The sequence below is a fragment of the Ovis canadensis genome, chromosome 13 (assembly GCF_042477335.2).
Source record: "Ovis canadensis isolate MfBH-ARS-UI-01 breed Bighorn chromosome 13, ARS-UI_OviCan_v2, whole genome shotgun sequence".
In the NCBI taxonomy this organism is placed as follows: Eukaryota; Metazoa; Chordata; class Mammalia; order Artiodactyla; family Bovidae; genus Ovis; species Ovis canadensis.
The window spans coordinates 88,610,539-88,895,987 of NC_091257.1; the positions used below are offsets into that span (position 1 = coordinate 88,610,539).

Below are 285,449 nucleotides of genomic sequence, written 5' to 3' on the forward strand. Positions count from 1 at the left end.
TTTACTTTCATGCATCGGAGAAGGAAATGGCAACCCACTCCAGTGTTCTTGCCTGGAGGATCCGAGGGACAGGGAAGCCTGGTGGGCTGCCGTCTATGGGGTCGTGACTTAGCAGCAGCAGCAGGCACATTTTGAAACTTATTTCTAGTTATCATGAAATCAAAATACAGATTCATATTTGTTTCCATAATGATGCCTACCTTTCCAGTGACTTCATTTACTGGAACGAAGTAAATGAAGAGCCAAAGTGATTATGTGACCAAAATTCAATTCAGTGAGTTTGGAGAACTCTGGTCTCCTTGACACAGCCTACTCTGGTCTGGCAAAGTTAGTGAGAGCTATCAGAGCTCTGTTTCTGATTACACCTTACAACTCTCTGAGTCAGGAGTTCAGCTTCTGTTCCATTAAAACGAAAGCCCAAAATTGGCTGGATGAACATCAAAGTCCTCTTGCAAGTTGACATGTCATAGACTACCCCACAATTTCAACATCTTATTCAAGCCAAACAAAAACCCTCTTGTCTTTAAACTTTACTTTTGAACCAAATGTCAGTAATCAGACTCCCTGATCCAGCACCCAGTTCCCAGCTTCCTGTGGTCAGGAAGTGACGATGGCAACAGCAGGAGTAGCAAAGGTAACCTCTCAGTCACAGTTATGGAGACTTTGAAACAGAAATCTCCCTGACTTCATCAACCTCAACCCTATGTTAAATTCCTTTCTGCTTAAAATACCTACTGTTTCCCCATCTATTTGTAAGGCCTCCCCAGACAGCCATTTTGCTTTTTTGCATTTATTTTCCATAGGGATGGTCTTGATCCCATCACTTCATGGGAAATAGATGGAGAAACAGTCAAAACAGTGTCAGACTTTATTTTTTTGGGCTCCAAAATCACTGCAGATGGTGACTGCAGCCAGGAAATTAAAAGACGCTTACTCCTTGGAAGAAAAGTTATAACCAACCTAGATAGCATATTCAAAAGCAGAGACATTACTTTGCCAACTAAGGTCCGTCTAGTCAAGGCTATGGTTTTTCCCGTGGTCATGTACGGATGTGAGAGTTGGACTGTGAGGAAGGCTGAGTGCCGAAGAATTGATGCTTTTGAAGTGTGGTGTTGGAGAAGACTCTTGAGAGTCCCTTGGACTGCAAGGAGATCCAACCAGTCCATTCTGAAGGAGATCAACCCTGGGATTTCTTTGGAAGGAATGATGCTAAAGCTGAAGCTCCAGTACTTTGGCCACCTCATGCGAAGAGTTGACTCATTGGAAAAGACTCTGATGCTGGGAGGGATTGGGGGCAGGAGAAGGGGACGACCGAGGATGAGATGGCTAGATGGCATCACGGACTCGATGGACATGAGTCTGAGTGAACTCCGGGAGTTGGTGATGGACAGGGAGGCCTGGCGTGCTGCGATTCACGGGGTCGCAAAGAGTCGGACATGACTGAGCGACTGAACTGAACTAAAATAGAGTGGTTTCTGATCCTGTGTTTTGCACAGAACTCTGACTAAATACAGGTTGGAAGATACTATTCAGAAAAGCAGACCCAAACACAAAAAGGTAAACAAATAAAATAAGAGAGGGAGGAAAAAAAAAGGCAATAAAATTAGGAACTTCCCTGGTGGTCCAGTGGCTAAGACTCTGAGCGCCCAATGCAGGGAGCCAGGGTTCAATCCCTGGTCAGGAAACTAGATCCCACATGCCACAGTTAAGGTTTCACATGTTACAACTCTGACCTGGCACAACTAAATAAATCAATAAAAACAAATATAAAAAAGCAAAATTAAAAAATCATTCCAGGACCGCAGATTCCAAATAATTGGAGTGACGATGTAGAAAATATGGAGATGAATTGAAGGAAATCTTTGAAGAAATAATTCGCAAAAATACTTCAGAGCTGAAAGAAATGAGTTTTCAGATTGGAAGAGATCATTGAGGAACAATTAGACTTTACATGCCTCCTGATCTGATGAAATAAAAAATCTACAGTCTCACCTGCAAAACACTCTTGCCAAAAACTGACATCTAATCAAGCCACTAGATCTCACTACCTGTTTACAGGACATTCAAGGGATAGTGTCACATTTTTAAAACATTGCAAAGATTCAATCAGCCAGAATCAGACTGTAAGAAACTCTATAAGAGAATTTACCTAGTTTCTTCATCAAATCAATTGCATTTTTAAAATGGAGGAATAGGAGTAACGGTTACAGATTAAAAGAGGCTTAAGAGACTCAGCAGCTAAATTCTTTGTGTAGACCTTGTTTGGATCTTGATCTAAATAAACCAGTGTGAACAGTAATTTTTAAGACAATTAGGGAAAATTGGACTTAAGATAGTAAGGAGTTATTGTTAATTTCCTTCAGTGTGATCATGAATTATGGTTATGTAAGTTCTTAGAGTTAGAGCTTCTTACTAAGATATTTACAAAAGCAATGATATAAAATGATATGTCTGGGATTTGCTGTAAGATTGTGCTGCCAAAACGGAGAAGGCAATGGCAACCCACTCCAGTACTCTTGCCTGGCAAATCCCATGGACGGAGGAGCCTGGTAGGCTGCAGTCCATGGGGTCGCTAGGAGTCGGACACGACTGAGCGACTTCACTTTCACTTTTCACTTTTATGCACTGGAGAAGGAAATGGCAACCCACTCCAGTGTTCTTGCCTGGAGAATCCCAGGGATGGGGGAGCCTGGTGGGCTGCCGTCTCTGGGGTAACACAGAGTCGGACACGACTGAAGTAACTTAGCAGCAGCAGCAGCAGTGCTGCCAAAAACTGTGAGGAATAGTGGAATAGTAAAATAAAGCTGAGTTATGAGTTCATAGAGCTTACTGTACTATTTATTGTTGTATTTGTTTGAAAATTATCATAATAAAAAGTGAAAGAAAGAGAAACAAAGACAGAAGAAAGAAAAAGAAAGGAAGAGACAGGAAGGGAGGGGCGGAGGTAAGGAGAAAAAACGGAAGAAAGGACAGAAGGAAACATACTGGGTTTCAGAGTAGTAGGAACAAAAAGAAACTTTGCGGGAGACAAACCAGGATCTTACATCACACATTTATGTTAAGAATGGATGAAATTAAAAGCAAACAAAACAAAATAAAAACAAACTTGATAATACCCAAGGCTGGCATGAATATGGGTCATCAGAAACTCTCTTTCATTGATGGTGGAAATGCAAAATGGTACAGCCACTTTGGAAGACAGTTTGGCAATTTCTTCAAAGCCAAACAGTCTTAATACATGATCTAGGATTCATGCTCCCAAGTGTTTATCCAAATGAGTTGAAACCTCACGTCCACCCAAAACCTGCACACAGCTCTGTGTAGCAGCTTTACTCATAATAGTCAAAAGCTGAATCAAGGTGTCTCTTGAAAGGTGTATCATTTTTATAGGCCTACTGCAGCCAAGTACCACAAACCAAGGGCTTAACCAATCAAATTTACTCTCTAGCAGTTCTGGAGTGAGAAGCCCAAAATCAAGGTGTCAACAGGGCCAAGTTCACTCTGGGACTCCAGGTAGAATCCTTTCCTGCCTCTTTCTAGCTTTTGGTGGTAGCTCTGAATCTTTAGCATTCCTTGCTTCGTAGCTGTATCACTCCAATCCTTCACTCTTTCATCAAAAGGTATTACCCTCTCTCCTCCCCCACCACGTGTGTCCATTTGACCTCTTCCCTTTTTAAAAACAGTAATTAATTAATTTGGCTGTACCAGGTCTTAGTTGCAGCATGCAGGATCTTCATTGTGGTATGTCGGATCTAGTTCCCTGACCAGAATTGAACCTGGGCCTCCTGCATTAGGAACAAGGAGTCTTAGTCACTGGACCACCAGGGAAGTCCCTTCTTGCTCTTTTTATAAGGACATCAATTATACTGGATTAGGGCCCACACTAATGACATCATCATAACTTGATTACATATGCAAAGGCTTTTTATTTTTTTCCAAATAAGTTTACATTCACAGGAACCAGAGATTAGGACTTCAGCATTATCTTTTTGGAGAACTTGAGTCAATCCATTATGACAGGTGAATGGACAAAATGGGCTACATTCATACAACAAAATATTATTCAGTCATAAAAAACAAGTTATCAAGCCATAAAAAGACATAGAGGAATCTTTAAATCATTGTGCTTCATGAAAGAATCCAGTTAGTGAAAGCTACACACTATATGATTCTGACTATATGACATCTGGAAAATGCAAAACTAAAAAGAGAAGTGACTGCCAAGGGTTGAGGTGAGGGGAGAAGGTGAGAGCTGAATAGGTGAAGAATAGGCCATTCTAAAAACAACATATTGAAACAACAGTGAAACTGTCCTGTATATTGTAATGGTAGATACCTGACATTATCCATTTGTCAAAATCTTTAGAACTGTACAGTAGAAGGAATGAATCCTAACGCAAACTATGGACTTTAGCTTAAAATGTGTCAGTATTTGCTCATCAGTTGTAACTAGTATACCACAATGATGCAGGATGTTAATAACAGGGGAAGCTGTGATGGGGAGATATTAGATATATGGGAACTCTCTGTACTATCTAGCTTATTTTCTATAAACCTAAAACCATTCTAAAAAAATAAAGCCTATTAATTTTTAAAAATTCATTATGAAATTTAGGGCTCCAATATCACCTCTTTGAGAAATTCTTTCCTGTCTCTCACCATTCTCTCAAGATGGGTTAGGTGCTCTTCCCTTAGGCTCCCATAATGCCCTGGGCATATACATTTCCACAGCTGCATCTGCCACATTGTATTTTAATATCTCCTTGCTTCTTTGTTAGTTAATAGCTGTGGTTTGCTGACCCCAGGCTGAGAATGCAGAGGTAATGAAAGTAATCCTGCAGCCTGTTAGCAGGCACCCAGGGATGCCTGGCAAAGGGCACTTCCCTTCCCTCAATGCACTGATGATGTAATTTGCAGTGTAATTAACATGAGCCCTCCAACCTTCTAGGGTATTTACTGGATGGGAACCTAAGGTCATATCACATGAAGGTTTATTTCAATCTGAGCAGTCTCTGGACTACGGATCTTTGGTTTGCCAGAGATGGATTCCCATAGGGAAGTTTTTGCACTTGGGAAAATTTTCCAGGGTTCAAATCCTGTGGTTTTGATGTCAAGTCCATATCGTGTATATTACACAACACTTTCAATCTTGCTCAAGTTAAAAGGGGGAATAGCAAGGAGGCGCTGGCACAGATGCCTGTAGGACAGACATTGTAAATGATGAAGGCAGTCTCAGGTCAGGTGGGTACCTTGGCACCTTGGCAAGTCCATGCCTGATCTAAACCAAGGACAGTCATTCCTTGGTTTCAGCCGATTGTTGCCACACAGAAATGTGGACAGAGATGCAGAGATGCAGATTTTCCCTCACAAAGATATCTCTCAATCTTTAAAAAAAATGTTGGCAACTAACACCAATGGTTTAGAAAGACTGAAACTGGCATATTGAGAGGATAAGGAACTGAGGATCTGGGGTGGGAAGAAACAGCAAGGAGAAGCTGAAAGATGAGGGCAGCTTCTGGAGAACCTTGACTGTCACATTCAAGGAGCTTATCGATTGTCTTCAAGGTCTGAGTGATCACCGAACATATTAAGAAAGAAGAGGCACCAGTTAGAACAGGGTTTTTCAACAATCACTTTGGCAGTTGATGGGAGCAGGTCTGAGGGAAGGACGATGCATTAGAAGTTGATCAAAACCTAAGTAAAGTTAAAGGAGAAATGACAAGGACTATTTACTTTGTTCTGTCTCCTACCAGCCTGTAAACTCCAACACAGCAGGGCCCCTTCTGCCTTGTTCTTGCTTTGTTTCCAACATCCAACATAAAGCCTGCTTAATAAGTATTTGCTGAAAGAATGAATGATGGGGGTGGGGTGGGGTGGGGGGAGTAGAGGTGAGGCATTTTGAAGAACTGCCTTGGGAAGTGCTTAATGTTGATAAAGGGTGAGAGCAGTCATGAGGAGTAGGAGGCAGAGAAGGCCTGGTTCCTTTCGTTAAACTTCCTTTAAGATCTTGAGTAGAGAGTATTCGGGAATCCCTGATAGCTCAGTTGGTAAAGAATCTGCCTGCAATACAGGAGACCCTATTCCTGGGTCAGGAAGATCCCCTGGAGAAGGGAAAGGCTACCCACTCCAGTATTCTGGCCTGGAGAATTCCATGGGCTGTATGTATAGCCTGTGGGGTCGCAAAGAGTCGGACACCACTGAGCGATCATCGGCAGTCTGATTCCCGGTTTCCTCAGTCCATAAAATGACGTACCTTGAAGGACGGAAGGGAGGACTAAAGAAAACTCTATGGATGAGCAATTGCAGTTCTTCCCTAAATCTAGTATTTCCAGAGCACGCAGCAATAGGGGGCTGACTTGCACCTCCGATCCCGTGACGACTCCTTTCGGGGAGGGGTGGGAACCAACGACCTCGGACACTGGGCCTGGCCCCGGCGAGCTCCGAGCCTAAGCCTCAGGCCCGCCAAGCCGCAAGCCTCGCCCAGTGCCCCCAGTTTCCACACAGCCCCTTTCTAGAGCCCTCTCAGCCCCGCCTGCACTCCGCCCACCTCCTTCTTCCGCTCCCCCCTCCATTTCCGTACCCCCCCCCCCAAGCCCGCCTCCTCCGTGCTCCCGGGCCAGACCCCCGCCGCGCCCCGCCCCGGCCGCGGCACCCCTGCCCTCCGCCCTCCTCCCTCCTCTTTCGGGCGGCGCCCCTCTTGGGCGGCCGGGGCGACCCCGTGCCCCGCTCGCCCAATGAAGAGGCGGCGCAGGGGCGGGGCTCGAGCCGGAGCGGAAGTGGTGACCGGAGCGGAAGTGGAGCCGCCGCAGCCGCCGATTCCGGAGCCGGGGTAGCTGCCGCCGCCGCCTCTGCAGCCGACGCCGCCGCCGCCGGAGGAGTGGGATTGGGGAGGAAGCGGTCACTGCGCCCGGAGCTCTGCTCGCAAGGTTCTCTGTTCCCTGCAGTCCTCCCACGGTGAGTGCGGCGCGGGGTCCGCCCGAGGCCCCCAGGGGCCCGAGCCCACGGCTCCCCCATCACTGGCAGCGGCGGCGGCGGCGGCGAGGGCGACCTCCCGGGTGGGCTTCGGGGGCGGCGGCGCGCGGCCTTCTCGGCCCCGCGAGGCCGCCCGCTGCGCGGGCTCTGCCTCACCGCGGCCCCTCCCTGTTTCCGGGGCCGGGCCCGTCGTTCTGGGAGAGGCCCGGGCCACCCTCGCCGCCCGCGGCCCTGCCCGGCGGGCGGGGTGCGGCTCCCCATACCAGGCGGGAACGGACGAGGAGCCGCGGACTCCCGACTCTTCCTCACGACCCAGCCTCGATCCCCGCGCGACCTTTCCCTGCACCTTGAGCGGCCAGATCCTACCCTTTCAGCTCGGTCACCCTCTTTCCTCGCTTTCCGGTTTTCAAAAATGAAAATGTAACCAAATGCAGGCGAGCTTTCAGGCCCAATTCCTCTGTTCGTTACCCGCACCCCCCGCCCCCCGGGATGGGTAACAGGTTTAACCTTGGGAGAGAGCAAAGGGAAAACCCCCCTCCCACTTTGCAGTAAAGCCATTTCATCATCATTCGCTGGTTTGGGAGCCTGGCAGGACCCGAGATTCCCTAGGAGGCACAGGGTTGAGATTTGTATCAAGAAAATGCATTTGCTGGAACTGGTTACTGAGTCAGGCCGGATCCCCAGGAAAAAAATAAAATGTCTGAGGCTCAGAATTGGAATATTTTCCCAACGGCATTTACCGTCATTTAATGCCAGAGTCATTGTGTCCTCGCCCCAAATTCCCCATACTGTGTGTTAACGAGACTTTAGGACTGAAATTTGCCTGGTGGCCTCCCTGGTGGTGGCGAAGGGGTGGGAGTAATTAAGACCCTTTTCTGCACAGAATGAGTGCATCTTTGTCTATTGCAAATGGAGAACTCTGCGTGTAATGGGGCTTTGAAAGGTGGCAGTATTGGTAAGACAGGTTGCCAACCTTTCTGTAAAATTTTTGTCTCTTGTCCTTGCCATCACTGCTTTTCCCTTTAGTAAGGCTAGATCGCATCAGGTTCTGATTTTACTTGCCCTGTGTGGGAGAGAGGATTTGGCAAGATTCTATTATGGACATAGAACATCAGGCGGCCACGGGAGCCAGAACAGAAAGATGAAGCACTTGGAAGAATATGAAAAATTGTCTGCATTTCTCAGTCTATCTCAATTGTTCATATGAAACCACACATACACGCAGCTTACAGAACTAGACACATGGGTACTCTGCTTTTTGCCTTTTCATGTTAGAAATTTATGTATTAATATGTGTTCTTGATTCTTGGTCATTTCCTTCTTGACTGCTTCCAGGGCACTCCATTTCTTGTTTAGGAATGTGTCAGTTGCCTGAGCCCTCATTTTTAGCACACATGGTGAGCATGAAACCTGGCATTGTGCTGGACCCAAGTTAGAATTTTCCAGGTGATCTTCATGGTGGAAAGCTAATCCAGTAGCCACTGCTGAACTGTTTCTCTGTTACCTCCTTTCAGTGAGATAAGAAACCCTTCACCTGTCTTACAGATGAAATCCTTCAGAGAAAGGAGATGATTTGGCCTAGACCACACACCTGGTTTCCAAGTTGAATATCCTCCTTCATCAGTAGCAAATATTTATGGCCTGTCAGTCCCAGGAGTGTGGCTCCTACCCTATAATCTTCTGTACATTTCCCATCGGGCAGTGCTTGTGTTAGGTTGGAGCCATTTTAGAATCAGAGCTCTATAGATTGGGGAGGCAGCCTCCAGAGAGCCAGGCTGAGCACATTCCCATAATGCTAGTTCTTGAGGCAGAGTCTCCGGAGATTTGGGCCGCTGCAAAAAGTGTATTTTGCCCATTTGGCTGTGGGTGTGAAGCAGGAGGAGCACTGGACTCGGAGTCAGGTAAATTCGATTCCACCCTTCCTTGCAGCATTTTCTAGTTGTGGGATCTTCAGTGTTCTGCTTAATCTCTGGTTCCTGGTTTCTCTATCTCCAGGTTTGTCAAGAGACCTTTTTACAAACTGTAAACTGTTAAATATAAGCTTTTGTGTTTTAATCACAGAGTTCACTGTTAAGGGCTTTTCCCCCCTTGGTTGCATTCTGATGAGACCCAATGTTACTTTGTATACATGTTGCTTTAAAAAAAAAAAACTGGTATGGTATTATGGAACTGCATTTTGGACCAATTTTCTCATTGGTCAGTGCACACGGTAGTAGTCTTTGATGTATTATTGTGACAAACTCAGTAATTAAAATAAGGGTGTGAAATCTACCTGATGTTTAATAAATGTTATTTGACTATATTTGTGAGTATACATATATATAGATAAGACACATGCATATGTGCTATAATGCATAGGCACATAGAGAGTCCATCCAATGTTTATTCATCAACTGATGAGGTGGTATCAAGCTGTAATAGTAATAATAGCTGTTGTTTATATGTGCCAAGCTTTGTTCTGAGCACTCTACACGTATTAACTAAGTCTTCATAACAACCTATGACAGGTAAGTACTGCTAGCCCCATTTTAGTTGAGGAAACTGAGGCACAGAGAAGTTAAATAATTTTCCTGGAGGCATACACACACGCAGCACTGGGTCAGTGCCAGAGCCAGGAATCAAACCCAGGCAGTCTGACTCTAATGATAGATTTCTACTTGTGGTAGAAACAGCACATGTATATCTTTCATGTGAACACCATGTAGTAGTTAATTTTTCTTTACATGTATCTTCTTCAAGTAAATGTGTTTGGATGAGAATTTTAGCTACTTTTGGAAATATAGTTTATTGCAGGGTGGGGGGAGTATATTTATTGTGGAATGCAGGGAAGATAACTGCTGGTGTGCTTTAGGAAGGAAGCTTCTGAAAAATCCAGTTTTTCTAGTATTTGCTTGATACTAGGGAGAAAATTCATCAATCACTTTATGGCATACTGATTTATCCAATCCTAGGTGGTTCTAATAGAATTTGGTCAGGACCAAATATCTATTAATATATATCCATAAGTAGAGAAAGAATTCTAAATTAGAACATCGTTTTGTGCTGCCTGCTCCTTCAGTGGCATCAAACTAAGAGGTTTTCCTTTAAATGAAGGGTACCTTAGAGAATGAACTAAAATTTACTTGTAAAGGGAATTTAAGTTCCTAGGTTCCTATGTTTTTCTCGGGAGAGGTGACAATTCTCACTAGCTAGGAGCCAAGAAATTGGTTGTGTAATAGCAATTTTTAAGTTTTAGAACCATCTTGGTCTCCCCACAAATAGGTTCTAGTCTTCTCTGTCATGATGGAGAAACTGACAGAGCTAGATTCTGAGGGAATTTGTCTGAAGAGACTACGTAGGGGGGAAAAATGGACGAAAGTACTTTCTGTTTTGTCATGTGTTATGTTGAAAGTCAGCCATTCTTCTGCTTTCTCTGCTAAAAGATTTTCTAACATAAGCATAATTATGTGTTTCTGTTACAATGAGATGAAATTGATTGATGGCCTCAAGATGAAGGCATTTCTAGCAGACTGTAGGTTAGTAAGGTGACTTTTTAATAATCTGGCCAGCCCTCTGTTATGTAAGTTTTTTCCTGTACTGGTTAGTTTATTTTATTGTTTTCCCTAAGAGACCCAACAATAAAAAGTTATTTCTGAATAGCCTTGACCTGGGCAGAGATTGGAGGAGACAATAAAGTCGAAGTGAGTCCTTGCCATTTGTTACTGTTTGCCCACAAACCTCACCTTAAAGCCTGATGAGCTTTTGGCATATGCTGTTTGAACTGCTAGTTTGATTTTGATTTTTAAAGCTACATAAATTAAGGCCAGTTCTCAGACCTCACTGATAACTTTGTGTGGTTCGTTGAAAAAGTGTTCTTTCTCTCTTTTCCTTCAGTAATCATTCAGAGTCATAATTGGTCTTTAGGAGATGGTGCTACACAGAGGAAAGAGCATGTGCCAAGTACACCTGTGGGACCCTGGACAGGTTACTGGGATGGTGACGCCTACCCCTTAGGATACTTGAGATGAAAGGAGTTGATACAACCCCCTGTTTTGCACATTGAGGCAGACCATAAATGAGGGATATTTTGTTATTATTTACTAATAAGCTGGTATGGCTTTTTGTATAGCTAATCGTTTGGACTTCTGAAGAGGGGAGTCAAAGGGCTTTTGGAACTCAGTTAGAACCTATAAATAGAACAAGGGGTACCTGAGAAATGATTGGTCAGAAAGTGTGCTGTGGTCTCCTGGTTGGAGCTGAGATGGCTCTTTTCAAAGAGCACTCTTAAGACAGCATATAAATGTACTCTGTATTTTATAGGCCATATGTGGTCTGCTTACCTCTTTCCACATAGGAAATAGCAGCCTTGTTCACTTCTTTAAAAAGCTGCATCAGTTGGTCAGATAGTTTCACATGCATCGTGCCAGGCATCATGCCACGTGTTGGGCGCCCAGAGATGGAAGTCTGGATTCCCATCTTAAGCTCACGGTCCAGTGTGGGAGCCAACAAAGACATTTCTCTAGATTCTGATAAATGCTATCTTAGAAGGAGGCATGGGTAAGTTAACATGCACCTTCCTCTTAAAAGTCTTGAAGAAAGCCATATGGATTGAAGAGAAATGAGGTGTGTAAGTAAGTGTCCCTTCACTGGCTGACCATTTATTTATTGACTTCTGTGTGGAATATACTGTTGCTGCCATTTTAGTGCTTACGGAGACTCTGCTAAATGTTTTGCATTGTGAACTAATTTACCCCTTACAAGAACCCTCTAAGGTAGATTTGCTTATTTTATGCATGAGAAAACAGACTTCACAGAGGTCAGGTGACCTGTGGAGTTGGAACTGGTAAGTTGGACTGTGTTGTTCTATTGTGTTGGTGGGCCCAGAGCTTTTGAACCCTATTCACCTGGTTGACCAATTGGTTATCTTTCTGAATCAGAATTAGCACATTAAAAAAAATTTATTCTATATTATAGATCACTTCAAGCCGAGAGATGAGTTTATTGTCCTGTCTGCTATTGATTCACATTGTATGACCTTGGTATAACACCTTGATTGTTTTTAAGTTTGATTCTGGCTAATTGGACATAATTAGCAGTGATATTCAATAACTGATATGAAGGAACAAATTTTGAAATAGAAGTGATATTTCTCTCCATAATTCAGTGTTGGCTGGATATCAGAGCTATTGCCTTTGTATTTTAGACATGCTGTGTTTCATTTTCTTTTCTTTTCTTTTTTAATAAATTTTTATTTTTACTTTATTTTACTTTACAATACTGTATTGGTTTTGCCATACATTGACATGAATCTGCCACGGGTGTACACGAGTTCCCAAACATGAACCCACCTCCCACCCCATATCATCTCTCTGGATCATCCCCGTGCACCAGCCCCAAGCATCCTGTATCCTGCATCAAACATAGACTGGCGATTTGTTTCTTACATGATAGTATACATGTTTCAATGCCATTCTCCCAAATCATCCCACCCTCTCCCTCTCCCTCAGAGTCCAAAAGTCTGCTCTACACACCTGTGTCTCTTTTGCTGTCTCGCATACAGGATCATCATTACCATCTTTCTAAATTCCGTATATATGTGTTAGTATACTGTATTGGTGTTTTTCTTTCTGGCTTACTTCACTGTGTATAATCGGCTCCAGTTTCATCCATCTCATTAGAACTGATTCAAATGTATTCTTTTTAATGGCTGAGTAATACTCTATTGTGTAGATGTACCACAGTTTTCTTATCCATTCATCTGCTGATGGACATCTAGGCTGTTTCCATGTCCTGGCTATTATAAACAGTGCGATGAACATTGGGGTACACATGTCTCTTTCAATTCTGGTTTCCTTGGTGTGTATGCCCAGCAGTTGTGTTTCATTTTCTAACAAAGAGCCTGTAAGCATGTGAATGGAATTAAATTTGTTACAGTACTCAGAATTTTGTGTGTAGAATGGCACACAGACCTGTTTTTAGAGCGGGTGTTTTTCAGTGAGCAGTTAAAATTCTTTAAGAGCCAGGAGTACTTCATTTTTCTCTGGGTAACACCCACCAAACACCTGGGCCCACTGGCGTTCTCAGTCCCTCCCACAGTCACCTGGCATCTGTTTCTCCTCCAGCCGTGACTCCAGAACTGTGAGTTTGAGTTAATGGTGCTGTGGATGCTGTGTCTGGGGTGGTACGTCAGTGAATGCTATTCAGAATTTACTGTCAGTTCCTCACCCCATGGAACCTTCTAGCATAGATTTTTAGGGTGCTCCTGTCAGTTTCTTCTCTCCAAATTTCTTTGTTGTTCAGTTGCTAAGTCAGGTCCAACTCTTCATGACCCCATGGACTGTAGCACACCAGGCTTTCCTGTCCTCCACTCTCCCGGAGTTTACTCAGATTTGTGTCCTTTGCGTCAGTGATGCTGGGATCTCCAGATTGTGCCTTTTCTCATTTCCTCTCTACTTTGGCCTGTGATTTCTTTTGCATCTAGAAACAAATGCATTTTATTCGTACATCTGTGTTTCTTGTCTCTGCCTAGAGCCCTCTTTTTCTCTCAGAACCCCTCCAACCCATAAAACCAAGAAGAACCCGGCCTCTTTACAGCTAAACCTCCTCCCTTTCTACCTGGTTGCTTCCTCAAGGAGATTCTTGTGTGCACCCTTCTCATGTTCTACCCTGGGAGTTTCAGCTCTCGGAGGGGAGAACCGTACTATACTGAACTCCGAAAAAGAGTTCTTGGAAATGCTGGTAGTGTTTTCTTTTTTCATTTGCAGTTATTGCAACACATACCAACTTATGTACATTGTGTTTCTGTGAAGTAACTTTAAGAGTGTAGGCCTATTTATGAGCCTCCACTTTGGCCAGCACTGTCTAGGCATTTTTATGTATATGGTCTTTTTTGATAGCTATTAATGTTTCCTTTTAACATGTGAGGAAACTGAGATTCAGAGACATTAATTTTAAAGTCACCTGATTTCTCTTTAGAAGCCCAGATGTGTTGTGTGTAGGGCTTTCCTAGAAACAGATCCCACTCACATGGGTTTTAATGCTGGAACTTCGGTAATCCTGTGAAGTGAAAGTCGTTCAGTCACGTCCTACTCTCCAGGCCAGAATACTGGAGTGGGTAGCCTTTCTCTCCTTTAAGGGATCTTTCTAACCCACGGATCGAACGCAGGTCTCCCACATTGCAGGCGAATTCTTTACCAGCTGAGCCATCAGGGAAGCCCTCGGTAATCCTGACACCTGGTAATGGACTCCTCATTTTAAATTTCTAGCAAATTGCTAAACTCAAAACCTCAATTCTAGAATTGGGCATTTTCTTTTCCTTGAAAACAAAACATAGCTGAAAGCTAATACTTCTAAAACCCACATTCCATAAGGTCCTTTGCAGTGCCTTTTTTTTATATTAGCAATGAATAGTCGTTTTTAATTTTTTTTCCTTTCTTATTCTTGGATGTCTCCTTCTGGCCACTGGAAAATGACTTCTCAGGATTCTGACCCAGGCTTAAAAAAAATGTCCCTTAGGCAAAGAATCCAGATAGAAGGGCTAGGTTGATTGATTTATACTTTTGTTTCAGCATTTACTATTTAGGTTTTCATTTATTTGAGGGAAATCCTGTTGTTTCATGGGCACCTTTAGAATTATTCTTCATAATATTCTTTAGGGGACATTTTACAAAATGGAAGACTAATTGTAAACTCACCCTCCCGTTACACCTCTTTAACAAATCTATGACATGAAATCCCTTTTGATGGCCATGTAATCTTGTACCAACTGTGTCTTTTTAGCCATTCCTCTGTTGGCTGCGTAAGACAGTTTCCCCTTCTTCGCTAAGCAGTTGCTGGTTTAATCAGCCAGTGCTCCCCAGTCCTCTAAAATGCAGCCTGCAGTGGCTGAGAAGAGATGGGGAAACCTGTGCTTGAGACCTCTGCTCTGACATGTGTCAGCGGCTTCCTCTGTCCACTCTGGTGTCTTGACTCTGCTTTAGTGCCAGGCAGGCCTGATGAGGAGACTGTGGTCATTTAAGGCTTTTTAGGGGCAAATAAAGGCTCTCTTGCTAGTGCTTTCCTTGGTGGGTCCTTGATTCAAAAGTCTCACCAGGGGAATGGTAGGTCCTGGTATATAAACCATGACTACTGGCACCCACCTGGTGGCTCAGACGGTAAAGCATCTGCCTGCAATGTGGGAGACCCGAGTTTGATCCCTGGGTTGGGAAGATCCTCTGGAGAAAGAAATGGCACCCCACTCCAGTACTCTTGCCTAGAAAATTCCATGGATGGAGGAGCCTGGTGGGCTACAGTCCATGGGGTCGTAAAGAGTCAGACAGGACTGAGCAACTTCACTTCACTTTCACTGGCACCTCCTAAGGAAATCAGGAACTAATGAATGAAAGTGTTATAGTTAAGGAGTGTGTCCCATTTTTCAGGACATTGAAGGGTGGAGTCTTATCTAGGAATGTGAACATTGTAACATACTCTCTTCCTGTACAAGATTAATCTAGACTTGTTTTTTCTTCTCATGGCTCCTTTATTTTTCTTTTTTTAAAATTCCAGGCTCACATTTGTGGGCCAATGGTGATGTATCGATACTATTAGAGGAATCACACTGCTTCCAATTTGTTTTGCCCTGTGTACTTTTTAAAAAAGATTTCCACATACATTTAATTCCTCGTCTGTCTTTTTCACGGGCATAGCTGTTCCGCACCGAGGAAGCTGCTGTTAGGGCAACAGTTCAGGAATTGGAAGACTGAGTTTGACTGAGCTGACAAGGCCGTGTACATTTCATTCAGAGATGGGCACAATAAGGGACAGAAATGGTATGGACCTAACAGAAGCAGAAGGTATTAAGAAGAGCTGGCAAGAATACACAGAAGAACTGTACAAAAAAGATCTTAATGACCAAGATAACCACGATTGTGTGATCACTCACTGGAATGCACCTTAGGAAGCATCACCCTGCTTATTTAACTTATTTGCAGAGTACATCATGTGAAACGCTGGGCTGGATGAAACACAAGCTGGAATCAGGATTGCTGGGAGAAATATCAATAACCTCAGATATGTGGATGACACCACCCTTAAGGCAGAAAGTGAAGAAAAACTAAAGAGTCTCTTGATAAAAGTGAAAGAGGAGAGTGAAAAAGTTGGCTTAAAACTCAAATTCAAAAAACTAAGATATGGCATCTGGTCCCATCACTTCATGGCAGATAGATGGGGAAACAATGGAAACAGTGACAGACTTTATTTTCTTGGGCTCCAAAATCACTTTAGATGGTGACTGTAGCCGTGAAGTTAAAAGATCCTTGCTCCTTGGAAGAAAAGCTATGACCAACTTAGACAGCATAGTAAAACGCAGAGACATTACTTCGCCGACAAAGGTCCATCTAGGCAAAGTTATGTTTTTTCCAATAGTCATGTATGGATGTGAGAATTGGACCATAAAGAAAGCTGAGCACCGAAGAATTGATGCTTTTGAACTTTGGTGTTGGAAAAGATTCTTGAGAGTCCCTTGGATGGCAAGGAGATCAAACCTAGTCAATCCTAAAGGAAATCAGTCCTGAATATTCATTGGAAAGATTGATACTGAAGCTCAGGTAGTTTGGCCACCTGATGTGAAGAACAGCCTTACTGGAAAAGCCGCCAGTGCTGGGAAAGATTGAAGGCAGAAGGGGATGACAGAGAAGGAGATGGTTGGATGGCATCACCGATTCGATGGACATGAGTTTGAGCAAGCTCCAGGAGTTGGTGAAGGACAGGGAAGCCTGGCATGCTGCAGTCCATGGGGTCGCAGAGTCGGACACGACTGAGAAACTGAACTGAACTGACAGGGCCATGTGTCAGCCCCTGCTCTCACACAGAGGCCTCTTTTCACACCACATACAAGTAGCCTCCCAGTAATGACTTGCTGAAAAAATTCACAGATAACTTGAGTATTAGTTTTGTTCTTGGCAGAGTTTTAGGCATTAGATGAGAAAGAAATGCAAAGCTTTCCTTCAGAAGACATATATGTGACACACTGTACGTGGTCCACCACTCATCACCTGGACCATAGAACGTATAGAACGGAGGCCTGGAGAAGCGCGGACTGTGTAAGAGGCTACAGTGTATTTGAATTCATAGTCTGGGTAGATCAGTGGGGACTAGGGTAGTCAGGGAAGGCTTTGTAGGCCTACATGGATGGGTAGAGTTTGCCCCAGCAGGAAGTAAATAGGGACCTACAGAAGTAATTTCAGACATGTTTAAGCCTGACATTTAAGGGTATCTGGTGATGTGCAGCCTGTGAGAAAGGTGCGTGTCAGAGAACAGTGGATGAAAAACAGGTACAGAGGATCCAAGTTATGGAGGACTTTGCAAGCCAGGTAAGAATTTCGGCTGGGTGGAGTAGAGAAGAGAGAGAGTCATCAGAAGTTCCTGAGTGAGAGTCAGGGCATGACTGAGGGGGTTTTGGAGTCAGAAGCGTATGGAGTGAGGTATGGATTAATGAGGATCTAATGTGCTTGTGAAGAATAGGTGCTTTGAATTACTTGAGAAGAGACAGAACTCTACCAGATTTGCCGTTTTAGGATCTGTTTGTTCATTCAGTGAAAACTCATTCATGCCGATTCTCCACAAGGTGCTGTGGGGGATGTGCCCTAAAGGGGTTTGTAGTGTGGGAGGGGACTTAAGGGACGTAGACAAATAATTTTAGTACCGAAGAAACGCGATAAGACATTAAAGAGAAGTGTGGAGGAAACGCTTTGTGAGACTGTTTTCAGCTTAGAGCAGTGCTGTCCAATAGACATAGAATGTGAGTCCCATGTAGTTTAAAATTACTCTGGTAGCTACCTTTAAAATGTGAGGGGGAAAGATGAAATTAATTTTGGTAATTAAAAAAAATTAACTCCGTATATCCAAAACAGTACAATTTTAACATGTGGCCTGGGCAGTCTTATTAGACAGCTTAGGTTAAGTAGCTTAAGAAAGGTTTCATGGAGGGAGTGTCCTTTGAGCCACGCTCTGAAGAATTTTAAATGCAGAATAAATGGGAAAGGCTATTCCAGGTAGAGGGAGTGCTGGATGAGCAAAGACCAAAAAGCATGTGGACGAAGAGCATCGTGACGGAAGCACCTACTGCGTAGATGGTCTATTAGGGCAAAAGTCTGGGAAGACAGCTTGGAAAGCCTACACTGACAAGGGAGGAAGTCTGACTTTACTGGCAGTAGTTGGGAACTTTAAAGAATTTTGAGCAGACAGTGACTTGATCAGAGCTTTAAAATGGATCTGATAGCAGATATGAAGGGGGTTAAAGAAAATGGGAGACTGAAGGCAGTGGGACTAGGGAAAGACGATGGGTATAGGAGGTTTATTAGGATGCACAGATAGGGACAATTTCATTCCTCCCTTGTCTGCTGCCTTCCTCCAAACTGCTGGGTGTTGTGTAACCCATTTCCTGTTGAAATTGGTCTAGCTGCTTCAAAATCCTTGTTATATAAGCACAAGTTATGTAAGCAGTAGGCATCAGACATTTAGCTATGGATTTTGTTTGTTGTAAGTTGGGGGCAGGGGTTGTAGGTAAGAAATTTTTGAATAGATAGATACATTTTTTAAGGCATGCATTCAATTTTACCATATCATAATGGTTCTCCATCTCTAAGAGCTCTTGCAGGGATCCCAAAGAAGCCTGAAATAGTTGACTCCAAACCAAAAAGGCCACATTTTATTTTGAGAAATAGGGCGTGTACATTTGGGAGGTCTCAGGGAGTAGTCAGGATTCTTTGGAGAGGTATGGTTGAACTTTTAATGTTCGGGAAGAGAAGAAGTGGGGGGTGAGGGGACCTTAATTGAGGAGCCTAGTAAGCTGAAGAGTTTCACAGTATCCTTTAGCAGTGCTAATTGTATTTTTTTATCACTCTTTTGTAATAACTCCATGGGATGGCTTCACTTTGAATTGGCTTTGGCCAGGACTGCTATTAATTGGAATTGTTCCTGGGTAGAGTTGCACAGGTGCTGTTTATGTACTAAGTAACTTCTAACTCTGAATTAGTCTACAGACTGGAAAATTTCTTAAAAGTTTATTAAAAGTTGGCTTCCCTCTGCCTCTTACCTTTAGGGACCATGAAGTAGGGTTGTCTAATGGTAAAGATAGTATCCTGATCAGAAAGATGTCATGATCAAGAAAGCTATATGGAGAAAGTATGTAATTTTAAGAGGATGACTAGTGTACCTGTGATGCACGTGTATCAGAGCAGACTAAGTTGTGTTGCTGTAACAAACAGCCCCAGTGTCTAAATGACTTCAGCCAACAAGGGTGTATTTCCTTCTCACCCTGCGTGTCCACTGTTAGCCTGCAGGAGTCTCTGCACTACTCAGTCACTCGGGGACTCAGGCTGTAGAAACTGCTGTTTTGTGACAGCACCATCTAAGTGACATGGCTGCTGTAAGAGAAGAGAGCCTCGCGTGGCCTTTTGCAGTTTCAACATTTATCCTTACTGAACAGAATGAACCATATGACCCCTCCTAAGTACAGGGGGGTTGCTGGGAGATGTAGGTGAGCAGATGAATTGTTATCTCTGCTGTAGGCTTATTCTAGTCATGTGGGTGAAGATGTCAGACAGGTCAAGGTGAGACTTGTCTTACAGTGTAAGATTCGAGTCAGCAAGCCTTACATAGGACACAACTCTTAATATGACTTAGATAAAAAGAGGTGGGGAGAAAACTCACAGTTCTGAACTGGAGCACCAACTCTTTCTAAATTGTCTAGATTTAGGGTGTATCTTAAAATTGTCCTTCATTTAATAAGACCTTTTCATGTGGTAGAGTCTTGTCTGTAGAATTTCTCTCTTGAAAATACAAAAATGGCTGTGAAGGCAAAACCAGAGTCTTAAATTGTGGTATGATGTATAAAGTAATGAGAGCATTTGTTTAAAAAAACACTGGTATTCCCACTACTGTTATAAAATAAAATACTATAAGTAGTATTTTATTTTTTTTCTACCTCAAGATATTAGTGTATTTTAACACTGTGGAATAGGTGAATACAATTGAGATTTAAACCAGCAGTGCCTGAAACTATGTCTTACTGGTTAATAAATATTTTTTTTAGCTACATGTTATCCAGAAATTATTGCATTATATTAATGGTGGCTATTTTTGCCTTGGTGTTTTTTTTTTTTTTTTCCGGCCTTGCCTTGAGGCTTGTGGGATCTTAGTTCCCCAAGCAGGGGTCAAATCCACGCCCTTGGCAATGAGAGAGCAGAGTCCTAACCACTGGGCCCCCAGGGAATTCCCGTAATGGTGATTAGTATAGTTGGGAATTGACTGAGGTGAGGTGAATCATTTTAAGAGGTATTCACTGATTGCTGTATAGAGGGTTTGAGAAAATGAAAAGCTGAAATCACCAAGATTTTTGTCTGTTTCAGGAAAACTTTTAAACAAACTGAATTATGGTTCACAGCTCTGTTGCTGTGCGTCTTGGTGAATACACCCAGGTCTCTCGCAGTCTGTACCGTGTACAGAGTCAGTGCCTGGTATTTGTATATAATGTTCTCGACCAGGGGTCCCTGACCTCCAGGCCATGGACTGGGACGTCCTGTCAGATCAGCAGTGGCGTCAGGTTAGATATAAATTGCATGATAAGTGTAATGTGCTTGAATTCATCTTGAAACCATCCCACCCCCACCCCTGGTTGGTGGAAAAATTGTCTTCCACGAAATCAGTTCCTGGTGCCAGAAACTGGGAACCGCTGCCCTGGGCTTTCCACGGTGCCTTCACACAGATGAGGCCACTTGTGCCTCACAGCGGCCCCCAGAGAGTTGGCAGTGTTCTTCCTCTCCAGTTAGCAAACGGAAGTTCTCAGAAGCTGAGTGATTTGACCAAGGTCATGTTTCTTGTAAGTAGCTGAGCTGGTGCAAGGTTGAGCCAAATCTGCTGTCGTGGACAGTGTGTCCTTGTACCAAAGTTAGCACTTTGCAGAAGATGGGATAAAAATGGCTTGTATGTTTAAGGTACCTACCACTTGATGGGCACTGCCAAATATAACACTGAAAGTCCTATCTTTTGCTTTAAGGTTGATGAAACAATCATTGCATGGTGTTTTTCCCTATAGTATGGGGAAAAACAAATTTGGTGAAAACCAGATATTTCTTGAAAGAAGAAAAGGCTGTATGTTTAACATAAGCTTCTAAAGAATTGAGCCATCTCTGGCATTGAGGAGGCAGATTAGGAAAGTGGAGGAAAACAGCTCGAAAGATAGATGTGAGTTTGAGTTCTGGCTCTCTGCTCTCTCCTGGCTGTGCTGCCCTGGACACAGCAGTTGGCACCTCTGAACCTCCACTTCTTCACCTCATGGAGGGGGAAGGGAGTGTTGGAAACGGATCTACCTGTAGGACTGCTGTGAAGGTAAAAACACCTTTTTAGCAAAGTTCCTAACCCGGTGGGTGCTCCTGCTCAAGTATTACCGGAGGCATTTGGAAATAGACATTTCCCATTTAGCTGTGTTTCCTCCCAGATGGGTTGGAAGAAGATTGGCACATATGCGCCTCCTGGGCCTCGAAGCCTGATGTTCACTTTCTCTCCCTCTCGTTTTAGGGAATGACCATGGATAAAAGTGAGCTGGTACAGAAAGCCAAGCTCGCCGAGCAGGCCGAGCGCTACGATGACATGGCTGCAGCCATGAAGGCGGTCACGGAGCAGGGGCACGAGCTTTCCAACGAGGAGAGAAACCTGCTGTCCGTCGCCTACAAGAATGTGGTCGGCGCCCGCCGTTCATCCTGGCGTGTCATCTCCAGCATTGAACAGAAAACCGAGAGGAATGAGAAGAAGCAGCAGATGGGCAAGGAGTACCGCGAGAAGATTGAGGCCGAGCTGCAGGACATCTGCAATGACGTGCTGGTAAGAGGCCAGTGTTCCTGTTCTAAAGAACACCTCCTGATAGCGTTCATTTCATGAACAAACGCCACCTCTCAAACAGCTCTTGAGAGAAAGGTGGCTGAATATACTGGGAAGCTGCAAACCATTTGCAGCTAAGTTTTAAGCACACTGTGTGATTTTTTTTTTTCTCCCTCAGCTCTTAACCTGATCAGAGGTTGCTCATCACTTGTGGGATATTTTCCTCTCTCTTCCAAAGACCTCTGAAAAACGGGAACGTTTGCTCAACATCCCTCCATCTTTTCTTTAGAAATTGAGGGCAGAGAGGCAGCATTTTCGATAGGTGCACCCACAGAGAGGCTGTTCTCTGTGGAGTCTGACGGCGGTGTCCTCTCCAGGAGGGGAGAGGGGAGCCAAAAGCTGACCTATCTCTCAGCTGCTCCCTGGTCCCTGCACAGTGGTAGTTTTGTAAGTTAGCCCTGTCCATCAGTTTGGGCCTTCTTTCCAAAGGCAAATCACAAGTGGAATGGGGATTTTCCCTTGCCGTGATTTCATATGAACCTGAGTTGGACCACTGATTCCTCGCTGCTTTCCCTCGAGCCATCACCTGGGGGTGGGTGGGAGGGCCTCATACCGTAGAGCAAATCATGATCACACTGTCTTTCCCTCACGTCCTGAGCCCACTGGGAACTCTCTCTTTCTTCCAGGTGAAATCAGGTAAAAATGAATGGTGAGGGCTGCTTTGAAGGGAGAAGGAGTTCACACTTGTGGATCTCCCTCCTCCCCTGCTGGCTGCCTTTCCAAGTTACTGCCCTTGACACCTTTTGAAAACCAGTACAGAGCTTGTTAGCCATCAGGCAGGACTCCTCATGTCCAACCCATAAGGAGTCGCACCCTGTCTGTCTGCACAGATGATTAAAACGACTACCGCCCCCCGCCCCCGCATCCTCTCACTTTGATTGATTCGGTCCCCCTTACTGCTAAGCTTTTGCATCAAGCTGCTGTTTAATTTTTTTTTTTTTTTTGGTTAGACTCGTGGTGTAAGAGTGTCGTGGCTAAATTTGTTGCCTGTCGGTCATTTGGGGGTTTGTTAATGGTGCGCTAATTCCCGAATGTTAGGTACATCTGGTACTCAGATGAAGTATGGCATGCACTCCCAAGGCAAGAAAGTTCCCTAATTCCTGAACGGTAGACCAGCTTTTACGAGCATCTGAAAGAATGTGAAGAAAAGCATGGTACTTACTGCCTCTTAACCAGTTTTTCAGGATGCCACATTCTAAAACAACTCTTCGAAAATATTGCTCTGTATACGAAGCGTGGACTCCTTCACAACTGCTTTTGTTGTAAGCATAAATGTTTAAAGGAATTTATTATTAATAATAGTCTTAGCTACTTTTGGAGTGCTTCCTAGTGCCAGGCGGCGTGTTAAGCACTCTGAACATTGGCTCATTTATCCTCGTAACTGCACTAGGAGATGGCTGTTGGGCTTCCCCTTGTGTAGCTGAGGAAACAGGATCAGGGCAATCAGGTCCTTTGTCCAGGGTCATACAGATGGTAAGCAGCAGAGGAGGGATTTTTTTACCCAGGTCTGAGCGATTCTAAAGTTAGTTCTTGGAATTTCTCCCTACTATCACCCTTTTTCTTCTGAAGTGGAAAGATTTTTTTTTTTTAATTACAGAATTAATACGATTTTTTTTTAAGCACAAGGCAGAAGAGTATAAATAAGAAAATTTTAAAATCACTTCTGATACTATTACTTAGAGAACCATTGTTAACATCTTGATAAATATTCTTCTAGATTTTTCCCTTAGGTATTTATATGCATGTGCATATATCTGTTTTAATATTAAAATAGGATTCACTTGGTATTTATTATCCGTTTTTCTTTTTCCCCACTCAGACTTCTTGTGGAGAGCCTTTCCACATTATCAGTGTAGTTCTGCCTCGTCATTTTTAATGCCTGTAGCATGCCATTGTATGGCTGTACTTTAACCCTTTATTGGACCATCAGAGTGGATTTTAATGGATACTGGCATCTGTTATGACCTGGGCTAAAAACTATTTAAAAACTTTGGATGAAAATCATGTATTTTGTAATCACGCCCCCCCCCCCCCAATTATTTAGAAGTGGTAGTATCTCAAATCTCAAACATAGTTTTAACATCTTGTAAGTAATATTTCCAGAGTCTTAACAGAATGTGGATCATTTTTTAGGAGCTGTTGGATAAATACCTTATTCCCAATGCTACACAACCAGAAAGTAAGGTGTTCTACTTGAAAATGAAAGGCGATTATTTTAGATATCTTTCTGAGGTGGCGTCTGGAGACAATAAACAAAGTAAGTAACTTTTTTTTTTTTCTTTCTTTTTTTTTTGAGGAATTTGACCAGTAGCAGAGACCATCTTCCTAGTAATTTTGAGTTTTTGCTTGGTCTGTAGTCAGAGTTTAAGGAACCACAGCATTGTGCTGACCAGTGACAAACAGGGTCACATGTGCTCAGCTGCTCTGTCGTGTCCGACTCTTCGTGACGCCATGGACTGTAGCCTGCCAGGTTCCTCTGTTCATGGGATTTTTCAGGCAAGAACACTAGAGTGGGTTGCTGTTTCCTCCTCCAGGGGATCTTCCTGACCCAGGGATCCAACCGGGGTCTCTTGTGTCTCCTACATTTAATTAGCGGGGAGGTTCTTTACTACTAGTGCCACCTGGGCAGCTCCTGAACAGGGTCATGGGGTGGCAAGTATGGGGGTATTGAAAGTCTGGTGCAGTAGTGCATTTAAAAAGATCTTTATTGTAAGGATTGTTTGGTAGCTGTCTTAGATGTGAAACTTTAAAATATTTGATAGAGTAAAACTGCCAAGGTAAAAAGAGAAGTGCATTTCTTGTGTCATATATGTGTGAGTGTAATGGTGATCGTGGCTCTGCTTTATTAAGTGCCTCCTGTGTGTTTCATTTATTCCTCACACAACTCTAGGAGTGTAGGTGGGAGTCTGTCCTTTTCTTCTGATGAGGACACCAGCACTCCCAGAGGTTTTCACTCAGTCCAAACCAAACAATTAAGAGTTGGGAATTCATTCCAGCTTTGCGTCTTGACTCTGAAGTCCACAGTCTTTCCATTAGAGCACATTGCTTTCCATGTTTCATCTTGTTCAGGGTTATTCCTGTATTTCCTAACTGCTTTTGTAGACTTTGTCGTCATTGTCTTTGTTTTCCCTTGAAGCATTTCATACAGTACTCAGATTAGAGTATATGTTTAACAGATGATTGTTAATCGGATAGTAGAGGCATTTGATAACATATTTGCTCCAGCCCAGTTTGGCAAAATAATTTGGTAGTGGATCCAGCGTACAATGCAACCTTATGTAAGACCCACCCTTTTGTGTTTTTTCTCTTTCTTATAGCCACTGTGTCGAACTCCCAGCAGGCTTACCAAGAAGCATTTGAAATTAGTAAGAAAGAAATGCAGCCTACACACCCCATTCGACTGGGGCTGGCACTTAATTTCTCCGTCTTTTATTATGAGATTCTAAACTCTCCTGAAAAGGCTTGCAGCCTGGCAAAAACGGTGAGAAAGACCTTCTGGGGTTTCTGATAGTAAAAGTGCTCATGCTTTCTAGAACCTTGTTTTAAAATTACCTGAACGTAACTCATTGTTTTGGACTTCTCTGAAGATTTTTCTGGGGGTAGGAGAAACCATCTGTATTGCCTCCATCTTTTATGGAGTCAGTTACTATTACTTCTTGACGACTTCTCAGCGCCTGTGCTGATTGGCATTTGAGATCGGTTTCCCTCTCGGGGTGGAGGTGGTAGACAGCCCAGAGAGGAGGCACTTTGTTGCTCTCATCACGCTCTGGGCTGTAGGCCTCTGCTCCACACTGTCGTCTTTGTACTGAGGCGGGAAGTTATGGCAGGAGGTGTAGAGAAGGAAGTCAGATCTTGTTTCTTTGTGTCCTGAATTACGTCTTGTCTTCTTTGGGTAGAAAACTGCCTTTTCTACGTGTTTTTGTCATCTTTCAATATGCACAGTCCTTGAACATTTTTTTAATTGGTAAAAACTGTGTGAAATGAATGCTCAGAGTTCCATCACTTAATTGAAGCTCAGATTTAGTGATGTGAACTTCTGTTCTCCATTTATCTCCTGTATCTAAACCTTTTGTTTTTCCTCTTAATGAAAAAGGGGGAGGGATTACTAGAAATGTCTTTGGTAATTCAAATACCATGTGAATTCATTTAGAATGAGTAATACTTGTTGACTTGATAGATACAGTAAAGTTCTTAGCTAGGAATTTTTGTCATGGTTGGTTGATGCTTTAGAAACCAGTATCACATGTTTACTGACATGACTAACAAGTAAGGTAACAATAACCTAGGTTCCCCAAGAATACTGTACAGGAAGAGAAATGATAAGTCACTTGGTAGCAGGAAGAAAACGGGGCTAACCTAGTTCCAAGGAACCTGTGACATCTTAGCTAAAGGCTCTTTGTTTTAGGCGTTTGATGAGGCGATTGCTGAATTGGACACACTGAATGAAGAGTCTTACAAAGACAGCACCCTGATTATGCAGCTGCTTAGGGATAATCTCACTGTAAGTACTGCCCATTCCGTGACTGCTTCCGGGGGTGGGGCTTATGGCTTGTTCCTGTTCCTCTTCCTCGTAGCCTGAGACTCAGGACAGGATTTGTGCCCTGTAGGTGTAATTAATTTGTTTAATTGGTTATAAGCACCTGCTGAAGTTTTGACCTTTGCCATCACTGTCTGCAGTCATATGAGAAGAATTATAAACAGTTGAGATGAGGTTATACAGAGTGGGCCACCTCCCCGCGGAGAGTTCTCAGAGCCCTACTTTGTTTATAGCTGTTTTTCTCTTGCAGCTGTGGACATCGGAAAACCAGGGAGACGAAGGAGATGCTGGGGAGGGAGAGAACTAATGTCTACCTGCTTCGCGATCTCTTGAGTGTCACTCTGTACCTTCCACATATATCCCTTTGTGCGATAAAAAAAAAAAGAGAAACGTACGTCGACTTTCAATGTTTCACAGCCTCAGCCTAGCAAAAATGGTCCATGGGATGAACAGCTGGTATTTGTATCTAAAATTCAGATTGGTCACATAAATGCCACGGCATTCTGAAGTTTTGATTTTGATTAACATTGACAGGATTACTGTGTGTTTCATTTAAAAAAAAAACAAAACAAAACTGAACACTGTGATTCTGGGGTTTTGTAATTTAGCAGAACTCTTACTGGTAGAAAAAAAAATAGACCTGAATTATGTGTAACTTTTTGGAAAGTTAAATTTGATTCAAAACAGTTGTCCCTGAAATACAGTTCCATTGTAAAGCTGTACAGAAAGTTATAGATTCTATTGTGACACTGGGACCTGGAGTGGGTCACCTTTCACTTGGTATTCGAGTTTTACGATAATTTCTAGTGATTCTGCCCATTCTGATCAGGGCTTTTAGACACTTGGTATGTTGGGGCTTGTTGCCACTGAAAAGTTCGTGACCACAGATGGCCACAGTGTCTTCCTCCAAGGAAACTCGAAGCCAGAAATGAACATTCTTGGTCGCAGATAACTGGGTTATGACAGCATGCAAAGGTCCACTGCTCATAGACCACCTGTGACTCCAGCCCCTTCCCCTATAGCAGCATGTTTACTGATTGGCAACTTGTGCTTAGGTAGTGGAATCTGTTTTCCCTGTAACCATGAGCCCAAGATGGAAAAAAGAAAGCCGTGTATCTTATGAATGGCCTTATCTGTTTCCTGGGTAATACCTTTAAGAATAATGTTGTGCAGAGATTGTCTTTCACTTGAGGAGTAAGTACTCAGTGTTTGGGTTCTTCCTAGCTCGGGGCTTTAAAATTTTGAAATCTAAACATTCTTTCCCACAGTCCTTTATGACTGTTGACTTTAGTATTCTCTAAATTTCTGTCCTGCTTCCTTATATTTTTTCCTTTGGGCATTCACTCTCTCTCTATGCCTTTTATTCGTGGTTTAGAACTAGATGGGCAGGGACAGGGGGTCCACAAGGGGATGAAAGATGTTGGCGAGCACTTTGGTGAGCCAGCCTTGCTTCAGAGTTGAAAAGAGCTTCCCACATTTCAGCTGTCTTCCTCCAATTCTCAGCTCGGTGGTTGCTCTTCAGTCACACCAAGATCTGACTCCAAAAAGTATTTTTAAATATCCATGGTTTCTCTTTATATTGCAGCCAACCCTGATAATGCTTGTTAGCACCTGTCACCAGCTCTCCCAAGGGTACCCATCCCGTCAAGTTCACAGACACATGTCAGGGAAGTTGCATGAACACTGCGATGGGGAGAGTCAGGAATAGCCCGGCCCAGCAGTCTCAGTCTCCACCTTCCTCCCCGAACATTCCACGTAGCCGTAGTGTCCCATCTGTTTGTCCATCTGCTGAAATAAGAAAAGAAACATTCATGCACTGATTTCAAACAAACCAAAAGGAAAAAAAGAAAAAAAAAACCCCTCTCTCCTTTCTAGCTGAACAAAAATGTGCAGTTAATACTTGCCGCTTGAAAATGCAGTAGTGACTGTGGAACGAGCCTGTCTGTATATCTGGTAGCTCTCTCTCTCTCTCGCTTTGTTTTTCCTCACCAGTATTCTGCCTCACGTTTGCTTCTGTGATGGTTATATTGCCTAGCAAGCACACCCGTGGTTGTGAAAATAGTATAGCAAAAAAGAAAAAACCCCGGTTATTGATGTACTAGATTTGTGTATGTCTTTTAAACAGTTCTAGTTTCCACCTTACACGGAATAATCAGGAAAAGTGTAAAAACTCAAAAGTGAAATAAAAAATTTTATCAGTTAGTTGGCTGATGCACTGATATGTGGCGTCACCTGTATCACCACCAGAACTAGCTAACTTCTGAGCACACTTATTTGGTTCGCTACAGGCAGCAGCTTCATTTCATCCTTTTGAGCCAGATAACCCAGTTGGTAAGGAATCTGCCTCCAGTGCTGGAGACCCCAGTTCAATTCTCCTGACGGAGAAGGGATAGGCTACCCACTCTAGTGTTCTTGGGCTTCCCTGGTGGCTCAGCTGGTAAAGAATCCACCTGCAATGCAGGAGACCTGTGTTTGATCCCTGGGTTGGGAAGATCCCCTGGAGAAAGGAAAGGCTACCTACTCCAGTATTGTGGCCTGGAGAATTCCACGGACTGTATAGTCCACAGGGTTGCAAAGAGTTGGACACGAGTGAGTGACTCTCACTTTTTACTCTTCAAAAGGAGGCAGCAGCTTCATTTCATCCTTTTGAGCCAGAAGTAGTGTTGGGGAAGAAACTGCCTTGAATGAACACAGAGCCTGTCCACCTTCCACAGCAAACCATCAAGGTGTTAGATCCTCATCTGTGGCTTCGATGACTTGGTGATACGGATTATTACTTTGCATCCCACTCATATACCACCACCACTTTTTTTAAAACCCTGAGATGTAACCAAAGGAGATGGTAGCAGAAGTCCTAGTCATCTCCAAGGTTGTACAGGCTCTGTTATCTGCCCTAACATTATCTAAGATAGCCTGCAGCATTGAGTTTCCTCATGGGGTTTGCCCCAGTCTCAGAACATCCACATTGGGAATTCCCTGGCAGTCCAGTGGTTAGGACTGGGTGTTTTCACTCACTGCACCTAGGTTTGCTTCCTGATCAGGAAACTAACATCCTGCAAGCCACGGGGGTGCAGCCAGAAATGAAAACATCCACATTCCCACAAGGATGGAGGGGAGGGTCAAGACAGGAAGATAATTTAAGCCCAAGTTAGAACTGGTTGATGCTTGGCAGTGTAGGTGGGACAGCCAGGACGCACTCCTGCCCCTGGTTCTCAAGCTGTTCCACTTGTCACACCCAACCAAAGGTCAGTGGGAACCTACCTGTTTTATTGAAGCAGGAAACAGAGACTCGGGAAGTATTTCACGGTAGGCTGGACCAATATTTTCAAAAAGGACTCCACACCACAGATTGGGGCTGCAAACGAAGGCTGGACGGAAGGGTCTTGGGGCTTAGTTTGGGACCACCACCATGACCTTGTTCGGTTAGGTCCCTACAGTTGCCATACAGGTTGGACTTGGTGAACCTGCAAGGCGGAGCGCAGGTGGGTTGGCTTCGCTGAGAGATAATCAGGGAACGTCCCACGAAAGGCTCTTGGCAGAAGAACTCCGGTCAAGAAAGACCTTGGAGTGGTCCGGAATTCTCACATGGAGCCTTCAGGCCCAAATCACCAAGCCGGGGGATTTCCCTGGCCGTCCAGTGGTTAAGAATATCCTGTGCTTCCAGTGCACCCGGCATGAGTTTGATCCCTGGCCGGGGAACCAAGACCCCCCCAGCCTGTGCCGTGGGGTGCGGGCGCAAAAGCAAATCACCAGGAGGGTTCCAGATGGCTGGGACTAAACCCAGACTGTCTTGATGAGAGAAAGCCTCCTTTCAGGAGGGTGGGTCCACATTTTGAAACGGCATCCTGCAGGGAATTCTCCCCTTTGTGTGTAAAACGCACAGAGCACACGGTCGCCTTTCATCCTCGTGTAGAGGGAATCCTCTAAATCACAGAGAGGAAACAGGTGAAGGACAAAGACGTGATGGGGATCAAAACCCAGGTGTCTTGCCGTAGAGTGCCGCCCTCTCCGCGCCGCTGGCGCCGGCCCGGAGCCCTACTCCCACCTGATGCTTCTAGAAGGCTGAGGTGGGGGGGTGGGGGGGGCGGGGAATCCCAGCTGCGGGGGCGGGACCCGAGCGCGCTGGCGATTGGCTCGGACGGCGGGGGCGGTCAAGGCCGGGGGCGGACGTGGGTGGGAAGAGCGCCGCTGCCCTGCGCGCCCCCGCTGCCGCGTCCCAGCCGGGTGAGCGCACGCGGGCGCTGAGCGCGGGGCCGCGCGCCCACCATGAACGCCAGCGGCCCGGGCTACCCGCTCGCCTCGCTCTACGTGGGCGACCTGCACCCGGACGTGACCGAGGCCATGCTCTACGAGAAGTTCTCGCCCGCTGGTCCCATCCTGTCCATCCGCGTGTGCCGCGACGTGGCCACGCGCCGCTCGCTGGGTTACGCCTACATCAACTTCCAGCAGCCCGCGGACGGTGAGCCCCCAGGGGAGCGGTGGGGCGGGGGCGGGGGTGGTGACGGACCGACAGACAGACAGACTGTATCCCAGCCACCAGCGCGCTTTCATCTCTGGCCACTCCCGCACCTTCCATTTTGCAGCCAGGAAAACTAAGGTCCAGAGTTGCAGGAGGGGGCCCCTGAGACATGAACTAGCAATTTGTGTGCCCCCTACTCTTTTTCACTGGTGCTCCATCTTCCAGAAGAGAGGTGATGCTGCTGAGTGAAAACAGCCAAGGGCTTAGGGGTCAGCCAGACCTGGGATTAGAAGGCCAGCAACGGTGCGATCTTGAGCAAATGAGTCAGTCTGAAGTTCAGTTACCTGTCTGCAAAATGGAGGTGGCACCTGCCTCGTAGAGTAGGAGGAAAGCAATGCACACCACCTGGTGAGGAAGATGCCCCGGCAGGCACAGGTGATGGTGGGTGGGGCAGCCGGGAGTGCTCAGCCTGGGTCTGCGGCCTTTCCTGACAGCGGATCCCGAGGTCTGTCTGCATCAGGCGCCTCCACTTTGGGGAACCCCGAAAAGCTGCCTCCCCTCTGGAGTCCACAGTCCATTTCTCAGAACTGATAGGATCGATCAGAGCTTGCCAGCTGGGTATGTCCTGATTTCTGTTCAGAGCCGAGAGGAGAAAAATTAAGAGCGCTGGATTTTGTTGGAGTTCTGCCATGAGAGTGTGAGCTCGAGCAAGTCGTCACACCTGGCGCCTCTTTTTCTGTAAAATGGGACTAACGCTTGTTCCCCAGGAGCATGGAGGCAATGGGGATTGTGTCTAGGAAGTAGTTCCAGTGTTATGTGGTACATTGTAAGCCCTGGGTAAGTGCTAACCTAAGAAGAATCCTGGTAACTATATATAGCAGGTGTGAGACTCTGGAGACGTAACCAAGAGGCCTGCCCCAGCCAAGTCCACAAGGGGGCGCCTTTACTCTGAGGCTCTTGCGAGGCTGGGGAGGTACCCGCCTCTGGGAGTTTGCTGGAGAGGTTTAGCTGGTTTCCTAGCAGGTGACTGAGCCGGATTCCAGGGAGCTTTCCCCTCTGCTCTGCTTCACCCGGCCACTGCCTCTTGCCGTCTTCTGCCAAGTCCTGTACAACCTGATTTAATAGAATGGGAAATTGAGCTCCAGACAGGAGAAGGAGTTTACTCCTGGCTGTTTATGGCAGGACTAGATGCAAAACCCAGACTTTTCCAAACTTGCCCACTGAGTATTCCATGGTTCCCCTCCATGCCTCTGAAACCTGAAGTGTCCCTGTAGCTGGGGACAGCACGCCACCTGGCAGGACGATGGGCATATGCTGTTGTGCTTAGACATACTACTGTTTACCAAATACTTATTTGAGCTAGGCACAAAACACTTTGCACAGGTTATTTAATTTTTAACACTGAAAAAAAAATGATTTATTTATTTGGCTGCACCTGGTCTTTATTGCCACATGTGGGATCTCTTAGTTGCAGCATGCAAACTCTTAGTTGCTGCATGTGGGATTTAGTTCCCTGACCAGGGATGGAACCAGGGCCCCCTGCATTTGTGAGCACGGAGTCTTAGTCACTTGACCACCAGGGGAGTCCCACACCTTATTTAATTTTCAGTCTGTCTGACAAGCTGGAGGTGGGTGATATTCTCTCCCTTTGTTAGATGTAGAAAGTGTGTTAACCAATCAGTTGTGTCTGATTCTTTATGACCCTGTGGACTGTAGCCCTCTGGGCTCCTCTGTCCATGGAGTTCTCCAGGCAAGAATACTGGAGTGAGTTACCATGCTCTTCTCCAGGGGATCTTTCCAACCCAGGGATCGAACCTGAGTCTCCTGTATTGCAGGCGGATTCTTTACTCACTGAGCCACCAGGGAAGTCCTTGAGTAGTATAATCATCAGCATCTCTTTCCAAGTGTAGAAATGGGCTCAGAGATGTGATGTTCACTTTCCTGAAAGCCATCCTCTTTGGGGTCAAATCTCAACTCTGCTGCCCAGCACCTCTGAGCTTCACTTTCCTCAAACTGCTGCCACCCTTGTCATAGGGACCCTTCTGATCATTTCCCCTTCTGAGCCTCAGTTTGTCTTTTTATAAAATGGAGGTAGAAATTCATGCTCATTTCACTACGATAAAAGAGTTGAAGGAGATCCTCCCTGGAAGCCACACACATGAATTCTATTTATTCCTCTTGAGCCTTCAAGCTCATCTCGAGTGAGACCCAGCCAGTGGCTCATTTATTGCTTGGCTCAGCTCCCAATTAAGCTGTTGAGGGCTCAGGGAAAGAAAATGCCCTTAGTTAGCTCCTTTCTTTCCTCCTATCCAGCGGAGCGGGCACTGGACACCATGAACTTTGAGGTGATCAAAGGCCAGCCCATCCGCATCATGTGGTCCCAGCGAGACCCAGGACTTCGTAAGTCAGGTGTGGGCAACATCTTCATCAAGAACCTGGAGGACTCCATTGATAACAAGGCCTTGTACGACACCTTCTCCACCTTTGGGAACATCCTCTCTTGTAAGGTGGGTGTGCCTGTTGTGGTGGGGGGAGGCGGTTGGTTCTGGGTTAGACATCTGAATGATGGTAGAGGATTAGCAAGCAGCACCTCACTTTACACTTTACAAGGTCTTATCAGTAAAGTTCCAGGTTCAGCTAGCACCTGAATGATAGTCGTTCTCAGTTTTCTCTTCATAGAACTATTCAGTGGTCACCTATGGATCGGCTAACTATTGCCGAATAACCACCTCAATATAGCAGGTGTCAACAGCAGCCATTTATTTTGCTCATAATTCTGCCATTGGTGGTTTGGGCTGAGTTCAGCTGGGCAGTTCTTTTGCTCTTAGCTGGATCCTTTGTATGCCCACTGAGAGCTGGATGGCTCTGCTGCTAGGGAGTGAGTGGTTGTCAGCTGGACTGTCCTGGTTTTCCTTCCTGTGGGCTTTCCTCCTCCAGCAGGCTCGCTCGGGCTGTTCTCATGGCAGTAGTAGGGTCTCAGCAGATGGAGAGCGGAAGCTCGCCAGGCCTCTTGAGACCTAGACTCAGAACTAGCACTGTCATTTCATTGCATTCTACTGGCCAAAGTAAGTCATGAGAACAACCCAAATTCAGAATGAGAGGGCAGGAGACGTGATAGGACAGAACAAGTAGATGCAAGAAGGCTCTTAACTGGGGCCATGATGGCAGTGGACATCATGTTTGTAGCATTTCTCTTATGATAGAATGGAAATTTCCTAAGAATAGGGATCTTGTTCACCACTGTCTCCCAGTCCCTAAATGGGATATGGAAACATAGTAGGTGCTCAATAAATATTTGTTGAGCTAATGGCTGTATTATCATTTGGGAAAGAATGTGGGCATTTCTCTGACTTATAGTTGAGGGTCAGGGGGCCATACAGCTGGTTAGTCTGTCCTGACAGGCCTAACCCTGGGTGGTTTTGCCCCCTGATTTTATGAGGATGGTTGCTCAGTTACCTTGCAGCCTTTGGTATGTGCAGCCTTCTGGGGAGGTGGCCAGGGGAAGGGGGGTGATGGCGCCCCCATGTGTTAGAACTCTTCCTTGACTCCTACTGTGTGACAGGCACAGTCCTGAAGTTCTCAAGTGAGGACTTAACCCCTCTCTGTGAGTGAGGGGGTATTCTCGTGACTCAGAGGGACACACAGACTGGAGGAGGTGCATTAGCTGCTAAAGGCACTCCATGATGGAAAGAGCTGTTTCCTATCTCTGAGGATCAGTGGAAGGGGAAGTCTTAACTGTGTGCTAAGTTCCTAGAATAAGAAGAGCAGATTTTCCCAGCACTTTCCGTGTGCAGATCTTCTGCATATACATCCTCATTGAATTACCTACAGTGGCCTCTTAAGATGTAAATAGGAGGATCCCTGAGTTACGTGGAGGACAGAGAGGCTCAGAATTGGGATCACTTATTCCCAGTTATATGTTATGGGGGTGGGAAGTAAGTGGCTAAGCCAGGATCTGAAGCAGTGGGTTTGCCAGCTTAGCTGAAGCTAACTTAACAGGGATGAGTATGTCTGTCCCCATCACTGAGGGCTTGAGGCTCCTTCTAGGTCACTGAGGATTGGAACAAAAGCTCTGTGTGACTTGGGCAAGTCTTTGCAGGCCTAATGAAGCCCTGTTGGGGGCCTGGTTAGGTACAAAGCATTCAGTGTGGTCCATTACCCTGAGTGTTTGCCTTTATATTTTATGAGGATGGCTGGTCAGTTACCCTACCCAAGACCCTGGCATATCCAGCCTTCTGGTGAGATGGCGAAGGCAGGAGAGAGGTTGGGAGTGATGACACCCTCTGTGTTAGAACTCTCTCTTGCATGCTCTCAGGCTGTTGGGAGGAAATGGTGAGACTTTTAGCAACAGCAGGAAATTGAGCTCTGAGGGAGATGCATTGGGACCCAGGGAGACAAAGGCCCGGAAAGGACAGTGCCCTGAGTGGCTGAGGAAAGGTTTGTGAGGCATGGTGGGACTCCCCCTGATCTGGAGCCAGGCTCCCCAAGTGCAGATGTCAGCCCAGCCTACCAAGCAGAGAGGCAGTGTAACACAGTTGGTTAGACTTTGGACTTTGGGACCAAGAGTCCTGGGTTCAAATCCTGCCTCTTCCACTTTCCGGCAGTATGGCCTTGGGCTGGTTGTTTAAGCTCTCCATACCTCAGTTTCCTCTAAAAGGGGGCAGTGACAAAACCTACCTCGTTAGGGTGGTGGTGAATGTATTGGTTGGTCAAAAGTTTCATTTGTGTGTTTCCATAACATCTTACAGAACCCCTTGAATGAAATTTTTGGCCACCCAGTGTTAACTCGGGTAATTTTCACAACACGGGTAGCCCTAGAGAGAGTAATGGACTTCCCAATAAGCCTATGTCAAAAGTGTCACTTGCTCATTTGTGTCCGACTCTTTGTGACCCCATGGACTGTAGCCCACCAGGCTCCTCTTTACACAGGATTTCCCAGGCAAGAATACTGGAGTGGGTTGCCGTGCCCTCCTCCAGGAGATCTTCCTGACCCAGGAATTGAACTAGGCTCTTCTGCATTGCAGGCAGATTTTTTACTGCTGAGCTAGTGGGGAAGCCCATTAAGCACCTACAAGAATCAAATAATTATTTCTGCTGGCTGGCTGACCTTGGACAAGTCATTTATTCCCATTTTCCCCAATTAGGCATTTGAGACTCAGAGGGTAAGAATTGCCTAGGAGGGTTCTTATGACAAATATATCAGTATGGGATGCCCTTAGCAGGTGTTTGGCTTGGAGTGGGGCTGTCAGTGTGATTAAATCTGAATGGCAGAGCTGGGCTTGAGTTGAACATGGAGGGGCCCTACTTGGGGCTGGAGCGGTGTGTGTTGGTTATAGATTTGGAAGCAGGACTTGTGCACACCAGTTGGAGAGCCTCAGTTGTCAGGTTGGTGTAGTTCTGTGGATTGTAGGGGCTGCTGGGGGTTATTCCCAGAGAGACATGGTCACAGTTATATTTGAGAAAAAGTGTCACACAGGTCAGTCCAGAAAGAAACTCAGTTGGGAAACTGGGATGGTGGTTGAGGTAGAAAAGTGTCACTCAGCTGAGTGGGGGCAGTCCCCTCAGTGAGGGGAGCCGGGGACCCCATTACATGGTCACTAGGGGTCTTAGGGCAAATTCAGTCAGAGGAAAGGGGACTCTATGAACCCAAGATCTTTCCTGTTCTTGAGGTCTCTCCTAACTTGAGAGGGGAACCTTACAGAATGGGAGTAGGATGTTTGTAGATCTTTTCAAAATTTGAAACAAGTCTGCTGTTGAAATAACTAATTGGTAAATGTTTTTTGAAAATATTTATTTGGCTGCAATTTTTGTTGAAGCATGTGAACTCTTAGTTGTGGCATATGGGATCTAGTTCCTTGACCAGGGATCAAACCCAGGCCCCCTGCATTGGGAGCATGGAGTCTTAGCCACTGGACCACCAGCGAAATCCCATTAATTGCTACAGTGTAAACAATTTGGAAAGAAATAAAATAAAAAAGATTCCATCACTTTCAACTGTAGTTCCCCAAAATAGTAATTCTTAACAGTTTTGTGTGTCTGTTTAAAAATTTCTTTGCCAAGGTATGGAAGCAACCTAAGTGTCCATCAACAGATGAATGGATAAAGATGGTGTGGTTTATATATGCAATGGAATACTACTCAGCCATTAAAAAGAATGAAATTTTGCCACTTGGCAGGAATGTGGATAGATGTGGAAGGCATTATTCCAAGTGAAATAAGTCAGGAAAAAACAAATACTCTATGACATCATTTTTTTATATATAGCATCTAAAAAATACAACAGATGAGTGAATATAATTAAAAAAAGAAGCAGCCTCACAGATATAGAGAGCAAACTAGTGCTTGCCAGTGGGGAGAGGAGGAGGGACAGAATAGAGGTGGTGGAGTGGGAGGTACAAAGTACTGGGTGTAGGCTTGCTCAGGGGTATATTGTATAACAGACTATAACCAATATTTTGTAATCACTGTAAATGGAAAGTAACCTTTAAAAATTATATAAAAATAAAAATATAGCCATCCCACATTTTCCCTCTCCCTGCTTTCCTTCCTTCTTTTATCTTTCCCCTCTCTCTGTCACTTTTCCATTCTTTCTCTATCTCTTTGTCTCTCTCACTGTCCAAATGGTTTCCACTACATATGTATTTCTTGTGTTAGCAGAAACTTAAATGTTATCAAAAATGCCAAAAAAAATGTTCTCAAATGTGTAGATGCCCACTTGAATCTAAGTGGACTCGATTTTTTCCCCCAGGTAACAATATACCTTACAGGTAACTCTGCCAGCCATGAAATCTCTTCGACTATGCATACAGCAGACCAAGATGTGTTATTTACTTAAACAGTCTTCTCTCTTCTGTCTGTCTCTTTTTTTTTTTGGTCTGCCAATAAATAGATTGTTTATTTAAAACAGATCAGCATTAATAAAATGTACAAATTATATCTATAAATATTAGAAACAGTGTGTCATTATTATTTTGCTATATGCCAGAGACAGTGAAGTGAAGTGGTTCAAGTCTCAGTTTTGGTATTCACTAGCTGTACAATCTGGGAGCAATTTATGAAGCCTGTTTCATTTCACTTATCTGTAATAGGGGTTAATAACTTCTACCTCACAGTTCTCTTGCCTGAAAAATCCCATGGGCGGAGGAGCCTGGTAGGCTGCAGTCCATGAGGTCGCTAAGAGTTGGACACACTGAGCGACTTCACTTTCGCTTTTCACTTTCATGCACTGGAGAAGGAAATGGCAACCCGCTCTAGTGTTCTTGCCTGGAGAATCCCGGGGACGGGGGAGCCTGGTGGGAGGCCATCTATGGGGTCGCACGGAGTCGGACATGACTGAAGCGACTTAGCAGCAGCATAGTGTTATAACAGGGATGAAAGAAGTTAATTTCACACAAGCAGCATTTGGGATGCCAGTGTCCTCTTGATGGACACTTGGGTTGTTTCATGATGCAGCAAGGGAGGGCAAGTGACTTGAATCTAATCCTTTTATCCATCGCGTTGGGAAGATCATTAAAAGCTGGTCTGTGGTATAGACAAGACCTGTGTTCAATCTGAGGATTCTGTCCCTCTTTACTGTGTGATCTTAAGCAAACAGATTGACCTCTCTGAGCTTTCATTTCCCACCTGTAAAATAGGGCTGTTGCGTGACATAGGATTGTCTGGACAGGCAGGGAGCCAGCACTCAGATATTAGTCATTTATCACGGTTGTCATTCTTTTCTACGGGAACCTCCTGCTGGATGCTCTGTGTCCTGTTTTCCTGGGGTGCAGGTGGTGTGTGATGAGCACGGCTCCCGCGGCTTCGGCTTTGTGCATTTTGAGACCCACGAGGCTGCACAGAACGCCATCAGCACCATGAACGGAATGCTGCTGAATGACCGCAAAGTGTGAGTGAGGAGGTGGCGGGCATGGGGTCAGGGCTAAAGGAGCAGAATCATGGTACCACCAGCCTGGGACCAATCCTGCTGCTGCCCCCTAACGGACACTGGACACGGAGCAGCTGTGGTCTTACTGGCAGTGGGACCTCACATGAGCTGCTCAATCTCCCAGGGACTCATTTTTCCAAGTAAAACATGGGGCTGCTGACATGTGTTGGAGGGTGATTCTGAATAGTAAATGAGGGGATGCTTTGGAGATTCCAGCTAATGGCCAAGTCATCCATGGACTCAGTGATCTGTGTCTATTTTCCAGCCTTCTCAGTATGGCTGTGAACTTTATTAAACCTTTTGTTTCCTGGGATCTGGAGACAGGAAGGAACGTTGGCATACGCTTAGCCTGCCACTTTCATACCTTTAAGTTTGGCGTCTTTCCCACTTTACAGATGGAAAATTGAGTCACAGGTGCTGGAGAGAATCTGCTCCAGTGATTCTCACTTAGTTCTGGTGTTTTTTTTGTTTTTTTTTTTTTTGGCTGCACTGAGTCTTAGTTGCAGCATATGGGATCTAGTTCCCTGACCAGGGATCAAACCCAGCCCCTTGCATTGGGAGTGTGGTGTCTTAGCCACTGGACTACGAGGGAATTCCCCCCCTAATTCTGGTTCTGCTCATCAGATGGCCCAGCCCTAAGCCTGAGGCTGAGCAGTGGAAGAGACTTTGAGCTGGGAAATGCCCAGGGTCATTTTGTCCAGAGTTTCTCTATCAGTAAACCTGAACTTTGGTGGGCTTTTCCTGAATCTCCAGAAGCATGTTTCTATTTTTGGTAGGTTTATTTTGCCTGTTTTCCTGTTATTCCGTTTCCTTTCATTTTTGGTGCCAGCTATAACTATCCTGTGCTAAATATCTTATAGGTACCTCAAGTTTTCTTGTGCTTGCTTTTTTCCCCTTAATCTAGGATAGCTTCTTAGATTTTATGTTTATGTGGACTTGGAAATTACAATTTTTAAACTTCATATTACATTTGAATTATTTCAGGGCCCCCCACCCCCACCCTGCCACCTGCCCCAGCGACACTGGCATAAACTGCATCTGGTTCTCTCACAACCAGCGCACCCAATACATGTTAAATGAATAAGCATATCCCTGTGATATGAGTTTGATCCTCAGTTTTACTGAAATGACCACTGAGGCTCAGAGAGGTTAGTAACTTGCCTGGGATCACACAGCTTGGCAACTACCAAGTGAGGATTCAAGCCCTTTTCTGGGTGGTTCCCACCCAGCTTTGTGCTCTTGTCTCTTGGGCACTCAGCTGCCTCATGTGCAGTAGGAGATCCAGTGCATTTGTTACAAGAGGAAAGTCATCTGAACCTTACTCTGGAACATAGAGTCTTGGCTGTTGGAAGTGGTTGGGTCTTGGAGTATTATCCTGCCCAGTCCCCACGTGAGGAGTACAGAGGCCCCAAGGCCGGCAGCAATTGACTCAAGTGACCCAGGCCTGCTGGGTGGGCTGGAGCAGCAATGGGGGTGGTTGATGGCAGCTGTAGGGCAGCTGCCTACCCTGTCTGTGTGTCCACAGCTTCGTTGGCCACTTCAAGTCCCGACGGGAGCGGGAGGTGGAGCTGGGCGCTCGGGCCATGGAGTTCACCAACATCTACGTGAAGAACCTCCACGTGGACGTGGATGAGCAGCGCCTGCAGGACCTCTTCTCCCAGTTTGGTGGGCGTGTTTCCCAAGGGAGTTGAGGATCACTTCTACTCCCAGCTCAGGCTGTAGGGGAGGGCCCCCTGGGGCTTCCAGAAGGCTTGGGGGGAGGCTGGGGGCCATCTCGAGGCTTCCTTGACACCCCTTTGAGCTGAGTTGCCCTTCCCAGGGAAGATGCTGAGTGTCAAGGTGATGAGGGATGACAGCGGCCACTCCCGCGGCTTTGGCTTTGTCAACTTCGAGAAGCATGAGGAAGCCCAGAAGGTAGGAGCATCCCCATGGCCCTGTTTCATGGAGGAGGTGCGGAGCCAGGCCTGGGACCAAGGGAGATTAGGAGCGGAGGGCTCCAGCTTCCCATGGAGGAAAAAGTCCCTCCCCAGATTGGGTCCATCGGAGCCAGGGCCCTTCATGCCTGTGGTGAAGGCAGATTCCTTCTGCCTCCTCTGGTTGCTTCCATACCCTGAGGTTGGCTGGCTTTTCACAGAATCTTACTACACGGGAGCTAGTAGGGGCCTTTGAGACAGCCATTGTTTTGGCCCTGCACATGGCATATGGGATCTTAGTTCCCTGACCAGGGATCTAACTCTCACTCCCTGCAGTGGAAGCACTGAGTCTTAACCACTGGACCTTGACTTGATGGTGGGATTGAGGCCAGGGAGGGGCAGTGCCATGTTATTCCTTGCTTCCAAGCCTTTGCAAACATTTTCTCAAAACACTTCCCCTCCCGTATTCTTTAGACCAGTGCTGTCCACTGGAAATATAACGTGGGCCACGTGTGCAGTTCAAAACTGTCCAAAAGCCATGCTAGCAAGGATAAAGAAACTCCTGTAATTTTAATAATATATTTTGTTATTCAAATGATCACTTCAATGTGATATAACAGTGATACAATGGATTGTGATACAAAATTTGTATTGATAAACACAGATTTTTACATTGCCTTTTTTGTACTAATTCTTTGAAATCTGGTGCCTCTAGCACGTCAGTTCAGACACCATATTTCAAGTATTCAGGAGCTGCATGTGACAAGTGACTGCCATGTTGGACAGTATAACTGTAGATTATTGACAGGTCTCAGCTTATACTTTTCCCTCCTCAGGAAGCCACCTCTTCCTGTCCTCAATGCTTCTGATGAGGTGCCCCTCCTGTCTGTCTCCATCTTTAGCACAGATTCTCCTTGGATAGAACTGAGGGCAGGGACTGGTCTTGTGTCACTGTTAAATCTCTAGTATTGCTGGTAGGTACTAGGTACATATATCCTGACCTAGGGAAGGGTTCAAGGTCACACTATGAGTAACAAAGGGTTAATGTCCTATTTTACCTCCCACCGTGAAGCTGTTTCCATGACTGCTGCCCCATTAAGCTCACTGGTCATGGAAGAGCTCAGCCTATGGTGGGATCCTGGGCCCATCTTGAAAGCAGCCACTTCTCACTGAGCATGTACCACGGGCCAGGCGCTGCCTGGTTTTTCATATGCTCTCCTGTCTCTCCCACCGATGTGGGCTCTACTGTAATTATCAGGATCCAGTAGGTTGTAGCTAAGAAGACAGATCATTGGAGTTAGAACCAATTCTATGAAGTTTTGTCCTTAAGTAAAGGGCTCCTTTGAAAACTAACTTTTTGTGTGCCCTTGAACAAGTCCCGTCCTTTATGTAGACTTTGATTGTCCCAACTATAAAACAATAAGTTGGAGTAGATGGATGAAGCTGGCAGGGGGAACCGTAGTCTCCAAGGTCTTGGTTAATGACCTGAGACTAATGTAGACAGTCAGTTCTTGGGGGCCCAGTGTTTTTATATATATTTACATTCATCTGCATGTTTAGGTAGAGAAGCAAGTCATCATCATGTGAAAGTATTTACTAATGAACTGACCACTTAAAAATTCCCTTCCAAACATTTCTCCTCCCTAATCCATGTCTTTGAGTCAGTACACATATGGGTCTGCCTTTTGCAGATTTTTGCAGATGAACTGATGCAGATTCAGTTCATTATGAATGGGTTGCAGAAAGATTGTACCTCTTACAGAAGATGTAGGATTCCATAACTGAAGAAAAACCAACAAGGTTTAAGTCAATGCTTCTAATTTAAAGCCTTCATAGTTAGCAAAAAGGGTTATCTTTGCTGTGAAACCCCAACATGAAGGCTGTGGATGATGGCATCACACCATTTTGAAAGAATCATGCTTGCTGCTTTGTTCAAATCATCAGTGTGTAGTTACACTTGGAAGCTAAATGGAAACGTCGCAAATTAAAATTTCACTTTTTAAAGTAAAGCTCAAAGCAATTAAAAAAAAATCTACAGTTTACTCTGAAATTTTGTCCCATGTTTTTTAAAAAAAGTGGAGTCGCTTTAAATGGCTTTGATCCTGGTACCAGTTTCTCTCAGCTAACGAGGCTGGCCTGGCTTGCAAGTGGCTCCCCCTGGACCCAGGAGATGGGACTGGAGTCCAGGTTAAGGCCAAAGGCTCATGAGAGTGGTTACCAATGAGGTAACTGGCTGCCTCTTCTCTGCACAGGCTGTGGTGAACATGAACGGGAGGGAGGTGAGCGGGCGGCTGCTCTACGTGGGCCGGGCCCAGAAGCGGGTTGAGCGGCAGAATGAGCTGAAGCGCAGGTTCGAGCAGATGAAGCAGGACCGGCTGACCCGTTACCAGGTGAGGATCAGGCTTCCTGGGGCAGCTGTTTCGATGTGACAGTGTGTGTGCTGCCCTGAGAATGTGGCTCCCTCCCCCAGCAGTCCCATTTCTGGAAATTTGGCTTTGGGGATGAGGGTGGGGGAAGGGGCTGCAGCTTCCAGGTGCTGGGCTGGTTGAGTGAAGGGTGGGGTGTTGGGGTGCTGCCTGCTGGGAACTGGAGGCTTGGTGGGTGGAACCCGTATAAGCCCCTCCTTCCATCCCAAGGCATTCTGGGACTTGGAGGGGAAGGGGCGTGTCTAGCAGGTATCCTTTTCTTTCTAGGGCGTGAACTTGTATGTGAAGAACCTAGATGACTCCATAGATGATGAGAAACTGAGGAAAGAGTTCTCTCCCTATGGAGTGATCACCAGTGCCAAGGTGAGGGCCTGGGGCACACACAGGGGATCCGTAGCTCCCTTCCATCCTCACTGGCCTTGAACACCCAACCCCTGCCCTGCCTTGTGGCTTTCAGGGAGTTGGTGGTGCTAACCTGCATCTTCCGGAGTGGGAACTGGGTCTGACCCCACTGAAGCTTGTTGTTTATCTGCATCTCATCTGGACTCGAGGGGAAGAGGGTAGAAATATAGGCCCATTCACACAGCTGGACTTATTGGGGCTCACAGTAACCTAGGTTCATTCAACAAGCATTTATTGAGTGCCTACTGTATGCCAGATACCAGAAATTTATATCTCGGAATTTCCATTGACTTCTGTTGTCTGGCCCTGGCCGGTGATATAACCTGTTTCTGGGCCTCAGTTTCCCCATACGGAAAATGAAAGAGTTGGCCTACATCATTCTTTGCTTATTATTTATTGAGCACCTGCTGTGTGCTCAGCCCTCTTAGCATCAGAGACATGATGTTGGCTCTGTGACCTTGAACAGATGTCTCCCTCGCCTCCTCTGTAAGATGAGGGTGATGGGCTCCCTAGATGGTTCTGAACCCTGGCTTCTCATTAAAATCCACTGGAGAGCTCTAAAGCAGACACCCAAGTCAGAGAACCTGAATGTAGATCTCTGCACATCTTAATTTTAAAAGCTCTCCAGATTTTAAAAAATATTTATTTGGCTGTCTCAAGTCTTAGTTGCAGAGAAGGCAATGGCACCCCACTCCAGCACTCTTGCCTGGAAAATCCCATGGATGAAGGAGCCTGGTGGACCGCAGTCCATGGGGTCGCTAAGAGTCAGACACGACTGAGCGACTTCACTCTCACTTTTCACTTCAATGCATTGTAGAAGGAAATGGCAACCCACTCCAGAGTTCTTGCCTGGAGAATCCCAGGGATCGGGGAGCCTGGTGGGCTGCTGTCTATGGGGTCACATGGAGTCAGACACAACTGAAGCGACTTAGCAGCAGCAGTCTTAGTTGCAGCATGTGGGTCTTTGTGGTGCACAGATTCTGTAGTTATGCCGTGCAGGCTCAGTTGTTGCAGTTTGTGGGCTTCGTTGCCCCAAGGAATGTATAGTCTTAGATCCCTGACCAAGAATCGAACCCGTGTCCCTGGCATTGCAAGGTGGATTCTTAACCACTAGATCGCCAGGGAAGTCCCTCCCCAGATTATTTTTAAGAAGAAAGACACAGTGATCATTCATTCCATACTTGAGCACCTGCTGTTTTGCCAGGCCCTGTGGGGAGCACACAGGAATAAGTCAGATGTAGTCCTTGCTCTTGAGTAGCTTATAGTCTTGTGGGGAAGTCAAATGCATCATTAACTCATGTCTACTATAGGGTGTGGTGGGGGTGAGGTCAGTATAGGAGGCAGAGTTGTGGTAGCTTAGCAGAACAGGAAGGAGGACTTCCAGTAAGAAGTGGCAGTGGCAGCAGCATTTGCCGTGGCTGTGAAGAGGTAGCAAGCTGCAGGTGGGAATGAAGAGCTTTCCAAAGAAATCAGTGTGGGTGAGGGCCTTGGGACCTGCACATGTAGTGTGATAGTTGGGTTCTTAGGAAGTGGTCTAGAAGATCTTTTGCCTATTGAACCCTTTTAAAATGTTCTTCAGGGAGCCTGGTATTTGGGGACGAGGTTCTAACAGTTTTTGAGTTAAGGACCTTTTCTCAAAAAAAAAAAAAGTGATAGAACTCTATGGGACATGTGAATTAAACACCAGTAACTCAGATTCAACTGAACAATCAATAAGCTGATAAATTTGATTTGTATGAAGGTCTGGGCCCTCTTTCCTGATAAATGCATACTTTATATAGTATTGTGGTTGGAAGCTGGGATTTTAAAGTTAATCAGAACTAGGTCTAAATCCCAGTCCTAGCATTAACTAGTTATAGAGCCTGGAGGAAGCCATTTGGTTTACTTGCTGCTGCTGCTGCTAAGTCACTTCAGTCGTGTCCGACTCTGTGCGACCCCATAGATGGCAGCCCACCAGGCTCCCCCGTCCCTAGGATTCTCCAGGCAAGAACACTGGAGTGGGTTGCCATTTCCTTCTCCAATGCATGAAAGTGAAAAGTGAAAGTGAAGTCACTCAGTCGTGTCCGACTCTAGTGACCCCATGTACTGTAGCCTACCAGGGTCCTCCGTCCATGGGATTTTCCAGGCAGAAGTGCTGGAGTAGGGTGCCATTGCCTTCTCCATTGGTTACTTACTCATCTGTAAAATACGGGGGTAATACTGCCTACTTTGAGAGGTGTCCTAAGAACTAAAAGGCCAGCAAGTGGAGCACCTGCCCTCGATAGGTAGTGAAATAATGATCTAATTGTTTACACATCTTGCATATAACTTCAGGAGGCTCACTGACCTCCTTGAAAAGCTCTTGAATTGAAGGGAATTATCAAAATCTGGGTTGCTTAGAGATGAGGCACACTGGGATGATTATCTTATTATAAAATGGGAATTTTTTGTAATCTTACATAGACATATAATTTATTTTCTATTTTATAAAATAGTGCTTGAAAATGAGATGATAGTGTTGTAAGTATGTTACATAGATTAAGTTCATAGTAAGCTCTGCATAAGTATTCATCGTATAATTTTCTCTTTTTAAAACCACCTAATAGGAGTTCTTATTAACTTGTTAAAACACTGTTTTTGTGCCAAGAAAATTTGGCTGTCTGATAAAGCTTATGGACCCCTTCTGAAGATATTTTTAAATGCATAAGAGAAAATTCATAGGATTAACAAAAAACAGCTGTATCGGAATATATTTGTTAAAATGCTAAGGTGATAGCAGTATGTGCTCCTTTAGTAATGCCTCAAGCTATAAATTCTGAAAAAATAAAAACCAAAAAACTAAGATCTGGGGAAATTCCTTGGCTGTCCAGTGGTTAGGACTCTGCGCTGTCACTGCTGAGAGCCCAGGTTCAATCACTGGTCAGGGAGCCAAGATTCCCACAAGCCACATGGCATGGCCAAAAGAAAAACAACTGTAAGACTAGTGAACTGGCAGTGAGCCTAAAAGATCAAGGTCAGCAATAATTAATGTGATAGGAAAATATTCCTCTTGACAAAGTCTGCACAGCTAATGCTACTTTATTTTTTCTTTGCCTATATTCAGAATAGAAGGAAATGCTAATATGAAAATATACCATTTTTTCCCCCATCAAAGTTCACAGACCCCTAGAATTCTATCCAGTGATCTTTCTGAGGGGATCTGTGAACGCTCAGGTCAAGGCCTTGTATGAATGGGTAGCAAAGTGCAGTTGAAAGTCACTTATGTTAGGGTGTGGACTCTAATAGAGCAGATTTACAATGTTCTCAGCTCAAGTCCTCAAGGAGTCAGGCCAGTGTCTCAACCCTAAAAAAAAAAACACAAAAAAACAAAAATCAGGAATCGTAAATGCAATATGGATTGAATCTTGGGAGAGAGAAATGTTAGAAAGACTAGTGAAATCTGAATAAAATCTGTGTTTCAGTTAATAGCATTGTAGATAATAATTCATAGTATTGTCCCAATCAGTGGATATTGTAGTTTTGTTCCCATGTTAACATGGTACATTTGTCAAGCTAGGTGAAAGGTATGTAGTAAGTCTGTACTATTTTTTCTATAAATCTGAAGTCCTTCCACCATAGAAAAGTTTTTTTTTTTTTTTAATATCACCTTTATGACCGATATGAACCAGGCTGGAAAAGTGGCTTCTTTTTCTCTTTAAAATATGTATTTATTTGGCTGCTCAGGGTCTTAGTTGTGGCATTCAGGATCTAGTTCCCTGACTAGGGATTGAACCTGGGCCCCTAGAATTGGGAGCATAGAGTCTTAGCCACTGAACCAGCAGGGAAGTCCCAGAAAGGTTAAGCACCTCTTCCCGAGATTTCCAAAGAACTTGGCTCATGCCTTGCCAAGGCAGTGGAGGTTTTCCAGCACTGTGCATTGGGTTTGAGTTGTGGCTAATGTGTGACCTGCTGACTGGGTGACCATGGACAAGTTGTTGTTATTATTTTTTTTCATAATAGGATTTTTGTTTCTATTGCAAAGAAAATCAACATGATAAAGCACCAAAAATACAATTCAAATTATTTTCTTGTTCAATACAAATCCCTTTAATGGAGTCTCTAGAAACTACAGCTCTTAAGAGCATTTCACTTTGTTTATAATTCACAAATGAACTAAAGAACTATATGGGTAGTTTAATGAAACCCAGAGAGTAGTTGAAATACAGATTTTTCATCATAGTGACGCCCACCAAAAGGTTTAAGATTGTAGCCTCGCTGAGGAACCCTGCCCCTAAATTTTAACCTGTTCCAAACTATCAACCCACTTCATTATAGCCTCACTGATGAGGGCAGAAATAGTAACAATTTAAAGCAGCTTTCCATCACTACTTAGAAAAATCTTAAAAATATTTATTTATTTATTTGACTGTTTCGGGTCTTAGTTGCAGAGCGTGGGCTCTCTAGTTGTGGCTTCTGTGGTGGCAGCTCATGGGTTTAGTACCTCTGAGGCATGTGGGAATCTTAGTTCCCTGACCAGGGATTGAACCCATATCACCTAAAATGTATGGTGGATTCTTTAACCACTGGACCAACAGGGAAGTCCCAGGAAAATCTTTAGGAAGAAAATTTAGAGGTCAAAATGAACTCTGAAATGCACCTATTCTCACTAACTCTGCGGAATGGTCTAGAAACTGAGGATCATCCCCCAGGTAGCAGGTGGGCTGGTCTTGGACAAGTCATTCTGAGCCTCACTTCCATCACCTGTAAAGTGGGAGTGGCCATGGCTCCCCGCTCAGGTGGCTCTGCCTGTCAAATGAGAAGGCCTGTCAAGCATCTGGCATGCGGTGGGCCTCAGTAAATTTAAGGGTGAGAGGACCTCCATCAATTGCAACTTCTGGGTGCCCTCTGCACCAGGCTGGCCCCCTCCCTGGGGGAGGGAGGGGAGCTTGACCCCAGGAGTCTTCCTTCTTCACCCCCAGCAGCCCTTGTCTTGTCTTGCTTTTAGGTGATGACAGAGGGTGGCCACAGCAAAGGGTTTGGCTTTGTGTGTTTTTCCTCTCCAGAAGAGGCGACCAAGGCCGTGACAGAGATGAACGGGCGCATCGTGGGCACCAAGCCACTGTACGTGGCACTGGCCCAGCGCAAGGAAGAGCGGAAGGCCATCCTGACCAACCAGTACATGCAGCGCCTCTCCACCATGCGGGCCCTGGGCGGCCCCGTCCTGGGCTCCTTCCAGCAGCCTGCCAGCTACTTCCTGCCCGCTGTGCCCCAGGTGACCGCCTGCCCACCCCCCTTCCCTGACGGCCAGGGAGAGCAGGCAGATCCGAGCTTTGCAGGCAGAGAGGGATTCCCAGGGTGCTTCTGCTGGAAACTCACTCGGCAGGCGGCCGTGGTCACCCCATCTCTGAAACGGGTAATAGTGTGTCCAACAGTGCTTCCTGATCTAGGAGAGATTTGTGAATATTGTGCAGAGAAAGATACTCTGTGGTCAAATACTGGGTTGGCCAAAAAGTTCACTTGGGTTTTTCCATGCTCTGTGAAAAGATTGCATTAAGCCAGACAAGCCTAGATTTCTTTACTGTGTGCCTTCTTCTACCCAATATGCCAGCAGGCACCGTGACTTTCCTAAACTGGCAGTTGGCAGATTCTCCCAACTGAGATGGTCATTTTTGTGGGCTGTCTGCTAACATCTCTCCTGGATGTTGATGTCCTGAGGGGTCTTGTTTGGGGAAGGAGCTTGTGTGACTTGGAGGGGTAGGAAGATGTCTGTAGGAAGATGAATGGCTCAGAGAATGGGAACATTCCTTCCCCTTTGTAGTTACTTAAGCTGGCATGAGGGACAGTGGGATGTGTCACCATGTTATCCAGGTCACTGGGCTAGTACCACTGATCAGCAGAGCAAGGACTGAGCCTGAGGTCTTGCCCTGAAGGGCTCAGGGCTAACGGACCTCCTGAGATGGGAAGTAGGAGCGTTCACCCCAACTTTCTGGGTGTTTGCTGACTAGTCCCCTGGAGGGCAGACTGGTATTCCTGCAGTGGTGTCCTTGAGGGATGTAGTTGCTCACCTCTCCCCCTGCACCCCCTGCTGCTGCCACCCCGCTTCACTCTAGGTCTTTCTCTCCTACACAGCCTCCGGCTCAGGCTCAGTACTACGGCTCTGGCCCACCCATCCAGCCTGCCCCCAGGTGGACGGCCCAGCCACCCAGACCGTCATGTGAGTGACCCAGCCCCTCCCCCCTCGTGCCCCACCCCCGGCGGGGCAGCATGTGTTAAAGATGTGGACTTGGGGGTCAAGCCTGGCTCTGTGGCTTCCTAGTCATTTGGGTGGGTGACATCTCCCCTCTGAGCCTCGGTTTCCTCTTGTGAACATGAGCCCGAGTGAGATGCGTGTAAAACACCAAGGACAGGGCTGTGTGCATGTAGAAGACACGCACACCTGAGCTGTTACCTTCAGTGAGCTCCAAAGGCTCTCTTGACTGGTGGTGGTAAAAGTTCCTGCAAAGCTGAGAAAACGAAACTCCATTGGCTGTACTGTTGAGGATGGTCCCTCTCTTCAGAGGGAAATTCACCCTGACCTGAAGCTGACTTTGGGGGGCCAGGGTGTGTGGTCCTGACACCTATGCCTCTTGGGGTCCCGGGTAGACAGAAGTTGGGTGGGCTTTGTAATTGCAGATTTCCATCCCCCTCCCCTGGAGGTCTGGGTCTCTGGTGAATTCCCTCCCTCTCCTGTCTGCCGTTCATGTTCACCTTGCCACCCCCTTCCTCACCTTGGACCTGTCAGGGTGTAGTGTGTCCCTCTGATTGTCCCCTTCCACTAAACTTCCTCTGTGTTCCCTGTGCCACAAGCCGCTTACCCGCCCGGGGCCTCGGTGGTCCGGCCAGCAGCCATGTCTCGGCGCCCCTTGGCCCCTGTTGGAAGCTCCAGGCAGCTCTCCACCCACATGCCACACCTGGTGCCCCACACCCAGCGAGTGGGTGAGTGTGGGCAGGGCCAAGAGGAACTGAATGGAGGGCAGGTGGGGGAGCAAGGGCTTGCTGCTGGGGTTGATGCTGGTGGGGAGTCAGAACCGGCCTCCACAGTGACCCTGCCGCTGGCCCCCTTGGAGGGCAGTCCTGGCATTAGAGGCTGTGCAGCGTGATAGTCAGCGTCGGCTTTAGGGTCCTACAGACCTAGTTCTGGGGCTGGCTCACTCTGATCTTGCTTGCTGCTGTACCTGATATCCTCTTCCCTAAAATCTGGGTGAAAACAGTATTCCTGCTGTGTTATGGGAGTGAATGCAGTCATACCTGCAGGGGCTCAGCACCAGACCTGAATCTTAAGTACCTCAGCAGCTGTGAACAGGGGCATAGGTGCTGGCTATAAGGCCAACATCTGTTCCTTCACCTGGCAGATGTTTGCACGTCTGTGTGTTGACCCTTTATGCCCTTTAGGGAATTCAGTGTGAATGCTGGTTTTGAGCTGTTAGGCTTTTGAGTTGCTATTGGGCCTTATCATTCCTACTTATTTCTTCCAGCCAACATTGGAACCCAGACCATAGGACCCAGTGTGACGGGATGCTCTACCCCTAGCAGGCCTCTCCTGACACACAAATACTCCACGCCAGCACACTGCACTGACAGGGTAAGGCTGGCCCAGCTGCCCCCTTAGTTTGGGCTCCAGGGGTGCCTGGCTCAGAACCTCCTCTAAGGCATTGCTGGTCTCTGGGCCTTGGTTTTCTTTCTTTTCTTGGCTTGTAAAGTTTCATTTATTAATGTGTACCATCAGAAGAGATATTCCACCCTCCCCCCTGCATCCCACCCTTACCAACAGAAAGGGAAAAAAGGCTAGGATCACATTTTGTTTGTTCATCACAAGCTGCTTTGCCTGGGTTATTACCAGGATTAACTTGGGTTTCCTTAGTATTTACGTGGTGAGCAGCGAGAATGTGATCAGTCTACAGAACAGAACTGAAAACATCTTCTGTAATTAAAAGACTGTGTGTTTATCTTCCTGCCCCTTTAAAAAGTCTCCAAGTCAGCATTTTCATATCCTGTCTAGAATTTCTGTATATATACTTCAAACTATTTCCTACAGAATGAACAAAAGTAGGCTTTAGAGAGCAAAACTATTTTAAAGTTACCAAGATGTGAAAAGTGAAAGTTGAGTCTGACTCTTTGCAGTGACATGGACTATATTCCCCAAGGTCCTCTGTCCATGGAATTCTCCAGGCAAGAATACTGGAGTGGATTTCCCTTTTTTTCTCCAGGGGATCTTCCTGACCCATGGATCAAACCCAAGTCTTCCACATTGCAGGCTGATTCTTTTCCAGGGAAAGCCCACCCAGAAAGGGTCAGGAGTCATGCTGGGATGCAGCCATAGAGCTACCTGATTAAAAGGTGCCTGTCCGGCACCAGGTGGTCAGTAGCACGTAGCTTCACTTGGCCACATGCATTGGTTCCTAGCATCACAGAACACGTCTGTGTTAGAATGCCACTTTGTCTTCTAGTCCACTGTGCCCTTGTTAGGGATTCTGCCCACCTCCTGCCCCTGATTGTCCATATCTTGACCCTGCTCCCCCTCTTCCAGAGACTTCCTTGGAGGCCTGTGCTCACCCGCTGGGGGTAGCTTTGCCCACCTGTGTGGTTAAGGGATGTGTCCCTGTGCCATGTGCAGGTCCAGGAGCCCGCTGTGCGTGTCCTCGGACAGGAGCCCCTGACCGCGTCCACGCTGGCTGCAGCACCGCTGCACGAGCAGAAGCAGATGATCGGTGAGTGGCTGGTTCCCCTACCCTGGAGTGGGAGGGGGGTGCGCCACCAGCTGACTCACCAGCTGGAGGTCAGATGTGGAGACCAGGTCCCCAGCCTCAAGCTGACCCGCCTGCTGGGTGACCTTGTCCAAAGCGCCTTTACTTCCCAGGCTCCTGTTCATCTTCAAACACTGGTCAGACCAGGCAGTCCGAGATTTCTTCCAGCTTCGCTGTTCAAAGACTTTGACTCAGGCTGGGAGAAACCCCAGATGTGGGAGATGGGTTGGGGGGAGCTCAAGGGGGTAGGAGTAGGAGCAGGAGGGTAGGGTCTTGGGTTTCTGTCAGCAGATGGCCTGTTGTAGGGTGGGTGCTGTGGTTCCTCACACCCCTCCTGATGGGAAGAGGCTGTCACCAACGTTTCATCAGTCACCCAGTGCCCACTGCTGGGAGGCAGGATGTAAACATGCACTGGGGAAAGAAACGGTGTCCCCCACACCTGAACTCCTGTGCACGCATTTCCCTCCTGGTGTCTGGCAGGCCCTGCGGAAGTGTTAGGGTTACGGTTAATTAAAAGAATGAACGAGCTCGCCATGGTCCCTGGGCTCTCTCTTCACCAAGACCTCCATGCTCTTCTCTGAGGTCCCCCACTGCCGTCACCCCATCGTTTACTCAGCTCACTGGGGCTTCTGTCACTCTCCTACCCACCCCTCAAAGAAGAACTCTAAATGGGCTTCATGGAGGGGAAGGCTCTGTGGGCAGTGCCCTGGAAACTCCTTCACTCTCCTCATGGGGGAAGCCCTCCCGCGCCCACTAATGGCAACTAGCACCTTGTCCTGGCTGCACCCTCCACACATCGCCACCAGCACGAGGCCCCGTCCCTGGAAGTGCCCGCTGATGGAAGGTGAATTTATCTTGTGTGTTTGGCTCCACTGTCTCTCCAAAAAATCAAGTTCCATATTATTGTGTCCTGTCTAGAATTCCATGTGATCCTTCAAATGACTTCTTGCCCAATGAACAAGAGTAGTTTGGTTTTTTTCCCCGCCATACCCTGAGGCATGTGAGATCTTAGTGCCCCGAGCAGTGATCGGACCTGCGCCCGTTGCATTGGAAGCACAGAGTCTTAACCACTGGAGTACAAAGGAAGTCCAGCAAGAGTAGTCTTTAAGACACAGCAATCAAAGCTGTGCCAGAGCACCTATGTGGTATAATGTCAAATTTGATTCTTCAGCCTCCAAGGTGGGGCTTGCAGTACTCACTTTACACTTGGGGAAGAGGCTCCTAAGAAGGTTCAGTGACACACCTGGAAGGAGCCGTCCTGGGGCAGAAACCTGAAATGCCTCTCTGTTTGGTTCCACGATATACACCGACCCCTGCCCCGGGGATGCCCGGCTGTCCACCAGGTGTGTGCCTAAGCCTCAGAGGCTGTTCTGTACAGGTGAGCGTCTCTTCCCCCTTGTCTACAATGTCCACGCCCACTTGGCCGGCAAGATCACGGGCATGCTGCTGGAGATTGACAACTCGGAGCTGCTGCTCATGCTGGAGTCCCCAGAGTCCCTCAACGCCAAGGTGGGCTGGAGCCTGGTGGGGGGCCAGGGAGGCCTGAGGGTGGAGGAGGGTTACGGAGCCAGGCGTCTGCTACTGGGACAGAGGAGGTGGGTTTTCTTGCTAATACCTGCTGGAGGTGGGGCTAGGGGAGAGCCTGGTAAAGGGCCTGCAACTTCAGCCCCTCCCATTCTCTGCAGCTCCACAGGCAGGACTGTGTAACAGGGAGGTGTGTTCAGACCCAGCCTAGGGGAAGGATTCCCCACCGCTGTCTGGCTAGGGTAGAAGGTGGCTGCTGGGGGTTTCTGTCATGGGAGCTGCTGTCATGGGAGCTGGTGCAGATGACAGCTCAGCAGCAATGCTAGGGAGGTGGGGGTTCTAGCCTCAGCTGGAGCTAGGGGAGGAGAGGCTGTCTCAGGACCCTGCTGGGGCTGCTGCCCATGTACCCCCCCACCATGTACCCCACAGGTCGAAGAGGCTCTGGCAGTGCTGCAGGCCCACCAGGCCACGGAGCACATGCGAGGAGTGAACCTGCGCTGAGACCAGGTGGGTGGGAGGGGGCGGGAGAAGGGTGAGCTGAGTCCAGAAGCTCTAAGGAACAGGGCAGGGACATTCAGACTCCCCGAGAACCCTGTGGTGTCACTGGCTTATCTCAGAGACACCGAGGAGGTGTTCAGGGGAAGCGGTGAGGATGAGAGGCGAGGACAGACTGTGATGGGAACTGGCGTGGACTCTGGTGCCCAGTGGAGGGGTGGTTATCTTACTGGCTGCCCACCGTGGGGGGCCAGCTCAGAACAGGCTGGCCTTGCCCTGGGGCCTGCCTGCTGGTGCTTGGGCTAGTCTGCATCCTTAAAGACTGCTGTGCTTGTTTTAGAAACATCTTATCTTTTCATCCCCAGAAAATGGAATCCTCACTCCCTTGGCTGAGAAACAGCATTTCCTGCTCGTCTCTAAGGCCCTGTGAGCCGTGACTTCCCGATTGGGGTGTATCTGTACTTGAGCTTTTTGTGGAGTGAAGGCTGGTCACCCGGCCGACCTCTTGCATGTTGCTTTATGTATTAAAACTGCTGCAAACTTCACCTTGTCTCTCAGGAGGCCTTGTGTCAGAGGGAGGTGGGCAGGGCAGGGGGTAGCCTTGGTTGCTGGGGGCTTTGGCTGTAAGGAACAGGGAGCCTAGACCTGTGGTAATGTACACAGAAGGCCTGTCAACCGTGCGCCTGACAGAGCAGAGCTGCCAAGGACTGAGCCAGGCCACCCGCCAGTGGTGCTTCGGGGTGCTAAACAGTTATCACAGGGCACTGGAGCGCCACACGTGAGACGTGCATGGGGGTTCTGGACGCCTGGTTTGAGTAGCCTGCAGGGCGGAACACTCTGGAAGCACCAGCCGCTGCTTTGCTCTGGACTGGCTAAGGGGTCACGTGGCAACTCCACTCCTGTAGAAAGACCTCAGGATGCCCTCCCAGGTTGTTGATTTATGCTGCTCCGTTTATGCTCCGACGTTTTTGTGAGTAAATCAAGATACTTGCCTTCTATGAGGAGCTCGAGAAGGGAAAGTCACTTGTGACTAGATGTTACCACTGAGCCTGCCTAAAATTAGGGGAAGAGTCAGGCCTGCTTAAGAGGCAGGGAGAAAAGGGGCGTGCAGCTGCCCAATTTGAAATGGTCCCTGGGCCAGGCCCACAGAGTTGCTGATTCAAATTTGCTTCAGCCTCAAAGTCTGGTTGCTCAGAGACTCTGCCCTCGGAGAGGATGGAACCCTAAGAGCTGAGTATTGCCCCGCACTGAGCATGATGGGGAGCAGGCAATAGACCCTGTCTGCTCAGCTTTATAGAGTCAAAATGTCTCCATTAAGGTGAAAATGGTTTAACTGAAGACAATAAGACAAGCCCAGGAACACAGGTAGTGGAGGGGAGCCCTTTGTTCAGGCTGATCCTCAGGTGCTCCCAGCCTCACCCACTTGTTTTGTGAGGCTGAGAACCACTGCTGGCAGGTCCTCCCAGCCAAGGTCTTCACCAATGCCGTTCGCCTGCCCGGGTGGCTCTTCCCTCCCTTCTTCACCCACTGACCCTCCCCACCCCAATGTTAGAACTCAGTTCAAACTGGACTTCCTCAGGGACCCCTTTTTCTCCACAGGGTCAAATCTCCCTAGTTGGAGGGGAAAATGTGACTGCTCATTTATAACACTAAAGCCGCTGCGGTTTCATGCACCGTGTGTCCGATGGGACTGTCAGCTTTCTGAGCGCAGGGATCCTGTCAGTTCATTCACTGCTGTTTCTCCAGCACAATGAGTAGGGCCTGGCCCATGCAGACACATCCCAGTACATTTGATCAAAAAAAGGATGAATGCTCCATAACCAGTTTTTATTACTGCAAAGTTCCAAAGTGAACCAAAGCTGAACCATAAATCAAAGTACAACAGACATTCATGTAGATGGTGTGAATGCAGTAGCTTAAACTCGCAGTTCAACAAAAGTCAGTCTATTCAGTTCAAATTAACTTCAACGTATTACAAAGAACTAAGAAGCCTAGTGGGGCCACTGTGGGAGTCAAAAGGCAAGTCCCTGCCGGGAAGGGAAGGACACGGACTTCAAGGAGGTTTCTCCCCATCCCACCTTCAGGAGCAGTAGCCACACCTCTGGGCTCTTGAAAGAACTTAGGTATCTCTATGTGGGCGACAGCAGCGCAGAGCCACAAACGCCGGCCAAGGGGACAGGTTCCGCATTCCTGTCAGGAGGCTCCGCCAAAAGGCACTGGGGCTCAGAACACGAGTGCTGTGCAAGGACAGGGAAGGGGTCGGCAGCCTTGGAGAACCAGCTCAGCTGGCTGCCATGGGTGTAGGTGGGCCAGGGTTTCCCAGTTGTCCTTCCCACGCCAGCCTGTGTCCCATGGGACTGGCAGCTTTCTGAGCACCCAGATGGACCGGGGTGAGAGGACCTGGTGACCGGAAGGGCAGCACTGGGTCTGGAGCCTCTGGGCAGAGACCAGGCTGAGCACACTGCTGATGAGCACCCATCGCTGTGACCTGCTCACTGTCCACAGCACAGGGGAGTGCAGAACAGGGGGAGGCTTTCCCAACAAAACGTCTGCTTTCTGACTACACTGAGCTTAATGTGAACAGGCGGAGCCTCCTGAGGGGTGGGAGGCCATCACGTCTCTGAGGGGGAAAGGAGGGGGCTTCAGAGCCCACTCGGGGGCCCACCAGGTTCCAGGAGCAGGCACAGAAGGTGCTCAGGCAGACAGGTGTCCTGCTGCCCTTCTGGGATTTTAGTTTAAGCTCCGGTTAACCTCCTGCCGCAACTTCCGCGCAGGGCCGTTCCTAGGCTCTATCTGCAGGAGGCTGTCGATGTCTGCAAAGCTGGATCTGAAGTCCTGAGGGGAGAGAGGCTGTGAGCACCTGTAGTCCTGAGAGGACAGAGATGCTGTGGGGACCTGCAGTCCTGAGAGGAGAGAGAGGCTGTGGGGACCTGCAGTCCTGAGAGGAGAGAGAGGCTGTGGGGACCTGCAGTCCCGAGAGGAGAGAGAGGCTGTGGGGACCTGCAGTTCTGAGAGGACAGAGAGGCTATGGGGACCTGTACTCCCAAGAGAGAGAGGCTGTGGGGACCTGCCGTCCCGAGGAGAGAGGCTGTGGGGACCTGCCGTCCCGAGAAGAGAGAGAGGCTGTGGGGACCTACAGTCCCCAGAGGAGAGACAGGCTGTGGGGATCTGTAGTCCTGAAAGGAGAGACAGGCTGTGGGGCCTGTAGTCCTGAGAGGACAGAGAGGCTCTGGGGACCTGTAGTCCCAAGAGAAGACAGGCAGTGGGGATGCAGTCCTGAGAGGACAGAGAGGCTGTGGGGACCTGTAGTCCTGAGAGGACAGACAGGCTGTGAGGATCTGCAGTCCCGAGAGGAGAGAGAGGCTGTGGAACCTGAAGTCTTGAGAGGACAGAGGCTGTGGGGACCTGCTGTCCTGAGAGGAGACGAGAAGTTGCGGGGACGAAGCCTGGGCCCTGGGGGACCAGGCGGGGGTGAGGACTGCTGCCGAGCTGGTTTCTGCACCCCAGGCTGGAGGCCTGTCAGGACCACCTGGGGCCCTTGGATGAGGAGGGATGTGAAAGGGCCCCCCTCACCTGGACCATGCTCTGGTAGTGCCACCACAGGCATGATTGGTTGTGGCTCTTTGGTGCCTCTGGACAGGATCTCTTTACCTTGAGAGCCTTGTAGGCTTGAGCCCGGCGGTAGAACGCCTTCACGTTCTTTCCATCCAGCCTGAGGGCTTCTGTGCAGTCCTTCACCGCCTCCTGGTACTGCTTCAGCTCCAGATGGCAGAGCGCCCTGCGGGGAAAGACCAGGCTGTCAGCTGCTCCCTCGGGGCCACTAACTCTGAGGAGCGCCCCGAACACTTTGTGCTGGGTGCATCACACCTTCCTCAGTTCTCACAGCCACCCAGCCCGCTTTTACAGAGGAGAGTGGCTCAAAGGGGTGAAGAGACTCCCCAGGCTTCCTCCACTACTGGTGCGCAGACCTGGGGCTTGATCTGGGTTTGAACAACCTGAGATCCCGACAGTGTTCAGAGCTATCATCCCACACTTAACTCTTTCAAGCAAGGACTGGAAACCTTCCCCTTGACAAAAAATTATCTACCTTAAGAAAAAACCACATAAATGAAAGTGTTAGTTGCTCAACCATGTCCAACTCTTTGCAACCTCAAGGACTATAACCTGCCAGACTCCTCTGTCCATGGAATTTTCCATGCAAGAACACTGGAGTGGGTTGCCATTCCCTTCTCTAGAGGCCCTTCCCAACCCAAGGACTGAACCTGGGTCTTCTGCACTGCAGGCACATTCTTTACCATCTGAGCCATCAGGACAGTCACATAAATACTAAGCTCTAATTAGTTATATGCACACTGACATGTTTGGGGTGAAATGTAAAGAAGATGCATCAATAGATGGCCATAGTGACCAACCAAACTGTTCTGATAGTTGTGTTACACAACACTTTTTAACTGAAGTTATAGTTGTTTCTATAACTGCTTATAAATTTAATTGGGAGTATATGGGTGTTTGAGATCTAATTCTTCCAACTTATATTTTGCATCATTCTTACATTCTGCATCAGTGGGGGAGAAGTACATACTTGTGTGTATCTTTCTTATTCAATTTTAGTCCTCTTCCCCAGTGACTAAAAATGAAACAGACAGTTTTCAGTGGCTATGGAATATTCACTTGTCTGTATCCTAATTTATTAACTCCGTATCAGGAGACATATTTCTATTTCCAGTTAAATGATAAATGCTGCTGCTATGAACATCCTTGTACGTCAGTCTTAGGAGGGACTGCCGACCGCTGCATCAAAAGGTGCGTGCACTTGAAATTCTGACTCTTACCAAAATGCTTCCCAAATAAAGCAGCTGACCTTAGCAACACAGGTTTGAACTGTGCAGGTCTACTTATGTGCAGAATTTTTTTTTCAGCAACAAATACTGCAGTATTACATCATCTGCATTTGGTTGACTTTGTGAATGCGGCAGAACTGCAGGTATGAGAGGCTGACTGTAAATTATATAGAGATTTTTTTGACTGAGAGGAGGGTCAGTGCTCCTGACAGCCGACTTTTTCAAGGGTCAACTGTACTTAAGAACAGTTACTAACAGAACCCATTTTTCTGCAGCTGTACCAACCCTGGGGCTCAGCCTTTAAGTTCTGCCAATATGGAAGAAAACAGTATCTGTTTTACTGTAGCTGCTTTAAATACAGTTAAGCTGAATACCTTTTAAATTTTATTTTATTTTTTTATTTTGGCTGTGCTGGCTCCCAGCTGTGGCACACGGAATCCAGTTCCCTCATTAGGAATTGAACCTAGGCACCGTGCATTGGGAGCATGGAGTCCTACCCACTGGACCACCAGGGAAGCCCCCAAACTGAGCATCTTTACGGAAGATTTTTAAATCTTATGAAATAAAACTTCTCCAACTTATTTAATGACTTCCGCAGGTTGCCCTCCACCATCACCCCGTATAATACCTTCCCCACTGCAAGATAATTAACCCACATGTTGTTTAAGAACTTAATGGTTTTACTTCTTCCATTTGAAACTGATCCATTTAGATTTTATTTTAAAATAAAGAGTGATGATGGAGGTTCAAGTTTCTTTTTAATTCTTTCCAGCCAATCCAATACCTTTATTGGATAATTCCTCCTTTTCCCCACAATTTATCATATACTAAACTCTCTTATGTTGTTTTTTTTTTCCCTCATGGGATTATTACCATGGAATTGTTACCATTATTCCATTTTTCCTCCTGGAATTATTATCATGGAAGAATGTAAAAAAAAAAAAATTCTAGTATTTTCGTTCAGATTGCATGGAAGTTATAAATTAACTTAGGAAAAGCTTCTCCTTGTATCAATTTTAAAGCAGACGCAGGGATTTCCCTGGTGATCCAGTGGCTAGGATGCCACATTTCCAATGCGGGGGACCAGGGTTCGGTCCTTGATCAGGGAACTAGATCTCACATACCACAACTAGGACCTGGTGTAGCCAAATAAATAAAAACGAAATTAAAGCAGCACAAATTCTGTGGCATTCTTTCCACAGAAGAGGTCCTATGTATCAACACTTTCTTCTCGACTTTAGGCAGGTTCTGTGACTGCTCTGACCAGTGGAGCACAGAGGAAAGGATAGTGTGAGTCCCACGACTAGGCCTCAGAGGTCTTGGGAGCGCCTGCCTGAGCTCTGGGAACACTTGCTCCTGGAGCCTTTAGCTGCTCCTGTGAGAAGCCAACTACCCAGAGGCCACCATGCTGTGAGGAAGCTCAAGCTGGCACAAGTGAACAGACTGCCAGGAGGGGAGAAAAAAGGCTCTAGCTTGCTCTATCAGTTCCATTCCCAGCCATGTCAGTCATTGCAAGCCTGGTGCCAGATATGTAGGAGAAACCTCTGTGCTGTGCTTAGTTGCTCAGTTGTGTCCGACTCTTTGTGACCCCATGGACTGCAGCTCACCAGTCTCCTCTGCCATGGGAATTCTCCAGGCAAGAATACTGGAATGGGTTGCCATGCCCTCCTCCAGGGGATCTTCTCAAGCCAGGGATGGAACCCACTTTTCCTGCATTGCAGGCAGATTCTTCACTGTCTGAGCCACCAGGGAAGCCCAGGAGAAGCCTTTAAATGACTCCAGTCCCAGGACCCTTCTTGTTGACCCTGAATGAGACCCTGAGTCAAAGAACTGCCCTTCCTGAACTCCTGGTTCACAAATCATGAGCAAAACAAAATGGCTGTTGTAGGCCACTAAGTTTTAGAACAGTAGGCCCTGATCTTAATTTGAACACACAAGAATTCTAAGGAAACCGATGTGTTCTCCCAATGGACTCTAGCAATTTAAAGAATAAGCCAAGTTTCTGGGAAGTAGAAGCAGCACATTGTAAGCATTAGGTACTATTTGGTGACTTCTGAATGTAACTTATAATGAAAATGATTCCATATGAATGCCAAAGATCGTATTTCAGTTCAGTTCAGTCGCTCAGTCGTGTCCGACTCTTTGTGACCCCATGAATCGCAGCACGCCAGGCATCCTTGTCCATCACCAACTCCTGGAGTTCACGCAGACTCACATCCATCGAGCCAGTGATACCATCCAGCCATCTCATCCTCTGTCATCCCCTTCTCCTCCTGCCCCCAATCCCTCCCAGTATCAGAGTCTTTACCAATGAGTCAACTCTTCGCATGAGGTGGCCAAAGTACTGGAGTTTCAGCTTTAGCATCATTCCTTCCAAAGAAATCCCAGGGCTGATCTCCTTCAGAATGGACTGGTTGGATCTCCTTGCAGTCCAAGGGACTCTCAAGAGTAAAGTATCAATTCTTTGGCGCTCAGCCTTCTTCACAGTCCAACTCTCACATCCATACATGACCACAGGAAAAACCATAGCCTTGACTAGACAGACCTTAGTCGGCAAAGTAATGTCTCTGCTTTTGAATATACTATCTAGGTTGGTCATAACTTTTCTTCCAAGGAGTAAGCATCTTTTAATTTCCTGGCTGCAGTCACCATCTGCAGTGATTTTGGAGCCCAAAAAAATAAAGTCTGACACTGTTTCCACTGTTTCCCCATCTATTTCCCATGAAGTGATGGGACCGGGTGCCATGATCTTGGTTTTCTGAATGTTGAGCTTTAAGCCAACTTTTTCACTCTCCTCTTTCACTTTCATCAAGAGGCTTTTTAGTTCCTCTTCACTTTCTGGTGTTAAAAATGCATAACTTCGGCCTCTAAAATAATCACCTGTGGCTTTTGGTAAACTGGATATTCTGTATCCAATGAGAAGGGTTTTCATTACAAAGTAGGAGTCTGAGAGACCAGATGAATGAGTGAAAAGGAAGCCAAACTTTCATCTTCAGCCCGTTTTCTTAGGTAAAATGTGACCACGCGCTAACCTGAAGAACTGCTGTGAGTACTCAGTGAGACTCTTCTGGAGGTCCACTCAGGACCTGGCAAACTGTAGGTGCCAAGTACCTGATGGTGATACCCACTCAGATGTCAATGCACAGAGAGGACCGAAGCCTAAATTCATGTACCATACAGATGCATCTGCACGAAGTGGAGCATTAAAATGGCATCTGGAATGTGGTATATTCAACCATACGGACAGAAAATTCAGTTCTGTAACAGGTTTTCAGTCTTATAAATTAAATTTATAAAATCAATGTAATCACAACCTAAAGCTCAATGGATTGAAATTTATCAGTGAGCCCAAGGCTGAGCTAGAAGATCAAAGCTGGCAAAACAGTCAGTGATGCTCTGGTTACAAAGACTAATGAAGAGATCAGCCTACAAGATATATTACAAAGAAACAGTACTTAAAACGGCATGGCATGGACACATTTGCATGAAAATCAGTTATTTAAACAAAACACTGTCCTGAATGTGGTAAAAATCCAGGAAAATGGGTTAACAGAGATTTCTAGCAACACGAGGAAAGCAAAGACAGAGCCCACAGAAAGAGGAGTTAGAAGATACTCCTGCACAAATGTGGACGAATGGGCTATAGTCTTTGATCCCAAGTGCGAATGGCTGACTGAGGCACCCTTAGGTCCAATCAGCCAATAAAACCACAGGTCCAAATGTGAACACGCGTTCTGAGATGTAACATAGAGGCATACCTCATTTCACTGTGCTTCACTGTGCCAAAATTCATGCTGTGAAACTAAAGGTTCCCTTTTTAAATCATTTGGCAAAAAAAAAATGACCTCAACTGACATGAGGCTGCTTCATCTTTCTTGATACTATTCTGTGTGATAGTGGAATTTCCACGTTTCACTGCAGAAATGCTAGTGATTAAAACTTCAGCAAGCTGCCCAGACACTGCTGGAGTGTTAAGACAACTCATTATATGCACTATCATCCCTTTCTAAAATCTGAAACACATTTTATCCCAAGAGTTCTGGATAAGGAGCAGTGAGCTTATAGAAGATCCGAGATCTCTGAACTTAAGAGTAATGTGAGTATGTTGGCTGGGAAGGGAAAACAAACACAAGATTTATTAATGTTTTATAGGAAATGTTTAGAGCAGATCTGGTCCCTTGCTAACTGTTTTAAGCCTCTGACAGTAAAATGAACAGATCTCACTGGAGCCAGGTTCCAATTCTATCTCCACCATTTACTGGCTGGGTGAGCTGAAGCGAAGCCCTTCCATCTGAGCCTCGGTTTACTTGACATTAAGACAGGAAGAGCACCTACTACCAAAACCTTTGTGGGCTGCTGCAGAGCAGGCACTCACACACGATGAAGGGATGCTGCCCTGGCTCCGAGGCCCTCACTGCTGGTGGAAAGGATCACTGACCACTGGTGACAGCTGAGGATGAAGGCCTTTCTACAGCCCCACAAGTCCAACACCTCAGGCTCAACTAGGCCCTCTCTCTTGCTCAGGTCAGGTAATTCCCTGGGTTCTACCCTGATGCTCACAGACAGACTGGCAGAATTTATAACCAGAGAGTCTCAGAGAAGCCATGGGGTGAGAGTCACGGAAGGCACAGAGGCTTTGAGACTTGTGTTGGGGTTGTGTTTGCACAGCAAGCCCAGGGCTTTTACTTACATCCTATGCTTACCTGGTGAATGAAAATTCTGGAATGGGCTGAAACAAAGCCCGGGCTCCCTGTGGGAAACCCCAGTTTCCACCCATTTAACAGCGTGAATGCCACTGGCAATGCCCATCTCATGGTGACCAAAGGGAATGTGAACACATGTTCTGAGATGTAACATAGAGGCATACCTCATTTCACTGTGCTTCAGATACTTTAAAGACACCAAAACTGAAGATTTGTGGCAACCCTACATTGAGCAAGTCTATCTATGGGTGCCATTTTTCCAGCAGCATTTGCTCACTTGGTACCTGTTTCACATTTATGTCATTCTCACAATATTTCAAACTATTTCATTGTTAGTATACTAGTCACAGTGATCTGTGATCAGTGATTTTTGATGTTATGACGACTGGTGGTTGGCAATTTGTAGCCATTAAGTTTTTTAAAATTAAAGCATGTATGTTGTTTTTTTAGACATGATGCTATTGCACATTTAACACACTACAGTAGAGTGTAAACACAACTCTTCTATGCACAGGGAAACCCCCAAATGTGTGTGACTCCCTTTCTCCCAATATGCACTCTACTGCAGTGGTCTGGAGCAGACCCTGAGACAGCTCTGAGGTCTGCCTGTACTGACTAAATGCCAGGATGCAGAGACCATCACAGTCCAAGAGCAGACTGCGGGAGAATGTCCGGTGTCCTGAAATCCCCCAGGCCAGCCGTGTGAAAGGTACCTGTTGCTGTACGTGGCGGATTCCAAGTTACTAAACCAGAGGCTCTCACTGTACTTCTCAATCGCTTGCTTATGGTTCCCCTTCTTTACAAGCTCATTGCCTTCCTCCTTCAGAGCTCTGGCTCTCTCCACATCCCCAGCAGAAGGCACTAGATACAAATTCAGAAGAGGAAAAAACCATGGAGCAGGTGCCCAGCTCAGCCTGAGGACTCTCTTGGGCAGCGCCTCTTCCAAGCCGTCTACAGCGCTCTGTCCCCCGAGGTCTCCTGCACTGTGCAAGCACCCTTCCTGAGTCAGGAGTTCCCCCGAGCAATGGCTTCTGGGAAAAACACAGTTTTTCATTCAGAAGAGGTTGGGGGCTCCTAATGTAGATATATTTCTACACACACAATGATATATACACAGTAGAAAGTTGTGGCCTCAGCACTGCCGCTCAGGAGCTGGAAGCCTTGTGGGACCCAATGCTTCTGGACCTCAATTTGCTCACCGACACATGTGGGGCAATACCTACTCCACCTTGGGCTACTGTCAGGACGAAATGGGGAGAAAATAGGAGAAAGTCCAGAGCACTGTATAAACTTAAAGCAGGAAAGTAAGTGAGGAAGTATTTAAATAAACATGCACCTGCTTAAACAAAAAAGAAGAGTGGAGCTCTTGGGCTTCCAGAAAAGGGCAGAGGAGGCCCTACTTCTCAGCTGTTCTGGTTTGAGTCTGGCGGTGTTCTCCCCAACCCAACACCTGAGCTCTGTCCCAGCCTCCAGGAGACATAATGAGAACAAGGTGAGATCCAAATTGCTCCGTGGAGCCCTGGGGCTTCACTTCACTGCACGGCCCTAATGAATTTTTCCAGTCTCAGCTCCCGTTATCATCTACTTTGTCAATTTTTAAAACTTTCTTCATAAAATACTGAATATTTACAAGGGTAAAGTTTTAGGAATAAAACTAACACCCTTGAATTCATCCCTTATCTTAAGAAACAGAATGTTTACTAAGACCTTTGAAGTCCTATGAGCCTCTCCCCGCCAGTCAATCCACCCCTGGAGGAAACCATTTTTCTCAATTCTGTGCCCCCCACCCTGTTATTTTAAAAACTTTTAATTGGAGGATAATTGTTTTACAACGTTGTATTGGTTTCTGCCATACAACGAGACAATGCCCCACCTTTTTGGGTTACTTTAACTAGATATGATAGTGTCTAGAAACTGTTTACTGTTTACTTTGTTTGAGAACTTCAAATACAGGAGTGCGTAATTCTATGTATTCTACCATGACCTGGTCTTCTTTTTCCCTCAAAATTACATCCCTGGGATTTTTACACCCCCAGCTGCTTCACTCTTACTCTTACTGAGGCAATGCAACTGTTTCATCTGTTCCATTTACAGGGACTTCGGTTGTTTTGCTTTTTGTTCTTATCGACTTTTTGCTCTGAACACCTTGTACCCATCTCTTTGTGGGCACATGCACGAGGTTTTCTGGAAGCAGAGCCAGTGGGCTGCAACGTACACAGCATCACCTTGACTTTGCAAGGCATCCTACGCTGTACCATGTGATACCCCCACGACCTCATTCTCTTAACTCCTTCCACTGTCTCAGCTGAAAACTCCCTTCCCTTCTCGCCTGAAGAACTTGGTTTTTAAGGTCCAGCTCAACCTGTCACCTCCATGACACTTTCCCCAACTTCCCCCAGCACCCTGACATCAGTTCCCAATCTGAATTCTTCAAACATTAGAGACTCTAAAGCACCCGCTCTCCCTGCTGTGTTTTAAATTGCTCTGTTTATGCGTCTCAGTCTCTCACTGGGCTGGGACCTTTCTGAGAGGGCCTCTCCAGGCCACACATGGTTGTGACTTCAAATCAGTGAAATAAATAGGAGGTGCATTGAAGCCATCAAGTTCATTAGCGGCTCATGTTCTCATTCTAGGGAGTGAATGCTGCCCATGGCCAGATAGGTTTCCTGTTGGGAAGGGGAGAATCCCTGTCCTCCTGTACATCCAAGGCCAGGCTACAGCCCTGCCCCGAGCCTCCCATCCTCAATACCGAGCCTGCTGGGCTAGGAGAACTCCCCTGGAGCCTAATAAGTTTCCTGTCACCCCTGCCCAGGGAAGGTCCTCTCTGTTTCATTAAGCTGAGGTCTCCTGTTTGGGGCTACCTGGCCTTGATCTCCCTTCCAGAGACTAGTGTGTGAATTCCACTGGCTACGGAGATGGAGCAGATGGTGTCAGGCTGAGCTCGTCACAAAATCTCAGGCCCTGGTCACAGGACTAGTTAAGGGAATGGCCTGTGTTTATAGACTAGACTATATTAAGAAAAGATGAGCCAGGGATTTTAGTGGAAGAAACCCTCTTTCTTAGGGAGCTATCAGAAAAACAACTCTTTCTCTCCCTCTTGGTCATGAGGCATGGCACGCAGATGTGAGGCACAGAACTGCTACTGCTACTATACGACTCAGGAGGGAAGACTGCCTGAAGACAAAGCTGCCACATCCTAGAGAAAAGAGTTGAGAGAAGGACAGAGAAATGGGAGTCTAATGCTGCAGTGAGCTGCTGGAGCAAGCCTTGCCTGAAGGCCCTTTTTGTTATATGAGCCAATACGTTCTTTTTATTATTTTTACCACATGGAGTTTTCTGTTTCTGCAACCAAAAACATCCTAAATGATACATCCCAAATGCTGCCAAAGACATGAGAAGGGAACTAACACCAGATAACTGGGTGCCAGGCTGGGAGTTCATTGTGGCTTACATCACCTTTCCCTTACACCTGTGGGGTTGGCTTTCCCATTGCCCACTGTAACGCTGAGGAGACCGTCCCTAAGGGGTTATGGCTTCTTGTTTTTTTACTTTGTTTATAGGACTTTAAAAATAACACATTTTAAGCGAGGCCAGTTTTTATAGGATTAATCTAAAGAATGTGGCTCTGGGGGAGACTGCAACTCTCTCTGGGTAGGAAGTCACAGCTTACCTCTGCTCTTCGCGCTTGTGGTTTCTTTGGATTTGCTTTTAGATGTCTCTTTGTGGTTTTCCAAAGGCAGACACTCCCACCTCTTCTGAGATGAAACAGGCACCAAGGGAATAGAGGGCAGCTTCAGGCGCCACTCGGGCCCAAAGGAGTCCATGAGAGTTCTGGTCATTCTGGAAAGGCAGGCAGGATGACAGAAAGGTTTCCAGCTGGGTCAAGAAGGTATTCTTTCTCTCATAAGCCCAAAGGAAGTGTATGAGAGCCAGTTATCATCTTCCCTGGTTTGAACCATCGCTTTGTACCCTTCCGACCTGCAGCAGGAAAGGAACAGGAGCCTGCCACCCATAAGGGCCTTTTCAGCTCAGCCACCATGATACTCCCTCCCTGCCTGGCCCTTGCCTGGGCACACTGTTAACTTCAAAGAGAGGGATGTGGTGCTTGTTAAGGTAATTAAACCTTATCCCCAAGGAACCACACATGTCCCCAAGAATGGATGCTATGTTTTCTTTTTTAAGAAATTATATTTACTTTTAACTGACTGGATTGCTTTACAGTATTGGTTTGATTTGTCATATATCAACATGAATTAGCCACAGGTGTATGTAGGTCCCCTCCCTCTTGAACCTCCTTCCCACATTTTATGTTTCCTTAATCTATTTGAGCTTCCCTGGTGGCTCAGTGGTAAAGAATCTGCCTGCTAATGCAGGAGACCACAGGTTTGACCTCTGGGTCAGGAAGATCCTTGGTGAAGGAAATGGCAACCCACCCCAGTACCCTCGCCTGGGAAATCCCATGGACAGAGGAGCCTGGCAGGCTACAGTCCACAGGGCTGCACAAGAGTTGGACATGACTTAGCGACAAAACAACAACAACTTATCTATTTACAAGGCCATGCAAACACCTGACATCTTATTGATGCTCAGAGATTTTTAAATGCAAATCCTCTGTCACTCTCAAATTGTAAAACCTCTCAGTGGTTCCCACTGCATTAGGCTGGCAAGGCCTGAGACCTGGTCCCCTCCCACCGCTCCATGTTTACCATGTGCCACACTGCCTCTCTCGATCCTCATGTTCAAGTCTTTCCCCGCCCCACCCCACCCTGGAACAAACCCCACCATTCCCCACTCCCCTCTTCTAAGCTCAGGGAACATGCTGGTTTTGTTAACCGATCTCTAGTACTCAGCAGAGCACCTGGCACCCAGCGGGATCCAGAGGTATGTACTGAGTGAGCAGATGAAGCCAACAGCAACTTCTGCCTCTACAACCACATTCCTGTGTTACTACAACGAAGAGCTCACAGACTGCTATCACTACAAACTCACGGTCTCTGGCTCAGCCCCCAGAGCTGTTTTCTTGATCGGTCTTCAAATCTCTACCTTCCTCCATCAGATACTCCTTAACCCTCTCCTACCTTGGACTTCCTCACACCCTGAACACAGACCTCTGTGCCTGGGCACACTTCCTACTTCTCTATTGCTACAGAGAGGTGACAAGGCCAACCCCTCCACCTGCACTCGGGATCCACTGCTCCCTGCCTCTCTCGGGCCACACTCAGCCAGCACCACCCTCTCCCACACCTATATCCTTTCCCTCTACCGACTCCAGCTACCAGCATCAAGCTCCTTCTTCCTGAACAGCCCTCTGCCCCTTCACAGCCACATTCCTTTAATCCACTGCCATCTGCTTCGGACCCCAGTGGATTGACTCCATCAGGATCACCAGTGACTTCATTCTGAAACCCTCAGTGTGCTTAAGCTGACTGAACACCTGATACGAATGACGTTGTCCTCCTTCTGCAAACACTCCTGACCCTGTGACACTAAACGCTTTAGTTTCCTCCCGCTGCACTAGCTGCTGTTCCTCTCTGTGCGCCTCAAACGTCGGGATTCCGCAAAGCTCCCTGGCTACCCCCACTCGTGGCAGTACTCCATTTTTCTCCCAGAACTTCAAGCCACCTCTAGGCTGGTGACCTTCCAATCTCTATGTTCAACCTGTATTTTTCTCCTTTGCTCCAAATGCACGTAAACATCCAGCCGGCCTCCTTGCATCTCGAGTTTCCAGCCCCATGCTGCCACCTCAGCGTGTCAACCACCTGGACACCTGTTCTTCCCTTCTCCCCACCCTCCAACCACCAAAACTTGTCAAAATACTGCCTAGATGTCCCCTGAATTGGTCCCTTTCCACTGTTCTCTTTCCACCGTCTCTTTTGGATTACTGCCCACCCCCTTCCTATTCTCTTTTTCCTTCATGGTCAACATGGCAGGCAGCCAGCCAGCTTTTCTCTCACATCTGCTCAGGCTGCCCCCCAACTGAAGACCCTTTCACAATGCCTCACTGTGTTCGGATTAAGTCCAAGTCCCTGGACACCACAGCGTGTGTGGCTGGGCCTCGTCACCTGTCCTGATCCGAGCGCCTCGCCCGCCACACCACCCCTCTAACACCTCGACTCACTCGCGGTGCACGTGCTGCCCAGGCCCCTTGCTGGCCCCTGGTCCAGACAACTATGCATTTCTGTCTCGGCTCACCTCCTCCGAAAAGCCCTCTCTGGACCCCCCACTGGCTGTCAGGTACGTCCCACCACGTCCCGCCCTCATCACACTGCCGAAGTTTGCCTGTGACTGACTGCGGTTCTCCAGGAAACTGGGAGCTCTTCGAGGGTGGGCAGAGGTCTGTCTCCTCCTCAGCCCAGGCCTGAGTGCAAAGTCTGGCACAGAAGTGGCAAATTTTGTGGAATGATAGAGACTGAGAGGAAGCACACAGAAAATAAGTCAAGCCAGAAACGATGCACTGGACAGATACCACGCAAAGAGGGGAAATGGGATCAGTTACACGTGACTGATGAGATTAAAGACAACTGCTCAAGAGACCAGAAAGAACTTCACCTGAGCGGCCTTGTGAAGGGATCACAGCCCAGTACACTGAACCATACCCACAAACGACAGCCCCACAGCCTGGGGTCACAGCTACTTGCACTGCGTCTTCCTTTCCCCACTCGAGGGAGCTCTCTGAAGCAAGTGGGGTCTGTATCTCTTTTTTTATCTCAGTATTTCCCACTGAATCTGGCTTAGACAGAGCTGAACTAAGTATTACTGTGTGAATGCATTTGAGCATCTAGGCAAAAGAACAATAACAAAAAACCCAACCCCCCCCCCGCCCCAAACTCAGTAATTCTGACTCCTTAAAAATCTGCTAAAATACGACAGCAAATTGTCTTTCCACACTTTCTGCATGTGCTCATTAGAAGTTTCTAAGCCTAAACCACACGGTTTGCCCCAGACACCCAAAGCGAAGGTTCCAAGCTCATCAGAGAGGACAGGACAGGACATTCCGGAGAGACGGCCTCAGTGACTCGGGCTCACCTGCTGCTGCCTTCCAAGGCTGACGTCACGCTGTCATCAATCTGCAGCACGGTCACGTAGTCCACGTAGGCCAGAGGGTACTTCTCCAGGGCCTCGTAGGCCGATGCTCGCCGCAGTAGGGGCTTCATGCTGAAGGGAACCAGGGCCAGTGCTCTAGGACAGGAGGCAGAGACGTCACTGGGCTGCTGAGTCCCGGGGGCTCCCTGCGCCCACCCTCCACAGTTCCTTCCGGTCTGGGTCATCAGCAGCATTCAGTGCATGGGAGGCCATTTCTGGCGACAGATGCTGTGAAGGCTGTCAACTCTCAGAAGAGGGGCTTTTCAGCTCAGACTGAAGTGGAGAAGGGAAGGAGGACAGAAAAGCACTGCTACCGGGAAATGTGTGTGTGTGTGCATCAATTTTCATAGGTGTGATCCGTCTGAAATCAAGAGTAAGTGCTTGATAGCTTCCATGCTTCTCTGTTTTCTACAGAGGGTGGCCGAGTGGGAATAACAAACAGGCTTTGGAGTCAGATGGAGCGGTGTCTGAATTCTACCTCTGCCACTAACCATGAGACCCCAGGCACATCATTTGACCTCCACAATCCAGAGCCAGCCTGGACAGGGTGGCAAACTTCCCCCACAGAGTACTCACGAGCACTCCACAAAGGAGATCTAGCACAGGGCCTGGTACAAATCAACAGAGCAGAGGCTCCACGAGCATGCTCACCTCTGTCCTCCTCTCCCACCCACCACCAGGGCCCAAAGCTAAGGCAACACCCCAGGATATCAGACTCCTGAGGACACATCAGATGCAAGCGCTAGTTCAGTCATGACCATGAAGGCAATCTTGGTCTGGCTTCAAGAAGAAGCATGAAAAAACGGTTTAACATGCTCTATACCTGGTCAGTGATGGTTACCATTTTCTCCTTTCAAGGCTATCTATTAACCACCATCCCTTTCTTTCCCTTGATCCTTCTCTCACCCACATCCGTCCCAGAAAAAAACCTGAGCATGCCAGTCACTGGTCTGCAACTCTAGGTCATGCCCAGGTTAAACATCTCACAAAGACTAAAGGCCTTCCTCTAACTGACCACCCTACTCCTTTCAGCAGCAGAGATGAGGCTCCAGGGACACAAGTCAGGGGCCACAAGGACCAAGGAGAACTTCCTATTTTCAGTGACCAGCTGATCCTGAGTGACACTTCCTAATATTAGAGGTAACTGGTGGGGCCAGGGAAGCCCAGTCTCCTCTCCCAGGCCCCCAGCACCCCAGGGGCAGCCCTGCCCACTCACGAAGTGCAATCCTTGATGCAGTCGACGCAGTTCCCGTCCTTCAAGTGGCAGGCTGCTCGGTTAGAGTAGAGAACACTTTCTTTTTCTGGATCAGAAGAACCTGCCCCGGTGGAAGCAGAAAATGCACAATTAACAGGTTGGGAGATGGGGGCCTTGGGACATCAGGGATGCATTCCACACCTTGAGCTCTCTGGGGTTTAGTAAAGGGCAGCAGAGATGACTGTAACCCCATCATGCATGTTGGTCTGAGGGACTGGCAAGGGAGCAAGAATACCATGCTTCCTGCTATCCACAGGGACCAAGCACCTGCTCATCTACCCAGTCATGCACTGAACTTGGTACCAGGCCAGAGATCAAAATGAAATAGCTCAAAGAAATCCACGGTGTAACTACTTGGGGGTGTGCGTATATGTTAGTTTTTATTACAAGAAGCATGTAAATCCAATAAAGAAGAAAAAGGAGACAAAAATCTGATAAATGCTATGACAAATGGACTGAACAAGTGTTGCGGGGACACAAATAACAGACTAATTCTACCTGGTCAAATCAGAGAGGACTTCACCAGGGAAAAGACCTCTGAGTCTGGCAGGACTATGGAAATCTTAATCAGGGGAAGAGCTCAAGCTATCCCGTGGGGAGGGGAATTATCATAGATGTTTCCCTGAAGACCATCTTTATCCTCAGGAATCTCAGAGGCTCAAGTCCTTTATTGTGGCCATGATGATTTTCATCTTCAAAAATAATTTTTCAACCACTAGCAGGGGCCATAATGAAAATAAAACATGGAAACTATCAAGTGTTGACTCAGTGACTCCATTCCCAGGCACATGCCCAGAAGAACAGAAAACAAGCTCTCCTTTGAAAATGGTAAAACATACAGACAACAGTGTAATAGATACTTGCTATCCATCACTAAACCAGCATATGTTTTATTAATATTTACTTCCCACCTTTTTGGGGTTTTTTTTGTTCATTTATTTTTGGCTGCATACCAACCACAGATCAAACCTGCGGCCCCTGCAGTGGAAGCACGGAGGCTTAGCCACTGAACCACCAGGGACGTCCTCTTACCTTTTTGGTTTCACTATGACTAAATACCTCTACTCTCTCCCCTCTGCCCCATCCTCAGGTCCCCAAAATTTGCACAGTCCTAAAGTGGGTATGTCACATTCTCATGTGTGTCCGTCTTTATTATATAGGTATTCACAGGCAGGACACAATATCCTTTAAATAACTTTTCCTAAGTGGTATCATATCGCCTCTCCTTCTGCGGCTTGCCTTCTTTGCTAATTATCATGTTACCACATTGATGCAAAACTTGCTTCATTCAATACCAAAAATAATAAAATGATCTTGTCTTCCCTTTTGTTGCCAGACCCCAAGGGAGACAGCAAAGTACAGAGATAAGTAAAAGACATCCTGGTCCTTGAGGAGCAACTGCAAGTATTCAAACCTTGCTACCCATCTCAAGTCATTGGAGCATGGTTGCTCAGAAAACAGCAGTGGTGTGGCAGAAACGACATCAGACCCCCCCAAATCCAGTCTGTGACCCTGCGCAAGTCATTCAATCCCCTCCGATCACATGTGCTTACCTATCAGATGAAGATATCATTTCACAGACTGGCTAGAAGGCTCACTGTGTTAGGTTGCTCCCTGCTCTCCTTTCAAGATCAGAGAAATTGATCAGAGAAATCAAGGAACTTGCCCATAAATTATCTAGAAAATTAGTAGCAGGATCAGAACCGAATTCTGGTCCCCTGCTAAACTGAGAAGAGGTATCAGTATGGTTCTTCTTGGGGCCTAGAATAAATCCTACAAAAAAGCCAAGTTTTTCCAGGCAGCTGGAGTAGGGTACAAAAAAAAAAACGACGCAACTTTATCAAGTTGAGATGAGGGTGGGACTACAGAGAAAGGTTCTAGGGGGAAAAAAAAAACATGGGGTAGGGGGCAAAAGAGTGGCTTGAAACTGCAAAAATTCAAACAAAATCGACTGGAATTAGAAGAGGATTTGGGAAGAAGTCCAGCAAAATGATTAAAAACTTGGACTTGGGAATTGGAGAAACCCCTGTTCAAATTCTGCCTCTGATTTCAGTGTGTCACCCCAGAAGAAGGGATTTAAGTCTTCCGGAACCCTTATCTATAAAGTACCTTACCCATAAGTTACTGGGAAGATATAAAAAAAGGGAAAAAGTCTATCACGTCTAGCAAGTACTCAACAAATGCTAGCCAAGGAAATGAGAGAGAAGGAAAGCAATGGGAAAGAGGGACTACAGAAAAGGAATTCTACTGAGGCTCTGGGATAAGCCACTTCAGAGAGGCCTTGGGCAGAGGGCTTTGTTGGCTGAACTGAGCCAGAGGCCGGGAGGACTGGTAAAAAAACATTATTCCTCTGTTGAAAACTCTCCAGCAGCTTCCCATTAGGGAATAAACTCCAAACTCCTCCTTCCCATGAACTACTGTGTAAAATGCCTGTCTTTGCTACTCCCTCCACTGGCTCCCATATGCTCTGGGTCCTGGAACATACCAGGGTACTGCTGTCTGGGGCCTTTGTTAACTACGGCCTTCTTCACCTGGGGTGCTCAGCACTCAAAATTTCATGCAGCTGGCTTCTTCTGACCATTCAGGTAGCACCTCAAATGTCACTTCTTCAAAGAAGTTGTCCTTTACCTTGCATTTCTTCATAACAGAGCTCCCTAGTCAAATCTACCACACAACCGCATTTGTCTGTTTCACAGCTCAGATCATTTCCACGTAGTTCTTGTTTAATATTCATTAGCTTAACACATTATTGACCGGAGATGTACTAATATGCTTCTTGTTGAAAGTCCAAAGTGTTAGCTGCTCAGTTGTGTCCGACTCTTTGCGACCCATGGACTGTAGCCCACCAGGCTCTTCTGTCCATGGAATTCTCCAGGCAAGAATACTGGAATGGGTTGCCGTATCCTATTCCAGGGAATTTTCTCTCAGGGATGGAACCTGGGTCTCCTGCATTGCAGGAAGATTCTTTACCATCTGAGCCACCAGGGAAGCCCATGTTTCTTGTTACCCAAACATTACTGACCAAAAACATCAATATCACTTACACAACAAAGGACCAGCCACAAGTGTTTCTGCAAAAATCCCCCAGTCAATGAATTAAGATCACATCTGGAGCCTCCCCATTAACAAGAAAGAATGGCCCTTGACAGAAAGGACCTTCTCCATCTTATTAGACACTTATTACATACAGTTGCTTAACAATGTTAATTAAAGAGTGTACAGTTGAGGAAAATGAGAGTTGCCTCAGGGATCAGAATGAGGCTTAAATATTAGAATGGGGTCCAACAAGACAGTTAAAAAGCAGGCAATCTATCAGGGTGGTCACTATCAAAAGAAGAAAAAATAAAATGTGTTGATAAGGATGCTAAGCAGTTGGAATTATTGTGCCCTGTGGGTGGGAATGCAAAATGGTACAGTTATTATGGAAAACATTTGGGAAGCCCCCTCCTTTCCTGCGAATTAAAAATACAATTACGATCTAATCCATCAATCCCACTTCTGGGTATATATTCAAAAGAAATTAAAGCAGGATTTTGGGAGATTCTTGCACACTCATGTTCATCATAGCCAAGAGGTGAAAACAATTCAAACGTCCATTAAAGGATGAATGGATAAAGACAATATGGTATATCTACACGATGGAATTATCAGGCAACCTTAAAAATGAACGAAAGCCTGTCACATGCTACAACACAGTTTATAATGTCAAAAATATTATTCGGTCACAAAAGACAAATATTGTATTATCCCATTCATTTGAAATACCTAAAGTAGTAAAAATCATTGACATAGAAAAAAAAAAAAAGGTGGATACCACGGGCGGAGGGGGGAATCAAGAGTTTAGTGGGTACGGCGTTTCCGTGCTGCAAGATGAGAAAGTTCCAGAGATCTGTCGCACAACAATGTTACAAGAGGTTAAGGTTGATGTGGTTGTTTTACCACTATAAAAAGTGACAAAAGATCTATCAATATGAAAATATGTTCCTGTTATGTCATTAAGTAAAAAAGGGCCAGAATAAAGCCACGTTACAATAATAATAAAAGCGGAAAGAAAGGTCAGGGAAGTTTCTCGCAGGATGCCGAAGGTGGGGGAGGGGGGAAGGAATGGGCAAATACTGAGAAGACCCGGTGGGCCGGTCAGCCGCGGGGTAAACGGAAGCCCCAGGCCGAGAGGGCCAGAGCGGGGTCCGGGTAGCTGGGGTCGGGGGAGGCGAGAGGGGGAGAAACGGGGGTCGGGGGGCCGGGGTCGCACCTTGTTCCTGCAACATCCGCAGCGCGCGGCTGTAGAGTGTGGCGGCCTCGGCGAACTGGCCGTTGCGGAAGCTCTGGTTGCCGGAGGTGCGGAGCTCCTCCACTGACTCCGGGGGTATGGGGGCCATCCTGGCTCTGGGCCGGTAAACTGGGGGGGCGCTACAGTTCCCGGCGCCAAGACGGGCGCAAAGCCGCCCGCGCGGAAGCTGCGAGTACCCGTGCCGGCCGGCTAACCCGCCGAGGAGTGGGCGTGGCGTGGCAGGGGCGGGGCCTGCGCGGACCGGAGGCGCCTAGTGCCCCGCCCTCCACGCACGCTCAGTTGGGTACCCGCGCGCTGGGAGTTTGTAGCTGCGGTGGGCATCGTGGCGTGATAGAAGCCTACAGGTGAAACTCTAACAGGTCACTGCTCGCCTAGGGTGTACATTCTACTAGGGCCTGACATTCAGTTACCTCATGTGCACAAGAAGACGATAATTTCATTAATGTGATGGTGCTCTAAGGAAAACAAAACAGTAATGCCATAGAAGGTGACCACGTGGAGACTTTTTAAGTAAGAGGGATGGGAAGGCATCTCCCAGAGACTAATAATTGAGCTGAGACCTGAGAATATAGTAGGGGATGCTGTTTCAGACAGAGGGTTAGCAAGTGCAAAGGTACTTGGGCTGGAAACTGGCACCTAGTTATCTATAGATACTGATTTTATAAATGAATGCACTGATAAGTTGATGTAAATCGCTGAGGGAAATGAGCTTATCATCAGCCTCCTCTGACTTCACTCTATGTCCCACTTACTACACCATTTTTTTTTTTAAGCTGCTTGTTGCTACCTGTGCACATTATGCTGTTCCCCTTGCTTCCTAACCTTTGCTTATGCTCTCTTCTTTCTGGGATTCTTTTCCAAACACTTTTTTTTTTTTTTCTCTTGCCTAATCCTCACTGAGCCAAAAGTCAACTCAGACATCATCTCCTTTATAATCTCCCTCCTCTGCTCCTATTGCTCTCAGGTTTTATTCCTAATTTAGCGCTTATTCTGTGATTGTCAGTTGATGAAAATTAATCAATAGTCAATCTAATAAAGAAGTGGAAAATTTTACTTGAGCCAAGTTGGAGGATTGTAACCTGGGACCACCATCTCAGTTTTGAAAACTGTTCCACACATTAGAAGTCAGGGCAGCACAGTTATATAAATTTTTTGAGACAGAAGGCAACTGTCATCGTGACCCCTTACAAGATCAAGAAGGAATGTCATCCTTTAAGGAATTCTCTTGATGCTAGCAGAATGTTGCTCTTTATGGTTGAACAGGTATTTCTGCCAATGGGGAAGTTTGGTTGATGCATAATGCAGATATATAATGCACAGTAGAGGGGGCAGAGGAGGGCAAAGGGCAGAGAAAAACGTTTACGTTCAAGTTTTTCTACTCCTGGGACCTCCCTGGTGGTCCAGTGGTTAAGGCTTCCAACACAGAGGGCGCGGGTTTGATCCCTGGTCCAGAAACTAAACTCCCACATGCTGTGTAGCACAGCAAACAAAAAATTGTCTTGCCATAAAATATTGATTTTATTTCACATCAGTTTACAGTGTTTCTTAGACTGTGAGGTCTTTAAAGGCAGTGAGTAGGTCTTCTCTCTCCCCAGGCCCTGTAAGATCTGGCATGCAACATGCACTTAAAAAGTTTCGTCAACAAAAACCTAGTCTCTGCCATCAGGTATTTAGTTACACAATTGATGGTTAGGGACATCAATTCCTGGACAACTGAATCGGTGTGTACCTTTAGTTACCCCTCTTTGTCTGATGTTCTGCATCCTGGGATCCAAACAACCTCAGATTGTGTAACACTGTGCTGCTAAGTCATTTCAATCGTGTTCGACTCTGTGCAACCCATAGACGGCAGCCCACCAGACTCCTCTGTCCCCGGGATTCTCCAGGCAAGAACACTGGAGTGGGTTGCCATTTCCTTCTCCAATGCATGAAAAGTGAAAGTGAAGTTGCTTAGTCGTGCCCAACTCTTAGCGACCCCATGGACTGCAGCCTACCAGGCTCCTCCGTCCATGGGATTTTCCACGCAAGAGTACTGGAGTGGGCTGCCATTGCCTTCTCTGTAACACCGTAGCACACATTTATTTTTAAAAATCCACACGGACCCATGCAGCTAAAACCCATGCTCTTTAAGGGTCAACTGTAATTATTTGTGTAAACTCATAACCCAACCAGACCTTAAACTTTCTGAGGGCTGGGTAGCTCTTTCATCTAAATCCCTGCAGTCCAGAATAGGCCCAATACAAAAACAAAGACGGAACACTTACTGTGGCAGGGAAATCAGATCACTCATACACACACACACACATACACACAAATGATAACTACTCAACAACCTCCATTTTTATTTTAATAATTTTGCCTGAGATTCTCTGGGCCTAGAAAATGAATCAAGATTTCCCCAAAGCAATCACAATAATCTCATTCTTTTACCAATGAATGGACAAGGAGTGAGCATGTGACCCTGATCTAGCCAATGAGATAGAAGGATGTATGCTGTGCTTATGGGAAAGGTTTCCTTCCCAGATAAGAGATACAGGACTTCAAATAGCCTTTTTTGTTTTTCTGTTGGGTTAAGGATATGACACCTGGAGTTGTGGCAGCCATTTTGCATCTGAGTCAGTAAGCACAAGTGTGAAAAGCCAACATGCTGAATTGGGCTGCGGGAATGATGAAATCAACTTTGTGCCAATCAACCCTACAAGTGACTCCTGGACTTCTTAGTAATAAACAAGAAATGTGAAAGGGTTCAGCCACTCAAATAGCTGTTCTCTTGTTCTCTGTACATCCCCTGCCCAAACAGAGCCTGTTTCACTTACACCCTACTTACATGACGGACCTTCCTATGTACCTGTCCCAAGCCCCAGCTAATGACAGCTTACCAAAGGGGTGGTGAGTGGCTAGCCCCTTTGCTGGTTTCCTTGGTAACTAATGACCCCCACCTGAGATCAATCCCTCTATAACTGATAATTCCCCGTTTCCCAGCTGGGGAGCAAAGACTGCCACTGTGTCCTGCCTGCCATGTACTGCACATGGTGGGGTTTTGTAGATGGCATATCAGAGGCTGCTTTGAGTAACTTTCTCTACAAGCAAACTGGGATTTTTCCATTTTCTTAACACTCATTGATGGTGGTAGCAATTGAGGATTTATGAATTTCCATAGCTGTTTATAAGCTTCCATAGGAGTTCTGAGTGGAGCCAAAGCTTTGACTCTCATGCCCAACGAGAGGGTCCAAGTGGTGGTGTCCAGTTTGGTGGTGCAGGCTCTGGAATTCTATCCTGGAGAAGGAAATGTAAACCCACTCCAGTACTCTTGCCTGGAAAATCCCATGGACAAAGAAGTGTGGTGGACTATCCATCTGGATTTAAATCCCCAAACCTGTACTTTTAGCTATGTGAGCTCACCTCTCTGGCCTTGCTGCTGCTGCTGCTAAGTCGCTTCAGTCGTGTCCGACTCTGTGCGACCCCATAGATGGCAGCCCACCAGGCTCCCCCGTCCCTGGGATTCTCCAGGCAAGAACTCTGGAGTGGGTTGCAATTTCCTTCTCCAATGCATGAAAAGTGAAAAGTGAAAGTGAAGTCGCTCAGTCGTGTCCGACTCTTCGAGACCCCATGGACTGCAGCCTACCAGGTTCCTCCGTCCATGGGATTTTCCAGGCAAGAGTACTGGAGTGGGGTGCCATCGCCTTACGAGAGTAATATTACCTACCATGCTGCTGCTGCTGCTGCTAAGTCGCTTCAGTCGTGTCCGACTCTGTGCGACCCCACAGACGGCTGCCCACCAGGCTCCTCCGTCCCTGGGATTCTCCAGGCAAGAACACTGGAGCGGGCTGCCATTTCCTTCTTCAATGCAGGAAAGTAAAAAGTGAAAGTGAAGTTGCTCAGTCGCGACCCCATAGACTGCAGCCCTCCAGGCTCCTCCGTCCATGGGATTTTCCAAACAAGAGTACTGGAGTGGGGTGCCATTGCCTTCTCCAATTACCTACCATAAACAGTTTTAAAACTACTGAGTTAGTAGTAGTAGTAGTAGTAGTAGTTTAGTTGCTGAGTCGTGTCCGACTCTTGCGACCCCATGGACAGTGGCCTGGCAGGCTCCTCTGTCCATGGGATTCTCCAGGCAAGAATACTGGAGTGGGTTGCCATTCTGAGTTAGTAATAGAGTATTGAGAACATGATAAGCAGTGGAAAACAACAGATAAGACTGGGATAGTTACAGGCTTGATATAAGGATTAAATGAGATAATATAAAATGGCAAGTACATGTTAAGAGCTTAATGTGTGCTAAATCGCTTCAGTCGTGTCCAGCTCTTTGTGACCCTATGGATTGTAGCTTGCCGGGCTCCCCTAGTCATGGGATTCTCCAGGTAGGGCTACTGGAGTGGGTTGCCATTCGCTCCTTCAGAGGATCTTCTCCACCCAGAGATGTAACCCGAGTTTCTCATGTCTCCTGCACTGGCAGGCGGGGTTCTTTACCACTAGCGCCACCTGGGAAGCCCCAAGAGCTTAATAAACGTTGACTATTTTTATGTCTGCAAGCTGACTCAAAGGTAAGGCTCTTACGAGGGTGGGGCAGTTTGCAGGCTGATGATCCGTGACATCCAAAGAGACGTTATGCACGTTCCAGCGTCCACCTGGAACAAGAATTCAACCAGGGAAGAATGGCAGAAAATCACAAATAGCTCCAGGGAAACCCGCAGCAGCGCTTCCCAGCAACAGTGTAAACTTGGCTGGTTAAGAATTGACAGTTTTTTATTAAGCCGGTTCTTCGCAGGAAGTCTCAGTATCTGTGTCTGAGAAACGAGGTGAGCAGGGCCCGAGGCAGAGATGAGTTCTCGGTCTCAGACCGAGTTTCTTGGGCGAAGTGTCGCAGAGAGACAAGGACGGCAAATCTCGAAACCTGACCGAAACTTCCTCCCGGGAGGAGCCTCCACGGTTCCGCGGTTCGGCGTCCGCGCCCCAGCGTACCACGTGACTGGTGTCCGCCCCACGTGACCCGGGGCCAGCCCTCGCGGCCCCGCCCGGCTCCCGCGCAGCACGCGGCTTCCGGTAGGGGCGGAAAGCGGAAGTGTGGGAGGGTCTGCTGGGCGGGATCGAGGAGGTCCCGGGGGAGGATGGAGCAGTGAACGGGTCTGGGCGGCTGCCGGCAGCGCCATGGAGACGGTGCAGCTTAGGAACCCGCCGCGCCGGTGAGGGGCCGCTGCCTAAGACGAAGGGGAGGAGGGAGGGAAAGACGGGAACTGGCGGAGGGGAGACCCGGGCGTGCGAGCCCCCTTGGAGGGGACGGACCTGCGCGGCGAGGTGATCCGGCTGAAGGGGCACCTGCTGAATGGGGGAACCTCTGGCCGGTGGGGGTCCGGCCCCGGGGGATAAACGTGGGGCTGGTTAGAGAGATCGCTTGCCGAGGCGGACATCCTGGCGGAAGGTGGGGGACAGGTGGGGAGGGCAGCTGCTGGGAGACTGGAGACAAGTTAGGGAGAGCACCTGCTGAGGGCGGGGGCCGCTGGGTGAAGCCTGTCTTAGAACGGACTCACTGAGTTAGAGAGGATGCTGAAGCCAGATGAGGACCTACGAGGGGGCTCTGGCTAAGGGTGGGTCGGGAACTAGCAGAGAGGAGAGCTGGGCAGACTTTCTAAGGGAGGGAGTCGCACCAGAGGTGCAGTGGGGAGGGTCTGTTGAGGGGAGAAGCTTTGCTACCTGAGGCCGAAGGTGTGCCGTGCAAGGTGGACGGTCTAGTAAGGGAAGCTTCGTGCAGGGCAGCGATTTAGATGTTTTTGGTAGTGTCCTCTCTCTAGATGGTGGTATCTTTCTGATATCCAGGATCTTCCTAATCTTCCTCACTTCTACACTGGGAGGTAGATAGAGAAATAAGAGACTGTTTTCAAGATGGGCAGATTGAGGCCCAGAAGAGTTGAGAGACAGTCGTGTGTGTTTCCTTTTTTTTTTTTTGTTGCTCTAGGTCTGGCTCACTGCACTCAGCCAGACTGTGCCCTTTTTTTCAGGTCTCTATTGTTTTGTATCAGCTCCAAATCCTACTGCTCCCTGGAATTGTTTTAAGTCAAGATCAGGGGGAGTGGCTGATCCTAGATAGTCTGACCTCCTGAGTTGGTTGCAGTTGTATCAGTGATTTGCTCTGTGCACCCCTGGGATTTTCAATCACTCTGCCACATCTGGATAAAAATGGAGAGTACAGCTTGAGGTGCCATGAAGTTTGCTTCAATTTCACAGAGCCCTCTGACTTCCTGTAGCAGAATGAGCTCTAAAGTAGGAAGTGTTCAGTGTGTGGGAGTGCGGGGCAATGGAGAGGTGAAGGGAAGGGTTCCACAGCTGGGCCTGTGCCCTTGGCTTTGTTTGAAGTGCACAAACACTGCAGAAGGCAAATAGCTGGTGGGGATGAACTCATAAGTCACCCTACTGTAGTGCGCTGAGTCTGAAATAAAGTGATTATTGCATCCATCTAGCACTTACTGGGTGCCAGACGTTATTCTCAGTGCTTTCCATGTCTGTCATTGAACCATATGAATTTGCCTATATTTGACCATTTTTGATGTATAAAAATAGTAGTTTCATATGGTTCAGCTTAACTGTTGACTCGTTTGACCATCACTTAACAGTCTGATCACCTGTATCTCTGTTTTACAGATGATGAAACTGAGGCCCAGAGAGGTTAGTGATTGGGCAGAAGTTGCACAGTTACTAAGTGACAGAGCTGGGATTTTAACCCAGGCAGTCTGGGCCGAAGTCCTTGCTCATAGCTGCCTCACTCTGATCCCTCTCTGGGAGTGCTCTTGTTGCACGGGGGCTTGTATATGTTAGCAGGTATTTGCTGTTGCACCATAGATCCAATTATAAGTGGATAACGGTTATATTTCCTTCTGAAATATGTTTGTTCTTTCCTGGACGCGCTGGTTTAATTGAAGAGAGGATTGGGAATCTGATTTTTGTTTCTGCTTTTACTTTATGCTGTACAATCTTGGGGAAAAAAGTAAACCGTTTTGGTTTTTGACGCTCATTTCCCGTGCCTTTTGGATTTTAAAAATTTTATTAAATGTGCAAGAGAAAAGTGTTGTAGGGTTGAATTCTTTTTTTATCTTTGAATTTATTTTAATCGGAGGATAATTACAATATTGTGATGGTTTCTGCCATACATCAGTATGAATTTGCCACAGGCGTACATGTGTCCCCTCCATCCTGACCCCCTCTCCCATCTCCATCTCCACCCTGTCCCCCCAGGTTGCCACAGCGCACCAGCTTTGGGTGCCCTGCTTCATCCGTTATCTGTTTTACATGTGGTAATGTATATGTTTCGATGATGCTGTTCTCTGATATCATCCCATCCTCTGCAGGGTTGAATTCTTGAATGACAGGTGCTTTCCTGCTCATCATAGCTAGTGAACTGCCTTTCAGCCAGTTAACTTTATTACCAGTGATATTAGTTTGTGAGGACTGCCATGTTGATCTCACAAATGGCATGAGTTAACAGAAATTTATTTTCTCATAGTTCTGGAGGCTAGAAGTCTGAGGTTTAGGCATCAGCAGGGTTGTTTCTTTTGAGGCCTCGCTCCTTGGCTTGCAGATGGCTGCCTCCTTCCTGTGTCTTCACATGGTCCTCCCTCTATACCTATGTCCTCATCTCCTCTTACGAAGACACCAGTCATGTTGCATGAGGGCCCACCCATATGATGTCATTTTTACCTTAATTAGCTCTTTAAAGGCCCCATCTCTAAATACAGTCACATTCTGAGATATTGAGCATTAAGACTTTAACATGAATTTGAGGAGGTTGGGGTGGGCACGTATATTTTATTTTCAGTGAAAAGCTCCATCCATTTATCTTACATATTTGTTGTAACCCATAACGAATTCTGTGTGGAAAGAATATATAAATAAAATGGACCTTACAAAAGTTCTAAGATGGGAGAAAGAGGTTTGGGAGCTAGCCACACCAGTGAGTAATAACTTCATGAACACCCTTATTTGTGTTTGGAAAAGTACTGGTGTCTTTTCAGAGATTCAGATGGCATGTGTTTCCAATAAGGGAAAGCAATCCCAAGGTAGGAAATGCTCTTTGTGTTCCTGAGTTTGATATTTGTGTGTGACTAAGAGTGTGACGATAGTAAAGGGCCCACCTGCCAGTGCAGGAGATGCGGGTTTGGTTGGGAAGATCCCCTGGAGAAGGAGATGGCAACCCACTCCAGTATTCTTGCCTGGAGAATCCCATGGACAGAGGAACCTGGCGGGCTACAGTCCATGGGTCACAAAAGAGTTGGACATGACTTAGCAACTAAATAACAACCAACAACAAGTGAATAACGATAAAGTTGACAGTTTGCATAGGAGTTTTATGTTTTTTCACTTTCTGTTTATTTTTTAGAAGTTTATGATTTTAAGAAGTGAGTTGCCATTAGATACTAATAGTGTGGTGGAATGTATAGAGTGCATTTCTGGGATACTGACCATCCACGCAGCTGACTTAGGGATGGAACATCCCCTGTTGTCTGGTCTTTGGAGGCTGTGTTGGCTAGGCCTGTTCAGTTATGAGCAAGCGCTGAAACTACCTAGGACCTGGGGAAGTACAGTCGAAAGGGCTGAATCATCAGAGTTGGGCTGTTTGCTTAGAATGCTTCTTCCATGAAGACTCGTGTGAAAAACATCGAGTCCCTTGTCAAGATTTTCCATAGAATTGTTATTTGTTAATAGCACAGTAATACTTTCTCGGGGTGAGCTTCTTTTTAATTTTGAAACCTCATTAAGAGTGCTGAGAAAGGTTTAGGATTCTCATCATTGCATTCATTAGTCCATTTAGCAAATGTTCTTATAGACCACCTCTAGGTTCAGGCACCAGAGATAAGATCCTTTAAGCCCAAAGCAGACAAAACCCCACCTAGACTGTTTTAAAGGAGCATCTGAACACTCATATAAAGTTTGTCTGTCAAAGTATTATCAGAGGCCTGCAGCTGTCTCATGGCAGTGACCGTTTCCTGTGTTATGCCGTGGTCTCTAATAGTTGAAATAGTGAGTTTTGCTCTTGATAAACCACAAAGCCACCACTTCAAAGGAACACATCTGATCTTCCTTTACATAAGCTGTTTATGAAACTTTATACTTGGGAAAAGCGGTATTGTCCATTGTTTATATAGTTATAAATCAGTGCTTTACCCACTCCTGCCCCCCCAACCCCATTGTGAGATGTTCATTCTGATTTCTGGGCTCATGGGAATTTCACTTCTGACATTGAAGTTTCACTTCAACCCTTTTTGTTTTGAACCTGGGAGTTTTTGTGATGTCATTGGAATTTAATTTTTAGGACCTTTTGATTTTCAAATGTCAGTGTGGTTGTTTCTTTGGTTAATTTTCAAGTCATGGCAATTATTGACCTAGAGCAGTTCTCCCTTTCGCTAGTCTTTGATATTTATAAAATCCTGTTAAGATTGTCTTCTTGAGATCAGCATTTACTGGAAGATACACTTGATGTGTTCAGGTGTGTGGGGTTTTTTTTGGCCTCTCTTAACGGTTTTGCCATTTTCTCTAGGAAGGTACACATTTGTGTGTGTGTGTATTTTAGTTTATCTTTCCTTGTAAAAGCTGGTATATTGTCCAGCTAGTTTAAACATTTTTCTTTACAAAGAAATTTCCAGTGGAGTGCTTCCACATTTCACCACTTCCTGAGCTCTCCTTTCTTTGTTGTCCTTTGTAGTTTCAGGAAACCATGGCGTAGAACACACACATGCACGCACACGAGTGCTCCTTGGCAGACAGCTCATCTAGGACTTAATAATTTTCACAGTTCTCAGTTAAAAAGAAACCCTATGCTCAGTTTATAACCTCCTATGTTGATCATGGTTTGTCATAGAAAAATCGGAATTATCTGGAAGTTGTGTTCAAAATCTTTGATTTTGGGGAATAGTCAGGTACATAGTCACCCCAGGAGAGTCTTGGTGAGACTATTTGAAACTTACAGCTGTCTGGTTATTTTTTCACTTTTGATCACATCTAAGCATATACTCTCCACTTTCTGTTTCTGTGATACCTTATAGAATCCATGTGTTTCAACAAAAATAAGTACCCAAATCTTGCTAATGGGGAGCAAGATTCTTCTCCATCTTTGTTGGCCTCCAGTCTAAGCCCATGTTTCAGTTCATTAGTAAACTTGCATTAAGCATCATTTCTGAACAGAGTTATGTCATCTTAGTTGATGGAATCTCAAGATTTGAACGGATTCTAGCTATTGCTTAAATCTACTCTACTGCATTTCAGCTACACAAGGACTCGTTTTCTGTCTAGATGCTCTAGTGATGGGAATCTAGGGACTTCTTAATTGCAGTCTAAATCATTTCAGAGCAACTTTTAGTGTTAGAAAATTCTTACAACTGTGGAACTGAAGTCAGCCTCATAGTAGCTCTTAACCCTCCGGTACTGATTTTGCTCATGAAGGTGACCCCGGACACAAATAACATTTCCACAGACCAGCCCTTCAGCTTCCCTTAAAGGTCCCTTAGCTTGCCTTTATTGGCATTTACCAGTGTAGGCTTTGCAGAGAAATTCCTCAGATGCTAATTGTAAAATAAATGATGTGTTTTGTATTCTCTTAAGTTGCTGGTAAGTACAATGTATTTTATGCTTAAATTTCTTCATTCACAGGCAGCTGAAAAAGTTGGATGAAGATAGTTTAACTAAACAACCGGAAGAAGTGTTTGATGTCTTAGAGAAACTTGGAGAAGGGTGAGTGCCCAGAAAAATGTAGGTGGACTTGTAGGTCTCCCGTCTTTTTCCTGCCCCAACACCAGCAGGATGTGAACCTTTCTCATGCAATAATTTGTAAAGCTAAGGAAAAGAAAGGGAAATGTTGCATATCAGCCTTGCTCTGGGTGGGGTGGGAGGTAAATTTACAGCTTGAAATGCCCTTTCTTTCATCCCCCAATCACTTTGATAGACAGAGTTAGTGATTCCTGGTCTTTTCAGTACCATGGACATCTGTTGTTTGCTCTCATAAAATCTGTGGTATCCATGATTATTTAACAGATAACACTAATTAGTTTATACTTTGTTCAAGAAATTTTATTAATCAGACATACTTTAATTTTCTGTTTGTAGCCTCTGAGAGATATTCAATAACTTGTTTCATTTTGTTTTTTTTAAAGGAATTCAGCATTTTAGTTAGTGCTCCTTTGGCAAATAAAGAAAATAAATCAAGGACTGTCACTACCTTTACAACTTCCTAAGAGATCTAGGATCCTAGGCTGGGAACTGGAGGACTTCTTGAAACACAGATTTGTGAATGAGTTTATAGAATATGAGTAGCAGGATATTTCGTAATAGTGACCGTCATTGGCTTTCATGATACAATAAAGGTTACATCATAATTTTTTATACTTTTGATATTTTAATATTTATTTCTTTTTCTGTAATGACCAAGACATTAAAATATTAGACACCCTTTTATAAGTTTTCATTGTTCATTTTTGAATAGGTAATCAAGTCACATGATTGAAGATTTGAAAGGCATAAAAAATGGCCTGAAAAAAATCTGCCTCTTATCTATCTCAGCCACCCAGAAGCAACCAGTATAGCAGTTTTTAATGTATTTTTCAGAGGTAGTTTATGCATATATAAGCATGTAAATGTGTGGGTGTGTGTTTGTGTATTATGTAGATCTCTTGGAAGTAATTCTGGTTCAAGAGAAGAGCTGACATGTTAATTTATGAAAATGTCTAGTGTCTGATTAGTGTTTGTTCTTTACAATCAGCTTTTATATGTCTTAAGTTTATTTTGGAGTCAGTGTTATTTATGCCTAATATAGATAACAAATGCTAAACCCAATCCTGGATTACATGGAATAGGATTTCATGGATTACCTTCTTGTGAAAAACATTAGTCATCATCTTTTTGTAAGTTGGAAAAATGCTCTTTGGAATCAACCAAGGAATCAAGCAGAGAAGGGAAGTAAAAGATGACAACAGCTGCGCTACTAAAAGACAAGTACTCGATGAATCTGAACCTACAAGTCGACTTGGCATCCTTAGAGGTATGGGGAAAGAAAATCCAGTCCCTTTATGTCTTTTGCCTGCCATTTTCAACTCTAGCTGGATATCCTCGGTATTTTCCTCCATGTAGTGAGTCCAAGGCCCTTAATCTAACCATACTCATAGGTTATACTTAAAATAAGATCAAGAGTGGTAGGCATAATTGACTAGGTATGTAACTGACTTGTTCTATTTTTAATGAAAGTGTGTTACAGTAGTACGAACATAGACTCTGAAGGTTGATGAACATCTTGAAGCTTCAGAAGCCTCAGCTTGTGAGGATATTAACATCTCCCTCATAGGATTATGTTGAGTATTATGTGAGATAATGAGACTAAAGTATATAATACAGTGCTTGTCACCTAATAAGGGCGCAGTAAATGGCAACTATTTTTAATATTTTTAAATATATCAATTGAAGCATTTTTCAGATCTTATCTTGCCCAAAGTTAAATCTTAAGTCTTAAAGTATATTTAGATGTTCTTGAAGGGAGCTCTGTTTGGGTGGATTGGGTTTGAGGAATGTCAAAAGAAAACTACAGACAGAGAGTGATCAGAAATATAAGGAGAAAATAAGCTAATTATGATTATTTTAAATTACATTTTAGATCTGTGGATGTCTTCTTTAAGGACCTTGGAAATTTCCCAGTGAATCTGTCACCAGAAAGAAAACAAAGCTTCAGATCTTCAAATGTTATCATCATATTGTTGTTTTAAATGTTACCACAAGTGCTTGGATTTCTGTCATCCTGACTGAATGAGCCCGAGCAAGCTTCATTTAATCAGCAGAGTCCTGAAGGAAGGCCTGACCTGCGCTTCCTTCCTGAACACAGAAGACCATGCCACGGTTCTGGAAGAGGAATGGGTTGTGAACTCTCACGGACTTGGGCCTTATGTAATGAGCTCTGGCTAAAGGATTGTGTCGGATTCCCAAGACTGCCGCCATTCCGTATTTTGAGGAAATTGTGGATCTGTGGCAGAGCAGGGTCAAAGCTCCAAACCAGAATGGATGGACAGCCCTCAGAAAGTGTTTTGAATTAGAGCCTTCACCTTTCTTCCTTCTTTTGTATTTAAAGTTTTACCCGTTGACTCATTAAGTTTTTAACCAGGGGATAAGAGCAAAAACATTTTGCCCATAGTTTTGTAACTAGTGAGTGATATGGTTAAGACTGATACCTGGTTAATTTGGCCTCAGATACTATATAATTTCTATTTCTCTGCATTGACCCTTGCCTTGCAGAGCTTGTGTGAAGCACCTCCTTTGTGGTATTATTTGTTTTGTTCTCTGCCAGTTAAAATTCATTGAGTCACTGTAGTTTTTTTTTTTTTGTAGAGAGTCAGGTCTTGGACTTACCTTCAGCAAGGGGTTCTTGCTGAAGCCTTCTAAATTGTACTCTAAGTGCAGTCTGGAATTGTGAATCTTAATCGTTCATATGAGCTCTTGGAGTTTTCTTGGCTGTCAAGATAGCATAGTAAGATGTGGAGGGTTTTCTAGTCAAGATTTCTCAGTGCATGCAGGAACCTCTCCTTTCCATTTCAAATATATAAGAATAATGAATGAAAGTTAGTTTTTTAAAATATAAGGATACATAGCCAGCTATAGACCAGGGATAGAAAAGATAGCTGTCATAGTAATAGGAGGGCAAAGCATGCCGTGTTGTTGTCGGGAGATTGGGCTTCCTACAGGAAATTTTTGTATCAGTTGCCTGTGCCCTGGGGAAAAAGAGGGACTATTCTGACTATAGGAACTGGGCCTGGCGTGTATTCAGGTATGGTGTCTTGAAGGCTGAAAACCCTAAATCCTAGTGCAATACCTAGCTTAAACTGTACAGCCTCAATAACTGAGCTAAGGGAATCATGAAACCATCATGATGTCATGAAATGCTCAAGAACAGTGAGCACTGTATAGAAAAGAATCATTCAGAGTAAAATGAAACCCATATGAGGAAATCCAGTGCCATTAAATAATCAACAGATGTAACAAGTAGGAAATTCCCACCCAAGGAAATAGAAATAATGGAGCAATCTGAAATGGAATTTCATGTTTATTTACAATTTTCAAAAAGATAAAAGGGAATAAAATCCTTAAAAGACAAACACAAAATTATTAACACGAACAGCCCCATGAGAAAGAAACAGCTGAGGGGCCTGACAATGAAAACTACAATAATTGAAGTTCTAATGCCCAGTAAGTTGCAAAAGCTGTCAACTGGACAAACTGAAAAGAGAATTTGTGAGCTGAAAGCTAGAAATGAGACTGATCACAAAATGCAGGACAGAAATGCAGTGTTGGAAACAAGGGAGACAGCATGGATTGACAAGGTCCACTATAGGTCCAGTACGAACTCTAGAAGAAAGTTGGAAGAGACAGGAAATAAAGAGATAATACTAAGAAATTTCCAGACTTGAAGAAAGACATATGCCTTCCGATTGAAGAAGTTTATGAAGTGCCGAATAAATCGACTTCTAGTTATAGTAAAATTACAGAATGTGAAGGATAAAAAGGCAATCTTAAAAACTACAGGAGAGAGCGCAAGATTACCCATGAAAAATGATAACCCGATGACAGTTGACTTTTCTACAATAGAAGCTGATAAACTACAGTACAAGTGCTGAGAGAAAGCTGTTGTCAAAGAAGAATTCTATATCCAGCAAAACTCATTCCAAAGTGAAGATGAAATAAAGAACTTCTTTACCCGTATGGGACCTAGGGCAGTGGTCCCCAACAGTTTTGGCACCAGGGACCATTTTCATATAAGACGGTTTTTCAGGGACCGGGAGTGAGGGGAATGGTTTTAGAATGATTCAAGCATATTGCATTTATTATTCACTTTGCTTCTAATCTGTGGCAATCTCAGGCTATTCTGCCTTGACTTTAGGTTAGGATTTGTGTTCCCGTGAGAATCTAGTGCCGCTGCTGATCTGACAGGAAGCAGAGCTCAGGTGGTCATGTGCGCAGTGGGGAGCGGCTGCAAATACAGATGAAGCTTTACTCACTCACTTGCCCTCCACCAGTCACCGCCTGCTGTGCAACCTGGTTCCTAACAGGGAGTTGGGGACCCCTGACCTAGGGTATCAGTAAATTTGGATGAAAGTTACAGACTACCCAACTAATAGTGGCTAACCAGTAAGGGCATTTAATAACGAGCAGAAAAATCTGGGGGTGAAAGATTAAGCATTTCTGTAGTCTCACAGTCTCAAGATGGCCACTTCAGAAGCAGGAAAGGAAGTGGCAGGTGAAAATGGGCCACCTTGTTTGCTTCTTTTTTTATCAGGGAAGAAAGTCTTTCCCAGGGACCCTTCAAAAGAATTCCTCTCAAATTTCACTGGTCTGTACTAGGTCTTTGACTTACTGCTAGTTTAGTCGCTGGCAGAAAGGGATCAGAATCCTGGGACTGGCTTGGATCACCAGCCTTTATCTCCTGGGACCAAGCATTTGGTCACAAAGGTTTGGTCACAAATCTTGGGGTTGTCTTATCAAGGAAGATAAGGCAAGGCATGTTTCCCGTGAATGTTAGTTCCCTGACTAGGGATTGAACCTGCATTCCCTGCATTAGAACACACAGTCATAACCACTGGCCCACCAAAGAAGTCCCCCTTTCTTTTTTTCATGATACTTTTGTGGTTACTCTCAACTGGCTAAAACCCTCCTGTTTCTTGATTGGAGGGACCAGAGTAAGGTAGCAGTTTTTTTTGTTTGTTTTTTGGTAGCAGTTTCTTTTGTCTTGTGTGTAAGATACATGATGGCAGCTTTTTCCAGTGGCCAAGGAAGAAGAGGCAGTGGTTGGATCTTCCACACATGGTCAGTGGTTGTCTTGCCCTTGCAAAAAATAAGTTTCAGGCAACATTTAGATATCATTATATTAGTTTCGCCAGTGAAAGAGTCTGATGGAATGGAAATTTTTTATGTGCTTTGCATAGATATTAAAAAAAATTTTTGTGTGACTTTCACATTGAAACAATGCTTGAGTAGCATTTTGTTAGCTAGAGCACTCAGCTACTTTGATGTATTAGGTGCACTGTTATTTTGATCTTTCTTTTCACCAAGGGAGTGTGAAGAAACAGGTGTGTTTGGAAACTGTGAAAGACAATTTGCTCATTATTTCACTGACAGCCATCCAGGATTTAAGTGAAAATATAATCTGTGTAAGATAATGATATCTCATTTAACCATCGCAATTCTCTTGTAATGTTGTCATTTTACAAGTGAGAATATTGAGGTACAAGGTTAATAATATATCTGATGTGTAATACTGTAATAAGACGGATAAGTAGTGGTGGTAGGACTCCAGTCCTGGGTCTTTAGATTCTAAATGTATTGCTGTTATAGCCCCCAAATTGAAAGGCTACCCAACCTTTTATTTATCTTGATAATAAACTCTTAAGGGAAGGTGAAGCGAAAGATAAAAAGAATTAAAGAGGAGTAAAAATTTCCTAACATTTTCAGTATTATTGCAAGCAAGAGGGGCAAGGACTAAAAGGCAGCAAGGACTAAAAGGCTTTGTGATGCTAGAATGAGTGCAAGAAAAGGAAGAGCCCCCCCCCCCCCCGCCATGTTTTTTTGTTGTTTTTTTTTTGCCCTAATACAAATGTAGAGAGAATATAGGCTTTGTGTTCTGACACACCTGGATTCATATCCCGGACTGACTGCTTATTTATCACTTCATGTAACCTTGGGGAAGTCGTGTAACTTCTCTGAACCTTTTCTCGTTTGCCTGTAAAAGAGAGATAATGACCCTTTCTCGGCTTTTCTGTAAGGGTGAACCTCAGAGGATGCTGCTTCCTGCGGACAGCAGAGATGGTAGCTACTGTCCTTATGACTGTTATTTCATACTCATATAATCAGTAAACTTTAAATGGGAAGTGTATAAGTAGTTCTCTTAAGGACAGTTTTTCCCCAAAGTATCAATACTTTAGCTATCTCAGTTTTGCAAGTGTAGCTAGGTATATATGTCTTGGGCACCTGGGGATGTAAATTAGAATGGTGAGTTGCTTGTATTTAAGCGCTTTTTAATCTCTTGGCTTGTTTTGGCTTTGTAAGTATCCTTGTCCCCCCAATTACAGGTCCTATGGCAGCGTGTACAAAGCTATTCATAAAGAGACCGGTCAGATTGTTGCTATTAAGCAAGTTCCTGTGGAATCAGACCTGCAGGAGATAATCAAAGAAATCTCTATCATGCAGCAATGTGACAGGTAAAGGCTTATGGTGTTGTTCTGGAGATAATAACACTTGAATTTGCTCTGATTTAGAGTTTGACTCCTATAATTGCATCGACTCAGATATTTTGCAAAAGGGGGAGTTTAGTGGACTTCCTACACGTTTCTTTTCAGAAAAAAAAAATGATGAAAAAGTTTGTGTGTTTCAGCAGCTAAACTTTCAGAGTTTCTATTTCTCCATTGTTTTGTTTTGTTTCAGTTTAGCCCTTTTCAAAACTAGGAAGAAGAGGCAAAGAGGCAGAACATGGTGCTGGCTAGCCTTTTTTTGATAATGATCTCTCTCACTTCCTTCTGAGAAAACATTTCTGCAGACAGCTCAGAAGAGATAGTTCAAATGCTTTTACTTCCAGAAACCTTAGAACAGCAAACGTATAAAAAGAGAATATATAAAGAGAGTATAAAAAGAGAATACTTGTTTATATATTACTGTTCTGTCCCTTCCTTCACAAGTTTAAGAAGCTATTCCAGCTGAGAGTAGTTAAGTGTTTTATTTTTGAGGAACTAAGATTTGTCAAATGCTGCAAGCAGGAAGTCGGGCCAGCAGGCAACCGCAGAAATGCACGTGGTTTGCCCCAAATTTCCATGACAACATGGGGTCACTGCAGGGGAGCAGGCATCCTCAGTTCAGATTGAGAAACACAAGCTGGGGCAACTCTTGGGAGTTGAGAATGAGAAAGTCTTGCACCCCAAGGCTGTCTTCATCCTTCTGAAGCTGTTTGGGTCAGCAGATAACTCAGTCTCTCCTGTTGGTAAAGCTTAAGATAGATGGGGCTACCTGCTAGGCATTTTTTTTGGAGAAGGCAGTGGCACCCCACTCCAGTACTCTTGCCTGGAAAATCCCATGGACAGAGGAGCCTGGTAGGCTGCAGTCAATGGAGTCGCGAAGAGTCAGACAGGACTGAGCGACTTTCACTTTTCACTTTCATGCATTGGAGAAGGAAATGGCACCACACTCCAGCGTTCTTGCCTGGAGAATCCCAAGGACAGAGGAGCCTGGTAGGCTGCCGTCTATGGGGTCGCACAGAGTCAAACATGACTGAAGCGACTTAGCAGCAGCTGCAGCAGCTAGGCATTTTGCCCAGAAGCCCTTAAGTCTTATAGACTTGTGAATGCAATCACTTTTCTTCTTCCCAACTTTCTTTTTTTCCTTTTCAGGAATAAATTTGTTAAAGATTTTTTTACATAGACTATGTTTTGAAGTGTTAGTTGCTCAGTTGTGTCTGACTCTTTGCAACCCCATGGACTGTAGCCTGCCAGGCTCCTCTGTCCAAGGAATTCTCCAGGCAAGAATACTGGAGTGGGTTTCCATTTCCTTCTCCAGGGCATCTTCCTGATCCAGGAATCGAACCCAGGTCTCACGCAGTCCAGCCAGATTGTTTACCATCTGAGCCACCAGGGAAGCCCTAGACCATGTTTATAAAATCTTTATTGAATTTGTTACAACACTGCTTCTGTTTTGTGTTTTGGTGCTTTGGCCATGAGACACGTTCCCCATGGATCTTAGTTCCCTGACTAGGGATCGAACCTGCATCCCCTGCATTGGAAGACACAGTCTTAACCACTGGACCACCAAGAAAGTCCCCTTTTCTTTTTTTCATGATACTTTTGTGGTTACTCTCAACTGGCTAAAACCCTCCTTTTTCTTGTTTGGAGGGACCAGAGTAAGGTAGCAGTTGTTTTGTTTTGTTTTCTTTTCTTTCTGGTAGCAGTTTCTTTTGTCTCGTGCATAAGATATATGATGGCAGCTCTTTCCAGTGGGCAAGTTGGACTTTGCCACTTTTGATAGGCTGTGTAGGAGCTGTGTTTCAAACACAGTGTGCACATGCCTCTAAAGATGAGAGATTTCAAAGAGCCTACTCTGTGCTAAACATCATAAGGAATACAGAGAAATACAGGGCAGCACGCTTGTCCTCCCGGAGTCTGCAGACTGTAGTTGAACAGGCCAGGCTTATATATGTACGGGAAAATCTAGTTGATGATGCGTGATTGTATAGGATATATTCCAGCAGTAAATACCTGACAGTAATTGCCTTATGGAGACAATAAACACTGTAGAAATTCAGAGATGGGAGCATAGATGTGGTAATATGTTATCTTAAGAGATTTATTCATCTATTTCTTCATTAATATTCATTTTGCATATGTGTGTGTGTTTTCCTGACATCCTGTCATTTTGGCATGTTTCCCAAGGATGAAGGGGCATTTGAAATTTTGAGAGTTAAATCAGCTGAGTTGGTTTTAGCCTCTTCCGTTATTACATTGTGCAATATTACTTAGCCCTGATAATGATCTAGCTAGTTAAAGCTGGTAGCTTCAGAAGACACATTCTTTTTTTTTTTTTCCCCCAAATTATTTCATTTTAGAGGGATTTTGACTTTTTCCTGAACTCTTTCTTCAAGATTCTATATTTCAGGTCTGATTCTGAATATTTTTCCCTTACAATAGATTGTAGTGTAGTTTTATTTTTCCTTATTACAAAGTATATGTGACTGCTCGGGAAAATGCAGATAAGAAAAGAAAACCACATTTCCCTTTGGAGAGATAATCATTGTTAAATACTCCTTGGTATACATGTCCTTCTGTATGTCTTTTTGGAGTTTTACTGTGCTCTCTGTTATGTAATCTGCATTTTTTGTTTGTCTTTTGGTAAGCAGAATCTTCTCATCAAATATTCTTCTATTACATTTTCCACGGATTCGTGGTTTTTCCTTTATACAGATATATCATTATTTCTTAAATAAACTCCCTAATGTCAGACATTTAGATAGTATCTAAATTTTCACTTTTTTAAGCAGTTCTGTGACTATGGTAACTCTTTCTTTTTGAAATCTGTGATTCTTTTCTTAGGGTGAGTTGCAGACTTAGAAATGCTGGGTTAAGGGGCCTACAGTTTTTGCACTGGTGTAATTTATTGCCCACCAGAAATCAATGCTATTTTAATTTCTTACCAAGAGAGTGCCCATTTTAACCTTAAATATGAATAATTGATCTTTTGAGCTGAGAAATGGATTTGCATGTATTTTACAGCATGAATTCATAGGGATGTTTGAAGGTTGTTCCACTGATTAGTACTGTCTCTCTCCCTAGCCCTCATGTAGTCAAATATTATGGCAGTTACTTTAAGAACACGGACTTGTGGATCGTGATGGAATACTGTGGGGCTGGTTCTGTATCTGATATCATTCGATTACGAAATAAAACGGTAAGTTTACCTTCTGGAATCGTGCAGCGGCAACTGGTCTCTCACACTGTCTTTTCTCTGCTCTGTATTCATGTTCACTCTCCTGCTAATGTATCTGGACAGATGGCTGTTGCATCTCCCCCTTTCCGTGCTTCTTTCCCCTCTCTGCTTTTTGATGTCTACTAAATGTGGCAGTTTTGATACCAACCAACCTAGTCCAGTGAAGTGCTTTACTTGTCTCTTGCTGGGGGAAAAATGACTATCAGGTCTTAGCTAGGTCACGAGTTCTTTTTTATTTTTTGGCCCTGCCGGCTTTTCTCCAGTCGCAGCAAGGGGGGCTACTTTCTAGTTGCAGTGCACGAGCGTCTCTTTGTGGTAGCTTTTCTTGTTGCGGAGCACGGGCTCTAAGGCGCAGGGGCTGTGGTGGTTCCGGCTCTCATGCTCTAGAGCACAGGCTCAGTAGTTGTGGAGGGTGGACTTGGTTGCCCCATGGCATGTGGGATCTTCTGGATCAGGGATTGATCCTGTGTCTCGTGCATTGGCGGGCAGATTTTCCACCACTGAGCCACCAGGAAAGCTCAGCAATGAATTCTGAGTGTTTAGAGTTGGTTGGGTTTTCTCCTTCTGCCCAAGTGTTCACAGGTTAACTCCCACTAAATCCTCCTCATCAGATTCCTCTCTGTGAAAGATAGTTTGCTGTTACCGTGATGGCTGGGAGAAAAGCTAGGAGTCATGATTTCTAGTTGCGATTCAGTTGCGTAAACTCTTTGTTTATTCATTAGGTAAGTATTTCTAGAACACTGATCTAGGCCTTTGGGATCCAGTAGTCAGTAGAACAATGTCCCTGCTCTTGTAGAAGTGCATTTTCTAGTTATTAAACCCCATGGATTCTTCCATGCCTTAATGTATCGTTTGATTTTTGTGACACTCTTGAAAAAAGGTGATTTGCCTATTTTTCTAGATTGAGAAACTGAGATTCAGAGACATTACTAGATAACTTGCTTAAGTCATAATGCAGAGTAGAGCCAAGGCTAAAGACTAGATCTTTCTAAACCCAAATCACGTATTTTTTGTACCACTGCTTATTCTCTTCTAAATGTGACTTGTTTGTCATGAGGGGGACTGATTCAGAGTCTGTTGATTGAGTTTGTTTAGAACTGGGCTAGGATCAGCACAGAGTTAGCATTGGACTGATCAGGTGTTCTGTGTCAGTCTCCTGTATTTTTGCTTACATTTATTCATCATCATTTAACAGATATTTTTTTCAGGACCTGCTATGTGCCAGGAGACTCTCTTGGTGGTGGAATTCAGTAGTAACCTAATCAAAGGCATTTTAAAATGGAGTTCACATGTGCAATAGGGAAGATGTCACATGAATAAGTATACAGAGTATGTATAGTATGTGAGATGGTGATAATGTTGCATTAAGCTATAAGTAGGATAAGGGGATAGAGAATGATCTAGGAGTGGAAGGAGCTAGCGAAAGCCTCTCTGTTCCTAATGAGGTAATGTTTGAGCAGAGACAGTGACATAAGGAACCATCTCATCCAGAAATCTGGTTAAAGGGCACTGCAAGCAGAGAGAACAGATAAATGGGCCCCAGAAGTGGGAGTGTGTTTAGAGTTTTTGAGGAACAGCAGGGAAGCCTACATGGCTGAAACAGGATGAAGAGGTAGAAAGTGGTAGAAGATGAAGGTAGCTGGGAGCCAGATAAGGTGAGGCCTTCGTGAGAACTGGCTCTCATTCTGAGTGACTTAGGAAGGATTTTGAGCAGATATTTAGCAGAATCTCAGTTGCAACATGTGCGATCTAGTTCCCTGACCAGGGATCGAACCCAGGCTCCCTGTGTTGGGAGAGCAGAGTCTTATGGACTGAACCACCAGGGAAGTCCCTGACTTACATTTTAAAAGGTTCGTTATGGCTGCTGTGTGGAATATACATTATATAAGGTTAAGGGCAGAAGCAGCGAGACAAGTTAGGAGATTATTAGAACAATTCAGGCGAGGCATGTTGGTGGCTTGAATCAGGGTGAACCCAGAGGATATAATTGCATATAGTTTGAAGATAGAGAAGAGTCAAGGATGACTTCAAGATTTTTGACCGGAACAGCTAGAAGAATTAAATGGCCTTTTACTGAGAGAGAGAAGACCGTGGGAAGAATAGAGTAGGTGGGTGGTATGGAAAGGGGTAGGGTGGTGGTAAAAATAAAGAATTTGATTTTGCCATGTTGTGCTTATGATGCTTGTTAGGTATTCAGCTGGAGGTGTGGTGTGGGAAGATACATAAATCTGATATTTGGGGAGAGATCTGGCTTGGAAATATAACTTTGGGAGTGGTCAGCATAGCAATGGTACTATAAGCTGTCAAATGCTATTTTACACATTGAATGAGATCTTATTTATATTCTAGGAGAAGAGTTTGGATCGAAATTTTTTTCTCCTTTTTCAAATGTGCTGATGTAAACTAATAGTATTTTAATTTCTCATATTTTCAGTTAACAGAAGATGAAATAGCTACAATATTACAGTCAACACTTAAGGGACTGGAGTATCTTCATTTTATGAGAAAAATACACCGAGATATCAAAGCAGGAAATATTTTGCTCAATACAGAAGGTCACGCAAAACTTGCAGATTTTGGGGTAGCAGGTCAACTTACAGTAAGTGAAAGTGTTACTTGCGTTGGTAACTTTCAGGTCTTTCTTGAGAACTGTTCTTTTTATTTATTTATTTTAAAATGTAATATTTAATATAATTGTGTTTAAAAAAATTAAAGAATGTGCCAATAGGTTACAAATGAGCTGGTAGGTTATTTTCGATCCTTTCCTGGGGCTCAGGTCCCATAGTTTAACTCTGTTTAGCTTGAAAAAAATAAAAGCTAAAACAAGAAATGATAGAGTAGACGTTTAAATTCTTTTGGTCTACGTCATCGTATTTACAAAAGGAATAAAAATTAAATCTAATCGGCTTTCCTTGGATAAGACATAACGTCATCTCATTCAGCCTCTAGGTAGCAGTTGGCAGCTGCTTTACTGAGAGCGTTCTCCTCATTTGGTTCCAAAACACAGGCTCTTGATTTTCCTCCTACCTCAGTAGTGCATGGCAATGAAAAACATTATGCTTTCAAAACAGGAAGGCTAAAATTATCTGATTTTGTAAAATATATGAGATGTGTGAAATATGTGTAGAAAACAGAGTTCTAGATAGATGTATACAAAAATTTGCAGCAATGTCATATATCAGGTTTCTTGGGTGATAGAAAGCTACGTCCATATATAGTTTGTTTAGAGCTTTATCATGTAGGTTTTTTATTTTTAAAAAATTTAAATGGAAAACAATTAAACATTGCTTCGATGTTATTAAAAAAAAACCAACAACCTCAGGAACTTATTCCATATCATGATTTGTGGGCCCTTCAAAAGATTTTGTTGTTAACACATAAGTAAACAATACCAAACAGTATTATCTAAATTACAATCTTTATTGAAAAGAAAAATTCTTCTGGTGCTGTGTAAAAGATATTATAAATTTAAAATATCAGTTGTTTTTTAGTAATTGACGGTTTTCACAGAAATAGAAAATAACAGTCTTGAAATTCATACGGAGCTAGAAAAGGCCCCATATATCCAAACCAGTCCTGAGAAAGAAGAACAAAGCTGGAGGCTTCATACTTCCTGATTTCAAACTATGTTACAAAGCTAAAGTGATCAGCACAGTATAGTATTGGCATAAAAATACACACACAGACCAATGGAATGGAATCAGGAACCCAGAAATAAACCCGTGCTTATCCAGCCAGTTAGTATTTGACAAGGGAGCTAAGAGTGCTCCACGAGGAAAAGACAGTCTCTAATAAACGTTCTTGGGAAAATCTGATACTCACATGCAGAAGAGTAAAACTCGACCTGTTTCTTACACCACTCACAAAAATTAACTCAAAATGGATTAAAATAAATGTAAGGTCTGAAACCCGAAAACTCCTAGAAGAAAACATAGGGGAAAAGCTCCTTGACATTGGTCTTGGCAATGATTTTTTGGATATGATACCAAACGCACAAGCAATAAAAACAAGAATAAACAGTGGGACTTCATTTAAATTTTGGTTGGGATTGAATTGAATTGTGTTGAGGTTGTGTTGAATCATAAATCAATTTGAAAAATCCTTCCATCTTCATGATGTCATGTTTTAAAAGTCCTTTTCTGCTCCAACCTTATATAACTATTCATCTGTACTTTCCTTGAGTGCTTTTTGGATTTTGGTCTTTACATTTAAAATTTTAACCTATTTGAACTTATTTTGCTGAAAGTATAAGTTAGGAATTCAAGTGTATAGTTTTACAAATAAATAGACAGATGCCCCTTTTCCAGCCTTTCTATTATTATTATTTTTACAATACTTGTGCATCTATCTTGGGATACTTATACATAGGATACATTTCTAGAAATAGATTTCAATCAAAGGATATGGACATTTAAAGTTAGTAAATATTGCTGAATTGCCTACTAAAACATTGTACCAACTTGTGTTCCTTTATCATTGTATTTTGATACCTGATTTTTTTCTATGCTATTATCCATATGAGTTGTTAGTAATCTTTTTAATTTTTGTCAGTCTCATTTTGGTGTTTCATTAACTGGTTGATAGTTATTTCTGTGTTTTAATAATTGAGAATCTTTTATGTTTCAATGTCATTTGAATTTGTTTTGTGACTGACTTACTTGCTCATGTTTGAGTACAGTTTGTGTATTTCAAGCCCATGACAATCACTATTGTTAGAAGGGACTCTTTCTCAACAGTTTCAGTGGTTAATGTTGATCTCTCTCCTTTCTGTTTCAGGATACCATGGCCAAGCGAAATACAGTGATAGGAACACCTTTTTGGATGGCTCCAGAAGTGATCCAGGAAATTGGGTACAACTGTGTAGCAGACATCTGGTCATTGGGAATAACAGCCATAGAAATGGCTGAAGGAAAGCCTCCATATGCTGATATCCATCCAATGAGGGTAAGGAAATGGACAGAAAACCAGTGGGATGGTCAGTTACTGGTGATAATGAGAAACTGAGTTAAATGAGTTTCTTGGTTAGGTACCAAACAGTAAATGAATTAATTGTAAATAATTGATAAGTGTCAGTTTAGACTTCAGATGATATACTTCCACTAGTTGTAATCACTAATTAAGTCAAGTGTAATCCACCCCTGTTCATTCTAGAAGCTGTGTATTGATATCTCTCTGGCAGGACTTGATTGGTTTGACTTGTGCAGTGTATGTTTTTAGTAATTCGAGCACTCACATATTAAAAAATTTTAATTTATTTTTAAATTTTTGACCGTGTTCCACAGCATGTGGAATATGAGTTCCCTAACAGGGGAATGAACCCACACCCCCTGCGCTGGAAGCAGAGTCTAATTCACTGGACCACCAGGAAAGTCCCCGAGTGCTCACGTTTTAACATAACAACATTAATTGGAGCTGCGAAACAGTCCTCTCCTTTATACAGGGCATGCGCTTTGCGTGCCCTCCGCGGCTCCCTGTTCGCCCGTATCAGTCATAGTGTATTGCCGTGTTTTCTCTGTTTTTCTTATACTAGCCTTAAGAGGAAAGCAGAGTATTTTCAACTCATATCACTAACACTCAGCCTGATTCATTTGTTGTCTTCTTCTTGCCTGGCCTGGGTAGGGATTTGCATGTGTGATTTCTAGAGGCTCTGTGCTCCCTGACCTCCATCCAGTTCTGGAGTGTGAAAAGCCCACACGTGTCTCCATTGACACTCCTTCAGTGTTTCTGCATTAAGCATTTTCCTGACTTTCCCCACCCCCAGAACACCTCATCACAGCACTGTTGCAAGACCTTGACCCCTGCCTTCCACAGAGGCTCCAGAGTCTTTTCCATACCACCCAACTCAGCCCCTCCTCTTCTCTTATTAAGCAGTCCTTCTGTTAATAGACTTAACAGTTTTGTTTGTTTTTTTTAAGCTATTCACATGCCCAAAGGTAAGCACCTCTCTTTTTTGAGGGACAGAAATGGAGAAGGATGGGAAGATTTACTGGCTTTATTTTTAGATTCAAATAACATAATTGAAGCTGCCTATTGCAAAGAGTTTTATTTTTTTTTAAATCTGTACCTTTTCTATTGGAAACTCAATAAAATAATTTTACAAGCATACCTTATGTTACTGCACTTTGCCTTATTGGATTTTTACAAATTGAAGGTTTGTGGCAACACTGCATCAAGAAAGTCTGTCAGGGCTATTTTTCCAACAGCATTTGCTCACTTCATCTCTCTGTGTGACATTTGGTAATTCTCACACTATTTTAGGCCTCTTCATGATGATTATATTTGTTATGGTGATCTGTGATCAATGATCTTTGATGTTACTATTGCAGAATAACTCCCTGAAGGCTCAGTTGAAGGTTAGCATTTTTTAGCAATAGAGTAATTTTTAACTAAGGTATATACATTGTTCTTGCGTGGAGAACCCCAGGGACGGGGGAGCCTGGTGGGCTGCCGTCTATGGGATTGCACAGAGTCGGACACGACTGAAGCGACTTAGCAGCAGCAGCAGCATACATTGTTTCTTTAGATATAATATTAGTGCATACTTAATAGACTACAGAATAGGGTAGGTCTAACTGTCATATGCACTGGGAAACCAAACAATTCATGTGACTTGCTTTATTGTGATATTCACTTTATTTCAGCAGTCTGGAATGGAACTTGCAATATCTCCTGTAGTTTTCTTTTTTGAAATCGTAGAATTTCAATGCAATGTAGTGGGCCAGCTTTCAGTTTTCAAGTATGTAGGTAGAGTTGGCGTGGCTTGGAGGTTGATGAATCCCTTGTGATTTGGGGGGACTTCTGGTTTTATGACCTCCTCGCAGTCACCACTTGCATCCAGTGGTGGGGGTAACTTTCAGGAAGCAGGGACATTTGACAGCTGAGGTCATTTTCAGGATATCGATGTTCTTAGAGCTCGTCTTTCCAATTTGAAAGGCAACATGGTCAGCAAAAAACAAACAAAGCTCACCAGATATTGTTTCAGTTCAATTTGGTCCCTCAGTCCTGTCCGACTCTTTGCGACCCCACGGGCTATAGCACGCCAGCCTTCCCTGTCCAACACCAACTCCTGGAGCTTGCTCAAACTCACGTCCCATCGAGTCGGTGATGCCATCCAACCATCTCATCCTCTGTTGTCCCCTTCTCCTCCCACCTTCAGTCTTTCCCAGCATCAGGGTCTTTTCCAATGAGTCAAATTCTGTGCATCAGGTGGCCAGAGTGTTGGAGCTTCAGCTTCAGCATCAGTCCTTCTAATGAATATTCAGGACTGATTTCCTTCAGGATGGACTGTTTATTGTTTAGGGGACAAGAATACATATGCCAGAGGGGGAGGGAGAAAAGAGGAGGAGGGTGTAGGAGAGCTCTGTCAGATTCTCTAATGCAGCAGTTCCCAACGTTTTTGGCACCAGGGACCAGTTTCATGGAAGGTAATTTTTCCACACTCTGGTTGGGGTGGGTGTGGGTTTCAGGATGATTCAAGCACATTACTTTTATTATGTTGCTGCTGTTCTGACAAGATATGGCGCTCAGGTGGTAACGTGAGTGATGGGGAACGGCTGTAAATTCAGATGAAGCCTCGTTCATCTGCCTGCTGCTCACCTCCTGCTGTGCAGCCTGGTTCCTGGGGACTCCTGCTCTAATGGTCATACTTCCTACTTTGAGAATCTTAGATTTTCGTTGCAATTAGGATCGGCTTATGGAGGAGAAGAGGAACATCATTTTATCAAACTTCAAAATTATGTCTAGTCATATTTTTATTGGAATATCACTTTTATTTTGCCAAATCGGTTTTTTTTTTTTCTTTCCAACCAGGCCATCTTCATGATTCCTACCAACCCACCCCCCACATTCCGAAAGCCAGAACTGTGGTCAGATAGCTTCATGGATTTTGTGAAGCAGTGTCTTGTCAAGAGTCCGGAGCAGAGAGCCACAGCCACTCAACTCCTCCAGGTATGACTCACCCTGGGATGCTGCCTCTCTCTCTGTTTCATTCACAGGTTATCCATCCAAGATGCTGTTGACCCACCCACATGGAGATGGTGAAGAGCTGTAAGATATTCCTTGCCTCCTGTGAGGTTTGAATGTAACTGCTTAGAAGAGACATAGAAAAGAATGTTAAATCACTGAACAGGACAATCATGCAAGAAAATACAGGGCTGTATGGGATCAGAGAACAGGAATTGGCCTTTATTGAGCACCTGCTGTGTGCTGGGTCCTTTACATGTTGTGCCATTTAATCCGCACATACACCCTGTGAGAGAGAAGTGTTATTTTACTTCTACAGATAAGAAAACAGAGATTTGGAGAGGTTGGCTCATTTAGAGCCACTTGGTTGGTAAACAGCAAAGCCAGGCTTAGGAGCTAAGTCTTTTTGACTCCAAAGCAGGAGTGCCATACCCAGTTCTGGGAAAGAACTGGGATCAGTGGTAGGTCCACCATTTTGAACTGGTGATGCCAGGACTGCTTTCCTGGAGGAGGTAACTTCAACCTTGGGCCTTGAAGGATGGGTGGAATTTGGCAGGCAGTATGCTTAGTCAGCTCAGACACTAAAGAATCTGCCTGCAGTGCGGGAGACCTGGGTTTAATTCCTGGGTCAAGAAGATCCCCTGAAAAAGGGAATGGCAACCCACTCCATTTTTCTTGCCTGGAAAATTCCATGGACAGAGGAGCCTGGTGGGCTACAGTCCATGGGGTCGCAAGAAGTCAGACACAACTGAGTGACTAACGCTTTCACACTTTCTTGCTTAATATTTAGGAGCTTGGATTCTGGAGCCTGACTGCCCAGGTTTGAATCCTGGCTTCCTGTTTGCTAGCTCTGTGACCTTGGGCAAGTAACATAACCTCTCTGTTTAGTTTTCTTATCTATACAGTAGAGATCAAGTACCTGCCCCATAAGTTGGTTGTGAAGATTAAGTGATACAATATGTGTGACTTTGAATAACATTTTCACATATTAAAGATAATATATTATGAATTTGACATATATCTATTATTGAGCTAGGCCAGTGTTTTTCAGTCATGTCAGATCCATTGCTGCCTTATCAATACAAATTTTTTAATACTTACTATCTTTTTGGAATGAACCTCATAGATACTAAAATCCACTTACGCCCATTAATTTAAAAAGAATCAGTGTAATATCTGTGATATGATGGAGAAATATAAGGGTAATTATTTATAATAAAGTAATATATGTGTCAATATAGAAATGCTCCAGCTTTTCAACTTAGAGATGTGATGAAGTAATCGGACACCTGTACCTAACATCATGAATGAGTTTAAATTTAAGAGCAGTAAGAAGAACAGAAACCTTTCCATTCAAGAAACACCAGAACATGAGTGGGTGGATACTAACAGAAGTTTAATGTTAAGTAATAACAGAGCAGCCTGATTTGTATAAGAGATAAGAGGAGGGAAATCAACTTATGGACTTGCCCAGTGGAGAGAACCAGGAGCTAGTTACCCTTGCAGATGAGCTGGGTTCTTTTTCTGAGTAGTGGCAAATTCTTTTCCTGCCTGGATGAGGCACTGATACAGTTTTATAGAAAAGATACCTCCCATATTTTAATCCCATCACACGTTGAGGCATCCTGTCCACTTCTAGAGTTCTTGCAAAGACCTTGGAGCCCATATCTTCTGATGGGTGGTGGGGAACAGAGAATGGATTGCAGATAAACACTGGGGACAGTACTAGAACAAGTTTGGAAAACAACAGCAACCCCCACTCTTCCAGAAAGGAGTTTTCCTGTGTAACTTCCACAGCATAATTTTTTTTTTATTGTGTTACACAGGCAAACAACAAACTTGTAAGATGGTATTAATGTTAAAAACGTTAAGCCTAGGATGGATGATCAACAAGGTCCTACTGTATAGCACAGGGAACTGTATTCAGTATTCTGTGATAAACCATAGTGGAAAAGAATATAAGAAAAGAAGGTATGTGTATAACTTAGTCACTTTGCTGTACATCAGAGATTGGTACAACATTGTGAATTAACTATATACTTTAAAAAAACTTAGATAAAAGGACTTCCCTTGCAGTTCAGTGGTTAGGATTCTGCTCTTTCACTGCCAAGGGCCTGGGTTCGGTCCCTGGTTGGAGAACTAAGATCCCGCAAGCCACATGGTACAGAAAAAAAAAAAAATCCCCAAAGTTTTAACCTTTTTTCTATTGAGGAAAGTCAACAATATCCCTGTGTTTCAAGTGCCTTTGCAGATGCATAATACTTGGGCTGACATCTGCTACGTATTTGTGACCAGTTTTAGTATTTCTGCAGTAACTACCTTTTGGCACTAAAATCTTTTTGCATATGCACGCACGCTCAGTCATTCGTGTCCGACTCTTTGCGACCTCATGGACTATAGTCTGATAGGCTCCTCTGTCCATGGAATTTTCCAGGCAAGAAAACTGGAGTGAGATGCCATTTCCTCCTCCAAGGGATCTTCCCAACCCAGCGATCGAACCCAAATCTCCTGAATTTTCTGCACTGGGAGGCAGATTCTTTACCACTGAGCCACTTGCGAAGCCACCAAATCCTTTTTACCCAGATACACAGTTGGAAATGCTATAGGACATTGAATAGAAAGAATAAGCAGGACGAGTAACCTATTCAGTGATTTCTAAACAGTGTCTTTATCCCACCTATGTCCCCCTCTCTGAAATCACCTCCCAAATCACCAGACTGTGCTTATCTGTTGAAAAACTGTCAGTGTACACGATCACTGTGTGTCTGTACTCTGAGATGTGCAGGGGGCGTGAGGGATCTGCACGGTGTATTTTTGTGCGGGACGACTCTGCATTTTGAATGAGATTGCTTGTGTCTCTGCTTCCTGTCCTGTGTCCCGTGTAGCTTGTGTTCTCTAAACATCTTAACCGTAAGCTCCCTACACATTTACAGAGCTTCCTCTAGGGGGTCGATGCCAGCCTGTTGACACTCTCTAGAGTTGCTAGAAATGGAGGAAACATTCCAGCCAAGCCAAAAAACACCTGGGCAACACTGAATGTGCCTGCTCAGAGTTATAAAGTGAGTGTGAGTTCAGTTCTGTCGCTCAGTCATGTCTGACTCTTTGCAACCGCGTGGACTGCAGCACGCCAGGCTTCCCTGTTCATCACCAACTCCCGGAGCCTACTCAAACTCACGTCCATTGAGTTGGTGATGCCATCCAACCATCTCATCCTCTGTTGTCGCCTTCTCCTCCTGCCTCCAATCTTTCCCAGCATCAGGGTCTTTTCAAATGAGTCAGTTCTTCGCATCAGGTGAGAGTGTGAGTTAGGGTTGGCTGTTGCCCAATGCATAAAGAGAATGATTAGATGCACTGGTTGATGCAGCAAAGACTATGGAGGGCCTCCTCTGTGCTGGCTAGTATTTCGGCATCAGTGCCACATAAACCATCTTCAACTTTCTTGTTGAAGCACCCGTTTGTCAAGAATGCCAAAGGAGTGTCCATACTGCGGGACTTGATTAATGAAGCCATGGACGTGAAGCTGAAGCGCCAGGAGGCCCAGCAGCGGGAGGTGGACCAGGATGAGGAAGAAAACTCTGTGAGTGCAGGCATTGCGGTGGGCCTTGGGCATTAATGCTTGTCATTTTGTGATTGTCAGCCAGGTAAGACGAGTCAGTTGTGGGGTCCGCCTGGAGCTGGAGATGCTCCATGCCCCACCGGGTCCTGTCGTGGACCAGGGCTTGCTGGATGGATGTTTGTTCTTCTCCCAGTGCTTCCTGAGACACTTCCATATTTTATTCTTTTGCCTCCATATCTTTTCTTCTGTTTAACTTTTTATTCAGGAAAGAGAACATTCAGGTCTGAGACTGGGTTTTTCTGTGCTCTTTTGGGGCATCTAGTATCCATACTAGCTATGTAGACTTTACACTGATAAACTCTCTCACAACCCTCAGATTCCAAAGGTGTGTACCTTAGCTCCTTAGAGCAGTGTTAAAAAAAAATATGCAGGTTAGATATGCGGCTCTCATGTGGATAAATGTATGCTTTCCTTTGGTTGACTAGGAGTGTTCTCATGGACTACAGCTTTTAGAAATTGTGAATCAATATACTGTCCACCTGTAACATATATAATGGTGACTCAGTGGTAAAGAATCCACCTGCCAACGCAGGAGACGCGGGTTTAATCCCTTGGTCAGGAAGATCCTCTGGAGAAGGCAACCCCACTCCAGTATTCTTGCCCAGGAAATCCCACGGACAGAAGAGCCTGGCGGGCTCCAGTCCATGGGATTGCAAAAGAGTCAGACACAACTTAGTGACTAAACAACAATGACATATTTAATACTGTACACCAACTACGCTTCCCTAGTATCTCAGAGGGTAAAACGTCTGCCTGCAATGCGGGAGACCTGAGTTCGATCCCTGGGTTGGGAAGATCCCCTGGAGAAGGAAATGGCAGCCCACTCCAGTATTCTTGCCTGGAGAATCCCATGGACGGAGGAGCGTGGTGGGCTACAGTCCACAGGGTCGCAAAGAGTCAGACACGACTGAGCACGGACATGACACCAACTACACTTGAATTAAAAGAGTGTTCTTAGTTCTATGAGTAAGGCTCAAATCCAGAAATATTTGCAGCAAGATGAATATGAGTAATGCAGGGAACTCGATCTTTTTAATCAAATTAGCCCTCATTTGAGATTTCCTCCTTTTCCAGGAGGAGGATGAGCTTGACTCTGGCACGATGGTCCGAGCAGCAGGGGATGAGATGGGCACCGTCCGAGTAGCCAGCAGCATGAGTGACGGGGCCAATACAATGATCGAGCACGATGACACGTTGCCGTCCCAGCTGGGCACCATGGTGATCAACACGGAGGACGAGGAAGAGGAAGGCACGATGAAAAGTAAGGCTCTGATTAAACAGACTAACTTCACAGGCAGACCTGGTGCATTCCAGAGAAAGCAGATTCTCGCGGTCCACATGGACTCAGTCTTGAGGCTCCACTCTGTGGCTGCAGTCTAAGGAGCTAGAGCGTTGGAGCCTTGGGGCAGCCGTGGAGGGTTCGAGGAGGGAGAAAGCTGGCTTCTGCAGTCAGAGGCAGGGAAACAGCAGCGGTGAGGATTGACTTTCGGACCTGAACGGCCATTCTCTAGTTGAATGTCATCACTTTTTTTTTTCTTCTTTTCCTTTATCTGCAGAGGCAAGCACATACATTGCTTTTTCTTTTTTCCTCCCAAAGTGATTATTTTATTTTTAATTTATAGTGTTCATTGTTGATTTAAGTGTTTAGGTGACTATTCATATGGCCCAAATCAATAGTTCCAGTGGTTCTACATCTGGTCCAGCACTTGGTATGGGTGGTCTTTGTCAATGTAGACCATCTAGCTGGTGTGTTGTGGTATTTCATAGTGGTTTTAATGTACATTTCCCTATTGACTAATGCTTTGGAGCATACTTCCGTGTAGTTCTTGGTCATTTGTATCTCTTCTTTTGCTTCTCCCCCTTCTTTGTATGTTGTTGTTATACATTTTACCTCTAGAGTAGAGCATACATCGTTGTGATGCGTAGTTCAGAGTGTAGTGAAGCTCTGAGCTATTTACATACGGATGATCTTCAGTCTGTTTTCATGATCTTACTCTGTGTGTCTAAATCAGGTTTATGAATTCTCAGTCAGCATCTTAAGGATGGGAGTGTACAAATTGAAGAGTCCTATCAGTCACTTGTGGTTTAAACACGCCTCTAATGCTGCTGGTCCTTTTTCTTCAGCCTGTGACTAAGGCCTTATACCTGTACTCAGTTCTCATCGAAGGGGGCCTCCCCTCTCCTTTGAGTTCTTTTCTTTTCCCCTTTCTCTCTGCATCACAGACCAAGTCACAGAGGATAGGAATTTGGGAGTACAAAGTAGTAATAATAATAATTGAGTTGAGTTCTAAACATACAGTGTAGCCTAAACTCTGTGTAGGTTTAAAGCATTAACTATCTATGGTCTTTCCATCATTGGTTTTTTTTTTTTGGTGCTTCATCTTTTAAAACTTCTGAGTTTTAAACTTCTAAATCAGGGATTATTTGGCAAACTATGGTCCACAGGCCAAATCCAGCCTGCCACCTGGCTTCAGCAGTTAAGTTTTCTTGGAATACAACCATGTCCATCCCTTTGCTTATTATCCATGACCGCTTCTGCACTACAGAGCCAGAGCTGAGCAGTTGTGAATGGGACCAGGTGGCCCCCAAAGCCTGAAGTGTTTGCTGTCTGGTCCTTTACAGACAGAAATGGTTCTCTGACCAGTGCTTTAGCCCTGCTGCTTTGTGACTGACTGATTCATTCAGGAAACTTCTCTTCAGTGCCTGCTGCTGTATCCCAGGTACTTTGCTAGATGCTGAGGATGCAGCAGAGAATGAAGAAACAGTCTGTGCCCTGAAAGAAGCTGTTGTCTAGTCTGGGAGACAGACCATTTAATTATACTTCAGCATATGAAATGGGCTTTAAAGCAGAGGTAATCTGAGGGTGTTGGCAAAGCAGAGTGGAAGAGTATTTAATTTAGGCTGGGGATTACTGACAAATTCCTGGAGGGAAGAGGCGGGGAGGTTGGCAGTGAGTAGGGTGGGTAGAGATATGCCCACAGAGGAGGCCGGTCCACAGAGTCCAAGAGGCCGTGAGTTCAGGGGAACCGCAGCCGGTTTATCGCAGCTGAAACAGACTGTTCCAGGGCTTTGGTTCTCAGGCAGCCCCCTGGAATTTTCACCTTCCAGGTCTGTGTATTTATAATCAGCCCTTTGTTTCTGAAGGGAAAGGTTTTCTTGTTTTCTTTTTTCTAGTTTGGGGCCCGGGCTCACCATGTGTGTGACTTTGGGTCAGAATTACACAGATGGTGAAGTAGTCCCACTGCCGATGGATGTGTAAACCGCTCTGACTTCTCTGGAATGTAGTGCGCATCAAGAGCTTAGAAAGTGCACACCTTTGACTCAGTAAACTCCATTTCTAGGAATTTGGCCCAAGAAAATAATTGAAGATCTAGGCAAATTAATATTCCAGCTTTATAAAAGTAAAAAGATAAATTAACATGTTAATATGTACATGAAAAAAAAAAGGACTGAAAAAAAAAACAACCCAATCAAAAGGCTAGAGAAAAATCAACCAAATATTAAAAGTAGGTAAAGGGATTATAAATAGGTATTTTCAACTGTATTTATTTTCCAAGTTATTTTCTAGAGTTATTCTCAGAGGAACAAAATACCACCAAAAATACTGCTGATATCATAGTGTATCCTGTAAATTATTAATAGGACTTTGAATTGTGCATTGCCTTAATCTTTGTTTTTTTTCCTTCTTCTTAGTCTTGGACTGTTGTTTATGGCCTTAAAAATGGATAGTTGCAAAGAGTTTATGGGCTTCCCTGGTGGCTCAGATGGTAAAGTGTCTGCAATACGGAAGGCCCGGGTTCGATCCCTAGGCCGGGAAGATCCCCTGGAGAAGGAAATGGCAACCTACTCCAGTATCCTTGCCTGGAAAATCCTATGGACAGAGGAGCCTGGTAGGCTACAGTCCATGGGGTTGCAAAGAGTCGGACACGATTAAGCAACTTCACGAAGAGTTTATAAAAACCTTTTCACTCCCTGCTAGTCTCAATTCTTACTACAAAAGTGTTCTTAGGGTATATTTCATCCCCTGGATGAAAGATTTGGTGTTCCATAAATTGTCAAGTGAATGCTATGTACTAAATTTAGTTTTTCTTTTGCTCTTTTAAGTAGCTAGCCTATGTAATTTGTTAGGTTTGTTTGTTTTGCAGTAATGAGCTGCTGACTCCTGGTTCTTTTCATTGACTCTAAATGCTATATCGTCTCCTTGTTTTAAGGGCTTTAATTATGAAGATGATTATAATCCCTATGTAATATAACTTGGCTGACCCATTAATGTGTGTGTGCACGTGTTATGGAAAATCTGCCTTTTTTTAATTTAAAGAATTCATTTTGTTCCAAATGTAATTGTCATATTTTAAGTGCTCATTAATTCAGTGGGTTGTTTGTTCAGTTTCTGAACTTGGACAGTGTTATCATGTCTAATGAGAAACATGCATCTTTTATTATAGCCATGAGGGAAAAACCCACTTAAAAGCCTCAATAGTCACAGCTAAGTGACATTAAATAAACTTTGTTCACAATCTGTTTCAGGTTGTATAATTCAATTTTTGAGTCACAAGTTAGATTTGCCACTTCTTTTGAGATCTTTACTCATTACTTTAGGAGTTGTTGAAACTTTTCACTATGGAAAATTAAAATATTTTTAATTTTAATTTTCAGAATGATGTCATAACCTCTGTGGACATACAGCCAGTTTCAAAAATGACTCACTGCCCATCATATTTCTGCCTTATGCCAAAAAAATAGCAAGCTGAATTAATTTAAAGCAAATCTCAGACATTCGACTGCTCCTTCAGAATTGATTTTTAAACATTAAAAGGAGACCAACCAAGGCTGACTCAGATACTGTCTGTGTTATGTTGAACAATTCTTTTTCCTTGTATGGGCCTCAGTGCCCCTATTCAATAAAAGCGGAGTTATCAATCGTATATTTTCCCTTGTCCCTGATAGTTCTACTTGTCCACATGTTTATAAAAATTATAGAACTCATGACTAATACAGAACTGAAGTTTCTGCAAGTTTAAATTTTGTGATAATAAATAGGCTTTCACTTACTACCTTAGAAAAGGTTTGATATTTCAGTTGCCTCTATTCTCATTTACTGTATTAAAAATTATTTATGTCAGCAGTATTCTAACAGTATCGATGCCCTCTCACAAAAGAAATTGGTTCACTCCTAAGTCCTCTCATTCCAGCAGATAACTCCTGTTCTTGACCATATGCCTGTATAGTTCGTTTATGATAATAATTTGCCTAGATGTTCTACTTTCTGATTATTTTCTGCTGGAAAAGCATATACATTTTCCATGTTGTTTGCATAGTCCTTTTTATATTTATCACACTTAACTGTTTTTTTGTCGTTTCCCCATTGCTGGGCGTTTTTTCTGTGTCTAGTTTTTCACTATTATAAATAACTCTGCAGGGAACAAACATCCTACATATAAATTTTGCCTTCCTTTTAATGTTTCCTAGGAACAGTTTTTGTTTGAATAATTATTTAAACAACATCATGTGCACGTTTGCCATATTGTCCTCCAGAAGGTTTGTACCAGTATACATTCCACAAGGATTAATAGCAATTATTAGTATCCTTTGTTTCTTCCCTGGACAGCCAGCTATTTCCCTTTTATAGTTTCTATCTTTTAAATCTCTGTGTGCCACTTTTTGAGTGTTTTCTCTGGATTTATCTTCTAATTCTGAAATTCTTTTTGGAGTCATGTCTAATCAACTGTCTGACCCAGGCATTGTGGTTTTTTCAGTAGCTAATATTTGTTTATAGTCATATGACTAGTAAACACTGGAGTTGGAAATTGAAAGAACTCCCAAGTCTATGGGACTTCCCTGTAGCTCAGATGGTAAAGAATCTGCCTGCAATGCAGGAGACCCAGGTTCAATCCCTGGGTCAGGAAGATCCTCTGGATAAGAGAATGGCAACCCATTCCAATATTCTTGCCTGGAGAATCCCATGGACAGAGGAGCCTGGCGGGCTACAGTCCGTGGGGTCACGAAGAGCTGGACACAACTGAACGACTAAAACTATAAAGGTTCTTAATCTTAGTCCCAAAGTCTATGCTGTTTTCATTCTCCTGGACTTTGGTTTGTTTTGGAATTCTTGTGTTAATGTATATTGTGTATGTGTGTACACGCACATACGCACACACTCAATTGTGTCCTACTCTTGGTGACTCCCTGGACTGTAGCCCGCCAGGTTCCTCTGTCCATGGAGTTTTCTAGGTAAGAACACTGGAGTGGTTTGCCATTTCCTTCTCCAGAGAATCTTCCCCACCCAGACCCGAGGCCCCTGCCATGTCTCCTGAATCGCAGGCAGTTTCTTTACCCCTGAGCCACCAGGGAAACCATATTGTGCATTAGATCCATAATATAAACCTATCAAAATTCATGTTAAGACTGGTGTTGACTTTGAGGAAATTCCAGAGATACCTTTTTTTTTTTAAGAAACAGTTCTTTTTATATATATATTAATTGTACCCAAGAGGATAGATGTTGTAACTGGTAATAATAGTCATTAATGATTAGGCACTTAATATCTACCAGGTGTGGTGCTTAATCCTTTGTAAGCATCTCATATATTTTAATCATTGCAGTCATGCTGTGTGGTTTTTCATAGCCACCTCCACCCCTTTCAGAGCAGCAGAAACTGAATTGCAAAGCGATTAAGTAACTTGCTCGTGATTACATAGTGAGCAACAGAAGAGCCAGGACTTGAGGCCAGATGCATCTGATTTCCAGGCTCACACTCTTAACCATTATGTGACCCTGGCCCTCAGCAGAGCCCCTTCATTAAGTTGTGGAGGGACAGGATCAGGGCGTCTGATGGGAGGTCTCAGCTTGCCACGATCCATGCTGGCAGCTTGAGTAACTCACCTCTCTACGTGTTTCCCCAGGATTTCCAGAGGCAGAGAGCACAAGGTTTTCTAAGGGGACCCGCCTCTGATGATTCTGTTAACATCTGAGGGATTATGTCTTGGTTGTGTATGTCTGACCACCGTAAAGAATCAGATTGCTGTTGGAGGGAGGGTTGAAGCGGGGTGTGATATGATTGCTTTATGAGAGACCCCAAGAACAACCTTTCACAACCACGAAGGTAAATCATGGCCCACCCTACTTGGAAAACCCCTGTCTGGATGAAATACCAGTTTGGGGATTTGGGTAGGCTGCTTCTGTGTCTGTGTCAGTGGGGTCTTTTTTTTTGCATAATGACTGGAGAAGAACTTTTGCCCCCATGATTTGAAGTTCACATTCCGGAGATGACTTGCGAGGGCTCTGTGTCAGTGTCCCGGTCCTCATACTTTCTCTGCACCAGTAGAGGGAGCTCTGTCATAGGTTATGAGTTTAAATGGTATTCTCACTTGTGTCCACAAATCCCCTTTCTATGGAAGGCTTCTTTCTAGATCAAGACTGTGATTTATTTATTTTAACATCTATTTTAAGTAACTACAGCAACACTAGGGCAATGTCTTTCTTTTATTTAGGTAGGAGTTTGAATACCTCATGCTTGGCAAAGTTCAAGAGGAAAGTTGGTCAGAACATCTCAAAATAGTTTAAACTTTTCCTGTCTCTTCCCAGATTTCTTGGTAGACCTTAACCAGAACTGAGGTGTTCTTCCTGCAGCGTGGTACCATGCATATAGTTTTGAAACTATCATCTGCCAAAGTGACCCTAACAAAGTAACTGAATATATATATATATTTTTTAAAAACTTAAAATTCAAAAAAAAAAAACAAAATTCTTCTGCAGAAACTGACTTGGGAAAAGTTATATTATGTATCATAATAAACATTAACAATGACAGTTTATAGCTTTTCTTGTGTAGCCACTTTAGTTTTCTTCTAATTTATTTCTATATTGACTTCACAAATCTAATACTTTCTTTGAGAGTAGATGTTGTCCTTTTTTTTTTTTTCTTTCTTTTTTTGTTACTGGTTTACAGTGGTTCTTTGTGTGTTGGATACTAATTTTTCATCAGTTATATGCACTGTAAATATTTTTTCCCAGCTAGTGACTCGAGTGCTTTTAATTTTTCAGGCTCTTTTTTTAGAAAGCAACTTTTGTTTTCATGAAGTCACATTCGTCAGAATTTTCTTATACCATACGTTTTTTGTGCCTTCTGTAAGAAATTCTTAATAATGTATTTTTAAAAAATTAATTATATTTGGTGTATAGCTGATTTACAATGTTCTGTTAGTTTCAGGTGTATGGCAAAGTGATTCAGTTATACATACATCCATTCTTTTTCAGATTCTTTTCCTGTAGGTTACTACAGAATATTGAGTAAGATTCCCTGTGCTATATATAGTAGGTCCTTGTTGATTATCTGTTTTATATGTAGTAGTGTGTATATGTTAATCCCAGACTCCTAATTTATCACTCTTCCCTGGTAATCAAGATGTTTACGAGGCAATGCATGGTGATCATTTCATAATGTATGCAAGTGTCAAATCATTATGTAATATTTCTGAAACTAAAATAATGTGCCAACAATGTTTCAACTAAAAGAAATTCTTTGCTACTCAAATGTCTTAAAAACTGTCTCCTTTTTTTTTTTCCTAAAGGCTATAAAGTTTTACCCTCCACATTTAGGACTTTAATATAGCAAATGTTTTTAAAAATTTGCAATATGAGCTATAGTCATCTAGTTTTATTTCTTCCATGTGAAAGGTTTTCTTTTCCCTCCATTCAGATCTTTGGTCCTGTTATCTTCTCTTTCTTGCCTATCTATGAAAAATAAATTCTCCTTCTCCTACTTGTTTTTCTTTTCAATTACAGGTTACTCTTGAAATTTATATTATTCTTCCATGCAAATTTTAGAATCAGTCTGTGGAATTTTGTACAATGCCTCTGGGATTTTGACTGAATTGCATTGAATACACAGATTAATTAGGCAGAATGGCTATCTTTATGATGTTAATTCTTCCTGTTCGTGAACATAGTATATCTTCTCATCTGTTTGGCTTTTATCTTTTATTCTTAGATAACTTTATAATTATATCCATAAAGATATTTTAGATCTTTTTGTTAAATTAATTTTTGTAGATTATTTTATTTGTTCTAATAGGTTTTTTTTTAATGAAGACAATCTAATTGCATTCTTAGTTTTTCCTTTTGGTCTTTATACTTAATATATTTTTCTGTCTTAGTAAGACCTCTAAAAATAGAGGTGGTAGTGGGCATTCTTGTCTGATTCCTTATCTTAAAGAAATTTCTTCCAGTTATTTCCACTAAGTCATTGTAGTGGATCAAGTTAAAGAAGATTTTGTCTATTTCTAGTTTAAGAGATTTCTTTTTTAATCAAAATTGGGAATAAATTTTATTATTCGTTTTTTTGGTTGAACACAGCTATTCGGTTTTCTTGCTTACTAATGTATTCAGCTAACAGTTTTTTCTCGAAGTTCAGTTTTCTCTGTATCCCACAGGTTTCATATGTGGGACATTGTAAATATTTTTTCCCAGTTTGTGGTGCTTTATGCTTATTACATATTTCTTTCTTAACTCTTGAATTATTCAGAAGTGCTTTTTAAAAACCAAATTGTGTGAATTTTTTAAACTACTTATTTTTAATTTTCAGTTTCAGAGAATTATGGCTAATGAATATATTTGACCTAATATGTCAGTAATTTTTGTTAAATGTTGTTTGGGTGCCTTAGAAAGAATGTGTATTTTCAAACTGCTTGTAGGAATCTATATGTATCTGGTGGATTTGGCTTGTTAATTATCTTCAAATATAGCTATTCACAACTAATTCTTGATATTTGATCTTTTGGTTTCTGAGGGAGATATGTTAAAATTGTTACTCTGTGGTTGTGATTTGTCTATTTATTTTTGTTAATTTTGAGATTTTTATTTTTGGGGAGAGGTATTTTGTATTTTGAGGTTGCATTGCCCGATGTATATAGATTTAGAATTGTTAACTCTTCCTGAGAATTGTTCCTTTTATATTTGACTTTCATAACTTCCCTGAGATACACGTTTATCAGTTATGAACTTCCTGCCAAGCATAATGAGGAAGTTCAAGTTGAAAATTCAGCATCTTGTCTGAAGTCACCCTAGATTGCAAGCCTTTGGCTTCTCTCCTCACTGCATCTGGGATATAGGCCATCTTGTTAAAATTGTGAAAAGCCTGCATTTCTTACCTTTTGACACCTATTTCTTGGATCTTCAAACCTAAGACTTTTGTGATGTTGGTGTTTTGGGTTATCAAGACTCACAACTGTGATAAGATTCTATAGCTAGCCAGCTAGGTTGATTAAAGGATGATAACGCAGATGTAGTAAGATGTGCATTTAATCAAAATTGGGAATAAATTTTATTATTCATTTTTTTGGTTGAACACAGCTATTCAGTTTTCCTGCTTACTAATGTATGCAGCTAACATAATTTTTTCTCGAAGTTCAGTTTTCTCTGCATCCCGCAGGTTTCATATGTGGGACATTGTAAATATTTTTTCCCAGTTTGTGGTGCTTTAAGGAGGAGATGTACTCCTCCTTAACATTTGAGGAGTCTGAGTGAAGGTTATCTGGATAGTCTTTGTAACCTTGAAGGTTTTGTACATCTGGTACATCAGCATAAAACATTACATGATTATTAACTCATGATTTTCAGTTTTTAGAAATAAATCTCAGGAGGCTTAATTTGAGATATAAGTTTGAAAGTGGTTCACTTAAGAGTTTCCTAATAAAATAGTATCTAGAGGGTGTTGGTTTCTACTGATTCAGGTATTACATCTGTCTTTAATATTGATAGAAATATATGCTTCAGAAAATCAAGCATATCCCACAGGTTTATAAAAATGTTAATTAAAAAAATTAGCAGTCCTCTTATTGAAAAAATTTAGTGTCCATTTTTTAAATTGACGTATGGGTGTTTTACAGTGTCATGTTAGTTTCAAGTATACAGTAGAGCAAAGTGATTCAGTTATATTAATTATTAATGTATGTCATTCAAAGTAATATATTGGGCACTGAAGATCATTAGTAGTAATATGAAGATAATGAAATTTTGTTATATGTGAGTTTTTTTTTTGATGTGTACATGACACCACCCTTATGGCAGAAAGTGAAGAGGAACTAAAAAGCCTCTTGATGAAAGTGAAAGAGGAAAGTGAAAAAGTTGGCTTAAAGCTCAACATTCAGAAAACGAAGATCATGACACCTGGTCCCATCACTTCATGGCAAGTAGATGGGGAAACAGTAGAAACAAAGGTCCGTCTAATCAAGGCTATGGTTTTTCCAGTGGTCATGTATGGATGTGAGAGTTGGATTGTGAAGAAAGCTGAGTGCCAAAGAATTGATGCTTTTGAACTGTGGTGTTGGAGAAGACTCTTGAGAGTCCCTTGGACTGCAAGGAGATCCAGCCAGTCCATTCTAAAGGAGATCAGTCCTGGGTGCTTTGGAAGGACTGATGCTAAAGCTGAAACTCCAGTACTTTGGCCACCTCATGCGAAGAGTTGACTCATTGGAAAAGACTGATGCTGGGAGGGATTGGGGGCAGGAGGAGAAGGGGACGATAGAGGATGAGATTGCTGGATGGCATCACCGACTCGATGGATGTGAGTTTGAGTGAACTCCGGGAGTTGGTGATGGACAGAGAGGCCTGGCGTGCTGCAGTTCATGGGGTCGCAGAGTCGGACATGACTGAGCGACTGAACTGAACTGAATATGCAAGAAAACTGCTCCACCATTTCATCCTCAAGCAAGCATCTTTTCTTAAAGGAAGAGAATTTCTTCTGTTTTACTTCATCATGATCAAATAGGATATTATAATTAGGAGCTCAAATGAGAATTCTACTTCTGTACAAGAAGTATAGAAAGAATCCAAGCTTTTAAAACATATTAAAAGTATTTTGTCACATAAACTGTTATTATACTTTAATAATACTTTAAAGTATCTTTGAAAATAACAAAATAAATTATTTTTCAGAGGCAGAGATAACAAAAAAATCTTGGAGCAACTTGAGCCTGATTGGCATAAATTTGTAGTTTAGCAGTTAATGCTTTTGTCCCAGATGAAATGACAGGCCAAAGGATGACCCCTTAAATTATGTACCTCATGTGCTAAAGATTTGACACGCAGTGGTTCTCCCTTCCAAGACTCATTGGCTATAAATGGTTTTCTTGTCCTCACTACATTCCCAAGAGATGCGTGGTGGCTGGTTCCTCTCCTTATCTCCGGGCTGATTAGGCCACTGATTAGGCAGAACTTGGACAACTGAATTAAAAGATTATTTCCACTGACGCAAGCCTTTTAAACTAGACTCAGTGAACTAAAGGGAGGGACTGGATGATTTCTATTTGAAACTTAAATTTCTAATTGCGTTCTAATCTCTTGTTGTTTTTGTTGTTCAATCTCTAAGTTGTGTCCGACTCTTTGAGACCCCGTGAACTGCAGCACACCAGGCTTCCCTGTCCATTACCATCTCCTGGAGTTTGCTCAAACTCATGTCCATTGAGTCAGTGATGCCATCCAAGAATCTCATCCTGTGTCGCCCCCTTCTCCTCCTGCCCTCAGTCTTTCCCAGCATCAGGGTCGTTTCCAGTGAGTCAGCTCTTCTCATCAGGTGGCCAAAGTATTGGTGCTTCAGCTTCAGCATCAGTCTGTCTAATGAACATTCAGGGTTGATTTCTTTTAGGATTGACTGGTTTGATCTCTTTGCTGTCCAAGGGACTCTCAAGAGTCTTCTCTTGCACCACAGTTCAAAAGCATCAATTCTTCAGCGCTCAGCCTTCTTTATGGTCCAACTTTCACATCTGTACATGGAAAAACCATAATTTTGATTATAAGGACTTTTGTTGGGAAAGTGATATATCTGCTTTTTAATATGCTGTCTAGGTTTGACATAACTTTTCTTCTAAGGAACAAGCATCTTTTAATTTCAGGGCTGCAGTCATCGTCTGCAGTGATTTCAGACCACAGGAAAATAAAGTCAGCCACTGTTTCCACTTTTTCCCCATCTATTTGCCATGAAGTGACAGGACCGGATGCCATGATCTTAGTTTTTTGAATGTTGAGTTTTAAGCCAGATTTTTCACTCTCCTCTTTCACCCTTATTAAGAGGCTCTTTAATCTCTTTGAAATAGAATTTTATTTTTTAAAGATATTTTTGCTATGGGTCATTTTTAAAGTTTTTATTGAATTTGTTACACTATTGCTTCTGTTCTACATTATGGCTTTTTGTTTGTGAGGCATGTGGGACCTTACTAAGCTCCCTGACCAGGAACTGAACCCATAGGCCCTGCATTGGAAGGCGAAATCTTAACCATTGGACCACCAGGAAGTCCCAAAATGGAATTCTAAAGCATCATGGCATTATTAACTTAGAGCAGCTCAGAACTATGTTTTGCGTAAACTGCTGTGATAGTATTATGTGATAAAAACTTTATATATTCATAGTTTCCCAGAAAGTCCTAGGTCTCATGAAGGCATCTATTGTTGTTGAGTTTCCTCATGTTAAAACCAAAAATTTTCAGGATCTTGTTGAAATGATTTTATTTCAACACCATCCGTCAGATGCTAATTTCAGAGCTACATAAGATGGAATTCTTGACTCACAGCCTATTTTCTTTCCACCTGCAGTTTTTTTAAAAGAGGACTGTTATAACATTGCCTCCCTTGTGTGTTCTCTATCTCATTTTCTCTGACTCAGATTTTAATATTTGCAAGGATGGTAAATAGGACATAAAGTACTGCAGAATTTCTTTTAAAGCTTCTTTACTACAGTGACCTTACTGTCTGATTTCAGATCCCTTCAGATTGTTTAAAACTATCATCAGAGAGTATTTGTATTCTTAAAAATACAGTCCATAAATCTTTGTCATGCACAGCATCATATGAGAGTTTCAGATAGCATTAGTGTGCTTGTATGTACCAAAGCTAAAAGCCAAAACATGTAGTTTGGTTAGAAATGTATCTCTCAGTAAGGGTAGGAGAAAGAAAAAGGAGTAGCAGAGGGAACATTAATTTTTGTAATCAGAGTCTTTGGTTTGAAACTTTGCTCAGAATCTTACAAACTTTGTCAAGCTTTGGCAAGTTACTTCCTTTTTGGAGCCTCAGTTTCTTAGTCTGAAAAAGTGGAGCATGAAAGTTCCTATTTTGTCAGATTAAGATGGTAAGAAATACATATTTAAAATGCTTAGCCTAGAAAAGCTTAAAAAGAGTAAGTAGTATAGTATTTGATAGTATATGACAGTGGGTTTTTGGGTTTTTTTTTAGTATATGATGGTGTGGTTTTTTTGGTTAGACCTTCAAAAATTCCTTCAACCAGAGCTACATTTCTGCATTGTAATTCCTTTTTTCTTGCTAGTCGTGGTTTTTTTTTGTTTGTTTTTACTCTTGGTATTAATGGTATTTTATAAGTGCCACTTCTGTGGCACTGGCTTGAAGCTGACTGATCTAAAGGAAGGTCACCTGTCAGTTTCAGTAATGTTTTTAAAATGTGGAGCGGGGAGAGAAAGAGAGATTAATTCTAATTCCTTGGCAACAAGGTAACAGATGTTTTGAGAATCTGTTAAGTAGTACCTCAAAATATAAGACCGTAGATTTTAGAGGCTAGATTTTGGAGGCTAGGTTTTGGATCCTTGTGAACCTTCCTTTTTGAAGTTTCAAAAGGTTATCTTAATATTGTGGGATTTATTACCCACTTGATTTTTTTTCCATCCCTGAAAGATAATCTCTGGCATTCACTGAACATTTATCAGAAGCTCCCTCTAGGGTGGGATTCACAACAGAAGAGGAGAAATCTTGGTCTTTAGACTATTCTCACAAATAATTTTTGCACAAGTAATTCAAGGTCATCCTGCCAAAGCGGAGACTAAATCCTAATTGTTTGTGCAGTTTTTCTAATTATGTCCAGATGTCGGGCTCACTTTTATCTTTGGAAACCTTCCTGATTCTTGTGGGATGAGCCAAAAAGCACAGACACGTGGTGCCTGAAAATTCGTTCAAACCCCTCATGCCAGACCACATATTAGGATATGAAAGTACTGGATCTCAGTGTGACGTGGCTGAAGGGCTCAAGGCCTATATTTTGGGGAAGATAAGGTGCTGCTCCACTGGAGTTAAGTTGGTAAAGGAGAGCCAAGAATAGCCATTGGGGGAAAAATCTATTTTCCAAAAGAGGGTAGTTGTAATGAAGATCAAAGGGAAAAGTCCAAAAGATATACTTTGGCTCTTATGTCTAAGAGGCCGATAAATCAGTTTTGATCAGTTAGGGGAATATATTTTCCTGGTGCTCAAAGCTTTCCGACCTGCTTACCCTTGTTCCGTAAGAAGACGGAGATGCATTATGATCAAATTAAATGGTCCCAAAGTAAAAGTAGATGATTCCCTTACAAGTTTATGCTCTAAAAAAGATCAACTTGGAACCAGTATTTGTTAAAAAGGAATATTTAATCCCGACCAAAAAATATTTTTTAGGTCTTCACTATGTGCCCATACTGTGTAGTATATGAAAAACCGAATGAGACGTTTGCTGCCAACCAGGAATTTGTAGGTTGAAAGGGGATGATGACATTTGTCATTATTGTTATCTAACATGTATAGAGTGCCTACTATATTCTTACCGTTCTAATTCCTTATATATCTGGAGCTTTATCCTAGGTGCTTCTCATAGTGGTATTTATGGTGACGTCACTTTGTTAAGGAGGACCTTTGCAGAGGCAAGTAGTAATGTTAAGCCAAATACTGGATAAGTGATTCAGAAAAGTGTTAAAGGATTTGTGAGAACTTAGATATACAAAGAGATGGGAGGATGATATTCCATGCAGGTGCAGACTCAGAAAAGATGGGGTGTGTTACATATTAAACATTCAGTTTGGCTGAAGTGGGTGGGTGTTGCCTAGATACTGGAGGACCTTGAATGCCAGAGTAAGAAGTTTGAACTTAATCTTGTTGGTAATAGGGTAGTACAAAGACATTTTGATCAGAAAAGTGATATAGCAAATGTTTTTTTTTTGAAAAGAAATTCAGTTGGATGATATGGAGTTTGAAAAAACTAGGAACAATGAGACCAATTAGGAAATTGTTGCAATAACCACAGTATGGATCATTCTCATCTGTGAACCTTTTGTATCTTTTTGGGTATGCCGCCTCTATTGCTTTAGTCAGTAACACCTTGAAATCTGGGTTTAGATCTCTTTGAATAGATATATGGTAGCATACTAGACTTAAAGAACCAGAGCATCATTGCCCAGAAGTCAGTTTACATAGAGGCAATTACCAAAACTGGTTCCTAGAAGAGTTATTTGGGTTGGACTCCAGGGAACCTTGTAACTTATCATTCTGGCAATTCTTAGTGGTTTCAAAGAATGTTCAAAGGAATATGGCCACATACAGAAACTTGGATAATAACTTGTGCCATTAGATGGGTTAATACCTGTAAAGCACTTAGGTGCCCCAGTCTTGAAACCAAAAACCACACACATAATGGAAGTTAGATTAAAAAACAAAACAATAACCCTATGATAAGGTATATTATTCCATGCTAGAAGAAAACGTTTGAGAGATTACTTGAGTTGTTTTCATGTAAATATTTGTGCATGAAACAGAGAAGAAAATGTAGAGTTTTTCCAGTTCTGTAGTTTAGACCAGGTAGAAAAGAGTGACTATAGAAATTAAGGAAAAAGTAGATTAACCATCATGGTTTACTTAATGACAGTCTTAAACATGAACATTTCAAATGGAAGGGCATGAAGTTTAATGTCTAATAGATGGCCATTCCAAAGGAAAAGAAGGGCCTCAGTCTTTGTTCAAGCTTCTTCCCAGCTATGACTGCCTTGGCATTGTGTTATAGTTCATATAAATCCAGAAATATAAGTAAATAGAGAAAAGGGGTCCTTCTGTTCTTTTAATTGAGTTATTGATATAGAATCCACTCATTTAAAGTGTACAGTTCACTGAACTGTACACTTTGAGTCTATAATTTTTATGGACTCACCATGGTCTAATTTTTTTAATTTATTATTTTCTAATTGAGATATAATTCACATATAAAATTCACCATTTTAAGGTTACAGTTCTGTGGTTTTAAGAATGTTTTAGCAGGGTTGTGCAGTCATAACCACTGTTGAATTCCATACATTTTTGTTATCCCCCAAACCAATATCCTGTTAGCAGTCACTTCTTGTTACCCTTTTCCCCCATCCCAAGGCAACCATTGATATGCTTTCTGTCTCTTAAGGATTTGCCTATTCTGAAAATGGAGAAGGCAATGGCACCCCACTCCAGTACTCTTGCCTGGAAAATCCCATGGACAGAGGAGCCTGGTGGGCTGCAGTCCGTGGGGTCGCTAAGAGTCGGACGGGACTGAGTGATGTCACTTTCACTTTTCACTTTCATGCGTTGGAGAAGGAAATGGCAACCCACTCCAGTGTTCTTGCCTGGAGAATCTCAGGGACGGGAGAGCCTGGTGGGCTGCCGTCTTTGGGGTCACACAGAGTCAGACACAACTGAAGTGACTTAGCAGCAGCAGCAGCATTCTGAAAATGTTATATAAATGGAATCATGCAAAATGCAGCCTTTGTATCTGGCTTCTTTCACTTAGTTTATGTGTTCAGGGTTCGTCAATGTTGTAGCATATATCAATAGTTCGTTCCTTTTCATAGCTGAATAATATTCCATTTGTATGGATATACCTGATTTTGTTCAAAATCTAATTTTTGAACATTTTGATCACCCTCTAAAGAAACTCTGTATCCATCAATACTCACTGCCCCAATAACCCTAGGCAACCGCTAATCTACTTTTTGTCTCTACACATTTGCTTATTCTGAACATTTCATTTGAATAGAATCATAGACTGTGATTTTTGTGACTGGCTCCTTTTATTCAGCATCCTGTTTTCAGGGTTCCTCGATGTTGTACCATGTGTCTATTTCTTTTTTATCTCCAAATAACACTGTGTATCTGTATATAGATGTCACATTTTATTATTTCCTTCATCAGCTGATGATTTTTGGATTGTTGTGTCCTTCTGCTTTTACACAGCATTTTTCAAAGAAAACTAAATATAAGATACAGTTGCTTATGAATTTACCCTTTTGTGAACTTTGACAGATTATCCATTTAGCTTACCAGGTGCTGCTTACAAAGAGAAACGGGCCAGTCATAATGTAGGAATTCAGGCTTTCTTCGCATCAGATGAAAGAATCAGAGCAAGACATGGCTATTTTCCAAGTTTGACTTTTCTATTGAGTCCATTCTCCCAGTGGCTTCAGGTTTCTGGTATTATCATTCAGTGGAACGTCTTCATTTCCTGGGATACACCTGAGAAAAATACCACAGCTCACACTGAAACACAAAGCCCACCAGCTGGCAGAAGCCCTGGGGACAGCGTTGTCTTGATTCAGCTGGGAGCAGTTCTCTGACACCGTTCAATGTCGTCAGGCTGTTGTCCAGCATGCCTGATGGTCTCACTCAGGAGTGCTGAAAGAAGAGTCCAGAGATAAGGTTACTGGGAAAATTCCATTCCCCTAGTCTTTCTACACTCAGCCTAATGGCAGTTTGGACATGTCAAGAATTTTCATTTTGATTTTAGAGCATTTTGCAATATGAGAGGCAGCCTTGAAGCCTGATGATCAGGGTTCAGATCCTATCCTTGTATAACCTTAGGCAGATTTCTCATCTAGAAATTGGAAATGATAGTGGTGGTAGTGGTGGTTTAGTTCCTAAGTTGTGTCCGACTCTTCTGACCCCCTGGTCTAGCCCGCTAGGCTCTTCTGTCCATGGGATTTCCCAAGCACAAATACTGGAGTGGGTTGCCAGTTCCTTCTCCAGGGGATCTTTCCGACCTGGGTTCTCAAAACATGGAAGACAAAGGGAAACGATACATCCTGTCGCACTTGGTAGGTGCCGACAAGGGCATCTTCCCTCCCACTTTATTTACATGGTGTTCCTGAAGCTTGGATGGCAACATCCTGTGGAAGCATCCAGCCAAGGGCCTGAAACTTAGAAAGCATTCAGTCAATGTTAGTTGCATTTGAACCTCAGTTCCTGAAGTCTGTAATTCCTCTTGTAGGTATAGTTCGATGTATGGGGGGTATGATGGAAAGAGTTGGAGACAGATCTCAGATATTGAATCAGTCAGTTTTTGCTGTGTAACAAACCACCTCAAAACCTTGGTGATCAGCTGGGGCTGACTTCTGAAGGGTTCATCTAAGACCATGTTGTAGAGGCTTCTCTCTGCTTCCAAGTTTTAAATACATCGCATTTACACATGTTTTCTTCTAGTGCTTATGGTTTCCATTTTTATAATTAGAGCTCTTTTTCATTTGGAGTTTTCCTGGTTGAAGATAGGAGATGTGGTTAAAATATAGTCTTTCCCTAAACAGCTGTCCGGTTGTTTGATACACATTGAGGCTTTCTGCCTTGTTCTGGTTATTCTATTCTCTTCAGCTGGTCTGAACCAGTGTGTGTGTGTGTGTGTGTGTTTTCTGGTTGGTTGTTTTTTGCTGCACTGTGTGGCCTACAGAATCTTAGTTCCCCTGACCAGAGAAGAAACCCATCCCCCCTGCATTAGAAGCACTGAGTCTTAACCACTGGACCACCAAGGCAGTTCCAAGATATTTTGTATAAAAGTACACTGCGCACTGCCTGTGTCAGCCGCCTGTAGCACTGTCACAGCTGCTTGGTTCAAAGAGGCCCTCAGAACACCCATTTTTATTTGTAGGATCATGGGTAGACTTGCTACAGAGTTGTCTCTGAGCCAAACTTCTCCTCTGGTGATCTCCATAGGAAAGGACTGATCAAAAGGACTTCATGTCCTAACTTGTTGGAAAATCCAAAACACCCCCATTTTCACAAGTTTTATTTTGTTGCAGTTCCTTCAGAACTATATTAAATTTAACTTTAAAAGTGTGTAAAAAATTAACTTAAAAATTAAGTGTAAAAACCACTTAACATCATGCCTAGAACAGACAAAACAGATATTGAACACAACTATTGACTGGTCCCAGCAAATATCGTGTTTAATCCGTAGTAAATGAAGGGACAACAATGAAGTAAGCTACTGGCAGCATCTAGAGGTGGGCAAATCTGGGATTGACTGCTGTTGAACTTGGCAATGATGATGGTAAGTAAGACAAACATCTGAGAGGCAGTCAGGATGCTGGCTTGAAACTGGGACTGACCAGATGTCAGGAAATAAGACTGCAGGGAACGAGGGTGCTTGGAGAGAAACGTGCTGTTCTTTATGTTCTGGGCCCCTAACTGTTCACTTCTTATAGCTCTGAACCTTCTAGTCGCTTTTCCTGGTTACTGGGGGAAAAGGCAGTATAAATCCACATGCAAAGTACTGGAGAAAAAAATACAAGCTTCTGTACTTCCCAGTATTAGATTGCTGTGAAATAAGTACACCTTCAGCTAAGTAGGCTTTTAAGTCATTCCGGGTAAAGTTGCTCTTTCTGCAGTTGTTACTAGTTCCAGTGAGTAACTGCTGTATTCTGCTCTCATATGGCAACTGCTGTTGCATAACCACTGGTTCTACTCTGTAGCCGCCCTGCTGTGGGACTTCTCACCTAAGTCCTTCGACCAGTCTTCCCCAACCACCTGTCTTACAAGATCTTGCCATCTCCTGGGCATGTAACTCTTCCAGCCAACTTTACCTATTTAATATCCTATACGATCTTCTTCACAGAGTGAAGTGAGTCAGAAGGAGAAAAACAAATATCATATATTAACACATGTGTATGGAATCTAGAAAAACGGTACTGAGGAACCTGTTTGCAGCACAGGGATAGAGATGCAGATGTAGATAACGGGTTTGTGGACACAGCCGGGGGAGGAGAAGGTGGGGCCGATTGCGAGAGTAGCAGCGAAACGTCTGCATCCCCATGTGTAAAGCAGAGAGCTTCGGGAGCCGCTGCATAGCACGGGGGGCTCGACCCAGCGCCCTGTGACAACCTCGAGGAGGGATGGGGTTCAAGAGGGCGGAGTATATGTACACTTAGGTCTGAGTCACTGTTACGTGGCAGAAACCAACACAGCACTGTAAAGCAATTATCCTCCAATTAAAAATAAATTTAAAACTTTGGATCAAGGAAAAAATATTTAAAAGAATTCAGTAAAATCACCTATAATCCTGCTATCAGAGATAAATCCTATTAACATTTTAGTCATATTTTTTCTAGTCATGTTTTTTCCCCTATGTATATAATTTTACCGAGTTGAGATTGTACTATATATATAATATTGTGTCTTTATTTTTCCTCCTTAACTTTATCATAAGCCATTTGTAAACAGTGTTTTAAAAGTTACATAATATTTTGTGAAGCGGATTGTGACATACTTGGACTTTCTTTTTCAGACCTGTTTTTCTCATTTGTCAAATTAGATCATGAGATTGCCAAGGGAAATCAATCAGTCTGTGGTGTCATCCCCTGTCCTGACTCTAATGCCTATGGTGCATATTATATATGTAGATGATTAATAAATATTTTGGCTTGTGCTCCTCTTTTCAGTCTAAATGTTATAGAAACTCTTCATTATCAGGGATCTGAAAACTATGACTTGCAGCTGACTCAGATTCATTGCATCACCAAGTCTTTCCATTTAGAAAAAGGGACCCAGAGGGGGCCATGAATCCTCTGAAATCCTATGGAACATATTATGAATGAGAATTTTTTGGGTGTATTTTCCTATACTTTTCACTAGAACATTCAAGATTTAACAAAAAGCCACTGATTGCATAACAGTAGCCCACCTGGAGACAGATCCATTTACTAAACTTGCCTGAAATCTGAGATAGTATATTTCACCTTGTATTTGTCTTGGTTTTCAGGAAGGGACGAGACCATGCAGCCTGCCAGACCGTCGTTCCTTGAATACTTTGAACAAAAAGAAAAGGAAAATCAGATCAACAGCTTCGGCAAGAGTGTCCCTGGCCCATTGCAGAACTCTTCAGATTGGAAAGTTCCCCAGGATGGAGACTATGAGTTCGTAAGTAGAGTTGGAAGCAGATGGTCATGTCTGCTGGGGAAAGCTGTTTGAAAGATCACACATCCAATTCTGTTGTTTCTCTCAAAGTGCAAAGTGCTTGAGCATTTTCTTGTGCAGCTCACACCTCCTCTGAATGCCCCTGGCAGCAGCTCCTGTCCCGAGGGCCTCCAGGGTCTCGAGACAACATTTTGACTGACATTTGAGCCGTTCCAAGGACCCCCAATTAGTGGCACCGTTTTTTGTGACCATCCAAAGCAGCTTTAATAATTATTTCCTCACTTGCCATTTTTCCTTTAGTTGAGTTTGAAATTGTTAACAGTAAAAGAAATACTCAGTCATCCGATGAAGATGCACTGTCTTTCATAGTCTATCTGGGCTTGTGATTTTATATTTAAGAATTAGACCAGAGGGAAATTAGTGCTGCTTTATTGTGTCTTTGTTGTTTGGTTAACCACTATCTTAATATTAGGCTCTCTGAGAGGATTATTCTGAATTTTGTCTGAGGATGAATATTAAATCATTCCAAAGTTTCCTATGAAAAACTGGGTGTGTTTTTCCTTTTTGTGCTGTGGAACATTCTCCTTTAACCACAGACACTTGTTAATGTTTGCAGAGATTTAGTGAGTAGAGTCAGTAAAAAAAAAAAAAAGTGGAAAAAAATAAGCTAACGGGTCTGCATTCCTTTTCTAGAATTTTCTCTTTAGGATTACTTTTTATATTTGTCAATTCTATCATAATTTTGTTGTTGTTTATAAGAGCTTAGTTTGGGCATTCTGTTTGGACTTGGGGAGACTTTCCAGTCCTGACTTTCTCCTGCCTTCCTAATTGGCTCAGAGGAAATGGTGTCATTCTTCTATAACATAGTTTCTGCTTTTGTAGAGTAGCAGGAATGTCAACGTTTATACAGCTAAGGATAACAAGCTTCTGAGGTCCAGAATAACTCACCTGAAGTTACTTAACCTATTAGTCCCTGAACCCATGTTAGGACCCAGGTTCCTTTGTTTTTATCATCTGTTTGTTTATTCACTGATTTACTCATCATCTGCTGTTATCATCTATTTTTTCATTCATTTATTTATTAGCTCTTCGGGTACCAGTATGTGCCTGACACTTTGCTAAGGGTGTAGGGGTGAACAGAACCATCAGAAACCCATTCCTCATGGAGGTTCATTTTAGAAGAAGAAAAACAAGAACGTAAAATAGTGTGTCTGATAGTGATAAGTGTTGTAGAAGGTATGGAGCAGGAGAGAGATTGGTGGGGAAGGGAAGGGGAAAAGCAGGGGCAGGGGACTGTGTGTGAGTGTGAATATGTCGCAGTTTTAAATAAGGAGTTGAGGAAGGTCTCATTGGTAAGAAGATAAGAGACTGAACTTTGTGACCATCCAGAGTGGCTGGAATAGCAAGTGTAAAGTCCCGAGGCAGCGATTTGCTTAGTGTGTTGGCAGAATAGTGAAGTGAATGGTAATGTCTGGAGTGGCATCAAGGGGACATGCTGTAGCAGGAAATGAGATCAGGTATAACGAGGCAAATAACATAGGGCTTTTTGTGTAATAATAATAACTTCAGCTTTTACTCTGAGTAAAATGGAAAGCTACTGGCAAGATGTGACTTGATCCTACTTATGTTTTGAAAATATTATATTGGTTGCTATATTGATACACTATAGGAAAGCTAGATTTGGTGAACACAAGTGTACCTGTTAAACCAGAGGTCTGTCTGCTGCCACTTCTCTCTTCTAGGTCTTTGGCAGTCATGGTTTTCCACCGTGTCAGGATTCAGCTTCAGAATCCTTCTTAAGACAGTGTTCCAGGCTGCCATCATTAATTAGAGTAGACCCAGGAGTCGTGAATCCTCAGGTTTGCTATTCCACCTTGCCTCTGCAGTTGTCTTAGACATCTCTGAAAGGACTGATTTTTTCAGTAAGTGAAACAGTTTCCAGGTGCCAAATCACATCACCGTTGTGACAGGATGTTTGAGAATCCTCAGATCAGTAGTGTCCAGGTCTAGTTAGTGATCCTGAGATTCCGGTCACTTCAGTCATTAATTTGGGATCAGCAGTTCCTGTGTTTGAAGAACTCATCCCTCTCTGCTATCATTTTCCCAAACTCAGATCACTGGCAGAGAATTTATTTGGATGGGCAAGCTACTTATGCACAAGGGCTTTAGTAGGTCTTTAGAGAAAGAGAGCTTTTTATTGATGAAGCAGATGACCACTGGGGCGAGTGCGCCTATGAGCACAGAGACTAAACTCGATTAGAACATTGCCCAACGTGTATTCTTCCTGGCTGGTGCAGGAGGAAAGTTCTGAGACTTACCAGAAGTTATGACCTCGCATCATCCAGCTCACATACCTTTTTGTGTGCCCTATGCAGTGTTTGGAGAAGGCAATGGCACCCCACTCCAGTACTCTTGCCTGGAAAATCCTATGGATAGAGGAGCCTGGTGGGCTGCAGTCCATGGGGTCACTACGAGTTGGATACAACTGAGCAACTTCACTTTCACTTTTCACTTTCATGCATTGGAGAAGGAAATGGCAACCCACTCCAGTGTTCTTGCCTAGAGAACCCCAGGGATGGGGGAGCCTGGTGGGCTGCCGTCTATGGGGTTGCATGGAGTCGGACATGACTGAAGTGACTTAGCAGCATGCAGTGTTTAAACATTTTAAGTTAGTTGCCTGTGTTTGAAAATTGAGAGCTTCTACATAAAATGTTGGAACTCCAGCTTATTTTGAAAATTTGGACGAGCTGACCATAAAAGACCTATGCCGGGGTCTAGCCCTGGTGGATCCAGGGTGATTCGAAGGGGAGACGGATAGGCGAGGAAAACTTATTTATTTAGAGATATAAGATTAGATTAGGAAGAAATAGTATCGAGACAAGAGGTTTGCACCATCTATGTTAGGCCACCGGCGCCCACTTGAATATCGAAGGGTGCCCTGCCTTAGGCTCCCTTTTTCATGGGTCTTAGCAGCCAGGGCAAGTAAGTAGACATGGTGAGCCTCCCCGCTTCAGATGGGAATTCAGCCAAAAAAGGGGAGAAAAGAACGACGTGGGGAAGCCCGGCATCGGTGCAAGACTCCAAAAACTATTTTTCAAAATCAGCTTATATACCCCAAGTTGTACATAAAGAAATAATGGAATATGCAGAGTCCTGACCCTCATTGAGACAAACAAGGCTTTCTTTTTGCATACCCTCCCGTATACAAAAGGTCTCAGGTGGTTTACATTATCTTCTGGCCAAGAGGCCTGTTAACATTTTTATGGCTCTCTTCCTGGATAATTGTCTATCAACCAGAAAACTCCTTTTCCCTAGAAGTGTTTTTTCTTTACTCTGCATCACCCTCAAAGTACTGAATAAAGTTACATTCCTGTAGAACAAAGGTGCAGTGGGTTGTAACAAAGAAAGTACTTAACTCAAAGATCTAATGTTGCTAATACCAGGTCTACTACCTGTTTTTCTATATACCAACTATCTCTACAAATAAAAGATATGAAAATTTGGCAGCAAGTATTGGCTCAACAAATGAAACCTTTAATCAGTCCTATTCTAATGATTTTGACTCCTTGGAAGCCCCTACATTCCTAGGATGTTCTAAGCTTCCTGTGCCTCCTGCGGTCAGGATGCCTCAAACAATTACATGTGCAGCTGTATGAGTCCTACAGGCAGGCTAGAAAGCCATCAGAGGGGTTTTTGGATTGAAACACTCGTATTATGCCCAGGAGATTTATTATCTAAAAGCTCTAATTTTTTCCAGAAAAAGGTGGTGGGGGGACAGCCCCCTGTTAATGACAGAAGAATAGGTGGAAAGCATAACACAGTAAAGCAGGCAGACTCTGGTCTTGGGGGGTGGATGCTCAGGAAGTTCCGGGGGGAACCTCTGAAGCCTGATGACGTCCTTGCATTTTGTCAGGCTTCCTTCCCCATGACCTTGTCACGGGCGGGATTCCTCACGCTGGCCCCCGGCAGACCTACATTAAAAAAAATTTTTTTTTAATTAACTTTTTGGTTGTGCTGGGACTTCCTTGATGTGCAGGCTTTTCTCTAGTTGTGGCAAGCAGGGGCTACTCTCTAGCTGCAGTGCGCAGGCATTGCCGTGGCTTCTCTTGTTGCCAGGCACGGGCTCCAGGGCACCTGGACTTCAGTGGTTGTGGCTCCCGGGCTCTAGAGCACAGACTTAGTAGTTGTGATGCACGGGCTCATCTGCTTCGAGGCTTGTGGGATCTTTCCGGATCAGGGATAGGACCTATGTTTCCTAAACTTGCAGGGGGACTCTTTACCACTGAGCCACCAGGAAAACCCCCAGACCTACATTTTTAAAAAAATGTTTGTTTTTTTTTGCATTTTTGGCTGCACTGAGTCTTTGTGGCTGCATGCAGGCTTTCTCTAGTTGTGGCGAGTGGGCTTCTCGTTGTGGTGGCTTCTTTTGTTGTGGAGCACGGGCTTTGGTGGCTGTGGCTTTGGGCCCCTAGAGAGTGGACTCAGTAGTTGTGCTGCAGTGAAGAGTTTGCATGCTCCAAGACATGTGGGATCTTTCAGGACCAAGGATAGGACCATGTCCCCTGTGTTGGCAGGTGGGTTCTTAACCACTGGCCCACCAAGGAAGTCCAAGAGACCCTTTCTAAAAATTAATTAATTTATTTTCATTGGAGGCTAATTACTTTATAGTATTGTGGTGGTTTTTGCCATACATTGACATGAATCAGCCACGGGTGCCCATGTGTTCCCCATTCTGAACCCCCCTCCCACCCCATTCCTCTGGGTTGTCCCAGAGCACCAGCTTTGAGTGCCCTGCTTCATGCATCAAACTTGCGCTGGTCATCTCTTTTACTTATGGTAATATACATGTTTCAGTGCTGTTCTGTCAAATCATCCCACCCTCACCTTCTCCCACATAGTGCAAAAGTCTGTTCTTTATATCTGTGTCTCTTTGCTGCCTTGCATATAGGGTTGTCATTACCGTCTTTTTAAATTCCATATATATGCGTTGGTGTGTTGGTGTTTGTATTGGTGAATTGGTTTTGATGTTGCTGTTTCTCTTTCTGACTCACTTCACTCTTAAGTAATAGGCTCCGGTTTCATCCACCTCATTAGAACTGACTCAGATGCGTTCTTTTTTAGAGCCAAGATCCATTTTTGATTGATAGGTTGTCTGGAGCTGAGTAGAAGCTGGTCTCTTCAGATCTGACCACTCCAGAGTAGAAGCTGGTCTCTTCAGATCTGACCACCCCAGTCCTCCTCAAGATACTATCGACTTCATTCACTTGTATTAAGTTTCTGACCTGTCTGACGTCTGAGCCATTTGATCTGGGGACTCCTGGTCTAAATCATTTGGATTTGTATGTGTCCACATTGTGTCTAAGTCACCCCATCCTGACATAAAAAATTTTATTCTAATGTTACCTTGAAAATTTCAAGAGAATTCTCTTCTAAGAGAATTTCAAACTAAGCAGGGAGAGAAAATTGAGGTAGGATGTACTTGAGCTGGGCTTCCCTGGTGGCCCAGATGGTAAAGACTCCACCTGCAGTGCAGGAGACTTGGGTTCAGTCCCTGGGTTGGGAAGATCCCCTGGAGAAGGGAATGGCTCCCCACTCCAGTATTCTTGCCTGAAGAATTCCATGGACAGAGGAGCCGGACGGGCTACAGTCCATGGGGTCACAGAGAGTCAGACACAACTGAGTGACTACCACTTCTTCTTCCATACATAAGCTACTACACCAAAACTTTCCAAAGATCAGATGAAAACTGTTCTTAATGCCTCAGTACTCTAGCTGTATGGCCTGAATCCCAACTCAAGTACTTAATAGTCTAAGTAATCAGGTACTTAGTCTAAGTAGTAATAGTCCTCTGTCCATGGAATTCTCCAGGCAAGAATACTGGCATGGGTTGCCATTCCCTTCTCCAGGGGATCTTCCCAACCCAGAGATCAAACCCAGGTCTCCTGCATGAGGCAGATCCTTTACCATCTGAGCCACCAGGGAAGCCCAGTAGTCTAAAATAGTGTTTCTCAAAGTGCAATTCCAAGACAAGCAGTGTCAGCATCACCTGGAAACTTGCTGGAAATGCAGCTTCTCAGACCCCACCCCAGACACACTGAGAGGCTCTGGGGACAGCACCCGTTAATCTGTGTTTTAACCTACCTTATGCATGATCCTAACCTGCTAAGTTCATATAAATTTCTTCTTTCTTCCCTACCGAAAGTCACTCAGTCGTGTCCAACTCTTTGCGACCCCATGGACTATACAGTCTGTGGAAATCTCCAGGCTAGAATACTGGAGTGGGTAGCCTTTCCCTTCTCCAGGGGATGTTTCCAACCCAGGGATCGAACCCAGGTCTCCCTCATTGTAGGTGGATTCTTTACCAGCTGAGCCACCTTCTTTCCTACTAGGTGCTATAAAAATTCAGAAATCAGGATGAATCCATATTTTAACAATGTTGCATGATTTTTAAATTTCCTCTCTACTCCCCTTTTGAGTCTCCTGTACTCTTACTGGAGGAACCTAAAATCAGAAAAATGTATGTGTGAAAGTGACATCTGGCAGGAACTTCCCTAGTGGTCCACTGGCTGAGACTCTGTGCTTCCAGTACAGGAGTCTGTGTTCAATCCCTGGTCAGGGAACTAGATCCCCTGTGCTGCAGTTAAGAGTTCACATGTCGCAACTAAGACCCAGTGCAGCCAAATAAATAAATGGTTTAGAAAAGGAAATATTAAATGACATCTGGCGAAGAAAGAGGCAATCCATTGAGTGAAGAAAGCGTTCTGAGTAACCTCACTAAGCTTAGAGAGAGGGGTATGTGTCAGACAAGCTGCCATGTTCCCCTTAATGGTCTTTCAGAGATTTTCTGATTTCCCAGCAGGCAGTATTTAGTTATAAAGAAGATATTCTGTTTCTTCCTGTGAAGGCAATTGCTATTTTGAAATGAATTTTTTTGCCCAGACATGGCAAATGGGAAGTAATTTAATCAGTCAAAAGTGGCAGAATTTGATACTGACAAAAAAACTTATTTTCATCTGCAACTGAATTCTTGTTGCATTTTTTAAATTGAATTGCCTTGTTTGCTATGCTGAAAAAACAACAAAGATTTCCTTTAATTTTTGAGACATAATAGTGATTAAAGTATAAATAAAATGTACTTGTAGATGCAATATTCTCTAAAATTTGTATTTTATAGTCTATAAACACATGCATTTTTGGAAATGAATGTTGCTTTTATGAGAATTCAAACCCTTCCATTTGCCATCGTAAAAGCCACAAAAAGCTGTCGACTTAAACCCGGTTTGGCTCATGGACCTTCCAAAAACACACTGTAATATTTTCGTCTAAGGAGGCTCAATACTAAGGGGGGTGAACAAGACAGAGCAGCCCTAGGCTCTCCTGGACTTGACTGTGGTGAGGGGAACAGACATGAAGTCAGATAATCTACCAGTTCAGATAACAGTGGCTATTACTGTTTTAAAGGAGCACAGTAAGAGAGAGTGTAAGAGAAGGCCTCGCAGAGGACAGAGCTGAGAAAGACACCTGTGTCTATATAGGAATTTTTGTGTGTAATAATAAAATGCAGAATAATGCAAACAGTGTGATATTTTTTGTATACATTTTTTGAAAACCACAAACCGTGCTACATATTTCTGTTATGCACACATGCAACTGTATAGGTAGAAAAGGATATGAAACTACTTGGTAAGAGTCACTACATTTGAGGAGAAGAACTTCAGTTTTAACTGTTTCTACAGTGAGAATGTATTGCCATATTAACATATTGCTTGCTTAAATTTAAAAAATAGAGTGAGATATGTCTTTTAAAAATTCTTCCTGGTTTTAGTCTAAATAGAGTTAGCCAGAGCTTCCACAGACCTAGATGAACCACGGTACTTTTCAATCTTAGTAACTTTGCAAAGATTGCTGATTATCAGCTCTTAGTATATAAGGTCTAAGGGTAAGTTTCCTGTTTATTCAAATAGTGTTTCCAGATTTCTTACGGCTTATTCTTTTAAAAAAGACTTGATAGTAACTGGACCCCACATACTCATTCAGTCTGTGTACACTGAGTCCTCTATGTGTGAGTAGCCAAGACTGTAAGATCCTTGATGGCCGGGAATTTTATTTATCTTCATATTCCTAACACCTAGCAATCGCCTAGCTTATAGTTAGTACGGACTTTTCAGTTAACCTCAGAGAGAGTCTTTGAATTAATTGATTCTCTTAACTCTTAAAAATTAATAACAGTAATAATTCTTTAATGCCATTAGTTAATTGAATTAATTCAACAAATATAGCCATTGCCCTGAGAAAGCACATAGTGTAGCTTAAAAAGGTGATCAAATAATTTCAATACCTTGTGCTAATAATAGCTTACATTCCTTGAGAACTTACTGTGTGCCAGGCATAGGTCTAAGGTCCTTTATAAACATTAGCTCAGTTCTCCTAACCATTCCAGGTGGTAGGCAATATTATTGCCATTTTATGGATGAGAACACTGAGGCTTAAAGGGAATAAGTCATTGATGAAAGTTGTACAGATCGTAAGTGGCCGAGCAAGGATTCAGCTCCAGAGCCTGTCCCCTTAACCTTCTTTTGGCCTCTCTCTAGGCTCTTCTGGTAAATTCTGTTCATAGTTCAGTTCAGTCCAGTTGCTCAGTCGTGTCCGACTTTGTGACCCCATGAACCGCAGCACGCCAGGCCTCCCTGTCCATCACCAACTGCCGGAGTTTACCCAAACTCATGTCCATTGAGTCGGTGATGCCATCCAACCTCTCGTCGTCTGTCATCCCATTCTCCTCCTGCCTTCAATCTTTCCCAACATCAGGCAGGGTCTTTTCAAATGAGTCAGCTCTTTGCATTAGGCGGCCAAAGTATTGGAGTTTCAGCTTCAACATCAGTCCTTCCAGTGAGCACCCAGGACTGATTTCCTTTAGGATGGACTAGTTGGATCTCCTTGCAGTTCAAGGGACTCTGTTCATAAAGTATTTATAAAAAAATGCTGTAGGAGCCCAGAAGAGGGAGCAAGAACCTCAGGAAAAAGAACCCCAAGGACAGCATCAAGAAATCTCATCTGAAGTGTTTTGAAAGATGAATAGAAATTCTGCAGCTGGAGGAGGGAGAGGGCCCTGCAGGCTGAGACACACGGAGAGGGTGGGAAGTGTGTGTGTGTGGAGGCAGAAGGGGTGTGGAATGGACAGAAGTCATAAGTCGTGGTGTTCGGAACGTGGGTGTGGGTGTGTGAGGAAGGGGGCACGAGGCAATGGTGTGCCCTTCAGGTGAAGTAAATTAGTTCCCAGTGTGCCCCCTTTTTGTTTTTCTGGAAATAGTTAGCACCTTCTTAGATTTTTTTCCTTGATGTATCAGAGAAAATTAAAAATAGAATCCAGTGCAACACAAAGAGCTAACAGCCCTCTGATGTTGTCTGATAATGGGTCCAGCAGGATACAAAACCACCAGACTGTTAATTCAAAATTAATTTGATCAGCAGAACCTGAACAAGATCGACTGTTTGGATTCTGTGCATAGTTATAAACCATTTGGATGGCTTTCTGTGGTAGTGAAGGATACATTTTAGCCCTGACTTTTTCCCTGGAGGGTGACACAAACCTCTGATTTTATGAGACTATCTTAAGCATTCTTTCCTGGATTAGGCCTTCAAATCAGATTGTTAAGTAGAGATTTCTTTGGGCTTTTATTAAGCTTTCCTGAACTGTCAGGACGTAGTCAGCTACTCATTTATTATTGGATGGCACTTTTTGCTTTTGGCTGTACTCTTTAGAAATTAGACATTTGGTGAGTGATGAGAATTATTGCTGTCTTATTTATACTTTAAATTCATGATTGATATGGTGGTAGAAATGTTTGCTTTGCTCATGTTTAAATTAATACTCCTAAGGATGCTTCTTCGGAGAAGGCAATGGCAACCAACTCCAGTACTCTTGCCTGGAAAATCCCATGGACGGAGGAGCCTGGTAGGCTGCAGTTCATGGGGTCGCAAAGAGTCAGACACGACTGAGCGACTTCACTTTCACTTTTCACTTTCATGCATTGGAAAAGGAAATGGCAACCCACTCCAGTGTTCCTGCCTGGAGAATCCCAGGGACAGGGGAGCCTGGTGGGCTGCCGTCTCTGGGGTCGCACAGAGTTGGACACGACTGAAGCGACTTAGCAGCAGCAGCAGCAGCAGCAGCAGCAGCAGCAGCAAGGATGCTTCTTAATGTTTTCTGGGAACCCAAGTATCTACAACTTGAAACTTTATCTGCCATTTTATGGAAGTAAAAGAAACACTCCTAAAACTTTCTATCTTTGGATTTATTGTCCATTTGTTTCAAGATGAGTTTTTAAAATGCATATCCTCAAATATTCCTGCCTCCATTGGTAAGACAGGCTCTAATGAAGCTCCTGTCACTCGACTAACAACCATCAACTCATGGCTCTTCTTATTTCCTCTAATCCTCCTCTTCTATTACTTATCACTCCTACTGCATGGTTATTCTGAAGCAAATTCCAGGCATATTTCATTTTTAAATACTTCCATATGAATCTATAAAAGATCACTTTAAAAAAATAACCATAATACCATCATCATACATTTAAAAATTAAGAACAATAATTCCTTAAAGCTATAAAATACCCTGCCAGTGTTCAGTTTTCCTCAGCATCTCATGCTATTTCTCATTTGCTATCTGTTTTTAGATTGTTTTTTATTGTTTCCCCTTATAATTATACAAACTAATTGGTTCCAAAGACAAACTACAAAACAGAATTACTCGCCAACAGTATACAAATACATGGATATTTCTACTTCCATTCTTAGATAAGTAGATGCACATTAAGATATCCCATTCTTGGTTAAGTAGATACACATAAGATATCCCATTCTTAGATAAAGATACACACTGTCATCTGCTTTTCTGTTGTCACTAAACTCTTATGTCCTAGGAATCACTCCACAGCAGTATACAGGGATAGTCCTTATTTCGTTTTTCCTGATGTTTTAGCATTATATCATGAAGAAGTACCATAGTTTATCCAGCCAGTCCTCTGCTGATAGATGTTTAGGTTGTTTGTAGTGGTTTTCAAGTTGATCACTTTGTAAACCTGTTCATAAACAGAGATCAAAACTTTTTATAATTGCTACCTTTGTTTTTTAAGGTGTTTAATAGCTGTAGCCTTTCAGTTTTGAGAAGCAAGTTACATGCTTTAAATATCTGTAACTTTTTTTTTCTTTTTTGTAGTTATGTTGTCTTTTATTAACAATGAGTAGACTGATTCGGCGATCTCTCTCTGTTACATTCTTGGGCTGGTGATATAAACTAATGAAATTCTAATTTAGCCATAACACCTGTGTCACAGGAGCGTGCGTAATCAGTGTCCCAGTAAACATTGTTAGATGCTCCAGAATGTTGCCAGGTTGGTATTAAGAACTGAAGGAATTCCTGGAGGTCTGGGATTCCCACTTGCTGTAATCAGAACCTGAAATTTCTTTAATTTGAATCTCATTACACCTGAAGCCAGATTTGCTCAGTTACTTTAATGTTGCTAAGTCTGAAGTCAGAAAAGAAAAACAACTATTAGTTTAGTATCATTTACTTGTCCTCAATCAGAAGCTTCCAAATACTTTAAAATGGGAATTAGTTATTACTCTAGAAAGTAGAGTTTCCATTTTCAGTTGCGATAAGTGTAATTTTTTTTTTTTCTGTTGAATCCACAGCCACGACATTGAATTGTGGTCTGTGTACCTAGACCTATCTTTTTTCACGCTTCTTCCTTTGAGCTGTCAGATCCTTTCTTCAGTCTTTGTTCTCCACTTCCTCTCCCATTTTTCTCTCACATGGACTCTCGGCAGGTCGGTAATCCATATTCCTGGGAGATGAAATGTTGAGAAAGATAGGGAAAAGGTTTATGCCAGTTTTCTCACCCCCATCCAGAGACACTGTCTGTTAGAATTCTGAAAGTAGTATTTGCTTTTGTAGCCTAGTGCCTTTTTTTTTTTTATTTTTTTATTTTTTAAATTTTAAAATCTTTAATTCTTACATGTGTTCCCAAACATGAACCCCCCTCCCACCTCCCTCCCCATAACATCTCTGTGGGTCATCCCCATGCACCAGCCCCAAGCATGCTGTATCCTGCGTCAGACATAGACTGGCGATTCTATTCTTACAGCCTAGTGCCTTTGAAAGAAGGAAGATAGTGCAGGACTTTTCTCATTCCCTGAAATGTAGTACTTATATCATTTCCCTCCCCAAATGTGACCACATTTACTTAAAAATCCCAGTGCTTTTTCATCACTCAAGCGAAATACAACAGAATTGAGCATCTTTTGTCTTTGATGACATGTTCTCTCCAAGCACCAATAATTCTGAGTAGAAAGCCTGTCTTTTCCTGTCTTCATCTCACCATTGGAATTCGATGCTAATGTTACTGAGATTTTGAGCTGACAGTGTAAGGAAGTGTTGACAGCATTGAGAAGATGATTCAGCGAGGAGAAGGCTGATCAATGGTAATTTATTGTATTGTAAAGACACAACTCATTGTGTGTTATTGATTGCTCTTGACATCCAAGTTTTTGGACAGGAAAAGTGTTAGATTTCACTTGCATTTAAATGTGAAATGGTGTCTGTTTCTAAGGAAATATATTATGCCTGTGGGTAGTAGGTGTTGATTTTGGTTGAGGTGGTTTGTGTGCCTGGGGTGTTTAGATCATACGGTCAGACCTTTAGGTTTCTAATCCTGACTTTACCATTTATTGAGTAGTTTGGGGCTAGTTTCCTCTCTCTGTGCCTCAGTTTCCTCACTGTAAAGCGGAGATAATACTATTACCTATAGGATAACTTTCATGTGGGAGTGAGAATTAAGCATGGTAATGTTTATAAAGTGCCTTCAACACAATAGGCATTTCATAAATGTTAACTTCCTTCTCTTTCCCTCCTCTCTCCCCTCCTTTCTTGAAACATCATCCATGGAGTAAATTTCAGTGACCTAAACACCTTTCCCCAGTGATTTGCCACTGATTCTCATTATTAAATCAGAGATACATTCCCAAAGAAAACTTGTTCCCGAAGAGACTGATTTAAAACTGGTCTAAAAGAAAGGAGTCAGGATTTTTACCAAAAGTGATTACCCAAAGTGGTCATGAGTCACACTTTTAGAACATCCCAGTGCTTGCTGGCTTTCCCCTACTGCTCTATTCCATATGTTTTTTGCTTTGTACCCACCCCTATAACCCCTTTGTGCTGCTAAGTTGCTTCAGTCGTGTCCGACTCTGTGCGACTCCATAGTCAGCAGCCCACCAGGCTCCCCCGTCCCTGGGACTCTCTAGGCAAGAACACTGGAGTGGGTTGCCATTGCCTTCTCCAGTGCATGAAAGGGAAAAGTGAAAGGGAAGTCGCTCAGTTGTGTCCAACTCTTAGCGACCCCATGGACTGCAGCCTACCAGGCACCTCCGTCCATGGGATTTTCCAGGCAAGAGTACTGGAGTGGGGTGCCATTGCCTTCTCCGACCCCTTTGTACCCACCCCTATTAACATTACCGATCTTTTTCAAATCTTGAAGCACTCAGCTTCCACTGCAGTGCACACTTTCACCAGTAGATGTCACCGTCTCTCTGCTTGTGTGCACAGCTTCCTGGGTGGAAGAATTTCCTTATGATACAGAGAGGTTGCCAGCTGTGTCAAATTACTGATACCATTACTTCATCAGCCTGGAAGTTGGACATTATGTGAAGTGAGTTTCCTTGAAAATAGGGTGCCTTGTAACTCTCCTAGACCAGGAGAATGAATAGCAAAGTATGTCAGAAAGAGGGCTGAGTGGCCCTGGCTTTAGCTGGGAAGTAGGATGGGTGACTTTTCTCTTTCAGGCTTGTGTTTCAGGTTTGCAGTCTGTAAAACTCAGGTGTAATTCCACCTGTCCTGCTTTTCCTCCAGGCTTAGAGAAAGGACCACATGACTGTTGGTTGGGGTTTTTTGAATCACGTTTATTTTTAGAACAGTGATAGAATTCTATTAGCAGAGGATTGTAGGGTTGTTTATGTTTGCTTTTGGTTCATTGTATATTACTGTTAGTGTTTCCTTTATTATTATTACTTTACTGTTTATCTTTGTAAAAAAAAAAAAACTAGGTCTTTGAATAAGAACAGATAATCCAGAGAGAAGGCCAAAGGGGCAGTTAAGCCCAGACTTCTGGAATGCATCTGTTGCTCATAACGATAATATTATCATCACTTTTGTTAATACAACATGTAATACAGTTAAAGGTGCATTCATATTTTCCTCTTTAACTTGGCGATTCTTACAGGGTACCTCTGAGGGGGCAAGACGAGTTTTTTTAATCCCTTTTATAGTTTGAATATCTGAAATCCAGACGCTAAAAGACAGCTTTCCTACTTAATGCCAAAATCAAGTCTCGAACCAAAACTCCCAGGTTGCTTCCTGCCTCTGTTTACTCTTGGGTGTTTTCTTACAGGAAACACAAAACAAGCTGATTGTGAGCTCCAGTGACATGCATGCGTGCGTGCTCAGTCGTGTCTGACTCTTTGTGACCCCATGGACTGTAACCCACCAGGCTCCTTTGTCCTTAGAATTTTCCAGGCAAGAATACTGGAGTGGGGTGCCATTTTCTCCACCAGGGGATCTTCCCAACCTGGGGTCTGAACCTGCGTCTCCTGTGTTGGCAGGCGGCTTCTTTACCCAATGACATACTACGTACTTACTTAACTTTACAAAGCAGGTGAAAGAATCCTCTTTCAAATAGTACGTGATGGGGGTTCTAGTGACCAGGAAGAATGGTTTCAGATTTATCACATCTTACTGGGAATTTTGTAATATTAGAAGAGTATTTATTATTGACTTGAATTTTTTTCATGCTTATTCAGAGTGCATGCAGATTGACAGGCTTTGCATTTCCTTATTTACATAACTAATTCCCCTTGTCAGAACAGTGTGATTTTTACCTTCTTTTAATGTTCTTTATTATTTACTTTGTAACTGTGAGTGTTACAGTAATCTTGCTGTTGTTCAGGAACTGTCCTGCTAACTATAAAAAGACATTGTTATTGAGTTTTGATGAAATGTAACCTCTGTGAAAACAAAGGTATCAATTGTAGAGGAGTCTTAATGGCTGCAACAAACAATTGATATGCCTTCTGGTGCCTTTCGGTCTCATTCAAGCACTTATTTCCAAATTTTTCCTCCCTCATAACCTTGTTATCTGGAGAAGGCAATGGCACCCCACTCCAGTACTCTTGCCTGGAAAATCCCATGGACGGTGGGCTGCAGTCCATGGGGTCGCTAAGAGTCAGACACGACTGAGTGACTTCACTTTCACTTTTCACTTTCCTGCATTGGAGAAGGAGATGGCAACCCACTCCAGTGTTCTTGCCTGGAGAATCCCAGGGACAGGGGAGCCTGGAGCGCTGCCATCTATGGGGTCGCACAGAGTCGGACACGACTGAAGCGACTTAGCAGCAGCAGCAGCAACCTTGTTATCTCTTCAGTTTTAACTTTTCTGTAAATTTACTCTTCTTACGTTAGTGGTAGATGCTGGATATTTTTACTAACTTTTTATTAATTAAAAAAATTTTAATGCAATTGTTAAAGATTCCACTCCATTTACAGTTATTAGAAAATGTTGGCTTTATTCCCCAGGTTGTGTAATACCTCCTAGTGGCCTGTCTTAACACCCAACAGTTTGTGCCTCCCACTGCAATAATCATGTTGGCTGTTCATGATCTTGTCTTCTTTTCCTTCCCACCTTCTGTATTTACTTTACTATATAGTTTTTGTGTTTTTGATAAGAACACTTAACGGAGGAACTACCGTCTTGGCAGATTTTCAGGGATATACAATACCGGGCTGTTTGCCGTGGGCGCTGTTGCAGCATGGCCGTGGGTCTGCAAGGCATGCTCATCTCGTGCACCTGAGCTCGGTGCCCTCGGACCAGTACCTCCGTTTCCCCGTTTGTCTCCTTTTCAGTTTCACTCTCAGGGATATGTGCTCTCTTCAAGTGTAGGATTTGAGAAGAACTGATAATAGCAGTTACTGGGTGTTTATCCCGCGTCAGGTCCCTCAGGCGTCTTGGTCCATTCGCCTCTCACAGCATCTCGGCCCAGAAGATGCCAGCTCTTCCCCCTCATCGACAGAGAGGCCCAGACACTCTCACTCACGTGCCCCCACCTCTTTCTCCCCCTCCCCCCGCCCAGGGCACCTGATTCATGGATGGTGAAGTTAGGCTCTCAGTCTAGATTTTCTGATGTCAAGACCATTGCTTTTTTTTCAGAATAACACACTTCTGTAGCAAGAAGCATCACCCATGCACCGATGGTGAGTGTTCATTGATTCGGGGGCTGAATTGTCTTTCTCGGTGGGGCCCAGCCCTTGGCAAACCGTCAGGGCATACAGGCGCTCAGAAAGCATCGTTTGATTACATTGTTGAGACCCTTTGTGCCTTCTGTGACAGATTTTCCAAGTCTTTCCATATTTTCTTCCTGTGATATCCATTCGTCTGTGTGTAGAGGATCATGTTAACCACCTTGTAGAACTGATGTGTGACATTTAAGTCGAGGTCCCCTTCTGTGGTCCATGTTAGTAAGAAAGCACTGATTAGAACAGCAGTGTTGGGAACCCCCTCCCTCAGAGTTAGAGAGAGCACGTAAAGCATCTAATCTAGCAAAGTGCCTCGCATTCCTGCTCTATTATTAATAATGTTGGTTCCTTTCAGAGCGAGAGTTTAGATGCGGTGAAAGAGAGCGGTGGGTTGGCAGCCAGACCTCGGCTGTGACGGTAACCACCTTTGTGTCCTTTGTGACCTTCAGCGAGCCACCTGATCTTTCTGGGGCTCTCGTTTCTTCATCTGCTACGTAAAAGTGAGATGAAAAAGTCTTCAAGAGCCCTCAAATTCTCTCAGGCTTTGTTTGCTAATCTTTAAAATGCATACCTTCGAAGGGGTTATTTGAGCTGGAAAGTGAGAGCCTGTGTAAGGCATATAAGATGCCCAGTATATGTCAGGCTTTTGTCCCTGCTGTCTTTTTACAATGCGGGGAGGTGCTCTGGACACCCTAGAGACCAGCATGGAACCAGGAGGCAGGATAACATACTGAGCAAGAGCCAGACACACCTGGATTCAATCCTTGCTTTATTGTTGAGATCGGTAGCTCTGGGCAAGTCCCTTAACCTCAAATCACTAATCATATTTACCTCAGGGTTATTGGGAAGATTAAATTAGAAACGGCTTTTAAACTGTTTAAAAGAGTGCTTCACACATAGTAGGCATTTAGTAAGATTTGTAAGATGTTGGTGGGAGAGATGAACTACCAGAGGGAAAGAGCTAAAGACGATGAGGTGTGTTGCCCCAGACAAGAGAGGCAGGAGGCAAGCCCCAAACTCAGCTCACAGCTCTGTCTAGGGCCTTGCTGCTGCAGTTTCCGCCTCCTAGTTAAATGGGGTTTGCCTTGAAGTATTTACTTAACATCTGTGTGAAAGTCGCTCAGTCGTGTCCAACTCTTTGTGACCCCATGGACTGTCCATGGAGTTCTCCAGGGCAAAATACTGGAGTGGGTAGCCTTTCCTTTCTCCAGGGCATCATCCCAACCCAGGCATTGAACCCAGGTCTCCCACATTGCAGGCAGATTCTTTACCAGCTGAGCCACAAAGGAAGCCCAAGAACACGAGTGGGTAGCCTATCCCTTCTCCAGGGGATCTTCCCGACCCAGGAGTTGAACTGGGGTCTCCTGCATTGCAGGCGGATTCTTTACCAACTGAGCTATCAGGGAAGCCCCACTTAACACCTGAAATGAGCTTAATTCTGTTGAGACTTTGTTGTGCGTGGGGTTTGAATATCAAACTTAACCAATTCCTACAGACCTTGTGTATCTTCTCTGATGAGATCACTTCCTTTCTGTGCCTGCCTGGAAGCTGTAGGACCTAGAAAGTTCTCACACTGGTGTTCTTTGTCAGGACGGTTTTAATCCGGATGGGTGTGGTTGTTCATATAAAATAGCTCACTGGAATGTGTATGTATGTGAGTGAGTGTGAGAGAGAATGAATGAGATAAAGAGACCCAGAGCCATTTCTGGAATCCGTCACCTGCCAAGTGCCCCGGCCCGTGTAGCTGAGTTCAGGTTGCACACGTCAGATCAGAAGGTGGGCAGCTGCTGGAGGAAGAGCAAGCTCGGATCGACTTTACAGACCCACCCATCACTTCCATTTGCTCTTTACTTAGCACAATTGTAGTAAAGACTAGTCTAGGATTTTGTAGCCTTCAGATTTGGATGTCCCTTTTTAAAAAGGAATATAGACTTCTATTTTGAGATAACTGTAGATTCACATACAGTTGCATGAAATAATACAGAGGGATACTGTGTACTCTATACCAGGACTCCCCAATCACTGAGATCTCATGTTTGATAATCTGAGGTGGGGTTAATATAATAAAAATAGAAATAAAGTGCACAATAAATGTAATGTGCCTGAATCATCCCAAAACCATATCCCATTCCTTCTGGTCCATGAAAAACTTGTCTTCCACGAAATCAGTCCCTGGTGCCAAAAAGGCTGGGAACCATGGCTCTCTCTACCAGTTTCCCCAGTGGTAACATCTTGAAAAATCATAGCACAGTTTCACAATGAGGATATCGAGATTCATCCATCCAGACGAGAGACGAGCATCCATCGGGGATGGAAGAACAGTTCCGTCACTGCGAGGATCTCTCCTGTTGGCTTTTACAGGCGCATCTTCCCACACTGTTCCCTAATGCGTGGCAGCCACTCATCTCCATCTGATGTGCCTCATAGGGAATTTAGCAGATCAAGGAAAGTTATGACCAACCTAGATAGCATATTGAAAAGCAGAGACATTACTTTGCCAACAAAGGTCCGTCTAGTCAAGGCTATGATTTTTCCAGTGGTCATGTATGGATGTGAGAGTTGAACTGCGAAGAAAGCTGAGCGCCAGAGAATTGATGCTTTTGAACTGTGGCATTGGAGAAGACTCTTGAGAGTCCCTTGGACTGCAAGGACATCCAGCCAGTCCATTCTGAAGGAGATCAGCCCTGGGATTTCTTTGCAAGAACTGATGCTAAAGCTGAAACTCCAGTACTTTGGCCACCTCATGCGAAGAGTTGACTCATTGGAAAAGACTCTGATGCTGGGAGGGATTGGGGGCAGGAGGAAAAGGGGACGACAGTGGATGAGATGGCTGGATGGCATCACCGACTTGATGGACGTGAGTTTGAGTGAACTCCGGGAGTTGATGATGGACAGGGAGGCCTGGCATGCTGCAGTTCATGGGGTCGCAAAGAGTCAGACATGACTGCGCGACTGAACTGAACTGAAGGAAGTGGTATTTAAAATGCAGTAAAATCAAGGAATTGGCTGTCCTCTCCCAAGGATTCTTATCCCAGATGGGGCAGGACCGAGTGGCAAGTTCTTTTCTCTGGGAAGAAATGTTCCATTCCACATTCAGGTGGACATTTTCTGCGTCTGTCGTGCTGCCCAGACTGAAATTATAATCTACAACCGTTCTGGGATGAGTTTAGTTAAACCGGTTCCTGGGATGAATTAAGATCTTGGGAGAAAAATACCACACATCATATCATATTAGCCGTGGCAGCCCTTCCCTGTGCCAGCTTGGTTAATGAGGCAAACAGCTGCCCAGAAGTTTATTGCTGAAGGAACACGTAACAGTGGTGCTGTGAACTCAGTACTCTGTGCGAGAATTTTCAGAAATCGTGCCTGATTTCCTGGTATTTGATCAGTATGTGCAGTTTTAGAGACACTTCCATAGAAGGTATGTGATTCAGAGGACTTCGCCTTTTTTTCATTCGCACGACCTCTCTTCCCGTCTCAATTTTGTTCTTATGAAAAATGAAAATCCCACAAGAAAGCCGTCTTCCCTGACTGCTGGCCTTCCCCCCATCCCTGCCTTCCCTTCCCCCTGTCTTTCTTCTGTACCTGGGACTGTTCAACAAGGCTGCACTGACCATAGCCTTAAGGAAATGTGTAGACTATGACCTTCAAGGTTTTATCCGCTTCTGGGAGTCAGTGATGTTGCATCAGTGAACTCTTTTGTAGCCTCTCCGGTGCGATGCGGTAGAGGAGCATCCCACATTCACAGTAAGGGGATCCTCCTGGGTGTGTCTCAGAGCAACCAGGCTGCCGTACGTGCCGTGGATCACACGTCCAACCCTGAGGGGCCGTGGAGACCGGGGAAGGGAGAGCCAGTGTGGCCGTGGACACATAATTTTTACCATTTGGATTACCAAAAAGGGTCTGTACTCTCCAGTTCACCCCAGATCTTACCACTTTCTGCTTCCTTGTGTTAAAATTGGCCCATTGAGGTCATTTTCCTTGGCTGTACTGGCTTCTGAAAACAGCTGCGTTTGTGACCTCTGATTTAAGTAATCCCTAAATCATGGACCTCAAGGTAGCTTCCGGCTTTTTGAAATTAAGCATGCTTTAATGAACCTCTTTGCACGATATGTATGTCCTTAGAAGTAATTCTTACAAGTAGAACACTTGAGGATCAAACTTTATAAATTTGAAATTGTGATACAGATGGGCACATTCCCCTATTGTTTTGGTGTCTAAATTGTCACTTCGTGTTATTTGTCAGTGGAGTTTTTTATTTTTCTATTGATTCCAAAGAGTTCTTCATATATCAAGTGAGCTTATGAATTTTTAAATAAAGATATTTTCCTAGTTTTAAAAAACCTGATGTAAGATGTCTGTTCAGATATTTTTAATTCTATGTATTTTCATTTAGCAGCTTTTCCTTTGTGGTTTCTGCAATTTAATGCCATGTTTAGAACTTTTTCAGATCCCAGCATTATAAAATATTAACCCTTACTTTGTTTTCGAATGTTTATGTTTTTCTTTTTCAATATTTATCTTGTCAGGATGTGTCTTGGTATGAAGACTAAGTTTGCAGTCCAGTTTCATATTTTTCTAAACAGCTAGCCAATTTCCCTAACAACCAGTATTTTTATTATACATGGTGAATTTGGAATTACCAAATCTCAGTGGTGTCTCATAGCTATTAAAGTGGCTTCGTTTTTACAGATAGCAAGTTTCTACTTCAGACTTTGAGTTTAAATATTTTTTTGCTTTTAAAGCCTCTAGAAAGGAGCTGTGAACAGAACACCATATTGGTTTTGGCATTAACTTTAATGTATCTCAAAGAGGCTGATTCTACAGAATTTGATCCAAAGCACTTCTATGTCTTGATGCCTTTTTTGCCAAGCAAAATTGATTCTGACTAAAGGCCTTCAATGCTGGGCTGAAGAAAGAGTCGGGATCCTCTTAGGCTGGTTGCAGGTTATATAATTTGGCATCAAGTACAATGCTTTTTTCTTTTTCTCCTAAATTTCTTTCTATTCTCTAGTCTTTAAGAGTCAGTGCCCTTTGCTGCTGGGTACTTCGTATTTGGAGGGCAAATTCAGGTCCTCTTTGTCCAAACCTTAGTAATTATAACTCAAGTGTGCTAAGTCGCTTCAGTCATTTCCGACTCTTTGCGACCCCACAGACTGTAGCCTACCAAGTTTCTCTGTCCGTGGGATTTTCCAGGTAAGAACACTGGAGTGGGTTGCCATGCCCTCCTCCAGAGGATCTTCCTGACCCAGGGTTTGAACCCATATCTCTTACGTCTCCTGCATGGCAGGTGGGTTCTCTACCACTATCAGTTCAGTCTCTCAGTGAACTCTTTGCAACCTCATGGACTGCAGCACAGCAGGCCTCCCTGTTCATCACCAACTCCCAGAGCTTGCTCAAACTCATATCCATCAAGTCGGTGATGCCATCCAACCATCTCATCCTCTGTCATCCCCTTCATCTTCTGCCTTCAGTCTTCCCTAGCATCAGGGCCTTTTCCAATGAGTCAGTTCTTTGCATCAGGGGCCAAAGTATTGGAGCTTCAGCTTCAGCATCAGTCCTTCCAGTGAAACTTCAGGACTGATTTCCTTTAGGATGGACTGGTTGGATCTCCCTGTGGTACAAGGGGCTCTCAGGAGTCTTCTCCAATACCACAGTTCAGAAGCATCAATTTTTTGGTGCTCAGCTTTCTTTATGGTCCAACTCTCACATCTGTACATGACTACTGGAAAAACCATAACTTTGACTAGATGGAACTTTGTCAGCAAAGTAATGTCTCTGCTTTTTAATATGCTGTCTACGTTTGTCATAGTCTTTCTTCCAAGGAGCAAGTGTCTTTTAATTTCATGGCCATAGTCACCATTTGCAGTGATTTTAGAGCCCAAGAAAATAAAATCTGTCCTTGTTTCCATTGTTTCCCCATCTATTTGCCACAAGGTGATGGGACTGGATGCCATGATCTTAGTTTTCTGAATGTTGAGCTTTAAGCCAGCTTTTTCACTCTCCTCTTTCACTTTCATCAAGAGGCTCTTCATATCCTCTTCTCTTTCTGCCATAAGGGTGGTGTCATCTGCATATCTGAGGTTATTGATATTTCTCCCAGCAATCTTGATTCCAGCTTGTGCTTCATCCAGCCCAGCATTTCTTATGATATACTCTGTATCTTAAGTTAAATAAGCGCAGTGACAATATACAGCCTTTATGTACTCCTTTCCCAATTTGGAACCAGTCGTGGTTCCATGTCCAGTTCTAACTGTTGCTTCTTGACCTGCATACAGATTTCTCAGGAGGCAGATAAGGTGGTCTGGTAGTCCCATCTCTTGAAGAATTTTCCAGTTTGTTGTGATCCACACAGTCACAACATTAGCACCAACTAGCCAGTCTCTACCACTAGCACCGACTTAAAATGCTTTTATTTACTTATTTATTTATTAGTTTGATGAATAGCTACCTGAGGTCTTTTGACAGTGATTCCCAGCTTTCTTTGGTATTGTAGAATTCAGCTGTGGGTTTAATTTGTTGTGCTGGTATATTTTCACCTACAGTGATGATTCATTCTTTCACATCAGTTCAGTTCAGTTCAGTTGCCCAGTCGTGTCCGACTCTTTGCAACCCCATGAATCGCAGCACGCCAGGCCTCCTTGTCCATCACCAACTCCCGGAGTTCACTCAGACCTGCATCCATCGAGTCATTGATGTCATCCAGCCATCTCATCCTCTGTCATCCCCTTCTCCTCCTGCCCCCAATCCCTCCCAGCATCAGAGTCTTTTCCAATGAGTCAACTCCTCGCATGAGGTGGCCAAAGTACTGGGGTTTCAGCTTTAGCATCATTTCTTCCAAAGAAATCCCAGGGCTGATCTCCTTCAGAATGGACTGGCTGGATGTCCTTGCAGTCCAAGGAACTCTCAAGAGTCTTTTCCAACACCACAGTTCAGAAGCATCAATTCTTCGGCATCAGTTCTCTTTAAAACTTTAATTAGAAAGTGCTTTTAGTTCTTCCAATTTGAAAACTCAAACCCAAGTATCTTAGCATCTGGGCAGATTCCTCTTTTGTGGTCATTCTCCTCCATTATGATAGTGTCAAGAAGATTTTTATCATCGATGCTTGTTTTTAGGTCCAGCTTGCAGGCAGAAGGGCAGATTCTTCTGTTGTGTTCGAGAGGTAGTTTAAGTCTTGGTTAAAACCACCAGCCATGCTGTACGGCTTCATGTCCTGTCTTATCCATCTGTTATGCCACCTGGGTAACCTTCAGTTTCCTTATCAGATATGGATAGAAGTGACACTCATCTCATAGGGTTGTTGTAAAAGCGAATGTGCTAATGCATGTGAAGCCCTAAGGACCGTTGCCTGGCCTATACTAAGCCCTTAAGAAACTCTGTTTCTTATCTTCTTTTTCAGTGCTGGTTTGCTCTTCTGGATGTTGCTATGCTGTTTTCCCGCCTTTAAGGTGTAAAAAGAACACATGCCCATTGTATAACGTTTAGAGGTTGAAAAGCTTAGGGAAGAAAATTTCTTCCATGGTTCCACCACCCCCAACAATAATCCCAGTTCACATTTTAATGTATTCGTTTTCAATTTCTTATACTTACATATTGTACACAGCTGAAATCATTTTGTGTATATAATATGGCATCTTGATTTTTTTTCACTTAACATATCAGATATTTTTTCATATTATTAGAAACATCTATAAAATTATAATTCTGATGGTTATATAATAGTTCACCACATCTTGTAATTTATTTATTTTTTTAAATATTTATTTAGTTATTTGGTTGTGCTGGGTCTTAGTTGTAGCACCTGGGATCGTCGATCTACGTTACAGAATGTGAGCGCTCAGTTACAGCATGTGGGATCTAGTTCCCTGACCAGGGTTTGAACCCAGGCCCCCTTGGGAGCATGTAGTCTTAGCCACTGAACCGCCAGGGAATTCCCCCACATAATGTTTTTATTAACTTCCTCATTCTCCTTTCATTTGATGTTCAGTATTGGGAGCTTTTTTGGTTGAAGTTAGGTTGCTTTGAGGAGCTTCCCAGGTGGCGCTAGCGATAAAGAACCCAACTGCCAATGCAGGAGACATAAGAGACCCAGGTTCAGTCCCTGGGTTGGGAAGACTCCCTGGAGAAGGGAATGGCTACCCACCCCAGTATTCCTGCCTGGAGAACCCATGCCCCATGGACAGAGGAGCCTGGCAGGGTACAGTCCATGAGGTCACACAGAGACAAGACTGAAGCAACTTCGCACGCACACAGGTTGCTTTGAGATCATTCGAACTTATTAAGCCAGGCTTTCTCTCTTGTCAGTGAGAGGTTTAGGAATTGAGGCTGCCTGTTTGCTTTTTTGTTGGTGGTGTTTTGTTGGGAGTGTGTGAATGAAGTCAGGATTTTAAACCTCAGATGCTACTCTCTCTGTAGCACCATCTCTTGCCACCATCTCTCTGTCCTGGACTAACTCCATGCTTGTGTGCTTGTTAACCTTCCTTTGATGACCTTCTTTTCATAATCCTGTGCTGAAAGAAAGGTGAATGGAGACCGTGATTAGTACTCTGGCCTCATACCCTGCAGTGCCTTGTGAGTGCCCAGAGCCAGCCAGGATAAACACCAGTTGCACGTTAATGGTCTTTACTGGGGTAACCACGCCGAGCAGCTCCTGGTGAGAAGACTGTCCTAAATTGTTCCTGACAAGGTATATACTATTTTTGTTTCAGATTTCTTATTTTTCCTGTAAAGCTGGGCTTAAAGTATGTTAAGGCTGAATTCATTTGTACGCGGGAATATAACGAGATCTTGTACTTTTTACTGTCAGAAAACCGGCCAAGAACAGCAGTCGGAAAAAGAAATATGTATCCAAAATTGCCCGGGCAACCTGCTAATATGCTTTGAGAAACCACATGGCAGATGAATGTCGTCTTTGTCTTGAGTCACAGCGGCCTTGTTCTGCTGGGGAATCGTGCAGCTGAGGGAAGCTTGGTTTTTAACTTGGTTATTGACATGGCTCCAAGAGCAAGCCTTCAGCGCTGTGGCTTGTGACCCCAGAGGGTTGCTTAGAACGCTCTCCGCCTGGGGTGGGGGGATGGCGGGTGGTGGGATGAACTGGGAGATTGGGATTGACACATATACACTACTGTGCATAAAATAGATAACGAGTGAGAACCTACTGTGTAGCACAGGGAATCCCATGCTCTGTGATGACCTAAATGGAAAAGAAATCCAAAAAAGAGGAGATATATATATATATATATATATATGATACAGGAGATGCAGGTTCAATCCCTGGGTTGGGAAGAGCCCTGGAGTAGGAGATGACAACCCACTCCAGTATTCTTGCCTGGAAAATCCCATGGACAGAGGAACCTGGTGGGCTACAGTCCATGGGGTCGCACAGAGTCGGACATGACTGACTGAGTGGCTGTACACACACACACGTGTGTGTGTGTGTGTGTAGCTGATTCGCTTTGCTGCATAGCAGAAACTAACACAACCTTCTAAAGCAACTGTACTCCAATTTCAGGGGGAAAAAAAGAATGATATCAGCCTGTGTGAGCTTAACACTGCTTCTCATTGCCTCTGTTTGGTTCTGAGGCGGCCTGAGCCCTGTCTGCTTGGCACTTCTTTCTTTTGAGTTGAGTCCTCATGGCCAGTTATTCTCAGCTATTACAACATAGGATGTTTTTTTTTTTTTTTATCTCAGCCACATGGTGAGCCAAAGAGCAGAGTCCAGACCATGGGTTCCATGAATTTGGTAGTGGCAGTGAGAACAAGAGTAAGAAATAATTTAGATATAGGTAGCTTAGAACAGAAGAGCAGAAACAGATCCTAAGACCTGTGAACAGTGTATTGACAACATCAGGCTCTAGGAAGGGCTGTCTTGAGGTCATGTTGACTGGGCTTCACTGACAGTGCAGGCAACAAATGGCCTGTGTCTTGAATTCCTAGAAGCCGTGTCTCCCTCCATAAGCTTTTCTGGCCCCGTGTCAGCCAGAAGAGTGCTGGGCTTTCAGAATGGAAAGGGGCCTCAAAGGGCCCATGTTCCAGTCCTGCTGTGTCTCCAACAAGAGACATCATCTGGCATTTTCTTGCCTGCTTTAAAAAAAAAAATATTTTTTTCTCGATTCTGTGGGCTTTTTCCTTGATTTTTTAACTTTTATTTATTTGGCTGTGCTGGGTATTAGTTGCCGCATGTGGGAGCTGGTTCTCTGACCAGTGATTGAACCCATGCCCCCTGCATCGGGAGCGTGGAGTCTTAACCGCTGGACCACCAGGAAAGTCCCTTCGTGACCACCTCTGGTCATTTCTGAGAAGAGAGGATTCCATAGCTGGGAAATATACATACTGTTGCTTTAAAAGGTCTGCCTGAAGATACTGTGTTTTTTGATTTCAGCCAAAATTTGTCCTCAGGTGACTCCTACCCACGTGTTTATTTTGGTTATTCCTCACAAAACCTTTCCAAGAGGTTAGTTGGGATTATCTGGATTTTCCATTTTACAGATGGAGAAAGCCAGTCAGTCTGGGTCTCTGTCCCCTGCTGACTGTAACCTCAGACAAAGTATGTCATTCTGCAAGCCTCAGATTATCTATACAATTGGGTGAGCAGTCACAGCTGTAAGATTTAGTGACAATCAAATGAGATAATACACAAAAGGTGCTTGATACAGTGACCAGCTAAGAATAATATTTTTAAAATACTGGCTTATATAATTGTAATTATTACTATAATCATCATAAACCAGTTTCCTTATATCCTACCCTCTCACCAAGGCAACCAGGGTGGGTGGGGTGGTGGGGACTTCTGTTTATCCTTCCATTCTGTCATCCTTTATATTTTCTTGATTTACCAGAAACTGCACTGTTAGTATTTAAGAAGATAGGATTAGTGTGATTAATGTAACAGTGATTCTGGCCCCTGGAGGTTTCCCTTCTTCCACAGGCGGAATCTGCCTTGTTGGGAGAACTGGAATTCAGTTCATCCTGTATCCTTGCCATCCAGATTTCTTAGTCTGTGGTCTTTTTGGTTTAATTCCAGGTAAATCTGTGGTATTTTTTTTTCCCCACCTGGAAATCTTGATTTTGTATACGTTTTTAGATTTTTTTGACAGAAAGGTTTAGATTTAAAAATTTATGGAATCTGTAGTCCAGCTTGCTTTTCATTCCCGGTAGTTTTGTTTCCTCTTTTTTCTTGATTAAACTTGTCAGCAGTCTTCTGTGTGTGTGTGTGTGTGTGTGTGTTGTGTGTGTGTTTTTTTTTTTCTTTTAGTCATTTGGAAGAATCAGCTTTTGGTTTGGGGGATCCTTGTCATTGAGCTTTAGCTTTTGAATTCATAATTTTATATTACCCGTATCTACTTTCTGTGGTTTTTCCTGGGCTTTTTATTCTCTAACTGGATAATTAAATGTAACAATTTTAAATCATCTCTGTAATCTATCCATGTGAGGTATAAAATTACCTTTAAGTGTTACATGAACCACCTTCCACAGTTGGGTTTTTTTTTTTTTGGCCACTCTGTGTAGCATGTGGGATCTTAGTTCCCCACTCAGCGACTGAACCCATGCTGTCTGCATTGGAAATGCAGAGTCTTAACCACTGGACTGCCAAGGAAGTCCCCCACAATTCTCTTTGTATGTATTTAGTTTTTTGCTTTATAAGATCAGGTTTATGGAGGCTATACCATAAAACTGGCTTATTAGTGTGCAGTTTGCAGAGTTGTGACAGATGTATCCAGTGGTGTAAACACAGCCATCATCAGGACATAGAGCACTTCCATCGCCTCCCAGAGTTTCCCTTCTGCCCTGTCTTTCGTCCTGGTAGTTTCATCTTTTCTGTAATGCTCTCTGGATGGGGTCATTCAGTGCATAGTCTTCTGTGTTGGGTTCTTTGGCTGAGCGTTCCTCTTTTTGATTCACCCATGTGGTTGCACGTCCCTGGAGTCTCTCCTTTGGGCCACTGAGTAGCTTTCAGTTGTCTGGCTAAACCACAGATTGTTTTTCTGTTCATCATTAGTACAGTTTTCAGTGGGAGCAAGTGAGAGTATTTTAGTCCTTCATTTGGGCTGTAAATAAACATACCAGGCTCTTCTGGATTTGAAATTGTCTGGGTATTTTTCCCATGAAAATTTTTCTTTGGGGTTTGGCACTGTGGACATTTTTCCGTTCATGGGCAGGCATGTGCTCATGTTGTCCTCTGTGGTGCCCTTCCTTCTGGTAGTAGCCTAGGTCCAGTCAGGAGACAAGAGCCACATAGTAGGTTTAACAGGGGAGGTTTAATACCAGGAGTCACTCATCTAAAACACAGTACAAGTGAGCTTATCTACAAAACAGAAATAGACTTATAGAAAACAAACTTATGGTTACCAGGGGACCAAGAGGGGAGGGATAAATTGGGAGACTGGGATTGGCACATAGACACTACTGTACATAAAATAAAAAACTAGTGAGGACCTACTGTAGAGCATAGGGAACTTGACTCAATACACTGTAATGACCTATATGGGAAAAGAATCTAAAAAAGAGTGGCTGTATGTATACATATATATGTGTGTGTGTGTGTGTGTGTGTGTATGTGTGTATATATATATAACTGATTCACTTTGCCATACACCTGAAACTAACACAGCACTGTATTAGTAAATCAATTATACTCCAATACAAATTAAGAAAAAATACAGAGAGTTACTACCTATGATAAATGAGGAACCGCAAGGTGTAAGAAAACTCTCTATGGTTCACTAGGGCTGAGGGAGTGTCACCAAGGAAGGCCAAACTACCAGGGGTTCAGACCTCAGTAGAGAAGGCAGGGTTCGGCCCATGGCATAGCAGAGGAGTTTGCTGGTTTAGCTAGACCCAAGCTGGCGCACGAGCTCTGGGAAAACCATAGATGGCCCTCTGGAGTGCAGGCAAGGAGCAAGCAAGAGGCAGCCAGTGCCGTGGATGTGCACTCCAGGTCTGGGTACCAGTGGGACCACAAGACCTTCAGAGCCAGTGGAGGCGCTGGTATCCACGTTGACAAAGACTGCCAAAAAATTATGGCCAGGCTGAGGCTGCAAGATAACACAGGAACCAGGTCCTGGGCTGTGAGTGGGCCATACTCCACTAACTGACCTCCTGTCCACACAGCCTGTCCCAGTGCTGGGCATTCAGCGGAGCCACCTTCTGCTTGCACTGTCCCTCCAGCCTCTTCTGAGAAAGCTTAACATCACATATGCTTGAAAGGAGAAGTGCTTTAAGAGCGTTTGTTTATGGCAGAGAAGGGTGCTTTTGGAGCTGAGAGGCAGTAAATTGGTAACTGATAACACTCTCCTTGTTCTTTTTCAAAGAAATACTATCAAGTCAAAAGCAGTACTAACCATGTACTTGTGCTATTAACAGTCAGATATTTCACCAGGGGAAAAAAGTTTAAGAAAATGAGGGCGTAAAAAGACTCCGTTTATAGACACGTATCAACATCATCTGAATCATGAAACAGAGTTCCCCATGCCATATTAGCGTGTATTACATAGTGAGTGAAAGTCGCTCGGTTTCTGACTCTTTGCGATCCCATGGACTATACAGTCCGTGGAATTCTCCAGGCCAGAATACTGGAGTGGGTAGCCTTTCCCTTCTCCAGGGGATCTTCCCAACCCAGGGATTGTAGCCAGGTCTCCTGCATCGCAGACAGTTTCTTTATCAGCTGAGCCACAAGGGAAGCATATTAGCATGCACATCATAGTATTAGCAGCATTCTTCCCGCTCCGTCATTAATGATTCCAAACTTTATGCCAGATCCCAGGTTGGAGATAGTTTCTTTCTTCATGCTGCTTGCTCATTATAGAAAATATTTGGGACACAAATTTTAGAGAACAGTTTTACACCAGAGGAGTTAAGTGGTTTTTAACTCTGAGCTTGGATGAGCTTACTGCTAAGAATATGGTGATCGCTATTTCTGAACCAAAAAACTAGGACACATGGTCTTTACAAAGAGTGCTTTCTGGTTTCTGAAGTTATACACATTTGAAAAGTATTACCGTGGCATGAATTAAATCACATTTGATTATCCATAACGATTAAACATTGGTGGAAAAGAATAAAGGACTGTCTCAAAGCATCTAGGACACATACATATTAATACTTTTATTTTTCTGATTTAGTTTTCCAAAAAAAGATGACTTTGAAAAAAAAAGTCTTAAATCAGAAAAAGAAAAGAAAATGGCAAAAATCCCTGTTTAGCAGTTTTGTGGTTTGGCAGAATAAAAAAGTATTTTACACACACACAGACACACCCCTATCTATCTAGACCTAATTTTTTTCTTTTTGACTAGAATTTTGCAAGGAATTTAGGTCCCAAAACTTGATGGCCATTGCAGAAAGATGCTGACATGCCTTGCAGGTAGAACGTAACTGCTTTTGTTGCAGAGTCCTTTTATTCAAGGATATTGAGAGAGTGTTTCCTTGTGGGTGGGCTTCCCTGGTGGCTCAGATGGTAAAGCATCTGCCTGCAATGTGGGAGACCCGGATTCGATCCCTGGGTCGGGAAGATCCCCTAGAAAAGGAAATGGCAACCTACTCCAGTACTGTTGCCTGGAAAATTCCATGGACGGAGGACCCTGGCGGGCTACAGTCCATAGGGTTGCAAATAGTCAGACTTCACTTTCTTTCTTTGCTTGTGGGTATTTGGGTTATAAATCTCTGATCCTCCATTACAGGGGAGCACCCAGCAGTAAGACTCATAGAGGTTTCCAAAAAATTGAGTGCTGTTCACTTACAAGTTTTACCACTTTGAGAAAGCCCACGCTGAAAAAACTCAGGCCTGCAAAGTAGCTTACTCAGAGAGCTTTTACTTTCCTTCTTTACCAGTTTTCTGTAAACATTGTTATTTTAGTGTATTTAGATTGGGTCTTATTTATCTCTGAAGATACCTTTGGAGACTATGAAATAAAGTGACATTAATTTATATTTCAGTCTTCAGAGTTTGCTTTAGGATTCTTTGAGCTTCTCTTATTTGGCAAGATAAGAGAGAAAAATAGCCTGGACTTTTTGGTACCTTGGAAATTTCCAGCCCCAAAAAGTGTCCAAAGGTACAACCGATAGGGATTCTTGTGTGACTAGCTGCTCCTTTCCTGAATTATTCAGCTGCATTAAAACAGCAGCTGCTTGGTGCAGTGGTGCTTTAGGTTTTCATATCCTCTGAAAGATTAATATCCTCACAAGAATGATGATATTGTTGATGTCTCCCTTTAGTGCTTTCAAATATCAGGGGCATCGTATTCAGCTCTGTTCCCATACTCTTCTCCTTTAGGCACCAACAATTATTTTATAACATTTCATTATTCTAGAAGGCTATATGTTTGCTAACTTCCTGAAAGTTTTCCTTTTATAGTTTGGCTTCCTTCAGTGTGCAATCTATAAACCAATTTAGAGCCACTTAAAAAAATTTATTTAGTTTAATTGGAGGATGATTACTTTACAGTATTGTAATGGTTTCTGCCACACATGAGTATGAATCGGCCATGGGTATACATGTGTCCCCTCTGTCCTGTGACCCCCTCCCACCTCCCTCCCCGCCCTATCCTACCAGATTGTCACAGAGCACCAGCTTTGGGTGCCCTACGTCATGCATCAAATTTGCATCAAGCTCGCATTGGTTATCTGTTTTACATATGGTAATGTATATGTCTCAGTCCCCTCTGAAAGTAGAATTTTTCTTAAAAGAGCAGTGGTTAGCAGTCAAGACCAGCGTGGATTTTTCTGTCCATTTTCTCTTGTAACTTTACTGCAATCATGAGTGGATAAGCTATTTGTTTTGATTTCGGCCTGCATTTATCAGTCTGGAGTAACTGACATAACCTTATTTAACACTCTTACATTATACTCAGGCTTATTTATTGATTCCACATTTTCAAAGCTTCTGCAAAGCCCAGTGTCTTACTAGTAATTGCTGGAACCCAGTAAAAAGTCAGTATCATTTTCATGCAAAAGCTTCAAGATTGAAGGATCTGTTTCTTTATTAAATATTCATTGAGAACTCTCTTATGCTGTCCTGACTCTCTGAAAATAGATGTAGTTCCCACTCTTAAACAACTCCCACTTTTAGTAAAAGAAAAAGGGAATTGGAGAGAGACACGAGTGGGGGGTTGAGCTGGGCTGCAAGGTTGAATGGGCATTCCCTAAACCGAAGACAGAATTCTGTTCTGCAGAAGCCTGGAGGCATGAAAAACTATGGTACTTAAAGGAATTTTCAGTAGCTATTAGTGATACTGATACAGGAACTTACACAGCCCTTCATTTACTCAACCTAATTTTATTAGCTCCCTGTGCCTCAGGTGTGATAGTGACTGGAAATAAGATTTGCATTTCATTTTTTTAAAGTTCTACGATTCAGTTAGTGCCCCTTCTGTGCACAATAGATGTATAAAAAGACAAAGTCTTTCTCTCAGAGACACTGACCACAGGGATTCTTCCTTCTCTTAACTGGAGTACATGTTGTCTTGATACAGACTGGGCTTGGCTTTGCTCTCAGCCAAGCAAGGGTTCATGTCCTAACCTGATCACTTACATTTATTGGTTCTGGGGTCAGGGGAGAAATTCCTGTATCTCCCTCAGTCTCAGTTTCCACCTCTGTAAAATGGATGCTTATCCCGTGGACTTGTCTGAGGCTCCCATGAGGTGATACACGTAAAGGGCTGAGCACATAGCACTCGGTTCACAGCAGCTCTCGTTAGCAGTCATTGGGCACTTGCTCGGTAATGCCTCATATTGTAGCTTGGTTCTGTGACTTACCTGCCTTGTTTATTTCTGCTTCTTGTGTGAAGGGACCCTGCCATATACTTTTTGTCCCGTATACACCCTTCCTTGGTCATATCCCTCTATCACCTGCATTCCTGCCCAGTCCAAGCCAAGCACAAGTGTCTGACACAGAGCTGGTACTCATTGCATCTTTATAAAGTTATAATGTTAAATATTAGCAATGCAGTACATCTTGAGATCCATTATTCTTTTATATTTGGGGTATGAAATTTCTTTTTGGGTTTTTGCTGTGAAAAGCCCCATTTATAAAGTCCGGGGGAAATCTGGGTTTGGTCAAAACCTGACTACTTTTGGCCAACAACTATTATAAAACTCACAGAACCAAACCAAACCAACAAGAAAAAGCAGGTGCACTGTGATTTTCAGAGTAAGCTGTAAAAGTTCATGCCAGAACAGAGTTGGAATAAATTCTAAGCATGTGAAAGTACTACTTCAAAATTCCATTTTGTCATGGAAGTTTAAGGAAGACTTTGAGAAAATCACAAATAACTAAGAGAATGCAAGTGCTATATACTATAGTAAAACCCCATTATTTAAAGAAACATTGTCTTTTTATTTTGTTATTGTTTAGTCTCTAAGTCATATCCAACTCTTTGCCACCCCATGGACTGAAGCCCGCCAGACTTCTCGGTCCATGGAATTCTCCAGGCAAGAATACTGGAGTGGGTTGCCAGTTCCTTCTCCAGGGGAATCTTCTTGATCCAGGGATCAAGCCTGGATGTCCTGTATTGCAGGCAGATTTTGTACCGCTGAGCCACCTCGAAAGCCCGCCTTTTGTTTGTACCATTTGTCAAATTAATCCTTCACTCGCACACACACAAATTGATACTGAGCCCTCTCTAAGTGGGAGGCTCTTTGGATGTAATCTGCGGGTTATCGGAGGCCAATCTTCTGACCCCTGTCAAAGCTCTTGTCATTGTCTCACCATCCCTGCGTGGAGCCAGATTTGTTTGTCTCACCCAGGCTCAAAGCCTGCATTTCATTCCAGTCATCTTAGTAAATACTTCACACATGTGCAGTCATGTCTTCTTTGGTTAGAATTCTGGTAACAGTTCCATGTATTGATTCGAAGGCATCATAAACTCAGAATGGGATTGCAGAAATAATTTACTGGTAACAGTTTTGCCACTTTTCTTCCTTATTGGAGAGGCATGAGGAAGATTTTATAAGGTGGAAGCGTGATTTGGCATGACAGTAATTTGAATCAGAGGCAGTCACTTAAAATTCTCACAAGGCTTATTTAAGGAGCAAGATCTTTTGAAATGGAATGGCCCAGTGCTTGCTTAATCCACACAAGCTGTCATTTACTTGTCAGCATCCTTGCTTTTCTGCATCACTGTCTTCTCACCTGCTGAGAGGTGATGCATCATCTAGGAATCTTATCTTACTAAAGTCCCCAGTCTCCAGTCCTGAATCCACCCCTAGATGGAGACAAGGTCACATCAAGAAAGGCTACCTATCTTTGGTGGATCTAAATCAGTGTCTTCAATGCCTTTTGCCTGATGTTTATGTGTTTTCTCTGTTGCACTTTGGCTAACCATCTAGGGGAGGGTGTTAAAGACATGGAGTAGGGACTTCCCTCGCAGTTCAGTGGCTGAGACTCTGCACTCCCATTGTAGGAGGCCTGGGTTCCATCCCCTGTCACAGAACTAGATCCCACATGCTGCAATGATTGAAGACCCACATTTCACAAATAAGACCCAGCACAATCCAATAAATAAATAAATTTTGGAGTGGCATCCTGATAGCTTCCTCCCAACTTTTAGCCTCTGTCGAGCTTCCTTGTCATCTTGCACATTCCAAAGGTGTGTTCTTTCACGGTTCTTGGCCACAGTAAAACATCACCCATGCCAGGACATCAGCCTGACTCACCTGTCCTGAAAAGATGATGTGCTTGAGTTTCTTTTTTAGGGACATATTGTGACACCATTCTCGCGATAGATTTCTAAGGTGAGAGTTTCTGGTAGCCACAGAGGAGGACCTAGAGATAGGTCCACACCCTGTACCTTGGGTTGTGTGTTCACTATGGGCCTCATTGCAGAGGCAGGAAGGAACTCTGCCGTACATGCTGATATGCTTAGTTTAGCCTGACTCTGCTGATTCCAGTGACTCTGCTCATTGTCATTGTAATCTTTGTGACTTGTCGCGTGTGATGACACACCAGCCGGATCTTCTCGGTTGTTCTTGAGGCCACTTGTGCAACTGACGTTGACACAGTGCCATTCAGAGTCTCAGAGTTGCTAAGGCCATTTGAGAAGAAGTCACTTCCCGTCAGCCTCATGGATACATCGTGATGCTTGGAAGCTGAGGACTTGGCTGTCCTCTGGCTCCGAAGAAACAAGCCAGGTCTATCTGATTTGGGGTTTCTCCCACAGAGTTTGGGCTTCCCAGGTGGTGCTAGTGGTAAAGAGCCTGTTTGCCAGTGCTGGAGACATAAGAGACCCGGGTTCCATCCCTGGGTCAGGAAGATCCCGGGAGGAGGGCATGGCAACCCACTCTGGAGAATCCCTTGGACAGAGGAGCCTAGTGGGCTGCAGTCCATTAGGGTCACAAAGAGTCGAGCAGGACTGAAGCGACTTCACACGCACGCATGCATGCACCGAGCTCACTGGAGATGCGTCTGTGAGTGGGGTGTGTGTCCTGTGCCACACTGAGCTCACCAAGCTCAGTTCTTAGAACAGCAGCCACTCTTTCTTTTACTAACCTATTTGGTCCATTTTTTTTTTAAAAGATTTAAGGTGGCAGCTCCCACTTGCCCTCTTTTCTTTCCGTGTGCACCAGACACTATGCTCTGTACTTGACCGGCCCCTCTAAGCCTCACAGCTGCCCTCGGGAAAATCCTGTTGTCCTCCTTTGAAAAAGACAGGTGAAGCACGTAGCAGAGACTTGTCCAGGGCCATCCAGCTCGCGAGGGCGCAGCTCCCGTGGAACCAGGGCCACCTGACTCAAAGCCACTGCTCTTCCCCTAAACCCACCCACTCCTCCAGCAGCTGTTCTGGATGAGATGGTCAGAGAAGGCTTGCTCGAGTTCTCTGGAGGAGTTCACCCCTGAGCTGAGGCCTAAAGGATAAGGAAGAGCTGGGGACAAGCCATCCATGCAGAAGGATCATTAGCTGCATAGCCTTTGAGGCCAGAAAAGTATATCTGACAATCTAAAATAAAGCTTAGCTAGAGGGTCCTGGGCAGCAGCAGGTAAGGAAGTTGGAGGGGACGATGGGCCGGAGGTGTAGGGCCATTGTAGACCCTGGTGAATTGTTGGATTTTTTTTCTAAGTGCAGTAGGCAACATAAGGGCAGCTCATTTCTGTATTTTTGTTTGTGGCTAGGAGATGTTGTGGAGAAGGCAATGGCACCCCACTCCAGTACTCTGCCTGGAAAATCCCATGGACAGAGGAGCCTGGTAGGCTGCAGTCCATGGGGTCGCTAAGAGTTGGACACAACTGAGCGACTTCACTTTCACTTTTCACTTTCATGCACTGGAGAAGGCAATGGCAACCCACTCCAGTGTTCTTGCCTAGAGAGTCCCAGGGACGGGGGAGCCTGGTGGGCTGCTGACTATGGAGTCGCACAGATTCGGACACGACTGAAGTGACTTAGCAGCAGCAGCAGCAGATGTTGGTGGCCTGAATTGAAGGGTTGAAGGCAGAGATGAAAAGAATGGTTGGATTTGAGTCTTAACGAGTATTTCAGAGATCGGAGGATTGGATGTGCACAGAGAGGTGGTGACAGAAAGAGGAGAATCAGGGATGATTTTGAGCATCTGGGAGGATGGGGGCACCATTCCTGAGACAGGGAAGACTGGGGAGGAAGGAGAAGAGGTTCGGAGGTGAGGGAAGGGTAGGTCTCAAGACTTTTGGTCTGGATGTGTTGAGGGGCTGAGATAGCTGGCAGGATCTGATTGGGGTGTGTGAGTCTGGAGTTCAGAGGAGAATTCTGGTCTAAAGGTAGAATTGTGGGGGTTGCAGGGTAGAGAGGAGATGCTAAACAGTGACCCTCCCTTTAGCTAGTGAAAACCCCTCAAGCTGCCTGTGTGGTCAGTGTGAGCATTTACTCTCCGAGGATGCTGGCTGCCGCAGAACTTTTACTTCAGGAAATCCATTTGAAATTTATTTATGCCACCCAGGACCACGACAGTGAAATGCTATACTCGGAGCCATAAAGCCATTCTCTTCAGCTCATTTTCAGAAAAATCCGTATCTGGATGGTGTGACTGGCTGGGCGTGTTCTGATAGGTCAGGTGTAACTTTAAGCTCCCAGGGACTTAGAGCAATCTGAAGCTGGCTGAGATAAAGTCAGGGTGTTTGTTGTTGCCCAAAGATTAGAATCAAGGGCAAAAGATCCCCAAAGAGATTGGAAACCTAGAAGCCTCGACCAGACAGACACACACACACACACACACCCACACCCACACACACACACCCACACACACACACACACACACACACCCACACCCACATCCACACACACCCACACACACACGCCCCCACCCACCAATGACTGTGAGAATTTCACTGGCAGGAAAACGAGAAGGAAGATGTAGGATCGGGCTTATCCCACTTGACGGCTTATAAGAAACACCTGAAGAGCATCTTTAGCGTCTGAAGCCCTGCCCCTCCCCTCCCAGGGAGCCTGATGAAGTAGCTCTGACTAGGGACACAGGAGTCTGCATTTTCAACAAGTGATTCTGATGCAGGTGACCCATGGGTTGTACTTTGAGAAACAATGAATTGCAAAAGACCTTTAAGATCATCTAGGCAGCCCTTTCTTACAGGCAGGGAAACTGAGGCCTAGAGGGAGGAGGGGCTCCCTAAAGTGGCAGGACAAGCTGGCAAGCCAGTGCAGTTCCATCAACTTTCTTTCTTTTCTTTTTCATTTATTTTTAAAAGAATACTTGTTTGTTTTTATTTATTTATTTGGCTGCTCTGGGTCTTAGTTACTGTATGAGAAATCTTCATAGTTTCAGCATGTGGGATCTAGTTCCCTGACCAGGAGTTGAATCCGAGCCTCCTGCATTGGGAGCTCAGTCTTAGCCCCTGGACCACCAGGGAAGTCCTGCCACTGAGTTTTTATCTGAATGGATGGACCAGAAGTAAGCCTCCCACCCCAATTCCCAACTCCCCTCTCTTCACTGTATGTTTTTCTTTTATTTTTTGTATCACCTTCTAATCTGAGTCATTTACTAATTTACGGTGTTACTTGCTGTATGTCTGTCTCACTTTACTAAAATGTAAATTTCACAAGGGCAACGATTTGGGGAGTTTTTGTTTTTCTTTTCACTGAAGTGTCCTCTGTGCCTTGGACAGTGCCTAGGCCATAGTAGGTATTCAGTGAATGTTTGATAAATGGATGGATGAAAACTATTTTATTAAACTATAAAGACTTGTTTTAACAGGCATTGTGGGAAAGCCCCAGCCCTTAGGCACTGTTAACGCAAAATAGAGTAGTATAGTTTCATTTTCACTCGTTTGACTGGTTTGGATCAGAGATTGTAGGAACAGCTTATTGATAAGAGATTTGTTATTGTTTAGTCACCAAGTCATGAGGGGGGGTTAGAGAGGTTCTAATAATATTGTTAATAATAATAATATTAACAGCAACAAAAATCACAGTTATTAATAACATTGATAGCTACCATTTGTGACATGCTAAGATGACATCACCCTTATGGCAGAAAGTGAAGAGGAGCTAAAAAGCCTCTTGATGAAAGTGAAAGTGGAGAGTGAAAAAGTTGGCTTAAAGCTCAACATTCAGAAAACGAAGATCATGGCATCTGATCCCATCACTTCATGGGAAATAGATGGGGAAACAGTGGGAACAGTGTCAGACTTTATTTTTGGGGGCTCCAAAATCACTGCAGACGGTGACTGCAGCCAGGAAATTAAAAGACGCTTACTCCTTGGAAGAAAAGTTATGACCAACCTAGATAGTATATTCAAAAGCAGAGATATTACTTTGCTGACTAAGGTCCGTCTAGTCAAGGCTATGGTTTTTCCTGTGGTCATGTATGGATGTGAGAGTTGGACTGTGAAGAAGGCTGAGTGCCGAAGAATTGATGCTTTTGAACTGTGGTGCTGGAGAAGACTTGAGAGTCCCTTGGACTGCAAGGAGATGCAGCCAGTCCATTCTGAAGGAAATCAGCCCTGGGATTTCTTTGGAAGGAATGATGCTAAAGCTGAAACTCCAGTACTTTGGCCACCTCATGCGAAGAGTTGGCTCATTGGAAAAGACTCTGATACTGGGAGGGATTGGGGGCAGGAGGAGAAGGGGACGACCGAGGATGAGATGGCTGGATGGCATCACCAACTCGATGGCCGTGAGTTTGAGTGAACTCCAGGAGTTGGTGATGGACAGGGAGGCCTGGCGTGCTGCAATTCATGGGGTCGCAGAGAGTTGGACACGACGGAGCAACTGAACTGAACTGAACTATCCACCAGATACACGCAACAAGGAAGTCCTGCACTGTGAGCGCCACACCTATTATGAACTCATCTAATTCTCATTTCAGCCCAAGGGTGGAGGAACTGGTATTGTCTGTTTTCCAGAGGAGAAAAGTGAGGCTCAAAGAGGTCAAGTTATTTGTCCAAGGCGACACAGCCAGTGCAGTTAGGATCTGTCCTGAGCTGTTAGTAACATCCAGTTTTAGGTTTGAGGTGTTCTCTCTTTGGAGAAGGGCTCCCAAAAAAAGCTAAAGACTAGGCAAGCATCGCTTTCTGGGGTGTCCCTGGGCCAAGAATACCAACCTCCGAGATGGTATAAAGCCACACAGGCTGGAAGCAAGATGGAGTTTTTCAGCGCGACTTTCCAGCATTCCCCCACCCTCTCGAGTCTTTTCATTCTCACTTCACAAAGAACCTTTCGTCTTGAACTATGCGGCTTTTCTCACGTCTCAGTCCGCCTCCCTGAAGCGGGCCAAGGGACATTCCTGTGGTGACTGGTCATTAAGCCATTTCTGCCGAGGTCAGGAAGGGGCCGGGAAAGCCGATGAGTCTATAAATCTCCTGTGACGCTTGAGTGAACCTTTTTTTCCTGAAGCACGGCGCCTGTCAGCTGGCCGTGAGCTCACAGAATCTCACCACCTGCTGTGGAGAATGTTGGCACTCCTTCCCGCGCCTGCGCGCCTGGCCTGGCCTCGCTCTGATGCAGTGGACACTCCACACAGATGCCACGGCCACGAGGGCACGTGCCCAGCAGCTGCAGACCCAGGTGGGAGGTGGTGCCCCCCGGCCGTGGCCAGGAGCGTGTGTTGTCACACGCACTGCCATCTTGAAGCACACGGGGCTCCGGGCGCTGTGCCAGCAACCCGGCAACCCCGGTCTCATTTAATTCTTACAATAAACGGGGTGAGGCCCTGTGGTCCCACTTCCGTAGGTGAGGAAGCCCCGAGAGACTGGTCACTGGCCGGAGTCCCGCAGCATCTGCACAAGGCGGAACCATGTTTCCGACAGAGGTTGAGTGGGTTCTCAAGCCCGTGCTCTGCCAATCTGCCTTCTTCCAGTGCTGCTTAAGAGGGGACTCTGGGTTTGAATCTTGACTCTGCCACTTCTTTTCTTTTTTTTCCAAAGATTTTTTTGATGTGGACCATTTTTTTTTTTTAAGCCTTTATTGAAGTTGTTCTACTATTGCTTCCATTTTTATGTTTTGGTTTTTTAGTTGAGAAACATGGGATTCTAGCTCCCCCAACCAGGGATCGAACCCACACCCTACTACCTTGGAAGGCAAAGTCCCAACCCCTGGACGACCAGGAAAGTCCCTTGACTTTGCCACTTCTTGCCCATGAGACATTGGGCAGGTCATGAGCCACCCTCTTCCTTGGCTTGTTCATCTGTAATGTAGGGATAATACACTGAAATCACAGAATTGTCATGAGGATTGAATTAATGGATGTATAATATTAATATACATCAAGCACTCAAGTGTCTGGTACGTGGAGAGCACTGGGGAAACGTTCACCTTTGTTATTAATGTAGATATTAGGTCCTCTTTTTTTTCTCTCTCTGCCTGATGGAAACTTCATCTTAGAAGTTTCAGGGCTTCTCCGACTACCCCCCACCCCCCGCCCACACTCAGGGTTTGTGTCTGTATTCCTGAGACACAAGTGCTTACTTAGAGTGGTGCCCCCAGTAGACGCCAGCGATGACCAGTGTGCCGTTGCCAAGACAGTGTGTGGAGGCGGGGTGGTGGGGAGAGCAGCTGTCCTGGTGCAGCATCCAGGAGACATGGCCACCGTGCACACAGCCATCTTCCGGGTAGGATGAGAGCTAGGAGGGAGCCGTTCTGCTGATTATATACCAAGGTACTGTTCTAGTAGTGCCCTAACCATGAATCCAGTGTAACTAACTTACAAGAGAGAGGGGAGGTGAAAGTCTCATTCATTAGGTTCCTGGTCAAGAAACAGTAAATCAGAGATTAGCACTTAGAACCCTTTCCGAGGGGGATTTCCCTGGTATTCCCATGTTCAAAGCCAAGGGTGCTGGTCAGTCCCTGGTCAGGGAACTAAGATCCCACAAGCCAAGTGGTGCAGTCCCCCCACCCCCCAAAAAAAGAGAAGACCTCTTCCTAGGATAGGTTGTTTCCAGAAGCCACTGGCCTGGGCCTTGTTGTGACTGTGCTGTCTGCCTCTGTTGTAGCTGAAGAGCTGGACGGTGGAAGACCTTCAGAAGAGGCTCCTGGCCCTGGACCCCATGATGGAGCAGGAGATTGAGGAGATCCGGCAGAAGTACCAGTCGAAGCGGCAGCCCATCCTGGACGCCATTGAGGCCAAGAAGCGGCGGCAGCAGAACTTCTGAGGGCGGCCCAGCCCCAGGCCGCCAGTGAACTCCGGCTCACTCGCCCCTCCAGCTTGCCTCCCTCATCTCTCCAGAGCCCCCTCTGCGAACTCAGGAACCAAGAAGGTGCACCAGCAGCCAAGGCTGCAGAGCCAGTCAACACGCCACCCCGCCGTGTGTATTTGAAGTGGACAGGTATATATCATTTCCCAGGACTCACGCGGGCGCTTTGAACCTCAGACTTTCCCACCCCAGAACCAGAGACTCCTCGTCGAGTGAGAGCTGGGAAAGTGTCACGTGGTCTCTTTGTTTTTCTTCTCCCAGTAGCTTTCAGTGGTTCTTTCTGGAAGACTTTTTAAAAATATATATATAAATATGCGCATATATATATAAATTATAACTAGATTCCCCACGTGGTGTGGTGGCATCTCTGTACAGGTACAGTTTTAAAACAGTTGCCTCTTTTCTGTAAGATGACGGTACTATGGAACACGAGGGCAGAGGACACCAGGAGGCTTCGAGGCCCTCCACGCCCTGGAGCCGGCCTCACCCTCTGGCTGGGCTGTGCTGAACAGATGAGGTCGGGGTCAGTTCCTTCGCCACGCTTTCAGCCTTACGCGGGCCACCCCTGGCTTCCAGAGCTATTAGTGATGTCCTGGGAAAGACAATTTGCATTGGCTTTCTGAGTCCCAGGAGAAGCCTGGCACCCTCCTTGCGAGCTTGGCCTTTGCAGTTTCAACACCTTTCATCCACCTCCACTCTCCCAGCTGCCTAGAGTCACAGCACAGACACTGCCCAGTGCCTTAAGAGGAGACGTGATCCAAGCAAGGGCACAGGCCTACCCGGAACTCCCTGCAAAGTGGGGCTGCATTCAGTCTGCAAAAGGGGAAAAGGCTTTCCAAGTTCTCGTCATTCACGTGAAGGTGACACCCGTGGCATTTTGCTCCATGTTCCTTACAGACGGGTAGGGGGCGTTGCTTTTGTGACCACATTCAAACATGTGACTCTTTTCTTTTTTCATTTTTCTGCTTGGGGTCTGGAAAGGGTTAATGAATATCAGACCAAGATTTGTCCTCCAGGAGACTCAACCCAGATGTGTAGGATGCCAAAGCTGGAAGGGACCATGTAGATATCATCTGGCCTGATGGCAGCCCAGAGCAGGGAAGTGACATGGCCCAAATCATGAAGCAAATGAAAGAAAGCACTGGAACTGGATGGTGGGGCCCTTCACTCCTGCTTCACTGGGCTAAGCAGCCCCTTCTCTGAAGGAAGACGCTCACGTCCATTTTGGTAAGGTTCCAGGGAACCCTGCTAAAGGAAACTTGCCTGCCTTTGTCTCTTCAGTAGGCGACTGGCTGTGAAGAGATTCCCACAGGGAGCCAAGATCATTCCGTTTCAGCCATCCCACAAGCTCTACGGCATCTGCCAGGTAGCACACGAGCATCACACAGGTAGACGCAGAGCCTAAAGCAGGTCATAGGGTTTTGCAACAGACAGCACTGAGCCATCCCTCTGCAGCTTTGGCTCGGGGCCACATGTCCCTTAGTCACATGGCCGAGAGCAGACAGTTGGGAAAGGCAACTGCCTTTTTATTTTTCAGAACGTCTTCCCCTCAGATAGGGGAGCCGTGACTGGGTTGCACCTAAGGATACTGTAATTTGACTCCATTGTTGCTCTTGCTGCCCAAACCTGGGAATCAGTGGAGAGTCAGGGATGTTCCTCTTCTGTGGCCAGATTCTGTTCTTTGCAGTGACAGCAAGTTATTGAAAAGGCAAGGGGCCATTGCTTGTCTGCAGGGCTTGGCCAGTTATGCAGCTACTTGGCAGATACAGAGAACAGAGGGCAATTTGAGGATCCTGCTATAATAGTAAAGGGCAGCTAGCAATCATGACCACTTACTCTATGCCAGGCACTGAGCTAGGTAGGTAGGCTCTTTATGTCAGCTCCAACCTCCCCAATAACTCTGTGAATTAAGTATTTTATCTCCATTTCATAGAGGATGAAGCAAGTTCAGAGAGAAAAAAAGTTCTTTCCATAGGTGGTACACCTAGTAAGTGATAGAATCAGGATTCATAGCATCACCAAGTGGGACCAGTATTTACAGGGAATAGGAAAACCACAAGTCTTTTTAAAAATGTTATTTTATTCACATATAGTTGATTTACAGTGTTTTGTTGGTTCTGCTGTTAGTGAAGTGACTCAGTTACACATGCTTTTTCATACTCTTTCCCACTGTATTTTATCGCAGGATATTGAATATAGTTCCCTGTGCTATACAGTGAGACCTTGTTGTTTATCCAACCAGCCTTCTTAAAAATGAAGTGACTGCTTTTCTTGCACAGACTAAAAAAACCCAGGCTGGCATTTTTAGGTTGGGAAACCACTGAATCAGTCAAGTCTGACAGTCAAGTGAGTTAAAAAACCAAGTATGGAGCATGAATTTCCCTGTATCATCTGCTGTGCTAATTAACAGTCCTGCCTCAGTTTCCCCCTCTCCCTCCCTCCCCCTCTCTTTCTTGTTTTTTTAAAGGATTTTGCACTTGGCCAGACAGGAGAGGAATGCCCATTTTCTCCCTTCCTAAGCTAGATCCAAGTAACAGAAGGTTCAGTTTTTCCCCATAAATATTTTCTCGGGTGATGAGTCTTGATCTGAAGTTTATTTTGTTTCAGCTCCTTGTGTGCGTCCACCATGCTGGTCCAAAAAGCGCATCGCTCTCCAGCTGAGCTAGACAGAGCCCTTTGGCCAGAAGTCAATTTATTTTGGATGAGACAGATTTTCTGACAAGGTGTGTTTGTTTTCTTATGCCAGGAAGGCAGAGAAGTCAATCCTAGCCATTTTTTCCTTGGATACTAAATTCATGATAGGTCGCTGGCTTCCTGTAGAGCCCTGAGCTTCAATCGTTTGTGACTCCAGCTTCCACGGAACTCTGGGCCTCTAGCTTGTTCTCCTCTAATAAACAATGACCCAGACCTAACTGTGTCTTTTAAAAATCTCAGATCCTCCAGGAATATCTTTATTGCTTCCTCATCAGTAAATTTTGCAACAAATTTCTATTTTTATTTTTTGTTGTCTGTTCTCCCAGCCACCAGCTGATAGACAGATAGATGGACTGGTGGATAAATGTTTGGTGTGATGGATAAATAGATAGATATAGACAGAACCAATACTCTGAAGCAACTTAAGAACTATGGCCTTGATTCCTTGAAGCTGTAGGTTCTGACCCAGGAAACATTTACTTAGCACCTGCTGCCAGCAATTTATTATACCATTTCAAACTCAGTAGCACTTACTGGTATCAGGAATGAGAGAGGTGACACCAGTATAGACCCCATAGATACTAAAAGGCTAGTAACAATTTTATGAACAACTTAAATAAAACAGACAAATTCCTTGAAAGATACAAAGTACCAAATCTCACTGAAGAAGAAGGAGATAGTCTGAACAGCCCCACATCTACTAAAACTTAATATCTCTGAGAGATACAGGTGTCTTTGTCCTCGTTTTATGGAAAAGGAAACTGAGTCTCCGAGAGGTAAAGTCTGTTGCTCAAGGTCAGGTAACTGGAATACAGCAGAGCCAGAGCTCATATCCAGGTCTTTTCTTCCAGTGCCCTTTCTAGCATACCATGTTGCCTCTAAAGACTGCAGCTCCTTTTTTTTACCTGAAAATTGTTCCTGCCCAGTGCACATCCTATCATCCCATCCTTTCTTAAGCACTGTGTCTGTCTTTTCATCAGGATTATAGTCATTGTATTTGGAATTGATGTACTTTTTTGTGTTTGAGGGGGGAAAGAAAAACTCTTCCACCAGCTTGCACTCGGACCAACTTGGAAAAAAAAAAAACTTAAATGCTGTTGCAGACGTACAACTTAAAAATGTGAAGTTTGTAGCTTTAACTTTTTGTAACAAAAACTAATAACACTGGCTTAAGTGCTGACTTGAAATGCTATTTTATAAAGTTTGGATGTAAATAATCAATTGAGGTCAGCAGTTTGTATATGTATGAGACATAGCTTCCTCCATTGCCCTTTTTTTTTCTTAAATTGAGATGCTTCCTATGTGCTTTTATGTTAGAATTGTTCTCCCTCCTTCCGCCACTTTGTCACCTTTGTTTTAAATAAACTGTCCTTTGGACCAGAGACTGTTCTCTTTTTAAAAACAGCATCCTCCATCTGCAGCCTGGATGATGGTATTGTGAACCACTGACTCTGTGCTGTGTTTGTTCTAGAATCCAGTGCCAGGGGAGAGGCAGGTGGCGTAGGGAGTAAATTTTTGTTGGACACCTGCTACGTGCCAGGTACGGAGCTAGTTGTCAGGGGTTCAAAGATGGAACCAGACACAGCTCTGGCAGGCCACTCGGGGAGTCAGTCCAGCCCACGAGCACACAACATCGACAATCTTATGGCAGAAGGAAGTACACGGCCTGCAGACACAGGAGGAAGGAGCAACAGTCAGTTCTTCTGGGATGTCCAAGGAAGCTTTTCTGGAGGAGGTAATAACATCCTGAACTCACTAATACAAAATGAAAAAGAGGGGATTTCCCAGGTGATCCAGAGGTTAAGACTCCATGCTTCCATTGCAGGGGGCATGAGTGATTCCTAGTCAGGGAACTAAGATCTTACATGCCCCAGAGCAACTAAGCAACTTCTCTCTAGTTAGAAAAGCCTGTGCACCTCGACTAAGAGCCCACATGCTGCAACTAAGACTTGATGCAGCCAAAATAAAATAAAAGATAAAGCAGAGTAATAAGGTTGAGAGCAGTGTGTGTGTGGCAATGGGGGAAATACAGCTCTACACAGAGGGATCTGTGCCTGCCCCAGAAAAGATGACTTTTGAAATGAATAACAAGAAGCCAGCCAGGTGGAAGGCATGGACGATACCCATTCCAACCTGAAGGAACAACAAGAACTAAGGCCCTGAGGCAAGAACAAAAGCTTGACTTGCTAGAAGGACAGTCACTGTTCCTGGAACAGAGTGTTTGAAGGAGTAGGTGAGGTGAGTAGGTGGTGAGGTCAGAGGGGTGAGACAGGGGCATGCAGGGCCATGTGGTCTATGGGATGGGGTTTGGATGTTTATTCCTGATAAGACGGAGGCCATCAGAGGGTCACTATCCAGCCTCATGCACGTGTATGGGGTAGCTACTCTTTATCCCTCAGCATTTGTCTCAGCCAGCATCCTGCTTTGATGAATGATGTAACTGAGGCCCCAGATTCGACCACATTGATTCTGAACTCAAATTTGGGTTTCTTGACCCCAGCTGGGGCCTCAAGTAGAAGAATGAGCCTGACTTGTGATCTCTGGACATGCAGCTACTTCCTTTCCTAGTGCCCCCTGTGCAGAGTTGCTTTACTAAGGAGAACACGAGCTCTGAAGGGGATTGCTGAGCTCTCTTTCCTGAGTATATTTTGAGGGTTAATATGTTACAGTATCAGGCATTTTCACATGTATTATCTCACTTGATATTAATACTCTTGAGTTGTAGGAGTTTATTAGATCAAGACAAGTGAACAGCTCAGAGAGGCAAAAAAAAATCCAACTAAGATCACACAAAGAAAAAATCCAGCTAAGATCAATGCAAACAAATAGAGGAAAACAACAGAATGGGAAAGACTAGAGATCTCTTCAAGAAAATTAGAGATACCAAGGGAACATTTCATGCAATGATGGGCTCGATAAAGGACAGAAATGCTATGGACCTAACAGAAGCAGAAGATATTAAGAAGAGGTGGCAAGAATACACAGAAGAACTGTGCAAAAAAGATCTTCACAACCCAGATAATCACGATGGTGTGATCACTCACCTAGAGCCAGACATCCTGGAATGTGAAGTCAAGTGGGCCTTAGAAAGCATCACTACGAACAAAGCTAGTGGAGGTGATGGAATTCCAGTTGAGCTATTTCAAATCCTGAAAGATGATGCTGTGAAAGTGCTGCACTCAATATGCCAGCACATTTGGAAAACTCAGCAGTGGCCACAGGACTGGAAAAGGTCAGTTTTCCTTCCAATCCCAAAGAAAGGCAATGCCAAGGAATGCTCAAACTACTGCACAATTGCACTCATCTCACATGCTAGTAACGTAATGCTCAAAATTCTCCAAGCCTCCAGATGTTCAAGCTGGTTATAGAAAAGGCAGAGGAACCAGAGATCAAATTGCCATCATCCACTGGATCATGGAAAAAGCAAGAGAGTTCCAGAAAAACATCTATCTCTGCTTTATTGACTATGCCAAAGCCTTTGACTGTGTGGATCACAATAAACTGTGGAAAATTCTGAAAGAGACGGGAATCCCAGACCACCTGACTTGCCTCTTGAGAAACCTATGTGCAGGTCAGGAAGCAACAGTTAGAACTGGGCATGGAACAACAGACTGGTTCCAAATAGGAAAAGGAGTATGTCAAGGCTGTATATTTTCACCCTGCTTATTTAACTTATATGCAGAGTACATCATGAGAAATCCTGGGCTGGGAGAAGCACAAGCTGGAATCAAGATTGCCGGGAGAAATGTCAATAACCTCAGATATGCAGATGATACCACCCTTATGACAGAAAGTTAAGAGGAGCTAAAAAGCCTCTTGATGAAAGTGAAAGAGGAGAGTGAAAAAGTTGGCTTAAAGCTCAACATTCAGAAAACGAAGATCATGGCATCTGGTCCCATCACTTCATGGCAAATAGATGGGGAAACAGTGTCAGACTTTATTTTTGGGGGCTCCAAAATCACTGCAGATGGTGATTGCAGCCATGAAATTAAGACGCTTATTCCTTGGAAGGAAAGTTATAACCAACCTAGATAGCATATTCAAAAGCAGAGACATTACTTTGCCAACAAAGGTCTGTCTAGTCAAGGCTATGGTTTTTCCAGTAGTCATGTATGGATGTGAGAGTTGGACTGTGAAGAAAGCTGAGCACCGAAGAATTGATGCTTTTGAACTGTGGTGTTGGAGAAGACTCGAGAGTCCCATAGACTGCAAGGAGATGCAACCAGTCCATTCTAAAGGAGATCAGTCTTAGGTGTCCTTTGGAAGGAATGATGCTAAAGCTGAAACTCCAGTACTTTGGCCACCTCATGTGAAGAGTTGACTCACTGGAAAAGACTCTGATACTGGGAGGGATTGGGGGCAGGAGGAAAAGGGGACAACAGAGGATGAGATGGCTGGATGGCATCACCAACTCGATGGACATGAGTTTGAGTGAACTCCGGGAGTTGGTGATGGACAGGAAGGCCTGGCGTGCTGCAATTCATGGGGTCACTGAGGGTTGGACATGACTGAGTGACTGGACTGAGCTGAAGATCACACAGCTCCTAGTAGAAGAGATTCAAGCCCAAGGCTCTTTGGCCTCAGAGCCCGTATTCTTTACTCTGAACCACATGGTAATGCTCAGTCTCCCATCACATACAAATAATTTTCATACCTTCCCACCTGAGAACAAGCCAACATAGGAAAGTAGAACAGGGAGAGAGGAGCTGGTGACCTCAGTTGAACCTCTGGAACCCCTGTACTTAGGACACCTTGTTGGGTTTCTGTAACTTGTAACTGAAAGAACTTTACCAATCCGAGAAGGGAGGAAGAACTGGGCTTTGGCTACCAACCCAGTTGGAGGTTGACTCTGAGATGGGCTTCTTGGAGACCAACAGGTCCCATCCAAGGTCATGCAACTGGTAAGTGGTGGAGCCAATATCTGAACCAGATCTGACTCCAAGAGCAAGCTGTGCCCAGTCCCTCCTCAATGCTTGGATTTCCTGAAGGTTCTGAACCTATTCCTTTGGAAAAAGGGTACCAGTCAACACCCATCCTTGTCCTGCTCCTCGTTTCTAGCAGTCATGATTCTGAAAGACACTGTCCTTTTCATCTCAAAGGCTCCTGCCATATGAGGTTAGCTTCTCAGCTTATTAAAACTTTCTGGAAAATTCTTTCTACACTGAGGCACAGGACTTGGTTGGCCTGAAATAAGAAGGCTGGTAGTCATCAAGGACCATCCCAGCCAGCACCTAAGCGCAGCGTCCAGAATCCAGAGGAAAGAAGAAATTCATAACAGGACCCACATTTCAAAGTCACTTCCTTCAGCGATCCCTGGGGAGTTAAGTTTGGCAGAGGAAGTGATGGCAGTGGGCCGTGATGCCAGGTGAGAGCACTGCAGTATTAGGAAGCCCAAGTCTGAATCCCTGATTCATTGCTCTTTTTTATTCACTACTTCTTGACTATGACTAGTTTCCTGAATCTGCCCAATTATGATTACACTATTTTATTACCGTTGCTGCTTTCCTGCAGGGTTATTGTGAGAAGTATATGAGATAAAGGATGTGAAATCACTTTAACTGTAGTCTGCCAGACACATGAAGGGTGGTTATTAGTCAATAAGAAGTGAAGTCGCTCAGCTGTGTCCAACCCTTTGCGACCCCATCAACTGTAGCCTACCAGGCTCCTCTGTCCGTGGGATTTTCCAGGCAAGAGTACTGGAGTGGGTGGCCATTTCCTTCTCCAGGGGATCTTCCCGACCCAGGGATCGAACCAGGTCTCCTGCATTGTAGACAGACGCTTTACCGTTTGAGCCACCAGGGATGATCTTTACTCGAGAGCCTCAAAAAGTACCTTATGAGTCAACCAGCTTCCCTTCCACCTCCACTTTCCAGTATGAACACAGTGTGTGTGTGTGTGTTAGTCGCTCAGTCGTGTCCAACTCTTTACGACCCTGGACTGTAGCCCTCCAGGCTCTTCTGTCCATGAGAGTCTCCAGGCAAGAATAATGGAGTGGGTAGCCATTTCTCTTCTCCAGGGGATCTTCCCAACCCAGGGATTGAACCTGGGTCTTCTGCATTGCAGGCAGATTCTTTACCATCTGAGCCACCAGGAAAGCCCGTGAACACCCTGCTTGGTCCTTATTTGAGCTAAAAAGCTCATCTCCACACAAACAAACTCAAGTATGACTGTGGACCTCCCTGGGTCTTTGTTTTCTGATCTGTAATAGACTGAGGATGTGGCCCTGACTTAAGCCACTGTGATAGTTACAGATCGCCACCCAACACCCAGGCTTGAGTTTTTATTAATGGAATGAAGCATACACAACTAACCTGGAGGAAGGACTCTGGCATGAGTGGAATGTGAACATTTCTCTTGCAGAAGGACTTGTGGCCATTTTCCAGGGTAACTGGGTGTGGAAGGAAGGGAAAGACCCAAATCTTTTAGGGAACTTTGGATGAAGACTTTGAGCTATTAACAATTTTGGGGGACCCAGACGACCACCGTAGGTCCACCAGTCATGTGAAAACATGTTTTGACCTTGGTCTCTGTCACTGGAGGTCTAGTGGGATCCCACAGCTATCCTGTATCTTCAGTTCGGAGTGATAGCTGGAAAAGATCCCTACATTGGCTCCCAGACCCATGAAGGCCATTATAATACAAAAGGCCAATAGAATTCAATTAACTGTGTCAAAATAGAGAACTCAACAGAGATCCCACATCTTTCAGGGAGGCTAAAAGATTAGTGCTTCTACCAAAACTCCTGCAGGGTGATGACTCCTTTCAAAACACCATTAGGGACTTCCCTGGTGGTCCAATGTTTAAGATTCCTTGCTCCCAATGCAGGGGGCCTGGGTTTGATCCTTGGTCAAAGAACTAGATCCCACATACTGCAACTAAGACCCAGCATAGCCACATAAAATTTTTAAAGGATGAGATAATAAAATTAAATAGAATTTTAAAACAAACAACAAAACCGTTATTTTTCCCTGTTTGGTGCAAAATTAGAAGAGGCTTAGAAAATGACATTAATCAAGTGTCAATTCCCATCTTAGCTTCTGTGTTAGAAACATGCTCCTAATTACAGTCCCTGGAGCTAATATACATCTAAGGGAATATGACCCTGCTCACACTCTGATTTTGGATTTCTGGCTCCCAGAAATGAGAGAATAAATTTCTGTTGTTTCAAGTTTGTAGAAATTTGAAGCCACCAGAAACTAATACACCTTCCAATAAATTAAGTATCATTTTAAGGAAGTCAGTTTCTCTTGCTTGCAAACAAAGAACTCTAATTGTAACTGTTGTTCATCATTTCAATTATTTACTCTAATGAATTATGCTTTCTGACTAAGTAATCAGCTGGATTCCTGTTCTTATCACTTATGTGCTAAGTCAATTCAGTCTTGACTGTTTGCAACGCTATGGACTGTGACCTGCCAGGCTCCTCTGTCCATGGGGATTCTCCAGGCAAGAATACTGGAGTGGGTTTCCATGCTCTTCTCCAGGGGATTTTCCTGACCCAGGGACTGAACCTGCATCTCTTATGTCTCCTGCACTGGCAGGCAGGTTCTTTACCACTAGCACCACCATCGCTTATAAACTGTGCCTCACTGAAGACTAGAACCAGAGATTGCAGATTCTGAGTCACTCCACATGTCACCCTCCGTCTCTAGTCATCCAGAAAGCACACCAGGCAGCCAGCTTCACACAGGCAGACACAGGTCCCTGGACCCAGACTCTTTATTTGCATCACGGTTTTCAATGATACACAGGAGAGGGAGTAATTTGTTGCTTTTCTGCCAGGACCACATGCAGCCTCATGATGGATGCAAGCCAGACGATGCTTCCCTGAGCTTTCCTCAAACCCGCTCTAGGGACTCAAAGGCTGGAAGCTATCTGGCTCCTTGGTATGTTCAGCAAGACTGTAAGGGTGGCGCATGCAGCCCTTCAGGTCTCTGTGCCCTGACCTGGGCAGAGCCAGGCTAGGAATTATGTGAGTGTGTAGGAGGGCTGGTGTGTGCGTGGTGAATTCATAGGCAGCCCCTTGGCTTAGCTCCAGTCTCTGCTCCAATCTGGAGACTCAGAATCCACCCACCTGTGGGGGCCGCCTGTGTACTAGGCCCTGTGTGGGACCCAAGGCCTTCACATATGCTGTTCCCTCTGCTTGAAACACGCTTCCAGGCACCCCATTGCCTGATTTGGTATTTATCCTTATGATGGGGTGACCATTTGCTCAGAAAAGTCTCCTCTGACCTTCTTGGTTAATGGTCCCTGCTCCCTTACAGGCTTCCAGTTCCCTTTACTTCATAAAACGATTACATATTTATGTGATTATTGGATTAAAATCCACTTCCTCCACTAGTCTATAAGCTTCACGAGTGTAGGGATATATATTTTGCTCCCCATTGTATCTCTGGAACCTAGTAAGCAGTTAATAATTCAAAAGCCAGGTAGGTGACGCAGATCTGAGAAGTGGTGGAGCTGATACAGTGGCGCCTGTGTGTATGAGGAGATGCAGGGGAAGCGGGGGTGGCTATGGGGAACTGGAGAGCGTGTGCCTGCCCCAACGATGTCTGAATTAAAAAATACACTAAAAATACTGTTCGGCCAAACAAAACACATCTGCAGGCCATACGTGTAGTCCCAGCTTATGCCCCTTCCAAAAGGTATTGGTTGAATGAGTGAGAAAGAATCTATAAGGAAATCATTTTTAAATCCTCAAAACGCAAGGAGGAGGGAGGCAGAACCTCCTTTTCGATCTCAATTTCTCCCTCTTTCTTGAGGACAAGGTCTCTCTCTATTTCTCTTTCTCCTCAGTGCCCAGCATCCTGTGGACTGTACAAATCAGTCAATCCATTCAACGTTGACAAAACACCTGCTCCGAACCAAGCTGGGTTCAATCAGACAGCATCTTCCATCTTGGAGCTCAGTGTAGGGCAAAGACAGGGCCATAGTCCAGCCATGATGGTCCTGTGTTGGCTCTCCTAGCCACAGTATGTGGAAAGGGCTGTGGGAACCCTTCCCTCCCAACTTTCTCGGCAAGTAGAGAGAGGATTCAGCAGGTGAATATAAGAGATATGGCCCCAGAAAAGAGGAGAGCTGGACCTGGCCAAAAGGGGCAAGAGGCTCAAGCATTGCCTAGCTGGTGACCCAAGGTAGGGCTGGAGGTCTGTATCACGGGAAGAAGGGAACTGCCAAGGTCAGTCTAGGGGGATCTGGGAAGGGAGACAGATGTCCAGGCACAGCAGCTCCTTGCCATCAACACTTCAGAGCTGAGCTGGCTCTAAATCAATGCCACCCCTGCTCCATTTGGCTTTCATCTCCCTCTGGGGCACAGACTGTGACCATCTGATAAATGGACTGTGACATGGAGATGGAGCAGCCCTAGCACAGCTGGGTCTAGACTTCAGGCCTCAGGCTGGGGCCCCTTCAGATTTTCTGTATCTTAAGCCAGGGAGGAGTCCTGGGAGGAAGCCTCAGGACTATTGCTTAGCAAGTCTTACCCATCCACTGAGGAGGCAGCCTTCTAGTCCTTCCTTCCAGACCTCATCTTTGAGACCTAATTCTTGTTGGAAGGTCCTGGCAAAGAACCACAGATGAGGTCCAGGGATTCTACATCTGAATCCCCTGTCTGGCCCTTTCCCTAGCTCTAACAGAAGTGTCTAACCCTATGAACCAACTCTGGAGGCCCATGAACCACCTAAAACCACCTACAAACTTCGTGAGGGTAGAAGAAAAACCAGAGCAAGAAATATTGGCCTTGGCAGATCAACAAGCTGGGATTCCAACCTTGGCTCCACCACTTCTAGCCGTGTGATATTTAGGCGTCATTGTGCCTCTCTGAGCCTCAGTTTCCTCATCTGAGAAATGGGGATAATTCTCATCTTCTAACATAGGGTCAATGGGACATGGCTAACAGATAGGAAGTGCTCAGGAATTGTTAGCATCCTTTTGACTTTCCCTCTTTGGCTCATGCCTATACTGTGGGTGGCTTTTATTTATAAAGGTCTTTGGGTTGCTCCACAGGCTCATAGAGTCTAGGATAACACTATGTTTCCCTGTCTTTGGAGGAAAGGACCCAGCCTCCAGGTGTTATTTCTGAGGCCAGAGTGAGTGATCCTGAGAGGTCATGCCACGAAGAAGAAGTTAAGCAGGGGAGGAATCTCTGCTCCATTTCAGCTGATTGCAGGGGTATGGGAAGGGGGTGCATGGAGCCCTGGTTTTAATACACCTGAGAGTTTGGAGGCCCACTGGAGGCCTGGGCCTCCAGGTCTTCAGACCTGCCCTCCTGGGAGGTCTCGCGAGACGTCTCCAGAGATGCCTCTGACACCCCATCGATGCTGCTCAGCAAGTCCTCAAACTCCCGGTGGTCGCTGTTGCGCACGGCGGCTTCCAGAGCCTTCTGGCGCCGGTAGAAGTGGGAGAACTTGTTGAAGATGATGGTGATGGGGAGCGCCACAACCAGGATGCCCCCCAGGATGCAGCCCGAGGCTGCCAGCTTGCCAGCCACCGTCACTGGCACCACGTCCCCATAGCCCACGGTGGTCATGCTCACCGTGCCCCACCACCAGCAGGCTGGGATGGTGTCAAAGCCCACGTCCTCCTCCTTCTCGGCTGTGTAGGCCACACCAGAGAACACAGACACCCCCACGGCCAGATACAACAGCAAGATGCCCACCTCACGGTAGCTGTGCTGGAAGAGAATGCAGGAAGCCAGGTGAGAGCCGGCTTGGCTTACAGACTTTGTGTTGGGAAGGTGTGGAAACTGAGGCTCAGAGAGTCCTAGGGGCAGGTCTGAAGTCACCCAGCAAAGCAGAACTGATGCCAACACCCAGGGTTCCCTGCTGCACACTAAGATCTTTCAACTATAATAGCCAGCAGATAGCCCTGAGATTGAACACAGGCCTGATTTCTGTTGTCCAAAGTGAGTGCCAGCTAAGCCATGGCTATTTCTCCTAGCGCAGGGGCCACTGGTGACACCAGCCAGTTATGGAAAGCTCAGAATTTTTTCCACTGTTGCAGAACCAAGAGAACCACAGTTTATATTCCACAATGCAAAGAGGTGGGCTCATGTCCTTTGGTCTATCCTATTTCTGATAAGGACAAAAATATTTTCTGCCACTCAAGGAAGCTGAGAGGATACATAGGTTCCCTGGACCACCTATTGAATGCACTTGCTTGTGGGTATGTATATTTGTTCTGCCTCTGAGGCCAAGCCCTATGGCACTGATTCTCTAGGGTGACTGTGCCCCATGGGGCATGCAGCAATGTCTGGAGTCATTTGGGGGGTAGATGTGCTACTGGCATCTAGGTAGAAGCATCTAGTCCTGGCATCAGTGGTAGAGGCGAGGGATGCTGCTAAACACCCTACAACGCACAGGACAGCCCCACCAACAAGGAATTATCTGGCCCTAAATGTCCACAGTGCCAGGGCTGAGAACCCCTAGTCTGGAACAGGGCCTCCCAACTATAAGGTGGAGAGAAACCATGTCTGGGCATCAGTGGTAGAGGCGAGGGATGCTGCTAAACACCCTACAACGCACAGGACAGCCCCACCAACAAGGAATTATCTGGCCCTAAATGTCCACAGTGCCAGGGCTGAGAACCCCTAGTCTGGAACAGGGCCTCCCAACTATAAGGTGGAGAGAAACCATGTCCGGTGCTGTGCTTAGTTGCTCAGATGTGTCTGACTCTTTGTGACCTGTGGACTGTAGCCTGCCAGGCTCCTCTGTCCATGGGGATTCTCTCAGCAAAAATACTGGAGTGGGTTGCCATGCCCTTCTCCAGGGGATCGACCCAGGGATCGAACCCAGGTCTCCAGAATTGCAGGCGGATTCTTTACCATCTGAGCCATCACCGAAGCCCGTAAGGTGGAGAGAAATCAGGAAGGGGGGACCAATTCAGTATTTCTGGGGTTATTGCTTAGTTGCCAAGTTGTGTCTGACTCTTTTGCAACCCTGTGGACTGTAGCCTGCCAGGCTCCTCTGTTCATGGAATTTCGCAGGCAAGAATACTCAAGTGGGTTGCCATTTCCTTCTTCAGGAGATCTTCCCAAACCAGGGATCAAACCCAGATCTCCTGCATTGGCAGGCAGAGTCTTTATTTTTGAGCCTTAACTCCAGGTCTGCGACAGGGCCAGAGATTTTGCAAGCTCCCTGGTAACAAGAAAGCAGCCAGGGTCTCATCAGGAGTCTTTCACCCGTGTCTTAGACTCTGCAGCGTTGGCCAATACTCTTCTCCTTCCTTGTAGAAAATGTCAGCAGCATCAGGCCCTGGCTCCCTGCAGGGTTGGAGGCAGGGTTCTGGGGCGCTGGAGAGATGCCGAGTTCAGGAAGTCTGGCAAATGAATTCCCTCTACCTGCCCCAGCATTCTGCCCGCTGCCCTGCTTGCATTCAGCATCCCAGCTGCCCTGCCATAAAAGCATGCAAAAGGTTTTCCTAAGCTATGCGTGGAAGGGACCTTTTAGCACCTTTTAGGGATTCTTAACAGGGTTGCATGGACCTTCAGGAGGAGCCGAGGTGCTAGAGTCAGGACCAGCTGGACTCCTCTCTGGGCGGTCCCACTTACTCCCTGAGGAACTTCTGACAAGTCCTGCCACCTCTTGGAGCCTCAGTTTCCACATCTGCAAAGTAGTCACAGAAATACCTGCCCTGTTTAAAACTTTCACAGGATCCCCTATTCCCATGGGATAAAATCCAAAGTTGTGGGCCAGGGACTTCCCCGGTGGTCCAGTGGCTTAGACTCCATGCTCCCAGTGCAGGGGGCCTGGGTTCAATCCCTGGTCAGAGAATTAGATCCCACATGGCCCAACTGAGAGTTCTGGTGTGCCACAACTAAGACCTGGTGCAGCCAAATTAATTAAAATAAAATATTAAAAAATAAATTGAGGGCCCTTCAGTACCCTCCCCCACTTACCTCTCCAACCTCCTCAGTGGGCATGTTCTTCCCTCCAGGTCCCCCTCCCAGCATCACCCTTATTCCCCTCCAAACCTTCATCCAAGCTGTTCACATTTCCTCCCTCCTCCAAACAGGTCGATTTCACCCCCTTGAGGGTAAGCTTGCCAGGGCAGCGATTCACCCACAGCGCAGGGCCTGACACAGGGCGGCTGCTCAATAAGTTGCAACCAGGCTTTAAAAAGCCAACCCTCAGACATCAGCTTCGTCATCTACCGGAAGGGAATAAATAATAGCACCTTCCTGAGGATAAAATCGAGAATGGATATGAAACTGGCACAGAGGCAGCATTCAGTTAAGTGTTAGCTCTGGACCCATTGCTAGACTTAGCCTAGGCAGTGTGACCTATGATACCTGTGTTCTCTGATAACGCCAGCACAAAGGCTCATTGGGAGGAGCCGGCTAGCACCCTGCTTTGCATATTTTTATGATAGTTGACTTGCAAAGAGTCGGACACGACTTAGCGACTGGACAACAACAACAATGTTTTGACAGATAGCTCCAAAGTAAGCTCTGTCTTTTTTTTTTTTTTTTTGGTATGTTTTTGGTTTGGTTTGGTTAAGCTCTGCCTCGGTTTTCCCCTTCTCCTCTGGGAAATAGAAAGGCCTCCTGTTGAAATGCACACCTGGAATCCTCAGCCTGGACACCGCAGACCTGGAAGGGCCCCTGTTCACCAGCCCCGCCGTTACACCCACCTCCCCCAAACCCCTCCCCCTACCTTGAGTGTTGCGCCCAGCGAGCGCAGGCCGGTGGAGTGGCGCGCCAACTTGAGCACGCGGAAGATGCGCATGAGACGGAACACCTGCACCACCTTGCCCAGATCGCCCAGCTCCTCGCCACCCGCTCCGCCCCGGTCTCGGAGCGCCGCACCGGCCAGCAGCGTAAGGTAAAAGGGCAGCACGGACACGATGTCAATGAGGTTGAGCGGGTGGCAGAAGAAGTTGCGCGTGCTGGGCGCTAGCAGCAGGCGCGACGACACCTCGAAGCTGAACCAGGCGATGCAGAAGTACTCGAGGCGCCGCAGCACAGGATCGTCGCGCACGCCCTCCGGGCTGCGGCCCGCGGCCACCGCTGCCACCGCGGCCGCCGCCTCGCGGGCCTGGTACTCGGGCAGGCTGTGGATGCACATGGCGGCGATGGAGGCGAGCACCACGCCGATGGAGACGCAGCTGAAGAGCTTGCTGGGCAGCGAGTAGCCCGGGTTCTCCATGGTGAGCCAGAGGCGGCGGCGCAGGCGGCCGCAGCGCGCCGCCCCGTAGCGCGCCAGCTCGCGCTGCACGTCGGAGATCTCGTCCGGGCACGGGTCCACGCTGCTTGGCGTGTCGCTGTCCTCGTCCCAGGCGCGCGGCCGCGTCACCCGCCGCTCCAGGTAGCGCGCGCGGCAGCACGTGGCCAGCGCGCTCTCGCCCAGGCCCCAATAGTCGGCCTCCTGGCCAAAGGCGAAGACGCACAGCTCGTCGAGCACGTGCAGGTGGCCAGTGCGGTAGAAGTGCAGCAGGCCCAGGAAGAAGCCCGGGTGCCGATCGAAGTAGAACTCGCGCGCCGCCGCGTCGTAGTCGTCGCACAGGCGCCGCGCCTGCTCCTCGGACGCCGCGGCCTGCAGGCGGCCCAGCCGCGTGCCTGGGAAGCGCGCCAGGGCTCGCGCGCTCAGCCGCCGCCGCACGCCGCCCACGTTCACGCGCAGCGCCTCGTCGCTTCGCCGCCAAGGGACCCGGGCGCTGGGCCCCGGGGACTCGCTCACCATGGCTGAGGCACCCTGGCCTGCGGACAGGGAGGGTCACGCTGAAGGGCGCGTCCTCGGACCTCCCTTCCCCAAAGTCAAAGTGAGGTCGCTCAATCGTGTCTGACTCTTTGCGACCCCATGGACTGTAGCCCGCCAGGCTCCTCTGTCCATGGGATTTTCCAGGCAAGGGTACTGGAGTGGGTTACCATTTCCTTATCCAGGGGATCTTCCCTACTCAGGGATCAAACCCAGGTCTCCCACATTGCAGGCCAGACACTTTACCATATGAACCATCTTGGAAGCCCTAGAGCCTAGCCCCTTCCCCAAAGACCAGGTCTAAATTCCCTCCTTGCGCCATCCACCAGCCAAGTGTGTTGGAGGTTCCATGTGAATCGTCTGGTATGCCATAGGCGCACAGTGAGTGTCAAGTGCCCTCTGGACTCAAGAGTCAGACTTGGGTTTGACTCTCTCTCACTCCTCGACTGGTGGTTTTTCGGCCAAATCATCAAGTCCGCCTCCTTCATTTACATAAAGGAAATGCTGAGCTGTACCTTGGATGATGAGAACTATTGAAGGCAGGATGTCCTGGAACCTGGTGGCTGACCATACAATATGTCTCCTTGCCCAAACTTGGATTTTCGCATACCAGAGGTTTCCTACCGGATCTTGGACAAGCCGGTACTTTGAACTTCAGTTTCCTCTTTTACACAATGGGATAGTTAATGCTTACTGTCTAGGGTTATTGAGAGAATCAGTTTAGACCAGAAGTTCTTAAGATGCGTTCCCTGAGCTAGCAGCGTCACCATCACCTGGGGATTTGTCAAAGATGCGCCGTATTCTTAGCCTGCTGGGGACTTGCTGAATCACAAACTCAGGGGAGGGGATTCAGCAGTGTGTGTTTCACCAAGTTTGGAGGGTGATTCGGATGCACGGTCAGGATTGCGAGTCATTGGCTTAGACTTTTTAATCGGTAGAGTCTGTCAGAGGGCTTCGGTGGTGGCTCAGCAGTAAAGAATCCACCTGCTAATGCAGGAGACATGGGTTTGATTCCTGGGTCAGGAAGATGCCCTGGAGGAGGACATGGCAACCCACTCCAGTATATTGCCTGGAAAATCCCATGGACAGCGGAGCTTGGCAGGCTATATAAAGTCAGTCCATAGGGTCGCAAAGTGTCAGATACGACTTAGTGACTAAACAACAACCGTAAGCATCAGTCAAACAGAATTTTGGCTCTTGTGTGACCACAGACAAGTCATGTCACCTTTCACAGCTTCTGTCAACCATCGCCAGGGGTGGTTAAAAATATTAAATGACCTAATGTCTTTAGCAGGCCTGGCTCCAGAGGGGTGTAGTAAGTTGTTCACCTGTTTTACTGTCTCCCAGAGTTAGGCAAACCTGGGCTTATCACCACCCCAATGCAGCTGGAGCCTTGAAGAAGATGCTTTTCTCCAGATTGCTATTTCTGGCACGATGCACAATTCACAATGCAGACAATAGCACCTGCTCCCAAAGGCTGGAGGATTAAGGTGGGTTATGGATGTGCTCAGCCTTAGTGGATACACAGGAAATGTTAGATCCTTCCACTGCTCACTGTCTCCAAGCTCTGCTGGATTCAAGGGCTAGTGACCACCTCCTGACCCTCAGTAATCTCATCTGGACTGTGGGTTCAGTAATGCCTGCTTCCCAGGGTGAACCAGGGACTGAGTTTGTATCCAGCCGCTGGCCTAGTGCCTGACAGGAAGCACGCAGGGTACCTTTCACTCACTCTGAGCCTAGTGTTTAATTAAGTGGGGATTTTGTCCTTACCTCTGTCACTTGTGTGACCTCTGGCCAGTCTCCTCCAGCTCTGGGTTTTAGCTCCCTTATCTACAGAATGGAGATAATACATTCCGGTGAAGAGTTATTGTGAGTATGTGTGCAGAGGCCCCTGGAACACAATAGATGCTCAATAAATGTCAATTCATCGCACTTCCCTCATTAGACTTGGGTTCAAATTCTGCATCTGCCATTTACTAACTGTTGACCTTGAGCAGAATCATGCCCCTCTCTGAGCTTTGGTTTCCTCATCTGTAAACTGGGGAACATCATACTTTTCATAAGACGTTTTGAGGATTAAATGAGGCAAATTGTTAATGGGCAGCACCATTCCTGGCACATAATTCATGCACAATAAATACATATGTGATGCCGCTCCTATGCCTCTGCTGGACTTGGAGTCAAAAGATGGGGTTTCTAATCCAGTTCCATCACGCATTAGGCACATGACTGTGGGCAAATCCTTTTCCCTTTTTTCTAGAACCCACCTTCCTGCTTTATGAAACAAGATGAATAATTTAACAAACCTTCCCTGACAAGAATCTGAATATCAGTAAGAAAGATTAATGATTTGCTCAAAATCATTTGCTCAAAATTATTATCCAGCTAGCCCATGGCACAGTTGAAGCTGGAGACTAGACTTTTTGATTCAAGACTTTCCATACATTAATTTTGAGCACCTACTATGTGCTGGTCCCTTCTCTGGGCTCTAGATACTCTTGACTGAGTTTAATCCCTCCACCCTGACTGGGAGGTTTTCGACTCCTGCTGTACAGATGAGTCGATGGGTCAGCCCCAGAGCTCAGCCAGTCCCACACTGCTCGCTCCTTGAGGGCCTTCTCATAGTGGGGCCCCAGGCACTGGGAACCCCGGGGCAGCCTGGCTTCCCATTCTTGCAGCCCACGCCCCTTCCCCTAACCTCGTGGCTCCCCGCTCCCCAAGGGAGGTCCCTTACCTGTAGGGGCTCCTCCAGGGTGCCTGCAGGCCGTGTGGTTCCCAAAGGCACAGAGGCTGGAGAGCCGCTGTCTGGGCGGGATCTCTCTGCCCCGCGGCCCCTCTGTGCCTCTGCAGCCTGCAGCCAGAGGCCCCGCTGCCGCCTCTGCCCAACCTTCCTCCGTCCCCGGTGGCTGAGGTCTATTGATCGCTGCCGCTGCCCGGGGAGGGAGCCCGGAAGCAGTGGTTTCTATTCCTGACTCGGATGAGAGAAGAAGGGGGGTGTATGGAGACTGGGCCCCCACAGCATCCTCACCAAGTCAGGGGCCAGGGGATGAGGGGTAATTTGGTGGGGGGGGGGTCCCTGTAGAGAAGGACAACAGTAATAATAGCTTCGTTAGTTGAGTCCTTAATATGAGCCAGGGGCTGGGCTTCAGGTGGCTTATCTAAGTTCTTGCCGGCAGGGTCTTCTGTTCCTTGTTTCCAGGTGTCACTTGCTCAGGGCACTTAGCTAGACCTTGTGGCCCTGGAATTGGAACTCACATATTCCAATATTTCAGCAGCGACATCTTGAAACAGGGAAGCCTGAAACAAACCATTTTGCCCCCGAAATTCAGTGTCCTTACCTGCCCACAGAATTCCTGATTCACGGTGGCAAGGGTAAGACAGAACCCTGCCAAGGAGCTTTGTCAAAGGGTGTGACCCACAAGCTTTTATTAAACAGCTATTGTGTGCCTGGTCCTGAAGATTAGGACCTGGATACAAGAAAGGATTCCTACTTTACAGATATTGTTATTAATAATCATGGCTTATTTATTGAGCACTTACCTTGGTTCCAATATTCTATAGACCTCATCTCTTAAACTGCACAATGTTTGTGGCATAGGCACCATTATTATTATTCCAATCTTGCAGATAAGAAATGTAAGGCTTTGAGAGATGAGGTGACTTGCTCAAGGTCATATGGTCGGTCGACTTCTGAGTCCTCTAGGCCATCAGTGTCTGATAGATGTAATGTGAGCCACATTTAGGCTTTAAATTTTTCTTAAGGCAACTTTTAAAAACAGTAAAAAGAAATGGGTAACATTAGTCTTACTACTATACTTTATTTAACCCCAATATTATTAATATAATTTCAACATGGAATCAGTAAAAAAAGTATGAATGAGATATTTTACATTTTCACTTTTGTGCTGTTTTCAAAATCCAGGTATTACTTTGGAGGAGGTTGTTTGTTTTTAGTATTTATTTATTTGGCTGCACCAGGTCTTAGCTGTGGCATGTGGAATCTTTACCATCTGAGCCACCAGGGATGCCCCACATGTGGGCTCTTTTACTTGCAACACGTGGGGTCTTTTCTTCTTTTTTTTAGTTGCAGCATGCAAACACCAGGCCTTCCCTGGTGGCTCAGACGGTAAAGCATCTGCCTGCAATGCAGGAGACCTAGATTTGATCCCTGGGTTGAGAAAATCCCTTGGAGAAGGAAATGGCAACCCACTCCAGTACTCTTGCCTGGAAAATCCTAAGCATGGAGGGGCCTGGTAGGCTACAGTCCACGGGGTCGCAAAAAGTCGGACACAACTGAGCGACTTCACTTCACTTCACTTCATGCAAACTCTTAGCTGTGGCATATGGGATCTAGTTCCCCAACCAGGAATTGAACCTGGTCTCCCTAGCAATGAAATTAATCACCTCATAGTTTCTGTGGATCAGAAATCTGGGCATGGCATGGCTGGATTCTCTACTCAGGGTGTTGGCAGAATTCATTTCTCTGTGGTTGTAGGATGGACCTTTTCTTGCTTGCTGTCTGCTGGGGATCACTCTCAGGAATGTCCCTTGGGATGGCTGTGTGTGTGTGTGTGTGTGTGTGTGTGTGTGCACGTGCGCTAAGTCGCTTTGGTAGTGTCTGACTCTTTGCTACGCTATGGACTGTAGCTCACCAGGCTCCCCTCTCCATGGGATTCTCCAGGCAAGAATGCTGGAGTGGGTTGCCATTTTCCTTCTCCAGCGCATCTTCCTGACCCAGGGATCGAACCCTAATCTCTTACACCTCCTGCACTGGCAGGCTGGTTCTTTACCACTAGTGCCACTTGGGATGGCTGTCATCCCCTTGACACCCCCACTCATTAAGCTCTGACTATGGACCAGGCCCACAAGAAATAGAGGCCAGTGAGTTATTATCCAATGGTAGAGTCAGACCCACCCATAAATAATGACATCTCAACTGTTCAGACAACATTTCCCCGAATGTGGAGCAATTTGAAATTATCTTGGGTGTGTCTGGATGCAACATCGTACAACAGTGACTCTTGCATTGAGAAAATTCTTTTCAATCCTTCTGATCACACCAGCAAGAATATCCCAGATTAGAGATCTGTGTCTTTAATGTCTCTTTAACCCTCATTAATCTTCCTTTATTACAACAGAGACAGAGAGCAGGCTTCAGGCTCACAGTTCGGCCAGGTGGCAGTATCTAGCCAGAATCTAATATTATTATTTCATATCATCTAATCAGACATGATTTACTTACATGGAACTTAATTGCTTTCATTGCATCTGTTTTTACACTTACATTCTGTTTGTGAAAAGTGTCCCTGCTTATCCCATTTAAAGTAGTGATATCCAGTTTTTCTTCTCAAGTAAATTTATTTTTATACAAAATGAGTCCCTTGGAAGAAAAACATTAGGTCAATAGGAGTACAGGCAATACACAAAATATTATGATGCTATTTTGCAGATATGGCGAACACTGTGAACAGATTGATGTTTGGAAAATTCTTCTAGAACAGTGTTTATTAGAAGGTTGGAATTTCCACTGGCAGAGGGGCTTCTCTCTGGATTGCTGGGTCCCAGACCCCACCCATCTTCATATCTTCCTGCAGAGAACCCCATCCCGAGGTTCAGAGTTATGGATCCTAAGCCAGAATTAGCCTGAGGAGAGAGAAGGAAAAGGTTAACCCCCTTTCCATAATAAAGCTCCGGGTTCTGGGCCTGATTCCCCCATCGAGGCCCCATCAGCCCAGCCATGAAGGCAGGATCCCCCGCCCTCCTTCACAAGGGCAAACTGAAGCTCCGAGCATTTAGGGCTGTGGTCCAGGTGATGCGAGTTCAGCAAGAGAACAGGGACCCCCAGTTCCTCTGTCATCCTCAGAGAACCCCTCCCACCCCATCCACTTTTCCAGTGCTGGCCACAGGAGGCCCAGGCTTCTGGGAAGGTTCCTGTTCAGCTGGTTGAACTTGAGGAATGTCTTAGGGCTGGGGCTCAGAGAGGGAAGGAGCGTGCCCGAGGCATGCACAGCCCTACCTCAGACAGGGTTTCTGCAGTCCCGGCCGCAGGCGCCCAGGCAGCACCGCTTTCGGCCCTGGCAGTCCGAGTCCTTGGAGCACAGGTGCTGCACGGGGCTCACGCAGCGCAGACGGTCCTCAGGGCATCTGCCCATCTTAACTGCAACACAGGGACCGGGTGAGCCCTGCCTGTGCCCCGGCCCTGGCGTCTGGGGTCTGGCTGGCGATCAGCAAGGTGGAGAGGGACCCTTACCTGAGACCTTCCGGACACACTGGAGGAAGCACCCTTGGCGACAGCACTTCATCCCTGAGGGACACTGGCTGTCTTGCAGACACTGATCAGGCACCCGGAGGAGGCAGGGCCCGTCATCCGGTGGGCAGCCCCCAGACTTCTCTGTAAGAGAATTCCCCAAATTTTGCCACTGGAGGCAGTTCAGAATTCAGTATAAGTGCTGTCCTGGGGATAGCATGATCTAAATTCTCCATTCCATACTTCTTTGCCCATCGTTTGCAATTTTTTTTTTGAATGGACTTGCTTTTTTTTTTTTAATTTTTTTTTATTGACATCTAAAGTGAAATGTAACATTATGTTAGTTTCAGGTGTGCAATGTGATGATTTATTTTTTATGTCCTGCAAAATGATCACCACAGTGTCTCATTAACGTCCGTCACCATCATAGTTAAATTGTTTTTCTTGTGATGAGAACTTTTAAGATCAATTCTTTTAGCTACATCCAAATGTGAATTATAGCATTATTAACTGTAGGCACCATGCTGTACATTATATCTTCGTGACTTACTTTATATCTGGAAGTGTGTACATTTTGATCCTCTTCACCCATTTCACTCGCACCCCTACACCCTAGCTTTGGCAACAACCACCCAGTGTTTTCTGTATCTGTGAGCCTGATTTTTTTGTTTCTGAGATAATCCCATACAGTAGTAATCTCTCTCTGATTTATTTCGCTCAGCACAACGGCCTCAGGTCCATCCAGGCTCCTGTAAATGGCTGGCAAGGCTTTTGCTGCTGTTGTTTTTTAGTTTGTTTTGTACTCTAAGCCTCAGTTTTCTGTCTGTGAAATGGGAAGCTAAACTCCATCCTCCCAGGGTTGGTTCGAGACATATAAGGCAGGGGAAAAAAATAACAATTTTAAGTTCAAAATCTCCACCGGGGCACCTGGACCGCGCCCGGCCCAGCCCCAGCCCATCTCTCTGGTCTCTTCCTCTCCCCTGTCTCCACCTGGCGGCTCCTGATAAACTCCATGCTGCTTCTCTTTGCAGGCCCTGTTTTCTTGCCCCGTGTATTACTCTCAAGTTTTCATCTGCCTTTCATCCCTAACCTTCTCTCCAAATCCAGGCTCCCCACTCACAGACATATACACAGAGACCCAGTCATATACACACACCGGTGGGGTCAGAGTGTTACAGGCCCAGAAGGGATGGAGGTGGAGGCATCGCCTGGGTGGAGAGGCACCTGTCTTGCTATCTCTGCAGCCCCAGCCTCTCCCATCTGTTGACAGGTCAGACTCGGCCTTTTAAAGGAGGAGGAGGAGAAGAGAGGTAGGGTAGGTAGAGCTTCCTTCCGACAGATCCCCGATCCCAGAAACCATGCCTCCTACTCAACTCAGGAGTCCCTTTCACAGATTGGGCTGGGAGACAGAGAAGCCTGGAGAAGGACACAAACAAGATGGCAGGGGGCCAGACCAGACCTCGTTCCCACAGAGGATGACAGAAAAGACCATCTCCCTGCCATGCAGACCCACAGGTCCAGACGCCGCCATGGAGACACCAAGGAGCAGGGACCGACCGTCCACTCCAACCCTCCCCAGAGGCACAGGAAGACACGTGTTCTCACATGGACACTCATGCAGGCTCAGACACACGTGTGTGGTCGTCCCTAGGGATACGTGGGCAGACACAGATCACACCGACAAGCAGGCACAAAGCTACACATATGACTAGAGGTAGACACACGCGTGTGAACACAATCCTACACTCAGACGTGTAGACAGGCAAGCACCGGGAAACTGGCAAGAAAACATTTACAGCTGCACGCGCAAGCAGGCTGACGGGCATGAAGATGTACAGACAAGAGGCAAGCTGCTGGAAGCACTAAGAAGTGGTCACACGCACGCACACACACACGCTTATACTTCATTGCCTGTCTTCCCCAAAACCCTTATTCTCGCCTTAAAGGTAGAAACCACCTCTGTCCCTGGAGCAGAGGAACCTACCCATACTCACCTCCCTTCCTCCTGCCCAAGGCAGCAGGTAACTGGCTCCCCAAACCCAGGAGGGCCACCAGGAGGAGGAGGCTCTGGCCTCTCATATTTCTTTTGCTGACACCTGATAAGGTAGAACCCAGAGGCCCCCAGATTAACACCTACTAACCTTGGGAGGCTAGAGCAACTGAGTTAAGGGAGGAAGGAGAGAGGATAAACAGAGTGGTATGTGTCTGTCTCATCCTGGCCCCACCCCCTGCCCAAGAGCCACCGTGCAAAGCTGCTTGTGCAAGAATTGATGACGGGTGAGGACCCATCCTGCGTGTCAGGGGCTGGGATCTGGTCCTGCCTGTATCGCCTACTTGGGTTGTGATTTGGAAAAACCTTGTCCGTGTTTGGACTTCAGTTTTTCTCATTTGTATAAAGGGTGAGAGTTGTTGAGTTAGATGGTCCCTTTCCTGGGTCTCTAACATCTTGAAGCCCCAGCCATGGCTTAGGTGGAGGATAGAAGTCGGCTTTGAACGTCCAGGAAGGGTTTGCAGAGCTCTGAGACCTGTGAAGTGGAGCATTCGAGTTAGGGTAAGCACTCTGCTGGAGATGGCTGGCCCAGGCTGGCCCAGTGAGTGGGGCCAGCCCTGGTCTTTCCTCTTGGGCTCCGGTGGATGAGAGAGAGACCACCCTTCCTTTGGTAAAATCACCTCCAGTGGCACCTGGTAGAACTGCCGTCCAGTTGGAGCTGGCTGAGCTATCAGGGGTGGATGGAGCGAGGCTTTAGATTTGGCTGTGGTGGCTGGTCACAGAGGATGAAGGTGGCCTCTGGGGCCCCTTCCCTGGCCCTAAGGGATCCTTAGCAAAAGGTCATCTTAGCCAAGCCCCCCCCCTCCCCCCCCCCCCCCCGCCTAGATTTCACATCATCTGGCTCCTGTGTTTGGTGGAAGAGAGACAAGTGGAGCTCAAAGTCCTAAGGGGCCCCAAGCGGAAATGTACTGAACCTGAGTAACTCACCAGGACTGGAGGAGACCAAGGCCATCCTCCCCGCCCTCCCATCTGAAAGATAAGGGAACAGTTGGCTGTAGATGGGAGGGGGCTGGCTCAAGGACACAGTTAATTCTTAACTAGGCTGGGACATCTTCTTCGTGAGAACATCGCCTCTCCATGATCCCCATCCTGTTCTCGGAAGTGAGGCGATACCTCCTCTGACCCTGAGAAAGGAAGAGAATGTTCCAGTCCAGGACAACCCTCACAGTCAGGAAGTGTTCCCGGGGGTTTAACCTCATGCTATCTTCTAAGCTCTCAGGAAAAGAGGGGCCCTGTAGTTCATGATCTGATGTGACTTTGGAAATTCTGGCATCCCCATGGCAGCTTTATTTAGAAGGAAAATTTTATAAGGCTGATTTTTATTCCTGATTCCAAACTACACAGACTACTTGGCTGTTGCTCACAACCAAGTTCAGTAAACATCTAAACCCCAAACTGAAGCTCAGAGAAGGAGAGTTATTTTCCTGAAGTCACACAGCAAGTTCGGGGAAAAGCTGAGACTGACTTCCAGGCCATTGTTCTTGAAGTCACTCAGAGTATCTCCTCCCAGGAACTTGAACTTCCTTGGCACCTCCTTGAAACCCGACTGCTAGACCAGTACATGGACAGCAGAGCCATGAGGTCACTGGGGTCTGTCTAGGAAAGTCCCCCTTCCACCGTAGGCTCCTGCCACCTCTTAAGTCTTCCCTACCCCCAAATTATTATTGTCTAGAGAAATGCTGGGCTCGATGAAGCACAAGCTGGAATCAAGATTGCCGGGAGAAATATCAACAACCTCAGATATGCAGATGACACCACCCTTATGGCAGAAAGTGAAGAACTAAAGAGCTCCTCGATGAAAGTGAAAGTAGAGAGTGAAAAAGTTGGCTTAAAGCTCAACATTCAGAAAACGAAGATCATGGCATCTGGTCCCATCACTTCATGGCAAATAGATGGGGAAACAGTGGAAACAGTGTCAGACTTTATTTTTGGGGGCTCCAAAATCACTGCAGATGGTGACTGCAGCCATGAAATTATATTCCTTGGAAGGAAAGTTATGACCAACCTAGAAAACATATTAAAAAGCAGCAACATTACTTTGTCAACAAAGGTCCATCTAGTCAAAGCTATGGTTTTTCCTGTGGTCATGTATGGATGTGAGAGTTGGACTGTGAAGAAAGCTGAGCACCGAAGAATTGATGCTTTTGAACTGTGGTGTTGGAGAAGACTCTTGAGAGTCCCTTGGACTGCAAGGAGATCCAATCTAAAGGGAATCTGTCCTGAATGTTCATTAGAAGGACTGATGTTGAAGCTGAAACTCCAATACTTTGGCCACCTGATGCAAAGAACTGACTCATTTGAAAAAACCCTGATGCTGGAAAAGATTGAGGTCAGGAAGAGAAGGAGATGACAGAGGATGAGACGGTTGGATGGCCATCACCAACTCAATGGACATGAATTCGGGTAAACTCCGGGAGTTGGTGATGGACAGGGAGACCTGGCGTGCTGCAGTCATGGGGTCACAAAGAGTCGGACATGAGCAACTGAACTGAATTCAACTGAGAGGAGACTGTTCATGTCACTAAATTATTCTAGCATATCAGAGACTCAGGGTGTTTTGCCTTATCATTTATTTCTCAAAAGAGACCACAAGGAGGAGGTTACTGTGCCATCTAGGCAGATGGAGGGCCTGCCAGTGAAGCTGAATCTCAGACTCCAACAGGAGAGATGCTTAAAGAGCAGGGACCTCCCAGTAAACTGTTGCAGCAACACTTTCTGATATTCCTGGGACATAATGAGGTGAGATGGCAGGGCTAGCAGAGCTGAGGGTCGGTGGTCTGGGTTGGAGCCAGCAGTGAAAGTAGGTGTGCCCAGTAGGGAGCTTCCTACAGGTGTGGGGGAAATGTGCAAGACCCAGTGTGGAGACTTCATTTTCCTCCACAGTCTGTACTGGCTTCTGGGCATTAGATAAAATAGCAACGTCTTCCAGTTTAGACCACATGACCACATATAGGAGAGAAACCTTGTCGTCCCACCCTCCCAAGCTCTTGGTTGTGTCTCGAACCCTTGTAATTGTCCAAGCCAACTTCTTTGTTCTTCGTGGCTTGAGGGTGTGCCAAGACCCTCTCCAAAGTGAGTATTTTCTTGCTTGCCCAATATGTAGCACTGGCTCAACTCATTACTGGATTTCTTTCAATGGCTTTGTGTTGTAGCTGTCAACTTTGTGTGACCAGGGGTGGAGGTGAGTTGAGGAGCCTCCTGTGTCTCAGTCATGGACCAGAACTTCCTGTTTTCAGTTCTTTTACATATACATCTGGGAGTGGAATTGCTGAGTCATCTGGTAATTCTATGCTGACCTTTTGGAGGAACTGTCAGGCTGTTTTCTGCAGAGTTCGCACCATTTTACCTTCTCCCCAGCAATGTACAAGGGTTCCAATTTCTTCACCTCCTGGCCGATGCTTGTCATTTTCCATTAATTTTTTAAAAATGTAAATTTATTTATTTTAATTGAAGGCTGATTACTTTACAATATTGTGTTGGTTCTGCCACACATCAACATGAATCCGCCACGGGCGCACACATGTTCCCCATCCTGAACCCCCTCCCTCCTCCCTCCCCGTACCCTCCCTCTGGGTCATCCCAGTGCACCAGCCCCTGTAGTGGTATCTTGTGACTTTGATTTGCATCTGACTAATGACTGGAGAAGGAAATGGCAACCCACGTATTCTTGCCTGGAAAATCCCATGGATGGAGGAGCCTGGAAAACTGTAGTCCATGGGGTCGCTAAGAGTCGGACACGACTGAAGCGACTTAGCAGCAGCAATGACTAGTGATGATGAGCATCTTTTCCTGGTGCTCACTGGCCAGTTGTGTATCTTCAGAGAAATGTCTAAGTTCTTTCCCCATTTTTAAATTGGGTTGTTCATCTTTTTAATGTGGAGTTGTGAGAGATCTTTATATAGTCTGGGTCATAGGCCCTTATCAGAGACCTGGTTTATTTCTTCTCAGCAGGATCTTCTCACTATCCTGATAGGACCCTTTGATGCACAAGTTTTTTAATTTTGTTGACCTGTATGTGTTTTAAATATCCTTTGACTTGAAGCTATTATATATAAAGCAGTCAGTGGACTTATTCTTTGAGCTACCTCTCTCCCTCATCCTCCTGTCTGACGGAAGTTTTGGCATTTGTACATTATCACAATAGGTCACATTTACATACTATTTATTACTCCTTCATCAGACTTAATTCCACAATGAAAATGTTCAGTACTCAGTAATAATCATGTTGCTAATTCCCGCAAATGTTTCTTGATTGAATAAATCTTGTCTCTTGGAAACTCCCCAGGAAAGTTATCAGAAACAATATTTCTTGAGTTCTCGCACATTTAGAAATACATTTAGGTCAAGGACAAATTTTGTACAAAAATCCTCAGTGCATATTTTCTTCCATAGAGTATCTAAGTTTTGCTCCACTATTTTCTGGCGTTGAGTATTGCTATCTTACAACCTGATTTTTTAAGGTTTTGTTTCTTTTTTAGTTGGAGGGGGGAGGGTTGGCCTCCTGAAATCTTCTATTTTTATCTTGAAAGACCACAATATTTACGTGCATTCATCTTGTGTTTAGTATAATGTGAGCTTTTAATATGCACACTCAAATCTTTTATTTCAGAAATCTTTTCCTCGATTATTGTTTTAAATAATTCTTCTGTTTTGTTGACTCGGTTTTCTTCCTGGTAGGACTTGATTTTTGTGTCTGGTGGATCTTCATTGACTTTTCAATATTTAAGACTCTGTGTTTTTAAGCTACTTCTTTAGTTATTTTTAGTTTATGTTATATACTTTTTAAAATGTTTTCCTTTTTCTTTCTTACTTTACTTAGTCCTTATTTATGAAATATTTTTGTCCTTTTCTTCAATTTCTCTTCTCTCCATCAGATTCTATTTCACATCTTCCTGTTACCTTGCTATCTCTTCTTTGAGTTTCTATATTTCTCTTATGATGGTTCCTCATACCTTTGGGCTTCCCTGGTGGCTCAGATGGTAAAGAATTTGCCTTTAGTGTGGGAGACCTGGGTTCAATTCCTCGGTTGGAAAGATCCCCTGGAGAAGGGAATGGCTACCTACCCCAGTATTTTTGCCTGGAGAATTCCATGGACAGAGAAGCCTGTGGGCTACAATCCAAGGGGTAGCAGAACTGGACACGGCTGAGCAACTTTCATTTCTCCTCATACCTTTAATTTGTTTCACTAGTTTTAAAAATCTATTTTAGATTATAATTTTTTCTCAGCTTTGTGGTGATATTTTACTGGGGATTTTAAAACTCCTCTTTCAAATGCTTTTAAGGTTTGCTTCTCATTTCTGTTTTTTTTTTAAAGGAGTCTCTCTATACAGCTTATATGATTTCCAAATTTCTTATTTTAAAATCAGAGTCAGGAACTATCTTTTGAAAGGAGTATCTTATTTGAGTGGGAAGGGTTGGAAGTAATAGGTTTCTTAATTTAGCTCAAGGGCTCCCTCCTCTGTTGCAGTTTTCCTAATACATAGGGGGACTTCTCTTTCTTAGGTACTTGTTGAAAGAGGGCTCCCACCATCAACCCTGGCCACTATGAGATACTACTCCAGCATTGCAAGGTAACAACTGCTCTCATAAATACCCTGTATTCTTCTCTATTTATTTTATTCATATCTCCCAGCACTTGTGTCCTGCCTTGCTTATTCTCAGACCCACTCAATTCAGCTCCCACTCAAGGTGGGCACTTTGCTTTCTGAGAGGTGAGTATTTTCTAATGGGAAGTGTAAGTGTGGGAGGGGGCTGGGGTATGGCAGGTACTATGCAGTGTCTCCATCTGCAAGCATTTCAGCTGCTCCCAGACTGCCTTCCTGCAGGGGTTGTAAATCAAATGCCTATCTTTCCCCAGACTCTTTCATATCCAGGATTTCACGCGTGATTCGGGTTCTTACAATGAGATGTGCTCATACAATAGCTGAAATTCTTTTTCTGCTTGAACTACCTACGCGATTTCTTTTGACTGCCTCTGATTCATGCACTATTTTACTTTTACATTATGACATATTTTAAACATCCCTTTGTAGCACATTAATGATTATGTTTATATATAATCATTTCTTTAGATGCAACTCTCAATTACACTGTTTCCTCCACTCACGTGATTACTTGAGTGCTTTATTCTAGCCTATAATGAATTTTGGTGGCTCAGTGGTAAAGAATCTGCCTGCCAGTGCAGGAGATGTAAGTTTGATCCTTGGGTGGGGAAGATGCCCTGGAGAAGGAAATGGCAACCCTCTCCGGTATTCTTGCCTGAGAAATCCCATGGACAGAGGAGCCTGGGGGGAGTTACAGTCCGTGAGGTTGCAAGAGAGTTGGACACAACTTAACGACTAAACAGCAACAACAAATTATGAATTTTAATTTTCTTTATTCGATATGTTCAGATCATAACAAGAGTAGTGATTTTTGCTATGATGAAATAAAATTCTTATTTCCAGGCAGGATGAAAAAAAAGTTAAACACAAAACTCTCTCTCTGCATCCGTTTGGGCCTCTTTCCTGCCTCCCTAATGTGTAGTGTGTGCTTGCATTACATATTAAACAAACTTCCTTGAAGACAGGAGTGTCTCCTTGACCATAAAGATAATATTTCCCCCTTTCTTCTGACATTAGCAATATAATTTCTTAAAAGGATAGCATTCTTTCCCAACTCTGTGGGGAGATCACGGACTTCCTGCTCTCTTTATACGTGCTTACCTGCACTACATGTCCTTGGTAAACTTTGTATAAAATATCAGTATGTCATTTTGATGTATGATCCTTTGTCTCAAAAATGTGCCTTCAACTTTCACCTGGCGGAACAGTTTCTCAGAGCTTTCTGAGAGTCTCTCTTCCAGGTTATAATCCTCAGTCTGGTTCAACTAAAATTCCCTTTCTTCTTAACTGTTAACTGAGCTTTCATCGACAGCTATAATAAGAAAAAACTTAGAAACTAACATGGATAAACGGAGAGCCACTCATGTTTATCCCCTTTCCACTCCCACCATCATCATGTAACCAGTATTCACAGCAGTGGATATTCCTTCAAACCCTTTTCCTTTTTCATACATAAGTATTTTTGTATACAGGAAAGTTCAACTGAAATATTATCAAAACCCATATATTACTCTCCAACTTTTTTTTTCTGTTGGTAAGATTTCATGGACATCACTGGAAGACAGTAAACAGAGATCTAATGATATTCATTTTTTGGCAATACATTTATAAATGTAATAGGATCCCATGAGACATGATGAGTTTTTTGGTAAATCAACATTTATTTATTTCTCTTCTTCTTCCTTCTATCCTACCCTCTTAACCTGAATCCTCCTTCAGCCACTTAGGGAATGCATATTAATATTATGATGTGCAGCCTTCTTAATATGACTATAGCGATATTTGTTTACTATAGCCAAGTTAGAAACATACTCTTATTATATGCAGTCATCTGTTTGAGGACTCTCTATTCTGTTTCATTTGCATATCTATCTATGGTTGTTGCAATACCACTTTATCATAATTATTACAGCTTTAAAATAAAGCTTGATATCTCTTACATCAAGTTTTATTAAATTATTCTTATTTAAGAGTATTTTGGCTATCTTGCCTTTTGCATTTTTTGCATGCATTTCAGAATTGCATTGCTAATTTTCTCTTGGTTTACTTTTATAAAAACTTTTCTGGGGGTTTGAGTGCATTGAGACTAAAAATCAATTTGAAGAGAATTGCCATGCTCATCATATTGAGTCTTCCAATCCATGAACATGGTGTACACATCTGATTTGGGAGTGTCACAAAACAGCTCTCACTAAAGGTTTGTCATTTTCTCTGTGGTGAGTCTGCACAAAATTTATTACTTGCATTTATAAGCTCTTCATATTTTATATGATTATAAAGATTATTAAAATTTCATTTGCTGATTTGTGTTGTTAATATATGTAGTACCATTGATTTTTGTACATTTCCTTTGTATGCATCTGTTACGATAAACTCTTATTGACTCTAACAATTATATGTAGATTTGTTTGGAATTTTATGAACATAGTTGATTTTTATGTTCATGAATCTATGTTCTATGAGTGAGATTTGCTAGAAGCTTCCTTTTTCACAGAAACCTTGTTGATAATTTTATTTTTAAACAGCTTTATTGACATATAATTGACATAAGTTCTTATTAAGCTCTGGTATCAAGGTTATGTTTACTTCATAAAACATAAGAAACTGGGAATTGTTTCTTATTTTTATTTATGTCATATTGGAACTAGTTGCTCCTTGATTGCCTTATAGAATATGCTTATGAAGAGGTCTAATCCTGATGCTTTAATTTGGTCAAATATTGTCGACTGTTGTTTCCGTCTTTGTCATGGTTACAGTATTATTCCGATTTTCTACTTTTTCTTATGTCAGTTTCAGTTTAGAAAGTTATTTTTTTCTATGATTCATTTGTACCATTAAGATTTTTTTGGCACACAAATTGAAAAAAAGATTAATTACCCAGTTTCACCAATCTAAGGATATCATGAAGCAGAAATGCAGAAGTCCAGAGCAGAAATAGTCAAACAACAGTAGGCAATCTCTAGATAAGAGGAGAAAAGGGTGCCACCCTGAGGTGTTTTGAGCAGGTCTAAGAATGAATTAAAATTTTTACTTGCAAACCTTATCACAGATAAAGACCTTTATAATATATAAGGAGTTAGAAGTTGAGAAGAAAAAAGCTAATGACTATAGAGGAAAATGAGCAAAAGAAATGAAGCTTTCAGATAAAGAAATATAAGTGGCTTTTAAGATATAAAAAATGCTTAAAATAATTGATAGAGAAATGCTAACTAAAAACTTCAGAAGTGTATTGCTTCTCACTCACCAGATTGGTAAAAATCTAAAAGATTTTGCTCATGTTTAATTTTACTAGCTGATGCCAAATTCATTTTCAAATAGGTTGCATGAACATACACTCTCACTAGTAATGAGTGAGAGTTTCTTCTCTCTACAAAACAATGAGAAAAAGAATAGACAACCCAGCTAGAAATGGGCAAGATGCTTGAGTTAACAGGAAATTAGAAAATCCAAGATAGTGGTTACCTCTGTGGAAGATGGAGAGGGAAGAAATTAGTGAGGAGTAAATGTTGATAGGGCCTATATACAGGAAATAGTCTCCTTTTTTACCTAGTAAGCAGGCTGCCATTTCAATGCTTTAATTCTTTGAATAATATAAGTTCTACACACTTTTTTTGTTTGTATAATTTATTTTGTGATGAGCTTTTTTTTTTTTTTTTAAGTAGCCTGCCAACTCTAATGTCTTGCATTTATTATGGCTTCTTAATGTTTCAGCAACACTGGTGGGCATGATGAGGTCTGAGTCCAGAGAGACAAAGGATGGAGATTTAAACAACTGTTTGACTATAAAATACTTAGTTTGCTTCCATCCCTGTCTCGCCCAGAACTCAACTGTTATTTTCACACTTCAGGTTCTGTTCCTGTCAATACCTAACTTCTGTGTATTCATTTTTATTACTCTGAACTATGACAGCAGTGATAAAATACCAGCTCAGACTAGCTTAGGCATTTTATTGGGTCATAACCGAACTACAGCAAAGGTGTAGGAAGAACTGCTCTCAAGATAGAGGGGCATGAAGGGCTGGCTTCCAAAGTTTAGTCCCTTCCAAAGCCGCTCTTACCATCCTTTCTCTGCTTTTCTAATTGAATTAAGTTTATTTTTCTCAAACAGTTGCCCTCCTCCCAGGCTGGAACCATAGCTTCAGGAGTTTCCAGGCTCATCTCTCCTACCAAAAGGAGGGACTTCCCCTTACTGTCCATTTAAATAAAAGATGTCAACTGACCACATATGCATGCACCTCCAATCTGTGACTGGCTGTCAAGCTTTCATGGTCAACAGTCCCCATTAGATTCCTAAGTTGGTGGTACAAAGAAACAGGAGTCCTTCAGAAGAAACAGGGGGCCTGTTCTAAAAAGGAAGAAGCCATATTGGATGTATGCACTGTAGATTCCACCTTATAGATGGTTTTTATTTTCTTCCCTTTATGGGTATTCCCTCTCTTCTTACTGTGATTTCAAGAGCATCATGCCGCTCCAGATGTCAAATGCCACCTTCCCTATTACTTTCTTGGTGCATTTCAGAGGCTGCCTGTGAAATGGAAAAGTATAATGATTAGTCATTAAACATTCAGGGCAAATTTGCCTTTGAGAGTTTTTCTTGGGATCAGGGGGAGAATGAAAGAAAAGCCTAGCATGATGCTGGGAAGAATAAATTGTTAGGGTAGGTCTGGGTGGGGCCTGCAGGAGCTGGGGAGAAATGGGGGAACACCTTGGCTATACAAACAGTACTCCAGACCTACCACTGACTTGTTGAATGACTGTGGGCGATTCCTCTCTCTCCTTTGGGCTTCATACTCTTTAAGTATAAAGAATTTGGTCATGACGGTGCCTACAGACCAGCCAGCCCTACTTCTTTGTGAGAATGTGAGATAGCTCTTGGGGCTATTAGAAATGATGTAACAGCCATTTCTCCCTGTGGATAATCCTTGGGGAAGGGCCCAAGGTCCCTCCCAGGATGAGGGTGTATATTTCCTGGTAGAACTAAGAAAATTTAAGTCTTATCCCTTGTGAAACCACAGACCCACCCTTGGCACCTGGCCAAGCTGAAGCTGCATAAAACTAGGCTTAGCTTCAGCTCTCAGTCATACATCTTCTTGACAACATGAAGACCAGAAGCTTCTTGGTCCAGGTGGTGGTGCTTCTCGTCCTTGGGACGCTGGTGGCAGAGGCAGCTATCATAAGAGGTGAGTGGACAAGTGGCCCGGGTGAGGCTGGCTTGGGTTGAGGAGAGGTTGTTAGGGGCAGCCTGGGTCTTGACAAGGGGCAGCATATAGAGCTGGAGCCCACTCTTTAGCCTGGACAGCAGGCTAAAGTTTTGAGTGTATCCAGAGATGTAGGAAGTTGCCCACTAGATTCCATGTACATTCTGCCCCAGGACTGAGAAATCAGGGCTGTTTGTGGAAGGAGTGTTGTAACATGACCTTGGCGTCAAGCACTGATACTTGGACAGAACATGCAATGAAGTTGAGGAGCCCAGGAATCTGGGCCCTGGGTGGTGTCTCTTCCCTGCCTGTTTGCTCCATCAAAGCACCTGAGTCATCAGTCCTGTAAGGGGAGGTTAAGAACTAACAGGGCCTCAGAAATCATGGAGTCTGAAGACCTCTGTTTTCCAAAGCAGGACACCGAGACCTAGAGCGAGGTGAGGAATTGTCAGGGCAATCTCCAGAGCCAGGCTGGAGCTCAGGTCTCCTGGCATTTGTCTCAAAGCTCCTTGCCCTTCCACCAAGTTTCCTCAAAGATGACAATGTGTCCTCATCTCCTGAAAGTCACTCCTCCCTGGCATATCCTCATGAGGGCCCCAAGACCCAGAATGGAGGGTGAGGGGAAGAAATGGACACCCAAAGGAAACCTGGTCCTATGGACCTTTTCTCCAAAGCCCAGGGAACAGCCATCCAAGAGTGCAGACCCTAGCTAGCCCTGGTGAGCCTCCTCTGTCTCAGTGTCCCTCAGCTTAAGGGACACCGCAGTGAGCAGTGGCTGGACCTGGAGGAAAGACTAGATAGTTGAAGCAGACATGCTGGTCTAAATATTAGTAATAGTAGGGATATTTCTTTCAACAGGTCGTCCAAAAGGTCAAGGTACTAAGAAAACAAATGTTTTAGTCAATGAAAAGGGTCCAATCAACGGTCAATATCCTGTCAAAAGACCAAATCCAGTGAAAGGTCAAGGTCCAGTGAAAGGTCAAGATCCAGTCGAAGGTCAAGATCCAGTCAAAGGACAAGATCCAGTCAAAGGACAAGATCCAGTCAAAGGACAAGATCCAGTCAAAGGTCAAGATCCAGTCAAAGGACAAGATCCAGTCAAAGGTCAAGATCCAGTCAAAGGACAAGATCCAGTCAAAGGTCAAGATCCAGTCAAAGGACAAGATCCAGTCAAAGGACAAGATCCAGTCAAAGGTCAAGATCCAGTCAAAGGACAAGATCCAGTCAAAGGTCAAGGTCCAGTCAAAGGACAAGATCCAGTCAAAGGTCAAGATCCAGTCAAAGGTCAAGATCCAGTCAAAGGACAAGACCGAGTCAGAGGTCCACTCCTCACTAAGCGTGGCTCCTGCCCCAGGGTTCTGATCCGGTGCGCCATGATGAACCCCCCTAACCGGTGTCTGAGAGATGCTCAGTGCCCAGGGGCCAAGAAGTGCTGTGAAGGCTCTTGTGGGAAGACCTGTATGGATCCCCAGTGAGGTGAGAAATGGATGGAGGGAAAGGTGGCCCATGAGGGCGCAGAGAGGCCAACTGGCAGAGTGCGATCCTAGGCTATAGGGGAAAGGACACGGGAGGTGATGGAGAGACTGAGGGGTCTCAGGGGCTACAGCTGGGGTCCTGAGAAGGATGGCATGTGGACTTGGCCCTGCCTCCCACTGCCTCTGAGTCTTCCACCTGCTGACTCTCATTTTCGATTCTTTCTCTTTTCTTCCACCAGGTAGAGTCTGTGCTTGCTGCACCTGTGAGGTCCCCAGGGATGTAGGCCCTGGTGCCTGTAGCATGACCCTCTCCCACACTGCCCCTTCTTCCTCTCAGCCAGGAGGCCCAAGCTTGAGCATGGACTGCTTCCCTCGTGAACTTTCCAATAAAACACTGCTTTCAACTCCATCTGGTTTCTGTGACTTCTGGGCTCCCAAGAGCTCTGGGGAGATGGGTGTGGGTTTGGGACTTCCTGTCCCTAGTGAAGAGTGGAGCAGAACCCATGGCAGATGTTCTTGGGGTGTGAAGGAGAGGAGGGGCAGGAACAAGAGGCCTATTCCTAGGGTTCACTGTAGAAATCCAAAAATCAACCCAAGAACTGCAGCCTCCATTTCACCAGGAAACGGAAGCCTAGACATTTGGCCTCTGGCCTCTGGCCTTGGACCAGGGAAATAAACCCCCAAACCTTCCCACTGACCTCCACTTCTGACCTGGCTATGATCAACCCTGCCAGTGTGACCAACCAACCCTCCTGGCTAAACCCCTGACTCCCTCCTTCCCTTCCTCTAATGTTTCCCATGAATCTGTATCCTCCAAGAAGACAGAAAGACAGATGCCAGGAAATCCCTGCTCATGAAGCATTTCACCCGTTCATGATTGAGATGACCTCCAATAACACATAATTCCTTTGGGTGAAGCAATATCCTCTCCCAGCTTTCTATTTCAAGATGTGAATGAGGAGGCAAGACACATCGATCCTTCCATGTCATTGCTGGGGACATACAAGTTGGGGTGGGGTAGAGTAGACTGGAGGAGTGAAGACAGCGGGAAGGTGTATGTTGGCTAACCTTGGATGACCTCATGGCTCTGCTGTTGGCTCACCTGCCCCCCTGCCCTTGTGCAATGGAGTTCTCCAGGAAGAAGTGGGAGGAGCCTTGGGTTGCAGTGGGCACCCCACTTGGGAGTCAAGAGACCTGAGTTCTAGCTCTAGCCTCCTCCCAACTTGCTAGATGACTGCAGATGAATCTCTTTCTCTCTCTGAGCCTCAATTTTGTCTATTCAGTTTGAGGGGAGTTGGGTGAAATTATTCTGGAAGTATAGTAATGAATGTCAGTTCAGCCCTGATATTCTGGCGCTGAAACATCTCTTCTTTGTGTATGTGTGTTGGGCTCTGCTAGAGGGGAGGTGGGGAGCAGAGGCTTTGTTAGGGGTGAGAGAACAGAGAGCCCAGTGTCCCTTAGACACACACCCTCAGGAGCCAGGGTTCCCCTCTGATTCTCCAGGGGATGGACTGGACCACGCATCTTGGAGGACAGACAAGAGCAGTGCCTAAACTTCTGGCCTGAGAAACATATAATGCACCACTGGTGGTAAGAATTGTTCCTGTCTGAGTATTTTGTCTCTTTCAGATCCTGTACTAAACATGTCATAACTATTGTCTTATTTCTCATTAGAACTCCCTCAGCTGGGCCATATACACCTCTTTAATTTTGTCAAAAGATTGAAACCATGGGACTTCCCTGGCAGTCCAACGGGTCAGACTCTGCACTTCCAGTGCAGAGGGTGTGACTTTGATCCTCGATCAGGGAACTGAGGTCCTGCAAGTCACACAGCACGGCCAAAAAAAAAAAAAAGATTGAAGTCATGAAAGTGTCATTAATCACCCAAAGACACAGAGCTAGTAAGTGATGATAAGTCCTAGTTTTTCAAAATTTTTTATTGAAGTATAACTGATTTACAATGTTGTGTTCACTTCTTTTGTACAGCAAAGAGATTCAGTTACACATATCCACACAGATTCTTTTTCATATGCTTTCCCATTATGATTTATCACCGGATATTGCATATAGTGCCCTGTGCTATACAGGAGGGCCTTGTTGTTTATTCATTCTATATATTATAGTTTGCACCTACGAATCCCAAACTCCCAGTCCATCCCTCCCCACCCCCACCCCATTGTAACCACAAGTCTGTTCTCTATGTCTGTGAGTCTGTTTCCGTCTCACAGATAAGGTCATTTTTGTAATAGTTTAGATTTCACCTCTAAGTGATGTCATGTCGTGTTTGTCTTTCTCTTTCTGACTTTCTCCATTTAGTGTGATAATCTGTGGGTTCACCCATGTTGCTCCAAATGGCATTATTTCATTCTTTTTTATGGCTGAATAGTACCCTGTGTGTATATATCACACCTACTTTATCCGTCCATTTGTTTTTGTTTTTGTTCATCTGTTGATGGTCATTTAGTTTGTTTCCATGTATTGGTTATTTGAATAGGCTATTTGAACATAGTGAAGTGAAGTGAAGTCGCTCAGTCATGTCTGACTCTTTGCAACTCTGGGCTGTAGCCTACCAGGCTCCTCTGTCCATGGGATTCTCCAGGCGAGGATACTGGAGTGGGTTGCCACTTCCTTCTCCAGGGATCTTCCTGACCCAGGGATCGAACCTGGGTCTCCTGCATTGCAGGCAGACACTTTACCGTCTAAGCCACTAGGGAAGTCCCAATATAAACATAGGGGCACAACTAAATCCTGTTTTATTTTTAAGTTTTTGGCTGCACCACATAGCTTATGGGATCTCAGTTCCCCAACCAGGGATTGAACCCAGGCCCAGCCCTCGGCAGTGAAAGAATCAAGTCCTAACTGAATCCCCAGGGAACTCCCATGAATCCTATTGTTATTATAAACTAGCAATAATCAGACTCCAGTATTCTGCCTGGAAAATCCCATGGACGGAGGAGCCTGGTAGGCTGCAGTCCATGGGGTCGCGAAGAGTCAGACATGACTGAAAGACTTCACTTTTACTTTTCACTTTCATGCATTGGAGAAGGAAATGTCAACCCACTCCAGTGTTCTTGCCTGGAGAATCCCAGGGACAGAGGAGCCTGGTGGGCTGCCGTCTATGGGATCGCACAGAGTCAGACACGACTGAAGCGACTTAGCAGCAGCAGCAGCAGCAATAATCAGAAAATGGAAAAAAAATTCCAAATACTAATATCAACACAATTAAACCACTCAACAAATAAACTTAATGAGAGAAGGCAGAATTTTAAAAAAGAAATGTAAACAAGTATTCATGTAGCAAATAAAAAAGTCTTGCATAAATAATTAACATGCTCCAGAATGTGAAGATTCTGTATGGTGAAGATAGAAATAAATATTTACCCCTTGGATTTTATCTCTTTCCTCTGTTTTATTGAGATAAAATTGACATATAACATTGTATAAGTTTAAGGTGTATAACCTGGTGATTTGCTATATGTATACACTGCAAAATCTGAGGTTATTGATATTTCTCCTGGCAATCTTGATTCGAGCTTGTGCTTCTTCCAGCCCAGCGTTTCTCATGATGTACTCTGTATATAAGTTAAATAAGCAGGGTGACAATATACAGCCTTGACGTACTTCTTTTCCTATTTGGAACCAGTCTGTTGTTCCATGTCCAATTCTACCTGTTGCTTCCTGACCTGCATAGAGCTTTCTGAAGAGGCAGGTCAAGTGGTCTGGTATTCCCATCTCTTTCAGAATTTTCCACAGTTTATTGTGATCCACACAGTCAAAGGCTTTGGCATAGTCAATAAAGCAGAAATAGATGTTTTTCTGGAACTCTCTTGCTTTTTCCATGATCCAGTGAATGTTGGCAATTTGATCTCTGGTTCCTCTGACTTTTCTAAAACCAGCTTGGACATCAGGAAGTTCACGGTTCACATATTGCTGAAGCCTGGCTAGGAGAATTTTGAGCATTACTTTGCTAGCATGTGAGATGAGTGCAATTGTGTGGTAGTTTGAGCATTCTTTGGCATTGCCTTTCTTTGGGATTGGAATGAAAACTGACCTTTTGTCCTGTGGCGACTGCTGAGTTTTCCAAATGTGCTGGCATATTGAGTGCAGCACTTTCATAGCATCATCTTTCAGGATTTGAAAGAGCTCCACTAGAATTTCATCACCTCCATTACCTTTGCTCATAGTGATGCTTTCTAAGGCCCACTTGACTTCACATTCCAGGATGTCTGGCTCAAGGTGAGTTGATCACACCATTGTGATTATCTTGGTCTTGAAGATCTTTTTTGTATAGTTCTTCTGTGTATTCTTGCCACCTCTTCTTAATATCTTCTGCTTCTGTTAGGTCCATAGCATTCTGTCCTTTATCGAGGCCATCTTTGCATGAAACGTTCCCTTGGTGTCTCTAATTTTCTTGAAGAGATCTCTAGTCTTTTCCATTCTGTTGTTTTCCTCTATTTCTTTGCATTGATTGCTGAGGAAGGCTTTATGGCAGAAAGCGAAGACGAACTAAAAAGCCTCTTGATGAAAGTGAAAGTGGAGAGTGAAAAAGTTGGCTTAAAGCTCAACATTCAGAAAATGAAGATCATGGCATCTGATCCCATCACTTCATGGGAAATAGATGGGGAAACAGTGGAAACAGTGGCAGACGTTATTTTTTGGGGCTCCAAAATCACTGCAGACGGTGACTGCAACCATGAAATTAAAAGATGCTTACTCCTTGGAAGGAAAGTTATGACCAACCTAGATAGCATATTCAAAAGCAGAGACATTACTTTGCCAACAAAGGTCCATCTAGTCAAGGCTATTGTTTTTCCAGTGGTCATGTATGGATGTGAGAGTTGGACTGTGAAGAAAGCTGAGCACTGAAGAATTGATGCTTTTAAACTGTGGTGTTGGAGAAGACTCTTGAGAGTCCCTTGGACTGCAAGGAGATGCAACCAGTCCATTCTGAAGGAGATCAGCCCTGGGATTTCTTTGGAAGGAATGATGCTAAAGCTGAAGCTCCGGTACTTTGGCCACCTCATGCGAAGAGTTGACTCACTGGAAAAGACTCTGATGCTGGGAGGGATTGGGGGCAGGAGAAGAAGAGGACGACAGAGGATGAGATGGCTGGATGGCATCACTGACTTGATGGAGGTGAGTCTGAGTGAACTCCGGGAGTTGGTGATGGACAGGGAGGCCTGGCGTGCTGCAATTCATGGGGTCGCAAAGAGTCGGACCCGACTGAGCGACTGAACTGAACTGAACACTGCAAAATATCTACCACAATAAAAGTAGTTCATAAATCTTTCTCAGGTAATGGCTATTTCATTGTTGCTGTTGTTATGGTGAGAACATTAAAGCTCTACTTTCACAGTGACTTTCAAGGATGCAATAGTTTTGTCCCTGCACAGACTCCCTTGGTGATTTTGGCACCGGATTAACAAAACAATCCAAGGAAGCGGTGGTTGTTATTGTTATTCAGTCGCTCAGTCACATCTGACTCTTTGTGACCCCATGGACTGCAGCAAGCCAGGCTTCCTTGTCCTTAACCATTTCCCAGTTTGCTCGAACTCATGTCCATTGAGGCAGTGATGCCATCCAACCATCTCATCCTCTGTCGCCCCCTTCTCCCCCTGCCTTCAGTCTTTCCCAGCATCAGGGTCTTTTCCAATGAGTCAGTTCTTCACATCAGGTGGCCAAAGTATTAGAGCTTCAGCTTCAGCATTGACTTTAGGACTGACTGGTTTGATCTCCTTGCTGTCCAAGTAACTCTCGAGAATCATCTTTTAGGATTTTAAATAGCTCAAAAGATGATGACGCAAGGGGTTAGGGACAATAAAATATCTGTAGAAGGGACTTACCTGGTGGTTCAGTTGAGTCCACCTGCCAATGAAAAGGACATGGGTTTGATCCCTGGTCCGGGATCTACAAACCCACATACAGTGGGGCAAATAGGCCCACAAGCTGCAGCTACTGAACCTGTGTGCTCTGGAGCCCGTGCTCTGCAATAAGAGGAGCCACCACTCTGATGGTAGCTGAGGACAAGGAGACTAGAATGGGGTGATGAGGAGGGGTGATGATGATGGTGAGCAGCTGTAGCAGGGGCTGGGGCTGTAGTTTGCCCCACAGACCCCCACCCTCTATGATTTCCTACAGGAAGAGAGCCCACCAGAGCTGTTCCCCAGTGTGAACGGAGATGTGGATCCCCAGAGCAGAAGGTGGTTTGCAGCTCAGAGTTCCTTCAAGAAGCAGCTCGCCACCCAACTGCGAGGAGTGTGTTAGCTGATCGCAGACAGCAAGTGCTGCTCAGACACCTGGTACTTGAGCTGAGATCACACTATACCTGGTGAAGCCCCTGGCCAGGGGCAGAGTAAGGCTGTCGTTCAAGGCTCTTTCCTCTTCTGCCTAATGGAGGACCCCCTCTTATGGAAAATCCTTGCTCCAGATCTTCCCCGGGGGGCTGGCAGGGATGTGATCAGGTCAGCAAGATGATGCTCCTGGTACCTAGTCCTGCATCCTCTCCTTCCCTTTCACTGATGTTACTTTGCCATGAAACTTGTACTGCTAACTCTGTCTCAGCTTCTGCTCCCTGGAGAATGCAATCTGCAAAGCGTGGCTCATGGAATTGTGAGGATTCAGGCTCAGGGCACTGTAAGAATGAGCGTCTAGGCGGTGTGATCACAGCCAACCACAGCTCAACAACCGTGTGATGTGAACACCTTTGCTCTGGTCCTGGACACTCACCGCAGCCACCAGTGGTCCCTGACTGGGTGCTGCTGTAGATGAAAATATTACATTGCCCTGCAAAAGGCTGCCCTTTGGTCCTTGCTGCTTAGGGTCACTCAGTGGAGATCTAAGTGTCATGTAGGAGCATCAGATTTGCCAGGCATCTTAGTGCAGCCCTAGGTATCAGGGTAAAACAAAGTGACTCATTGATTTGTTCAGTGTCTGCAGCAGGGGTCCAGAATGTCCATCAAGACTCAAGTATGGGGACTTCCCTGGTGTTCCAGGGGCTAACCCTCCCTGCTCCCAATGCAGGGGACCCGGGTTCAATCCCTGGTCAAGGAACCAGATCCCACATCCTGCAACTAAGAGGTCGAATTCTGCAGCTAAAGTTCCCGCATGCCACAACTAAAGATCCTGCGATGACAGAAGAACCCATCTGCCACAACTGAGACCCAACACAGCCAAATAAATTAAAAAAAAATTTTTTTTAAAAAGACTCAAGTATGAACTTGAAAGGGAGGTACCAAAATACAGTGGGCAGTCAACAAACATCAGATACCCTCTGCATACTCCCCGTGAAACTTCAGAGAGTCTTCACATTGGTGGTTACAAAGGGGACATCACAAATGTTGCCACCTCTGAAACAGAAGCCACACTCCCTGGTTACCATGGCAACGTCCCTGGAAAGCACCTTCTCTGATCGGGCTCCTCTTCTGCCAGTTTCTCTCTTAGCAGTAGTCTCTTTCACAAGGTCATTTTTAATGGATCTGAATCGTTTTGCTACTCATTTTATTTTATTTATTTGGCTGCTCTGGGTGTTAGTTGCAGCACTTGGGATCTTTAGCTGCAGCATGTGGAATCTAGTTCCCTGACCAGGGATTGAACCAGGGCCTCTGCATAGGGAGCATGGAGTTCTTAGCCACTAGACCATCAGGGAAGTCCCTCTAACCAGGGAACCAGTGAAGTTGCTCAGTCGTGTCTGACTCTTTGTGATCCCGTGGACTGTAGCCTACAAGGCTCCTCCGTCCATGGAATTTTCCAGGCAAGAATATTGGAGTGGGTTGCCATTTCCTTCTCCAGGGGATCTTCCCGCACCCAGGGATCGAACCCAGGTCTCCCGCATTGCAGGCACCCGCCTTACCATCTCAGCCACCAGGGAAGCCCTGCTGCTGCTGCTAAGTCGCTTCAGTCGTGTCCGACTCTGTGCGACCCCATAGACGGCAGCCCACCAGGCTCCCCCGTCCCTGGGATTCTCCAGGCAAGAACACTGGAGTGGGTTGCCATTTCCTTCTCCAATGCATGAAAGTGAAAAGTGAAAGTGAAGTCTCTCAGTCGTGTCCAACCCTCAGCAACTCCATGGACTGCAGCCTTCCAGGCTCCTCCGTCCATGGGATTTTCCAGGCAAGAGTACTGGAGTAGGGTGCCATTGCCTTCTCCTATCCCTCTAAAGTGAGATTTTAATCCCAAATTACCTTCCAGCTTTCTGACACTAGATGGCGCTTGGTCTTCCCTAGTCTGCAACTGAGTGTTTTTAGACACTAAGATAGTAATTCTTCAATACTTGTCCCAGGGTTGTTTACTCCTGAATCACAGTAGGGTGCCCCATCCCCCATTGCCTCTGGGCAGAATGATGTCACATCTTTTCCAGCCAACACTGCCAAAGCCTTGGGCATCCCTTCTGCTTCTCTGCCTGGAAGTGAGATGCTGCAGCCATTGGCTGCTGGGAGAAATCCTCACTTCCTTTCTCTGTGTCTGCTTCTAACAGTCACCAGTCCTCACACCCATAACAGTGTTTGTGCATGGGTTCTTAAAACCAGCACTCTTGCACACGTGATGGCTGCAAAGAAGGCAAGAGGGAGCTGATGTCTGGACTTTGCAGCTGCTACAGGGGATGAGCCTCAACCTCCCACTCTCAAGACTGACCTGGTGGGACACTCCCTCCTTCCACCTATGCTTAGAAGTCCAGACATGAAAGTTGTCTAAAGCACCTCATTCCTGCTGTGAGCACTGGAGCAGCTCTGCACTCTCCTCTCCATTCTGTCTTCTGGTCTCAGCTTCTGCCCTACAGTTTAACAACCTGTTAAAAAGAAGGGGATTGGGACTTCCCTGGTGGTGCAGAAGAGAAGAATCTGCCTGCCAGTGCAGGGGACTTGGACTCGATCCAAGTCTGAGAAGATTCCATGTCCTCTGAGCAGCTGAGCCTGTGCACCAAACTAGACACTAGCCACCGCTCTCTGCAACTAGAGAAAGCCTGCGTGCAGCAAGGAAGACCCAGTGCAGCCAAATATAAATAAATAAAGCAATGTGTACATGTTAAAAAAAAAAGATTTTAAAGAAGAGAAGGAAATTAGGTGGAGCAGAGTGGCTCCAATATTCTCTAAACCACCTACTGCCTCATCAAGCCTTTTCCACTCTGCCTGTTGTGGTGAGGAGACAGCAAGGATGATGGGGAAGGTGAGAACTTCTGGGAATGCATGATGTTCAGTTCAGTTCAGTTGTGTCTGACTCTTTGCGACCCCATGGACTGCAGCACGCCAGGCCTCCCTGTCTATCACCAACTCCTTGAGTTTGCTCAAACTCATGTCCATTGCATTGGTGATGCCATCCAACCATCTCATCCTCGGTCGTCCCCTTCTCTTCCTGCCCTCAATCTTTTCCAGCATCAGGGTTTTTTCAAATGAATCAGCTCTTCACATTAGGTGGCCAAAGTATTGGAGTTTCAGCTTCAACATCCTTCCTTCCAGTGAACATTCAGGACTGATCTCCTTTAGGATGGACTGGTTGGATCTCCTTGCAGTCCAAGGGACTCTCAAGAGTCTTCCCCAACACCACAGTTCAAAAGCATAAATTCTTTGACACTCAGCTTTCTCTATAGTCCAGCTCTCACATCCATATGTGACTACTGGAGAAAGCACAGCCTTGACGAGATGGACCATTTTTTGGCAAATTAATGTCTCTGCTTTTTAATATGCTCTCCAGGTTGGTCATAACTTTCCTTCCAAGGGGTAAGCGTCTTTCAATTTCATGGCTGTAGTCACCATTTGCCGTGATTTTGGAGCCCCAAAATAAAGTTAGCCACTGTTCCCAGTGTTTCCCCATCTATTTCCCATGAAGTGATGGGACCGGATGCCATGATGTTAGTTTTCTGAATGCATGATGTTAGTGAAGTCAATAAGAGATGCTTGCTGAGGTTCCTAGAATGGGCAGTGCAGCCAGGAAATATACGGTTAATTGGGACCAGCTCAAGTGCTACCACGTGCCTGCCAGAGACGCAGTGCTCCCCAGCTGAGGAATGTTTTGTTGAGATGAAGCTCTGATGTCATTCCTGCACGCTCTGTGTGCGCCCCGGGGTCACTGATAATTCTCGGACATTCTCTGGCCACTTCTTAGGCTCTCCTTGTCCAGAACCTCCTTGAATGAGGAGACTCTGTTCTAGCCAGCCATGTGTATCTGCCCTCGGGTGTCCAGTGTGACAGGGGTCACGCACAGACACCACAAGCTTCTCAGCTTGTCCCAGATGCTCAGAGTCACAACATTCTGTTGAACTGGAGTTGAACATGAGCCAGACAAACACCTTCATTTCGAAAAGTAGAAAACTGACATCTGGGGGCATCATCAATCTTTACATGGGGAGTCACAGGCGGAGCTGGGGCTAGGAGCCACCTATCCTGATATTATCTTTTTTCTCTTTCCATGGGGTGTTTTTTTCATTACTGTATTTTATCACTGCTTTTATTTTAATAGCATTGCCTAATAACTGTTCCCATTTCATACAGAATGCTGAATAAAGTAGGAGGAGAAGTAACCTTTCAAAGAAAGACTTCATGATCTATTCATCTGATCCGAACCGGATTTCAAGTTCATGGCAGGAATTCCAGAGTAACACCCAAAGTGTAGAATCAGGGACTTCCCTTATGGTCCAGTGGCTAAGACTCTGCTTTCACTGCAGGGGGCGTGGGTTCTATCCCTCACTGGGGAACTAAGATCCCACGTGCCCAATGGCACAGCCAGAAAAACAAAAACAAAACCCAAACAGCAACAACAAAAGGAACATAACAGAAAAGGAAATCCCAAAGTATAGAAGCAAAGATAATAATCAAAGAATTGGGCAGGAGTTGAGAAGTCAGCTATGAACTGAGACTCTGCAATTTGCCAGGTCAGCCATTATCATGAGTGTCCGGCATCATTTTGGAGCCCTCTCAAAGATGCCTCTGCTTGTCTCTCACCAATTTACTCCTCACCAGGCATAGACCTTTGCTTAGATTTTTGGAGCGTTTCTCCAGCAAGATGGGTCCTAAGGGGCTAAGTCACCCATTTTATAATAACTGAGACAGAGACCAGTGGTAGATGAAATTTGTGCCAAATCAACAGTGGGGAACCAGTCTCATGGGGAAAAAAATAAGAATCGTGTTGCCTTTATTTGTATTTCTTTAATTACAGGCACAGTTATATATATGGATATGCTACTTGTATAAATTTTCTGCCATCCATATCTTCCTGGCCTGTGTCCATGTTTCTATTAGGTGATCTGTTTTCTTTACTGTATTGTAAAATGTCTTTCTATTTATTATAGAATATATATTCCTATTGTATGTATTCACTCACATTTTCAGAATTTCTAATTTTTTTCCTAGTGTAGGATTAATTTTGCCCTACAGAAGTTTTTCATTTGCTTGAGGTTAACTTTATCTTTCAGAAATCATTCCCACATCTGTATTGTACAAAGCTTTCAATTTCATGGCTGCAACGTCTTTTAATTTCATGATCTGCAGTGATTTTGGAGCCCCCCAAAATAAAGTTAGCCACTGTTTCTGGTGTTTCCCCATCTATTTGCCATGAAGTGATGAGACCAGATGCCATGATTTTAGTTTTCTGAATGTTGAGTTTTAAGCCAATTTTTTCACTCTCCTCTTTCACTTTCATCAGGCTTTCAGAGGCTCATCACTTTAAGAGGCTCTTTAGTTCTTCTTCCCTTTCTGCCATGAAGGTGGTGTCATCTGCATATCTGAGGTCATTGATATTTCTCCCAGCAATCTTGATCCGAGCTTGTGCTTCCTCTAGCCCAGTGTTTCTCATGATGTGCTCTGCATATAAGTTAAATAAGCAGGGGGACAATATACAGCCTTGAAGTACTCCTTTCCCTATTTGGAACCAGTCTGTTGTTCCATGTCCAGTTCTAACTGTTGCTTCCTGACCTGCATACAGGTTTCTCAAGGTAGGTCAGGTGGTCTGGTATTCCCAACTTTTTCAGAATTTTCCACAGTTTATTATGATCCACACAGTTAAAGGCTTTGGCATAGTCAATAAAACAGAAATAGATGTTTTTCTGGAACTCTCTTGCTTTTTCAATGATCCAGCGGATGTTGGCAATTTGATCTTTGGTTCCTCTGTCTTTTCTAAAACCAGCTTGAACATCTCGAATTTCATGGTTCACATATTGCTGAAGCCTGGCTTGAAGAATTTTGAGCATTGCTTTACTAGTGTGTTAGATGAGTGCAATTGTGAAGCAGCTGTGAAGAGAGACCCCACGTCCAAGGTAAGAGAAACACCAGTAAGATGGTAGGCGCTGAGAGAGGGCATCAGAGGGCAGATAGACTGAAACCACAATCACAGAAAACTAACCAATCTAATCACATGGGCCACAGCCTTATCTAACTCAATGAAGCTAAGGCATGCAGTGTAAGGCCACCCAAGACAGACAGGTCTTGGTGGAGAGGTCTGACAAAATGTGATCCACTGGAGAAGGGAATGGCAAACCACTTCAGTATTCTTGCCTTGAGAACTCCATGAACAGTATGAAAAGGCAGAAAGATAGGACACTGAAAGATGAACTCCCCAGGTTGGTAGGTGCCCAGTATGCTACTGGAGATCAGTGGAGAAATAACTCCAGAAAGAATGAAGAGATGGAGCCAAAGCAAAAAGAACACCCAGTTGTGGATGTGACTGGTGATGGAAGCAAGGTCCAATGCTGTAAAGAGCAATATTGCATAGGAACCTGGAATGTTAGGTTCATGAATCAAGGCAAATTGGAAGTTGTCAAACAGGAGGTGGCAAGAGTGAACATCGACATTTTAGGAATCAGCGAAGTAAGCTGGACTGGAATGGGTGAATTGAACTCATATGACCTTTATATCTACTACTGTGAGCAGGAATCCCTTAGAAGAAATGGAGTAGCCATCACAGTCAACAAAAGAGTCCAAAATGCATGATCTCTGTTCATTTCCAAGGCAAACCATTCAATATCACAGTAATCCAAGTCTCCTGAGAGTCCCTTGGACTGCAAGGAGATCCAACCAGCCCATTCTAAAGGAGATCAGCCCTGGGTGTTCTTTGGAAGGAATGATGCTAAAGCTGAAACTCCAGTACTTTGGCCACCTCATGCGAGGAGTTGACTCATTGGAAAAGACTTTGATGCTGGGGGGGATTGGGAGCAGGAGGAGAAGGGGACGACCGAGGATGAGATGGCTTGGATGGCATCACTGACTCGATGAACATGAGTTTGAGTGAACTCCGGGAGTTGGTGATGGACAGGGAGGCCTGGGGTGCTGCGATTCATGGGGTCTCAAAGAGTTGGACACGACAGAGCAACTGAACTGAACTGAACTGATGCCCCGACCAGTAATGCTGAAGAAATTGAAGAAAGTAGGGAAAACCACTAGACTATTCAGGTATGACCTAAATCAAATCCCTTATGATTATACAGTGGAAGTGAGAAATAGATTTAGGGACTAGATCTGATAGACAGAATGCCTGAAGAACTATGGACGGAGGTTTATGACATTGTACGGGAAACAGGGAACATGACCATCCCCAAGCAAAAGAAATGCAAAAAGTAAAATGGCTGTCTGAGGAGGCCTTTCAAATAGTGAATAGTGAAAAGAAGAAAAGTGAAAAGAAAAGGAGAAAAGGAAAGATATGCTCATTTGAATGTAGAGTTCCAAAGAATAGCAAGGGGAGATAAGAAAGTTTCCTCAGAGATCAGCGCAAAGAAATAGAGAAAAACAATAGAATGGGAAAGACTAGAGGTCTCTTCAAGAAAATTAGAGATACCAAGGGAAAATTTCATGCAAAGATGGGCTCAATAAAGGACAGAAATGGTATGGACCTAACAGAAGCAGAAGATATTAAGAAGAGGTGGCAAGAATACACAGAAGAACAATATAAAAAAGACCTTCATGACCCAGATAACCTCAATGGTGTGATCACTCACCTAGAGCCAGACATCCTGGAATGTGAAGTCAAGTGGGCCTTAGGAAGCATCGCTATGAACAAAGCTAGTGGAGGTGATGGAATTCCAGTTGAGTTATTTCAAATCCTAAAAGATGATGCTGTGAAAGTGCTGCATTCAATCAGTTCAGTTCAGTTCAGTCGCTCAGTCATGTCCGACTCTTTGCGACCCCATGAATCGCAGCACCCCAGGCCTCCCTGTCCATCACCAACACCCAGAGTTCACTCAGACTCGTGTCCATCGAGTCAGTGATGCAATCCAGCCATCTCATCCTCGGTCTCATCCCCTTCTCCTCCTGCCCCCAATCCATCCCAGCATCAAAGTCTTTTCCAATGAGTCAACTCCTCGCATGAGGTGGCCAAATTACTGGAGTTTCAGCTTTAGCATCATTCCTTCCAAAGAAATCTGAGGGCTGATTTCCTTCAGAATGGACTGGCTGCATCTCCTTGCAGTCCAAGGGACTCTGAGGAATCTTCTCCAACACCACAGTTCAAAAGCATCAATTCTTCGGAGCTCAGCCTTCTTCACAGTCCAACTCTCACATCCATACATGACTACTGGAAAAACCATAGCCTTGACTAGATGGACCTTTGTTGGCAAAGTAATGTCTCTGCTTTTCAATATGCTATCTAGGTTGGCCATAACTTTTCTTCCAAGGAGTAAGCGTCTTTTAATTTCATGGCTGCAGTCACCATCTGCAGTGATTTTGGAGCCCCCCAAAATAAAGTCTGACATAGTTTCCACTGTTTCTCCATCTATTTCCCATGGAGTGATAGGACCGGATGCCATGATCTTCGTTTTCTGAATGTTGAGCTTTAAGCCAACTTTTTCACTCTCCTCTTTCACTTTCATCAAGAGGCTTTTTAGTTCCTCTTCACTTTCTGCCATAAGGGTGGTGTCATCTGCATATCTGAGGTTATTGATATTTCTCCTGGCAATCTTGATTCCAGCTTGTGTTTCTTCCAGTCCAGCGTTTCTCATGATGTACTCTGCATAGAAGTTAAATAAGCACGGTGACAATATATAGCCTTGACGTACTCCTTTTCCTATTTGGAACCAGTCTGTTGTTCCATGTCCAGTTCTAACTGTTACTTCCTGACCTGCATACAGATTTCTCAAGAGGCAGGTGAGGTGGTCTGGTATTCTCATCTCTTTCAGAATTTTCCACAGTTTATTGTGATCCACACAGTCAAAGGCTTTGGCATAGTCAATAAAGCAGAAATAGATGTTTTTCTGGAACTTTCTTGCTTTTTCAATGATCCAGCGGATGTTGGCAATTTGATCTCTGGTTCCTCTGCCTTTTCTAAAACCAGCTTGGACATCAGGAAGTTCACGGTTCACGTTTTGCTGAAGCCTGGCTTGGAGAATTTTGAGCGTTACTTTACTAGCGTGTGAGATGAGTGCAATTGTGCAGTAGTTTGAGCATTCCTTGGCATTGCCTTTCTTTGGGATTGGAAGGAAAACTGACTTTTTCCAGTCCTGTGGCCGCTGCTGAGTTTTCCAAATTTGCTGGCATATTGAGTGCAGCACTTTAACAGCATTATCTTTCAGGATTTGAAATAGCTCAACTGGAATTCCACTAGCTTTGTTCATAGTGATGCTTCTAAGGCCCACTTGACTTCACATTCCAGGATGTCTGGCTCTAGGTGAGTGATCACACCATCGTGATTATCCGGGTCATGAAGATCCTTTTTGTACAGTTCTTCTGTGTATTCTTGCCACCTCTTCTTAATATCTTCTGCTTCTGTTAGGTCCATAGCATTTCTGTCCTTTATTGAGCCCATCTTTGCATGAAATGTTCCCTTGGTGTCTCTAATTTTCTCAAAGAGATCTCTAGTCTTTCCCATTCTGTTGTTTTCCTCTATTTCTTTGCATTGATTGCTGAAGAAGGCTGTCTTATCTCTTCTTGCTGTTCTTTGGAACTCTGCATTCAGATGCTTATATCTTTCCTTTCCTCCTTGGCTTTTCACTTCTCTTCTTTTCGCAGCTATTTGTAAGGCTTCCCCAGACAGCCATTTCACTTTTTTGCATTTCTTTTCCATGGGGATGGTCTTGATCCCTGTCTCCTGTACAATGTCATGAACCTCATTCCACAGTTCATCAGGCACTCTCTCTATCAGATCTAGGCCCTTAAATCTATTTCTCACTTCCATTGTATAATCATAAGGGATTTGATTGAGGTCATACCTGAATGGTCTAGCGGTTTTCCCTGTTTTCTTCAATTTCAGTCTGAATTAAGCAAATATGGAAAACTCAGCAGTGGCCACAGGACTGGAAAAGGTCAGTTTTCCTTCCAGTCCCAAAGAAAGGCAATGCCAAAGAATGCTCACGCTATCAGTGCACGATGGTATCCGTAAATCTCCATATTAAGGGACTTCCCTGTGGTCCAGTGGTTAAGAGTCTGCCGCCGATGCAGGGATACTGATTCAGTCCTTGGTCTGGGAGGAATCCACATGCCACTGGGCACGTAAACCCGTGGCCACAACTACTGAAACCCACACGTCTTAGAGCCCGTGAGCCGCAACAAGAGAAGCCATCACAATGAGAAGCACGCACACTGCAGTTAGAGAGCAGCCCCTGTTTGCTGCAACTAGAGAAAGCCCAGGCACAGCCAAGATAAATAAACAAATAATGTTTTAAATAGGAGGTGTTTTTGTTTTTGTTTTTTTAGAAAAAAAGCTCCATTTTGTTTTGCTAATAGCTTATTATTGTGCTTTGTCTTGGTACCTGTGTGTGTTTCAAAGGTTAATTTGTTCAAAGGAAACTCTTTGAATGCACCCCTTTCTGAAATCTGTGGGGAGGGTTGGGGTTACATTGTCCTGGATACATGGTGAGAAGGGGAGAGAGTTTGTCAGACCGGATAAAGTGCCCTGGGAACGACCATTTCCTCCTATTTGCCTCCAAATCCACTGCATAAAGCAGGAATGTCCAGCCCAGACACTCTCTGAAGACGAGGGCGCACTTGTGGGGTCTCAGAGGTTATGCCTCAGAGGTTATTACAGTTCCTTTTTCAAGGATGGGAGACTTGATACTTCCTGGTCAAATGCAGGCGCTTTTGACCTTGGACCCTGGGAACTACAGCTCCCCCTGCTGGCCGCCGCCTGCCAGAGTCGATATAAACAAGACATGCAGTCTCCGCGTTCACCGACACTCTTTGCTTCCACAATGAAGATGAGCAGCTTCTCTGCGCTCCCCGTGATCTTCCTCCTGCTCTGCTTGCACACGGCGCAGCCGGGACCCCGCAAGGGTGCGTGGAGGGCGCGGCGGTCTTCTGTGTGGTGGGGGTGGGGGCACGCTTTCTCCGAGAAGCCGGTGGGACCCGCTGGGGCAGATGCCCAGGGGCCCCCACTTCACCTTGTGGCATTTTTCCCCAGGCGTCCAGAAACCTGGGTATTGCCCAGAATTTTTTCTTTCCTGCCCTTTCGTCCTTTTACCTATGTGCCAGCGCGATCGAGGGTGCAAGGGGACCAAGAAGTGTTGTTTCTACAACTGTAGGCGTCAGTGTATGGAACCCTGGGCATCGTTGGAGTGAGGTGAGAGGCCCTACATCTGCCCCCCGCACCCCCTCCACTTTGCCCCTGAAACGTTGCAGAAGAACCAGGTCTTCCAGAGGGAGTGGAGGACTGTCAGTACCCTTGGATTTCATGGAGACAAGAGCTTTTAAATTGATATCTGGTCTGGGACTTCTCTGGGGATTCAGTGGTTGAGACACAGCATTTCCATTGAAGGGGGGCCCTGGTTGGGTCCCTGACTGGGGAAGTAAGGTCTGGTCTGCCTGCCCCAAAACTCGCCTCAAAGACAGTGAAGAGAGAGGCCCTTCAAACCTTCTTCAGAAAATGCACCATTTGTGTCTTAGGCATCACTGTTTGGTGAAATGACAAGGAGGTCAGGATGAGATTATCTCTAAGCGTCTGAACTGTTACTGAATTTTTATAACTGTTTTCCAGGGCCGTTTTTTGTGTTTGTTTTTTTTTTAATGTTTGTTTATTTGGCTGCACTGGGTCTTAGTTGCAGCACGCAGAACCTGTGATCTTTATTGAAGCTTGTGGGATCCAGTTCCCTGACCAGGGATGGAACCCTGGCCCCTCGAATTGGGAGTGCAGTCTTAGCCACTCGACCACCAGGGAAGCCCCTGGCCATTATTTTTTCTAATCACTCTTTACATTTAAACAGTGAGGTAAGGGGTTCTGAGAGTATAATTCTTCAGCATGGCTCCTCTAGAATTCCCGAACCCTGATTCCTTGGAAGTGCATCTCAGCATCCTTGGGAGGAGTATATGGGGTGCAGACCATAGTGGTCGTGGGATCCAGTCCGTGTTCCCCTCAGGGTCTGCATCATCCCATGTCTCTGTTTCTCTCTCTGCTCTCCCCAGGTAGAAACCTCTCTTTACAGGTTTCTTGAGAAGGCTTGAGAAGAGGCTTCTCAAGGCTTGAGAAGACATGGGGGAGTCCAGGATGAGACTTGGATAAGTGATCTCCAGTGCTTCCCTGCTTGCCTCATTCCACAAGACTTCTTTTTATCAAGAGTTGAATGCTTCTTGATATGAAAATGCCACAAAGAAATAAAGTGTTCTCTATTTAAAACTACAGGGACGTCTATGACTACTGAGTCTCTCTCTCCCCGCCCCCTTCTCTGTCTTCAGCCTTTCGTGGGGGACCCTTCGGTGATTATATAAAAGGATGGGATCACTGTTTCTCGCTTCCTCTTAAGCGCCTGCACTTCTGTTTTTCTGATACTTTTTTTTTAATGCCTCCTGACACTCAGACTCTTTGTTTGTTAAATTCCCAGGGCATGTTTGAGTCAGAGTTTCTGTGTTTGGATGCTATGAAAGGTGTACATTCTTATCCTGAGGCAAGGGGCAAGTCTCTGCACTGCATCATCTCTGGTGCAGCCGCTGGTCGCCTCTCCACTTGTGGGAGCTGTAAGACTAGACTTGGGACTTCAGGGCTGGAAATGGAGTGGAACGTGGCCTTGGTTCTAAGCTACTTCAGCGTCTAAAATCTAGGCCTTCATAAATTTAGAAAAGGAAATTCTGCTTAGCAACCTTGAATCTTAATTTAAGGGGTCGAAGACCCTAACCTACCTAATAATGAAGTGTTATTTAGCCATGCATTTCCTCTGTCTCTGCTTTGTGATTCTTTCTTGATTTGGGATCACAGAGGGATTTCAGTTCTTAGAGAGTGGTCTTCAAAAAATGTGTTTTTCTTTTCTACCTTCATGAACTGTAACAATTCCCTTAATAAATAGATAAATATCAATTTTCAAATTTATGAAAATTTGAAATATATGTATGCTGCTGCTGCTAAGTCGCTTCAGTAGTGTCCGACTCTGTGCGACCCCATAGACGGCAGCCCACCAGGCTCCCCCGTCCCTGGGATTCTCCAGGTAAGAACACTGGAGTGGGCTGCCATTTCCTTCTCCAATGCATGAAAGTGAAAAGTGAAAGTGAAGTCGTTCAGTCGTGTCCGACTCCTTGCTTCCTTTCCCTTCATTGCTTGAACAATTCAGACCGAAAACAAACAGGTGACTAACTGAGCTTAAGGCCCCCTGGACGGCAGATGTCAGAGTAAGATTAGATCACCAAGGGTTTCCTGGGGAAAAGGTGTGTCGGGGTCAACGGGTGACAAGGGGGTGAGGGCAGCCATCAGACTAGGTGCAGGGTTGACTCCTGGCGAAGGAGGGAAAGATGGAGGGTTGAGGAGGAAGGGTCTTTGAAGACAGTGTAATAGTGAAGAAGCATTGACCTGGCTGAAGGGGAGGGTCTGAATCACAGTCACCTACTGGGGGTAGCTCAGAATGGGCAGGGGTGGAGGGGTACCTGGCTAGCTCGGGGGAGGGGGGGAGTGCCTCTTTCTTTCCTAGAGCAGGAGTTCAACCCAGTCCTTCCACTGGGCATCTCTGGAATGGGAACCCTGACAGAGACCAAGTTCCCGTGAGGGCTTCATCTGGGAGTGTGCCTGGACCACCTGAAAGGATCCCTGCGTAGACAGCGCTGTCTGCCACATCCTGTGTGTCTCTCGCCTGCTTCCTCCCTCCCTCTCTCTCCTCTCATTCTCTACGTCTCCTTTGTCCTCTGGCTCTTCATCTTCTTTCCCCTCCATATCCTGCTTTCCGTTTCCGGTTCCTTTTATTACTGTCTTGCTGTCTTTCTCTCCTTTCCTGTCTTGCTCGTCCTTCCGTCTCAGTTTTCACCCAGTGTTTTCATGTGTGTGCTTTACTTTCTTCTCTCTCTTTCCGTCCTGCTTTGTTCTGTGTGCCTGCTCTCTTTCTCTGGGCCAGAAACACCTGTGTGGGGGCCCGGCGCATTCCCTCAGGAGTCAGCGACATGTCACGCCCCTTGTCAGGCTGTCCTTAGCACCCTCCCCTTGCCCACCTCTGGGTCATATCTGCTCCCCCGCCGCCTTCCTTCTGCTTTCTGGGGAATCCTTTCATCTTCCAGGAAGGTGGTCTCTGAGCCCTTAAATCCACCTCCCTCTATGTTGTATCTCTTGAGGAAGAGACAGCGAAAGACTCTCCCCTGCCCCAAAACTCCCTATTGGGGCTGGAGCTTCCAGCCAGCCCCTGCCCCCAACCCCCGGACGGATGCCAGGATGGCCAGCAGTGTTCAGAGAAGAAGCAATGCTGGCCTCATATTGGTTGCATGAAAGACAGGAATCCTCCAGCTGTTCTGAACCCATGAGAGGGGCAAAGATCGAGACGGACGGCAGAGGGTCTTGGGATGCTGGTGTTCAGTTCAGTTCTGTCGCTCAGTCGTGTCTGATGCTTTGCAACCCCATAGACTGCAGCACGCCAGGCTTCCCTGTCCATCACCAATTTCCAGAGCCTACTCAAACTCATGTCCATCATGTTGGTGATGCCATTCAACCATCTCATACATTGTCATCCCCTTCTTCTCCTGCCTTCAATCTTTCCCAGCATCAGGGTCTTTTCCAGTGAGTCAGTTCTTCACATCAGGTGGCCAAAGTATTGGAGTTTCAGCTTCAGCATCAGTCCTTCCAATGAATATTCAGGACTGATTTCCTTTAGGACTGACTCGTTGGATCTCCTTGCAGACCAAAGGACTCTCAAGAGGCTTCTCCAACACCACAGTTCAAAAGCATCATTTCTTCAGTGCTCAGCTTTCTTTATAGTCCAACTCTCACATCCATACATGACTACTGGAAAAACCATAGCTTTGACTGGATGGATTTTTGTTGGTAAATTAATGTGTCTGCTTTTTATTATGCTGTCTAGGTGGGTCATAGCTTTTCTTCCAAGGAGCAAGCGTCTTTTAATTTCATGGCTGAAGTCACCATCTGCAGTGATTTTGGAGCCCCCCAACAGAAGAGAAACGAAAAGCAAAGGAGAAAAGGAAAGACATAAGCATCTGAATGCAGGGTTCCAAAGAATAGCAAGAAGAGATAAGAAAGCCTTCCTCAGTGATCAATGCAAAGAAATAGAGGAAAACAACAGAATGGGAAAGACTAGAGATCTCTTCAAGAAAATTAGAGATACCAAGGGAACATTTCATGCAAAGATGGGCTCAATAAAGGACAGAAATGCTATGGACCTAACAGAAGCAGAAGATATTAAGAAGAGGTGGCAAGAATACACAGAACTATACAAAAAAGATCTTCAAGACCAAGATAATCACGATGGTATGATCACTCATCTAGAGCCAGACATCCTGGAATGTGAAGTCAAGTGGGCCTTAGAAAGCATCACTACGAACAAAGCTAGTGGAATTCCAGTTGAGCTATTTCAAATCCTGAAAGATGATGCTGTTAAAGTGCTGCACTCAATATGCCAGCACATTTGGAAAACTCAGCAGTGGCCACAGGACTGGAAAAGGTCAGTTTTCCTTCCAATCCCAAAGAAAGGCAATGCCAAGGAATGCTCAAACTACTGCACAATTGCACTCATCTCACACGCTAGTAAAGTAATGCTCAAAATTCTCCAAGCCAGGCTTCAGCAATACGTGAACCATGAACTTCCTGATGTCCAACTGGTTTTAGAAAAGGTAGAGGAACCAGAAATCAAATTGCCAACATCCGCTGGATCATGGAAAAAGCAAGAGAGTTCCAGAAAAACATCTATTTCTGCTTTATTGACTATGCCAAAGCCTTTGATTGTGTGGATCACAATAAACTGTGGAAAATTCTGAAAGAGATGGGAATACCAGACCACCTCACCTGCCTCTTGAGAAATCTGTATGCAGGCCAGGAAGCAACAGTTAGAACTGGACATGGAACAACAGACTGGTTCCAAACAGGAAAAGGAGTACGTCAAGGCTGTATATTGTCACCATGCTTATTTAACATCTATGCAGAGCACATCATGAGAAACGCTGGACTGGAAGAAACACAAGCTGGAATCAAGACTGCCAGGAGAAATATCAATAACCTCAGATATGCAGATGACACCACCCTTATGGCAGAAAGTGAAGAGAAACTAAAAAGCCTCTTGATGAAAGTGAAAGAGGAGAGTGAAAAAGTTGGCTTAAAGCTCAACATTCAGAAAACGAAGATCATGGCATCCGGTCCCATCACTTCATGGGAAATAGATGGGGAAACAGTGGAAACAGTGGCAGACTTTATTTGGGGGGGCTCGAAAATCACTGCAGATGGTGACTGCAGCCATAAAATTAAAAGACGCTTCCTCCTTCGAAGAAAAGTTATGACCAACCTAGATAGCATATTGAAAAGCAGAGACATTACTTTGCCAACAAAGGTCCATCTAGTCAAGGCTATGGTTTTTCCAGTGGTCATGTATGGATGTGAGAGTTGGACTGTGAAGAAACCTGAACGCCGAAGAATGGATGCTTTTGAACTGTGGTGTTGGAGAAGACTCTTGAGAGTTCCTTGGACTGCAAGGAGATCCAACCAGTCCATTCTGAAGGAGATCAGCCCTGGGATTTCCTTGGAAGGAATGATGCTGAAGCTGAAACTCCAATACTTTGTCTACCTCATGTGAGGAGTTGACTCATTGGAAAAGACTCTGATGCTGGGAGGGATTGGGGGCAGGAGAAGGGGATGAGACCGAGGATGAGATGGCTGGATGGCATCACTGACTTGTTGGAGGTGAGTCTGAGTGAACTCCGGGAGTTGGTGATCGACAGGGAGGCCTGGCATGCTGCGATTCATGGGGTCGCAAAGAGTCGGACACGACTGAGCGACTGAACTGAACTGAAAATAAAGTCTCTCACTGTTTCCATTGTTTCCCCATCTGTCTGCTGAAGGTGGCTGGAGACAAAAGCTAGTCCAGTCTCTGCCATTGCCAATTTTGTGATTCTTGTTGATGGCTTGATCAGTTAGTGGAACTTACTTTCAGCCTGACTCGAGATCAGCCACTTGTCAGTCCAGCAGGGGGCGCCCTGGGTTAAAGGAATCAGGTCTGCCTTCACGAGATGCTTAGGCCTCAGTTTGGGGACTGGGGCAGTTAGCTTCCATGAAGGCGGGTAAAACTGGGCTGTAGTCTTGGACAGTGGGAGGGTTTCAAGCTCCAGACCCGCTCTCTCCAATTCAGGTGAAGCCTGGGAAGTGTTCAGTGGTGAGAGACACTTGGAAGCTGCTCGGCGTTGACATGAGGGCAAGTGTAGACAGTGGTGCATCGTCCCTGAGGAAGTAAGAAGTCAGCCAGGCTCAAATCTCTGAGTCATCTGCCATCAGTCTCCCTCAGCCTGACCTAAGTACCCTGAAGGTCTGTGCTTTGTGACAGGGGGCTGCCTCAGCAGAATGTTGGCCCTTCCACAACATCTCCCACTGTCTTCTGGGCACAAAACCTCAGAGGATCACATTGCAGGGCCTCTATGCCTGACCTATCACCTGGGCCCCGGGCGGGAGATGGTCTGGAGAAGCTTGGAGAAGCAGCCCTGACTTAGGGTTCATGAGACTGAGGTCTGAATGTCAGCTTTGCCTGACTGACTTGTTGCCTTGGGCAGGTGAGAGTGCCTCTCTGACACAGTTGAATGAAAGCCCAGAAATGGACCTTAAACATATTATGGCTCACTGTTTGACCTGGGAGCCAAGTATACTCAGTGGGGAGAGGAGAGTCTTTGCAATAAATGGTGCTGGGAAAACTGGATATACTCATGCAAAAGAAAGGCATTGGACCCCATCTACACCACTTACAGAAATTAGTTTGAAATGGGTGAGGACTTACACATAAGACCTGAAATCATTAAACTATGAGGAGACAACAGAGGATGAGATGGTTGGATGGCATCACCGACTCGATGGACCTGAGTTTGAGTAAGCTCCGGGAGTCGGTGATGGACAGGGAAGCCTGGTGTGCTTCAGTCCATGGGGTCGCAAAGAGCTGGACAGGAGGAGTGACCGAGCTGACTGAACTGACTAGGAGAAAACGGGGAAAACACTCTTTGACGTCAGACTTGGCAATGATGTTTTTGGCTACAACATCAAAATCACAAGCAACAAAAGCAAAAATCAGTAAGTGGAACTACATCAAACTAAAAAGCTGCACAGCAGTATCAACAATCAACAAAATGAAAAGGTAACCTAAGGGATGGAAGAAAATATTTTCAAATCATATATCTGATAAGGAGGTTAATATCCAAAATCTATAAATAATTCATATAATCAATAGCAGAAACAAAAACAGACCTCCCAATAAAAAATGGACAGAGGACTTGAATAGACTTTTTCTCAAAGAAGACATACAAATGGCTGACAAGTACATGAAGAGGAACTCAATATTACTAATAATCATGGAAACAGCAAATCAAAACCACAGTGAGATATTGCCCCACATCTATTAGAATGGCTATCATCAAAAAGGAAAGAAATAAAGTGTTGTTGAGGAGATGGAGAAAAGAGAACTGTCATGTACTGTTGGCTGGTACATAAATTGGTAGAGCACTATGAAAAACAATATGGCGGTTCTTCAAAAAATTAAAAATAGAGCTACCATATGATCCAGCAATCTCACTTCTGGGTATGTATACAAAGGAGATAAAACCGCTATCTAGAACATCTTAAAAAATCATGATTTATTTGCTTGTATTTCTAACATGAAGGATAGTTTACTATATACACTGTTTTTGCTAAACAAGATAACTGACAACTCTTCATCTCAACTCATAGAGACCGTCCTCACTCTATTTTTTAAAATATTGTCCAGATATTTTATTGTGCTGATATATCACAGTTTATTATCCTATTTTTCTCGTCCTGCACAGATAAGCAATCCTTTGCTATTACAAATGACGTTACAAATTATGCTAACATGGTTGTTGACACATGTCTTCAGAGTAGATTCCTAGAAGTTAGACTGTTGACAGGCTAAAAACATGTCATTTTGTTAAACATTGCTCAATTCCTGTCCCCAGGAACTGCATTATTTTGGATTCCTACCAGCTATGCCTGAGAAAGACTGTTTCTGCATAGTCTTAGTAATGGAGTTTGCTGCCAAGCTTTTGAATTTCCGCCCGTTTGGAAGACAGGGAACAGTACAGCTTCAATGTGGAGTTTTCTATTCACATACCCAAACCACAGTGCTTTAACTACAGGGGCATTAGAGTGCATTGTAACATATGGGAAGGCTAGCCTTTGTTGATGCTTTTCTCCTTTAGGGGCTTCCTAGTGTTCTTGCCTGTTTACTTTTTATATGAAGTCTAGAATCAACTTCTTAAAATTTATTGGTACTTTATTGAAATTATACTAATGAATAAATTTGACATTTTTATTATGTTATAATCGTTCCATCCAAGGACAAGGGATGTTCCTATTTAAGCATACTTTTGAATCTTTGACAAATGTTTTAAAATTTTGATAATTTCCTAAGGCATTTATTTCTAGTGTAAAGTTTTGTTGCACTAAATGCATAATGTCTTACATTAAATCTTTAAACTTTTTCATGTGTAAGAATATCAGTTATTTTTGGTGCTAATATAAAATATGATTGAATGCTTTCATCATTTATATGCTTTGGATTTAACATGGAATCTTCTGGCTTCTACAGATACACAATCATGTTATCTACAATGGTGTCTTCATTTCTAATTTTGGTGTATCTGATTTTTAAAATCCTGTGCAATACCTTAGCTACTTCTTCCATTACAATATGAAACAGTAGTGAAGTTAGTGGACATGCTCCCCTTCTTAATCTTAATGGAAAAGTCTTTGTATTTCTCGATTCAAGAGGTTATTAGTCCATTTTATAGCTTATGTGCATATACCTTTTAAAAATTATAAATAAGAGTTTATTTTTCTGAAGTTCTTTTCAACGTTTATGAGAATAAATTCTATCATTTTTCCCTCCTTAGATATATTTAGATAAGAAATTATATTAAAGATTTCCACCATCTTGTATTTGAGCATAATGAATTATTTTTTAAAATATACTTTGTATTCTGCTTGCTAAATTTTATTTTGGATTTTGGAATTAATATTCATTACTGAAATTAATCAGTAGTTTTCTTTTTTATGTAGTTTTACCAAGTTGGGATGTCAATTTTGTATCTACTTCAGAAAAAGAATTGAAAGATTATCTTTTTTACACTTTGCAATCATCTAAGCATTATTGAAATTTTGTGTCTTGGAAGGAAATAAGTATAGCAGGGAATGGTTCTCCCCAAAAGCATCTGCGGGGAGCATGGTCCTGGTAACACTTTGGTTTCAATCCAGTGAAACTATGTTGGACTTTCAGCCTCCAGAACTTTTATGTAAAAGCATAAATGTCTGTTGTTTTAAGTCAGTAAGTTGATGCCAATTTGTTAAAGCAGTCATAAGAATCTAACACAATAGATTGACTGATAGTTTTGGCCACATAAAAATTTGATACAGAAGCATTTTACAGAGCTGTTGCAGAATAATGGAGGACTTAACTAGTTTCTTTTTTTTAAGGGAAGAAAAATGAAATAATAAGGTAATTCATTACAGGAAAGACTTAAACTGTACCGGCATACCTCGGAGATAATGTGGGGTTAGTTCCAGACCACCACAATAAAGCAAGTTCACTCAAATTTTTAGTTGCTTAGTGCGTCTAATGACAGAATCATCTCTGTTCGTTTCCAAGGCAAATCATCCAGTATCACAATAATCCAAGTCTATGCCCCAACCACTAAGGCTGAAGAAGCTGAACTAACAACAACAAAAAAAGATGTCCTTTTCATCATAGGGGACTGGAATGCAAAAGTAGGAAGTCAAGAGATACCTGGAGTAACAGGTAAGTTTGGCCTTGGCGTACAAAATGAAGGGCAAAAGCTAACAGAGTTTTGCCAAGAGAACAATTTGGTTATAGCAAACAGCCTCTCCCAACAACACAAGATGCGACTCTATGCATGGACATCACCAGATGGTCAATATCGAAATCAGATGGATTATATCCTTTGCAGCAAAAGATGGAGAAGCTCTATACAGTCAGCAAAAACAAGACCAGGAGCTAACTGTGGCTCGTATCATGAACTCCTTATTGCAAAATTCAGACTTAATTGAAGAAAGTAGGGAAAACCACTAGACCATTCAGGTATGACTTAAGTAAAATCCCTTAGGATTATACAGTGGAGGGGACAAATAGATTCAAGGGATTAGATCTGATAGAGTACCTGAAGAACTATGGACGGAGGTTCTTGACATTGTACAGGAGGCAGTGATCAAGACTATGCCCAAGAAAAAGAAATGCAAAAAGACAAAATGATTGTCTGAGGAGGCCTTACAAATAGCTGAGAAAGGAAGAGAAGCTAAAGGCAAAGGAAAAATACCCAAAGTAATGCTCAAAATTCTCCAAGCCAGACTTCAACTGTACGTGAACCATGAACTTCCAGATGTTCAAGCTGGATTCAGAAAAAGCAGAGGAACCAGAGATCAAATTCCCAATATCCATTGGATCATCGAAAAAGCATGAAAGTTCCAGAAAAACATCTCCTTCTGCTTTATTGACTATGCCAAAGCCGTTGACTGTGTTGATCACAACAAACTGTGGAAAATTCTTCAAGAGATGGGAATACCAGACCACCCAATCTGCCTCCTGAGAAATCTGTTATGCAGGTCAAGAAGGAACAGTTAGAACTGGACATGGAACAACAGACTGGTTCCAAATCAGGAAAGGAGTATGTCAAGGCTGTATATTGTCACTGTGCTTATTTAATTTATATGCAGAGTACATCATGAGAAATGTTGGGCTGGATGAAGCCCAAGCTGGAATCAAAATTGCCGGGGGAAATATCAATAAACTCAGATATGCAGATGACACCATCTTTATGGCAGAAAGCAAAAAGGAACTAAAGAGTCTCTTGATAAAAGTGAAAGAGAGTGAAAAATTGACTTAAAACTCAACATTCAGAAAACTAAAATCATGGTATCCACTCCCATCACTTCATTGCAAATAGATGGGGAAATAACTGAAACAGTGACAGACTTTATTTTGGGGGGCTCCAAAATCACTGCAGATGGTGACTGCAACCATGAAATTAAAAGACGCTTGCTCCTTGGAAGAAAAGCTATGACCAACCTAGATAGCACATTAAAAAGCAGAGACATTACTTTGCCAACAAAAGTCCATCTAGTCAAAGCTATGGTTTTTCCACTAGTTATGTATAGGTGTGAGAGGTGGACTATAAAGAAAGCTGAGCACTGAAGAATTGATGCTTTTGAACTGTGGTGTTGGAGAAGACTCTTGAGAGTCCCTTGGACAGCAAAGAGATCCAACAGAAATCAGTCTTGAATATTCTTTGAAAAGACTGATATTGAAGCTGAAACTCGAATACTCTGGTCAACTGATGCAAAGAACCAACTCACTGGAAAAGACACTGATGCTGGGAAAGATTGAAGGTGGGAGGAGAAGGGGACGACAGAGGATGAGATGGTTGGATGGCACCACCAATTCAATGGACATGAATTTGAGTAAACTCCAGAAGTTGGTGATGGACAGGGAAGCCTGGCGTGCTGCAGTCCATGCGGTTGCAAAGAGTCAGACATGAACGAGTGACTGAATTGAACTGATACTTACCTGAATGCAGAGTTCCAAAGGATAACAAGGGGAGATAAGAAAGCCTTCCTCAGCGATCAATGCAAAGAAATAGAAGAAAACAATAGAATTTGAAAGACTAGAGATCTCTTCAAGAAAATTAGAGCTACCAAGGGAACATTTCATGCAAAGATGGGCACAATAAAGGAGAGCAATAGTATGGACCTAACAGAAGCAGAAGATATTAAGAAGAGGTGGCAAGAATACACAGAAGAACCATACAAAAATGATCTTCATGACCCAGATAACCATGATGGTGTGATCACTCACCTAGAGCCAGACATCCTGGAATGTGAAGTCAAGTGGGCCTTAGGAAGCATTACTACAAATAAAGTTAGCAGAGGTGATAGAATTCCAGTTGAGCTATTTCAAATCTTAAAAGATGATGCTGTGAAAGTGCTGCACTCAATATGTCAGCAAATTTGAAACTCAGCAGTGGCCACAAGACTGGAAAAGGTCAGTTTTCTTTCTAATCCCAAAGAAAGGCAATGCCAAAGAATGTTTAAACTACTGCACAATTGCACTCACCTCACATGCTAAAAAAGTAATGCTCAAAATTCTCCAAGCCACACTTCAACAGTATGTGAACTGAGAATTCCAGATGTTCAAGCTGTATTTAGAAAAGGCAGAGGAACCAGAGATCAAATTGCCAACATTCACTGGATCATAGAAAAAGCAAGAGAATTCCAGAAAAAAACATTGCTTCTGCGTTATTAACTGCACCAAAGCCTTTGTGTGGATCACAACAAACTGTGGAAAATTCTTCAAGAGATGGGAATACCAGACCACTTGATCTGCCTCCTGAGAAATCTGTATTCAGATTAAGAAGCCAATGGTTAGACGAGACATGGAACAATGGACTGGTTCCAAATTGGGAAAGGCGTATGTCAAGGCTGTACACTGTCACCCTGCTTATTTAACTTATATGCAGAGTACACCATGAAAAATGCCAGACTGGATGAAGCACAAGCTGGAATCAAGATCGCTGGGAGAAATATCAATAACCTCAGATATGCATATGATACCACCTTTATGGCAGAAAGCAAAAAGGAACTAAAGTTAAAGAGGAGAGTGAAAAAACTGGCTTAAAACTCAACATTCAGAAAACTAAGATCATTGCATCCAGTCCCATCACTTCATGGCAAATAGATGGGGAAACAGTGACAGACTTTATTTTCTTGGGCTCCAAAATCACTGCAGATGGTGACTGCAGCCATGAAATGAAAAGAGGCTTGCTCCTTGGAAGAAAAGCTATGACGAACCCAGACACCATATTAAAAAGCAGAGACATTACTTTCTGACAAAAGTCCATATAGTCAAAGCTTTGGTTTTTCCAGTCGTCACATATGGATGTGAAAGCTGTGCCATAAGGAAAGTTGAGTGCCGAAGCATTGATGCTTTTGATCTGTGGTGTTAGAGAAGACTCTTGAGAGTCCCTTGGACTGCAAGGAGATCAAACCAGTCAATCCTAAAGGAAATCAACCAGGAAGATTCAGGGGAAGGACTGATGCTGAAGCTGAAACTCCAATACTTTGGCCACCTGATGCAAAGAACTGCTTGCCTGCAAAAGACCCTGATGCTGGGAAAGATCAAGGGCAGGAGGAGAAGGGGACGACAGAGGATGAGATGGTTGGATGGCATCACTGACTCAATGAGTATGAGTTTGAGCAAACTCTGGGAGTTGGTGATGGACAGGGAAGCCTGGCATGCTACAGTCCATACGGTCACAAAGAGTCGGATACAACTGAGTGACTGAACTGAACTTAACTGAGTGCCTCTCAAAGTTATGTTTGTACTACAATGTATATGTGTACACTATATACATTTACTGAATATATATGTCTACACTACACCGTAGTCTTTTGTGGGCAAGAGAATTAAATCTAAAAAAATGTACATACCTTAATTTAAAAATATTTTATTGCTAAAAAATTCTGATCATCTGAACCTTTCACGAATTGTAGTGATAACATCAAAAGTCGCAGATCATAAGTCCCTAATAACAAATGTGATCACAGTGAAAAAGTTTCGACTATTGCAAGAATTACCAAAACGTGACACAGAGACAGAAAGTAAGCATATGCTGTTGGAGAAATGGCACCCACAGACTTGCACCACAGAGGATTGCCACAAACCTTCAGTCTGTTAAAACTGCAACATCTGTGAAGCACAATAAAACAAAGTACAACAAAATGAGATATGGTTGCATAAAGAATGAACTTCGAGCATGGTACACAACTCGACTCAGTAGTGACATTTTTACTGAGTTGCAAAAGGTCATCGTTGAATACAGTTTTACCAAAATTGTGATATACTTGCAAGAGTATAGAGGTTGTAACAGAAACCGCAATTAGAGTTGGGAGGTCAGAAGGGGGCGCTCTCACACCCTCTGACCGTAGCAGAGCCCAGCAGGAGACTTTTCCTCCCTAGCAAAGACTCAGGCAATGAAAAGCCACAGATCTTTTGTTTCCTAGAGTCCTCCCGACTTCCTTGCTTGTGTGAGTGCATGCTAAGTTGTTCAGTTGTGTCCGACTCTTTGTGAGTCTATCCTCTGTCCTTGGGATTCTCCAGGCAAGAATACTGGAGTGGGTTGCTGTTTCCTTCTCCAGGAGATCTTCCCCACCCGGGGATGAAATCTTCTGCATTGGCAAGTGGGTTCTTCACCACTAGCGCCACTTGGGAAGCACCCCCCCCACCACCACTTCCTTTTCCTCTCTGTAAAAGCATTCTCTTTCCCTTGCTGGGCAGGGACTTTCACTTGGCCCATCATGGTTGCAAACCCCAAATTGCAATTCTTTGCTGATCCTTAATGTTTTTGCTGGAGAAATAACTGGCTATCTGTTTTTTGTTTGTTTGTTTGTTTGTTTTTTTAAGTAACATGATCTCCTTTGCCTAAACATCTCTGTCTCTCTTATTTTCATTCTCTTATTCTCTATACCTCCTCACTGTCTTTCTCTTTATGCCTCTATTTCTGTCTCTGTCTGGATTCCTTTTAATCTGATTTACCTTCTTTGTCTCTTACTCTTTGTGTGTGCTCCTTACTCTCTCTTCTGTCTGCCTGTCTCTGCCTCTATCTCTCAACTCTCCATCCAGATGCCTCCATCTGTTTGTCTTTAATCTCCACTCCACCCTCATTTCTGGCATTCTTTGTCTCTGGATGTCTTTGTCTTTCCCTGAAACAGGGATACCTGATCATGAGCTCTACAACTTTCCTCCTAAGCCAGTGACTTTTCTTGATGGGATAACCCAACTACTACCCCCTCAACGCCCCCTCCCATCACAACTGCTCCCTGACAGGTTGGATCCTTTCACCTCCTTAATGCATTGGGGAACCCATCCCCTTCTCACGGCATGTAGGAAGGAAGAGAAAGCTGGGTTCTTCCCCTCAAAACCACTCTTTCACGTTAGGGGGCTCAGCCCCCATAATGCCATATGATGGCAGTGCCTATGCAGAAAAGACACACCCTAGCCTCTGTTGCATCACATATGGGAATTCCACAGGCATCTCAGACTCCAAAGCAAAGGTCCTGCCCAGAAAGAGTAGTTCCCACGGTATGTAGGTGTCCATTTCCACTGGGGGTTAGTCAGCTGGACCCAGTCAGTTAGCCTGTCCGTCAGTGCCACATGCCACGAGCTATGGGCACTGCTAGAGGCTCCCTGGGGAATCGGTCGCTCTTTCAGGAGTTGACTGGACCTCAGATATGGGAGATATGGTCCTGAGATATGGGAGATATGAGACAGGTTGATTTCTTTACTAACACTCAGACATGGGCTGGGATTTGGCAGAATGCAGGGGGCACCCAGAGGCATCCTGTAACCTGCACCTCTGTCTTGTTCTGTTAAGGTGAAGCCTGGAAAATGCCAAGGAGATTCTGGCAAGGATAGGAGATTCTACCTGCTGCACCAATGTGAGCAGGATGGTTAGGGTAATAACCTCAAGGGCCAAGAAGGCAGGTTTGCCCCTTCATGAAAGCTAAAGAGGAGGTCCAGGCTTATTTCAATGTCTCAATCCATCTTCCACTTGGTCCAGACCTACAGAAAGGGGCTCTCTGCCTTGTTCCCTCTGCCAGGCTTCCTGGCCTTCAGTATCATCCCCACTCCCAGTCCTTCAGCAAGAGTCCCACGGAGTCACCATCTCGGGGGGTTCTCCCCCTTACTCATTTCTCCGGTGCCAAGGGCTCAAGGGCACCCAGGAGAAACTGGTAAGGAGATGAGGGAAAGAAGCCTAGCAGTGGTGCCATTCAGAGGATGTCCCAGACACAGCATGATCCCAGAGGGATCTTTGAAGCATTAAAAAGAGGGATTTGGGGGACTTCCCTGAAGGTCCAGTGGTGAAGACTCCACCCTTCCAAATCAGGGGGCGTGAGTTCAATCCTTGATTGGGAAACTAAGATTCCACATGCTGCGCAGCACAGCCAAAAAAAAATTTTTTTTATTTAAAAAAAGCACACCAAAAGAGGGGTTTTGTACTCCCATAGTGGTCAAACATTGCCTAGGAGCTGAAGGAGATCAAAGGAAGTCCCAGGCATTTCTGGTTCTTCCTCTGGACAAAGGGACTGCAATAGCTCAAAGATGTGCCTCAGAGTAAGATGTTAGCATGAAACACTAACTGGGGTCCTCGCCATACAGAGACACTCAAAGGTATTGAAGGCACCTGGGCATGGAAGCAACAGTGTTCAGTGTAACCAGTACCCACAGCAGTGCTCCCATCACAGACATCTTTGGTATGAGCCCTGGAAGAGAGAGTAGCTTTGATGGGTCAGGAGGGAGTGCCCAGTGCCCTGCTCTGTCTAGCTGGGAAGATTGGAACGCATCTGGTGGTACAAAGCCACAGCAGAAGGTCCTCCTACAGTGATAAATGTCAACAACAGCCAGTGCAGAAGTGTGACTAAACATCGCGAGGTCCTGTGTAGGAAAGCAATGCATTTACCTCGCAGAAGGGAAAGAGGAAGTCCAAACTCAGATCAAACTTCTTCGATCCCGTTGGCCTCAGTACCCCAGACCCACGGGGAGGGGCTGCCTCCTTAGTTATTTCCGGCAGAGTTTGTGCAAGGCCTCCCTGACATTAACACCACTCTTGCCCCAGGCAAGGATTCCCAACCAGTTACCTGGGACAGTGCTTTCTCCCAGACGCCTCCAAAGGCCCTGGGCTCATTGTGGGGATGTTTGCGAGGACATTCAAACCTTATACAAATTTCAAAAGATCCATGTGGAAAGAGCTGGAACGGGGAAACCCCTGCAGAAAGGCTTCAACTGTGAAGCGCGTTCATGATTGGAGGAGATCTGACGGCCACAGTTGTCATCCCTTAAATGACTGGAAAGAAGGGGAGTATGCTTGGAGTGACCTTCCCTTGTTTTTACCAGATTTCCCAATATCTATTTTTTAGTCAAATTCAGCAGGTTTCTACCCTGCCGCCCACCACCAGCTTGTTGGCATAAGACCACGATCTCAGGCAGCCAACCTCGTGGCGAAGGGGCCCTCCAACCCCCTTAGAGATCATTGGAATTTTTCAGAGAAACTCTTTCAAATGTGACAATAATACTGTACATACCAGGACATGGATGAGTGTCTCCCAGGACTAGGGAGGGAGAGATTGGAGTGTGGCTGAGAGCACTTTCTGGCTTCCTTCACTGGTTTCCTCAAGGAATCATTCATTCAACACATACTATGTGTCACTGTGCCAAACCACACAGATGCCACCCTCCTCCTGACGACAGTCGGAGTCTACGCGTGTCAGTCAGAGCTGGATGCTGGGATGTACTTTCGGTTGAGTTCTCCTGGAAGCAGACCCTAAGGCAGTAATTTGAGGACAAATAATTTACATGGGAAGTGATCCAGGAAGCATTTTTCAGAGAATAGGCTTGTGAGGCGGGGAGTGGAAGGAAGCCATAAAGGGGGCAGGGCTGAGGAGTTTACTGTTGGGGGCACGGAGGGCACATCCTGTTGGAAAACTCTCGGAGCTTTCATAGAGCCTGCCTTAGAATTTCCCACTCTGGATGAGAAAGAGGAGGTATTTATCCTCCCACTCCTATCTGTCATTGGCTAAGGGCTGCTCCCTGAAACCCCTCAGGCAGAGAATCACAGGCTTATACTAGATGCCACTGGCATGCAATGGAGTGGAGAGTGCCCTGGGACTATGGACAGGGCACAGAAGGGGCCGCTGAAAATTTTGGCTGAAATGAACACTTATTATAAAACTACATGTCTTTTAAATTTTATCTATTTGGCCACGCCCACAGCATGCGGGATCTTAGTTCCCCAACCAGATATCGAACACATGCCGCCTGCACTGGGTCTTAGCAACTGGACCGCTAGGGAAGCCCCTAAAGCTACATGTCTTAATCTACTCAGACTGCTATAGCAAAATACCATGAACTGGGTGAATTAAACTTCAGAAATTTATCTCTCACTGTTCTGAAGTCTGTGAAGTCCAAATTCAAGGCTCTGGAAGATTTCGTGTCTGGTGAAGTTCCCCTTCCTGGTTTGTAGATGGCTACCATGCCCTTGCTGTATCCCGCCAGAGAGAGAAAGATCATTTCTCTCATTCCTCTTCTTATAGACACTAATCCCCATTATTGAAGGCTCCACCCGACTCCACCCTCATGACCTAATCACCTCCCAAAGGCCCCAGTTCCTAATATCACCACATTGGGTGCTGGGGATTCAACACAGGAATTTTGAGGGAACACAAACATTTAGACCACAGTACTATAGTAATAAAGGCACCGTGGTATTGACAAAAGGATACACACACAGATAAATGGACAGTGCAGAAGTGAATTCACATGCAACTAGTCAGTTGACGGTTGACAAAAGTGCAAAGGGAGTTCATCAGAGAAAGAATGGTCTTTTCAACAAATGATGCCAGAACAGTTGGATATCCATATACAAAAATATGAACCTTGAGCCATACTTCATATCATTTGCAAGAACTCACTCAAAATGGATCATAGACATAAATGCAAAAATTAAAACTATGGAACCTATAGCAGAAAACATAAGGAGAAAATCTCTGTGACCTTAGGTTATGCAATGATTTCTCAGGTACAAAACCAAAAGCATGATGAAGAAAATACTAATGAATGCGACGTCATCAAAATTAAAACCTTCTGCTCTTTGAAAAATCACTGTTAAGAAAATGAAAAAACAGGCCACCAAGGACTCCCAATTCGGAAAGAAAGTCTTACGTTTTAAAGAACCCTATTGTGGGACTTCTCTGGTGATGGAGTGGTTAAGAATCTGCCTTGCAATGGAGGGGACGTGGGTTTAGTCCCTGGTTGGAGAACTAAGATCCCACATACCTCGGGGGCAACTAAGCTCCCGCACCATGCCTAGAGAGAAGACTGCGTGCCACAACTAAGACCCAACACAGCTAAGTCAATATTAAAAAAAGAAAAGAGCCCTATCTTGAGAAGAATAATCCTGGGTGATTGTACATGGGGATCTGTGTAAGAAAATAGGCTTTCTTTTAATTTTTTTAAAATACAAATTTATTTCTTTTAATTGGAGGTTGATTACTTTACAATATTGTATTGGTTTTGCCATACATCAAGATGAATCTGCCACGGGTGTACACATGTTCCCCATCCTGAACCCCCCTCCCTCCTCCCTCCCCATACCATCCTTCTGGGTCATCCCAGTGCACCAGCCCCAAGCATCCAGTACCATGCATGAAACCTGGACTGGTGATTCGTTTCGTATATGATATTATATATGTTTCAATGCCATTCTCCCAAATCATCCCACCCTCATCCTCTCCCACAGAGTCCAAAAGACTGTTCTATACTTCTGTGACTCTTTTGCTGTCTCATATACAGGGTTATCATTACCATCTTTCTAAATTCCATATATATGTGTTAGTATACTGTATTGGTGTTTTTCTTTCTGGCTTAATTCACTCCATATAATAGGCTCCAGTTTCATCCACCTCATTAGAACTGATTCACATGTATTCTTTTTAATGGCTGAGTAATACTCCATTGTGTATATGTACCACAGGTTTCTTATCCATTCGTCTGCTGATGGACATCTAGGTTGCTTCCATGTCCTGGCTATTATGAACAGTGCTGCAATGAACATTGGGGTACACATATCTCTTTCAATTCTGGTTTCCTCAGTGTGTATACCCAGCAGTGGGATTGCTGGGTCATAAGGCAGTTCTGTTTCCAGTTTTTTAAGGAATCTCCACACTGTTCTCCATAGTGGTTGTACTAGTTTGCATTCCCACCAACAGTGTACGAGGGGTCCCTTTTCTCCACACCCTCTCCAGCATTTATTGCTTGTAGACTTTTGGATCACAGCCATTCTGACTGGTGTGAAATGGTACCTCATTGTTGTTTTGATTTGCATTTCTCTGATAATGAGTGATGTTGAGCATCCTTTCATGTGTTTGTTAGCCATCTGTATGTCTCCTCTGGAGAGATGTCTATTTAGTTCTTTGGCCCATTTTTTGATTGGGTCATTTATTTTTCTGGACTTGAGCTGCAGGAGTTGCTTATATATTTTTGAGATTAGTTCTTTGTCAGTTGCTTCATTTGCTATTGTTTTCTCCCATTCTGAAGGCTGTCTTTTCACCTTGCTTATAGCTTCCTTTTTTGTGCAGAAGCTTTTAAGTTTAATTAGATCCCATTTGTTTATTTTTGCCTTTATTTCCAATATTCTGGGAGGTGGGTCCTAGAGGATCCTGCTGTGATGTATGTCAGAGAGTGTTATGCCTATGTTCTCCTCTAGGAGTTTTATAGTTTCTGGTCTTACGTTTAAATCTTTAATCCATTTTGAGTTTATTTTTGTGTATGGTGTTAGAAAGTGTTCTAGTTTTATTCCTTTACAAGTGGTTGACCAGTTTTCCCAGCACCGCTTGTTAAAGAGATTGTCTTTAATCCATTGTATATTCTTGACTCCTTTGTCAAAGATAAAGTGTCCATCACTTCAGTTCAGTTCAGTCGCTCAGTCGTGTCTGACTCTTTGCGACCCCATGAATCGCAGCATGCTAGGCCTCCCTGTTCATTACCAACTCCTGGAGTTCACTCAGACTCGCGTCCATCGAGTCCATGATGCCATCCAGCCATCTCATCCTCTGTCAAAGCCTTCTCCTCCTGCCCCCAATCCATCCCAGCATCAGGGTCTTTTCCAATGAGTCAACTCTTTGCATGAGGTGGCCAAAGTACTGGAGTTTCAGCTTTAGCATCATTCCTTGCAAAGAAATCCCAGGGCTGATCTCCTTCAGAATGGACTGGTTGGATCTCCTTGCAGTCCAAGGGACTCTCGAGTCTTCTCCAACACCACAGTTCAAAAGCATCAATTCTTCGGCGCTCAGCTTTCTTCACAGTCCAATTCTCACATCCATACATGACCACTGGAAAAACCATAGCCTTGACTAGACGGACCTTAGTCGGCAAAGTAATGTCTCTGCTTCTGAATATACTATCTAGGTTGGTCATAACTTTTCTTCCAAGGAGTAAGCGTCTTTTAATTTCATAGCTGCAGTCACCATCTGCAGTGATTTTGGAGCCCAAAAATAAAGTCTGCCACTGTTTCCACTGTTTCCCCATCTATTTCCCATGAAGTGATGGGACCGGATGCCATGATCTTCGTTTTCTGAATGTTGAGCTTTAAGCCAACTTTTTTCACTCTACTCTTTCACTTTCATCAAGGCTTTTTAGCTCCTCTTCACTTTCTGCCATAAGGGTGGTGTCATCTGCATATCTGAGGTTATTGATATTTCTCCCGGCAATCTTGATTCCAGCTTGTGCTTCTTCCAGCCCAGTGTTTCTCATGATGTACTCTGCATATAAGTTAAATAAGCAGGGTGACAATATACAGCCTTGATGTACACCTTTTCCTATTTGGAACCAGTCTGTTGTTCCATGTCCAGTTCTAACTGTTGCTTCCTGACCTGCATACCGATTTCTCAAGAGGCAGGTTAGGTGGTCTGGTATTCCCATCTCTTTCAGAATTTTCCACAGTTTATTGTGTCCATAGGTGTGTGGATTTATCTCTGGGCTTTCTGTTTTGTTCCATTGATCTATATTTCTGTCTTTGTGCCAGTACCATTCTGTCTTGATGACTGTGGCTTTGTAGTAGAGCCTGAAGTCAGGTAGGTTGATTCCTCCAGTTCCATTCTTCTTTCTCAAGATTGCTTTGGCTATTCGAGGTTTTTTGTATTTCCATACAAATTGTGAAATTATTTGTTCTAGCTCTGTGAAAAATACTGTTGGTAGCTTTATAGGGATTGCATTGAATCTATAAATTGCTTTGGGTAGTATACTCATTTTCACTATATTGATTCTTCTGATCCATGAACATGGTATATTTCTCCATCTATTACTGTCCTCTTTGATTTCTTTCACCAGTGTTTTATAGTTTTTTTAAAAAATAATTTTCTTTATTTTTTTTGAAGTTATACATTTAGGTAAGAGCTTCCCTAATGGCTCAGAAGGTAAAGAATCTGCCTGAAATGTGGGAGACCCGGGTTTGATCCCTGGGTTGGGAAGATCCCCTGGAGATGGGAATGGCAATCCACTCCAGTATTCTTGCCTGGAAAATCCCGTGGATGGAGGAGCCTGGAAGCTACAGGTCGCAAAGAGTCAGACAGGACTGAGCGACTATCACTCACTCATACATGAAGATAGACTAAGAAGTCACATGCTTTTACAAAGCATGTTGTGAAGAGTATCGGTTGCTTACCAGCAGCCTCCCCCTAGAGGAAACCATTTCTAGTTTATCATCTTGGCATTTGTATCTCCATTTCTAAGTAATATCCATTATATTAACACCTTGATAAAATAATGCTGCATCTGGACTTTTCAGTTTTAGATCTAGTCCATTGAATTCCCATGATTGAAAAGGAGATTTTTGTCCACCTCCTTGCTCCCTATACCTCTGGCACCTAGGCTCACCCTCCCACCGCCACTCCCTCCCATCAACACTATATGCTCCTTGTGATTTGATCCGCGCTGTTGTTTACATTATCATGATTATGAAAACATGTTGTAGTTGAACTCTGTTGTAAACCCAACACCTTTTCCTTTCTGATATGGCTTTTTTATTTTCTCTGAGGTGAAAAAAAATTGTCTGATTTTGTGTTTGCTACATTTCCTATGTACATTGGTCTTTCCAGGTGGCTCAGTGGTAAATAATCTGCCTACCAAGCAGGAGACACAGGAGATGAGGATTCGATCCTGGGATCGGGAAGATCCTCTGGAGGAGGAAATGGCAACCCACTTTAATAATCTTGCCTGGAAAATCCCATGGACAGAGGAGCCTGGTGGGCTACAGTCCATGAGGCCTCAAGAATTGGACACAGCTGAGCACGTATGAGTTGCTGCTGCTGCTAAGTCACTTCAGTCATGTCCAACTCTGTGCGACCCCATAGATGGCAGCCCACCAGGCTCCCCTGTCCCTGGGATTCTCCAGGCAAGAACACTGGAGTGGGTTGCCATTTCCTTCTCCAATGCATGAAAGTGAAAAATGAAAGTGAAGTCGCTTAGTCGTGTCCGACTCTCAGCGACCCCATGGACCCCAGCCTACCAGGCTCCTCCGTCCATGGGATTTTCCAGGCAAGAGTACTGGAGTAGGGTGCCATTGCCTTCTCTGCATGTGAGTTGAGAGAGCATCTATTCAACCACATCCTCTTCACCAGTTGCCCAATCTCCTCTCCACGTATTCATCACTGCCGGATGTTCTCTATTAATTTCACCTTTCAGAAGATGAATTTCCTGGGGCCCTCTGACCCTCTCCAATCTGGTCTGGTAGTTCTGTTTTTTTTCTTTTTTCTTTTTTTCTTTTTGAAGTAGCAAATGTGCAATGCTTTCTTAAAATTTTTGTGTCGATGTAGAGTTGATATAAAATATTATATGTTACAGGCATATTATATAGTGACTGACATTTTAAGGGTTATACTCCATTTATAGTTATAGTAAAATATTGGCTCTATCCCTCAGGTTGTGCAATATATCCTTGCAGCTTATTTTATACATAATAGTTTGTACCTCTTAGTCCCCCTGGGTTTCCTGGTGGCACTAATGGCAAAGAATTTGCCTGCCCTTGCAGGAGATGAAAGAGACACAGATTTGATTCCTGGGTTGGGAAGATCCTTTGAACAAGGGTATGGCAACCCACTCCCATATTCTTGCCTGGAGAATCCTATAGATAGATGGAGCCTAGCGGGCTACAGTCTATAGGTTACAAAGAGTCAGACACAACTGAAATGACTTAGCACGCACACTTAGTCCCCTACCCCTGTATTGTCCCTCCCAGCTTCCTTCTCCCCACATAACCTCTAGTTTGTTCTGGCACTCAGGTCTCACTCTGGGATTTTCTGTCACCATCATCATGAGGACTCTCTTATTTTCCTTTCCTACATTCTACTTTGTGTATTTCATGCATTTTTTTTCTTGGTTTCACCTTAAGAGGATTTCTTTTGCTATTTAGAATTGTTTAAACTTCTCATCATGTAGCCAGTGTACAATAAATGTCCATTATGATCATGCAAGACCAGTGAGGATGACTCTGGGGTGTGAGAGGATTTTTTTGAGCATATGAAATGACATACCTGTTTCAACTGGCTCTTCAACTGACTGCTAAGAAGAGCCCCATCGGTTTATCTCAGGAAACAGGGCTCCAACATGATTGACTTTGCATCAGTCTCACTCCCATTCTGCTAACAGGTAGTGTGTTCATTCTTCTTCAACTTCCTTCCACTCTTTTGAACTCAAGTTCCCCCTCTGTGATCTAGTCCGTTACTATTATCCCGACTTCACAACTGAGAAAGCTGAAGCCCCAAGAGGTTTTCCTTGCTGTCCCCTCTCCACCTGTCATTCAGCAGATTCTCTGTGTGACTGGCACTGCAATTATATGTGGTAGTAAGCCAGGAGAGAATGAGAAAAAATGTCACCTGCCTTTTAGGGAAGGGAGTGACCCTGGGTAATGTGGTAACAAATGTGGCAATCCTCCAGAGCCCTGGAGTGTGGGAAAGTCATGGCATTTTCAGAGACCATGGTTCCAGATTTCTAACAAGTTCCTTTGTAATGTCCCGTTTGGCCCTCTTTGCCCCTCCCCGACTCCTCCCCAAGGAGGGTGATTCAGGGTCCCCTAACGTGTTCCCAAGCGGCTTTCTGACACCACCCCCTCCAAGTCCTTCATTCCCCTTCCTAGTCCTCACGCTCTTGCCTAAGGGCAGGAAAGAGCCAGCAACACTGGATGGCGTGGTCACTGTCCTCACCTGAATTTCCTGCTGAAGAAATAGCAGCTGAGAGAACTCAGGGCAGTTCTGGTGGGAGCACACCCATCAGAGCGGGTATAAAGGGTGAGGCTGACACTGGTCACCACCGCCCCGCCTGCCCTCAAGATGAAGTCCAGCAGCCTTATCGTCCTCCTGGTGATATTTGCCTTCGGATTCCTGATGCCCTGGACTGTGGAAGGTGCTCCCAAACGTGAGCTGGACTTTCTCAGGCCATACCCAGGTACCAAAGTCAATGATGGCTCAGCGTGGGAATAATCTCTTCTTTTTCGCCCTGGGGGCTGGTCTTGAAGCCCTCTTTCCAATGGCCTATGGTCCTTAATTTCAAGCATGTCTCTGAGGACTTCAACTAAGAGAGTTTCTGTGCATCCAGAGATAAGCCCTTGTATTTCTTATTTTTCTTTCTCTATATCTCCTTCTTTACTGTTTTTTCTTTTTTCTCTGTCACATTATTTTGGTCACTATCTGTTTTAATTTTCCAAATTGTTCTCTGTTTCTCTTAATTTTGTTGTTGTTGTTGTTAATGGTCACTCTCTATTTTTTTCTATTTGCTTCTCAGTTGATCTGTTCTCTTTTGTTTAATCTCAAATGAGTGGCCTCTCTTGCTGTCACTGTCTCTGCCTCCCTCCCAGCCAGCCCTGGGCCAGGGATACCTGGCCATGAACTCTGTTCAGCCCTCCCTGGAGCTGACTTATACAGATATGCCGTAGCTGACTGTGAAATCTTCAAGACTTCTGTGAGGTAGTAGATGTCACATTGGTAGCTTGAAATAAGGAACAGTGGGAATATTTACACCAGGGAAACTGGCAAACTCCACAAAGTCTCCCTCTTGAAAGATTTAGTGGCACACCGCCATCTATACCTTCTCTCCCGTTGACTCCCTCTTGGTTGAGGGTTTGGCTGAGCTTGCCACTGTCCCACATCGGCCTTGAAACTGGAATCCTAATGGCTCCCTTCATTCCTTTGAGGTCAGCTACTTGGGTTAGGCTTTCTCTCCTCACCTGGTTCCTTCTGGAGGATTGTGATCTTGACTCGGTGCCAGCTTCTTCCTCCTTTGTTCTTACCCTTCAGAAAAAGGCAAACCTGGAGCCTGTCCTTTCGTCCGCCCTGTGCTGTGCTTTGTGTATGAACCGCCTGAGTGCCAGAGTGACTGGCAGTGTCCGAAGAGGCAGAAATGCTGCCAGGGTCTTTGTGGCATCAAATGCACGGATCCTGTAGACACGTCAAAGCCAGGTGAGGAAGTCCAGTCCTGGAAAGGGGGATCAGGGAGGTCTGAGCTTGAGGACATGCTTCTTGGGCAAGTGGAGGGGGCTCGTCTGATCTGGGGTGCAGGATGGGATAGAGTCAGGGCTTCTCCACCCCTTCTACCCGCTCTGTTTTCTCAGGTAGACAGTAGGCCAGTTGGTGAGCCTGTCAGCCAGCAGGTCAGTCAGTTCATGAATAGTCTGTCTATCAGACACACGTATGTCAGACACTGGTTGGGGTCCCGTTGGTGGGAGGGAGTCTTCTTTAGGACACGCACCAGCCTCAGATTGGATCCTGAAGTTGGGGAAGAACCAGTTTCCATGTATGGGGTGAAGATGGAGTTGGGAATTTGGGTGATGTGCCAAGGGGCGAAGCCTCTGAATTGTGACTTTGTTTTCATCACTTAAAGTCACTCCTGGGAAGTGTCCGGTGGTCACCGGACACTGTGAGAGGCCCAACCCTGTAAACATCTGCCAGAACGACAGTCACTGCCTGAAAGGTTTTAGGTGCTGCAGGGGTCCGTGTGGGAATTCATGTGTCCTGCCGGTGAAAGGTGAGGAGAAGATCTAGCAAGCTCCGCATCCCCCTGGACCTTAATATGCTCTCAACCTAATGGTACCTTTGTATGTGAAAGAGGTTGCTTGACATCTTCCAGTACTTCCCCATTCCCTAAGCAGATCCTCTGCGCTTCAGTGACCTTCACCCCTTAGATTTCTCTAGACAAGTCCCAGGAGGCACCTATGACAGGCCGTGCTGGGTCCTAGGAAGGAAAGCTTCTTGGAATAAGGCAGGAGGAAGGAGAGTGATACAAGAGGCAAAAGTTCTATCTTTGAATATCATCTCTGCCTCTGACTGACTATGTGACTATGAGCAACTGACTATTTCATCCTCCACCTCAGTTTCCCCATCTGTAAAATGGACACAATTATATCCATGGCGATAGTAAATGTAAAAGTGATTTTTAAGACTTGAAGTACTATTTGCATTCAGAGAATTTTGCTATGGTTATGGCCTCGATTGGCTGAGTTATCTTGAACCACAGGGGAACTCTAGCAAGATGCATAGATGTCAATCTAGCCCAATACCCTGATTTTATCAGAGGGCATCAGAGAAGAGCCTGTGAAAAGCCTGGATTTTGTCTTGATTCCTACATCAAAGGCCAGCACTGTTTCAATGATTCCAGCACAATGCTCTCTACCTATCCCAAGGGACCTAGGACTTGGTGGTGGAAGGACCATCTTGGTGGGACAGATATAAGGGTCACTTAAATAATTCCTGTGCTGAAGCTCCACTTTATTTTCTTTCTACAGATTCATCCTTTCCAGGTCAAAAACATTAGGACTTCCTGGTCTGTGTGCTCTGGGGATTCCCCCTACTCCCCACCCTGCAAGCCTGGAAAACAATGAAAGCACCTTGGTCAAGATGTGGTTTTGTGACCAATACTCCTTTGGGGACAAGATCTGGCCTGTTTTATCTATGTATCCCCAGCATCCAATGTGAAGCTTGGCACACGACAGGAAATGCCTATTGATCAGTGAATAAATAAATGTACTAGGTTTTCTCTGCATTTCCATCTTCCTTGACTCTTTTGAATGTGGACTAGGGTATGAGGAGTGAGATGAAGAATAAAATGTCTGAATGTGCGGGGTTTCTCCAAAAACCCATAAAATAGCAATCGGAAGAAGAGAGTGTTTTGGTTCCAAGCAGATACAGGTTTAAATCTTACATTCATAGATTACAGGTTCTGTAGATTTGGGCAATGAGTTTGTTCCATTGACCCTTAGTCTTGTCATCTGTAACATGGAAACGATAACAGCAATGACAATTTCATAAAGTTATCAGGATTAGAGGTGATAACATGTGAAAGGAATAGCTCACTGAGCATTATATAGTAGATGCTCAACAAATGTTAGACTTACCTCAGGGTAAGCAAGGTGCAAAGACTTTAAAAAATGACTATGTTTGATGACATCAGGAGCGAAATTGACAAACACAAAAAGTTGAAAGAGAAATGAGAGCTTAGAAGTAAATACTTGGAATGATTGTCACAAACAAAGAAATAGAAAAATAAGTGAAGAATCTCTACAGATCAGTAAGAAAAACAGCCAACCTCTCAGAAAAAAATGAACTAGGAATAGGACGGACAATCAAATAAGAGATCATTATAGCAGATTGTGTATAGATATATAGGAGCTTCAATGTCACTAGTTACAAGAAAAACCAATTAAAACAACCAGACGCCATTTTTTATTTATCAGAATGGCAAGAATGAAAAGTCTACATTATAGGTCTTCCCTGGTGACCCACTGGGTACGCGTCCACCTGCCAATTCAGGGTTTGATCTTTGGTGCAGGGATATCCCACGTGCTGTGGAGCAACCGCTGAAGCCTGTGCACTTAGACCTTGTGCTCTGCAACAAGAGAAGCCACTGCAATGAGAACTCGCGCACCGCGGAGAGTAGACTGCACTCGCTGCAAGTGGAGAAAGTCCACACACAGCAACAGCACAGCCAAAAAAGTAAAATAAACAAATAAATAGTCTTAAAATAAAGGCGACAATATAAACACTCAGAGACTCTAAATAGTTTGCTGATGGAAATGTAAATTGGTACAACCACTTGGAAGAGTGATCTGGTTATGCCTAAGAAAATTAAAAAGTTACATATATCATTTAGCAATTTTCTTTTCAGAAACAGAGGAAAGACAAAATATTTGCCAATGGGAATCGAATACATGTATTAGGATGTTTAGTATAAGATTGTTCCAAAGAGTCAGAAACCGATACTAGTCAAGATGGCCTGCATTTGTGAAATAGTTAAATTTCATACTTTGATATGCTTGCTATGCTATAGAAAAATAAAAATAAATTTATAAGAATCAATATGGAGACATATCACAGAAAACTTATTAGGAAAATAAGATTGGTGATACAATGTATAGAATGAAATATTCATTTATATTTAAAAATTACACATAAAGGGACTTCCCTGGTGGTCCAGTGGTTGCCTCTATGCTCCCAGTGCATGGGGCTGGGTTTGATCCCTGGTCAGGGAACTAGATCCCACACACCACAGCTAAGAGCTTTCATGTCTCAATTAAAGATCTCAAGACTGCAACTAAGGCCTGGCATAACCAAATAAACAAATAAATATTTTTTTAAGTTGCACATAAAATATCAAGCTGGTTATGAGTATATACCAAAGAATACACACCAAATGCAGGATGATGCCATCTTTTGTAGAAGAGGAATTAAAAATGAGACAGGTAGTGCTGACTATGGAAACTGGTTATTTATCTTCAAGATTTAATACTTCAACAAAATAATGCCATTTTTAGCAACATGGATGGACCTTTGCCAACCAAAGGTCCGTCTAGCCAAGGCTATGGTTTTTCCAGTGGTCAGGTATGGATGTGAGAGTTGGACTATAAAGAAAGCTGAGCACCAAAGAATTGATGCTTTTGAACTGTGGTGTTGGAAAAGATTCTTGAGAGTCCCTTGGACTGCAAGGAGATCCAACCAGTCCATCCTAAAGGAGATCAGTCCTGGGTGTTCATTGGAAGGACTAATGTTGAAGCTGAAACTCCAATGCTTTGACCACCTGATGAGAAAAACTGACTCACTGCAAAAGACCCTGATGCTAGGAAAGACTGAGGGCAGAAGGAGAAGGGGACAACAGAGGATGAGATGGTTGGATGGTATCACCAACTCAATGGACATGAGTTTGGGTAGGCTCTGGGAGTTAGTGTTGGACAGGGAGGCCTGGTATGCTGCGATTCATGGGGTCGCAGAGAGTCGGACACGACTGAGCAACAGAACTGAACTGAATTGGATGGACCTAGAGACTTGCCTGGAAAATCCCATGGATGGAGGAGCCTGGTAGGCTGCAGTCCATGGGGTCGCTAAGAGTCGGACACGACTGAGTGACTTCACTTTCATCCTTCACTTTCCTGCATTGGAGAAGGAAATGGCAACCCACTCCAGTGTTCTTGCCTGGAAAATCCCAGGGATGGGGGAGCCTGGTGGGCTGCCGTCTATGGGGTCTCACAGAGTCAGACACGACTGAAGCGACTTAGCAGCAGCAGCAGCAGAGACTGTCATACTGAGTGAAGTAAGTCAGACAGAGAAATGCAAATATCATATGATATCACATATTTGGAATCTAAAAAATAATAGTGCAAATGAACCCATGTACAAAACAGAAATTGGATCACAGATGTAGAAAACAAACTTATGGTTACCAAGGGAGAAAGCAGGGAGGGATAAAATGGGAGACTGAGATTGACATATACACACTACTATATATAAAACAGATAGCTAATAAGAAACTACTGCATAGCACAAAGGACTCTGTTCAATACTCCAATCACCTATATGGAAATAGAAGCTAAAAAGAGTGGATATATGTGTATGCATAACCGACTCACTTTGCTGTACAGCAGAAACTAACACAACATTGTAGATCACCCATTCTCCAATTTAAAAATTAAAAGATTCACTACTGGAAAATAAAACCAATATATATTGCCACCACTCTAGGTACTTCAAGTATCCAATGTTAGGACAAAACAAATCTTTCTCAAAAAAAAAAAAAAGCTTTTTTTTTTCCTTCCAAAAGTCACACCTAACACCTAACATGGAGAGTAAGAAACAGAAACTCAAAAACCATCTTGTGTGAAACTAGAAATCGTTTGTATCCAGTGGCTACAATATGGAACTGGAAGTTAAATTTTCAAATTGGAGAAAGGTGAAAGCTAAGGGTTTGCAGCAGGAGATACTTATGAGAACCCCTGTAGAATGCTTCAAAGGCTCTAAAATTAAGAGTAGGAAAGAGAGGGAGATTTTTTCGATAGTGGAGAGGGTGCTATTTTAATACCTGTACAAATTGTAAATAATTATCCTTGAGTTAAATAAATTTTAAAAGGAAACTGTAAAATTCTTAGGATAAAACATACAGGTAAATTTTGGCAAATAATTCTTAAATAAGACATCCAAAGCATAAACTTTATTTAACTTATATGCAGAGTACATCATGAGAAATGCTAGGCTGGAAGAAGCACAAGCTGGAATCAAGATTGCCAGGAGAAATATCAATAACCTCAGATATGCAGATGACACCACGCTTATGGCAGAAAGTGAAGAGGAACTAAAAAGCCTCTTGATGAAAGTGAAAGAGGAGAGTGAAAAAGTTGGCTTAAAGCTCAACATTCAGAAAACGAAGATCATGGCATCTGGTCCCATCACCTCATGGGAAATAGATGGGAAAACAGTGGAAACAGGGGCAGGCTTTATTTTGGGGGGCTCCAAAATCACTGCAGATGGTGACTGCAGTCATGAAATTAAAAGACGCTTACTCCTTGGAAGAAAAGTTATGACCAACCTAGATAGCATATTCAGAAGCAGAGACATTACTTTGCCGACTAAGGTCCATCTAGTCAAGGCTATGGTTTTTCCTGTGGTCATGTATGGATGTGAGAGTTGGACTGTGAAGAAAGCTGAGCGCCGAAGAATTGATGCTTTTGAACTGTGGTGTTGGAGAAGACTCTTGAGAGTCTCTTGGACTGCAGGGAGGTCCAACCAGTCCACTCTGAAGGAGATCAGCCCTAGGATTTCTTTGGAAGAAATGATACTGAAGCTGCAACTCCAGTACTTTGGCCACCTCATGCGAGGAGTTGACTCATTGGGAAAGACTCTGATCCTGGGAGGGATTGGGGGCAGGAGGAGAAGGGGATGACAGAGGATGAGATGGCTGGATGGCATCACTGACTCGATGGACTCGAGTCTGAGTGAACTCCAGGAGTTGGTGATGGACAGGGAGGCCTGGCATGCTGCAATTCATGGGGTCACAAAGAGTCGGACACAGCTGAGTGACTGAACTGAAAACATAAACACTGAAAGAAAGAAGAGATAAATTTAACTTCATTGAAATTTAAAACTTTGGTGATTCAAAAGATAGCATCAATAAAGTGAAAGATACTCCACACAGCATGGGAGAAAATGTTTACAAATTATGTATCTGATAATAATTCTTATAACTTAATAATTTAAAAAAACTTACAAGAAAAAAAATATCTGTGAGAAGAACAATTAGATTCCCAGGGCTAGGTCTGTGTATGCCTGTTACTCAGGTATCTCCTAAAGAAGTTAGAGGTTTTGGTTTCTGTAGAAATTGAAAGGTAGGAACTCTGGGCTCAGCCATTCCTGGCATGGGGAAGGAAGTGAGACATGGCTCTGAAAAAGGGAGGAATCAAAAAACTTTTGTGAATAGTGAGGTCTCCCAGCGGTCTTCCACTCTGGCTAGAACTTACTGTCAACCAGCTTATCTAAAATGAAATATTTGGACCGTAGGGCTAATTGTTTCTGCCTTACTGTTTTAAAAGAATGTCTGCCCTCCCAATCCTCTTGGTCAGTTTTGAATCTACCTTTCACTGACTGACAGAATTTTGTGCTCAAATCACTAGTCCCTTGGTTTCTTCCTTTTTTAAGAATGCTGGAGGGTGGGCAGATTTTCTTTCATTCCAACTCTTTTCACATAGCTCTCCTTTCAGGGAAGTTAGCTTGAGGGGCATCTCTTTCTTTGAGCCAAAACAAGCTTTGACTCAGTCTCTCAAGGAAAAGGCAATGTGGATGTTGAGAAACCAGTGAATAAATAAGTGCACCAATAAATGTACTAGGTTTCGGGAACAGAGGTTGACTCCCAGCTTGCTGCTGACTCAGCCTGTAACACTGGCCATGTTCCTTGACTCCTTGTATAAAAAGGGGTGAGCCCCTTGAACTTTAAGGCTCCACTTTGTTCTGCTATTTTACGAACTAATGATTCATAGATGCAGCTTGGAGGGAAAGTCCCAGTGGGATGGGCCCCCTCATCAAGTCTGATGACCTCCCTGTGACGACAGGTTCCCTTCTTCACCTCTCAGCCTCATCGCAGGGTCATCTTCGCCAGCTCCTGTGGTCAGCATCCAGGGCAGGGGCTTCACATGGTGCTTGTGAGTTAGGAGTGTCCCAGTGAGTCCAATAACCCTGCCTCAATGTAGAGATGGGAAAACCTAGACCCAAAGAAAAGATATGCCTAAGATCATAGAGTAAGTCACTGGTGGAGCTCAGTATCTTTATCTCCAAGCCTCCTATTCTTTTTCTTTATTTCGAGTTTACTTTTTTTTGTTTTTCAGACTATATAGTGGATACTGTAGTGGGCTGTCAGATACCCTTGGGATGAAGATACTCATTCTCTCTGTGGCTGGGATGTTGCTGACACTCACAGATGAGTCCCTCCCTGGGAATTTCCCTGGGCCATAGTGAGCTGTTTCATCCAAAGTTACACCCCATTCCCAGGGATAATCTGTATCCACTGACTGGTTGATGTTGGGGTACAAAGGCCTAGCTCCACAGTTTGATTCAGGGCACCTCTGAAGGACCCTCCCCCCCCAACCCACTCAGAGCTCTCCAGGGAACTGGCTGAGCCTTTGTTGCCATGTATCACAATTCCACTTCTCCCCGGCCCTGCTTCTCTTACTTCTCACAGATGCTGCTTCTCGGTATGCTCCTAGCAAACCTCCCGCACATAAGCATCTGCCCTGAGACCATTTTCCAGGAAACCTAAGGAAGATTAGGCAAAATGATCATTGTGACATTCTGGAAAAGACAAAACTATGGAGACAGTAAACAGATCAGTGGTTGCCAGAGATTGGGAAAGGGGAGATAAATAGGCAGACCACAGAGGATTTTTAGGGCTTGGAGAATACTCTGTATGATATTATAATGACTGATATATGTCATTATACATTTGTGCAAACCCATAGAATGTGTACACCAAGAGAGAGCCTTACTGTAAATGATGGACTTTGGGTGATTGTGATGTCTCGATGTAGGTTCACTGATCGTAACAAATGCCCCGCTCTGATGAGGGATGTTGATAATAAGGGAGGCTATACATGTATATCAGAGAAGGCAATGGCACCCCACTCCAGTACTCTTGCCTGGAAAATCCCATGGACAGAGGAGCCTGGTAGGCTGCAGTCCATGGGGTCGCTAAGAGTCAGACACGACTGAGCGACTTCCCTTTCACTTTTCACTTTCATGCATTGGAGAAGGAAATGGCAACCCACTCCAGTGTTCTTGCCTGGAGAATCCCAGGGATGGGGGAGCCTGGTGGGCTGCCGTCTATGGGGGAGCCTGGTGGGCTGCCGTCTATGGGGTCGCACAGAGTCGGACACGACTGAAGCGACTTAGCAGCAGCAGCAGCATACATGTGTATAGGGGCATGGGGTATATGGGAGATCTCTGCATCTTCTTTTTAATACTTACTGGTTTATTTTTGACTGTACTGGGTCTTTGTTGCTGCCCGTGGGCTTTCTCTAGTTGCAGCGAGCGGGTGCTGCTCTCCAACTGTGGCTTCTCTTGTGCATCAGGGCTCTAGGCACCCGGGCTTCAGTAGCTGTGGTGCAGGGCCTTAGTTGCCACACAGCATATGAGATCTTCCCAGACCAGGGATCAAACCGGTGTCCCCTGCATTACAAGGCCGACTTCTAACCACCGATCACCAGGGAAACCTGGTACCTTCTTAATTTTGCTATGAATCTGAAAGTACTCTAAAAATGTTAAGTCTTTTAAAAAAAAGAAAAAGAATTAGGGAAGCAGAAGGAATTTCTAGACACAACTATTTTTAAATTCATTGATAAGAGTTTCCTTTTTAGAAAGTGATCATTGTCAAAAAAACTGGAGAAGTACCACTGCTTCTTTAGCATATGTGTAACTCAGAAGTTTATTTCCCTTCAGGGCTTGGCCTCTTCCCTCTGCTGCAAGATGATACATGGGCTGGACTGTATTTCCCTGAGCCTGAGGTCCTCAGTCCGGAATAACCCTCGCTGGAGATAAGGAAAGGATACAGCGGGATGATCTGGTGAGGTCTTTAGCATTCCATGTTTCCCAAAATTATCCAGAGTGGGCACTGACCCAACCCAGTTTACCTGCTCAATTCAGATAATCTTGATTTGTGCACATGTCCAGTGAATACTGGGTGGGTGAGATGACAGGAGGAAGGATAAACATTTGTCAGATTGTGTAGGCTAAATCTACACAAAGAGAAACATTTTCCTAAACCTGCCTGTAATTTGCAAAGCCATCCTCCCCCACCAAGCATTGACCTTATTTCACAAAGCAGCCCTTTTGTTCCTTTGGAATGGTGACTCTCGCAATCTATGGGGAATAAGAAACAATTTATAGAGAAGACAAGTCAAGGCTTTCACAGGACCACGTGCCCAGGCTTCTTGTCCGAGGCCTCAGGCAGGTCTCTTGCCTCCTCCCCACCCTTCATCTGGAAGGAAAGTGTGACTTGTTTTGTTTCCAGCTCATTTTTTCAGCTGTATATTTCATGGCCTCTTTTCTGGTCTATGTTACAGAACAATTTCCCAATGTCATACAACTTCATCAATATCTTGACCTTCATCAGAGTGGAGCCACGTCTGTCAATTCTCGGGCACAATGTGCATTCGGCTTGGAAAGTCCACTCAGGAAACAATTATTTAGCTGACCTCAGTTCATGATCACATTGTTGTCCTCTTCAGGGCTTTGTGGTCATTTCTGTAACTCCAATGGACAGACCAGTTGTGTCCAGTTCTTGGTTTCTATTAACGATTATGGGTATGTATAAATCCTTCTGCATGAGTCATGTTTTCTTTAATTCCGATTTCTCTGAGGTCAGATACCTAGAGGTGAAATGTACCAAGTCAAAGCGTTTGGATATTTTTTAAGGCTTTCAACACCAGTCATCCCTACTCTCTGTTTTCCCCAAGGCCTTCAAGAAACTCAAACAAGGCAGAGGATACAAATGTTAAGAATTTTACAGTGTGGCCACTTCCCTGGTGGTCCAATGGTTAAAACTCTATGTTTGCACTGCAGGGAGTGCTGGTTCAATTCCTGGTCAGGGAACTAAGATTCCACATGCCTCGCAGTGTGGCCAAAATAAATAATAAATTAAAGACCTGTGATGGTTACTCTACAGTTAAAAAAAAAAATAAAGAATTTACAGAGTCCCTGGCCTATAATCAGCCCTTAGGAAACGCTCTTCTCTTTTGAAAAAGATACACAACACACATATAGACAGACACACAAGTGTGCCCATAAACATGCAGATGTAATCCAATGCATCCAGCCTCTGAGTACTGACCCTTTCTCTTAAATAAAATATAAGCTCTCCTGGGCAGCTGCAAACAGATATGCCAGGCTTATCAAACTTGAATGTGTATAAGAACGATAAAACACATATTTTGATTTAATAAATCTAGGATGGGGCCAGAGATGCTATACTTCTCCAGCTCCCAAATAAGTACACTGCTGGTCTATGGATCACACTCTGAGTCACAAGCAGGCATGTCACAAAGACACAACAGGCTTGTAGACACACACATGCAGGCATAACTGAAAACCTTTATGAATTTCATGGGCACATGAATTTGTGATTTCTCAAAAATCACTAGGCAATAGGAGATGGATCTCTAGGGGCATGGACCTATGCTTCATGAGAAAATTTGATCTGTTAGCACCTGCCCAGAACCTAAGAAAAGTTATGATCTGGGAGTGTGAGAGTAGTGCTAGGATGGGGTGAAACAGAAAAGGGCAGGACAGGACAGCCTGGACATTCTCTCTCTGAAATAAGTGCTGCTCCCATGAAATGGGGCTTGGAGTCCTCAACTGTCCAATCTAGACCTTTCGGGTACCCTGAAGCCTTCACTTCCCAGGACCATGCCTCTAAATAGCAGCAACCTCCCTCATCTGCCCCTAGCTTCCTAGAGGCCCCAGGGTCGGAAAAGCAGGGAGCAATCGGTGAACCTGTGTTTCACCTTTTCCTTTTCCTAACAGGATATTTTGTTAAACAGAATTTTAAATGTTATTGTAGTCAAACTTACCAATCTCTTTATGATTAGTATTTTTGTGTCCTCTTTAAAGAATCTTTCTCTATACTGAGGTCATGAAAATATTATCCTGTATCACATTCTAAACATTTTACGGCTTTGCCTGTCATATTGTCTACTCGGAACTGTTTGCATGCTATGAAAGGTTGTGATCAAGTTTCTCTTCTTTCTCCTTCTTTTCTGAAAATGTGCACGGGGAGGTGACCATTTGCCCCAGTGCCATTTATTGAAAACACTCTCTTTTCCCTACTGGTTTGCCAGTCACCTGTGACATAAATCAAATTCCTGCATGTGAAGGGGACTGTTTGGGGGCTCTTTATTCTAATTTGTTTGGGTGAGCTTCGAATTTATTGCTTCTCAGCTCCAAATCCATCCTTGAATGCTGGCTTGTAATATGGGAACATTCTCCCTTGTTAACCAACATGAGGGCTTCCCTGGTAGCTCAGCTGGTAAAAAGAATCTGCCTGCAATGCAGGAGACCCCGGTTTGATTCCTGGGCCAGGAAGATCCCCTGGAGAAGGGATAGGCCACCCACTCCAGTATTCTTGGGCTTCCCTGGTGGCTCAGACAGTAAAGAAACTGCCTGCAATTAGGGGGACTTGGGTTCAATCCCTGGGTTGGGACGATCCCCTGGAGGAGGGCATGGCAACCCACTCCAGTATTCTGGCCTGGAAAATACCCATGGACAGAGGAGCCTGGCGGGCTACAGTCCATGGGGTCGCAGGGAGTTGGACACGACTGAGCAACTAAGCACAGCACAGCTGACATGATATTAATCTTTATCAGTAGTGCGCACAGGACGGACACAGGAGGGAGGAGAAAGGGACTCATTTTCCTGATTCTGATGTGCCTTCCTTTTTCTTGCTCTGATACCACTACCCTGGTGTGTGATGCCCACCAGTGGAGCTCACGCAGCAGGGATGTTCAATGGAACCCCGCCTAGCCAGCTCCCAGAAGAGATCCCAGGACAACCCAGCGGCTGCTGCTTTCTGGTCGCGGTTTCCCAGTTAGTTCAATAGCACCCCCAGCAGGCCGCTGCCCAGAGCATCCCTCCAGCTCCCCGAGCTGGCCTCTGCCCTCGGACTGTGAACCAGCTCTGGTTTGGGAAAACTTAGCCAACCAATTTCTCTGGCAACCAACGGACTGCCACCACATCCTCTCTGATAAGTCTGAATCTTAAACTTGGAGAGGATTCACTCTCCGGCAAGTTTGTTCTTTCCTTGACTGCTTACTCTCCCTCAGTCCTAGAGCTTTCTTTTTTCTCTTTTTAGTTATAAGTTTCATATTAAAGCTGCCTGGCTCACATTGCTGTTTTTTTTTTTTTCTGTTGTATACTATTGGTCTGTGAGTCTATCCTTTGCCAATATCACAATATTTTATTTACTTCAATTTATGCTAAATTGTAATAATTTGTAGAATAAATTTTACTGCTTTCTTCCTTTTTTTATGGTCACACTGCACAGCACGTGGGATCTTTGTTCCCCGAACAGGGATCAAACTGGAGTCCCCTGCTTTGAAAGGCAAATTCTTAACCACTGGACCACCAGGGATGTCCCTGTCTTGTTCTTATAGTCTTCCTTTAGGTTTTTGCTATTCTTGTCTCTTTACTTTTCCAAATACATTTCTTCAATAGCTTCTTCAATATACACACACATGCAAACAAAGCAACAATAACCTATGGGAATTTTTATTCATGATGGTATTGAATCGATAAATATATCAGGGGAAAGTACATCTTTATGATATTCAGTTCATTTCAGTTCAGTCGCTCAGTCGTGTCCGACTCTTTGTGACCCCATGAATCGCAGCACGCCAGGCCTCCTTGTCCATCACCAACTCCTGGAGTTCACTCAAACTCATGTCCATCGAGTCGGTGATGCCATCCAGCCATCTCATCCTCTGTTGTCCCCTTTTCCTCCTGCCCCTAATCCCTCCCAGCATCAGGGTCTTTTCCAGTGAGTCAACTCTTTGCATGAGGTGGCCAAAGTATTGGAGTTTTAGCTTAAGCACCATTCCTTCCATTGAATGCCCAGGACTGATCTCCTTTAGGATGGACTGGTTGGATCTCCTTGCAGTCCAAGGAACTCTCAAGAGTCTTCTCCAACACCACAGTTCAAAAGCATCAATTCTTTGGTGCTCAGCTTTCTTCAGAGTCCAACTCTCACATCCATACATGACTACTGGAAAAACCATAGCCTTGACTAGAAAGACCTTTGTTGGCAAAGTAATGTCTCTGCTTTTCAACATGCTGTCTAGGTTGGTCATAACTTTCCTTCCAAGGAGTAAGCATCTTTTAATTTCATGGCTGCAGTCACCATCTGTAGTGATTTTGGAGCCCCAAAAAATAAAGTCTGACACTGTTTCCACTGTTTCCCCATCTGTTTCCCATGAAGTGATTGGAAAAGATGCCATGATCTTAGTTTTCTGAATGTTGAGCTTTAGGCCAACTTTTTCACTCTCCACTTTCACTTTCATCAAGAGGCTCTTTAGTTCCTCTGCACTTTCTGCCATAAGGGTGGTGTCATCTGCATATCTGAGGTTATTGATATCTTACCCAGCAATCTTGATTCCAGCTTGTGCTTCCTCCAGCCCAGCGTTTCTCATGATGTACTCTGCATAGAAGTTAAATAAGCAGGGTGACAATATACAGCCTTGACGTACTCCTTTTCCTATTTGAAATCAGTCTGTTGTTCCATGTCCACTTCTAACTCTTGCTTCCTGACCTGCATATAGGTTTCTGAAGAGGCAGGTGAGGTGGTCTGGTATTCCCATCTCTTTCAGAATTTTCCACAGTTTATTTTGATCTACACACGCAAAGGCTTTGGCATAATCCTTAAGGTTTGCAATTTATGAATATGGTATCTCTTTCTTTCTCTTTAGGTATTCTTTAATTTCTCTTGAAAAATGTCATCATTTTCTCCATAAAGATTTTGCACATCTTTTCTTAATCTTAGTTATTTTTTATGTGACTGTAAAAAGTTCATCTTTAATTGTTTCTGGGATATAGAAATATAATTAGTTGTTTACTGCTGAGTGCTGATCTGCCAGAATCAGAGGCCAACATCCATGCACAGTACAGAGCCATTCCCTGGGGTGATGGGCCAGCTACCTGGTGGCAGGTTGATTACATCAGGCCACTTGCATCATGGAAGGGACATCAGGGAATAGACACTCTGGATATGAATTTGCCTGCCCTGTATGCAATGTTTCCCTGTATGCAAAACTACCAGACATGCACTTACAGAATGCCTTATCCACCTTGCCTTACAATAATGCTCTGATCAAAGAACTCACTTCACAGCAAAAGAAGTGTGGCAGTGGGCCCATGCTCATGGAATTCACCATCATTCTCAAACAACTAACTTTATAGAACAGTGAAACAGCCTTTTGAAGACAGCTGGAGTGCCAGCCAGATGACAATACCTTGCAGGGCTGGGGCAAGGTTCTCTCAAAGGCTGTCCCTGCTCTCAATCAGTGTCTGATATATCTTGCTGTTTCTCCCATAATCAGGATTCGTGGGTTCAGAAATCAAGAGGTAGAGATGGAGGGGCACCTCGCATTATGACCCCTAGGGAGCCACTAGCAAATCTTACCTTCTCGACCCCTTGACTTAGTGCACTGTTGGCCTGGAGGTGCTGGTTCTGGAGGGAGGAACGTTTCCACTAGGTGACACAGCAGTGATCCGGCTGAACTGAAAAAAGCAAAAATAAACAAATAAGACCTAATTAAAATTAAAAGCTTCTGTACAACAAAGGAAACTATAAGCAAGGTGAAAAGACAGCCTTCAGAAAATAATAGCAAATGAAGCAACTGAAAAACAACTAATCTCAAAAATATACAAGCAATTCCTGCAGCTCAATTCCAGAAAAATAAACGACCCAATCAAAAAATGAGCCAAAGAACTAAACAGACATTTCTCCAAAGAAGACTAACAGATGGCTAACAAACACATGAAAAGATGCTCAACATCACTCATTATCAGAGAAATGCAAGTCAAAACCACAATGACCTTCCATTTCATACCAGTCAGGATGGCTGCAATCCAAAAGTCTACAAGCAATGAATGCTGGAGAGTGTGTGGAGAAAAGGGAACCCTGTTACACTGTTGGTGGGAACGCAAATTAGTACAGCCACTATGGAGAACAGTGTGGAGACCTTAAAAAACTGGAAATAGAACTGCCTTATGACCCAGCAATCCCACTGCTGGACATACACACCAAGGAAACCAGAACTGAAAGAGACACGTGTACCCCAATGTTCATCGCAGCACTGTTTATACTAGCCAGGACATGGAAGCAACCTAGATGTCCATCAGCAGATGAATGGATAAGAAAGCTGTGGTACATATACACAATGGAGCATTACTCAGCCATTAAAAAGAACGCATTTGAATCAGTTCTACTGAGGTGGAAGAAACTGGAGCCTGTTATACAGAGTGAAGTAAGCCAGAAAGAAAAACACCAATACAGTATACTAACGCATATATATGGAATTTAGAAAGATGGTAACAATAACCCGGTATGCAAGACCGCAAAAGAGACACAGAAGTATAGAACAGTCTTTTGGACTCTGTGGGAGAGGGCGAGGGTGGCATGATTTGGGAGAATGGCATTGAAACACATATAATATCATATATGAAACAAATCGCCAGTCTAGGTTCGATGCAGGATACAGGATGCTTGGGGCTGGTGCACTGGGATGACCCAGAGGGATAGTAAGGGGAGGGAGGTGGGAAGGGGGTTCAGGATGGGGAACACGTGTACACCCATGGCCGATTCATGTTGATGCATGGCAAAACCAATACAATATTGTAAAATAATTAGCCTCCAATTAAAATAAATACATTTATATTTAAAAAATAAAGCTTCATTTTATACTGGAAAAATAAAATAAAATAAAACTGCCATCCAGGTGCAGCCAAAATAAAGAAATACATAAAATAGGACTTCCCTGGTGGTGCAGTGGTTAAGAATCCTCCTGCTGTTGTAGAGGATATGGGTTCGATTCCTGATCTGGAAGGATTCCACATGCTGCAGAGCAACTAAGCCCAGGTACCGCAACTACTGAGTCCACACTCCAGAGAGTGTGAGATGCAGCCTGAAGCCCCTGGGCCCAAAGCCTGTGCTCTGCAACAAGAGAAGCCAGCGCAATGAGAAGCCCATGTACCACATTGAAGAGTAGCCCCAGCTCGCTGCAACTAGGGAAAGGCCTGACAGCAATGAAGACCCAGTGCAACCAACAATTTAAAAAAGAATAATAAATAAAATAAAACTACCATCTGACTACTTTGGGTTCCTCATGTCTCTAAAACAACAGGTAAAGAAGAGAGTTATGGTGTTGGCTGGAGTAACTACCAGGGAAAATTGGACTACAGCTCCACATTGAAGGTGTAGAAGCATATGTCTGGAATACAGGAGATCTCATAGAGACTTGATAATATTATATATTTTACTCTGCAATTAAGTCATTGATTGATGAAGACAAAGGACTATAGAAGGACAGTGGAAGAAAGTAACTATAAATACCGGCTCCAAAGATGTGACCAGTTACACGTGTGAGGCCTGTAATAGTCTTGACATTTCCTCCTTATTTTGCTATGAACCCATGTGTGCGTATTTTCTTTATTTTCTTTCTTTCCTCTCTTGTTACCTTATCGTGTAACATAAGATGACTTGATGGTAGTATTTATGTATTGTTAATTTTAACAGCAGAGTGTTTAAGTTACTGGATATGAAGGAGGAAAGTAAATATCACTCAAGGGCTTTACTTTCTCTTCTGGGAATGGAGTGAATGTGTTTTGGGTTCTATACAGGATAATTGTATCCTGTCTGGCAGGATTATGACCCTGTCATTATCTTTACTTGAAGATTAAGTATGGTTTAAGGAGATCTGTATGGATGCTCAGTCAACTTGTAATGGTTAATTTTATGTGTCAACTTGACTGGTTATGCAACCCGAAATGCACAGGTTAAGTATTATTTCTAGGTGTGTCTGCGGTGTTGTATCCAGATGAGATTAGCATTTGCATCTGGCAAGCAGTAAAGTGAATTGCTCTCCTCAGTGTGTGTGGGCCTCATCCAAACTGTTGAGGGCCCACTAGGACAAAAGGTGAAGGGAGGAGGAATTTTTACCTTTTTTCTGCCTCTCTGCATGAGATGGGAGAAGGCAATGGCACCCCACTCCAGTAATCTTGCCTGGGAAATCCCATGGATGGAGGAGCCTGGTGGGCTGCAGTCCATGCGGTCACTAAGAGTCGGACACGACTGAGTGACTTCACTTTCACTTTTCACTTTCATGCATTGGAGAAGGAAATGGCAACCCACTCCAGTGTTCTTGTGTGGAGAATCCCAGGGACAGGAAAGCCTGGTGGGCTGCCGTCTATGGGGTCACACAGAGTTGGACACGACTGAAGTGACTTAGCAGCAGCTGCGTGAGATGGGACATCTCACCTCTTTGTCTCCTGCCCTTGGAGTAAAATTTATACCATCAGCTCTTAGGTCTTCAGACCCAAACTGCATTATACCACTGATTTTCTTGGGTCTTCATTTTACAGATGGCAGATTATGGGACTTGGCCTCCATAACTGCATGAGCTAATTTGTCATAAGAGCAAATAAATACACACACATATTGCTATGAAAAAATATATATATATTTATATCTCCTATTGGTCCTACCTGTTCTACTTCTCTTCGGATAGAACCCTAATGTTGTTTAGTTGCGCAGTCATGTCCAACTCTTTTGTGATCCCGTGGACTGTAACCCTCCAGGCTCTTCTCTCCAGTGGATTCTTTACCACTGAGCCACCTGGGAAGCTAGAAGCCTAATACTCTACATTAAAAATTACTATTAAACTCAGTGAAAGTTGTTAGTGCGAACTTAAAAACAAAAATTGGTACTGATGAGTCTACTTGCAGGACAGCAATGGAGACACAGGCATAAACAACAGAGTAGTGGACACAGTGAGGGAACGAGAGAGAGGGAGGAACTGAGAGAGTAACACTGAAACCTGTACATTCAGTTCAGTTCAGTCGCTCAGTCGTGTCTGACTCTTTGTGACCCCATGAACCGCAGCACGCCAGGCCTCCCTGTCTATCACCAACTCCCGGAGTTTACCCAAACCCATGTGCATTGAGTCGGTGATGCCATCCAGCCATCTCATCCTCCATCATCCCCTTCTCCTCCTACCCTCAATCCCTCCCAGCATCAGGGTCTTTTCAAATGAGTCAGCTCTTCGCATCAGGTGGCCAAAATATAGGAGTTTCAGCTTCAACATCAGTCCTTCCAATGAACACCCAGGCCTGATCTCCTTAACAATGGACTAGTTGGATCTCCTTGCAGTCCAAGGGATTCTCAAGAGTCTTCTCCAACACCACAGTTCAAAAGCATCAATTCTTTGGTGCTCAGCTTTCTTTATAGTCCAACTCTCATATCCATACATGACCACTGGAAAAACCATAGCCTTGACTAGATGGACCTTTGTTGACAAAGTGATGTCTCTGCTTTTTAATATGCTATCTAGGTTGGTCATAACTTTCCTTCCAAGGAATAAGCATTTTTTAATTTCATGGCTGCAGTGTCTTTTAATTTCACCATCTGCAGTGATTTTGGAGCCCCCCAAAATAAAGTCAGCCACTGATTCCACTGTTTCCCCATCTATTTGCCATGAAGTAATGGGACCGAATGCCTATACATTACTAACTATGCCTATACATAACTAATATGTACATATTACTAGCTATGCCTATACATAACTAACCTATACATTACTGTGTGTAAAATGGATAGCCAGTGGGAATTTGCTGTATGAGGCAGGGAACTCAAACATGGTGGTTTGTGACAACGTAGAGGGGTGGAATGTGGTGGGAGGTGGGAAGGAGGTTCACGAGGGAGGGGTAATAATATTTTGATATGTGGTATGGCTAGCTTCCATTCTTGTACTTTTAAAAAATATTCTTGGCTCTTCTGAAGCCTTTATACTAATATATGAACTGTAGGATAACTTTGCCAAGTTGTTTTTAAAGATCATATTGGGGTTTTTATTGCAGTTTTATTGAATTTATAAATCCATTTTTAAAGAGTTGCAATCTTTACCTGATTGAGTCTTTCCAAACACAAACATCAATTTTCCATTTATTCAGTTCTATTTTAGACCTTCAAATAAAATTCTTTTTTTTCTTTTTAACCCATGATGTTCTGACATAATTTGTAGATTTGTTCCTAGGAATATTGTAGGGTTTGCTTCTTGGGATTATTTACTTCTACTTTTATTATTTCTGACTGCTTTTGGGTAATGTGGAGAAATGCCATAGAATTTTGTATAGACTTTATATCCCACAATTCCAATGAAATGAAACTTCATCCATTATATTGAAAGTCTTAAATTATTATGTAGGAAATGACACTGTCTGCCAATAATAACAATAAGCTTCTCTCATCCTTACACATTTTATTCCTTTATCTCATTGCATACTTTTGTATATCTCATACACTGTTGAAAAATAGTGGTGACTCATTCTATTACGACTTTAATGACAATACCTCTGAAAATTCAACTTAGTGTAGGTTTTGCTACAAAGTTTTGTTTTGTTTTTTCCTTTTTTTGGATTAATTTCTATCCTTTCATTTCCTTTTTTTTTTTTTTAATATTTTGACTGTGCCATGCAGCATGTGGGATCTTAGTTACTTGACCAGGGATTGAGCCTATGCCCCTTGCATTGGAAGCTCAGAGTCTTAACCACTGGACCACCAAGGGGAATCCCCATTTCCATTCCTAATTTTATTGAAGAATTCACATTTCAGTTTTAGGAGAGCTGTTTAAAACTTACTGAATTCTGTTGAGTATTTTGTTTAAGATGTTTCCATCTTTGTTCAGAGCAGACAAAATTGGCACATAATTATTTTTTCTTCTACAGGTGAGAGTATCTGATTGTAGTATCAAATTTTTACTAACCTCAGAAAACTTGTCATTTATAACTACATAAAAAATTGCCCCAAAATAGCATCTTCAAACCATTAACATCATCTCACAGTCTGAGAATTAAGGTTTATTGAAATCCTCATGTGTCTTCTTGAAAGCAATAGATAGAAGTCATAAATATATGCTGACATGGTTGAAATAAAGAATCTTCATAGATAGCCAAGGAAAGTATGTGTGACCCTTCCCTAAAAGGTCATATAATTAAGGTACAGCCATCCATTTTGTAAACCATAAATAGTTACTGTCTGTTTTGTAAACTATAAAAATCACATTTCTCAGATTGTTATCAAAAGAACAAGAAAATCTGAATTCTTGTAATTTGTATTTTGATCAAGGATTATACAGTGGATTTTTGGAAAGCTTTATTTAGACTTTGTGTGAACTTATTAATAAAACTGAGTGGTTATGTGTAAGTGATGAAGTGTTATCCCGCCACCAACATTAACATAAACCAGCATTGTCATCTCCCACCTTGTTTAATGTAGATAACCAATGTTAACAATAAAACATTTGGTAACAGAAAGAAACATCCAGGAACAGCTTGGCCGGATGGCTCTGATCTGGGGTCTCTCACAGGTTATAATCAAGCTGTTTGCTGGGACAAGACTAGATGGAGACTGAAAAATCTATCTTCAAGTCGCTCACATGCTGGTGGACCTTCCTCAGAGGGCTGAATGTCCTCATGGCATGCCAGCTGAGTCCTGCCTGAGTAGGTGATTGAGGAGAGCACAGCCTCCCAAAATGGAAACCAATCTCTTTTAATGATCTGATCTCATAAGGACATAATGATCTATCATTCTGCAAAGCTTTATCGGTCACACAGACCAACTGTGCAAAAATGTGGAAGGGGGCCATATTCGGGTGTGAATACCAAGAGGTGAGGATCATTGGAAGTCAACTTGGAGGGTGGCTAAAATGAATAAAATAAAATATATGAAATTAACATGAAATGAATGGCTCATAAAATGAATTCAGTGGCTCTTCTCCTTTTCCCTCATCTCTGAAATGGTGAATTTAATACTTGCAGTTGTTTCTCTTAGTATATTGGTTCAAATAGGATGGATTATTTTCTTCGACCTATGCCATTTTTCAGAAAATTGAATTACAATTTTGTTTTGTCTTTCTAAAAAAATCATTAAGTTCTCTGTTTACTTTAGAATCCATAGAGCACAGAAAAATGCGGAGCAAATTCCCCTACTTGGCCCTAGCTCTAGGAATTTCAGCTCTTATTACTTTCCGCTCCACTGAGTTGAGAACAATATCACCCTCCTGTGTTTCTGGCCAAGAACATATGTTCCACGTGACCTACTGTGACAATATTCCTATTATTGGGAAAGGCAGTCTCAAGCATCCCCCACTGCAGAAGAAGGGGCCTTTGACCTGAAATATGATACTTGCCTACCAAGAGATAAAGAGTCCACACAGCCTGTGCCAGACTTACTGCATGTGTAGAAATATCTTCCCGTTTCAACCTCAACACATGCTCCTTCATTTTGTGTCAGTGTGTGTGCCCTTGGGCATCTGGTCAACCCCAAGCTGTATCTGTCCTCAGCAAGGAAAGAACAGGGTGAAGTCCCTTTACCAGTACATGAGAGGAGCGCATGTAGGTAAATCGCCCAGCGTCAGCTGCCAGGAGAGACTCCCTGGTCGTGGGAGATCAAAGCCCACTGTGGAAGTGTCTTATGGGGTTGAAGCATTGTTTCACCCAAACCTTGATTACGTTTTCGCTTTCCTTGGAGACTCTGATACCAATATATTGGGTTGGCAAAAATTGGGGTTTTGTTTGCAGGATGTTATGGAAAGATGCGAACAAAATGTTTTGGTCAACCCAATACAATGGACAGACAGAAGCGTCTGGAGTCCTCCCACAGGACTGATAATCAGTTCATGTTGTTCTGCTCAACACTTATTTTAAGACAGAAGAAGCCGTGTCTTGGGAGAGAGAAGAAATGAAAAAGGCTCAAGATCACCACAGAAGGCAAGTATCCACCATTTTTTGAGAGCCTGCACTGGCCCCGTAACATTGCTATTCATTTTGCATTGCACATACCAATGCTCCATACACTTCGAGAAACTGATTTTTATCACCACTTTGCAAGTTAAGAGATTAAGATGTTAGAGATAAAGTTGTTTGTCCCAAATCACAGAGCTGAGTCTTTTCAGAACTATGATGTGAACTCATGACTAGCTCCTAAGCCTCTTTCTTCCACTCCATATCTGTAGGAGGGAAGCCTCTTATCCAGATATTTCCTCATCACCACCCACCCACTTTATCCTCCCCAGTGTATCACAGAAGCAGGATGTACAGAGAGAAACATGCTCATTTATTTATTGATAAGTCAACAGGCATTTGTTGGCTTCTTCTGCAAAGAAGATATTGGTGTTAGAACCAAGTCTTCGCCACGGAGTGATTCAAGCCTGGGTGTAGAAATGGAATTCCCACACCACACAGCATAAGAATCCAGAGACTCTCCCAAACAGCAGGAATCAGGCTGGGAGAGAAAATGAGATCAAGGCTTCAATATTGGAACCAGCCAAGTCATCTTCACATTCTTCCCCCCAAGAAATCCCTTGAGATAGAGAAAATAGCAAGGTGCTGATAGAGTTGAATGAGTCTTGGTATCAGGAGGCTGAGTACAAGCCTCTATTTTACTAGAAAACTCTATAAATCAGAGCCTTCTGCTGGATTATCCTCAAAATCCACTGGTCCCTTGGGCTTAGACCTTAAACAACATCCTGGAAATAACCTTAATAACACATACTGAACAGTACTTTTGACAATGCACTTTCAAGTTCATTATATCCATTTTACATATAAGGAAGCTGAGACTGAGAGTTACTTGCCCGGGACCCTTACTCAGAAGGGCTGGGACAGAATCAAAGCCATGAGCCATCCTATGGAAATTCTTGCCCTGAAGCCTGGGAGAGAGGGCTCTTGAAGACCACGGAGTCTGGCAGAAGCTCTGCTTGGGGTTGGGATCAGGAGTGCCCTGTTCATATGCTGGGAACTTCAGAGGGTTGAGACAGAGAGAGTCAGAGGGAAGGAGGTCAGCCTGCCCCAGCCCCTCCTTACCTTTCACAGGGGAAAGGCAGACTTTCCCACACATGGCCTTGCAGCACTTTAATGCACCTATGCACTGGTCATCTGTCTCACAGTGATTGAGGGGTTTAAGCATCAGACATTGGCCATGGATCACTGGACACGTCCCAGGCTTCTTCTTAACTGGAGAGAGTAGAGTCATGGGTTAGAAGGCTTAGGCCTTCCACATGATGCACCCCCCCACCCTGCCCACTTCTGGGCCCCAGCCCCTGCCCTAGCCTGAGCAGAGAGAATCCTCCCATGTCCATGACCTCCACGTCTTTCCTGAGGCCAAGAAGTACCGGCTGAACATAGGATCTGTTTCTCCTCTGACATCAAACCCTCAGTCAACACAGAAGGCCAGTTTTCCAGTGCTGAGTGGTTGGGTGGCTGCCCATTGCCTGGCTATCTGAATGACCAGATGACTATTACCTGCAAAACTGACCTCTTGGCAGACTGGCTGCTTTACCAGCCAAGTGGGTAACTTCCTGTCTGGGGCTGGATGACTTCCTGACAAACTATGCTCAACAATTCTCGGCAAGGAGGAGGCCTGGCAGGACCTGCCCCCGTCTCCCCAAGGCTGTGTCCTTCGTTCCACTCCTCCCTGCCAGCTCTTCCACCTTCTCACCTGGGTTTGTGATGTTGACAGGGTCCAGACATTTGGTTCCGCAAGTGTCGAGGCAACATTTCTTCTTGTGCGGACACTGCCAGTCACTACTGCACTTGGGTTTCTCATTTCCAAAGCACTGGGCAGATTTTCTAGGAGGGCAGGCCCCAGCTTTCAAAGCTTTTGAAGAGAAGTTCAAGAGTTTGGCGGGGGCTGGGTGATAAGTAGGCCATCACAGCTTCTGGACAAAGCACCGCTCTCCAGCAGTGACCCTCGCCCAGGTGACTGTCCACAAAGTCCGAAGGGAAGTCCCCGTCTGGACAAGCTTGATGAAATCACACACATTGTCAGGAGAAAGGCATAGGGCTCCCAGCCAAGGTTTCTGGCCTCAGACAAAAGCAAAGGCTACACACAGGGAGTAAGCAAGGCTGAGGGTAATGGAGATGGAGGGAACTAAACAGATAAATGGAACTGACAGGGCAGGAGGAGAGCTAGAGCCTGAGGCAGGAAAACAGATTAATGGAAAGAATCAGCAAGAGTCAGACTGATGACTGGACACTAGGAAATGAGGGGGAGAGAGAGAGAGGAATAAGAACAGGAATGGAGCGAGACCTGGGCTGACAGATGGCAGAGTAAAAGAAGAATTTTCAGATGCTCAGAAGCCCTCACAGAGACCCTGGAGCCCAGGTGGACATGAACACACTCCCAGGGATACCTCCCGAAGCTAAGCTCAGAGTTCACAGTCTAGAGAAGGGTACATTCCCACACCACCTCTGACGTTGCTGCCAAGATGGTACCAGGGTATCTCCAACTCACCATTTTCAGCACCTTCCACAGCCCAAAGTGCCAGGGTTCCCAGGGCAAGAAGCACGAAGGGGAAGAGCCCACTGAACTTCATGGTGAGGGCAGGGGTGAAGCTGATGGCCAGACCTCCCAATTTATACCTTCACTAGTGGGTGTGGCCTCCCCAGCATTTCCTTGGCCCCTCCCAGCTTCCATGGCATAAACAGGAAGCCAGAGACCACGAAGCTTGATATCAGAGAGACAGTGGCTCATTCCTGTCCCGGGCAAGACTGCAAGGCCACTGAAATAACTACCAGGGAAGAAATAGAGGAGAGGCTGGCCTGGGAGATCGGCAGGCTTATGAGGAAACTATCTCAGGTGTCCATCTGAACCCTGAACATTGTGGGGGCCCCACGTCCCTTAGCCTTGTTAGTGGAGATGGGGTTAAAAGGATAACTGCAAGGATGCTATTTAGCCCTGGATTTTTAGGTAAGATGTTGGGAAATGCACCTCTAGTTCTCCCACTCCTGGACTCTCAGGGAATTGTGAAACTCTCTATCCTGATTGCTCAATGCAGTTTCTTTCTCAAATTTCAGATAACATTGAGACAAGCTGGAATCTGGGAACTGGGACCCCTTTCTCAGTGCTTGCACCTGGACTAACGGCTCCTAGAGCAACAGAATACAAAGAATCTATAAGGGACTAAAAATAACTGCCCACATGCGCAGTTGGGGCAAACTATGAACAATGAGATACAAAAAGCCCAAAAACCCAACTGCCACTTCTGAGATGTGAAGTGGAGCAAAAACAGGGTACTACACAGGCACTCTGCACACAGCACCGCCAAGGAGGGAGCCAGACCACGCAAGTCCAGCCCCTGGACTCCTCCGCACCTGCACTCCACACAGAGGACCAGCTCACCCGCCCCCCAAGCAAGTGAGCAAGAAAAACTGTTACTTGTTTTTGCTCCCTGGTGTCCCAATAAAGACTTGCCTGAATTAAGAAATCTTATCTGACCGCTCCTCGATTTCCATTGATTAAAAGATTCCAAGAACCCGGGTGGGTCACAGCAAATCCTTCAGCTAACAGATATTGATCTCTGCGCCCCTCCCCCCTCCCAATATTTATACTGTTATGTCTCCAGTGCGTATTCCGTGTCTGGACACGGAAGGTGCTCATAAACAGTTGTCACATAAAAGATACAGAAGAAAGAGCTCTGCCTTCAACAAATCTCTTTGGAGCTCAGGTTTCCTGACTGAAATGGGACGATTCTAACAAATCAGGCTTCTCAGAGAGTTGTGAGGTTATGGGTGTGGAAGGATTCTAAAAAGAATAAATGAATTGTTTCCCTTATGACTGAACAGAACTGAATCTGAGCTAAAGGGGCAAAGCAGCTCACCAGTCACTATAATCAACATTTAGTTATAGTGTGTAATTTGAGATGTTAGAGGAATGCTTCCTACCCCCTCCTACCCCTACAAATTTCATGCCATGACAAAAAGTGGACTTTTCTCTAGTTGCAGCAAGCGCGTGCTACTGTCTGTGGTACACGGGCCTCTCACTGCAGTGACTTCTCTTGCTGTGGAGCACCAGCTCTGGGGTGCACGGCCTTCAGTAGCCGAGGAATGTGGGCTTAGTCGTTTTGGCTCCCGGGCTCTAGAGCACAGGCTCAGTAGCTGTGGTGCATGCGCTTGGTTGCTCCATTGCATGTGGGATTTTCCCAGATCAGGGGAAATCCCTGATCATTGACATCATTGAACCCATCAGACATCGGACATCATGGAACCCGTGTCAACTGCATTGGTAGGTGGATTCTTTAGCACTGAGCCACCAGGGAAAGATGATTTCTAATTATCAAGGGAGTGATCATTCTCTCTAGAACCCAAGCCAAATTTGTCTCACTGCAAAATCCAAACTCTTGCCCCATTATCATGTAACTTCTTGATGCTTGGAAGTTCCCCATTCACTCTTCAAAGTAGAGGTTTGTGGAAATTCAAATAGACACAAGAGTCTTGCATTGCCAAGCTCCACATGAACTAATTTGTAAAATATCCAACTAGACAGGCAGTTGATACCTGTATGCAGAAGTCACTCAATGATTTAAATTTGGGGGGACTTCCCTGGTGGTCCAGTGGTTAAGAATCTATCTTCCAAAGCAGGGGATAAAGACCCAGTGCAGTTTAAAGAAAAATGGTGGGAAAAGAAAAAAGAAAATAAAAATGCCCCAGAGAGCTACTATGTGGGGGCTTTCACTCCTAGCAGGCACACTCAGTGGGGCAAGTGAGAGACAGAATGTCTGACTTCCATCAGTGGGAAATACCACAGTCGGGTCAAACAGCCTGGCTTAGGTTCAGCACTCTGGTTCTCACTTACACCACCCTGGGGATGATTTGATTCTTCTTACTCCGGGATAAGAATGACAGAATTGGCCAGACTTCCCACTCGGTTTCTTCCTATTTTTTTTCGTCAATGTCACACTCAAGAGACTATCTGCCATTTTCTAAATATTTGCCTCATAAAGTTTGAAACAGAGGAACTTCCCTGGTGGTCCAGGGGTTAAGAAACTGAGCTGCTACTGCAATGGGCAAGGGTTCAATTCCTGGTCAGGGAATTAAGACTCATAAGCTGCACAGCATGGCCAAAAAGAAAGAGTGAAAGAGAGAATGCTCCAGCTAAAGTTCTCTATCTGTGATTGATTATAAAAAGCCAACTCCATTCTCATCAGAAGAGTTCTGTGATCAATTAGCAATGTCTGCATGGACACTATATGAGGATTACGACATTGTCTGATCATTTCTGTCCTTTGTACATGTGGTTCTAAGTTTTTAAATCATAGACTGTTGGGAATTCCCTGGTGGTTTGGTGGTTAGGATTCCATGCTCTCGCTGCAGGGACTGAGGGTTTGATTACGGTTTGGGGAAATAAGATTCTGGAAACCATACAGAATGGCATATATCTATCTAATGGACTGTTAAGATTAAAAGGCATTCAAAGGTCAGGTGAGCAAGCTGTAGCCTAGAGACTAAATCCAGACAACTGTTTATTTTTCTAAATGACTTTTTATTGGAACACAGACACACATTCATCTACGTGTTGTCTGAGGATACTTTCTCACTACAGTAGGAGGGTTGTATAGTTGTGGCAGAGACTCAAATTAGTCTTTAGACAAAGCCTATATTTACTGTCAGTCCTTCCCAGAATATGTTTGCTGCCTCCTGATCCAGAACCAACCTCCCACTGGGAGCGGGAGACTGAGGCCCTCGAGAGAAGGTACAAGCTTGAAGCTGCAGAATGAATGAACTACACGACACCAGACTGAGCATTTCTAAAACTGGTTACTCCCATGCTGATCCCCAGAACCTATTCGGTAATGATAATGGGTGGACACTCGTCCCTCCAAGCCCGATCTCAACCCAAGATTGATTCACTGAGCCTAGCTCTCACACACTCTATGCTGCTGCTGCTAAGTCTTTTATAAATACTATAGACTCATTCATTTATTCAGTTCATTCACACAAAAATCATTTAATGAATTCTTACTGCGTGCCGGGCTCTCAGGCTGCAATCAAGAAGATACACACAGTCAATACCATGTGGTTGCTAAGAACTTAAACTTCACGACATTATAAATAAATTATACTTCAATAAAATAAATATTTAAAAGTATAAATCAACTATACTTCAATATAATAAATAAAAATGATAGATCGACTATACTTCTATAAAATATAAATTTAAAAAAAAAGAACCTTGGGACTTCCTTGGTGGTCTAGTGGTAAAGACGCCACTCTTCTGCTGCAGGGGGCACAGGTTCAATCCCTGGTTGGGGAGCTAAGGTCTGACATGCCACAGATCAAAAAAAATTAAGTTAGAAAAAAAGAACCTAAGCTTAAGGGCTGAGATATCTAGTTTGGAAGAAAATCATTGACCTTCTCTGAGGCTGTTTCCTCAGCTCTAAGATGGGAGTGTTGGTTTCTCCTGTCATGTGATTGTGGTAAGGAATATTTGACAAGCACTCAGCACAGAGTCCAGTCCACTCCGTGGTGGACATTTTTCTTATGACAATCAGGTACACTGGATGTGAGGTCCTTGGGTCCTTGGGTCTGGGTCCTTCTTGCTCAGCCCCACTAAATGCCTGACTGAGCCTCTGAAACAGAGTTGTTCATAGGGCGTGTGTGCAGGCGGGGGGTACCCTCCATCTATGTAAACAATTTGATTTTTAAATATATTACAAAATTCACAGGCCCACGTGAGGTATCATGGTTTATCCACGAAGGTTTGAAATAATTGTAGAGAGGGAATTCCCTGGTGGCCCAGTGGTTAAGACTCCATGCTTCTAATGCAAGGGGTGCAGGTTCGATCCCTGGTCAGGGAACTAAGATCCCACAAGCCATATAGTATGGCCTAAATAAAAAAATAAAAATACTTAACAAAACAAAACAGAGGTTTCTTGAAGGAGAAGGATGAAATTTAGAAACGTAAGCCTGAAATTTAGAAACTCTGCCTGACTTTCCAACCTGCTGTCCTGCAGAATTCGGACACAAGAATGCAACATTCTTACCCAAATTTTCAGCCTGCCCTATGAATTTCATACTTACCAAAAGCCGGGAATGCAAGAGCCAATATTTAAAAAAGATACTGTCTTTTGTTCTCTCTCACTCTTTAATCCTCGCACTGTTTATCCATCTATCTATCATCTAGGTATCACGTGTATATATGTGTATGAAAGTGAAAGTGTCAGTCGCTCAGTCGTATCAGACCCTGCGACCCCATGGACTGTAGCCCCCCAGGCTCCTCTGTCCATGAAATTCTCCAGGCAAGAATACTGGAGTGGGTAGCCATTTCCTTTTCCAGGGGATCTTCCTGATCCAGGGATAGGACTCAGGTCTCCTGTATTGCAGGCGAACTCTTTACTGCCTGAGCCACCAGGGAAGCCCATATATAAATATAGATACCCGGTGGCTCAGATGGTAAAGAATCTACCTGCTATGTGGGAGACCTGGGTTCGATCCCTGAGTTTGGAAGATCGCCTGCAGGAGGGCATGACAACCCACCCCAGTATTGTTGCCTGGAGAATCCCCATGGCAGGCTACAGTCCAAGGGGTCCCAAAGAGTCGGGCATGAGTGAGCGACTAAGCACATCTCAGCACATAGGCATAGATACAGATATATAGATATATAGGTATCATATAGAAAGGTTCTCTTTCTCTCGAGAACCTTAATCAATATACCCTTCCATCCTCTGCAATCCCCAATACTATTTATTTACTTATTGCCCATGAGGCTGTATCATCCACTACGCCAGCCCTCAATATGACTGTCCAGTGACTGTCTCAAAGGTTGTTCCTTTTTGATCACAAATGCAGCTAGCAGGAAGGTGGTCTGGCAGCTGGTGGCTACTGTCCATGCTGAGTAGTGGGATGGGACCCAGAGCACCCATGGGACTCTGTACTCTCCCTGTGAGTATCCTCATGCCTATGGGAAGCAAAGTCAAATGACAAGTTAAAAATATAAAGGGAGTTCCCTGGTGGTCCAGTGGTTAGGATTTCCCTGATGGGACCCAGGGTTCAAACCCTGATCGGAGAACTACTATCTTGTAGGGTGCATAGTTTGGCCAAAAAAGAAAAACCCCCAAAACTTGACAGATTGCAAAAGAAAGGAAAAAGTTTGCTTGGGTTTTTGTTTTTTAGTATCTTTAACAGTACTTTTTCCCTGACTTTTCTGTCTTTCTTTCTTCTTTTTTTGCCACATGGCACATGGGATCTTAGTTCCTTGACCAGGGATCGAACATCACCCCCCAGTACTGGAAGCTCAGAGTCTTAACTCCTGAACCACCAGGGAAGTCTTACTCTTTTCCTGGTTTTGAAGAGAGGCCCGCACACTTCCACTTTGCCCAGAGCCCTCTAACACTGCGTGCCCTTGGTCAGGACACTGCAGCTCTGTAAGCCTCAGTCTCCCCATCTGTGTAATGAGAAGGTTGAACTAGGAGGTGAAGGGCTTGTCTAGAACTGATGTTGCCATGACTCTACATCCAGGCACAGACTGGGGACACAGCTGGTGGGCTCTCCTGTTCTCGGAGGCACTCTTGGCTATGCTCACAAGCTGGCCTCTTAAGACCTAGGGTAGGAAGAGGGGCCAAGAGGGGCCAGTGGCTGTTCCTTCTTAAAACTGTGAGACTCACGGCCATGCCTGTCTGACTGTCTCTCCCTCCTTCTCTCTCAAATACCATCTGCCCTGCCATTCACTGGTCCTGGGGGAGAGGAGAGCAGCGGGTCTCTGATATCCTTTATGTTAGATGCTCTTCTCTGTGCCTCAGTTTATCTACCTCTTTGCCAATTGGTTTATTTGTCTCCACACTACACTATGTCTTCCCTGGTGGCTCAGCTGGTAAAGAATCTGCCTGCAATTCAGGAGACCTGGGTTCACTCCCTGGGTTGGGAAGATCCCCTGGAGAAGGGAATGGCTACTCATTCCAGTATTCTTGCATGGAGAATTCCATGGATAGAGCCTGGCAGGCTATAGTCCTAGGGGTCGCAAAGAGTTGGACATAACTGAGCGATTAACACTGGTTTCTTTGAGAGAGAAAAACGTGTCATTAAAAGATCACAGACTTTGGAATTACATGGACCTGGTTTCAAATCCTGACTCTCCCACTTAATAAATGTCCCTTTGCATAATTATAGTTAATCAGGACTGAGCATTTGCTATGTTCCAGGCTTAGTGCTAAGCCCATTGCATGATTTGTCACTTTTAAACATTATGACAATATGTTAAGTAGGTGTAACAATCATCCAATTTTCTAAATAGGCTCAGAGTCCGCCTTGCATACAAGGTACAGAAAGAGGGAGTACTCCAGGTGCAGTTAGTCGATCGGGGAATGCCTAACCTGATGCTACTTGCCCAAATCTGAAAGCACCCAAGTGGTACCCTGAGTCCAAAGCTAGGGTAGAAGAGAGAACCCCTGTGAGGATCACCTCTATAGCTTGTGCAATCCGTGTGCCCAATGTACAGACGGTAAATGAGCCCCAGAGAGAAATATCAATTATCACGAGCTTAAATAAACAAATGGGGTCTAATTAAAATTAAAAGCTTCTGCACAACAAAGGAAAATATAAGCAAGGTGAAAAGACAGCCTTCTGAATGGGAGAAAATAATAGCAAATGAAGCAACTGACAAACAACTAATCTCAAAAATATACAAGCAACTTATGCAGCTCAATTCCAGAAAAATAAACGACCCAATCAAAAAATGGGCCAAAGAACTAAATAGACATTTCTCCAAAGAAGACATACGGATGGCTAACAAACACATGAAAAGATGTTCAACATCACTCATTATTAGAGAAA

The 285,449-nt window shown here is 44.4% G+C and overlaps 9 protein-coding genes and 1 long non-coding RNA gene across 20 annotated transcripts; 6 read left to right on the forward strand and 4 right to left on the reverse strand.

Moving 5' to 3' along the window:
* Positions 1-6,598: 6,598 nt before the first annotated feature.
* Positions 6,599-28,606, forward strand: YWHAB (tyrosine 3-monooxygenase/tryptophan 5-monooxygenase activation protein beta). The gene is made up of 6 exons (XM_069548631.1): positions 6,599-6,954; positions 21,508-21,810; positions 24,001-24,124; positions 25,185-25,348; positions 26,273-26,368; positions 26,655-28,606. The coding sequence occupies exons 2-6, from the start codon at positions 21,511-21,513 to the stop codon at positions 26,709-26,711; spliced, it is 741 nt and encodes a 246-aa protein (XP_069404732.1). The 5' UTR covers positions 6,599-6,954; positions 21,508-21,510; the 3' UTR covers positions 26,712-28,606.
* Positions 28,607-30,535: 1,929 nt separating this feature from the next.
* Positions 30,536-54,833, forward strand: PABPC1L (poly(A) binding protein cytoplasmic 1 like). 6 transcript variants are annotated; one of them, XR_011248274.1, is made up of 15 exons: positions 30,542-30,863; positions 33,177-33,370; positions 38,633-38,748; positions 40,313-40,452; positions 40,607-40,701; positions 42,953-43,090; positions 43,394-43,489; positions 48,550-48,758; positions 49,616-49,700; positions 50,333-50,461; positions 51,001-51,107; positions 52,140-52,233; positions 53,648-53,778; positions 54,223-54,300; positions 54,654-54,833. XR_011248274.1 is itself a non-coding variant. In XM_069548632.1 (15 exons), exons 1-14 carry the CDS (start codon positions 30,671-30,673, stop codon positions 54,292-54,294), a joined length of 1,857 nt encoding a protein of 618 aa, XP_069404733.1. In that variant the 5' UTR covers positions 30,613-30,670; the 3' UTR covers positions 54,295-54,300; positions 54,654-54,833. The 6 variants fall into 6 exon arrangements, 2 of the variants coding, with proteins under 2 accessions (XP_069404733.1, XP_069404734.1); XM_069548632.1 differs by having other exon boundaries at positions 30,613-30,863; positions 48,492-48,758; XR_011248275.1 differs by lacking the exon at positions 50,333-50,461 and having other exon boundaries at positions 30,536-30,863.
* On the reverse strand, positions 51,578-76,699 carry TOMM34 (translocase of outer mitochondrial membrane 34). Of its 2 annotated transcripts, none has more exons than XM_069548635.1 (7): positions 76,423-76,669; positions 72,132-72,231; positions 70,859-71,011; positions 67,503-67,672; positions 64,546-64,693; positions 57,940-58,066; positions 51,578-52,752 (listed from the first exon to the last, which is right to left on the reverse strand). In XM_069548635.1, the coding sequence occupies exons 1-7, from the start codon at positions 76,547-76,549 to the stop codon at positions 52,639-52,641; spliced, it is 939 nt and encodes a 312-aa protein (XP_069404736.1). In that variant the 5' UTR covers positions 76,550-76,669; the 3' UTR covers positions 51,578-52,638. The 2 variants fall into 2 exon arrangements, with proteins under 2 accessions (XP_069404736.1, XP_069404735.1); XM_069548634.1 differs by lacking the exon at positions 51,578-52,752 and adding an exon at positions 56,095-57,123 and having other exon boundaries at positions 76,423-76,699.
* Positions 76,700-81,472: 4,773 nt separating this feature from the next.
* Positions 81,473-203,656, forward strand: STK4 (serine/threonine kinase 4). Of its 4 annotated transcripts, none has more exons than XR_011248277.1 (12): positions 81,473-81,644; positions 87,097-87,177; positions 93,543-93,671; positions 96,783-96,897; positions 99,371-99,535; positions 101,713-101,880; positions 104,746-104,883; positions 108,347-108,475; positions 109,589-109,775; positions 130,299-130,456; positions 172,202-172,534; positions 203,589-203,656. XR_011248277.1 is itself a non-coding variant. In XM_069548637.1 (11 exons), exons 1-11 carry the CDS (start codon positions 81,610-81,612, stop codon positions 172,358-172,360), a joined length of 1,464 nt encoding a protein of 487 aa, XP_069404738.1. In that variant the 5' UTR covers positions 81,473-81,609; the 3' UTR covers positions 172,361-176,478. The 4 variants fall into 4 exon arrangements, 2 of the variants coding, with proteins under 2 accessions (XP_069404738.1, XP_069404739.1); XR_011248276.1 differs by lacking the exon at positions 203,589-203,656 and adding an exon at positions 175,010-176,478 and having other exon boundaries at positions 172,202-173,629; XM_069548637.1 differs by lacking the exon at positions 203,589-203,656 and having other exon boundaries at positions 172,202-176,478.
* On the reverse strand, positions 185,298-190,559 carry KCNS1 (potassium voltage-gated channel modifier subfamily S member 1). The gene is made up of 3 exons (XM_069546321.1): positions 190,484-190,559; positions 188,749-189,791; positions 185,298-185,768 (listed from the first exon to the last, which is right to left on the reverse strand). Exons 1-3 carry the CDS (start codon positions 190,557-190,559, stop codon positions 185,298-185,300), a joined length of 1,590 nt encoding a protein of 529 aa, XP_069402422.1.
* LOC138416826 (WAP four-disulfide core domain protein 5-like) lies at positions 195,807-198,167 on the reverse strand. The gene is made up of 3 exons (XM_069546323.1): positions 198,031-198,167; positions 196,040-196,180; positions 195,807-195,946 (listed from the first exon to the last, which is right to left on the reverse strand). Exons 1-3 carry the CDS (start codon positions 198,113-198,115, stop codon positions 195,807-195,809), a joined length of 366 nt encoding a protein of 121 aa, XP_069402424.1. The 5' UTR covers positions 198,116-198,167.
* Positions 203,657-206,821: 3,165 nt separating the features above from the next.
* Positions 206,822-210,771, forward strand: PI3 (peptidase inhibitor 3). Its single transcript, XM_069548639.1, has 3 exons — positions 206,822-208,869; positions 209,746-210,363; positions 210,602-210,771. Exons 1-2 carry the CDS (start codon positions 208,788-208,790, stop codon positions 210,360-210,362), a joined length of 699 nt encoding a protein of 232 aa, XP_069404740.1. The 5' UTR covers positions 206,822-208,787; the 3' UTR covers position 210,363; positions 210,602-210,771.
* Positions 210,772-227,410: 16,639 nt separating this feature from the next.
* On the forward strand, positions 227,411-228,886 carry LOC138416827 (WAP four-disulfide core domain protein 15A-like). 2 transcript variants are annotated; one of them, XM_069546324.1, is made up of 3 exons: positions 227,411-227,545; positions 227,673-227,831; positions 228,671-228,886. In XM_069546324.1, the coding sequence occupies exons 1-2, from the start codon at positions 227,425-227,427 to the stop codon at positions 227,828-227,830; spliced, it is 279 nt and encodes a 92-aa protein (XP_069402425.1). In that variant the 5' UTR covers positions 227,411-227,424; the 3' UTR covers position 227,831; positions 228,671-228,886. The 2 variants fall into 2 exon arrangements, with proteins under 2 accessions (XP_069402425.1, XP_069402426.1); XM_069546325.1 differs by having other exon boundaries at positions 227,422-227,545; positions 228,691-228,886.
* Positions 228,887-253,574: 24,688 nt separating this feature from the next.
* Positions 253,575-255,315, forward strand: LOC138416828 (uncharacterized). Its single transcript, XR_011247866.1, has 3 exons — positions 253,575-253,736; positions 254,158-254,301; positions 255,059-255,315. It is a non-coding gene; the product is annotated as an uncharacterized lncRNA (long non-coding RNA).
* A 20,622-nt stretch (positions 255,316-275,937) lies between these two features.
* SLPI (secretory leukocyte peptidase inhibitor) lies at positions 275,938-278,227 on the reverse strand. Its single transcript, XM_069546326.1, has 4 exons — positions 278,137-278,227; positions 277,342-277,500; positions 276,708-276,857; positions 275,938-276,126 (listed from the first exon to the last, which is right to left on the reverse strand). Exons 1-4 carry the CDS (start codon positions 278,216-278,218, stop codon positions 276,122-276,124), a joined length of 396 nt encoding a protein of 131 aa, XP_069402427.1. The 5' UTR covers positions 278,219-278,227; the 3' UTR covers positions 275,938-276,121.
* Positions 278,228-285,449: the final 7,222 nt, after the last annotated feature.

What these genes read in the sequence shown, in the direction of transcription:
- YWHAB (XM_069548631.1), top strand. Translation starts at nt 21,511, where the DNA reads ATGACCATGGATAAAAGTGAGCTGGTACAGAAAGCCAAGCTCGCCGAG. An exon ending in GTCTGGAGACAATAAACAAA is followed by an intron (nt 24,125 to 25,184) that starts GTAAGTAACTTT and finishes TCTTTCTTATAG; the next exon opens with CCACTGTGTCGAACTCCCAG. An exon ending in TGCTTAGGGATAATCTCACT is followed by an intron (nt 26,369 to 26,654) that starts GTAAGTACTGCC and finishes TTTCTCTTGCAG; the next exon opens with CTGTGGACATCGGAAAACCA.
- PABPC1L (XM_069548632.1), top strand. Translation starts at nt 30,671, where the DNA reads ATGAACGCCAGCGGCCCGGGCTACCCGCTCGCCTCGCTCTACGTGGGC. An exon ending in GGACCTCTTCTCCCAGTTTG is followed by an intron (nt 40,453 to 40,606) that starts GTGGGCGTGTTT and finishes TGCCCTTCCCAG; the next exon opens with GGAAGATGCTGAGTGTCAAG. An exon ending in AGCATGAGGAAGCCCAGAAG is followed by an intron (nt 40,702 to 42,952) that starts GTAGGAGCATCC and finishes TTCTCTGCACAG; the next exon opens with GCTGTGGTGAACATGAACGG.
- TOMM34 (XM_069548635.1), bottom strand. Translation starts at nt 76,549, where the DNA reads ATGGCCCCCATACCCCCGGAGTCAGTGGAGGAGCTCCGCACCTCCGGC. An exon ending in GCCTTGGAAGGCAGCAGCAG is followed by an intron (nt 67,673 to 70,858) that starts GTGAGCCCGAGT and finishes CTGCCTTTCCAG; the next exon opens with AATGACCAGAACTCTCATGG. An exon ending in TCCGCCACGTACAGCAACAG is followed by an intron (nt 58,067 to 64,545) that starts GTACCTTTCACA and finishes CTTTCCCCGCAG; the next exon opens with GGCGCTCTGCCATCTGGAGC.
- STK4 (XM_069548637.1), top strand. Translation starts at nt 81,610, where the DNA reads ATGGAGACGGTGCAGCTTAGGAACCCGCCGCGCCG. An exon ending in CAGCCACTCAACTCCTCCAG is followed by an intron (nt 104,884 to 108,346) that starts GTATGACTCACC and finishes TTCTTGTTGAAG; the next exon opens with CACCCGTTTGTCAAGAATGC. An exon ending in AGGATGAGGAAGAAAACTCT is followed by an intron (nt 108,476 to 109,588) that starts GTGAGTGCAGGC and finishes CTCCTTTTCCAG; the next exon opens with GAGGAGGATGAGCTTGACTC.
- KCNS1 (XM_069546321.1), bottom strand. Translation starts at nt 190,559, where the DNA reads ATGGTGACGCTGCTAGCTCAGGGAACGCATCTTAAGAACTTCTGGTCT. An exon ending in TCTCTCAATAACCCTAGACA is followed by an intron (nt 189,792 to 190,483) that starts GTAAGCATTAAC and finishes CCCTGTCCGCAG; the next exon opens with GCCAGGGTGCCTCAGCCATG. An exon ending in CGCTGGGCGCAACACTCAAG is followed by an intron (nt 185,769 to 188,748) that starts GTAGGGGGAGGG and finishes ATTCTCTTCCAG; the next exon opens with CACAGCTACCGTGAGGTGGG.
- LOC138416826 (XM_069546323.1), bottom strand. Translation starts at nt 198,115, where the DNA reads ATGAGAGGCCAGAGCCTCCTCCTCCTGGTGGCCCTCCTGGGTTTGGGG. An exon ending in CTTGGGCAGGAGGAAGGGAG is followed by an intron (nt 196,181 to 198,030) that starts GTGAGTATGGGT and finishes ATTCTCTTACAG; the next exon opens with AGAAGTCTGGGGGCTGCCCA. An exon ending in GTGTGTCCGGAAGGTCTCAG is followed by an intron (nt 195,947 to 196,039) that starts GTAAGGGTCCCT and finishes CCTGTGTTGCAG; the next exon opens with TTAAGATGGGCAGATGCCCT.
- PI3 (XM_069548639.1), top strand. Translation starts at nt 208,788, where the DNA reads ATGAAGACCAGAAGCTTCTTGGTCCAGGTGGTGGTGCTTCTCGTCCTT. An exon ending in AGAGGCAGCTATCATAAGAG is followed by an intron (nt 208,870 to 209,745) that starts GTGAGTGGACAA and finishes TTCTTTCAACAG; the next exon opens with GTCGTCCAAAAGGTCAAGGT.
- LOC138416827 (XM_069546324.1), top strand. Translation starts at nt 227,425, where the DNA reads ATGCAGTCTCCGCGTTCACCGACACTCTTTGCTTCCACAATGAAGATG. An exon ending in GCAGCCGGGACCCCGCAAGG is followed by an intron (nt 227,546 to 227,672) that starts GTGCGTGGAGGG and finishes ATTTTTCCCCAG; the next exon opens with GCGTCCAGAAACCTGGGTAT.
- SLPI (XM_069546326.1), bottom strand. Translation starts at nt 278,218, where the DNA reads ATGAAGTTCAGTGGGCTCTTCCCCTTCGTGCTTCTTGCCCTGGGAACC. An exon ending in TGTGGAAGGTGCTGAAAATG is followed by an intron (nt 277,501 to 278,136) that starts GTGAGTTGGAGA and finishes TCTCTTCAAAAG; the next exon opens with CTTTGAAAGCTGGGGCCTGC. An exon ending in TGTCAACATCACAAACCCAG is followed by an intron (nt 276,858 to 277,341) that starts GTGAGAAGGTGG and finishes TACTCTCTCCAG; the next exon opens with TTAAGAAGAAGCCTGGGACG.